This window comes from Oncorhynchus gorbuscha, linkage group LG19 (genome assembly GCF_021184085.1).
Source record: "Oncorhynchus gorbuscha isolate QuinsamMale2020 ecotype Even-year linkage group LG19, OgorEven_v1.0, whole genome shotgun sequence".
NCBI lineage: Eukaryota > Metazoa > Chordata > Actinopteri > Salmoniformes > Salmonidae > Oncorhynchus > Oncorhynchus gorbuscha.
Genome location: NC_060191.1, coordinates 20,484,812 through 20,736,937, shown reverse-complemented (window position 1 = coordinate 20,736,937; position 252,126 = coordinate 20,484,812). Strand labels below are relative to the sequence as shown.

General features: G+C 43.5%; 7 protein-coding genes, 1 long non-coding RNA gene and 1 pseudogene across 13 annotated transcripts; 6 read left to right on the top strand and 3 right to left on the bottom strand.

Annotated features, from left to right (window-relative positions):
- Positions 1 to 4,731: 4,731 nt before the first annotated feature.
- On the bottom strand, positions 4,732 to 32,086 carry LOC124005334 (high affinity nerve growth factor receptor-like). Of its 2 annotated transcripts, none has more exons than XM_046314473.1 (17): positions 31,670 to 32,086; positions 27,556 to 27,630; positions 26,913 to 26,984; positions 23,081 to 23,149; positions 21,832 to 21,986; positions 21,430 to 21,572; positions 20,990 to 21,128; positions 12,893 to 13,225; positions 12,675 to 12,695; positions 12,360 to 12,418; positions 12,148 to 12,250; positions 11,012 to 11,164; positions 10,722 to 10,852; positions 10,462 to 10,634; positions 8,435 to 8,690; positions 8,036 to 8,194; positions 4,732 to 5,656 (listed from the first exon to the last, which is right to left on the bottom strand). In XM_046314473.1, exons 1-17 carry the CDS (start codon positions 31,861 to 31,863, stop codon positions 5,471 to 5,473), a joined length of 2,421 nt encoding a protein of 806 aa, XP_046170429.1. In that variant the 5' UTR covers positions 31,864 to 32,086; the 3' UTR covers positions 4,732 to 5,470. The 2 variants fall into 2 exon arrangements, with proteins under 2 accessions (XP_046170429.1, XP_046170430.1); XM_046314474.1 differs by having other exon boundaries at positions 8,441 to 8,690.
- Positions 32,087 to 53,152: 21,066 nt separating this feature from the next.
- Positions 53,153 to 58,650, top strand: LOC124005239. The gene is made up of 3 exons (XR_006833591.1): positions 53,153 to 53,474; positions 56,166 to 56,290; positions 57,116 to 58,650. It is a non-coding gene; the product is annotated as an uncharacterized LOC124005239 (long non-coding RNA).
- On the bottom strand, positions 58,512 to 62,212 carry LOC124005238 (type-4 ice-structuring protein LS-12-like). 2 transcript variants are annotated; one of them, XM_046314307.1, is made up of 4 exons: positions 62,185 to 62,212; positions 59,664 to 59,732; positions 59,246 to 59,363; positions 58,512 to 58,924 (listed from the first exon to the last, which is right to left on the bottom strand). In XM_046314307.1, exons 1-4 carry the CDS (start codon positions 62,195 to 62,197, stop codon positions 58,651 to 58,653), a joined length of 474 nt encoding a protein of 157 aa, XP_046170263.1. In that variant the 5' UTR covers positions 62,198 to 62,212; the 3' UTR covers positions 58,512 to 58,650. The 2 variants fall into 2 exon arrangements, with proteins under 2 accessions (XP_046170263.1, XP_046170264.1); XM_046314308.1 differs by lacking the exon at positions 62,185 to 62,212 and adding an exon at positions 60,088 to 60,179.
- Positions 62,213 to 62,308: 96 nt separating this feature from the next.
- On the top strand, positions 62,309 to 65,907 carry LOC124005237 (RNA-binding protein 8A-like). 2 transcript variants are annotated; one of them, XM_046314306.1, is made up of 6 exons: positions 62,309 to 62,409; positions 63,213 to 63,272; positions 63,408 to 63,485; positions 63,712 to 63,848; positions 65,036 to 65,172; positions 65,380 to 65,907. In XM_046314306.1, the coding sequence occupies exons 1-6, from the start codon at positions 62,349 to 62,351 to the stop codon at positions 65,426 to 65,428; spliced, it is 522 nt and encodes a 173-aa protein (XP_046170262.1). In that variant the 5' UTR covers positions 62,309 to 62,348; the 3' UTR covers positions 65,429 to 65,907. The 2 variants fall into 2 exon arrangements, with proteins under 2 accessions (XP_046170262.1, XP_046170261.1); XM_046314305.1 differs by having other exon boundaries at positions 62,309 to 62,415.
- Positions 65,908 to 75,158: 9,251 nt separating this feature from the next.
- LOC124004681 (OTU domain-containing protein 7B-like) lies at positions 75,159 to 125,233 on the top strand. 2 transcript variants are annotated; one of them, XR_006833508.1, is made up of 13 exons: positions 75,159 to 75,368; positions 97,211 to 97,426; positions 97,847 to 98,029; positions 98,236 to 98,463; positions 98,656 to 98,757; positions 99,174 to 99,301; positions 99,406 to 99,512; positions 99,730 to 99,857; positions 99,997 to 100,146; positions 100,879 to 100,993; positions 103,696 to 103,774; positions 104,660 to 108,618; positions 125,215 to 125,233. XR_006833508.1 is itself a non-coding variant. In XM_046313372.1 (12 exons), the coding sequence occupies exons 2-12, from the start codon at positions 97,342 to 97,344 to the stop codon at positions 106,082 to 106,084; spliced, it is 2,730 nt and encodes a 909-aa protein (XP_046169328.1). In that variant the 5' UTR covers positions 75,159 to 75,368; positions 97,211 to 97,341; the 3' UTR covers positions 106,085 to 109,767. The 2 variants fall into 2 exon arrangements, 1 of the variants encoding a protein (XP_046169328.1); XM_046313372.1 differs by lacking the exon at positions 125,215 to 125,233 and having other exon boundaries at positions 104,660 to 109,767.
- On the top strand, positions 111,586 to 151,139 carry LOC124004682 (myotubularin-related protein 11-like). The gene is made up of 17 exons (XM_046313373.1): positions 111,586 to 112,052; positions 118,615 to 118,684; positions 124,332 to 124,468; positions 124,709 to 124,778; positions 125,017 to 125,156; positions 137,844 to 137,928; positions 139,054 to 139,201; positions 139,429 to 139,516; positions 140,146 to 140,234; positions 140,593 to 140,717; positions 144,418 to 144,496; positions 144,967 to 145,037; positions 146,745 to 146,917; positions 147,086 to 147,256; positions 147,559 to 147,777; positions 148,102 to 148,428; positions 148,770 to 151,139. The coding sequence occupies exons 1-17, from the start codon at positions 111,996 to 111,998 to the stop codon at positions 149,190 to 149,192; spliced, it is 2,472 nt and encodes an 823-aa protein (XP_046169329.1). The 5' UTR covers positions 111,586 to 111,995; the 3' UTR covers positions 149,193 to 151,139.
- Positions 151,140 to 158,615: 7,476 nt separating this feature from the next.
- On the bottom strand, positions 158,616 to 162,508 carry LOC124006177. The gene is made up of 2 exons (XM_046316012.1): positions 161,939 to 162,508; positions 158,616 to 159,516 (listed from the first exon to the last, which is right to left on the bottom strand). The coding sequence occupies exons 1-2, from the start codon at positions 162,022 to 162,024 to the stop codon at positions 159,159 to 159,161; spliced, it is 444 nt and encodes a 147-aa protein (XP_046171968.1). The 5' UTR covers positions 162,025 to 162,508; the 3' UTR covers positions 158,616 to 159,158.
- A 2,330-nt stretch (positions 162,509 to 164,838) lies between these two features.
- Positions 164,839 to 241,320, top strand: LOC124006404 (synaptic vesicle glycoprotein 2A-like). Of its 2 annotated transcripts, XM_046316401.1 has the most exons (14): positions 164,839 to 165,044; positions 175,739 to 175,790; positions 205,999 to 206,766; positions 227,283 to 227,463; positions 227,973 to 228,124; positions 228,457 to 228,590; positions 228,827 to 228,916; positions 229,419 to 229,526; positions 234,849 to 234,937; positions 235,331 to 235,495; positions 235,700 to 235,833; positions 237,173 to 237,379; positions 237,776 to 237,935; positions 238,633 to 241,320. In XM_046316401.1, exons 3-14 carry the CDS (start codon positions 206,160 to 206,162, stop codon positions 238,814 to 238,816), a joined length of 2,211 nt encoding a protein of 736 aa, XP_046172357.1. In that variant the 5' UTR covers positions 164,839 to 165,044; positions 175,739 to 175,790; positions 205,999 to 206,159; the 3' UTR covers positions 238,817 to 241,320. The 2 variants fall into 2 exon arrangements, with proteins under 2 accessions (XP_046172357.1, XP_046172356.1); XM_046316400.1 differs by lacking the exon at positions 175,739 to 175,790.
- Positions 241,321 to 246,792: 5,472 nt separating this feature from the next.
- LOC124005321 lies at positions 246,793 to 247,245 on the top strand (annotated as a pseudogene).
- Positions 247,246 to 252,126: the final 4,881 nt, after the last annotated feature.

Here is a 252,126-nt window from a genome sequence, read left to right as displayed (position 1 = left end):
CACTATTGATTTTGGTATGGTGCTTTCATCGTCTTACAACTTGTGTCTTGGAAGTGGGTTGTGACTAGCGTGTGGCCGACCATATCGACCATAACTGAATCTGAATTGACATATTGTAGTGCTGAATATATCTGCAGTTGGTGCATATCACCTATTGTCCTTTTAAGTTTTTGAATATTTGAATGCTCAACTAAATTTCTAAACATTCTGTCATTGAAATCTACGTTCGATTTTTAACTGGATTATCGCTGTAAAAAAAGTGATGACCTATTAGTTCAAATGCGTCTGTTTGTTTACGGCGATCCCTTCCATGAAGCTACAATGATGATTTCTCAAAGTGTGTTCATATTGAATGACATGTTACAGTAAGTAAAATAGGAAGCTATGCCAAGATTTGGTTGGATTACACAACAAACTACACACCAAGGAACTTCCTGAGGAGTGCTAGGTTTTAGGAAAGAGGGAAGAAGCGGTTTGAATGAATGTCTGTGCCCATTGTCCTTTCTCACTACCTTTAATTAAACCTTTATTTTAATTTAGCACATGTGCTGTGTTTTGTGTGGAGAACTTAATATAGTTCCTGGGGGGAAACAGAAGAAAAAAAAATTCCTTGTTACTAAAATTGTATCAATGCTGCCTTATTAGAGTGTATTCGTCACCGGAATCATTTCTCTAATAAAAATGACTTACCACATATTTGACAGCATTAATGTGTTTGTCTGTCGACTGTGTATAACAACTGTATCAGTTGAAATGTTGGGTCACATAGGAGAGTACTGCAGTTATTTTCAAATACACTAGATGACAACCTTTCACTGAGCAATGATCTCCTGTAAAACAACCACTGTTCTACTGCAAGACGGAACAACGCATTGGCGTATGTATGAATGTGAGCGGTAGGGGGCATGATTGTACAAGGATCATTTTTTTGCTTGTGTAGCCAACAAGTATGTTGCGAATCTCTTGTTGCCAAGCTTAGCCCACCTCATCTAAGAGAGTGGAAAATATAGTTATTTTTGCCACATTCTACCAAATTGTGGTAACATACAATAAAATGTTGCTTATCTTGTTTTGAGGCAATTTGAGGTTCTTATTTTCTATCTGTCAATGAGGAAGATGCTGAGATCTCGGTCTGTGCACTTCAGATGGGGAATAGAGGCTCTCTATCACTCCTCTCTAAGGGTCTTAAAAGGGGAGGAGTGTTAATGCGGGAGTTGAGATAGTCGAGGCCAGACTCGCTTGGCTCCAGCCCTGGAAGGAGATGGGCAGTGGAAAGTATATCTCTATAGCGGGGTTGAAGGTATAGTCCCGTCTCTGCCTGTAAGACGTGATAGGCTCATGCTGGACCACTGTTTCCTAACAAGTGTTTTCATTTGCAATACACTAAAGAGAGGGAGAGAGCCAGCGATATAACATTACTCACAACCCATTAGCACTCCTAAGGGAGTGGATGTGGAGAAAAGGGAGGGAGAGAGAAAAAAAAGTGTCAGGTGAAGAGAGGCTGCTGTAATATATCCAAAGTGTTTGTTTGTTTGTTTGGGGGGTGATGTAAGGTAATATAAAACTTTATTCTTCCAGTAACTGATGTGTGTGGTGAGACTTCCAGTGAGAAAGTACTGCTGTGTGTAATTCAGGTAATTGATTACGGACCTCCACACAATGAAAGATGCTTTTGCAGGCTAAAACGTGTAGGTACAATTAGTCTACATTTGTTCATCCTCAGAAACATTTTAAAAATGTGTACTGTAAGATGGTATACAATTGGAAACTGACCTCTTGAACCAGATGGTTGTTTTATTCGTGTGCAGACGATATACAAAGTGCTGGGGTGACAATATTTGAACATGACCATTTTTTAAACATCAATAAAGCAGATTTACATATTTACATTCAAAGGTGTCCCAATTGTTTTACTGGTCTTGTAAAACGCCTGCTTTTATTTTCAAGATGAAATGTTAAAAGGAGGAGTAGACCTTGTTGTGGTCTATAGGTTGTATCACGGTCTCTATTTCAACTCCATCTGTCACTCTCCTCCTGAAGGCTCGATCATTGTTATCCATCTGTTAGTTGTGAAACCATTTCGCATGAATCTCTCTCAACCATCTTGTCCCTTCCTGGATTTCAGCAGCTTGCTTTGATGTTAAAGGCTGATGTTAAATGCTTTGGGGGTCACTATAAGGCATGTTAACAAGGTTATTTCCTATGAAAGCTATGTAACTGTACCTGAACCGATGAGCTATAGTCTTGCACTGCGTACACATGTTTTTATTTGGAGTATACTCACTGGCCTTGGACAGAGAAATCATTCTACGGTATTTAAATGCAAAACATTTAAGAATAGCATGTCAGGGAAAACAACTTCCTGCCCTTTAGTAGAAGTTCCCCCTCTGTTTTTTAAAAAATATTCCTATTTTACAATTAGTCGTCTTTGTTTTGTCCTCTGACAGAAAGGGATTGCATACACAAGTAAGACATTTTAAACAGAGTAATACATTAGATAAATAATGAATTAAGTCAAAAGAATAACTATACAACTCTACTATATAATGTTTGTAAATATAATATTGTACATTCAGATTTGAATTAGTAAGCGGAGAGATGCAAAAGATTGTACTGTATTCCTTTTGCTATAACCAACTGTAGTGAACAATATCGACAGTAGACGACGTCCGGTCAAACTTACCATTGCACACACACACACACACACACACACACACACACACACACACACACACACACACACACACACACACACACACACACACACACACACACACACACACACACACACACACACACACACACACACACACACACACACACATTACTGTATTCAGACATTTTCAATCCAGATGATGGTTGGGTTTTGGATTATAAACGAATTGGGTTACCAAATAAGATTAGATTGATAAGGAGCATCTCTTAATGACCATTTAGTTCATATTGCAAAATGCTAATTGATCATTGATATCCCAATACAATGAAAGTGATAGCCATGAAGAACACAGACTTTGTATGCAGTTTCTTTACTGTGGTCTGGGCTATGCATATGAAAAATGATAGATCTGACATAACTGCCTAACAATAGAAAGCTTTCTGATTAGTGCAATTGACTTGGCACAAAAGGCCTCTCTTGAAATCACTTTCACTCCTGCAGATTATATCACACAGTTTGAAAATGGAAAGATGGCTTCTTACTGTTACAATACAGAATGGTTATAATGGTAAAGCTCTTATTATCAAAATTGTAGAAGAATGTTTGAAATTTCACCTATGAAAAGTATGCTCGGGGTTGAAAATCACTGAGCCCCTTAAAATTCACTAAAGTAATTCAACTTTTCCATATTCTCAGGCAACAGTAAATCCCGGAAAGTATTCAGACCCCTTGACTTTTTCCAAATTTTGTTACGGTACAGCCTTGTTCTAAAATTGATTAAATAAATACAAATTCCCAACAATTTACACACAATACCCCATAATGACGATGCGAAAACATTTAGCTTTTTTTACATAAGTATTCAGACCCTTTGCTATGAGACTCGAAATTAAGCTCAGGTGCATCCTGTTTCCATTGAACATCCTTGAGATGTTTCTACAAGTTGATTGGATTCTACAATTTGGAAAGGCACGCACCTGTCTATATAAGGTTGACGATGCATGTCACTGTTGACAATGCATGTCTGAACAAAAACCAAGCCATGAGGTCGAAGGAATTGTCCATAGAACTCAGAGACAGGATTGTGTCGAGGCACAGATCTGGGGAAGGGTACCAAAACATTTCTACAGCATTGAAGGTCCAAGAACACAGTGGTCTCCATCATTCTTAAATGGAAGAAGTTTAGAACCACCAAGACTCTTCCTAGAACTGGCCACCCGGCCAACTGAGCAATCAGGGGAGAAGGGCCTTGATCAGGGAGGTGACCAAGAACCTGATGGTCACTCTGACAGAGCTCAAGAGTTCCTCTGTGGAGATGGGAGAACCTTCCATAAGGACAACCATCTCTACAGCACTCCACCAATCAGGCCTTTATGGTAGAGTGACCAGACGGAAGCCACTCCTCAGTAAAAGGAACATGACAGCCCGTTTGGAGTTTGCCAAAAGGCACCTAAAGACTCTCAGACCATAAGAAGCCAGATTCTCTGGTCTGATGAAACCAAGATTGAACTCTTTGGCCTGAATGCCAAGCGTCACAACTGGAGGAAACCTGGCACCATCCCTACGGCGAAGCATGGTGGTGGCAGCATTCTGCTATGGGGATGTTTTGCAGAGGCAGGGACTGGGAAACTTGTCAGGATTGAGGCAAAGATGAATGGAGAAAAGTACAATGGGATCCTTAATGAAAACCTGCTCCGGAGTGCTCAGGACCTCAGACTGAGGCGAAGGTTCACCTTCCAACAGGACAACGACCCTAAGCACACAGCCAAGACAATGCAGGAGTGAATTTGCGACGAGTCTCTGAATGTCCTTGAGAACCCAATCGAACATCACTGGAGAGACCTGAAAATAGCTGTGCAGCGATGCTCCCCATCCAACCTGACAGAGCTTGAGAGGATATGCAGAGAAGAATGGGAGAAACTCCCCAAATATGCTTGTAGCATCACACCCAAGAAGACTCAATGCTGTAATAGATGCCAAAGGTGCTTCAACAAAGTACCGAGTAAGGAGTCTGAATACTTATGTAAATGTAATATTTCAGTTTTTTATTTGTAATAAATTTGCAAAAAGTTCCCGAAAACCTATTTTTGCTTTGTCATTATGGGGTATTGTGTGTAGACTGAGGGACTATTTAATACATTTTAGAATAAGGCTGTAATGTAACATGTGGAAAAAGTCAAGGGGGCTGAATACATTCCCAAAGGCACTGTACAGTCTGGATTTCTCCAATCATGCAAAACCGTTCATCAGGACGACACCCCTTCAGTTACACAGTAAAACACTCACAGTAAACACAGGTCTTCGCTGGCTCATCTTCTTCCACCCGCTCCCAGCCAGCGGCAAACAGAGTTGGGGCTGGGTCGTCATGAGACGAGGCGAGCTGAAGCAGCATGGACCAGGAAGTAACCCCCATCCCCATAGTCTTCCCATCGCTCCAGGGTAAAGTTTCTCTGAGGTACAGATCTGGGATCAGCTTCCCCTCCCCCAATCCTATCTGTAACCATTAGTGGCCAAAAAAATACCCAATATCAGCGTCTAGAAGCAACTTCACCTTACTCCCTTCCCAACCCAATGGTCCCTATCAGAACAGATCCTAGCAAAGTCCAACCTGACCAAATATCCAAACAGAGGGGGTGTCGGTGTGGTTAAGATCCATAGACGTAAATGACAGCAATGCTTAGGTTCAGGATTGCCATAGCACAGTCCTTTACCTGACTTCCACCCCTTCCCAATACCCGTCATTCCTGACCGTAAGTTCCCCTTCTTCCCCTTGCCTGGACACTGCCCCAGCCTCAGCCACAGAACTCCTAGCCTCTACCCCAGGATGTCCAGATAGATAGGGGGGCTCTTAACCAGGGCCAGGAGGCGGCTGTGGATGTCCTTGATGACCAGTCTCTGCTGGGGCTCCCTCTGCCAGCAGCCCTGCATCAGGCCGTGTACCTCCTTGGGGCAAGTGCGTGGTCTCTCCAGCTCCCGGCCCTGTGTAATGCACTCGATAGCCTGTGGGGGAGCAAATAGAGGCATAGGGAGGGAGTTAGAATGAGAAGGTCTGCTAGCTCCAGTAACTCTAGGTTTTTGCTATGCCTCTTTATCTGGGGCTATTACCTCAGGGTTTGAATGTTTTCATGATCGTCACTTTTAATTAATTTGACGAGACAAGCTCAAGCTACCCTAGAGAGCTTAAGGTGAAGACACTTAGATAAGAACAATAAGTGGAGTTGTCAAGATGAGTCGACAACTTCTGTACAATTCTGGAGAACATTCTGTGAGAACCAAAGATGTTGCCTCTAATAAACTGATGATCTTGCAAAACAATGGAACAGTATTCATCAGAAATGGTCAAATTCACACATTCTCACACTTGGCATGGCTCGATGCATTTATCACTGTCAAGGACTGAATTCCGCTATGTCGATTCACATTCAAGGACTGCCCTTGGCCACACATCACATAAAGAGCCAGCGACTTAACCCTTTTAAAGAGTTCAATATCCCTGACCTAATCCAATGAACTGTAGAGACCTGTCAGCACGGAACCTCATCATACTATAATACCCAACTAGCACATTTGGTTCCTTGGAAGTTGTGAGAATGTGAGTTTTTGGGTTCCCATTGTATCTGGGAACGAAGCCATACATTTCCTGACCCGTAACACGGAATGTATTTCAAACGTTCCGAAATTTGAAGTGATCATTTTTCCTGTTCTGGGAATGTTCATTTTTAGGTTCTGAGAACATTATACTATAGTTCCCTGAAAGTTTCCTCTGAGGTTATATTAACGTTCTGAGAAGGGAAATGATAGGTTATTTGAAGGTAATTAGATAACGTTCCGAGGTCCAATAAGAGCTTAGAGTCATTGTTTTGAACTCCAAGCGCAGATAGGACACATGGAAATTAATTTGCTTAGGCATTAATCATGTAAACATATTTATTTTCTATTGTGGCACAACGTCAGTGAGATTGAAACCTATGATCTTCTGTTCTTCAGCCATGGAATAAGTCCACTGCGCTACCAGGATGGAGCTTGCATGCCATGTTTTTCTACTTATACTAAGCTATTCATTTTTGTAATTTTAGTCTGTCTTTTAGGCAACGTTCCGTTAAAGTAATGGAACACCAAGAAAATAACGTTTTTTGTCAAGGTCCTTAAATGTGCAGAGAATGTTTCAAAGCAACTATCCTGCACCATTCCCAGAAAGTTGTGGGAAGGTTGTATGCATAATAACCATATGACAACCACACTCACCGAGCTCTAAGAAACATAAGGTTCTCAGAACCTTATGTGAACAAAAATGTATAGTGACTTTCCAAGATGGCCGCCCGTCTCCTTATCTCAGACCTACAGTAGATGGAGTGTTTGGGATGATTTATCCCTGCCTTCCCTAATTAGACGACATGATAATTACACACGTCCATCATTGGCCGGGAAGGATTAAGTTAACAAGGTTAAACGTCATTGGCCCTGGGCAAAGATGAGAGCCAATGAGATTAGAATTGAGTGGAAGGGAAAAGTGATCTACCCTCCACTTGAAAGGAAGAGGGTTCTAGTCCATAATGGTGCAGTTGCGGTCAGGACAGAGTCCACTTCTTGGGTTGCAACCGAAAAGGGTTGGACTGGGTCCACCATGATTACTATGAAGTCATTGATTGACTGTATAGCAGACGGGAAATCCGAGTGCTCTAGTCTACCTCTATGATCAAACACCCTCTATCCACTGGCTGAATGATGATGTGGTACAGTATTTACACATTGCCTGGACACTGTTCCATTACTCAACACAACTAGACAGCAGAGTTATATCTACTTAATTATTACTATGAATTTAGAAGGTTTTTATCACCAATACAAAGATGCCACGAGAAAAAGGTAGGTGCTTATATTTGTCCTATTTCACGTGTGAATTGGAAATGTGTTTTTGCATATCCCGCTCTCCCTGAGACACCATCAGAGAATAGGGTCACAGCCAGGATCTGCCACTATGAACAACACCTGGAGAAATGAGAGTTGCTCAGCGGCATATCAACAGATTCTTCACGTTGTCAGCTCAGGGATTCAAATGAGCACTCTTTCAGGAAAAGGGGGATACCTAGTCAGTTGTACAAATGAATGCATCTTCCGCATTTAACCCAACCCCTCTGAATCAGAGAGGTGCGGGGGGCTGCCATAATCGACATCCACAGCACCCAGGGAATTGTGGGTTAACTGCCTTGCCCTGTGGCAGAACAACATATTTTTACCTTGTCAGCTCAGGGATTTAATCCAGCAACCTTTTGGTTACTGGCCCAACACTCTAACCGCTAGGCTACCTGGCCCAATGCTCTAACCACTAGGCAATCTGCCAACCCCATGTTGCTTCCTACCCAGTGCCCAGTTCCTTACCTCGCTGTTGGAGAGCTGGTACCAGGGCTGTTTCCCATAGGTGAAGATCTCCCAGAGGACCACTCCAAAGCTCCAGATATCACTCTCCGTGGTGAACTTCCTGTACATGATGCTTTCCGGGGGCATCCAGCGAATAGGAAGCATCGTACGCCCACCCACCTGACAGGAGTGAGGTCAATGGTCATTCAATTGTACATTTATAGAATTCTAATTAATATGACAATGATTATGATCCTCAGATGTACCATGCTACTTCATATGGGATAAGCCTATACATTGAAAATATCAATATGTATTTTTTGTACATAGAGTTGGATATACTATTTTGTGAAATGTTACATGACAATGAAATGTTAGATGACAAATCCCCACCCTAAAAAAGTATTTCACTACTTCCACCTTTACCCTGTAGTAGTCTGTGCTGTAGATGTCCCGGGACATGCCAAAGTCTCCTATCTTGACCATCAGACCCTCTCCCATATCTCCCACCAGGCAGTTTCGTGTGGCCAGGTCCCGGTGCACAAAGTGAAGGGAGGCCAGGTAGACCATGCCTGAGGCGATCTGGGCGGCGATGTTCAGCATCTGGGGTAGAGTGAGCTGGCCCAGCGGGGGCATCTTCACCTCCTCCAGGATATGGGCGTCTGGACCATGCGCCCTGGTGGGAGGAGAGGTCACGACCTTTAGAGTTTTAAAGGCTTTTCGGTGAACGGCATGAGACATACTTTGGCTGACGTCAATAAGGACCCTTATTCACAGAGTAGTGTTAATATAGGATCATAAAGCCTTTTTGATCATAATGAACCTGATCCTGGATCAGCGCTCCTATTATATAATATAATATATGCCATTTAGCAGACGCTTTTATCCAAAGCGACTTACAGTCATGTGTGCATACATTCTACGTATGGGTGGTCCCGGGGATCGAACCCACTACCCTGGCGTTACAAGCGCCATGCTCTACCAACTGAGCTACAGAAGGACCACTTTGTGATATGGGCCCAGTTCTACCAGATAAATGTAAGCTTCGGATTGGTCCTTCGATGCATGAACTTTTGCACCAACCTAGCGATGCAATATCAACATACAGTAACCAGATGGATGATTACTGCATGCAATCTGCAGATGGAACATGTTAGACATACAGTGGGGAGAACAAGTATTTGATACACTGCCGATTTTGCAGGTTTTCCTACTTACAAAGCATGTAGAGGTCTGTAATTTTTATCATAGGTACACTTCAACTGTGAGAGATGGAATCTAAATGCCTCTACATGCTTTGTAAGTAGGAAAACCTGCAAAATCGGCAGTGTATCAAATACTTGTTCTCTCCACTGTATATCAGATCCTTTAAGTGTAATAGAGGCCATCAGCTAGAGACCAAGCCATAACAAAACAACTTAACAAGATGGTTAATAGGAAACATAAGGCTTGTTATACGCCTTGCATTAATTTGGAATAATTTGATTATTCTAGCTCTATTCTTCAAACGTTCCACAGTTTCTCTCAATATCACACCCACCCCACCCACTCTGACTTGTAGCTCACTCCCAATAAGCTCCTCGATGTGTCCATCAATCCTAATAGAAATGTGTCACATGCAAGAAGTTATCTATTCTTTCACTATTAGTTTAACAGGCAGGTGGTAGGGTAGACGAGCAGCTGCCTCATAGGCCAAGAGGCACACATCCATTCTGTCTGCTTGGAAATGTGATTTCCATCAATCCATGATAATGGATAGTGTGGGCTGTGTCTGTGTGCGCATCGAGTCTCCATTCCCAGTCTGGCCCCACTGGACACCTGGCAGTGGCAGACATACACTGTCTATGTCTGTTCCAATGGTGTCTCAGAGTACGTCCCAGGTGCAGCATGAGCGGTCATCTACAGTATCAACATGATGCTCTATCTGAGTGCTCAGTGAACATCTCTCCCGCATCCATGTCGGCGCAGACTTGCCTTTAGAACTGTGTCGACAGGCTACGATAGGTTCTGCGGTCGACGTGGACATCGTCAATTATATGGTATCCAAAATGCATCTAAGATCACATATTCGGTCATCCCAGATCACAGAAATGATTTGGCACTCCCACAACTAAGTGTCCTTAACCACTGCAACACACTATTGGTCCATGTGGTCCACCCCAAGTGGGTTGTTGTCTTGGGAACACAACACTGCAGAGCGGTGAGGACGATGGTGTCTACAAGTGTGGCTTGGCATAGAAACAGTTGTATTTGTGTGGCTCGTCAAGATAAATTAAGTGGCTTTGCTGAAGAGCAGTGGACACAACTACGCAGTGATGTCAGAACAAAACCCTCTGCTTCTAAATAGTTACCATGCTGAAGCTAAGGAATAAAGGCTAACAGGGGAAGGTAGGCATGGAGGTTATCCCTGTGGGGTTTAAGTATGTGGTTGTGTTTCTTTTCCATACCTGAGGAAGCGGTTGAGGTCTCCATGTCTCATGTATTCAAACACCATCGCCAGTGGCTCGCCATCTGTACACACTCCATAGAAGCGAACGATGTTCTGGTGCTGGAGGACTGTGAGCAGCTCAGCCTCTCTCTGGAAGTCCTGCCGGGTCGACTCGTTGGCATCCTTCAGAGTCTGACCACAGAGAAACACAGTCATGGGAGGATATGGCATCGTCATGTTTAGGAGGTCTAAACTTCATGTAATGCACCTCATGCATACCTTGATGGCCACCAGCATTTTGTCACTGTCCGGACTGAGGTTGGCACACTCTGCCAGGTAGACTTTGCCAAACGCCCCCTCACCCAGTTCCCACTTCAGAACTATGTCCTGTCTTTTGATGTGCTGCACACCTGTACACACAGAGAAAGGCTTTCAACATTGGACCTTGTAAAACAATGTAGGATGATCAACTTTATCTATGGGAAAACATGGTAGACACAGCATATTAAATGCAATCATGATGAAGTTAGCACACATCCACTCCCTAGTTGTATTCCGATTAAACTCACACATGTCTTTGTCTTTGAAAATGCCACAGAAGTACTGGGGGTTCTCCACAAAGCTGGACATCCCAGAGTCATCAGAGGAAGGAGGGCTCGCCCCTAAGTTCATGAAACGCAGTGAAACAGCAAGATCATCCTCTGTTCCCAAGACAGATGAACCTAGAGAGAGAGAGAGAGAGAGAGAGAGAGAGAGAGAGAGAGAGAGAGAGAGAGAGAGAGAGAGAGAGAGAGAGAGAGAGAGAGAGAGAGAGAGAGAGAGAGAGAGAGAGAGACGTGAATGTGGTACAACCATTTATTTTTCAGCAATTTATGGATGCATTGTTCAGCAACAAAGAAAATGTTGGAAAATGGACGTCAGAACAGTAAGCAACTACTGTATTTTCTGTAGACAGTATTAACAATTGCAAAACCCACTCAACGAGAGCCACAGAACCCCCAGAGCCCCTGATAGAAAATGGTGGATGGCAGCAAGCGAGGGGAAACGAGTTGGCCAGTAGGGGGGCCCACTTAGGCAATCAGGTCCACTTAGGCACTTTCTGGGGGGGTCCGAGAGGACCTATCATGCCTAGCTGGCCTCCATCAGGCTTCTTTAATGGCCAACGCTGCAGCTAGGGGCTCCTGACACCGTTCACTGCTGTAATTAAGGCACTCTAACCCAGCTGTTGGGCTGACAGTGTGCAAAGTCACAGCCTGGAGGAAACCCTATATTGCCTGGCCTCATGTGAATCACTTTCAGAGAGGAATACAATGCTTGATGCGGAACTATTGGCCATTCCAAAGTGATAATGAAAAAAATGAGTTGGCATTGTCACTGGCTTTTGCTTGTTTCAGTTTGGAATGGATATGCGTTTTCAGATGGGGTTGGGGTTTTCAGATGGGGTTCTCCTGGGGTTGTCTCCTATTGAATGCTCCAGACAGGGACATGCCAGAATTTAGTCTCAACCCTTCACTTTCTAACAATTGTGGGGTTTTGAGAACAGCAAACCCATCTCAGGTTGTTTCATAGCTGTCTTCTATGACAAAACCAAGGTAACGTGTTGCTTACTATTACCCCTGTGAGCATAGGAGATTATACTTTGTGCAAAATAACAGACACGACTGTGGTATTTGAAACACAGCGCATAATAGAGTGTGTCACTTACGGTGAATACCAAACTTGGACTGCTGGCCACACTTGTTGATGACCAGTACCATAATGAGGAGGAAGGTGCAAGCAAACACAGCCAGACCCACTGCCACCGACACCTGCACGTAAACATAATTAGCATCAACATAGCATAACATTTTGCTAAAACATTAGCTTTCCATAGTGTATTTTATAACTATGTTTCAGACCCATTGAATGGTGTCTCACCCCAAACACTCTGCTCTCCAGGTTCTCAGTGACATCCTCATTAGATTTGTTGGTGGGAACTGGAGGGAGCAGAAAGGGAATCATTAATGATGGATCGTTGCTCACAAATCGCCATGATAACCACCACATAAAGTATGCAAGACACTGACACACAGTATATTAAAAGAAAAGTGGAGTATATGAAAGCAAAATCCTGGGTAATTTACACTCTACTACTCGTGATAACTATTTTTTGTTCTCGTTAGGTACAGTTTAGGAAGTTATCTGTTTCTACCAGGTAATAATCGCTGTCAAAATAACATTCAAGAGGCTTACGTGGATCACTTTCTTCAAGGACTGGCATGAAGAAAAAGAGGAGAGGATGACAAATTTAGACTAAGTACACAGTACATACTGTACAAGCAAGCACATGAGACTGTATCTAATTTAACACAAGTTGGTGAATAGTGAGGGTCAGTATCATAGAGATCCTATTAAATGAACCTTTAATTGAATTGAATTAACCTTTATAACCTTTCATTTCAGACAATCACCTGGGATGATGCCCTCAGGATCAAAGGGGTCAAAGGGGTTGTCCATGAACATCCCCGTGGCCGTGGCTTGGTCCACGCCCAGTCTGTTCCCCACGATGATGGTGTAGAGGCCGTTGTTCAGGTGGGTGGGCTTGTTGAGGAATAGACAACCGTGCTTCACAGAGCCGTCGTCCGAGTCGGGAATGAACTGTGTGTAGGTGTAACGGCCCTCGGTCAGGTTGGAGCCGTTGAAAAGCCAGCGGATGGATGGCTCAGGGTTCCCGTCCACCTTAAAGGGGAAACACCAGTGGTGCTGTTGCTCGGCGTTGTGCAGGAATATGATTTTGGCTGGAACTGGATGGAAGACATGAGATGTGGTCCGTTAGGTTGTGTGAATGGGTAAGGAGACAAGGTGAAACAAAGGCTATTTCTTAATTCAGAACCTCAAAAATGTTTACAATAAATGTGTGTAAATTATTGAACATGATATTAGAATGAGATCACGTTTAGCTGAAATAATTATACACAAAGCTATAGCCCTAGTTATCTACACATAAATTATTTATTTGTGCTGAATTTTCAGTTTACCACATCCAACCTGTTTCAGACAAAGTTATTGGTTGGTCAATAGAAGGTACAGCCTCATCCAAGTGACCTATAGGTTCCTCCTATGCGTTTCCATGAATCGATGTTCTCCATCTACATTGTCAACCTGTTGACCTGGTATGAATAATGAATCCAGGTTTTGTTAGGGCCCCTAACCACAAGAGCTACCTGGAAGCACGGAGCCGACAAGAAGCTACAGGAAATGGCTTCTTTAGATCGAAGACTATGCTAATGCAGAGAGACCCCTCACTCTGACAATTTACACCGACCATTCCACTGCTTTTAACCTATGACCCTACTGCAGAAAATGCTGTGCTAAGGGGATACCGAGGCATTTGTCTCTTTCCTCTAGATTATCTCTGAAAAGGGATGCTAAAGACAGTCATGGACGGCAAACATTTGCACACTCAGCACAATTACCACAACCCATCAGTTATGATTTAATGTCCATTTCTTTATTGTGGGTTAGAAAAGAGCACAATATGAGTTTTGTTGAACTCTGTCTGAAATGAAAGACTAAATTATAGTTAACCGTTCAACGTTTTCTTCGTGGATTACATTTGTTTGATTGATTCTTGCTATCGATTTCTAGGGTGTAGTCTATATTTTCATTTTGAAAAACCTTTTCCCAAGCAAGTTCATTTGATATATATTACTGAAAGGATGCTGCCTCTGCAGCACCAATCGCTTGAATCCCAGGAAGTGGTCAGACCAGCCACTCAGCAGAGCAGAGCCCTGGCTGTAAACACCCTGCTGATCGGGGAGCTAATTAAGGGTAATTAAAGGCTAGCGGTTAATGAGTGTCCATCCACCAGGGGGACTGATGTTGATAGATTAGCCACGCTAACGCACTTACAGGCTGCCAATAACTCCGGACCAATACTGTGTTCCGGAGTAGGAGGGAGAAGTCCATTAGCCGGGGCTCTTATCGAATCTTACCACGCTTATCAGCCCATTTTCCTCCCTACATTCATTAACTGTCCCTCGATGCTCATGCACTTGGCTGCAACTCTTTTTGGGCTTTATTTTCCAATGAGTGTCACTGAGTTGGTGAAATGATACTGTTTGGCCAATATTTTCTGTAATGTATTGCTAATGCATTGACGCAATCTCTTCTGTGGGACCACAGTTTGCTGCAATTCAGATATTTTTCAGTAGAAAAGCTGGGCTAAGGCAAAACCACAGTCTCTGACAGTATAATGTATCTTCTATAATCAGATGTCAGTTTTGTTCTGTCATCTGTTTGAGGTCTTTGTCCATGTATGGTTGATACATGAGAAAAATGGGACAATAAAAATAATGCATCACTAATGTAACGTTACAGTGATGTATAACTAATGCAGTGGCTATCCATCATTCAGGGAAGGTGGGGCAGAGTCACCAGTTTTGAGCCCCACCTGTTTAACAAAGAAATATATACATATACAGTACCAGTCAAAAGTTTGGACACACCTACTCATTCAAGGGTTTTTCTTTATTTTTACTATTTTCTACATTGTAGAATAAGTCAAAACTATGAAATAACACATATGGAATCATGTAATCACCAAAAAAGTGTTAAACAAATATGCTAAATATATTTGAGATTTGTGATTCTTCAAAGTAGCCACCCTTTGCTTGGATGACAGCTTTGCACACTCTTGGCATTCTCTCAACCAGCATCACCTGGAATGCTTTCCCAACAGTCTTGAAGGAATTCCCATATATGCTGAGCACTTGTTGGCTTCTTTTCCTTCACTCTGCGGTCCAGCTCATCCCAAACCATCTCAATTGGGTTGAGGTCGGGTGATTGTGGAGGCCAGGTCATCTGATGCAGAACTCCATCCCTCTTCTTGGTCAAATTGCCCTTACACAGCCTGGAGGTGTGTTGGATCATTGTCCTGTTGAAAAACAAGTAAAAGTCTCACTAAGCCCAAACCAGATGGGAAGGTGTATCAATGCAGAATGGTGTGGTAGCCATGCTGTTTAAGTATTCCTTAAATTCTAAGTAAATCAAAGACAGTGTCACCAGCAAAGCACCCCTACACCATTACACCTCCTCATCAATGCTTAATGGTAGGAACCACACACGAGGAGATCATCTGTTCAACTACTCTGCATCTCACAAAGACACGGAGGTTGGAACCAGAAATCTCAAATTTGGACAGATTTCCACCAGTCTATTGTCCATTGCTCGTGTTTCTTGGCCAATGCAAGTCTTTTCTTCTTATTGGTGTCCTTTAGTAGTGGTTGCTTTGCAGCAATTTGACCATGAAGGCCTGATTCACACAGTCTCCTCTGAACAGTTGATGTTGAGATGTGTCTGTTACTTGAGCTCTGTGAAGCATTTATTTGGGCTGTAATTTCAGAGGTTGGTAACTAATGAAATTATCATCTGCAGCAGAGGTAACTCTGGGTCTTCCTTTCCTTTGGCGGTCCTCATGAGAGCCAGTTTCATCACTGCGCTTGATGGGTTTGGCGACTGCCCTTGAAGAAACTTTAAACGTTTTTGAAATGTTCCGTATTGACTGACCTACATGTCTTAAAGTAATGATGGACTGTTGTTTCTCTTTGCTTATTTGAGCTGTTCTTGCCATAATACGGACTTGGTCTTTTGGCAAATAGGGCTATCTTCTATATACCACCCCTACCTTGCCACAACACAACTGATTTGCTCAAACGCATTAAGAAGGAAAGAAATTTCACAAATGAACCTTTAACAAGGCACACCTGTTCATTGAAAGGAATTCCAGGTGATTACCTCATGAAGCTGGTTGAGAAAATGATAAGGGTGTGCAAAGCTGTTATCAAGGCAAAGGGTGGCTACTTTGAAGAATCTCAAATATAAAATATATTTGGATTTGTTTAACAATTTATTGGTTACTACATGATTCCATGTGTTTTATCATACTTAAGATGTCTTCACTATTATTATAAAATGTAGAAAATAGTAAAAATAAAGAAAAACTCTGGAATGAGTAGGTGTGTTCCAAACTTTTGACTGGTACTGTATATATATATATATGTACAGTTAAAGAAGTTTACATACACCTTAGTCAAATACATTTAAACTCCGTTTTTCACAATTCCTGACATTTAATCCAAGTAAAAATTTCCTGTGTGAAATGTCAGAATAATATCAGAGAGAATGATTTATTTCATATTTTATTTATTTCATCACATTCCCAGTGGGTCAGAAGTTTACATACACTCAATTAGTATTTGGTAGCATTGCCTTTAAATTGTTTTACTTAGGTCAAACGTTTCGGGTAGCCTTCCACAAGCTTCCCACAATAAGTTGGGTGAATTTTGGGCCATTCCTCCCAACATAGCTGGTGTAACTGAGTCAGGTTTGTAAGCTTCCTTGCTCGCACACGATTTTTCAGTTTTGCCCACAAACTTTCTATAGGATTGAGGTCAGGGCTTTGTGATGGCCACTCCAATACCTTGACTTTGATGTCCTTAAGCCATTTTGCAACAACTTTGGAAGTATGCTTGGGGTCATTGTTCATTTGGAAAACCCATTTGCGACCAAGCTTTAACTTCCTGACTGATGTCTTGAGATGTTGCTTCAATATATCCACATAATGTTCCATCCTCATGATGCCATCTATTTTGTGAAGTGCACCAGTCCCTCCTGCAGCAAAGCACCCCCACAACATGATGCTGCCACCCCCGTGCTTCACGGTTGGGATGGTGTTCTTCGGCTTGCAAGCATCCCCCTTTTCCCTCCAAACATAACAATGGTCATTATTGCCAAACAGTTCTATTTTTGTTTCATCAGACCAGAGGACATTTCTCCAAAAAGTACGATCTTTGTCACCATTTGCAGTTGCAAACTGTAGTCTGGTATTTTTATGGCGGTTTTAGAGCAGTGGCTTCTTCCTTGCTGAGCAGCCTTTCAGGTTATGTCAAGATAGGACTCATTTCACTGTGGATATAGATACTTTTTTTACTCGTTTCCTCCTGCATCTCCACAAGGTCTTTTGTTGTTGTTCTGGAATTGATTTGCACTTTTCACACCAAAGTACATTCATCTTTAGAAGACAGAACGCGTCTCCTTCCTGATCGGTATGATGGCTTCGTGGGCCCATGGTGTTTATACTTGCATACTATTGTTTGTACAGATGAACGTGGTACCTTCAGGCGTTTGGAAATTTCTCCCAAGGATGAACCAGACTTGTGGAGGTCTAAAATGTTTTTTTTTCTGAGGTCTTGGCTGATTTATTTTGATTTTCCCATGATGTCAAGCAAAGAGGCACAGCGGTTGAAGGTAGGCCTTGAAATACATTTACATTACATTTACATTTAAGTCATTTAGCAGACGCTCTTATCCAGAGCGACTTACAAATTGGTGCATTCACCTTATGACATCCAGTGGGACAGTCACTTAACAATAGTGCATCTAAAACTTAGGGGGGGTGGGGTGAGAGGGATTACTTAACCTATCCTAGGTATTCCTTAAAGAGGTGGGGTTTCAGGTCCACCTCCAATTGATTCAAATTATGTCAATTAGCCTATCAGAAGCTTATAAAGCCATGACATAATTTTCTTGAATTTTCCAAGCTGTTTAAAGGCACAGTCAACTTAGTGTATGTAATATTATCACCCACTGGAATTGTGATACAGTGAAGTATAAGTGAAATAATCTGTCTGTCAACAATTGTTGGAAAAATGACTTGTGGCATGCACAAAGTAGATGTCCTAACCAAATTGCCAAAACTATAGTTTGTTAACAAGAAATTTGTGGAGTGGCTGAAAAACAAGATTTAATGACTCCAACATAAGTGTACGTAAACTTCTGACTTATATATATATATATATATATATATTTCAGTTAACATACACTTATGTTGGAGTCATTAAAACTCGTTTTTCACCCACTCCACAAATTTCTTGTCAACAAACTATAGTTTTAGCAAGTCGGTTAGGACATCTACTTTGTGCATGACACATTATTTTTCCAACAAGGCCCTTCTATATATATATATAAAGTATTCAGACACCTTTACTTTTTCCACATTTTGTTTTGTTACAGCCTTATTGTAAAATTGATTAAATTAATGTTTTTCCTCATCAATCTACACACAATGCACCATAATGACAAAACCAAAACAGGGTTTTAGAAAAACAGAAATACCTTATTTACATAAGTATTCAGACCCTTTGCTATTAGTCTCGAAATTTAGCTCATGTGCATCCTGATTCCATTGATCATCCTTGAGATGTTTCTACAACTTGATTGGAGTCCACCTGTGATAAATTCAATTGATTGGACATAATTTTGAAAGGCACACACTTGTCTATATAAGGTCCCACAGTTGACAGTGCATGTCAGAGCAAAAACTAAGCCATGAGGTCAAAGGAATTGTCCTTACAGGTCCAAGACAGGATTTTGTCGAGGCACAGATCTGGGAAGGAGTACCAAAAACATTTCTACAGCATTGAAGGTCCACAAGGACACAGTGGCATCCATCATTCTTAAGTTTGGAACCTCCAAGACTCTTCCTAGAGCTGGCCGCCCTGCCAAACTGAGCAATCAGTGGAGAAGGGCCTTGGTCAGGGAGGTGACCAAAAACCTGATGATCACTCTGACATAGCTCCAGAGTTCCTCTGTGGAGATGGGAGAACCTTCCAGAAGGACAACCATCTCTGTAGCACTCCACCAATCAGGCCTTTATGGTAGAGTGGCCATTTGAAAGCCACTCCTCAGTAGAATGCAGGACAGCCCGCTTGGAGTTTGCCAAGAGGCACCAAAATGACTCTGACCATGAGAAACAAGATTCTCTGGTCTGATGAAACCAAGATTGAACTCTTTGGCTTGAATTCCAAGCATCACATCTGGAGGAAACTTGGCACCATCCCTAAGGTGAAGCATGGTGATGGCAGCATCATGCTGTGTGGATGTTTTTCAGCAGCAGGGACTTGGAGACTCGTCAGGATCGAGGGAAAGATGAATGGAGCAATGCACAGAAAGCCTGTTCCAGAGCGCTCAGGACTTCAGACTGGGGCAAAGGTTTTACCTTCCAACAGGACAACGACCCTAAGCAGACAGCCAAGACAATGCTGGAGTGACTTCGGGACAAGTCTCTGAATGTCCTTGAGTGACCCAGCCAGAGCCCAGACTTGAACCCAATCAAACGTCTCTGGAGACCTGAAAAAAGCTGTGCAGCGACACTATCCATCCAACCTGACAGAGCTTGAGAATATCTGCAGAGAAGATGGGAGAAACTCCCCAAATACAGGGGTGTCACGATTGTAGTTTCATACCCAAGAAGACCTGAGGCTGTAATCGCTGCCAATTGTGCTTCAACAATGTACTGAGTAAAGGGTCTGAATACTTATGTAAATGTGATATTTCAGTCATTTCTTTTTATAAATGTGCAAAAATGTAAAACTGTTTTTGCTCTGTTATTATGGGGTATTATGGGGAGGCAGGTAGCCTAGTGGTTAGAGCCTTGGGCCAGTATCTGAAAGTTTGCTAGATTGAAACCCTGAGCTGACAAGGTAAGAATCTGTCGTTCTACCTCTGAACAAGGCAGTTAACCCACTGTTCCTAGGCTGTCATTGCAAATCTGAATTTGTTCTTAACTGACTTGCCTAGTTAAATATAGGTTAAATAAATAAATAAAATATTGTGTGTAGACTGATGAGTAAAGTCAATTTTAGACTAAGGCTGTAACGTAAGAAAATGTGGAAAAAGTAAAGGTGTCTGAATACTTTCAGAATGCACTGTATATATATATGCCCCATTTATGTATCCTACTGTTCTGAGTTGTTGTACAGAGAGAATACTCTAAGAACTACTACCCATGTTCTGAATTCTGTCGCTGTACATTTCAAAAGTCGAATTTAATCGAATTTATGGATTGCCTCTTATCCGCTCGTCGTTCCCTTATGCCATAGTTTGTACATCTCAATTGTCAGTAGAAACCACATTAGTTTTAAGCAAGTCAGCCATAACAGCTATGGTTTTAAAAAGTCAGTAAATGAGGCTGAATGAATTATTGAATTATTTTGCTGCCAGACAAGGCTCTGCTGATAGCCAGGTGTAGTGGGGTAAGGATTCACTCCATTGCGCTGGAAACAATATTCTGCTGTTTGGACAGAAGACATTTTGTTGGTACCGTTTGTCACCGTTATAGTGAAAGTAATGTATTGTTTACGGTTGTGTAGTGGCTTTGCTGGTATGCTTAATTTTTTTTTTAATTTTAAAAATTACTCTACCAAGATTTACATGCTAAAATTGTCACTGTACTATTGTATTATTGAGTGACAGCTGATAATAATCATCAAAACGAAAGACCTGTTGCATGTGAAAGCAAAGTGACAAGGTGGCCTTACTTTTTGCCACAATTATTAATATTAAGTATTTCATTCTGGGGGAAAAATCTCCGGCTATACACATTGCTGCGAGAGGAAAATTGACACCATTTTTCTGTACCTCTCCTGCTTTCATTGCAGTATGACAGCTCTCACTGAGTCTTTCAGCTTTCAACACCATGATAGCTTTAATAGTTCATTGGCACTTACATTCAATGTCCAACGTCACTTTCTCATCCCCAGGCCCGGCCCGGTTCTCCGCCTCACAGGTCAAGTTGTGGAGGTTGTCTTCTGAGGACATGTTCCACAGCTGCAGCTGCAGCTCCAAAGTGGAGCCCCAGAACCTCTCCTGCAGATGGAACAAGACGCAGAGGACAACAGGGGTTCACAACAATCATGGAGACATCTGAGATGCAACGAGAGTCTGAAGGGTTATGACAATGTACAATAAGGAAACCTAAATACACTATAATACTATTTTATTTGTAGTTCTGAATATTTCCTTCAAATGTTACTCGAGTTTGTCTTTCAACAGATGTTAGACATATTAAGGGGAACAAAAAGTGCATTGTGCAATATCTCAGAAAAAAACACTGATTCTAGCTGGTTTTCCCCAATCAGTATGTCCAGGTGACATCATCACTCAGTACCTGTACAGTATAGCGAGATAGCAGTTTATTCGTGCGCCACCTCACTACAGGCACAGGCACTCCTGTCACCTGACACACAAATGTCAGGTTGCCCCCCTCCTGGACCTTGGTGTTGGCATGGACAATGGCGACATCTGGTACAGCTGCAAAACAATGGACCAAGAATGGGTTGGAAAATCTATGGGCTGGACTGGGGTACTTAATATTGATAATGGTAATAGTAATCCAATCAGCAATGCCACTAATGCAATAAAGTCTAAAAAAGCCTTGTCAGACTACTTCTACAGTGATTGAACTATACGTGTATATGCTATTCATGCATATATTACTTAGTAATAATAAAGTAAAAACTTCTTTTTTTTAAATCTCTGAACTGAGTAAAAATCTAGCAATTCAACTCACTGCAATTCTCCATCACTAAGGAGTCCAACCGTCGGGCATGGCCATTGGAGAGGCAGTGCAGCGGTTGGTTGTCAAGGTCACTGTGGTCGTTAAGCTGCCATTGCTGCAGCCAATGGATATCACAGGAGCACTCAAGGGGGTTGTCTCTCAAAACCCTGAAAGGGAACACAGAGAAAATAGGTCTGTTAAATCTGAAAGTTCTCCCAATCGTGAAACCTTCTTCTTCTTTCTAAAGGACTATACAAAGTATTCAAGGTAGTTATTATCAAAGACGCACACTGCAAATAGAACATTCTAGAATTTAAGAAAGAGGGGAGTGAATAGAGAGTAAAAACTCAACATTGAAAATAATTCATCAGTGAAATATGTGTTGAAAATTCTCTGCAATCAGTTCCAAAACAGAGTGAAATGTTGCTCATACAAAGTGACCATCTTTGAGTTGATATTTCAGTCACAGTTTGACTAGTTGAAGAGAGTACAGAAGTGGTGTTCTGGGGGGTGTTTTACTCACAGGTTGACTAGTTGAAGAGAGTACAGAAGTGGTGTTCTGGGGGGTGTTTTACTCACAGGTTGACTAGTTGAAGAGAGTACAGAAGTGGTGTTCTGGGGGGTGTTTTACTCACAGGTTGACTAGTTGAAGAGAGTACAGAAGTGGTGTTCTGGGGGGTGTTTTACTCACAGGTTGACTAGTTGAAGAGAGTACAGAAGTGGTGTTCTGGGGGGTGTTTTACTCACAGGTTGACTAGTTGAAGAGAGTACAGAAGTGGTGTTCTGGGGGTGTTCTGGGGGTGTTTTACTCACAGGTTGACTAGTTGAAGAGAGTACAGAAGTGGTGTTCTGGGGGGTGTTTTACTCACAGGTTGACTAGTTGAAGAGAGTACAGAAGTGGTGTTCTGGGGGGTGTTTTACTCACAGGTTGACTAGTTGAAGAGAGTACAGAAGTGGTGTTCTGGGGGGTGTTTTACTCACAGGTTGACTAGTTGAAGAGAGTACAGAAGTGGTGTTCTGGGGGGTGTTTTACTCACAGGTTGACTAGTTGAAGAGAGTACAGAAGTGGTGTTCTGGGGGGTGTTTTACTCACAGGTTGACTAGTTGAAGAGAGTACAGAAGTGGTGTTCTGGGGGGTGTTTTACTCACAGGTTGACTAGTTGAAGAGAGTACAGAAGTGGTGTTCTGGGGGGTGTTTTACTCACAGGTTGACTAGTTGAAGAGAGTACAGAAGTGGTGTTCTGGGGGGTGTTTTACTCACAAGTTGAGCAGGGGAAGAAAATGGAACACCTTCCAACTGATATGCTCCAGGGAGTTAGATGCCAGGTTTCTGTGTGATACAATAAGGCAACATCAACATCCATTCAACAGGACATTCAGCATATAAATGGCAAAAAATGAAAATACAGCATTATACAATTTGTTATTGAGCCTATGATTCCCTCCCTCCTTTCACCCATGTTGAGTTTTGCATAAGAATGGTCTGTGCACGGCAAACAACTCAATATTTAAAACAATTACCAGTATAAAAGGGATCGTTTTGTTTTTGCACTGTTTTCATATGCTTATCTTTAGGGGTCCAGCGTATTACGAGTCCTCACATTCACACACAAACAATCAGCGGTCATTACAGCCTTTCTGTTTGTTACGTTCACACATGTATTTGCTATATCTATTCAAATGAGTTTTTCTGTTCCACCGGGCCACAAGGGAAGGGAGGATGGCCAGGAATGGCAGCTGCTCCTAGCTGTGCTCACGCACAGTATCTTCATTTATGAACTGGGTGGTTCGAGCTGTGAATGCTGATTGGCTGACAGACGTGGTATATCAGACCGTATACCATGGGTATGAAAAAACATGTATTTTTACTGCTCTGGTTACGTTGGTAAGCAGTTTATAATAGCAATAAGGCACCTCAGAGGTTTGTGATATATGACCAATATACCACTCCGCGTTGCGTCGTGCATAAGAACAACCCTTAGCCGTGGTATATTGACCATATACCACACCTAAATATCTTAAGGAACAAGGAAGGGGGTGGAGGAGAAAATATCCTGGTATGTCTTGAGAAATTGCCCCCCAAGTATAGTATCAGAGCTCCTCCCATGTTCTCACCCATTTTGGGTGGCGCTCCCAATCTAAGAGACACATCTGTTACACCCCACAACCCCGTCCTCGAAATATTGATTAAGCGATAATGGACCCTTAGTGGAGTGTATTTATTATGCAGCAGTTGTCGATAATCCACCAAAGTGAGCGAGTAAATGGTGACTGGTGGAAGTCTTCTCCGATTTCACCAGACCCCCCCCCCCACCATCCCTGAACCCCATTCAGTACCCTTCCCTGTACACCCCCTCCTCCTCCTCCCAAACCGCCTGTCTTTCAGATAAACAACATCGGACATGTCACACATGCTTAGTAAGATAATGAGGACAAGATGGTGGAGACAAGGGTCAGCTACTGACGGAGGGATGATTGGCATGGTACGGGCAGTATTGGGGAAGCTACCAATTACCTCACACTGTAAGAAGTTAAACTGCACTAAAGCTAACTAAAGTTACTTAAAAAGTAGTTCACTTCATCCAAACTACTTTATGTGAAAATTAACATATCTAAATCTGAAATGTCATAGATTGCAATTTGCAAGAACAGATCAATCTGGAGTCAGTTGTTAACAGAATTTGTAATTTATCCTATTGAAAACAAAAACTATGTTTGTGTGAATATTAGGCAGGTCTGATGACGAAAAAGTAAGTAAATTCTTGCCTACTTCAACCATATTTATTTTATTTTATTTTAAAAAGTAGTGTGTATTTCCAGTAGTTAGCTACACCGCTACATCATAAAAAACTTAGGTTGGAGTCATTCAAACTTGCTTTTCAACCACTCCACACATTTCTTGTTAACAAACTATAGTTTTGGCAAGTCAGTTTTGACATCTACTTTGTGGATGACACAAGTAATGTTTCCAACAATTGTTTACAGACAGATTGTTTATTTTACTTATAATTCACTGTATCACAATTCCAGTGTTTACATAGTTTACATACACTGACTGTGAGTTGACTGTACCTTTAAACAGCTTGGAAAATTTCAGAAAATGATGTGATGGCTTTAGAAGCTTCTGATTTAAGTAAATTGGAGATGTACCTGTGGATGTATTTCAAGGCCTACTTTCAAACTCAGTGCCTCTTTGCTTGACATCATGGGAAAATTAAAAGAAATCAGCAAAGACCTCAGAAAACAATTGTAGCCCTTTACAAGTCTGGTTCATCCTTGGGAGCAATTTTCATACACCTGAAGGTACCACGTTCATCTGTACAAACAATAGTATGCAAGTATAAACACCATGGGGCCACGCAGCCATCATACCGCTCAAGAAGGAGACGCGTTCTGTCTCCTAGAGACAAATGTACTTTGGTGCGAAAAGTGAAAATCAATCCCAGAACAAAGAAGACTGCTCCAAAACAGCCATAAAAAAAAGCCAGACTACGGTTTGCAACTGCACATAGGGACAAAGACTGTACTTTGTGGAGAAATGTCCTCTGGTCTGATGAAACAAAAATAGAGCTGTTTGGCCATAATGACCATCGTTATGTTTGGAGGAAAAAGGGGGAGGCTTGCAAGCCAAAGAACACCATCCCTACCATGAAGCACAGGGGTGGCAGCATCATGTTGTGGGGGTGCTTTGCTGCAGGAGGGACTGGTGCACATCACAAAATAGATGGCATCATGAGGTAGGAAAATTATGTGGATATATTGAAGCATCATCTCATTACATCAGTCAGGAAGTTAAAGTTTGGTTGCAAATGGGTCTTCCAAATGGACAATGACACCAAGCATACTTCCAAAGTTGTGGCAAAATGACTTAAGGACAACAGAGTCAAGGTATTGGAGTGGTCATCACAAAGCCCTGACCTCAACCCTATAGAAAATCTGTGGCTCGAACTGAAAAAGTGTGTGTGAGCAAGGAGGCCTACAAACCTGACTCAGTTACACCAGCTCTGTCAGGAGGAATGGGCCAAAATTCACCTGACTTATTGTGGGAAGCTTGTGGAAGGCTACCTGAAACGTTTGACCCAAGTATAACAATCTAAAGGCAATGCTACCAAATACTAATTGAGTGTATGTAAACTTCTGACCCACTGGGAATGTGATGAAATAAATAAAAGCTGAAATAAATAATTATCTCTGCTATTATTCTGACATTTCACATTCTTAATATAAAGTGGTGATCCTAACTGACCTAAGACAGGGACTTTTTGCTATGATTACATGTTAGGAATTGTGAAAAACTGAGTTGAAATGTATTTGGCTAAGGTGTATGTAAACTTCCGACTTCAACTGTAGTTAATCTACAACCAAGTACAACATGTAGTTAAATTATTAGTTGTACAATATGTAGTTCACTACTCCCCAACACTACATACGTGCAACACTGATGCTAGTTTGCTAGTTTCTAGTGTGCTGTACAATGTGTCTTTAGAAGGTAGTTGAAGGATTCCATTTGTGAGAAAGTTTGGATCACAGTGTTAGAAACACAAACATCAGAAAAGTAATCTACGATTCATCCATCAGTGTTTGTTTTTCTAATATAGTTGATTCAAACTTTTTAACAAGTGGAATCCAATTCATTTCAATATGCTAAACGTGGTCCAATATGTTGTACGTTGATTGTGACTCCACTTGTAAAAACAGGTTGGTCTACATTGTGTCAACCCAATCCTGTTACCTTTAAATTGAAATGGCATGTTTCTTGTAAAACAAATTTAACACGCTGTTAGATCAGAGGTCAGAATCTGTCCCACATGACCCATTACTGTTGAGCCTCTGATAGTACACCAATGCATTGTTCAAGTGTTACTGTTGAATAAAATGGTATCAAATTAATTATGATTACTTTTCAGTCATTTGAATTTGTATTCCAGCCTAAATCTATTGTTCTGCAGTTTTTCTATTTTTTGAATAATAAACTCAAGATCTCAAGGCTCGGGAGACTTCCCCTTAATTGACAGCAACAAAGAGCCTGACCCAAGCATGGGTCGAGACATGACAAGGAAAGACAATCCCTTTGTAAAGCCAAGGACACTTACACATATTGGAGCTTGAGGTTGTGTTGGAAAGCATTCGCCGAGATGTACGCCAGCCTGCAGAACGTGACCGTGCTGGAGGGGGAAACACGACAGACAGATAAAAGACAGAACAGGAAGTGTGACTCACTGATTATGCTACTAGTTAGCCACAGTAAATCCATAGTGTGTAAGTTAGCCAGTCTGTATTAGCTGTGTTAGCTAGCTCCAGACCATTTCCTTTCTTTGAATACGGAAGGTAATCAGAAGAAGGATTGAAATTAAATCACTGCACAGGACTGCAGGTCTCTGCTCAGAATAATGGCTAATGTGCAACACAGGAGGTTTACCCCCTTGATTGAAAGAGCCATAAAGGGAATGAAATGTTGAGTTGTAAAGTTTAATACTGCAGATTGCTATAACAAGGTAGAGGGTATATTGGAGAGGGTGAATAGGGAGGGTGGAGTGTGGAGAAGACCCCTCCATCAATGACAGGACCAACCAAACATTTAAAGCCAAGTCAATCATATCAACTGCTAGGTGTATTGTAGCACATTTCACATATGTATGTATTTCATGCAGTAATACCAACAGACATCTACAAACATATTATCATACAACATTAGAGAAATTCTGTACATATGACATATTATGCAGGGTTACTCACAGATTCTTCAACTCTCTATAGTTGGCAAGGTCTACTTCTGTAATGTTCTCCAGCTCGGCTTGATTTTCGATGTAACTGGGCAAAGAAACAAAAAAGAAATACAATGACATTCAGAGTTGATTTGAGTACAAAAAAAAATTAAAGCAACAAAAAAAATCTACTCAAAAGTAAAATACTAAAATACTGTCGAGGAACAATGAGCTTCACAGGCTTATTATAAGCAACAAAACTAAATGCTCGAACGGAAAATTAACTTTATTGTTATCAATAATTGTTACCCACAGCAATCCAGGCAGAGCAGGACAGTTAATGTAATGACCAATACAAAAGGTTGTACATGTATTAAATGTGATGAAAGCCCTAAAAAGGTACTGAATTGACACAGTACAGCACTGAGTGTTATATTTCATAGTGAAATTCATGAGTGCATTGTCCAAACCATGGGCCTTTGTGGGCTAGAGCCTGACAACTGATAGCATAACCAGACCAAAGCAGATGCAAAGAAAACTAAATCTACTGTAGAGAAGACTTGGAAAAAAACATTTGTCTTCTTGCGAGACACTCATTTGACATTGCTGATGGTAAAATTCTCTTCAATGAGTCATTGTCCACATTTCCAGACGCACCTATTATTTCACGAGGGGACAGTATGTCAACTCAACACTCATTTAACACAAGGTCACTTTGCCCTACTCTTGAACTACAGTATCTTGAACCTCTTTGTATATTCCATCTTAGAACAAAAATGTGCTATCTAGAACATAAAAGGGTTATTTGTCTGTCCCCATAGTATACAGTATAACCCTTTGAAGAACCCTTTCTGGTTCCAGGTAAGACCCTTTTTGCGGTTCCATGTAGAACCACTACACAGAGGGTTCTACATGAAAACCAAAAGGGTTCTCCTATGGGACAGCCGAAGAATCCCTTTGGAATCCTTTTTTTCTAATAGTGCACTGTACAGATGAAGGATCATAATTTGAGCCAGTTTGTTATAGCAGGAAAATCCTCTTGCAGCAAAAGGAAATGTGAATTATTATGCAGATTATAATTATTGGACATTTTTGTGGGGGTTGATACATTTTCCATAAGGGAAAATCAAGTCTGAAATGTCTAAATGTGATTACAAACGTCAGAAGCCTTTTTAAACCTCCTGCATTGCAGAAAGGTTATCCTGCAACAGGTTAAGATCCTACATTTGTACACGATGTGGCCAGAAATGGTACATTTTATATGGACTGTTAAATATGATATTTTTGATGTTACTGTATCAATAACCAAAAGTAAAGCGGCATAAAAGGACCAAGGGGGAAACATTTTCCTCTACTTCAACAATTTTATCAAGACAAATTCCAAGCTTTATCACATACTATATAGCCAAATATGATAGCTTAAAAAAGCAGTGCCCAACCCTTTTTCCTTCACAACACCTGGGAAATGGGTCATATATTTTCATTGGTATCTGGTTGACATGACAACCGATAACAAGATTACAACCAGGTGAAGACTTCTCTTTCTGATCACTAAAAATGTCCTTTTACAGTCAGTATACAACCTGACCATGACATCACTAAAGACATCAGCCAGACATCATTGCAGCCAGTTTTGCCCGCTGGGCAGTGCCCCAAAACATCTCCATCACCAAATATTTCCTTCTTTAACAGTGAGGCACTACTGATTCAGTCTGTCACTACGCAACACAGATATTTATTTCACCCACGGAGCAGTAATGTAATTGCAGGACAGGTGGAATGAGAATCACCAATCGCCCTCATGCTTATTGGATTGAGCCAAGTGGGTCATATTTCATCTAGCGTTCTCAGACGGGCATCCGCTGACAATTGGCAAAATTTAATTTATAACTTAGTGCATGATGAATTTGGGCCCCTGTTCCACAGTTAATGGTTTCTTGTTTGTTCCCCTGAAACACATGCCGAAAGAGCAGCTCTTGGTTATTGATTGAATTGCTTAGAACTCTGCTGGAGTTCTAAGTAACAAGTTAAGCCACAGGTACTGATATATATACATTTACATTTACATTTAAGTCATTTAGCAGACGCTCTTATCCAGAGCGACTTACATATATATATATATATATATATATATATATATATATATATATATATATATATATATATATATATATATATATAGAGAGAGAGAGAGAGAGAGAGAGAGAGAGAGAGAGAGAGAGAGAGAGAGAGAGAGAGAGAGAGAGAGAGAGAGAGAGAGAGAGAGAGAGAGAGAGAGAGAGAGAGAGAGAGAGAGAGAGAGAGAGGGGAGAAAGTTCAGTACTAGCTGGACATGCTGCAAATGCAGTCTCTCCCTTAACGAGCTAGATTGAGTGTTAATTGTTGAGAGCAGTAGAGAGGAACAAAGATAGAACAGCATTTAATTGTTGAGAGCAGTAGAGAGGAACAAAGATAGAACAGCATTAGATTACAGCAAACAGCATTTAGTTCTGTGTTCCATTTTCAGTACTGTATAGCCTAAGTATAACAGCCATTTTCCAAATCTCTGAAAAGAGTGGATAGAGCTGTGTACTGTAAAGTAACAGATAATTGCTTAAAGATCAATTTTCCAACTTTTGTATAGTTTCAGCCAGTTTTGAAAGTGGTGCTCATGAGCTAAAAGTGGTCCCTGTTTTTGTGTGTACTACATCATCCAATTGTGTCCTATGTCATCCATTTTGTGGGATATCATCTGAATGGTGCAATTCGTGTGATGTGTAACAAATCCAATTCATGCCATATGAATCTGGATCCCGTAGCACCTCTTTAAGTGGAGTGTACTGTGTACCCTTTAAAATATTATATGTGCCTCTTCTATGCAGTTTTACTTAAGTATGTATAATCTGTTGGTTAATAGTCCTTCGGGGAACCACAAGCCTCCTGCACAACCACATGTTCTCAATGGGTTTGTGAGGATGACCCTCACCAGGCAAGGATGTATGTTTCTGAACACCTTGCTGCTATAGTGCCTCTATGATACATGATGGGGAAGAGTCTGTTTGCAGTCACCAAGGCAGAGTATCAGTGAAGCAGTGTCAATATCAGCACAATCCCACAGACCTGATCACTCCACTACCACCAACTCTGCTCTTATCGACAGTGTTCTCTTACAGCGCATCGCGCCCCAGTACAGCCCGTGTGAAACCACCAGACACAAGATCAAACAGCCTCTGTAACCCCAACTCAAAAAAGGGGGAGTTCAATTTGATGAGTTCATGGAGTGGAATTTGTTCACTGGAAACAGAAATTGAGAAACTCCAGTTGTGCAAATCATGGAAAGAGGACGAGGAGTAGAAGTCTCTGATAAGATTTAAGACGGATCATCTCTGAATACTTTGATACATACTCTTTGAATCTCATGGACTTTTCATCTTTAATAAGTGTAATAACAGTCCCGTGAGACTTCACAAGAAGTGCCTGCACAGAGTGTCTTTTACCAATCTAATTTGCAGAAGCAATCATCAAAGCAAGAACACCATTTCAAATGAAGTCCGTTATCTAACCAGCTCATCACCATACTAACACACACTGAAGGCCGGTGGCTATACAAAATGTACTCAATCCATAGGGTCAAGTAACTCTCCATGAAAATGAATGGAAACCAATCACCTTGATTAAACTCTATAATGGACTATATTCACCATCTCCCATTAAGACATGTATTTGTTGTTCCATGCCCAGCATTGCTTCAAACAGCTCAAGCCGGTCACGCAACCAACATCAGATCAACAAAGCAATGGATTAACCATTATGCCAACCCAACTCATTATTCACACTATCACTCATTCATATATCCTTATGTACATATTCCTTATCCCCTTACACTGTGTATAAGACAGTAGTTTTGGAATCGTTAGTTAGATTACTTGTTGGTTATCACTGCATTGTCGGAACTAGAAGCACAAGCATTTCGCTACACTCGCATTAACATCTGCTAACCATGTGTATGTGACAAAAAAATTTGATTTGATTTGATTTGATTACCAGACATCCCATCCAAGACGGAGCCAACAGATAGATAAGCAAAACATGAGCATTTGACAAACACACACAACAAACCCAGCAGAACCAATCAACCAACCATCCATTAAACCTACTGCACTCACATTTCCGTGACATTCTCGCTCTCCTGTAGTGCCAACATGGGTATAGTGGCAATGCCATTGGGCTCCAGGCACTGTAGCATGGCGAAGGAGCACCGGCAGGCGGATGGACACCCTCCCAGGGCTGGCACCACCAGGGTGATTGCCAGAAGTACCAGGGCCAGTGGGGCTGCCCATGGAGCAGAACCCACAGCCATGATGATGGAGATGGAAAAGCAGCTCAGAGAGTTGTCAGTGCAGACTGAGACAGAGTAGGACTAAACAGGAGAATAGACTGGGAGGTTCCACACACAGCAGATCTTCTCTGGGCTGACTCGCAGGGTTGTGATCCCAGCCAGGAGACTCTGGTACTGAGCCACAGGAGCAGCTAGCAGCAGGAGCAAGGCAGGCAAGGGACCCTGGGGATGCTGGTAGGCTCAGCCTCCCCACCGTCACCCCCTTCTCCCTCTCTCTCTGTCTCTCTCTCTCTCATTCTCTCTCTTTCTCTCTCTCTCGGAGGGAGGGGCAAGGCAGGCCATTAGTTGACTGTGTGGGAGAGCCACTGTCACCAGACAAAGAGATGAGATGGGATGATGGTGATATGATCTTCTGCCTCTGAGTGAGATGTCTCCTGTCCCACCAGTGGTTGCAGGTGTGAGACAACTAAGAAGTCAGGACTCTTGGGTACCAACCAGTCTCATGCAGTGAAGATGGTTGCAAATGGTGAATCCATCTATCTGCATGGGTTTATGAATGAGGTGACTTCCCTTGTAGGTTTGTGAGATCAGAGCTAATAAGGGATTTAGTGGTGGTTGTGGACAAATCGGGGAAGATATAATACTAGGAAACCCTAGTCAACACAACAGGCTATGAGGCAGTCAATCACTTTTTGACAGGGTTATTATTTCATGTCATTATTTCATTCATTTACAAAGGGGTAATTGTTACATTACTTTATGTAACAATGTGTAATAATCAAGCATTCCTATTGGACGATTAATGTATAATGTGATTTTTAATTGTGTATTAAAACCCCCTTGTTTTTGTGTTCCAGGCGGACTCCCACAGAAAGTGATGCAGTCCAGAGGCATGGTGGATCCATGTTGCAACAGAGCTTAAGGCTGACATGTTTCATTAGAGCACATGGCAAATGTACTGTGTGCTGTATGACTAAGTGATACTGGACTCCTGCCTGCTGGATTGTGTTGCTGCTTGTGTCCCTTTTTGTTTGGTTTGTAAGTTGTATGATGGTTTTAACTAACATGGATTTTAAGCTAAACGTAAGAGAAAAGGATGTTTATGTAAATGAAATATGGAGGCGATGAAATCGAATTGAATTGAAAAACTGTGTGCTGAAACCTTGGCAAACACCAATCCTTAAAATAAACCTGTTTAACCATTCCTTTTGTTGTTTGCCTCTGCTTTCACACTGCCTGCTCAACCCAGACCCAGAACCTGTCACTTTTCTACCTTGTGACATAGTCATAAGACAGGGTTAGCATGATTAGCTGTAAACCTCTTGTCGGAATATCATTTGTAAAGATGACATCATGGCTCAAATATTTCTCGTCAGAATGTTACCCAAGGAAGGCTAAAATAGCTCACTGCAATCGCGCAGAGACATCATGTAGAATTAGCATTACTTGTGGCCTTCCATCTCTTGGCGTCTATGAGACGGAGCCAATTCTTACCCCAGGGACAAATAGTATGCCCCACCCCCATCCCTCTTAGTCACCATACACATGAATAAGGTCATAGTGTCCTGACCACAATTACCAGCTATAAGCTGAATTGCCATTTCTGCTGCAGTAGTCAGGAGATAGTGATGGCTCAGTACTTCCTCCCTGCTCTCCATACTTTTACTGAGCTCAGCTAGTAAGATGGGAAGGCAAGAAGCTTCTTCACCACGGAAGTGTTCTAGTGGAGTAGATAAATGTGTAGCATAGTGTTTGATGTGTGAAATATGACATTGAGCATACAGAATGCTTTGTACCAACCATTATTAATGCATGGTTTGATACCAAAGTGAAGAAGACTTCAAGAGAAACTTAATTAAATGAGTTAATGTTTTTCAACACTGGTTTGGTTTATTTTCTTTTAAGTGGCAGTTTGTGTGGCAGCGTACATGTCTGTTTGCATTGAAATGAGGAATGCTTATGCAAAGGAATGCGTATGCATCATATTCCATATTCTCTGAACATAAGAAAATACAGAGAATACATATAGTTTCTTATTTCTGTTTGAGCTAATGTTCCAAATCTATGATGGAGTTAGGGATAGGAAGTCTCCAATAATCATGGGCACTGCAGGGTATACTGAATAAAGCAGCCAATCAGGACAATGGGTAATCAAATTAAGGACAAATAGCCAATATTCACCACGCCGACACCTCATCAAGGACCTCAAAGCATCACAGAGGACGTCCTAAGGATATTAGGTAACATTCCCGTTGGATCCCTTTTAGGTTTCAGTGAGATGTTATCTAACTGAAGTTCTGAAAACGTTCTAGGAACATTAAAGCTCCAATGCAGCCGTTTTAATCTCAATATCAAATCATTTCTGGGTAACAATTAAATAACTTTTGTGACTGTTTTCAATTAAAATGGTCAAAAAGAAGCAAAACTTGCTTCTTAGCAAAGGACAATTTCAATAATTTTGCTATGACGGTCTGGGAGTGGTCTGAGTGGGAAGTGGGAAACTGAAAACTAGCTGTTATTGGCAGAGAGGTTTGGAATTCTCTTTCTCATTGCTATATTAACTAATTTACCACATGGTGATGTCACCATGGAAAGCCAAAACTCCATCCCACCAAAACAGGCAGAAATGTAAGGGCGGTCTTTTCAAACAGCTCTTACACTTAAAGGGTATTAACATAATTTTCACAGTATTATTCCAACCTCATAGTGTGGAAATATACGCTCAGTGGCCCCGTTTATTAGGTTACACCCATCTAGTACTAGGTCAGATTTACCTTGGCCTTCAGAACAGCCTAAAATCTTTGGGGCAAGGAAACATTGCTCAATTGGAATCAAGGGACCTAATGTGTGCCAGGAAAACAATCCCCACACCACTACACCACCACCATCAGCCTGTACCATTGACACCAGGTATGATGGGGCCATGAACTTATGCTGCTTACACCAAATCCTGACTCTGCCATCAGCATGATGCAACAGGAACCGGGATTTTGTCGGACCAGGCAATGTTTTTTCACTCCTCAATTGACCAGTGCTGGTGATCACGTGCCCGCTGGAGTCGCTTCTTCTTGTTTTTAGCTGATAGGATTGGGACCCTGTGTGGTCATCTGCTGCAATTGAGTACCACAGTATGAGTCACAATACCCATAAAACCTAGCGGTAAAACCCAGAAATGGTTCCAATCATTTTTCATTGATTTTAGAACTACTTCATATAAGGTCAGTGTTTCGTGTTTACCCTGGCGTGACGTTTTGATATCCATGCAAATCTCTCTCGGACCAGGTAACGTTTCTCAATATATTTGCCTGTAATTACCCCACAAATTGAAATGCTAATTAGCCTCCAATGTGACTAGCATACAGAACTACACATCTTGCCGCAAGCTTTGACATCATCTCTCAATGCAAACTCTTCGACAAGTAGCAAGTAGATATTATAGCCTTTTTAGTTTCTTGTGTAAATAATTAATAGTGTTTCTCATGTGTATTCTTGTTTAGCATTTTCAAATGACCTTTTAATTACTCTTTGGCCTTTGTAGCGAACTAGCTAACCTGTCGATCGGAAGCAAGGATGGTTCTGTGCTATGTACCGGATTGTAACCACTACTCCGATAAGCACACGTGCATTTTACCATTTTCCATCCTCTGTAAGCGAGAGGTGTCGCTGGAGCTGTGTGATAAGGTAAGCCTTGTTTGCTAGCTGCTAACAATCCATTTTGGTTAGGGCAAAGATCTGTAGTTAGCTAGGTTCTTATGAAAATTAGCTAGATTTACCCACCAGCTGTAGTTGTTCAATGCCCATTACCTTCCTTACAAGTAAAAATAAAACTAGCATAGGCTAGGATAATGACTGTTTACAAATGCACACAGACCAGCCTTATTTATTAAACTTACGTTAACTACATTACTTTAGTTGGCTGCTTTGAGCAAAACCTGTATGTAATATAACTTATTCTGGGAGCCTAGTGTGTGTGTGTGTGTGTATGAACTATGTGGAATATTCCCGTGAAAACTAGGTACTGACAGGAGGATCATTACGAGTCTGTCAGAGGTTGTCACGCTGGATGGGGATAGTGATGGAGGCTTGGTGGTCCACGCAACGAAAGAAGCAGGTGTCCCTTCCAGTGATGTGGAGTTGACCTTGGACCTGTTGCAAGTAAGGATGGTCTTCGCGGAGGATGTAAGACCCTCCCTACTTGACTTCACTGCCTCTTCAATGGTAAGGTCCCTTGCACCTTGCACCATGCACTTGACCTCCACTACTGCTGTGATGCCCACCAGACCATTCACTGAGGCACCCAGGATCCCAGACCCTGTGACCTAAAGACCTGACTCCTGCACAGCCATCCCTGTAGCCATTTTGAATTCCTTGATGTCCTCCTCTTCGTTATCTGAGCCCCACTTTACAGACAACACCCCATCCAATGACTATGAACACCTTGAAATGCATTAGATGTAAGAAATGTGCTATATAAATTAAGTTTGATTTGATTGATGACATTACAGCTGTAGAAATTTTAAAAACTGTAATTTTGTGCATTTTTTCCATAAACTTTTAATTGATAACTTGGGATTTTATCACTTGACATATCAATCATATAGTGGGATCCTATAAATCAAGACTGTGTGAATGCATGTACCCCTCAAATTAATACAGTTGAAGTCAGAAGTTTACATACACCTTAGCCAAATACATTTCAACTCAGTTTTTCACAATTTCTGACATTTAATACCAGTAAAATGTCCTGTCTTATGTCAGTTAGGATCACTGCTTTATTTTAAGAATGTGAAATGTCAGAATAATAGTAGAGAGAATTATTTATTTCAGCTTTTATTACTTTCATCACATTCCCAGTGGGCCAGAAGTTTACATACACTCCATTAGTATTTGGTAGCATTGCCTTCAAATTGTTTAACTTGGGTCAAACGTTTCGGGTAGCCTTCCACAACCTTCCCACAATACGTTGGGTGAATTTTGTCCCATTCCTCCTGACAGAGCTGGTGTAACTGAGTCAGGTTTGTAGGCCTCCTTGCTCGCACACGCTTTTTCAGTTCTGCCCACAGATCTTCTATAGGCTTGAGGTCAGGGCTTTGTGATGGCCACTCCAATACCTTGACTTTGTTGTCCTTAAGCCATTTTGACACAACTTTGGAAGTATGCTTGGTGTCATTGTCCATTTGGAAGACCCATTTGCGACCAAGCTTTAACTTCCTGACTGATGTAATGAGATGATCATATCCACATGATTTTCCTACCTCATGATGCCATCTATTTTGTGAAGTGCACCAGTCCCTCCTACAGCAAAGCACCCCCACAACATGATGCCGCCACCCCCGTGCTTCACGATTGGGATGGTGTTCTTCTGCTTGCAAGCCTCTCCCTTTTTCCTCCAAACATAATGATGGTCATTATGGCCAAACAGTTCTATTTTTGATTCATCAGACCAGAGGACATTTCTCCAAAAAGCACGATCTTTGTCCCCATGTGCAGTTGCAAACCATAGTCTGGCTTTTTTATGGCGGTTTTGGAGTAGTGGCTTCTTCCTTGCTGAGCGGCCTTTCAGGTTATGTCGATACAGGACTTTTTAAAATTTATTTTGGATATAGATACTTTTGTACTTGTTTCCTCCAGCATCTTCACAAGATCCTTTGCTGTTGTTCTGGGATTGATTTGCACTTTTTGCACCAAAGTACGTTCATCTCTAGGAGAACATGTCTCCTTCCTGAGCGGTAATGACAGCTGCGTGGTCCCATGGTGTTAATACTTGCGTGCTGTTGGTTGTGCAGATGAACGTGGTACCTTCAAGCGTTTGGAAATTTCTCCAAAGAGTTTGAAGGTAGGCCTTGTAATACATCCACAGGTACACCTCCAATTGACTCAAATGATGTCAATTAGCCTATCAGAAGCTAAAGCCATGACATAATTTTCTTGAATTTTCCAAGCTGTTTAAAGGCATAGTCAACTTAATGTATGTAAACTTCTGACCCACTGGAATTGTGATACAGTGAATTTTAAGTGATATAATCTAGGTCAACAACTGTTGGAAAAGGACCTGTGTCATGCACAAAGTAGATGTCCTAACCGACTTGCCAAAACTATAGTTTGTTAACAAGAAATTTGTGGAGTGGTTGAAAAACGAGTTTTAAAACTTCCTTAAGGATAAGGCAGAATATAGTTCCCATGCAGGAAGGTAATGAATTAAAGCTACACTCGTTGTGAATCTATCCACCCAGTCAGATTTGTAAAATGCTTTTCGGCGAAAGCATGAGAAGCTATTATCTGATAGCATGCACCCCCAAAATACTGCAACGTCACCTAAAACGACAGATTTTGCGGTAGCCGGCGCTACCCAAAACGCAGAAATAAAATATAAAACATTCATTACCTTTGACGAGCTTCTTTCTTGGCACTCCTAGATGTCCCATAAACATCGCTATTGGGTATTTTTTCGATTAAATCGGTCCATATATAGCCTAGATATCGATCTATGAAGACTGTGTAATCAAGGAAAAAACTGAGTTTGATAACGCAACGTCATTTTTTTAAATTAAAAAAGTCGATGATAAACTTTCACAAAACACTTCGAAATACTTTTGTAATGCAACTTTAGGTATTAGTAAACGTTAATAATCTATCAAAATGATCACGGGGCGATGTATATTCAATAGCTCCACGTCCTGATATCATGTCCAAAACATCCGGTCGGAGATCGGAAGAAATGCGCTGCCTTGTGTCCGTTTGACCAAGAAACAAATCTGAGACAAATGACAAGACTGTTGACATCGTGTGGAAGCTGTAGGTATTGCAACCTCGGCCCCATTTAATGTGGTTTCTTTTCAACAATACATTCAAGTGGCGCATTGATATATTTTCCAGTTTTCAGTGATCAGATTTTCCTGCGCTTTTCGATGAAACGCACGTTCTGTTATAGTCACAGCTGTGATTTAACCAGTTTTAGAAACGTCAGAGTGTTTTCTATCCACACATACTAATCATATGCATATACTATATTCCAGGCATGAGTTGCACGACACTGAAATGTTGCGCGATTTTTAACAAAAAGCTGCTAAAATGCGCATGATCCATAACAGGTTTTAATGACTCCAACCTAAGTGTATGTAAACTTCCGACTTCAACTGTAAATACTGTGCCTTTGAAGATTTGTCTCTGGTTATGAAACTATAATACAGGCTAGATGTCTAGACAACGTCAATTTTGAATATCAATAGCTTTTTTCCATCAATGACAACATTCTAGAACTGAGTTATCACTCATCGAAGTCTGGTATCCGGGGTAACCTGGTTAATCATTTCATCACTGATTAGGTGGCTCTATCGTTGTAGAATGTTGACAGGTGTATAGAACACATTGGATTGCTAAGATGCTCAAACTTAACTTAATAGCTAAACTCACAGACACAGGATAAATTTGAGCCCTCATGCTGCCCCTGACCAAACCGGTAAGTTGTCTCTCACAATAGCTGCACTTCTCCACATGGCCAGACTTATAGTGGTCTTCTCCCCTTTTAATGCTCTTATGCTCATCCTTGAAAAATGCCCTAAGGTCTGAAATAGACACAGAAGTCGACATACTGTACAAACAATAATCTAGGCAAAGTAGAATTTATTTGATCTACTGCTCTGCTAACTAGCTAGTGAAAGTGTAGTCAGTGGCTAGCTAAGACAGAGAAAATGGGACTTCAGTTCATGGATTGGGCACAAGGTCTTTGGGCAAAAAGGTCTCTGATTTTGCTGTTGAACGGTAGCTGACAGTGTCGGCTAGAGATGACGTGCAGGAGCTTTGGAGCTTCCTTCAGGAATCTGTAGTCTTTCTGAGGTCTTCTCTGTTTCTAATTAGCATTTCAAATTTTTGAGAGTAAATTTTGAGGGGAATATATTGAGAAAACTCACCTTGTCCGAGAGAGAATTACATGGCTATCAAAATGTCACACCAGGGTAAGCCTACACGAAACTGTCACGCCTTGGTCATTGTATTTTGTGTTTTTGTTATATGTTTGGGTAGGCCAGGGTGTGACATGGGTTTATATGTTGTTTTTCGTATTGGGGTTTGTAGTATTTGGGATCTCGTTTACTCGGTCCCCTATTTTGCCCTCTGATTAGGGGTGTTGTCGGATCCTTGTTTGCTGTAGGTTCTTGGCGTGTTTTTGCCTTCAGAGGCGATTCTCATCATACGGCCTGGAGTCAGGTGCTTTCTCTGTTGTTCCCCTCTACTCTGATTTGGGAACCGTGAAAGAATTCAGGTAGCCTGAGTTCGCTTTGTATTTTGTGGGTTTGTTTGTACCTGTCTCTGTGTAGTAGTCACCGTATTTAGGTATAGGCTGTATTTTGTGGGTGTTTGTATTAGTTTCAGGCTGTTTGCACGTTTGTTGTTTTTCGTATTTCAGTTATTTCATGTACCGTTTCATTCATTAAAGTCATGAGTAACCTACACGCTGCATTTCGGTCTGACTCTCTTCTTACAACAGACGAACGTCGTTACAGAAACACAGACCTTAAATGAAGTAGTTCCAAAATTCCCAGATGTAAAAATGAATGGGGAAAAAACGATTGGAACCATTACCGGGTTTTACCTCTAGGTTTTATGGGTATTATAATGAGTCCACTGTGCCGGACTATAGGCCATCCGTGACAAGGGCGGACGAGTTGTGCATTCCAAGATGCCGTTCTGCACACCACTGTTGTAGTGCGCATTGTTGTAGTGAGCCGCTATTTGCATGTTTGTGACCCGCCTTTTAGCTTGAAAGTTTCTTGCCATTCTCTCTCATCAACTAGCTGTTTTTGCCCACAGGACTGCTGATGACTAGATGTGTTTTGTTTGTTGAGCCTGAAAAGCCCAGGAGCCCGGCAGTTTCTGAGATACTAGAACCGGCACACCTGGCACCGACGATCATGCCACACTCAAAGTCTCTTAGGTCACTTGTTTTACCCATTCCAACGTTCAATTGAATAGTAACTGATGCCTGTCTGCCTGCTTTATATAGCAATTCTTGTGAATGGGGTGGTGTACCTAATAAACTGGCCACTGAGTGTATATAAAACATGATGTTTTAAAGGCCCAATGCACTGGGCCTTTAAAACATGAGGTTTACCTCAGGACCATAAGGGGACTTTTAATACAGGTCCCGGCTTGGTCACAAGAAAAGATTGACCTTGTCCCCATTTGGTCACTTCATAATGACATCTTCATAACCGTGCTCTCTGATTGGTCCCTTCATACTGTAGTAAACGAAGGAAAGACTTCCAGGGAACCATGATACAAGGTCCTGCGAACGTCCTAAAAACATCCCGGGGACGTCCACGAGACACGCCTGGAACGAGGGAAATACAGTGGTCCATGACACAACATCCTGACAACTTTTGGCGACCATTTCAGAACGTTCTGGGGACATCCTAACAACACATATTTGTTCCTGGGTCTGTCATTGACCTGTTTGAACTCGTTTTATTCATCTCAGTAGTGTATATTAATTTCCATTTATAAAAAGTGGAAGAGGTTTCTTCCTCATTTTCTTATCAATTAGAAATAGGTGGTCACTATTAGGTAAAAAAAGGTTATTAATAACCTACATGTATTTTTTATAATAACCTACATATTTTTTTATAATATACTATTAGATTAAATTACTATGTTCATGCATCATGAAGATCGATGGTCAAATATGTATTAATGGCTGCCTTCACTCCCATGAATCCATCTTCCTCCTGTCATGTCAAACATAACCACAGTGGTTTGGACATCACTCATTCAAAATGGACTTGGTCACTGTGGTGCATATTGTAGGTTTGGACCCAGGTCTAGACCAACCATCACCTTATCCATGAAACCATGTGTAGTTAGACCATCCCTGAACAGCCCCACTCTGTCTCTCTCACACACTCTTTCCCCCTCTAGCTTTTTACCATTATTCTACAAATTACTGTTCCATTAGATTCAATTACATTATAAAATGCTTGCTCCTTGAAAGCCTCACAGGCTCACACCTGCTAATTAAGTGCTCTCATGTAAATGAGAATTTTACCAAAGCTTTTGCATATTCTTCGGGAAGCATTAGCTAATTGAGTGGAATGACACATTCGTTGTCTTGAAACTCAAATGAATAGCCACGATCCAAGACATAACCATAATCAACAATAATTAAAAGCAATGAAAGGTATGGCAATATACAGTATATTAACTATGAATATGCATCTGTAATCCATTATTATATCTTGATCTCTCCTGGGTTATTAAAGCAATCCCATACATCCTCTGAAACTTTACCGAAGCACAGATGAATTCACGGTTGTGGAAATGGAGGGCAGAGAGATAGAGAAGGGGAGAGCGAGAGAGAAAGAAAGAGAGAGAGAAAGGGAGAAACAGAGAAAGAGAGGGAGAAAGATCGAGAGCGGAGAGAGTAGGCTAAGAGAGGCTATACCTGTCAAACATTAAAACAACAGCCAATCCACTTCATTTTAATGTCCTATAGCCGGAGCGCGTGAGGAAGGGAGCTAGAGAGTGAGCGCAGAGTAAAGAGAGAGAGTGAGTAAAAGCTATTTTGGACCAGGTACAAGGAAAGGCTTTTACACAGAGAGTGGTTAATGCACACAGTGCCCATGTCCAGCCTGCATTGCTACACTACAGTTGCTGTACATTGACCCACTCACATCCAGTCCACCAACAAAATGGCCAATAATAGTGTAGCATCGCACAGATGTCAGGCAAAGAAACCTGAGAGGCGTAGCTTAGGCCTTCCAGCCAAGACATTGACAGTAAATTGTCCATATGTTCCTTTTTTCATCCTCAATTAGTGTTGCAAAACTTTAAAATATACCAGTAAAGTACAGAATTTTGGGAAACTTTTAAGGAGTTTAGGTAATTACATGTAAACAACATGTGAATAACATGTAAAAAGGTATAAAACAATAAAATAAGATAAATAAATATGCTGTAAAATAGTATCCTAAATCCAACCCATCAACTTAATGAATATGGTTTGTGTTCAATATGAGGGTTTCAGCGTTGGATATCCTTTATATTTTAACACACTTTGATTTATTTATGTCTATATGTCTTCGTTGTAAATCTTTTGGGGCCAAACTGTTGTCATTGTTGATTAGATGCTTTTTTTCATTAATTACACTATATTCTCTTGAAACATATAGACTAGAAACTCATGGACAATATGGACGCAAGATTTAGAACATTTTTATATGATTTTTGAAAAGTTATTCAAGTTTAAATTATCAACGTTTCCATAAGTTGCCAAAAAGTATGTTCATTACCAAAATGACAGACAATTCTGATAACTTTGGTAAATTACTGGTAGTTTTTCAACCCTATCCTTGATACGAGGAGTTTGAAATGCAGAATTCTGAAAAGGAAAATGGAGCATATGGATTTTTGATTGGCACTAATAAGTAATTACACTGAAGCAGCATATAGGGTAGGATTTTAAATTGCTTAATGCTACTGGTTGAGTGGAACAGAGAAAACTCAGAGAAAGGCAGCATAACTGCACTTAGGTCGTGAAAGTGCCCTGGACAGTACTTCATTACCTTCAGTACTAGACCACCCACTCTCAATTCCACTTGTATTCTCCTCTCCCTCCTCTGACTAGGTTTTATAGAATGCCCACAATCTGTCTCCCCTGTGTAGCTTGAGAAATGCGTCCTTGGTTTGATCAACAGGGGAAGGGATTGTTCTATTCTAAAACTTCCTTCAGGGACATCCTACCCAGATACTGTATGTCCTGTCCTTGCTCCTCCAAGAATCCAATTTACATTTTCATGAAATTATTGTTATTGATTGTTTTTCCCCAGGTCAACCGGTAGTTATGTGAAGCCTCATTGCCAGTATCTTACTGTTAGATCAGAATGCACAGCCTGAGACATGGACTCTGAAAACATGGTTATATCTTTATCTCCAGATCTGAGGGTAGCGGGAACAACACCATCGACATCACTGCTCTGGTTGGACAAAGTCTCTCCTCCAATCGATGGGTGTAGCCGTCTCAAATTCATCACCCCTCTCCTCTTTTTTTCTTCCTCTCTCTATCCTAGCCGTATTATCTTATTTTCCATTTGCATCTCTCCATGGTAGCGGCCCAACATCAACACCCACCCAGCCAGACAGTAGTGCCCTGCCCTCGCCAGTATGTGTATGAGTGAAACTCACATGGGTAAACCCAGGATCGATACCCAGGCTGGAGCAGGGCAAGGTAAGGGGGAGTGTAACCCAAATCCCCCTCTCCCTCTCATTAAGACCAGGGCTCTGGCCGACCAGGGACAGCAGAGGCCCTGGCTGTCTCATGCAGATGAGCTGAAACTCAAGGAGCTATATGAGAGAGGAGCAGTTAGCTCCAGGACTAATGAACACACGTCTCGCTATTCTCTCTTTCTTCCCTCTATTTGTCGCTCCCCCCTCTCTTTCCCTTTCGCTTTCTCTCTCTCTCTCCCTCTCTCCCTCTCTCACTCTATCTCATTCTAGTTTTCTCTCTCATTTCATTCTCTCTCTCTCTCTCTCTCTCTCTCTGCTTCACACATTTGTTGCTCTGTATCATTCATTATTTGTCTCTGGCACCTCTTGGACATACAGCACAGGCCCAGGTTAATGTTTGGACTAAGGTACAATAGATGGAATATACAATTTATCAAAACTTTGAACAAAAATCCCTTACTGTTTTCTTTCTCACTTTCACTCTCTCCAGCCCCTTCTCCACCTCTTCTTTCTCTCTCTCTCTCACCTATGACATTATTCATAGCTAATATTCAAATATTTACAGGGATAAACAAAAAGTTATAACTCCATTAGCAGATTGAAAAATTATAATAAATGGCCATTGTCTGTACAAGTCGTTGCTTTGACCCCTCTCATTCATTTTATATACATCAGTACAAGGATCAAGCGAGATAAGGGATCTGAGAATGCTATTCATTGACTACAGCTCAGCGTTCAACACCATAGTACCCTCAAAGCTCATCTCTAAGCTAAGGATCCTGGGACTAAAAACCTCCCTCTGCAACTGGATCCTGAACTTCCTGACGGGCCGCTCCCAGGTGGTGAGGGTAGGTAGCAACACATCTACCACGCTGATCCTTAACACTGGAGCCCCCAGGGGTGCGTGCTCAGTCCCCTCCTGTACTCCCTGTTCACCCACGAATGCATGGCCAGGCACTACTCCAACACTATCATTAAGTTTGCAGATGACACAACAGGGTTAGGCCTGATAACCGACAATGACGAGACAGCCTATAGGGAGGAGGTCAGAGACCTGGCCGGGTGGTGCCAGAATAACAACCTATCCCTCAACGTAACCAAGACTAAGGAGATGATTGTGGACTACAGGAAAAGGAGGACCGAGCACGCCCCCATTCTCATCAAAGGCGGCTGTAGTAGAGCAGGTTTGGGGCTTCAAGTTCCTTGGTTGCCACAACACCAACAAACTAGAATGGTCCAAACACACCAAGACAGTCAGGAAGAGGGCACGACAAAGCCTATTCCCCCCCAGGAAACTAAAAAGATTTAGTTTCGAGAGATCCTCAAAAGGTTCTACAGCTGCAACATCGAGAGCATCCTGACCGGTTGCATCACTGCCTGGGATGGCAATTGCTCGGCCTCCGACCGCAAGGCACTACAGAGGGCAGTGTGTACAGCCCAGTACATCACTGGGGCTAAGCTGCCTGCCATCCAGGACCTCTACACCAGGCGGTGTCAGAGGAAGGCCCTAAAAATGGTCAAAGATCCCAGCCACCCCAGTCATAGACTGTTCTCTCCACTACCGCATGGCAAGCAGTACCGGAGTGCCAAGTCTAGGACCAAAAGGCTTCTCAACAGTTTTTGTCCTCATTTTTTTTTACCAACAGTGAAGTGAATTTGCAGTGAAAAAAATGTATTGTGTACTGACACAAAGTTGGTAGCTGACACCAAATTAAATAAATGGAAGATAACATATTTGGGTGGGCTTTGAGTGTAGGTAGATGATCAGGTAATAATCCTAGTTATATGTACATATCTACCTCAATGACCTCTTACCCCTACATATCGACTCTGGTACTGGTACCCCGTGTATATAGCTAAATTGTCATGACTCATTGTGTATTTATTATTACATGTTTTACTTTCCTATTATTTCTCTGTTTTCATTCTCTCTGGATTGTTGGTCAAGTAAGCATTTCACTGTTAGTCTACACCTGTTTTTTACAAAGCATGTGACAAATACAATTCTATTTTATTTTATATAAACTCACATTTTTAGGTCCAAGGCCAATTGCCTCCCATTGACAGACAACATGTTCCTCACACTGATGAACCTCGGTGCTGCTTTCAAATCAACACAGATGTTTTCAACCCATTCTAATCTATTCTGAAAATACATTTTTGCTAAGAACTAAATAATTTATCATTTATTCATACAGATGTTCCGTTTCACATTGAAAATCTATTTTACAAGAGAGACCTGTTATGTCTCAAGAAAGAAGCAATCAAACACTGATAATCTTACCATCTAAAGTATTTCCATCTCAATCCAATATTGGGTTTTTGTTATATATACTTTTAACCTATTCCCTAATATTTTTTAACCTCGCAAAATCACAACCCACCGGACCCCTCTGATAGTTACTGTATATATTCAATTAGACATAAGTGCTCTCCTTACAGTTTGTTATGCATTTTCCCCTCATTCTATTGATTCCTCGGCCCAGATCTCCAGCTCTATCTTTGGGAGCATCATTACTAATGTATTTTAGCTGGATAGTTGTGCCCTGGGGTGAGCAGTAGCACACTCTATAACTGAATTAGACACAAGGTGAGACCTACAGCACTCATGAATGCACATGCAGCTCATTCCAAGTTACGCACCAAGCATCCTTATGGAACTGGCAGGAACAGACTGGAGTCGCCTGGGATGGCCGCCCACTGAGGCTTCACATTGCTTTCTCCTGGTCTTGACAAAAACACACATCCCATGCACTCGTGTAGTTCCATCAACCCTATCACGATACAATGAGGCTTCTGATCAACATAAGAACGGAGAATATTGATGAATCATTCAGCATGATGTATATTGTAAAGCACCTGTTCAAACTCTCTTTTGCCTTATCATTGATTCATTGTGAATGGTTCTATCTATGGGATCACTCATTCACTCTGATAGTGATGACACTATAATAGAGGAAGAAGTAGACAGCAGATAATCCACAGTAGACAAAATGAGTGGCAGACTGTGACTACTGTAAATTGGCTCTGGCAGTGAGGCGTTGAATGGAGTGCCAAACCCTGGGGCTCAATGCCTCAATCACATGTCAAATGTGTTTCATTGTTAGAGTCCCACTTTCACACAGGCCCCAGCCTATAAAGCTGCCAACTGGCCAGGATGGATAGACCGGGTCCATATGGGTGTGAGGGTTGGCCTACCGGAAGCCTGACAGTAATTACCGTTGATTGATGCTCTGATTCAGGAGCTAAGTCAACTCCAAACATCAGATGGAGATCTTCCACAGTGAAAAACAAAGACAATCATAGAAAGAAAGCAATACAGAAAAAAGGCACCTGGACTCGGCAATGGGAACAGCAAGTGTATGACTGTTGAGTGTGCTACTAACTGATCCTGAGACAGGAGATGTCAGAGATAAAGGCCCAATACCAAACCAATCTCCAGCCCCATATCCTTAGGGCCCCATGTTGATTTCCTGTCATGGATCTGACAGGAGGGAATTACCAAGGGTCTGGAATAGGGGCTAGGGTGTGGTTTGGAATTGGGCCAAAAAAGGGAAGCGCTACCCCTCATCTATGAGTACTTAGGACACTGCTACTGTGTAAAGCTGAGGACTGACTGCTCCACATAAATTAAATCAGATAAAGTCATATTTTGCACAATTTCTTTTAAAATATTAAATGTGACGTATTATCACACAGTCTTGATGTTTTCTCAAAGCTCTTCAGTTTGTAGGTCAATGTCAAAGAAAATGATATCTCACCATCCGCTGAAGAATTAATGAAGAAACATATTGAATGAACATTGACATGACCCTTCCCTATTGTGTGTTGTTGTTCTGCCATGGTTATTAACCGCTCCTAGGATCTGTCCAAACAGTGGTCGCGACCCATGTGACCCACTTGGCCTGTGTGGGTCAGAACTAGAAAAGCTCTATCCCTCCATGCAGACAGATCGATTGAGGCTGAGCCCAGCATTGATCAGGGACAGAGATAGTATCATCGCTCATCAATGATCAGCTTCAACCTGTTTGTTGAGATAAGGGATATGATGATAAGAGAATAGTGTATGATGATGAGGGACAGAGCACAACCCCAACACCTTCTTTCTACATGCATGTGTACTACACAATACTACATTTCTTAAGGTTGTCTTTGGTCCATTGTGTTATTCTCAGGCATGTAAGCAGCTGTGTAAGAGTGGAGAGGATACAGAGAGAGTGAAGAAAGAGGAGGAGAATAAGATAGTAGAAGGGGCATGGGCCAGGAATGGGGTGAAGATTAATACAAACAAGAACTGAATAGAAACAAAAAAGGGATGAAAGAGGAGAGCGAGAGAAATGGAAAGTGAGAAAGCAAGAGACAGAGGGTAGAGTGAGAGAAAGACGAGAGAGAAGTAGAGAGAGAGAGAGATGATTTGTGGGCCTCTCTAGTGTGCAAGCGTTACAGGAATGGCCCTCCTGGGCAGCATGAAAAGGCTCTTGACTGTTAGTAGTGGTAACACGAGCCTCCAGCTCCTTGCCCTGATAGATTTATTTACATTTCAGCCCAACTCTGGAAAAAAAAGAAGAAGCTGGACGGGTATCAATATTTGTAGTAGTAATTATGATTATGCTTTTTTAACCCAACCCTCCTCTTTGTTTGTGATGACTTAATGCTATTCTTGGCTTTTGGGTACCGTTTTATTTCACAGTGTGTATTGTTGCACTGATCAGTCATTGGCTGTACTCAGAGGCCCGAGCAAAGTAATGTAGGCCTACTTCTATTTGTCAATGTCGTCAGAATATGTACATTATCTGGACATCTAAAAATTTGCTACCGATTATTTCCTGCTGTCTTCTTGTATTTGTCTTCAGCAAGTGGCACAGCGGTCTAAGATACTGCATCTCAGTGCTAGAGGCATCACTACATACCCTGGTTTGATTCCAGGCTGTATCACAACTGACCGTGATTGAGAGCACCATAGGGCGGAGCAGAATTGGCCCGCGGTAAGCTGTCATTGTAAATAGGAATTTGTTCTTAACTGACTAGCCTAGTTAAATAAAGAAAAACTATTTTGGGGAGATGTTTTTCTGTCCACAGACTGTCTGCACATTGAGTTATTTGTGTATATTTTCTATGATGTTATGAAGTACACTTTTACATTGTCTGAGGATGGTCACGTTTATTCAACTGTCCTATCAGTAGTATAGAATCAGTTACAACGGTCATTTTTCAGTTACAATGGTCATTTTTGCCATCCTCACTTCTCAGGCTGATCTACTCAGATGGCTGTTTTTAACAACCTAAGTAAGGGAACATGCTACAGAAAAAAAAGTTACAGGAGAACCCTATGAAGAACCCTTTTTGGTTTCAGGTAGAACCATTTTGGTTCTACATGGAACACAAAAGAGTTCTACCTGGAACCGGAAAGGGTTTTACTTGGAACCAAAACGAGTTCTCCTATGGGGACAGCCGAAGAACCCTTTTGTAATTGTTTTTCTTAAGAGTGTACTACTCTGTTTCAACTAGAGAACAAGGATGGAAGAGAGAGCGCCACGAGGAGCAGCAAAGCAGACAACTATCAGTCCTAAGTGGAGGGGAGTGGCAGAGCAGCTCCCATTTAGGATAGTGGGCCCGCTATTTAGCCTGACAGCCATTAAATATGAATTAAAAACCACACAGGCCTCTTTGCCTCCGAAATGTCATTACATATATTTATGCGATTTTTGAATAAGCAGTTTGCAGGGCTTCCCAGGGGTGGGATGGAGGGATGGGGGGGGGTATGGGGCAGAATGTATATCCAATAGGCAGGTCTGGTAGATAGGGAGGATGCCTAATAGCTACTGAAATGGAACCTGCATTAGGAGCTCTAACTGAGTAGAACACTTCAGGGGTCGGCCCCAGGAGGAGCAAATAATAGTGTTGTTTTGGAGTGGGTGCTTCAGTTTCTCCACAACAGACTGCACAGAGCTGGGAGAGAGATGACATTTCATTTGAGAGGAGGAGGAGTATTTTCAGAGAAATAGGACATCATGGCTCTTAGAATCTTTGATTTGAGTTTATGGTTTGGTCTTAGAAGGTCAGTGGGTTCCTTCATTTTAGTGTGTTTACCTTGTTAATGCCTACAGACGTCTACAATTTATCACGTTAGGTGTCAAATGTGCAGTGCATATAATGCAGTCTGGTTGTGGACTAAAAAACAATTTAGTCATCGGAACTTGAAATCTAATTTGAATTGTTTTACTTTTTTCACACTGGACAGGGATTTTTCTGCATAGAAAATGATTGGGTGAGCCACCTAAGTGTTTTTTTTTTCGAGCCGTCTAGGTCCAAACACTGCTTTTAGAAGAAAAACATCTAGATGGAAAAACGCTTTCAGTGTAAACTTAAGCGACTAAAACCAGATATAATGTATGTAGAAACGATAATGGACCTATATATTTTGCATTATATAGTCTTTGAGAGCTAACTCATCGAAATGAAAGCTAGACAGTCAGGGAGAATCGAATATTCCCAAAACTATGAATTCAGGAGTATAGATTTTGTTATTATGTTTGAGCATAAGAACACAGCATTAGCCATGGCAAAAATGCATAGAAATGCAGGAAATTTGATTTAAAACAGAAAAATACTTTCAGCTCCAAGGCAGAATATGTTAAATCGCAGGAAATTACCTTTAAAATTGCAACCACACCCATTGCCACGCCTCCTGCCTAGCTCACCACCTAAGCTCCTTTTGATCAAAGAAGAAACCCTGTCGGCTTTGTTGTGTGATAATAATGTTTGATTGCAATTGAGGCATCTCGATATATTCATGACAATGGACATATAATGCGGTTATTCTGCAGTTGCATAAACCTTCATTAAATGAGAGAACTCCCCATATTTTCATTAGTCGGACTAGCTCCTAACAAACTAGCTCTTAAAAATACAGGCTAGGAACACTCTTTTCCCGCTGTCAACCACTTGCAAAGTGCACCTGTTTCATCTAGCCACACAAAAGAACAATATTGTACAGCAGAAGCACTATTGTCAAGCCCAAGTGGACTGCTGCTGTTTTTAAGACCGCTCTCTAATTTGCTTCCATTTTGTAGCCAAACCCAACATCTATATGTGTAAAGCCTGCTACACTCTAGCCTCAGCCCCTTCGCATGTACACTTCGTCAATGCCTGTCTAAAATACACAAGGATCATTAAATGTGTTGTATGTGGATCAATTGGTTCGTCCAGTCCTCATCTTACACAGAATGTCCTGATCGTGTAAAGGTCTGATGTGATCTGATAGAGGAAGTAACCGATTACACAACAGTGACAACAAACTCCATATTTTGTGTAAACTTACACGGGTAGCCCCTATTTGTACTGTGATTGTTGTTATTACAGTACCACATCTAGACTAAGAAATGTTAGTCAAACAAGAGACATCTTACATGAATCACAGACAAACAGAACACAAGAACAAGCCAGACATTTAATGATTATTAGATTGATTAGTATGTTTGATTGATTGATTGATTGATTGATAAGTCTAGCCAACATGGAACCAAAGCCATAAGGCTCTGCGTTGAACTAGAATTCAAGTCCAACATACGTTTCAGGGGTACCTACTATTTCCTGTCTCCCCATGTGCTACAACACAGCAATATGTTGTTCTATGTCTTCTCTAAGGTGCACAGCATCACTGTTTTCCTCATCAATATATTTTTTTGTGTGATTTCATTCCTTTTAGTCCACTTAAGGGCCTTTGGTTTCCAAGGAGGCCATTGTATTTCCTCCATTGCCTAGCAACCATCACCAAGGCCAGCACTCCATTGTTGCTGAGGCTATGCACATGAATTGCCAACCATAGAAATAGAATGAACAGAACGCACATCCCTATTCAAGTCAATTATGGAATAACCGGTGGACTGGCGGCACTTTTGAGTATACCCATGCCTAGGTTGAATATAAAAGGTTAGGAGGACAAGTTATGACTTTATTTTATTATATATATATATATTTGTTTTTGCCAAAGTAGTATGGCACACCTGTACCAAACTTGGGTTAAATACCTTGCTCAAGGGCACATTACCAGATTTTTCACCATGTCGGCTAAGAAATGCAAACCAGCGACCTTTCTGTTACTGGCCCAAAAGCTCTAACCGCTAGGCTACCAGACCATTGTTTACTAGCATACAGTAGCTGGCCCCATTGTTGCAAATAGATATTAGAACCATCTTGTCTTAACCTTTGTCATCTTCAACCTAGACCCATGCCAGGAAGTAAAAGGAAGTGTACCTTTCAATCTATGCTGTCATTTGTTGAGTCAACTCAACTGACATTACAACAAATACATTCCATTGCATGAGCCTCATCAGTCAGCATAATTTAAATGAACATTCTAGATTACTATGGCAATCCAGCATCAGTTCATAGAACATTACAAATGACCATGGGAATTATTGCATCACAATACCAGGCAGCCATTGCGAGTCTACCCTTGAGTTGACCAGGTTTAGAGCTACCAACCTTGTTCTATTCATTCTATTTCTACATTGCTGGCTGCCTGCGTCTACTTTTCAAAATGGTACTGTAATTTCACAAAGTGGTATTTCAGCATTGAAGAGACCGAAAATAACAGGAGGATCAGACAATTGGGAAAAATATGTTTCATTTGGTCATTTGTTTCTGAAGAAATTCACAGAAAATGGCAACTACTGTGAAAACAAATATTCTGCATTTTTGCATGGTGACTATATATGTGTGAAAATATATAATGCTGCTACATATGTACTGTATAGTATTGCATTACATTATTAAAGAAAGAAAGAAAGAAAGAAAGAAAGAAAGAAAGAAAGAAAGAAAGAAAGAAAGAAAGAAAGAAAGAAAGAAAGAAAGAAAGAAAGAAAGAAAGAAAGAAAGAAAGAAAGAAAGAAAGGGAGAAAATAATGTACTGTAGAGCAACTCAAAGTGGAAGGAAGGACTTTTATGTTGAAAGGCTTTCAGAGCAGATTTTCAGTGATGTCATTTTTACACAATTCCCTTGAATAGGCTAGCACCTGTGTGCTTGGGGGTTGTCTGTCTGTCAGCTTTGAGTAAAAAACATAACCCATGCCAGCAAAAACATATCCATCAGTATTCCCCACTGCCCATTGAGACAGCCTGTGTCCTTACTCCTTAGAGACCAAAGCATACAGCACTCTTCTTAAAGACAAGGCGTTTGGAACTGTAGATATTGGATTGGCCCCGACTTTTTACAGCCCAAAACCATCTTGAAGTGTGGCTTCCATGTAGTGATTTCTTATTTTCCTCTCTTTTCTAAAATGTTTGTCCAATTCTTAAGTGCTTTTCAGGCTCCCATAATAGCCCACCGTTTCTTTTCTGTCAGGGTTCGCTGTTTTTCACAAGCAGATCAAGCCCGTCTGGATGACCCTTCTAGGTGCCTAAATTGAAACATGGTGAGTACCTTCCATTTTGCTAATGGGCAGAATGTAGTCCTGTCATTATGTGGGTGCATACAGATGTATGTATGATTTATGATCTTGACATGTCATGATTTTAAATGGTACATTTGATCATGTTAACCTGCTCTCTACCTGCATAATCAAAGTCAATTATGGTTTGTCTCTGAGCCAGTGCATTATATCTCTATGCACTATATGCTTCTGGGTTATCTAGTATCCTTCAGCTTATACTCATTGGATTTGTTAGATATAATTCTGCATGTCGAACTAGCTCTCCTTTGATTATTAAGGAAGAGTGCATGGACATCATGGGCATAACATTTTCCTAAAGACTATAGACACACAGAGCATGTTATCAAAGGCACACACGCACACGCACACACACACACACACACACACACACACACACACACACACACACACACACACACACACACACACACACACACACACACACACACACACACACACACACACACACACACACACACACACACACACACACACACACACACACACACACACACACACACACACACACACAAATTTTACCAATCTATTTATTTTTGTTATACAGGCTCAAACTGGACACAACATTGACTGTAACTGTGTTTCCTGTCATGTCCGTGACAATCGAGTTACTCAACTAACCATGCAGGACCTGCACATATGATGGAACCCCTATAAATATAATGCACATGCAGTATAGCCTTTAATATGCAGAGGAGAATATGCATTAGATTAGAGCCTATGCCAGTATAGAATAGGCAATAACTTTGAAATAGCTAATTAACTACATGTGTTTAATGTGTAAATATCAATATATGTGTTATTGGAGTCAACAACAAGAGTTAAGGGAAGAAAATACATGTTGTTGTGATTATAATAGTTATTAATCATTGACAGAACATAGTCAAATAAATGGATTAATCATCACATCATTGCACAAACATGACCATTTGCTTTTGTTATGCTATTCATGTCTATATTTTCAGTATAAAAAACTGAATTGGAGCTCAAAAATACAATTCAAATCCAACTTTATGCACACGTTATTGAAACAGATCAATTCAAAGGGAACCTCAAAGACACAGCTTATCTTTAGGGTTTCCCTCTATGCCTAACTTACAGGGCAGTAGCTGCATGTGCCAACCTTTGTGGCACACAGTGTGCCCTGATACCCAGTTATCGCTGGGGCTTATCACTGGCTCTCCATCCAGCTGGTGTGCCCATCTACATCACCCTGGCCTTGTCCTTCCACTACCACCCCAGGGTCTTAGAGGCTGTAGAGCAAGGTGGCACCACCACCAACTGTCTCTTTAACACTACGGAACCAACATCTGTTAAGCATCATGTCCCTCATACGCCTTCATAACCCTCTGATATGAAGCCTGTGTTACCAAATGTATTAAGCAGTTCTAAAATGTTCGGTGAGTTCATGAAAAATGATGTGATGCACCACGACGAGACATGCAGTCATTAGTTAATGGTCTGATAAACATCTGCACTGCTGCTGCTGCTTCGTAACAGTGGTCTCTAGAACATTTGATATCTGATGTTGACTGATACGTTTATGTTATGAGTACAGAAGTCAGACAGACATATGGTGGACATATGTTATACAAACAGCTCAGAGGCAATCCCTGGTTACCCCATAGTCGAGATTTGAATTAGGTTTAATATGGTTCATATATGTTATTTTATGTTCACTACAAGGAGGCAACGTTGCAGAACTGACAAGACATCTGGCCATATCAAAATGAGCAGAGGTATAAAACTTATAATGTCATTTTTATTTTTTACTTTCTGTCATGCGCTTCTTTGATTGCAAGTAAGGGCACTTGATAAGTTGTCTTCATTAAATCTTCTATTACAAGGAGAAGGTCACCTAGAACTGGCATTACCTCGTTCAAATGCCTTTAGCCTTCAGCCTGAAGGTTGTTGTGATGTATAGAGATTAGTTCAGCTGGAAGGAGGCTGAGGTTCCCTGAAAATATGCTTCAGTCCTTTAAACATTAGCTAAAGGAGGCCACCTTGAGTACATCTTGTAGCCTGGCAACTGAATAGGCAAGGGTACAGTAAAGGGAAGCTCGATGAGATCATGCTATCAAATTACTTAGCATAGTGTATTCAAGGGGGGCATAGGCCTACTTATTGTTTACACTTAGATGCACTGCCATCATGCTAATAATGAGACTATAAGGAGATAAAGTACACATATTATTCTTTCCCAAATCAGACTCAACGTTGACTTGATGAATGATTATTTGATTCTTTGGGTTGCTACAGCACACCCAATGTGTCTCTATGTGAGTTTTAAATAAAGCCTGCAGCCTTTCATCTTAAGAGTCCATAGCTGTGTGGAAGACTAGTGATTTTGTTGTTATGTGTCAAAATTGACAACAAGTCATGGTCTACCTCATTGCTTTGAGACAAAAAAAAACTAATATGCAGGTCCCATATCAACACTTATTTAATAGTTATTTTTAAAGGATGCACAACTTTCTCCAGATTGCAACCATCTCTCCATTATGATGTACTGTCGTTTTTTTGGTGGCTATTTAAAATGGAGATATCTGTATGTAGGCAGGGCTAAATTCAAGTTACAATATCTGGGAAGCTGTAGCCTGGGCTGAACAAACACCACTGCTTCATTCCTTAACTCTTTGTCTCATTCATTTTCAGACTCGTTCACCCTTTTCCATTGACTTTCCAAAGCAATGAGGGTATGGAAGGGACTGCAGAGATTTTTGAGAGTGATGTTTTCCATCTTCCCGCTGCCAGTTGAGAGGACAAAATTCGAAAGAAAGGTAGGCCTACACCAAATTTAAATTAGGTAAATTTCAATCAAATGTCTGTCTAAAACTGCAACCGTTTTTACTTAGGCTATTGTATCAATGATGATGAATAGGAAACCATAAATTTACATTACGGATGCAGGGACAACACTCTAGTCTAGTCTACCTGAAGTGGAGGGATCAGCGTCCCAAATGTCCATTCCGGCACGCTGATTGGTTGAAAGGAGAGCATTTGTTTACGACGACGACGATGATGATGAAGAAGAAGGTGGTGGTGGTGCTATAGAAAGCAACAGTGATGACGTCTTTTTGTAGGCATTAACTCTGCCATGGTTCGTTGAACAAAGCCTAAGGGAAAATGAATGGAGTTTTTGTAGGGTTTTTGGATAAACACCGAAAATAAGATCTTTGGTAAACACAGGCTGAGGAGATCTTATACAGTTTTGTTCTACGAGGTCATCTTAATCAGCTTACATCACTTTTTGTGAATTTTTAAAAATGTATGTAACTTCAAAAAACATAACGCACATAAAGGATTTGTAATTCATAAAGATCATGATAACTGACTGATACCTCATAGAACAAAACGTATAAAATCTCATAAACCTGTTTTAACCACATAACTTATTTTCAGCATTTATTCCAAAACCCTATACTTTCCCCATTAATTTGCCCATAGTAATGGTCACCAGATGTAAATAATTTGTTTTTCTAGGACTACAAACTGTCGAGCTCTGTGGGATTAGAGTTTAAGAATGTAATGGTGATGTCGTGATGATGATTAGGCCTATGAATTGCACTATAAAAATATAAAAATATTATTTTGACCCCCTTCAGTTACGTGGTAGGCTATTCCTCGGAAGTTACTCATGTCAGGCTTCTCGGATACACAACTATGCTGCGCGGCTGTCAGCGTTGCGGTCTCATTCAACACTGGAGACTTTGGCGCCATCCCTGCGGACACCACTTCTGCCGTAAGTGCATGGATCAGATCATAGATGATGGTTTCCGCGACATCGAGGGCTTGGCTCAAGTCCCTGTCCACAGTGTAAATCAGTTATAGCCTATTAAGTGTGTAATCGTGACTGTATGTTAGTGCCTTTTTCTGACTTTATGTAACCTTTTCTTTTTCTATGCACTTTGTAGTCCCTGCATGTCTCTATTGCCCAGGCAATTCAACAGAACTATGATATCATCAAGACAAAGGACAAGCAATACTACTTCACCACTTATCTAGTCAGTCAGATCAGATTTTCATTGTAATCTTTTTGACATTCTATTCTATGCATTAATGAGTGTGTGTAGTATGACAAGGTTACAATCAATGACATTAATATATCTTAATATAACTATCTAAATTTAGCTGATGCTAAACTCCATCCAATACAAACGACTATTTAAGAATATTAACAACTCAGGTTCCTAGGCAAGGTGGGGGAGAAACGGATTGCATGTAATCATGTACATTTAATCTGATTACAACAAAAAGTAGTTCCAGCTAAAATTGTGTAATCAGGTTACAGATACTTTGAAAAACTAGATGATTACTCCTTGGATTACTTGCTTGCGACAAAATACATTAACACTTTTCCTTTCAATGACATTCAATTCAGCCTTGAAAAAAGGGCAAATTTAGTTTGTTCCACCTGAGTCTGACCACAAATTAGAGACCACTATGATGACACACCAAATGCGTTTGATGGATCCTTTTTGGCTTCTAATGCCTCTTAAGGGGAAAGTAATTTAAAAGTAACTGAAATTAATAAGATTACATTACTGAGTATGGTTAATCCAAAATTACTGATTACAATTTTGGACAGGTAACTAGTAACTGTAACGGATTATATTTAGTAAGTAAACTACCCAACTCTGCTTATAGGCTATATGATAGAGTGGCCCAAAGGTCAGTATATCAAAACAACACTTCCCATCAAATTCTGCCCAGAAATGTATCTAATTTCAACCCCATAATTTGATCTTTAACCTTCATTAAATTACACAGCAGTACACAGTGTATTAATTTAATCTGCAATGTGCCCATTTTTTAAATTCTTTTTTACCTTTATTTAACGAGGCAAGTCAGTTAAGAACAAATTCTTATCTTCAATGACGGCCTAGGAACGGTGGGTTAACTGCCTGTTCAGGGGCAGAACGACAGATTTGTACCTTGTCAGCTCGGGGGTTTGAACCCTAGTGGTAGCCTAGTGGGGAAAATAATCACAGACAAAATGGCCACCTTTCAAGCCCTTTATTGGTGAAATTTCAGCATAATTTCAAGATGATGTCAAGAGAAGGAGTGAGCTGGACTTGACCCAGGTGAAACAGACAGAGTGGAGATGGTTTTTCCTTTCTATGGGGATGTAACGTTAGCTTTACTGGGGGGGGAGGAGAGCCTTGGTTTGGTCAACCACGGTCTGGAAGAGCTGCTCCATCTGGGCCTGCAGGTCATCAGCCAGAGGCTTGAACTGGGCCTGCATCTTGTCGACCAGAGGCATGAACTGGGCCTGCAGGTTATCAGCCATGGGACGCACCTGCTTCTCGATGTCACTGACGAAGGGCTTCATCTGCTCCTGGATCTTCTCAGCATGCTCCTGGATCTTGTCGGTCAGAGGTGTGATCTGAGTCTTACCCTCCTCCAGGTAACCCCTATGGGTAGAGAGACACACTTAGAGAGACGTTTTCCAACAACTGTAGGCTCAGGGAGCAAGCTAGCTTTAAAGCCGACTGTATGGTACTGATGTGAAAACAGACATGTTTAAGATGTAATATCCCTGTCAAGTACAATGTTACGAATAAATCAAATGAATAGTAACAATTTGAATGACTTCATATCTTAAACATGAAGAGATTCAACTCCATACAGAGTTGATGGAACTTATTTTGTTGATCTGCAATAGAATCTCCCCTCAAGAGAAGTATTCTATTATTTTATATTATATTGGAAGAGTGTGGTGGTCAGTGACGTACTGAGCCTGGCTGATCAGCTCATGAGACTTCACTGTCTCAATGGCGTCCTGGAAGTACTTGGTGAGAGTCTCGATCTCAGCAGGGATGTCACGCTTCACCAGGGAACCGGACTCACAGCCTGTCATACGCACACACAGAAAACACACTTAGTTACACACACAGTATTGTGTTTATAACGCACAGTATTAATTAAATCTGAAAACAAGGATGGATGTAGTTATGATTAAAGAGGTTATAGATTAGCAGAGGAGTAAAGGGCTTGATTTTCAAATAAATATTTATCCTCTGAATTACCTTGTTTATCAGTTATGTGTTACTCAATTACTATTCATGAGTAGTAATAACTATATATGCAGATAAGATAGAAAGTCATAAAGATTTTCTTTGTTGCGGAACAATTTATGTAATGGATTCTTACCAATGGCCAGCACAACAACAAGGGCAGCGACGAGAGAGAATTTCATGATTGCTGATGGGCAAGGAGGATCTACACAGAAGAGGAGACGAGGATTAGGACGACAACAGGGAGTTTCAGATGCAACATCGTACACTACATGACGATTGACACTCAAAAGATATTCTGTTCACCTTCAGAAGTTGCACTTATCCTTGGTGAAACCAGGTAAATGTGATGAAACTCTGACCACATTAAGATCGCAGTAGAAATTGGCATCATATTTAACCATGTAGTCATAATGAAAACTTTACAGTACTTTGATGTATCTCTCTTGAGGTTACTACACTAACAAAAAGACACACAATACATATGAGGCTAATCTTTAAGTGTTAAACCAATATACTGAGGCATTGGGATCAGACAGAGAAAACCATGGAAGACTTACCTTTACTTCTGGGGGTTCTTGGACCTAACGGTACCTTGTGTCTGGGGCCAAGGGTTTTTTATAGCTCCTGCTGGACAAAAGGGGCCTGGCCCAAATCTTATTGGCTACAACATGTAAGGGAGTGAACTGAGGTGGAATGTGCAAATGTGTAGCGTTGGCTGATGAACCTTGATGTGGTGCCTGTCCCAATAAAGACACAAAGTCCAAGTGTGGGGACTGATTGGGTTCGAGATAAGGTGCTTAAGTTGCATCATTTCATTTTCCCTCATTTGTTTCCAATGTTTTGGGGTTTTATTAACTTATTTTCTTAAGGATTGTCAGAGCTAGCATTTTTATAGAAAAATAACGTCGATTTGGGGAAGTAACTCTCAGCAACACAAATGAGAAAAGCTTGGTAGTGTGTGTGTTAACCAGGGTTGGGGTCCATTCGAATTGAAGGCTATCAGTTCTAGTCTGGCTAAAACCAGTAAACTGAAATTCCAATTCACAACAATTGAAAAAGGGCCTCTGTTGTCAATGAGTTCACAATCAACTGAAAAGGGGATGCTGTTTATGTCAAAAGGTTTGGGGATTTTATATTCAAATCACTTCCTGAATTGACTGACTTCAATTTGAATTGACCTCTTCTGAAGAGCTAGTCTTTATTACACAGCCATTAAACGCACATTAGAAAAAGACTGATGGTAACACGACTGACAACACCTTTTCTACTTTCCAGGTTGGACGTTCCATCAGCCATTGCCTCACTGCACATGACTAGTGTTACAGTATCAGCCAGAAACATAGAGGGCCTCAGATAAACCCATCACATCAGGGGAATGGTAGATACATTGCTTGTATATGAACTTGTTATTGCTGAGGACATCTATTTCAGTAATAATGTGAAACTAATGGTAATTGCATTGTTTTATGGTTTGGTTACAATCAGTTAGAGTCAGCAAAAGAGCGGACATTTCCTATTCAGTTTGTAGATTGAGAACATAGATACTGGCATGTGCTCCTATAGTCACATGCTTAATAGTTTAATGTGTTCAATGTCCAGTTTTTTCTGTACTGTTGGATTTTACTACTTGGTACTGGGTAATCTAAAGTTATGATGATACATATTATCATTCATACATACAGCAAGAATGATCCTCTGACATACTGTAAATAAATTGCACATTGCATGAATGAATATAGAAAAACCCTTCATTAAGAGAGAAAATATGTAATATGACTTCATTCATTATTTTGAATCTCTCCTAGGACTGTAATTATCTCAGCAAATGAGATTGGCTGGACCAGAGATCCCAATGTGACATGTACCCTAGATGTTGATTGAGCAATTTCTCATAAGTGGATAAAGTACTTTTTGTATTTCCAAGTTCTGTCATTATTTTTCCATCTCTGCATCTTTCTTTGTATGGAGTCTATGATTCACCACGGGAAATGGGAAAAGATTGTGCTGAGGTATTTTCAGCAACTTTTTTTTTTACAGAAAGGCATTGCCTATTTTGTTGAGGAAGATCTTTCTCTCTAGGTATCTGGCAGCTTGGTGGATCGTGGACGCAGTCAGCATAACGCTCCTCTAGCCAAGTAACCTAACATCACAAGGTTATGTGATGTATGAATTTTTATGATGACCTTTTCCCAAGGTGCTGTGCCTGCTCAAATAATTTACATTTAAGTCATTCAGCAGATGTTCTTACACAGTGCGACTTACAGGAGCAATTGGGGTTAAGTGCCTTGCTCAAGAGCACAACGAAATTTGTTCAGCCAGTCAGCTCATTTACTGGCCCAATACTCTTAACCGCTAGGCTACCTGCCATTTAAATCTGTGAAATTCAACTAATAAATTGAAACTAACTGACACAAATAATTCGATGTGAACAATACACGCCCATACCCATATATTAATTTATTTCACATTTCTATTTCTAGTTTCACATTTCTAGTTATAATATATTGGATTATATTTATAGCGTTTATATATTTATAGCGTCTCTGATAACAGCGGTCTGTCTATTCATTAGTCGGATTCCGTTAACAGAAACCGTTTACTGTTTACTCTAGAAACTAAAGGGAAACAAACATAACAAACAGAAAGGGACCAACCTGCATTTGTCATATAGAAATTCTAATTTCCGTTGCCAAACGTTTAGCAAAAGACGAAACGTTTTGAAATCGTAATCCAACTAATGAATACACACCAGGCAGGGATGCTTCCCGGATATCATCAACGTTCACGCGCATCAGCGCAAAAAACAGGAGCTAACAACATGGCGGACGTACTAGATCTTCATGAAGCGGGAGGCGAGGACTTTGCTATGGATGAGGATGGTGATGGTAAAATTTATGAAACAGTAGTTCTGTGTTTTTTGTGTGCTTGCTATGGACTCGCTAATATAGCGTATTTGGGGAGTTTTCGACTAACTGAGTGAATATTATCCGTAAATCGTGGATGCGTGTTTACTGTTGGGCCTAGTTGCAACCATTCAAACATGCTGGTTGGCTTATGTAGTGTAAAACCTTTTTGAATTGTGCTTATGTCGTTTGAAAAATAGGTGTTAGCTAGTGAATGTGTACAGTTGCCACTCTTCCAGTTACTGAATGTTTGTTTGGCATTGTTAAAAGATGGCGAGTAGATTGCGCTAACGCATTAGCAAGCTATCCGGCTAACACAAGTGGTAGCTAGGTATGCAGTTCATTTGTTTGGAAACTGTGAGATCAGTGTTAATAACTCACCAACTATATAATCAGCATTTATTCTGTCGACTATTGTAACCCGATGGCGATAAGCGTGTGAGCTACTGAACGTTAGCTAAACTAGCTTAGCTAATTTACTAGCTAAAGTTGCACCATTCTAAAATGAACGTATGATAGCTAACATTAACGTTAGCTAACACCCTTTCAATTTGTATGTGACCAAACTAGCTAATTAATTTGTTTGTCAACTGTGAGGTCACGGTAATAACTTGTCAACTAACGTAGTTATTAGATATTTATTTCTGTCGAGTTAGCTACTGTAGCTAGCTGTCTTAAAAACGCGTTGGGCTATTCATTAGTTAGGTATACTCTAGCTAAGTCAGTGTGTGTGTACTTTCAGTTCACTAATGTGTGTCTGTAATGTCTTCATTCCCCAGACAGCATCCACAAGTTAAAAGAGAAGGCAAAGAGGAGAAAGGGACGAGGTTTTGGTTCAGGTGAGTTACCACACTGCAGTTTTGACTCCTAACCTGGCTGTATTATGCTTCTCTGATTTTTCAATAGTCTATGACAGTGTACAATTGTATGTTTGGGGTGGGATGCATGATTCACTTTGTTCTCTGCTGTGCTAGAGGAGGGAGCGAGGTCCAGAGTGAGAGAGGACTATGATACAGTGGAGCAGGATGGAGATGAGCCAGGTCCTCAGAGATGTAAGTGCCATAATGAATTTAGGGTGGACATTCTTTTGTCAGTCACTTCTGAATGGGGGGGGGGGGGGGTTGTTTTGAAACTGTTTTTTTGTACATTGTTCCAAGTTTTAAAATGCTCATAACAATTTGAGTTTAATTTAAATATTGTGTTATAGCAGGTGGTAGCCCTAGTTAACCATAGAGGCAGTGATTTAATTAACACAGACATGTTTTTTGATTCTCTCAGCTGTGGAGGGTTGGATCCTTTTCGTGACTGGGGTACATGAAGAGGCAACTGAGGAGGACATCCACGACAAGTTTGCAGAGTTTGGAGAGATCAAGAACCTACATCTGAACCTGGACCGAAGAACAGGTTACCTCAAGGTTAGGCCGAATCCCCATGTCTACACAGCACATTTTAATTTGGCGTTTGTTGCTTGGCCAGTTTTGCCAGGGTTAATTTGCCTGGCTAATATTGAGTTTCATAATTGTGTAATTTGTTGTGCACTGCTCTTAAGCCACAATGTGGCAGCATTACACTGAACATGGGCAAATGACAATGTGTGTTTTTGTTGAAATTGTTACTTTCTTTACTGCAAAGCAGACAAAATTATAGGGTGGTGTAAAGTAGGTTTTTGGGCGGTGTCTTTATATTTTTGACCACTTTTACTCCACTACATTCCTAAAGAAAATATGTTCCTTGACACAAGTATTTACTACATTTCGAATGCTCAAGCTGGACTGACTTATGGTCCAATTCACACAGCTATCAATAATAACGTGTCACCACTACCGCCTCATCTGGCGAACTCACTAAACACACATACTGCATTTGTAAATTAAGTCTTGTTTGCTCCGAGAGAAAAAAAGTGCAGTCTTTATGTATAGCATTTACTTTTACTGAAGTATGATAATTATGTACTTTTCCCACTAGTGTACATTTAAAACAAGAGACGTTTAGACTTACTGAAGTAGTATTTTACTGGGTGACTTTTACTTGAGTCATTTTCTATTAAGATATCTTAACTTTTTCCCCAAGTATGACAATTGAGTACTTTTTCCATCACTGAAATTCTGTTATTGTTGTTAATCAATTGAAGCACTGTTTAATTTAGGATTTGACAAGCATTCTCTTCATCCGTTTTTGCCATTCCAGTATCTGTACAGTCATTAACTGGTTATTATGTATGGTGTGGTTGGAATATAGTAGGACATTGAATTCCACAACACTTCCTGCAGCTGCACATCTCAACCTTAGGCATCACACGTTCAGGGAATCCAATGGGCTGCATTAGCTACCTAGCATGGCGACGCAAAAGCCTGTTTAATTAAGAACTAGCTGCATTTCGATCATCTCGATCTGCCGTTTTACATTGTGGGATAATTAGGAATACAGCAACACCTGCCATTTCTGTATTGCAGTATGTTTTCCTGTCCTTTTTAGTCTGGGTTGACAGAGGTACTCGTGTTGACCTGCGACCGTTACGACATGAAGGGTAAGCCCTTCTCGTCGTAATATTAAGACTAGAATTTGACTTTCTCATGGATTTGCTCATGAATTCCTTTCACAGGGTTATGCGCTGGTGGAGTATGAGACATACAAAGAAGCCCAGGCAGCCATGGAAGGGTTGAATGGCCAGGACATGATGGGCCAGCCTATCAGTGTGGACTGGGGCTTTGTCAGAGGACCACCCAAGAGCAAGAGGAGGTGAGTGTCGTAGAGTGAGCGGTAGTCTACTGTGAAGGGTAACTGTAGGGGTTTGGAGCTGTGAGAACACTTGAAACATAAACCCATTTCACATTTTAAGTATAAGATGACTTGTTTGGGGGAAAAAGAGGAATTACTGATTTCAAGTGTAAATTTGACATGTTGTAAATGATTTTGTTGAGTTAACCCTCCCTCTGTTCCCCACAGGAGTGGTGGACGGAGACGCAGCAGGAGTCCAGACAGGAGACGACGTTGATTCCCCACATCTGCTCTTGAAAGGGTTATTTGAATTTTTATTACATTTGCGTTCTGTAATAGTGTTAACGTTACTGATGTCTATGGTAATTAACTGTTTAATTGCAAATGGCCCTGACAAGTGTGCTTTAGAGCCAAAATTATTAGTTGTTCCAGCAAAATGACAGGGTTGCCAACTTTTTTTTTTACTGAAACAAGCACCAAATACACTGATCAGTGAAACCTTTTTTGCATCAACAACAAACTGTTTTAAAGTAGTGGTATGTGTTTTCTTATGGATCCCTCTATTCTGTTTCAAGGTTTAATTTGGTTATGTTCTGGGCCATGTTTCCCAAAAGCATATTAAGGCTAAGTTCATTGTTAGAACCATAGGATCCTTGGTTTTCATGATGAACTTAGCCTTAAGATGCTTTTGGAAATCTGGGCATTTGTGTGGCCTTTTTTTATGTATTGCATGGGAATAAAACATTTTTAAGTGAATCATGTGTGCCATGGTCATTGTTTTGTTACGATGTTACAAATGTTTTAATTTCTCTATATTTGTGTGTACACTGAACAAAAAGTATAAACGCAACATGTAAAGTGTTGGTTCCATGAACTGAATTTAAAGATCCCAGAAACTGTCCATTTGCACAAAATGTATTTCTCTCAAATGTTATGCACAATTTTCTTCTTGCCAAGATAATCCATCCACCTGACAGGTGGGGTGTATCAAGAAGCTGATTAAACAGTATGATCATTACACAGATGCACCTTGTGCTGGGGACAGAAGGTCACTCTAAAATATGCAGTTATGTCACACAACACAATGCCACAGATGTATCAAGTTGAGGTAGTGTGCAGTTAGCATGCTGACTGCAAGAATGTTGCCAGACAATTTAATGTTAATTTCTACCATAAGCTGCTCCAATGTTGTTGTTAGAGAATTTGGCAGTGTGTCAACCTATTTTTTTAAAGATATCTGTGACCAACATATGTAGGCGTTACTACAGTCCCTTGTTCGAATCCAGGCTGTATCACATTGGCTGTGATTGGGAGTCCCATAGGGTGGCGCACAATTGGCCCAGCGTTGGCCGGGGTAGGCAGTAATTGTAAATAAGAATTTGTTCTTAGACTGAATTGCCTCGTTAAAAGGTTAAATAAAATCTGTATTCCCATGTGAAATTCATAGATTTGAGTCTAATTTATTTATTTTGACTGATGTCCTTATATGAACTGTAAGTCATTGAATGTTGCATTTATTTTTGTTCAGTTTGTACACTGCTCAAAAAAATAAAGGGAACACTTAAACAACACAATGTACCGGTAACTCAAAGTCAATCACACTTGTGTGAAATCAAACTGAAGCAACACTCACTGACAAATTTCACATGCTGTTGTGCAAATGGAATAGACAACAGGTGGAAATTATAGGCAATTAGCAAGACACCCCCAATAAAGGAGGGGTTCTGCAGGTGGTGACCACAGACCACTTCTCAGTTCCTATGCTTCCTGGCTGATGTTTTGGTCACTTTTGAATGCTGGCGGTGCTTTCACTAATGGTAGCATGAGACTGAGTTTACAACTCACACAAGTGGCTCAGGTAGTGCAGCTCATCCAGGATGGCACATCAATGAGCTGTAGCAAGAAGGTTTGCTGTGTCTGTCAGTGTAGTGTCCAGAGCATAGAGGCGCTACCAGGAGACAGGCCAGTACATTAGGAGATGTGGAGGAGGGCAACAACCCAGCAGCAGGACCGCTACCTCCGCCTTTGTGCAAGGAGGAGCACTGCCAGAGCTCAGCAAAATGTGCATGTGTCTGCTCAAACGGTCAGAAACAGACTCCATGAGGGCCCGACGTCCACAGGTAGGGGTTGTGCTTACAGCCCAACACCGTGCAGGACGTTTGGCATTTGCCAGAGAACACCAAGATTGGCAAATTCGCCACTGGCGCCCTGTGCTCTTCACAGATGAAAGCAGGTTCACACTGAGCACATGTGACAGAGTCTGGAGATGCCGTGGAGAATGTTCTACTGCCTGCAACATCCTCCAGCATGACCGGTTTGGTGGTGGGTCAGCCATGGTGTGGGGTGGCATTTCTTTGGGGGGGCTGCACAGCCCTCCATGTGCTCGCCAGAGGTAGTCTGACTGCCATTAGGTACCGAGATGAGATCCTCAGACCGCTTGTGAGACCATATGCTGGTGCGGTTGGCCCTGGGTTCCTCCTAATGCAAGACAATGCTAGACCTCATGTGGCTGGAGTGTGTCAGCAGTTCCTGCAAGAGGAAGGCAATTGATGCTATGGTCTGGCCCGCCAGTTCCACAGACCTGAATCCAATTGAGCACATCTGCGACATCATGTCTCGCTCCATCCACCAACGCCACGTTGCACCACAGACTGTCCAGGAGTTGGCGGATGCTTTAGTCCAAGTCTGGGAGGAGATCCCTCAGGAGACCATCCGTCACCTCATCAGGAGCATGTCCAGGCGTTCTAGGGAGGTCATACAGGCACGTGGAGGCCACACACACTACTGAGCCTCATTTTGACTTGTTTTAAGAACATTACATCAAAGTTGGATTCGCCTGTAGTGTGGTTTTCCACTTTAGTTTTGAGTGTGACTCCAAATCCAGACCTCCATGGGTTGATAAATTTGATTTCCATGGATACTTTTTGTGTGATTTTGTTGTCAGCACTTTCAACTATGTAAAGAAAAAAGTATTTAATAAGAATATTTCATTCATTCAGATCTAGGATGTGTTATTTTAGTGTTCCCTTTATTTTTTTGAGCAGTGTATGCATATTTAGAAACTGGGTGGTTCGAGCCCTGAATTCTGATTGGCTGACAGCTGTGGTATACCTGGGTATGACAAAACATTTCTTTTTAACTGCTCTAATTACATTGGTAACCAGTTTATAATAGCAATGAGGCACCTCGGGGGTGTGTGGTATATTGGCCATATACCACACCCCCTCGTGCCTTAATGCTTAAGTTTTTCACAGGAGGTTGGTGGCACTTGTGATAATTACTGGAGCAGAATTAGTGGAATGGTATCAAACACATGGTTTTCAGGTGTTTGTCAATCAATTTGCTCCGTTCCGGCCATTATTATGAGCCATTCTCCCCCCCAGCAGCCTCCTGTGGGGTATGTATGTACAGTATATGTATATAAACCTATCAACCTTTATGAAAGATAATGAAATGTACAAGTACAGTGCCTTCAGAAAGTATTCATACCCCTTCGAGTTATTCCACATTTTGTTACAGCCTGAATTCAAAATAATACTTTTTTTCTCCTCACCCATCTATACACAATACCCCATAATGACAAATTGGAGACATGTTTTAGAAATCTTTGCTAATTTAAGTATTTACTCCCCTGGTCAATAGTTTGTTGAAGCACCTTTGGTTGCGATTACATCTTTGAGTTGTCTTGGGTATGCCTATCAGATTTGCACATCTAGAATGGATTTTCTCCCACTCTTTCTTGCAGATTTTCTCCAGCTCTGTTAAGTTAAATTGGGAGTGGCGGTGAACAGCAGTCTTCAAGACTTTCAATGGGATCCACGTTTAGGTTTTGGCTGGGCCACTCAAGAACTCACATTCTTGTTCTTTAGCCAATCCAGCATTGCTTTGGCTGTGTGGTTAGGGTCCTTGTCCTGTTGAGATGCAAATCTTTGCCCCAGTCTAAGGTCATTTGCACTCTGAAGCAGGTTCTCATCAAGGATTTGCCTGTATTTGGCTTCATTCATTGTTCCCTCTACCCTAACCAGTCCCCTAGTCCCTGCCACTGAAAAACATCCCCACAGCTTGATGATGCTACCACCATGCTTCCCGGTAGGGATGGTGTTAGACAGGTGATGAGCTGTGCCTGGTTTTCTCCAGACATAGTGCTTTGCATTCAGGTCAAAGAGTTCAATTTGTCTTATGATCTCAGTCTTTCGAGTGCCTTTTTTCAAACTACAGGGGCCTCATAACAGTTATGTAAATTTCACAATAAATATTTGCTTGCGCCATTTTTGAAAAGTCAGTGCAGATACAAATATTGACATTTATAAACTTGGCACACATCATACATAGTCATGTTTCCTTTATAATAAAACAGCCTGCGTGAACTAGCATTAGTTAGATGAAACGGCACAGCAATACTGCAGCCCATACTGTCAAATACAGTATGTTACATAAACTACCGGCCTATTTACTGTGTTGGCAGAATGTTTTAATCTTTATCAGTAATTTATGCTGTATCTGGAAAAGGAATGTATGCGTTTCTTAAAGTGAAAACCATGGCAAATTGTCGTGGACCTGTCAGCAGATCGTTTGATTTCAACAATGTTTTGCATCGACTTTTCCACCAAACCTAAATAAAATAGGACGAACTTGTGTGTTTTTGTTCTAGTTTACTTTTTTATTTATATTATATAGTAGGCCTACTATTGATATTCATTACTGCATTGTTGGGAAAGAGCAAGCAAGAAAGGCCTTTCACTGTACTTCTGCACATGACAATGTAAACTTGATAAATAGGCCTACTTCAATGTAAAATATAAAATTCAACTGTATACCGGCATTATAAACTGCACTTCTTATGATCTTGCAAAACTTGAAATAAATATAGCCTATATATTTACTAGGCTACTAGGTCAAATTAAATCAGAGATGCACATGGTAATTTGTTGTATGGGTCCTTCGGGAATATGAACCCATCATGGCCAGAAAAAGTGAGGAATATCTTTTCAATGGTTGTGAAAATAAATAAATAAGGACAATATTGCTGTATAATCATTTTAGATTCTAAAAGTAAAATCTAAAACAAGAATGGTTGCTTTCTTGTTAATCGGTTAAACCCCATTTTTAAAAAGCTTGTCATCATATCCCACATTTGCACAAAATACTTACTTTCCAAGTTTGCATGGAGGTTTGCAAATTTTGTACATACAGTATGCACGGTATATTAATGAGGCCCCTGGCATGCTGTCATGTGTCTTTTTCTCAGGAGTGCTTTCCATCTGGCCGCTCTCCCATAAAGCCCAGATTGGTGAAGTACTGTAGAGACGGTTGTCCTTGAACTCTGTAGTTCTGTCAGAGTGGACATTGGATTCTTGGTCACCTCCCTCACCAAGGCCGGTCTTGCCTGGTTGCTCAGTCTGGTCTGACGGCCTGCTCTAGGCAGAGTCTGGGTAGTTCCATATTTGTTCTATTTCCAATGATGGAGACCACTGTTGTTTTATACCCATCCCCAGTTACATGCTTTATCCGTGTCAATCTTTGTGGGGCAAACCACTTTTTTTTGTTGATGTATGACAGCAAAGCCACTACACAACACTAAACAATACATTAATTGCACTGTAATGGTGACTAACGGTGCCCACAAACTGTTAGGGCCAACATAAAGCTGTCCCAACAGCAGAGTCCCAACATCAGGGTCCCAACAGCAGGGTCCAAACACCTTACCACTTCTACACCTGGCTATCAGCGGAGCCTTGTCTGGCAGTGAAACAGTTCATTCAGCCTCATTTACTGCCTTTAAAAAAACATAGATGATATGGCTAACTTGCTTAAATAAATTGTGGTTTCTACTCACAATAGAGAAGTACAAACTATGGCATAAGGGGACGACGAGAGGATAAGAAGCAATCCGTCATTTCGATTAAGACATTAATGAGTGAGCTAGGACGGACGTAGTCGATATAACTATTTGTTCAGCACTTTTAAATGTACAGTGACCGAATTCAGCACATGGGCCCTATTCTCCCTGTACACCAAGCCAGAACCGTAGGATAAATAAAGGGGGCATGTAAGCAGACAATGAAAGCTCTTACACTATTCGATGACATATCTATAAAACAGGCTCTAGAAAAAATGTGCAGCAACAAGTCTGAACAGTAGGCTAAGTTATGAGGGGAAAAGGAACCAAATGATTAGGGTGGGGCACATGGGCTACTAACAGCTTACTACACAAAATACACTTAGTATTACTTTCTTAGCTACAGTATACATATCTCCCTGGCATATTACATCACGTAAGCAGCAGCATATAAGATATTTTTGGACTCACCTTGTTGTGCTGTGCTCACTTGAATAGGAGGGTGGCGCGGCAGTCCATCGTGGGCAAATTTTGTAATCAAACTTTGTCATCAATATCTGTCATTCTCTGGATTTATGGTGCTTTCAAGACAACTGGGAACTCTGAAAAAAACAAGGTTGAAACATGATGTCAGTGATCTTCAGGTCAGAGCTCTAGAAAGAGGCCTGAGTTCCCAACTTGCAATTTCGAGTTGGATGACTGTTCAAAACGTATTTTTCCAGTCTGTACTCATTTTCTTCCGAGTTTCCAGTTGAGAGTTTGCAGTTGTTGAACTGGGTTGACAGCATGGCCAATGTTGAATGTTTATAATTCTAAGCTTGGAAAAGAGACCCTTAAACCCAGACTTGGACCACACACCCACTCCCATGAATAGCAGGCTAGTGATTGCTTTGCAATGCTTGCAGTTAGCCAATGATTCCGTCCAAACCACTCATTGTTGAATATGCGATTTCTAACTTGTTGTGTAGTGTTTATGTCCAATGGCAGATGAGCACCGATACGTTTTATCTATAGTTTCTCTTCATTATTTCTCTTCATATGACAAGGATTGAAAAGTATGTGCTTAGTAGATTGTCGACTTGATTCATGATGATGACTGCTAGCTAAGATTTTGAAAGTATGATGTTGACATGATCAGTCCAATCAAAGCTACAGTAGATATAACTTTATTTGACATAATTGTATCTGTGGCCAATGACCTTGAGCCTTCTTGGATGGGCACTTCTAATGTAACTCTATGGCAGCAACCAAGGGGCCTGAATTTTTTAGCTCCACCTGTAGATTTTGCAGCGACATGGTGTCCCCATGAGTGACAGAACAATGAGCCAAACACGGCGCAACTAGAGAACATTACCAACTCCTACACTTCGTATTTTCTGTTGGCTGCCCCACCACCACAGAAAGCACTGAGCTAGGCTGAAACACCTGTGTTTTGGAGCTCCCTTACTCAAGAAAGCAAAAAAGAGACCATGTTTGTATGCGGCTTTATTAACTCACCTGCCCTGAATGACGGGTCGCCACTGGCCTCATCACAATTCTATGTTGGACATCTACAGACAGTTCCTTGAACTTTATGGTATAGTTACTGCTCTGACTTGCGCTTCTTCGTCGTCTTTGGGATTGGGTTGGCAGGTCGCATCCAACTTTTAGGTGCAGGTGAAGTGTGGGGCCAGTTACAGACTACCTACATGAACGTCTGGTAATACAGATTGGGAAAGTAGGAAAATTACCCTGCCAACTTTAACCCTCACTAAAAATAACACCACCCTATTCCACTACATAACCATATCTGATCCTGCTAGAGGCCAACAGCATGGGAGAACAGTACATTACCACTCAATACCCCCTGCAACTCTTCAGCAGTAATACTTTGCAATCAAATCAAAGTTTATTTGTCACGTGAGCCAAATATAACAGGTGTAGATCTTACAGTGAAATGCTTACTTTCAAGCCCTTAACCAACATATATTAGGTAAACAATAGATAAGTAAAGAAATTTGGGGTGGTGACGGGACACAATGCATAGTCCGAGTAGACATTTGATTAGCTTGGGGGTAAAAGCTGTTGTGAAGCGTTTTGGTCCTAGACTTGGCACTCCGGTACCGCTTGCCATGTGGTAGCAGAGAGAACAGTGTATGACTGGGGTGGCTGAAGTCTTTGACAATTTTTAGGGCCTTCCTCTGATACCTCTTGGTATAGGTGGTCCTGGTTGCCAAGCATCTTAGCCCCAGTGATGTACTAGGCCGTACGCACTACCCTCTGTAGTGCCTTGCGGTCGGAGGCTGGGCAGTTGCCGTACCAGGCAGTGATGCAACCAGTGCGCTCGATGTTGCAGCTGTAGAACCTTTTGAGGATCTGAGGACCCATGACAAATCTTTTTAATTTCCTGAGGGGGGAATATGCTTTGTTGTGCCATTCTAGTTTGGACCATTCTAGTTTGTTTGTGATGTGGACAGCAAGGAACTTGAAGCTCTCAACCTGCTCCACTGCAGCCCCCTCGACGAGAATGGGGGCGTGCTCGGTCCTCCTTTTCCAGTAGTCCACAATCATCTCCTTTGTCTTGATCACATTGAGGGAAAGGTTGTTATCCCAAGTACTTCTCTGCAGCTGCCACCACACAACTATTTTCTGTGACTTACGTTCCATTTATGCAGTACAGTTGACAACCATGGCTATGAATGCTAAAAAACCCACCTTACTGAAGCACATATTATTCCCAGCCCTCTCTCGATTGGGTCCTTTCAGGATCCCTCACCCTGTACCCATCTTCCTCTACCACTGTTTTTGCTGCTTCAGTGTGCACACACACAGTCTGTACTACTCTGAACCTGGCAACCTCAACCTATCTTTCTCTCACTGGACACATCTGATCACCAGCCCCATGGGCACCCCCACAGCTTACTTTACTTTCTCCACCGATACTTCACATTCTTTTATCTCATTACCCACTGCGCACTTCTTACATCTAGGAATCTCCCTCCTATACACTGCTGCAACATGACCATTAGCTTGTCACCTAAAACACTGTACTATTTTTGGAATAAAAGCTCTCATGAAATAACTAACACATCCTAACTTGACCTTGTCAGGAAAAGACTCTGCCTGAGCTACCAGAACACATACCCCTCTTTTTCCACTTGATGGCAACCTTCCTCATAACATTGTTTCCCTCTACACTCACTTCCTTTTCGGCGGTTACCACTGCACCTGCCACCACATTGAATTAATCCTCACTCTTGTCACGTTCAATTTCCTTCTATAGCTCTTCCAAAAGTTCTGTGTGATCCTCTATTCCATATTCTCTCAAAACATGTTACATCTTTCTCCTTTTTTTCTTCTTCACCCACCATCTTCTCAGTCATCATATCTTCCAGAAGGCTTGTGAAATCCCCCACTCCATATTTACTCATAATATGTTCCACTTTCCTCCTTTCTTTCCTGTCCACCATCTTACAGGTCATCTCGACTCAGCGCCCGGTGGAAACCCTTGTCTTGTCTCAAAATCTTCTGACATTCACTGTCAACTGTGAGACCTTATACAGACATGGGTGTTTCTTTCTAAATTATGTCCAAACAATTGAATTGGCTACAGGTAGACTCCAATCAAGTTGTAGTGATATCTCAAGGACAATCAAAGGAAATTAGATGCACCTGAGCTCAATTTGGAGTGTCATAGAAAAGGGGTGTGAATACTTATGTAAATTAGATATGAATGTATTTCATTTTCAATACATGTGCAAACACATTTCTAAAAACAGTTTTTAGAAATGGTCATTATTGGTTATTGTGTGTAGATGGGTGAGAAAAATTAAAATGGCATCCGTTTTGAGTTCATGCTGTAACACAACAAAATGTGGAATAGGTCAAGGGGTATGAATACTTTCTAAAGGCACAAGTTTGCACATTAGCAACATCACCCAGATGACCTCATCGAAGGAACAGTTCCCGTCCCATCCATAGCCTTGAATCGATTGCCTGCCTCTCTTTTCTCTGCAGCCAATCGGGGTATGAAGGTTTCCCCCTCTCCCGTTTCCATTTGACGTTAGCTACACTGGGACAGTTCAGTCAAAGAGTATCGTGTGGTCATTGGTGTTTTAGATTGGCAGTCAACTTCTGTCTGTTTTGCGATTGGCAGGCGACATAATTTGGCTACCTCAGCTGGCTCGACTCAGAAGCGCCTTGGTTGACATTGTTGTTGTTGTAAGTAAGAAACTACTTTGTCGTTGAGTCCTGTTTTGGATTTACAGTAGACTGCAACCTCTGGATTAGCTCAAAATCAGGAAAAACTGGTCTAATAAAGGTGGAGGTTTTCACAGTATTTGTCAAGAGGGAGGACTATTATGGGACGATGAAAGAAATGTCTGCGAGGCCGCTCAAGGTAAGCAGACAAGGGACACTCAACTGCTAGCTAGCTAGCGACTTTAGCTTGTAACATTATAGCTAACTGGAAACATTTTGGACAGGACGACCCGTAGCTGGCTTTGTATGAACGTGTTTAATGAGTTGGAAGGATCTAGCTCGCTAACTCATTAAATTGGAAGTTTTAAGTGGGAGACTCCTAGACGGCTAAAACATGAAACAGAGCTGGTTCGATTGACCAACTAGTAAACTAAGTTACCTAGCTGATGTTAGCTAGTCAGCCCAGCTAGCTAACTAATTTAGCTACAATCTCGCTAGCAAGTTAGCTAGACCTGTTACCGTAACTTATTAACGGGATAGCTAGCTATAACGTTAGCTTCCAATTTAATTCGAGTTGCGTTAACAATGTCGCTTCGGTAACTATGCCTTGCTAGCTAACGTTAGTTAACGACGTTCAGGATAACTTTGCTAACATTAACGTTAACTAGCTGGCTAGTTCTCTCAATTGCTCATCTGCCTAGTTAGCCAGGAAAGGATAGGACGAAAATGTACTATGCTTAGTTAGCTAACTAACGCATAGCCCATTCATAGACGATATACACACATCAGTCGGATCCTTTATTAACGTTACATTATTGGGCTAACTAACGGTATGTTGAGTTAGCTGACTAGTTAGCCATTCTACTCTCTCCTGGTATCATCCCCTCCCCATCTAACGTTAGGCCTGAATCCATTTGAGGAATGAGCAACTTCAAACGGGAGGCCTCTGCCAGTCCTGTCGGTGAAATATTCAGCAAGTCGTAGCCCTGTTGCTTGCTATAATTAACGTTTAAAGTAAACGTTATATCAATGCAAAGGACTCCTGCTTTATAGTTATTTACCCCAGAGAGTTTAATACTTGCCCGTATTTAGGCTATTGCTTAGTTAATTGTAAAACATTGATACTACATTTAAATGACAATCTTAGGTCACTAATATATTTTTCCCTGGATGATTGAAACCAGTGACATAGGCTTTGACAGCTCCACAGTGGGTTTATTTAAAGACCTCTCGTCATTATGTAAACTATGCGTTGCGCCATTGCCAACACCACTACAATGAAAGGGTATCATTACACTTGAATTATTCAGCTCTTTATTTACAATTTATTTTGTTTGCTTGTAGTCTAGTATAGGCAGACAACCTGCAACATAAAAGTAGGATAGTGACAGGCTCTTCACTGCTTAGGCATACAGTGCCTTTTCTCTTTTTCATTATGTAAAGAAGGCACATTGTTAGAAGATGAGGAAGACTAACCCTTATCAACTCTACCTTCCCTGTAGCTTTCTGACTGCTGTTTGTATGCACTTGAACCTGAACCCATGCTTGTCTTGCTCCCACTATAAGTACACTATGCATTATAACATGATGCATGTAACAGATGAAGCATCATTTTGGGATTTGTTATATCTGTGATTTGGCAGGACATTTTCACTTACGACCATGTGATTGTGGTGTCATTCAAGTTGTGACCATTTGCATTAAACCATTAGTCGATTGAGCCTACCACTTGAGGAGAGAGAGAGAGAACAAAAGGGACAAATGCAGCAAATGCCTTTATATTAGTACACGTAGAATTCCGGGGGAGCGCGCAAGCACAGTGGAATTCTGAGGGATCTGTTTTTGCAGTGGGAGGAAGAAATGCATCTATCCCTCCTACCTCTACACATTTCAATGGCAATGCAGGGGGATGCTGGAAAGGCAAACTGGAAGGGCTAACTGGCAAGAGGAGTGTTCCTCAGTGAGCAGACTGCTAGGGTGTGTGTGTGCAAGTTTGCATTGTTACGCAAGTCTTCCCTTTTTCAAGGAACGCATTGATCCATGCAGCGTCACACAGAACACCTGAGGTCATCTTTTGGGGAGCCTGTATAGTGTCCCTCTGTGATATTGAGATAATCTAGTACAACTAAGACACTGTGAATTACTGTTTTTTGTAAATTATCCAGCAGTAAATATCAAATATGATTGACGATAGGGTCTGTGGTCATATCTTAATATTGTTGCATTGGATTAGATACAAAGTATCTAAGATGAGAAAAACATGTCTAGACTGTGGATTCTCACTTTACTATCTCGGCCTTGAGGCTGGGTGACTATCAGCAGGTGCAGACAATTTACAGCTTGAGAACTAAAGCAGTACATCTCCATTTACCCAGTACTTTTCCATCATTGCGCATTGCAGCCATACAAAGGTTATCACATATATACAGTAATCATGGCACTGGTGTAGCCCCACACCGACGCCCAGGGTAATCCCCAACATTGCACAATTAAAAAAATTAAAAACGACAATATCACATAGAACAAAATGGTGTTCGGATGGCATTTGTTTGACAGTGATCACTAATTGTTTTGCGTAGAGCCCTTTGACTCTTGACAATGAAACATGGCAAATCTGTGCTTCATAGCTTAATTTGCAACTTTTCATGCTTCTCCACCAACATTCAAATGGTTTGTTTTTTTGCCTCTAAAGAAGCCCTGCGATGTATAAACACTACACTATGTCAAACAGGATGGCTGGCTAAATCACAGGTGGGAGAAACATGACACTGATGACAGAGAGCATTATCGCCATAATCCATCAAGGCAAGGGATTATCCTATTGATGTCATAATTCGCTTCGGTTTTATCACCAGTTGAGCATTGTGGAAATTTTCAGGGTGTGCTTGGCTAATTTATTGGTGTCCTTTAGCCTGTGTGAGAGACACAGTGAAGTCATCCACACATGACTGATCTGTGTGCAGTTCCTTTGTGAGCACTCAAGTCTTATTCGGACAGTTCTTTGGAGAAAAACCCCCAGAGTCCATCCATTTGTCCTTCAGGATTCTTTCCCTCTTTCCACTCTCTTCAGCTAGCACTCTCCAAGCTCTAGTCTAAATGGTGTATCACTGTACAGTTTATAAATGATCAAGCCCTACCTGCGTGAAGTTATGAGTTAAGCCTAAACCTTCTATCTCTCACACAGAGCCATTTAGCCTACCATTGTGTTGGTTGGCTTTAGCCATCTTGACTGTCTCTGTGTGGTAGTAGAGACTGAATATTATATTTCAGTGTGGAACCCTGCTTCCGCAGCAACGCCTAATCTAGAGGTACAATTTTAGTGGTCTCTCGCTAGGCTCCCCCAACAGCTGTTCATTTAGAGTATGTTTCAAGGATCCAGTGTCAGCTTCAGTGCCAGGCCCACGTAGATTAAAACTATCTCCATAGGATCCCTCTACCCCCGCAAACAAGGTCAGATTAATAAGTAAATAGTTGAGTGCTTCTCCAGGTTAGTGGGACAACTGCATGACCATGCGTGTCTTATTGCCTCTATCTAGTCTGTGTTCAAGGATTGTAATTTGTCCTACCACGACCATATGCTACAGGGAAGGGAATGCAATGCATATCTAGGCTTTTAGTAGGCCCATGCATGCAGGAATCACCCCTTCAACCCTAGTTGTTTCCAGCTTAATGTTCTAGCCAACAGAGACATTTCATTGCCTTCATCAGGAAGGTCAGACCTTTGGTTACCAAAGTTAACCTGGACTCCAGAAAATAACAGGGTAGAGGTGGCCTACATGGGCATTTCATCATGTTGGGAGAACTTAATTGCGCAGCTGACCAATTCCGCAAGACTTTAGTTCGGGGTTAACCAAGATTGCTTGGGCCTTGTTGCTTACAATGACTGTGACACTGTATGTGGTTATCTCACCTAGCTACCTTAAGATGAATGCACTAACTTTAAGTCGCTCTGGATAAGTGTCTGCTAAATTACTAAAATGTCAAATGTAATGTAAACGTTAACATAAATGGAAACATACTGCTAGCCTCTGAATAAATTCTCTAACTAGGCAAATATTTATTCTTCGGATTATCTCTGTTGGTCCCAATTTACTGCTTTACACAGCACATATAGTCTACTCCATACATTTTCATAAGACTTTATCACCATGACATCTAGAATTCCTCCACCATGCACCCCTGCATCCTTGTTTGCCAGCATACAGCATGGTCAAAACAAGAATGTACCAGATGTGCTTTGGAAGAAAAAAACATCCCCATGATTCCTCAGCAGAGGGGCAATCAATAGGAAGCTTGTCTCTGAGAGCCTGTGCACACAGACAGCGACTCATAAAACCCCATTCAGCCCCACCCTCCCCTGCATGCCTGGATGGCTGCCAGCCCTTTGACACAGCAGCCAGGGCCCAGGGCTGTTTGTGTCAGGGTGGCGAGGCCTTCAAAACCAAGCATCAGCAATTGCACCTCAGCCCTACCTAGTACCTACTTCCTTTGTGTTCAACCAGGGACTAGGTGAGTGTGCCCAATGCTTTGGGATACTCTGACTGGTTATTTTATAATTTTATGATGTGTTTTTGTACTCAACTTTGCTATGCCAACTCTTTTCACAGATGCATCACTGATTGTAGGATGTTGAATACATTGATTTCAACTGATATAAAACAATGGGACACATGCTCCCGATTTTTCCATTCTGAAGCATCCCCAATATTATCTCAGCATCGCTCTACGGATGGGCCAACTGGGTCAAACGGTTGATGGGTAAAGCCTAATAGAGGGGTGAATGGAGACCAAGGCTATACTTTTGCTCTCTCATGTAAAAACAAAAGCTCCACAATCCCCCTTGACTGGGCCCTCTACCCGGAAGAAAGCCATGGTAAGATCACATGGCTGCTGGCTCCTCACCATGCTGTTACTACACAACAGCAGTCCTTCCCACTCTCTCCACTCTAGATCCAGGACTGCAGTAATCCTGTCCCTGCAGGAGAGGAGCCTCTCGCCCTGGGCGTGTAAAGCCACCTCACTGCGTTGATTGCCAAGCCAGCACCACGTGGGGATTTGCATGAGCATTAGTGCCCAGGCCTGTTGCTTCTAATGCTCGTTTAACCACTGCCGTTAGCCTAGCCACGGACTGCATACAGGTTAGGTAGGCCTTGCACATACATAGGATGGCCTACCTGGTGTTGAAAATAAGTTATTTTATGTGTTTTCAGAGTGCAAGGCTAATTCTATAACTGCAAAATAGACCATTTACAATTCAATTTGGGCTGACGGTATTCTGACTTGAGATCCACTAGCGCAACTCTGCATTAGTCATAATTCATTTAGGCTAATTTCAATGGGAGTCTTAACATTCAAGATATCAAGTTCAATATTGCACATTCTGATCATAATGGTAGGTCTTTAAACAATTGCAAATTGCAATTGCAAAAAAAAAAATATATATATATATCATAAATATTTCATAGGATTTTTACTTTAAGACTTAATTTACAAATTTTGTAACATGGTCAGGATGTGTACTGTTATTGCTTAGTCTTCTGGTTGTTTCCACAGAGCAGTGCAGCCAAAGATGCAGGTTTGCGTCTAAGAAATGTCTGATATGCGTGAAGGAGTAATGCATAAATTACTGCAAAAGCGAACTCCCACCCTTCTTTTAAATGTGAGTTATGTAAGCCCTAGCTCATTGTTTTGTGAAGTCTCATTGGCATCCACAAGACATTGATGGCCTTTGCATATTGAGCTACTGGGGAAAGCAAATGTTGGTACAAATGTTTGAATTCAGGCTCATTCCTCTTACTGCCCTCAGGTTTTACTGTCCATAGGGTTTTAGTTGTTTTTATAAACTGGGTGGTTAGAGGCCTGAATGCTGATTGGCTGACAGCTGGGGTATATCAGACCGCATACCACGGGTATGACATCATTTCGTTTTACTGCTCTAATTGCTTTTATAACCAGTTTATAATAGCAATAAGGCACCTTGGGGGTTTGTGGTATAAGGCCAATATACCATGCTAAGGGCTGTGTCTAGGCACTCTGCGATGCGTCGTGTCTGAGAACAGCCCATAGCTGTGTATATTGGGCATATACCACACCCTCTCGTGTCTTACTGCTTAATTTAATATTGATTGCAAATTTCATCCAAATAGGCTAGCTGTGCAGATGCAGAAGGTGGCATTTCTGCACAAAGGCAAGAAAGACATCAATAAAAATCAGCTTGTGCCGTATGAGGAGTTCCCGCCCACGGTGTGCTGAGTTTAGGTTGGCAGTGCTCCGGGAATACTGAAACCAGGGCAGATTGTTCCCTGAGTCCAATGAAAACACTTCTGCTGCATATCTCTGTGCTGCAGTCCTTCATTGACATAGCAGTGCTCTGCTCGCACACTGCAGCTGACAGAATCAAACTCTATTATTTTGATTATCCACAGCATTGACATGTATGCAGATGGGCACAAAGTGTAGGCCTAGTCTCATTACAAAACACACACAAATGAAACATGCCCTCGTAAATTGTCCTGTTACTCCCTTTCTGCAACCATTCTCTGTGAACTACCCGTGTGTCCTCTTACGTTGCTACATGGCACAGCAAGGCACAATATGGCATGGGTCAGCACCACTGTTCACGGTGTGGCATGACACAGCATGGCACGGCACTGCATGCCACACAGCCATGGTCGGAGGATATGTCAGGGGCGTCAGTACTGTTGGCTGCTGCCTCGGCACCCCACGTCCCCATCTGAATCCGTCTGCTATGAGTGGCTGTTAATTAGCACCGCTTGACTGTTGATGACTGGGTGTGACTACAACGACAGACCCCTGCACACAGGGCAGGGTTGCCTCTGAAGCCAGGTACTGGGCAGCTCTAATAAAGTGCCCAATGGAGCATGGTGGCAGGAGAGGAGAGAACAGGCTGCTCACAAATACTCCATGAACATGACCCACACCACCAATTGTGAACCGAGACATCCTTTTCCTCACCTGCGAAAGACAGTTTGTGGGTAAGTGAAACTTCGTTGAGACCTTGGCCACAAAATGCTTGGCTTAGCCATGACATCGGCTCTCAGACACTTGATAAACAGTTTCTCTGGAAAACTATTACTCTGCCCATTATAACTGCTTGAACTTGGCAGTTGCTACCACGCCGCTGTGCATGTCAACAAGAGGAAATCGGGCCTCTGGATGCCAAAAAGAGTGACTGACTACCAGGCCCCCTAACTTCTTACCCTACTGGAGTTAGCCTACACTGTCAGTTGCTAGTGAAAAGCCTGCAGTAGCTAGTCCTACACTGTCAGAGAACACTGCACACCTTATTGGTGGCATAACCCATTATCCCATTGAAGTTAAGCAGATACACCAGAGAGAAAGAGCAGTAGCCTATCAGGGATGCTTTGTGTTCCTTGTAGCTTCCCAAGCCATGACACTTGCAGACATAGCTTAGCTGTCTTGTTTGCTCGCCAGAACGTTTGTTTGTTTCCCGCCTGTTTTCTTTCAGTTGTCTGCTGTTTAAAAACTTTGCACTGAGGCGAGGTGCTATATTTGGTTCATGGAGTGGTATTTTTAGGCTGTGAAAAGTCTGTTGTAATTTTGACACCTTGCCGATGAGGGGCTGGCATTCTGTATGCATTTCTAGCTATGGTAGCTATGGTAACAAACTGTACAAATGTAAAGTCTCATTTTTTCACCGTACAACTTACAGGGTTGACAGTTTGCTATCACATGGAGTTAGACGCTTGAGTATTTAAGGAGTGAGGGAAGACTGGAAACAAGCGTCACTGAATGCTTACAGCAGGCTTAGACAACACGTGGGATCCCCTTATGCCATTCAATGTTTGATGCCACTTTGATTTATAGCCTCCTTCGGATGGGATGTTGTTAGGGGTTTCACATTTTGGGGAATATTCAGAGGTGGAAACTTTCTGTGGGAATTAACAGGAATATATGGAAATATATGCAAATGAATGTTAATACCATTTAAATGTAATGTTTTTTTGCATTGGATATATTTACCATATCATATAGACAGAAACATAAACATTTTACTTTATCATAATTGCAAATTATTAAATCCTTCCAATAGATTTTATTTTTTGTTACAAATTGAACTCAAATTAAATGACTTGACTCTTCACATGGGATGATTTCACTGAACAACAAAAGGGAATATTGAATGAGCCATCGCATCTCCCCAAAACGTTTTCAGCGTACATCTGTAAAATGATAGTGGAGAAACTAAAGCTTTGGTTGTTTTACTCTCAGGTTTCCATGTCTTCTTCCTAAACCTCAATGTCTACCTCTTGAACATCAGACTGAGGCCTCATCTGCACTTCACTTTCCATCCTTGTTGGGGATGGCTCATTGCAGGCTCAAAAAGCCTCAAATTTGCCACAATTTTGTCCACAATTTTTCAACCCTTGTACTGGTCTGCATGATGCGTGCTTTGGTGTGTGTTCCCAAACAAGGACCAGTTGTGCTCTGAGGCGGCTGATGTTGTTTGGTTTTGGAGGATGATGGAGGCAACAGGGGAAAAAGCCTCAGATCCACAAAGTCCCTTCCACCAGGTGGCTGATGAGATATGTTGGCACGACTGCCATATTGCATTTCCATTTCCTTCAGCTCATCTGCAATGTAGAGACCGGTGTGTCTGTGCTTTTGTAGAATACTGGTTTAGGTGTGGAGATGTAGTTAATTATTCCTTGCCCAAGAACATTCGACCACCCACCAGAGATGATTGCATTATAGACTGCGTTCTCTATGATCTGCTTGACCTTCACTTGAGCCGTTGAACTCTGCATCCAGCAAATTAGTAGATAAAGCATGTCTGGTTGTTCTTCGCCCAGCATACACCGCTCCATTCAGAAATCTCTTTCCAATACACATTGCCTGTGACCATCAGATGTGCACCAGTTGCATACACAGCTTGAGCAAGACATCCATATGTGAACTGATTGCCCCCCATCTATCTTCAGAGCTCGTGCTGCTAGGCGACCTAAACTGGAACATGCTTAACACCCCAGCCATCTTACAATCTAAACTTGATGCCCTCAGTCTCACACAAATTATCAATGAACCTACCAGGTACCTCCCCAAAGCCTTAAACACGGGCACCCTCATAGATATCATCCTAACCAACTTGCCCTCTAAATACACCTTTGCTGTCTTCAACCAAGATCTCAGCGATCACTGCCTCATTGCCTGCATCCGTAATGGGTCAGCGGTCAAACAACCACTCATCACTGTAAAACGCTCCCTGAAACACTTCAGCGAGCAGGCCTTTCTAATCGTCCTGGCCGGGGTATCCTGGAAGGATATTGATCTCATCCCGTCAGTAGAGGATGCCTGGATATTCTTTAAAAATGCCTTCCTAACCATCTTAAATAAACATGCCCCATTCAAGAAATTTAGAACCAGGAACAGATATAGCCCTTGGTTCTCCCCAGACCTGACTGCACTTAACCAGCACAAAAACATCCTATGGCGTTCTGCATTAGCATCGAACAGCCCCCGTGATATGCAGCTGTTCAGGGAAGCTAGAAACCATTATACACAGGCAGTTAGAAAAGCCAAGGCTAGCTTTTTCAAGCAGAAATTTGCTTCCTGCAACACTAACTCAAAGTTCTGGGACACTGTAAAGTCCATGGAGAATAAGAACACCTCCTCCCAGCTGCCCACTGCACTGAAGATAGGAAACACTGTCACCACTGATAAATCCACCATAATTGAGAATTTCAATAAGCATTTTTCTACGGCTGGCCATGCTTTCCACCTGGCTACTCCTACCCCGGTCAACAGCACTGCACCCCCAACAGCAACTCGCCCAAGCCTTCCCCATTTCTCCTTCTCCCAAATCCGTTCAGCTGATGTTCTGAAAGAGCTGCAAAATCTGGACCCCTACAAATCAGCCGGGCTAGACAATCTGGACCCTTTCTTTCTAAAATTATCTGCCGAAATTGTTGCCACCCCTATTACTATCCTGTTCAACCCCTCTTTCGTGTCGTCAGATTCCCAAAGATTGGAAAGAAGCTGCGGTCATCCCCCTCTTCAAAGGGGGGGACACTCTTGACCCAAACTGCTACAGACCTATATCTATCCTACCATGCCTTTCTAAGGTCTTCGAAAGCCAAGTCAACAAACAGATTACCGACCATTTCGAATCTGCATAGCAGAGAAGGTATGGTGAATCTGGTTTCAGAGCTGGTCATGGGTGCACCTCAGCCACTCTCAAGGTCCTAAACGATATCTTAACCGCCATCAATAAGAAACATTACTGTGCAGCCGTATTCATTGATCTGGCCAAGGCTTTCGACTCTGTCAATCACCTCATCGTCAGACTCGACAGCCTTGGTTTCTCAAAGGATTGCCTCGCCTGGTTCACCAACTACTTCTCTGATAAGAGTTCAGTGTGTCAAATCGGAGGGTCTGCTGTCAGGACCTCTGGCAGTCTCTATGGGGGTGCCACAGGGTTCAATTCTTGGACCGACTCTCTTCTCCGTATACATCAGTGAGGTCGCTCTTGCTGCTGGTGAGTCTCTGATCCACCTCTACGCAGACGACACCATTCTGTATACTTCTGGCCCTTCTTTGGACACTGTGTTAACAACCCTCCAGGCAAGCTTCAATGCCATACAACTGTCCTTCCGTGGCCTCCAATTGCTCTTAAATACAAGTAAAACTAAATGCATGCTCTTCAACCGATCGCTACCTGCACCTACCCGCCTGTCCAACATCTCTACTCTGGACGGCTCTGACTTAGAATACGTGGACAACTACAAATGCTTAGGTGTCTAGTTAGACTGTAAACTCTCCTTCCAGACCCATATCAAACATCTCAAATCCAATGTTAAATCTAGAATTGGCTTCCTATTTCGCCACAAAGCATCCTTCACTCATGCTGCCAAACATACCCTTGTAAAACTGACCATCCTACCAATCCTCGAGTTTGGCGATGTCATTTACAAAATAGCCTCCAATACCCTACTCAACAAATTGGATGCAGTCTATCACAGTGCAATCTGTTTTGTCACCAAAGCCCCATATACTACCCACCATTGCGACCTGTACGCTCTCGTTGGCTGGCCCTCGCTTCATACTCGTCGCCAAACCCACTGGCTCCATGTCATCTACAAGACCCTGCTAGGTAAAGTCCCCCCTTATCTCAGCTCACTGGTCACCATAGCATCTCCCACCTGTAGCACACGCTCCAGCAGGTATATCTCTCTAGTCACCCCCAAAACCAATTCTTTCTTTGGCCGCCTCTCCTTCCAGTTCTCTGCTGCCAATGAACTACAAAAATCTCTGAAACTGGAAACACTTATCTCCCTCATTAGCTTTAAGCACCAACTGTCAGAGCAGCTCACAGATTACTGCATCTGTACATAGCCCACCTATAATTTAGCCCAAACAACTACCTCTTTCCCTACTGTATTTAATTAATTTATTTATTTTGCTCCTTTGCACCCCATTATTTTCATTTCTACTTTGCACATTCTTCCATTGCAAATCTACCATTCCAGTGTTTTACTTGCTATATTGTATTTACTTTGCCACCATGGCCTTTTTTTGCCTTGACCTCCCTTCTCACCTCATTTGCTCACATCGTATATAGACTTGTTTATACTGTATTATTGACTGTATGTTTGTTTTACTCCATGTGTAACTCTGTGTCGTTGTTTGTGTCGAACTGCTTTGCTTTATCTTGGCCAGGTCGCAATTGTAAATGAGAACTTGTTCTCAACTTGCCTACCTGGTTAAATAAGGGTGAAATAAAAATAATAAAAAAAATCCATCAGCATTCCTCCATTGAGTCAAAAAAACGTCTGATTCCAGGAGGACTAAAAGCTGTTGCTATCGATAAGGGACTTTTATCAGAGGTTGCTTTTTGTGAGCGCTGGGGGAACTTTATGCACTTGGCCAGATGATTCTTTTGTTGCATTCTTCACATGATTTGGCACAGTATTTGCAAATGTACACAGCTATTCCGTCTACATTAGCTGCAATGAAATGTTTCCACACATCAGATAGTGCCCATGGCATTTTCCTGTAAATATTAGAAAAAAAGACAAAAACCCCCAAATACAATTTAATGTAGAGATAAATAGTTAGATTAAATACCTCCTTTGTAAGAAAAATGTTTTAAAATGAAACATGTATGGAAACAGGTGCGTTAACACTCCAGTTAGCAGGCTCAAGCAAGCTAAAACCCACATGGTAGCAAAAACTAACTAGCAGAAATTGTTAACAAGTTAGAAATTATTTAAACACACTTTGCTGTAGGCTACTATTTACTAGTTAACAAAAAAATCATATGTCATATAAAATATATTCACCCCACCCAGTATTGTAATCAAAGTTGACCAGAAAGCACGTAGTCCTTGACTCTGTGTAGTAGTGTGGGCTCAATAGCATCTCATTAGTGTGCAAGATCTTGAGAATCAGCTGTACATGTGATGGAAGAGTGCACTGCACATGTAATGGAAGAATGCACTGTGCATGCAGAGGCTTGCAATTATATTGAATTGGGGATAGTTTAACCAAAATATGCTACAAGACCTAGAATTGCCCTATGTGTATCCCACAAAAAAGGTTCACTGTTATAAGGTTACTTTTTTAGATGAATTTAAGTAAAATTCCCGGCCTTAACTTCCCATTCCTGGGAATGGTGAAAGAGGCAGATTTTTGGGTGGTGACTGGACATCTCTAAGCCCTGGCTCCAGCAACATGCCCCCTCGGAGGGTGGTCATCCCATGGAATCTCTGACATCAGCTCTTTCTTTCTCCCCCTTTCTCTTTTGGGTGGGCATGAGCAGTGTCTTTGTAATCAGTGACACTACTTACCTCAGCTGGTGTCCAAGCCTTGTTCAAGACTGGAATCTCAGAGTTCATGAATGAATAAAAGATGACCAAAAGACCAGGCCTAATTCAAAGGGGAAACCAGTAACAATCGTTTGTTTCCCCAAACTCTTACACCTGTGTTGCGTTACCGTATTTGGAGAAGGGAGAAGATGAAAAGTTTGGTAACTGAATGGCTGTTTGTGCCATTGACACTGAACTAAAGCTTGTTTTGCTATGGAAAACCAATTTTTTACTAATAAACTCAAGTCAGTGGTTTTCATTGTTCAATTGGCTGACATCTCAGAAAATGTTCCAGGCTTAAGTTGTGCATTTCATAGATTTTTCTGAAATGACCAGCTTAAACAAATGTTATTTGACCAGGGAAAATGGTCCAAATCCAATTAAATACACTTCTCAAAAAGATAAAGGGAACACTTAAACAACACAATGTAACTCCAAGTCAATCACACTTCTGTGAAATCAAATTGTCCACTTAGGAAGCAACACTGATTGACAAATTGCACATGCTGTTGTGCAAATGGAATAGACAACAGGTGGAAATTATAGGCAATTAGCAAGACACCACCAATAAAGGAGTGGTTCTGCAGGTGGTAACCACAGACCACTTCTCAGTTCCCATGCTTCCTGGCTGATGTTTTGGTCACTTTTGAATGCTGGCGGTGCTTCCACTCTAGTGGTAGCATGAGACGGAGTCGACAACCCACACAAGTGGCTCAGGTAGTGCAGCTCATCCAGGATGGCACATCAATGCGAGCTGTGGCAAGAAAGTTTGCTGTGTCTGTCAGTGTAGTGTCCAGAGCATGAAGGCGCTACCAGGAGACAGACCAGTACATCAGGAGACGTGGAGGAGGCCGTAGGAGGGAAACAACCCAGCAGCAGGACCACTACCTCCGCCTTTGTGCGAGGAGGAGCAGGAGGAGCACTGCCAGAGCCCTGCAAAATGACCTCCAGCAGGCCACAAATGTGCACGTGTCTGCTCAAACGGTCAGAAACGGACTCCATGAGGGTGGTATGAGGGCCCGACGTCCACAGGTGGGGGTTATGCTTACAGCCCAACACCGTGCAGGACGTTTGGCATTTGCCAGAGAACACCAAGATTGGCAAATTCGCCACTGGCACCTTGTGCTCTTCACAGATGAAAGCAGGTTCACACTGAGCACGTGACAGACGTGACAGAGTCTGGAGATGCCGTGGAGAACGTTCTGCTGCCTGCAACATCCTCCAGCATGACCGGTTTGGTGGTGGGTCAGTCATGGTGTGGGGTGGCATTTCTTTGGGGGGCCGCACAGCCCTCCATATGCTTGCCAGAGGTAGCCTGACTGCTATTAGGTACCGAGATCAGATCCTCAGATCCTCAGACCCCCTATGATCCTCAGATCTTCAGACCCCTATGCCGGTGCGGTTGGCCCTGGGTTCCTCCTAATACTAGACCTCATGTGGCTGGAGTGTGTCAGCAGTTCCTGCAAGAGGAAGGCATTGATGCTATGGACTGGCCTGTCCGTTCTCCAGACCTGAATCCAATTGAGCACATGTGGGACATCATGTCTCGCTCCATCCACCAACGCCACGTTGCACCAGACTGTCCAGGATTTGGCGGATGCTTTAGTCCAGGTCTGGGAGGAGATCCCTCAGGAGACCATCCGCCACCTCATCAGGAGCATGCCCAGGCGTTGTAGGGAGGTCATACAGGCACGTGGAGGCCACACACACCACTGAGCCTCATTTTGACTCGTTTTAAGGACATTACATCAAAGTTGTGTGCCTGTAGTGTTTTTTTTCCCAACTTTACTTTTGAGTGTCTCTCCAAATCCAGACCTCCATGGGTTGATACATTTGATTTCAGCACATTCACCTATGTAAAGAAAAAAGTATTTAATAAGAATATTTAATTCATTCAGATCTAGGATGTGTTGTTTTAGTGTTCCATTTTTTTTGTTGAGCAGTGTATATTGATTTGGCTAAGAGCTGGAAGGCATTGAAAACCGGAGACATTAGTCTCGCCACCTGAACTAAGCACATTTACTCAACCAAACGGACAAAACATTGACGGTACAATTAGCAACACACCAATTTGCTAGCAGAACAGGAGTATTTAATTATCCCCCCCTGTAAAGGCAAGATGTGGAACAGGAGCATATGGGCAGTAGTGTCTTCTCGGCTCCTGACTGGACACAGACATTGCTGTGTTCCTGCGCCAGTGTTGAATGGGCACTCAATGATTTGCATTGTGTTGACTACCATGGTGTTACGTTGCGTAGCATTATGTTGGGCCGCTATGTCTCTTATGATGTCCTGCGATTCGTCGCCTTGCAGTGTGTAACCTGTAATCTTTGATTGGGCTTCTTTGTCCAGGGCTCCTGCCTTTTTACCTTTCTGCAGCTATGCAAAGCAAGAAGTAGGCTACTTCAGTTGAGCTGTGTTATGCTGACTTGTACAACAAGACCGTTGCTGCTGTGCAGTATGCTTAGCTGTAGTTGCAGGGTTGTGAAGCTCAGGAGGAACTGGGTAAATGGGCTTGATATTACTTCATTCCTCCGCCAGACAAACTCGGCCGCCTCAGACGTAGCGGTGCAGTTATGTAATGAGAAAGTGGGCTCAGCTTCAGTCAGTAATCACCACATTGTTTGACTTCCTCTAGTTGTGAAGTGTCTGTACTCTGTTTAGTCACTTTATGATCTCTTGATCCCGTTTCTGACTGATCCTTGGTACATTTGACTTGCTCAGAATGAGGGCCTATTAGTACAAAACAAGGAAGGCTTGGGGCTATTGCAAATAATATATATATATATATATATATAGCTGTGGTTAATCAGAATTATTTCAATGATTAGGCTAGCCTTAAATGCGCTAAAAGTTTTCCATGTATGGTAGTAGCTTATCTGATTATAGTCTACGGTCTACTATGCAACTTCATAAAGTTCATAAATCAGTGAAACCAAATAGCTTAAGCTGTTCCAGCGTTTTCCATCTCTGAGCTGCTGTGCCTCGGACTACTACTATGCCATTTCCTAACCCTTCTCCACCTTTCCTCCAGCCCAGAGGTATGGGCCTACCACTGGGCAACATTTATCATCGCTGACGCTTCTCACACAGCCTCGGTTGTCTTATCAGCCCTTCTATATCATCACTCATGTTTTAGCAGTGGTGTCAGGGTGTTACACACTCCCTGAGATCACAGGGAAACTTTGATTAAACTAAAATAGAACTGATTAATTTAGAGGTTGTAGTCATCCAGCTGAGCATGAAATGGGAATAGAACAACCCAATTGTCCATCTTTGGAAAATACTGACTTTAGGCTATATGTTGATGACAATGGAATGATATAATTGTAAAGCTGAGTATCTTCAGGTATAGTGGCTAGCCTTACCGTTTTCATATTGGGCCTCAGGCTCTAGCCACTCTCCCTCTCGACTGGAAAGTGAGGTTCGTGTTTCACATGATGAATGACTTAGTGGGCTAAACATGAAATGGCAAGTCCTTCTGCTGTGTACTAGTGACAGGCAACAACCCTGCTCCCCCTTCACTGGAAGTGCAGATCACTCTCATTTTGTAAGGATGCATAGAGTGTTCACTTTAAAAAGTGACTGCCTCTAAAAAGCAAATTTCAATTTGGTCATAAAGTCAATCTGGTCCAAAACTGAGATTTTAAAGGAAAAAATTGTATGTCACAGAATAAAGGGTACTGTAACAGTTTTCCTTAGGTTGAGTTTATTTCAATCCTGTACACAGCTGGCAGGACTCAATCAATCATCAATTAGGTACGTGTAGCTGCTCGAGCCCCCTTCGTAATGCCCATGGTCAATTTGGTTTGACATTCGATAGTCCCCAACTAACACCATAGGATATCAGTAAATTACATAACGTAGGCCTACATGGGACAATTATTTTAATGTCAGTAGCTCACAATGACTTAACCTCAAATGAACTTTGTATAAAAATACATATACAAATATTGAGGCATTTAATGAGACAACTAAAATAAAATATTGTCCCATTTACATTGTGTAATCTATTGACGGTGCCTAACTAGCCCCACATTAAACCACCCACCAAGACAACTCTACTTTGGCTTCAGTCATGGCCGTTGCATGTAATGACCAAGTCGCTAAACAAAGCCAAATCAGGAAGTTGAACCTTTAATAGTAGCTGTTTGCTTAACGAGGTTCTGATTACGTCTATGTAAAGGGTTGGCAGAGGTCACAAATTCTGAAATATCGGTCATTCCAGACCTGTGCATCCATCTTAGCAGTAGGCCTACCAGTTTGACTGCCTTGTGGATACTTGATACTCCCCCTGTGCACTACCACAGGCTATGCAGATTCATCATGAGAGTGCCTGGTACAGCTGGACCTAATTTATTAGTCCAGGCTTGATGGAAGTTCCTCCACCCAGAATCTAATGGAGTAGCTGGCCAGAGATTCTGGGTTGCTGACATTTAACTTTGTACTGTCCTGTTAGCCCAAGTCAGATTAGCACCGCATTGACTGTGCTTACACTCAACTCTCGTTTCTCCTAAATCACTTGCAGTAGGCCTGTTCTTCACATGCTTGAATTAGACTTCTCAGTCTCGTGGAAGTCTCTGTTTTGGTTAGCCTGCAGTTGTTTCACTGCTGGAAGCCTATACTGTGATGGAGGTTGTCTCTCCATCCCTTGTTTACCTCCATGAATCTTCCAGGGGCCCACACAATGGCTGCAGCAGGCCGTGGTGACCATGTCTGCTTCAGTGATCCAGGCCTCTCCCAGGCTCAGCACCCACATGCTAGCAGCAGCTCCCATTATGTAACCTTTCAGACAAAAGCATGGCCGGCCTGCACACACAACTGACTGCTCTGTGCTGGCAACACGGCCATTATGCTAGTCAGGCCATCGCTTAGGTGTGTCTCTCACAAAACCTAAACTTGAATGAAACTATTTTTGGGAAATTCTGACAGTTTCAACCCCAGATCGCTTACGTTGCTGTCAATACTTGCAGACACAACATTGACATTAATTTGTTGTCTTTGTTGGTTTATCACCCCTAGCAGCTGTCAACTAATAATTTAATGGGACCCTTTCCTAGTTTTGTGGACCTCTCCCCATTGTCAGGAGCTCCTGCTGGTTGATGTGTCAGAAGCTGAGTGCGTCCACAGGAATGGCTGACGTTAGAGGCTGGGAATAACAAAGTCCTTTCACTGGTCTGTCAGCGTACATTCTGTCCACAGAGTGACACATTACCAACGGGCATTGGCACTAGCTTGTCCGTTGATACATCATTATTTGCAGGACTTAGTTTGCTCAACTCCCAGCAGTAGGTGTAATAGTGTCTCACACCAATCAGGTCATAAAATGATCTTTATGCGATGCAGTAAAGTCAACACAACAAGAGGCTTTGTATGGCAGCCAGGCCCTAGGAAGATATTGTGTTGCTGGCTTCTGCTTCTCTCACTAGTGTAAACCCTAACCTATCTCCAGGGCCGGAAGTACTTGTCCACTCAACTCAACACCTATCTCTTTTGAATTCTGAGTATACTCACACAGCCTCTTGTCAACAGTGCCTTCTGAAAGTATTCAGACCCCTTTTTCCACGTTTTGTTACGTTAAAGTCTTATTCTAAAATTTATTTAAAAAAAAAAATCCTCAGCAATCTACTGAAAATACCCAATGATGACAAAGTGAAAACAGGTTTTTAGAATCCTTTATATATGTAAATATTCAGACCCTTTGCTATGAGACTCAAAATTGAGCTCAGGTGCATCCTGTTTCCATTGATCATTAGTCCACCTGTGATAAATTCTATTGATTTGGAAGGGCACACACCTGACTATATATAAGCTCCCAAAGTTGACAGTGCATGTCTGAGCAAAAACCAAGCTATGATGCCAAAGAAATTGTCCATAGAGTTCCGAGCCAGGATTGTGTCGAAGCACAGATCTGGGGAAGGGTACCAAAAAATGTCTGCAGCATTGAAGATCCACAAGAACACAGTGGCCTCCATCATTCTTAAATGGAAGAAGTTTGGAACCACCAAGACTCTTCCTAGAGCTAGTTGCCCGGTCAAAGGGGAGAAGGGCCTTGGTCAGGGATTGTGACCAAGAATCTGATGGTCATTCTGACAGAGCTTCAGAGTTCCTCTGTGCAGATGGGAAAACCTTCCAGAAGGACAACCATCTCTGTAGCCCTCCACAAATCAGGCCTTTATGGTAGAGTGGCCAGACGGAAGCCACCCTGCTTTAAAAGGCACATGAAAACCTGCTTTGAGTTTGCCAAAAGGCACCTAAAGACTCTCAGACCATGAGAAACAACATTCTCTGGTTTGATGAAACCAAGATGGATTTCTTTGTCCTGAATGCCAAGCGTCACGTCTGGAGGAAACATTGCACCATCCCTACAGTGCATCATGGACTGGGAGATCGAGTTGGAAGGTTCACCTTCCAACAGGACAACAACCCTAAGCACACAGCCAAGACAATGCAGAAGTGACTTGAGTAGTCAGAGCCCAGACTTGAACCCAATCAACATCTCTGGAGAGAGCTGAAAATAGCTGTGCAGCAACGCTCCCCAATTCAACCTGAACGCTTGAGAGGATCTGCAGAGAAGAGTGTTAGATACTCCCAAAATACATGTGTGCCAAGCTTGTAGCGTCATACCAAGAAGACTCAGTGCTGTAATCACTCCCGAAAGTGCTGAGTAAAGGGTCTGAATACTCATGTTAATGTGTTATTTCAGTTTAATATATTTTATACATTAGCAAACATTTGTAAAAACCTGGTTTTGGTTTGTCATTATTGGGGATTGAGTAAAATGTACAAAATGTTTAATCGATTTTAGAATAAGGCTGTAACGTAGAAAAATGTGGAAAAGTCGAGGCGTCTGAATATTTTCCAAAGGAACTGTATAGTTTTGTTGAAGGGTAGGCTGGCCCCTATCCACAGCTCCTAGCTGTGTGTTACAGCGGCTTTGGGAATAGACACGAGATGTGAATTGCTACACCGCAAGTGTGTTGGAGACCCTGCAGAGAAGTCTTTTTCTCTCTTTTTTTTTGTGGCCGAAATTGGAACGAGGGCACTGGAAATTCACTGGTTTAGAAAGACCTTTTGTCCTGTTGCCTTTCTTATCTTGCCTGCCAGTGTGCCTTTGTTGTAAGGACAGGAGAACAAGTGAGGCTGGGTCAAGAGAGAGGTATGGGTGTAAAAAAGAAAAAGAGAACTCATGATTCATCAGGTGCGGTGGTGAAGAGTTCACTGAGGCATGGGTGGAGCTAGAGGACTGCAGGTAACAAGGACAGTAGTCCAGTCACAGCTTGAAGCTTGAACTTCACTATCTCAAATTCATAACATAACATGAGAGGTGGAACATTTGACCATTTAGGAGGATAGAAGGGAAATGGGGTTTTAGACTCTAAGATGTACACTAGGGTACCAAAGGAATTTGAATTACTGCTTTAGGCAGTGTATGCTCAAAGGGAGCATAATCTCAATTCAGATATCTATACTGAACGAAAAATATAAACGCAACATGCAAACATTTCAAAGGTTTTACAGAGTTACAGGTCATATAAGGAAATCAGTCAATTGAAAATAAATTCATTTGGCCCCAGTCTATGGATTTCACATGACTGGGCAGGGGTGTAGCCATGGGGGGAGCCAGGCCCATTCAGTCAATCAGAATTTGTTTCCCCTCACAAAATGGCATTATTGCAGCCAGAAATACTCTTCAGCACCTCCGTCAGGCGATCCCGCAGGTGAAGAAGCCAAATGTGGAGGTCCTGCGGTGGTTAAGCTGGCTGGACATACTACCAAATTTTCTAAAACGACATGCTTATGGTAGAGAAATGAACATTCAATTCTCAGGCAACAGCTCTTGTGGACATTCCTGCAGTCAGCATGCTAATTGCACGCTTCCTCAACTTGAGCGTGTGGCATTATGTTCTTGATATGCCACACCTGCTGGGTGGATGGATTATATTGGCTAAGGAGAAATGCTCACAAACAGTGAAGTAAACAAATTTGTGCATAAGATCTTAGAGAAATAAGGTTTTTGTAAGGAACTTTTCTGGGATTTTTTTTATTTCAGCCCATGAAACATGGGACCAACAGTTTGCATGTTGTGTTTTATATATTTGCTAAATGTACTATAGGTCACATTGGCACAGTTCTTACAGCCAAACACTAGGCTACCTTATGGACTGAGATGTTGACACTAGAAGCCCATCTTATTTCTGTCAGGGACATTTCCAGTCATCCTTGCACTTGTATTGATTGCCCTCTGCATCTCTCCTTTCAATAGCCCATCTGTAGAAAATGTATTGTTCCTCAGTCTCGATTGGGGGTCATCATTGCTATTTTCTACACTGAAAACCTATCACACTTACCATAGTAAAATGTCATTTTGCCTGATACTGCAATGCCTCTTTTCAGCAATGTGATTTCTATTACCCATGGAATGCTGCAGTTTTGGGCTTTTTCTAAACCCTGGTCATTGTTTGAGACTTCTTTGTGCCCTGTAGTTTGGAGGTTCACTGACTGAGCCATGTTTATAGTCAGAATGGTTTCTTAAAGGGAAGGCTCGCCTCCAACTGAAGGCGCGTTCAATAATGTCCTTGTGTAGAGCTTTTCTGTCTTACGTCTGGCCTTAAATGTTTGCCAACTTTATAATTGAGCTGTCAAGGTTCCCCAATGCTAGTACTTTTTGCAATGAGCAATTTTCTGTGGTGCTTTTTGTAAAGCATTCTTTATTGCCCATCGTGATAGGAGTGACGGCCAGTTAACTGAATCTGTGGCTGTGCACAATAGCACAAGTAAAGATTTGCTATTAGGAGTGTGCTTTGTAGGTAGAAAACAGAGACTCATCTGCATCATCGCAACATGTTATCTTGTTGCCATGATTCAATGCAAATGTGATCACCCACAATAGTGGTCATGGGTGAGTGAGACATGGCCAGGCAGAAGGGTCAACTGGAAAATAATTTTCCACAGAGGTGTTGCTCTTTACAAAAACAGGCTTCCACATGGGCACTATGAAAGGATCAGTGGGGTTATGGTCCATCTTTTTGTGTGTGTTAGCTGTTAAGATTACATTTAACACACTTGAATCATTTTTCCTGGCCCTATAACGTTACATTTCACAATACCTGCCTGCTGTACAAATGGATCATAATTTGATGCCAGTTCAGGTTTACATTTTCATCCGTTTTTGCTTCTTTTTGATGCTATTTAGGTTTGGCTGGACGTGTAAGGCAAGTTGAAGAGTCCCCCTTCCCCTTGGTCCAGTGGTCTTGTCGGGGAGGGCGGATCCCCTGTTGTTGTTTTTTTTCCTAACCTGATGCCGCCCTGTAAATTCATGATCACATGACCTTGGATATGGACGCAGTCCTGTCCGACTTTGTCCGTTCCACTGGAGCCGAACCAGGACTAGCCAGAGACCTGCTAGAGGGTGAGTTGCAAGGCATTCTGGGGTAAAATAGATGGTTTTATGGACAACTGCTAGTGAGGGGTATACATTGAGCAGTGCACCTCCCAGTTAAGGCTGTTGGTTAGGTAAGCTATCATGTAAAAGGAGGAAGTTAAATCTAGAAGAGACTCAACTCTTGCTGCCTAGCAGCAGCACAAGTTGCAGGTAAGAATATGGGTTCAAAATGTAATGCACTGCAGTAGCTATACGGTGGTGAGAGACAAGACATGCTCAAAATTCAAGTATTTACTCAAGCAATGGAATGTGTCAGTGGTCTTTACATAAGTCGCTATGGTTCTGACATATGGTAAATATTCATACTAATGACTGTTGAGTGGATCTGACTTTTATAGAATGCGTTGGCTTTTTCGGTCAGGTTTGACTTGTCCTTTCCATTTGCAGGGAAGAACTGGGATCTCACCGCTGCCCTCAGTGACTTTGAACAGCTGCGACAAGTGCATGCTGGGAACCTGTCGTACTCTTTTGCTGAGGAGAGGACGTACCCAGGCCCGGAGAAGGAGATGGCCAGAGTGGGGCGCCCCCTTCTTCACCGTCAAGAGGAGGTGCTGCAAGGTGAAAACAGTGGTAAGTAAAAAAAATATATATTTTGGGCATAATGTCACTTATTTACAACCACTTATCTGTTGTCCTCTTGTTCTCCTCATTCTTTTTGTCAATTCTCTCAAGTCAGCCTTCCTTGTATACTTTCCCCTTGTCCAATTTCTCTTTCCTACCCCTTCCCACAACTAACCTAAACTCCTCTTTCTCTCTTGTGATACCTCCCTCCGCAGCCACAGAGAAGCGTCTATCGAGAGGCATCTCCCATGCCAGCTCTACCATCGTGTCCCTGGCACGGTCACACGTCTCCAGTACGGGCAACTGTAGTAGTGAGCCCCTTCTGGACACGCCTCTGTGCACATTCCAGCTGCCCGACCTCACCGTGTACCGGGACGACTTTCGTGGCTTCATCGAGAGGGACCTCATTGAGCAATCTATGATGGTGGCCCTAGAGCACGCCGGTGAGTTTAACTGCACGGGTCCCACTGCTGCCACCAATTACAAATAAATGACTTTATTCACTTCTGAGGCAATCTTGTTAATTGTGTCGTGTAGGTGACCGTCTACACCATAGCTTCTCAGTACTAGACGTGCATGCTGAATTGTTTTTAGTGTGAATGAAACCGTGAGTGCCTATTCTGTTTTACATTAAGGCCGACTCAATTGGTGGACACGGGTGGGTCCTAACTGTCAGAGTCTATTGCCATTGGCGACGAGTGGGGACGGAAACTGCCTGTTACATGCAGCGTCATTGGGTGAGTGTCATAGCCTTTCAAACAAGATCCAAATCTAACGTGTTAGGTCATACTCTGCTATGTCAATCAATGATGAGAGCTTCATTGTTAGCTAAAGTAAGCCCTTGAATAATTGTGGTACACATTATAGCCAAGTGTCAGTGTCCTACTGGAGAGGCTTAGCCCAGAGCAGTTCATTAGGATCCAATTGAGGTGTAAGCATTGTAGCTAAAATGCCTTGTAATCCATCCTTAGAAATTGGGCTTTATTTGTGATATTCCTGAAGCTACAGCCCATAATGGCACACTAGTCTAATTAAGAACACAACTCTCACATCAAACAACTTGCCTTTTGCCTTGTAAGGTTTGGATGTAACCACTGGTTTTCCTTTCTTTGAGATGGTGTTGTTTATACTATGTGCCTGTATGGCCTTGCAGGTATGTGGGGCTTTCATGACCGTGACCTGATGCTGCGGAAGTCTCTGTATGCACTGATGGACCACGGCCAGGAGAGGGAGTCGCTGAGACGCAGGTGGAGGTGGCAGCAGACCCTGCAGAACAAAGAGGTGGGGGATTCACTAGGTTGGATCCATGTGAAACTTTGTCCAAGGGATTGTTTACAGTCCAAACTTCCATTTCAGTGTATTGAAGTGTGTGTGTGTGTCCACAGTCTGGTCTGGTGTACACAGAGGAGGAGTGGCAGAAGGAGTGGAATGAGCTGCTAAAACTGGCCTCCAGTGAACCTAGGATACACTACAGCACCAATGGCAGCAATGGGTAAGACCTGTCTCGGACACCTCTCACACGCATTATTTATGTTAAGTATGTATACTATTATATTAAGTTTGAGGCATGCCAAATGGAGTTATGGCCCATCATGAGCCTCTGTTTTGGAACGAAGACTAAGATAGTAAGAGGAAAATGTTAGATAGTGGCTACCTATGTCACTTCCTGCGTGTTTCCTGATCTGACCCCATTTGTTTCCTATGTGCAGGACGGAGTCATCAGAGGAGCCTGTGTACGAGAGTCTGGAGGAGTTCCATGTGTTCGTCCTGGCCCATGTCCTGAGGAGGCCCATAGTAGTGGTGGCAGACACCATGCTCAGGGACTCTGGAGGAGAGGGTAAGGTGACACATGTTGATATTACCAATTTGGCCGCCTTACATCCATAAGCTGTGCTTTATGAACTTTAGTGTTGTAACTGATTGTGATGTTTTATGCTGAATGTTGTTCTTCTCCTCCTCCTTCCTTCCCTCGCCAGCTTTTGCCCCAATCCCATTCGGAGGGATTTATCTGCCCCTGGAGGTGCCAGCTGCCAAGTGCCATCGCTCGCCCTTAGTACTGGCGTACGACCAGGCCCACTTCTCTGCCCTCGTCTCCATGGAGCAGAAGGATGGCTCGAAAGAGCAAGGTAATGTTATGTTTTTATCATCCTCTTAGCTACCTATTACAACAAAACCAACACGTTTCATAGTGAAGTGGTCCACATGAATAGACTATACCTCACCAAGGTGGAAATTAGAGGAACTGCACATCAGTCATCAGGGGTACCTGTGACATCTAATTTCTTTGTAATATTGGAAGTTTTGGTTTCAAGTAATTCCCTTGACTGACAGTGTTTTGTTTGTAAAGTATCACTCACTTGACACTCCGACTGAAGAGTAACATTCTGATCTCACATCAGTCAAACACTCACGCAGAAGTTGGCTAGCTACTTCCAGACACAAATGAGAGAACACCAACCTCTGACCATTTTACTCACCCTAGAAAAGCTGGTTAGCATTCTCTTATCAAGAAGGGTTAATGACTGTAGTAATAAAACATTTTTAGCCAGTCTTTACTGAAACATGTCAACTGGGTGTATGTCTTGTAAATTCCTCAATTATTCTGCACTCTGGGTCTCTCAAACCAGAGTACTAATTAGAGTAGATTGCCAGTGTTTACGAACTCACCCCATGACCAACATCAAAGTACGCCTCCAAGACACGAATCTAGTCTTTTCAGTTGCATTCTTAATGAGGCATAGAAATTGGCCATTACGGTCCCTCTTTAATTAGTACTTTGCATCAGTTGAATGACAATTGCTGGATTGAAGAATGCTTTTAATTTTACTTTGAACATTTTTGCTACCTCTCCCCTACAGTTGTGATCCCTCTCACTGACTCAGAACACAAAATGCTGCCTGTACACTTTGCAGTGGACCCTGGGAAGGACTGGGAATGGGGAAAGGATGACACGGACAATGTCATGTTGGCAAGGTATAATCTGACTCATTGCACTTCAAATTGGGTCTGCATTAACCCCTCCAAAAACACACACGCAGTCACTATGTCCTCGTAGGACCTAATATCCTGTATTGGCCCCTGCTCCAGATTAGAGAGATGCTCGTCAGTCAGAATGAGATTAGCTCTAAATGCCTTCTATGATTGGAACAAGGGGGAATACAGAAATAGCCTGAAATAAAAATAACTGGATATTTATTCCACAGGATTAAGATTGGCTGTTGTTTCAACTGGAATGGTGTACAAAAATAACTTAAATGGAATTAACACAGTGCCTTCAGAAAGCATTCAAACTCCTTGACCTTTTCCATATTTTGTAGCGGAATTATGTTTTTATACATTTTTACTAATTAATAAAACAATTAAAAGTTGAAATGTCTTTGGCCAGTAAGTATTCAACCCCTTTGTTATGGCAACCCTAAATAAGTTCAGGAGGAAACATCTTGCAATAATAGTGTTTAACATGATTTTTGAATGACTACCTCGTCTCTGTACCCCACACATACAATTATCTTTAAGGTCTCTTAGTCGAGCAGTGAATTTCAAACACAGATTCAACCACAATGACCAGGGACGTTTTTCAATGCCTTGCGAAGAAGAACGCCTTATGGTAGATACATTTTTTTTATTTTATAAAAAAGAGGCAGACATTGAATAGCCCTTTGAGCATGGTGAAGTTATTAATTACACTTCGGACGGTTTGTCAATACACCCAGTGACTTCTCCGTTGCCAGAGAAGAAGGAAACCGCTCAGGGATTTCACTAGGAGGCCAATGGTGACTTTAAAACTGTTAAAGTTTAATGGCTGTGACAGAACTGAGGACAGATCAACAACATTGTAGTTATTCCTCAATAGTGCTGAGCGATTGGTGCTTTTTTAGGTCGTTTTGGTTTGATTATATAAAAATAATCACGTCTTGATTATTTAGTTTGAATAAAACAATGAATAAAAGTCCCATGATGGTAGTGGACTGTCCATTACTGCTTATCATTTATTCACATGACTTTAATAATTTTTCAGTTGTGTATATTACATTTGTTTTATGGCTTTATTTCATTCGAAGTCCTCATCTCTGTAGAGTTGCTGTCTGACAAAATCCCAATTTGTTTTAGTTCTTCAAAAGGCATACTTTTATGACTCCTGTATTTTCAGGTAGAGATAGAAAGCAGCTGTTGCTTCGCTAGTTATGTCCAATCACGATCAAATATTCATGTCTCTTCTGTAGCAGGTGTAAAAGAAAGACCGGAAAAGTAGATGTGCAATGGATTATGGTCATTGTAGTTAATTACCACATTTTAAAGTTCCAAAATATGTAAATATTTGTCTGCTGGAAACTACAACTCACTACTACATCGCACAGTTCAGGCTGGATCAGATTTATCTCTAGAGAAACTGCAATGTGCGCATTGAGCTCACGGGGAAAAATGGATTTCAAATAATTGAACCAACAACACAATTAGTTCTTTTAAAAAACAAAAAATAACTTGTATTTAATTTCTCAGCACTACTCCCCTATACTAAAATAAATGGCAGAGTGAAAATAAGGATGACTATAGAATACAAATATTCCAAAACCTGCATCCTGTTTACAAAAAGGCACTAAAGTAAAACTGTAAAGAAATTAACTTTATGTCCTGAATTCGAAGCATTATGTTTGGGGCAAATCCAACACATCACTGAGTACCGCTCTTCATATTTTCAAGCATGGTGGTGGCTGCATCCTGTTATGGGTATGCTGGTATTCAGCAAGGACTATTGAGTTATTTAGGATAAAAAGAAAGCACAGGCAAAATCCTAGAGGAAAGCCTGCTTCAGTTTGCTTTCCAACAGACACTGGTAGAGAAATTCTCCTTTTAGCATTCACCTTTTAGCAGGACAATAACCTAAAACAATGCCAAATATACACTGGAGCTGCTTACCAAGATAACATTGAATGTCAGTTACATTTTTGACTTAAATCAGCTTGACTATCTATGGCAAGACTTGAAAAGGGCTGTCTATCAATGATCAACAACCAACTTGACAGAGCTTGAAGAATAAACTAATAAAATGTGCAAATATTGTACAATCCAGGTGTGCAAGGCTCTTAAAGACCTACCCAGAAAGACTCACGGATGTAATCGCTGCCAAAAGTGATTCTAACATGTATTGACTCTGGTGTGAATACTTTATGGAAATAAATGAGCAAACATTTCTAAAAACGTGGTGTATACCATTTGGGGTATTGTGTGTGGATGGGTGAGATTATTTAATCCATTTTGAATTCAGGCACAAAATGTGGAATAAGTCAAGGGGTATGAATACTTTCTGAAGACACTGTACGTAGTTTGTCAAATGGATTATAGAACAATTTGTATGGGGAATTAGAATTTCAGCTTTCAGCATTTCTGACAGTATTTATCCATTATCAAAGGTTACATAGTTTCAAGTGAGCCGTTTGGGCCTCAAGACTTGAACAGATGCCATGCCATTAGCCTAGTTTGAGTAACTGTCATGTTTCCAGACATCACTTATGTAGCCTAGTTCTTATTTCCCTTTCTCTAAATGATGCATGTAATATTATGGGAAGCAGCCCTTTCTCTAAATGTTTCACCCAACATGGTGTTACTGTTAGGGGCACGACAAGGCGATTTCACCCTCCGTTTTGAACTTTGACCTGTCTGTCTTCCTCCCTCAGTGTGACCCTGTCCCTGGAGGCAAAGCTCCAGCTGCTACACAGCTACATGACTGTCACCTGGCTGCCCCTGCCCTGTGAGGTATCTTTCGTGTTCTCATTCGCTAAGGGGGAATCCTAACTCTTAACACACTTCCCTCAGTCATGCATTGATGTCAATGGGAGACTGTGACCATTTGAGTTGTCGGTTTGGATTCAGCCCTGGTTGCAGATAATTTTGTAACAATAGCATACATGAACACCCCTCTATATTGTTCGTGAATGTGAAGCTTAGATCATATGTTACCTACCTGGTTACGTTTTTAGCATGTTGTAATGGATGATTAAATTGAAATGAAGAGAGATAGGTATGGATGGATGGATATGCTATTTACTGTGTTCCATAACTGTGTGGGTTTCTGTAATTATGTGGGTTGTCATTTTCTGTTTTGTTCTAGTCGGCAGTCATTCCCTCTGCTTCACAAACCCCATGTTGAAAACAAACCACCCATAAAATGACCTCACACTAAATGGTTTGTGGGGCCTTCCTGTGCATTCCAATCTAATGCTGGGAGTTAGAAAGAATATCAACCTCGTGGCAATTTCACTGTTAACCTCTAGTGAGAAGTAGCAATAGACGGATCGCTGTTGAAGAGCTGAGGTATTCTGACTTTGCAATAAAAACGAGGACGTTGGTGTTACAACTCTTCGGTTGTCACGGTTATGGGGCTTGGCAGAGAGGACTGTTTTGATAACTGTCCATTGTGTGAACTAGTGTCATCATTATCTTCATTGTAGGTCCCACCCTCTCCAATTATAGCATGTATATTTTCCTATAGAAATGGCAAAGAAGCTTTCTGAACTGAGTCATCTGCACCTCACTCCTGCTCTTAATCTCTCTGTTGCTCTCTGCATCACACACTCACACCCGCTCCCTGTTTATTTTTGATTTCTCTATAATTCATCATCGATGTGTCTGTTCTTTCAGCAGGCACCTTTGGCTCAGCCCGAGTCCCCCACTGCCTCTGCAGGAGAGGACGCCCGCACCCCTCCCGACTCAGGAGAATCCGACAAGGAGTCGGTCAGCAGCAGCTCCAACGGTGATGCAATGACGACAGCAGGGGCTGCCAGCGCAGGTGGAGGTGTGTCGACTAAGAACAGCTCCTCCTCCAGCTCGTCCAGTAACAGCTCGGCAACATTGACGACGAGTACGGGGGGAAAGGAAAAGCCCAAGAAGGAGAAAGACAAAGACAAGAAAAGGGCTGACTCTGTGGCCAACAAGCTGGGCAGCTTCGGCAAGAGCCTGGGCAGTAAGCTTAAAAAGAACGTGGGCGGGCTGATGACGGGGAAGAATGCAGGAGTCGGCGGGGCCAAGCAGGAGGGCACAGAGAAGAAGAAAAGTTCGCTGAGGGGGCGGAAGGGCAGCAAGGACAGCTCGCCTTCGGCCCACGCCTCTGAGGACTCTGGGAAGGGCTCGCCGTCGTCGGGCAGTGAGCGTCAGAATGGCACGGGTGGTGGCAGCAGCGAGAGTGACCCGTATAAGTACAGTGCTGACGTGAAGGCGAGCCTGAGCATCCTGCGGGCGGCCATGCAGGGCGAGAGGAAGTTCATCTTCGCTGGCCTGCTCATCACCAGCAACCGCCAGCCCTTCCAGGAGGAGATGATCCAGCGCTACCTGTCTGACGCTGAGGAGCGCTTCCGGGTAGAGCAGGAGCAGCAGCGGAGAGAGGCAGAGCGGAAAGGAAGCACCAACGGCATCCAGCAGCCCAAGAAGGAGGCGACGGCAGGCACAGAGGTGGGCTACCGCACCTATGAACCGAAAGAGGAGCTGGCTGAGAGCTCACCGCCCAACTTCAGCCACCTCAAGTCGTCCTCATTCAACCCCTCACTCTACTCCGGCGTGGTGCCCATCCCCCGGCCAACCTTCATGGACCAGCCGCCCTCCCCGGCCCCACTCACTCAGCACCCACACATGCACGGCTACATGGAGACGCGGCGCCAGCTTGCAGGTGGCTCCCCAGCCTCGTCTTATCCCGGGCTGCCTTCCTATGCCACCCTCCCCCGCCACTGCCCCCCGCAGGCACCGGTACCCCTCAGCCCCTTTCGCCTCATCCCCTCTTTCGCACCCTCATACCTCCCCGAGCACGACCCTCCAGACTACCCCACCTCAGATCCTGTAGGCGGGGGCTACACTAACGGATTCCGGGACTTGCGCGCTGCCCTGGATGTTCCTCGCAGCGGGCCTCTCCCGGTCAGACACTACTCCCTGGGCAGCGCCGGAGGCCTGTCCAGCCGCTGCCGGACGCCCAGCTGCAACTACTACGGACACCCCGAGACGGGCAACTACTGCTCCTGCTGCTACCGAGAGGAGCTGAAGAGGAGGGAGACGGAGCCAGCCATCCACAGGTTCTGAACAGACGGACTGACCAGAACTGGCTTTGTGGCCACCAACCACAAGGAAACTGATGGATGAGGTTTCTTGCTATAGGACGATACAGAGCCTGGCCCTCTTATCGCATCACTTCCTTCTCTAAAGGCAACACTGTGTGTGGAGAGCATCCTGGACAGGATCAGTGCAGTGACTTCAGAGACTGGAGAGAAAGGGGCTGTGGCTGCGGCGAGCGTTAGACAATAGGACTGTGCACATCTCTTACATTTGTTGTGGCTCTTATGCAGGCTGTATGTGTGTGTGTGTGTGAGAACTGCAGGCTCTCCTCCACTTTGTCCCCTTGTCGCCTTGCAGCTGTCTCCTCCTGGTGGAGAGAATGTATACGGCAGGCGATACACGCACACTGACATTCACATTACACACACAAACTAACACTGCACAAGCACAACCAGAAACTTGTTGATTATCACTCTCTACTCCATATGTGGAGACGACCTATATTTGGCCCTGTAAATTGGTGTTATTTTAACATACGAATCAACCTTTCAATGTCTTGTTAGTCTTTTTAACCAGAGGGTTAGAGATCTATGCAGACTGACTAGCTTAGGGCATTGCTGTTACCGGGTGCTCATGTATGACTTGGGAATGAACAGTGCTCTTTCCCGATGAGTAGTTGGGTTTCTTTTGCGTTGGTCCTCGCTCTTGTAATGCTAATTGAAACTACAGTATTATGTTACAGTCGTTGCTGTTCTGGCTTCAATGGTGCTGCTAATGTTCCAGAATGCAACAGACCTCTATTCAAGTTCATCTCTCAAATATAACAAGCAAAACAGATAGTCCTATCCACCCTTAAGATGCCTTTTATGGCAAAGTAGCCACCCAATCTAAATTCACCACTGTGTCCAGATGTCAGTCAAGTCCATTTTTAGATGTCTCCCAGTATCAATTATAGAACATACATGGTGGAGTACTGTGGTAGATATTCCCGAATGGCTAATATACAGTTTTTAGTAAGGTTGCTAGACTCTTACTGTTCCTGGCTTGTTTTTGTCATTTTATATCCATCGTGAAAATGAGGCATTTCAATAATATGCTGGTACATTTAGGGTCATCCAACACTACTAAACCGGCATTCAAAACCAACTCCCCTCGCATTTTCAGCTCAAGACCTCAAGGTAATCAGTACATGCTAAACTGATGAACGTTCACATTTTGGTTGAAAAAGACACTGTCCATTGTAACATTGTAACTCTGCTTCTCTTGTGGCTGAGAAAGGTAACAGGTATTTTATGGAATCTCGTCCATAGGTCTGTGTTACTTTAGTCTAAATATTAATACCATTTCGTGAATACCTACTTATGGCAAACTCCAAATTCCTGACATGGACACCCCATTGATACGATTAAAAACAAGTTGGATTATTTAACCCAACTCTCCTTCAAATCCTAATTGAGGGCATTGTGTTGATTCCAAACAAGTGACTGACCCCCGTCGCTTAACCTCTCTGCACAAATTCAAGCACTTTCCTAAAGTCCATAGACATTTTGTTACTGTTTTGAAGGTATCTGACTGTTATGTTGTCCTTAGGTCATGTCAGAACTGTAGACACTGCCACCTCTACTTGCAGGAAGGCAGACGCATGGGCTAGAACCCCTTGGCTAAGGATTCAGTTACCATGGGAACAGCTTTTTGGTGCCAGTGTTGTGGTTTAACTCTATTTCCTAGTTGCCTTTTTCAGTCTCTTGTCCTTGTGGCATTACAATCTTGTATGTTTTACAAAATGTGCATCAGGTGTACAATACTCGTTTTGCTGCAGTTTCTCTTCTGGTATTTTTGTACCCTACTCAGTATAAAGCCCCTGTTTTTAAATATTTTCATTTTGCACCCAGACATGGAGTCATTTTCGAAGATCATAACAAAGTGATTTAGAGATCAAATGTATATATATATATATATAAATATATATAAATAAATAATAATTCTGGAGTTTGGAACATATCACATTTTTTAGATACCGTTTTGGTCTCTTGTTACACTCAATGATTTGCAGATTAGGAATTGATTTGTTTTTCTCATCACCAATGTATTAACACTTTCTCATCCAAGCCGTGTTATTACCAATGAGCCATGTAAAATCATGAGGAAGAGTAATCTTCCTGACTCTATAAACGTATTTTCACTTGAAGCACAATAGCGAGAGAATATCTGTATGCAATTCACTGCCTTGCCCAATTGATGGCGCTCTTGTATTTGTTTTCAATGTTCCTGGAAGTTTCCATGCTCGACTTAACCAAATATACAAAAGAGAAACATTTATGGGTACTAAGATTTGAGTTTATTTAAAAAAATAAAATTTGCCAAGTGTATGAGGGACTCTTCTCTCTTTTTAAGTAACATTTGTCTTTTGAGAGGCAGTTCAAACATGCGGCTCAAAATAGTCGCCCTTCAAGAGAATGCTCCAAGACTTCGAGGTGGCATGTGCATCTTGAATTGGAACCAACTATTCCCCACAATACCATTAAGCTATATCCCAAACAATATTTCTGTGTGACGTGTGTGTGTGTGTGTGTGGGGGGGTTGCGTGTGTTTGTGCGCTTACGCTGTATGAAACCATTTTGCAACAAAACATTGCAGCTCATAAGGCGCAAACAGGTCATCTTTAATGAAAAGATGATGGCTAACTAAGAAATGGGTGTATGCGTGCTTTCTCTCCTTCCAATGTAATAATATTTGCTCACATCAACATTTTTATTTTTAAGAATTGGATGGCTTACAGACAACATCTTGAACATTTGACTTAGACTGCAAACAACATTTTTGTATAAAAAACAAATGACTGAGGTTGTATATGTTCAAGTTATTTTTGTAAACCCAAAGTTTTACAATGTTTTTAAAGATGATCTATATTAACGGATGCTAAAATTAGTGGAAGATAAGCTTATAACCTGGGTTTATGGAGGAGTCAGTATTCACCAAAATGGACAGTTTGGCTGTCAAGGTTGATCACAAAAGAGCCTCCTAAACTCAAAGATTTCTCATTAGCAAACTAGTTTCCTCCTTGCTGTCCTGACGATATGATTTGAGAATATATATTTATAGTGAGAATCTTTAATTTTTTTCCCCAGAAGCTTCCTTTTGGAATGTTTAGTTGAGAAACGTTTAGTATGTTCTTTCTTACGTGTCAAGCAGACTGGCTTTTATTTGTTTGTTTTTATTTGAATTTTAAGTTTTCTTATTTTTTTCTCACCACCAATCCATGCAATGCTAACACATTACAGCAATGATTCAATAGTTGATTGTTGGTGTTTTCAACCTATACTCTTGCTGCAATCCCTCTCTCGGAATAAGATGGCTTTGAATTTGTTTTACTAAGTAACTGACCCATTATTTTTCTATTGTACATTTTCTCTCATTTCTATGGGACATAATAGTCATCAGCAACATGAACATGGGATACTTTAGTTGCATGGGACTGGAATTGTTGCATGTAAATGACTATCCATTTAACCAAATTTGTGCATTATTTTGAGCTGATTTGGGCAGTCCTGGTTTTGTGACCAGTTTTTTTATTTTTTTATTTAATCTTTTCATGTTTGGAGAGGAGAGGCTGTGACAGTGCAATCTGGATGGAAAGAACATCTGATTTAATTTTTACATTTTTTTGTTGTTGCACTGTTTGAATAAATTCTCATTGTATTTCAACAACATGGTGGCAAATCCAAAAGTTTTACTCTGTTTCTGACTTTTTTTTTTTTGGGGGGTTACAAATGTATGGTAGGTATTCCAGAGATGTACAGAAAAGGGATTCTGTTTTTCAATGTGCTCATTGGATGTACAATAATGTTGGATGAAAGGTGAGGATTGGTATTATCTTGATCTAAGTATGATGTAATTGTGACACCATTGATTTATAATCTTTCGTAGCCAGATGATGTAAACATGAATAGTACCGTAGTCCAGTACATTTATCGATCATCTGACCAAATGACACCAGATTTTAGTTCTGGGTTAACTGAGATTACATTGTAGATTAATCGATGTACAAATTGACGAACATCTAATGCCAGCCAGTGGATATAAATGTAAAACTATTGGATTATATTGTCCAATTATCAATTGTGTTGAAACACTCAAATCAACCATGTGAGAGACTTAACAGCAAAAGCTGTTTTTACATATTAGAAACAACTTATCACAGTGTTACACATTAGAAGTAACTTTCACCCAGATGATGCAGCCGACACTGTCTGAAGCTGTTCTGTATTAGAGAAATTGGAGACCCTTATTTAATATTCAATAGGGTCCCATGTGGTCGAACGAGGTTTGGATTTATAGCTCGATCACAAGGACACGGTCTCCCCACCTGGCTGTTAGGAGGGACAGACTGTACTTCATCCATTTGGAATTTCTATTTGCTCATCGAAAGGAATTTATGCAGTACTTTCCCACTGGAATATTCTTCCAATAGCATCTGTCTGCATTACTGCAGTACTACCTTTCTACATTGTCAGTTCCGATGACAGAGCAGTCATTTATCAAAGGGTCAACTGCAGGTACTGTATCACTCATCCATCACTTGCCTTTGTTAATACTAATAAGACTAACGCCTACAAATGGGTACCTTTAAAAAAAAAATAAAGTCTTTTATTTTGTATGTAGTTGTATGCTGGTTAAAACTACTGGTAATTTATGTAGATTTTGAAGTATTTTTTTTTATTGCTTCTGTGCTCTATAAGCTTAGTCATCCTCTTGGGTTTTTCTTATGTTTACATCGTTGCTTCCATTCTTGTTTGAAATTCTCAAGGTAGGCGAGAAGTTGAACACAGTGACAATGCCATTTTACAGAATACTACAAATGCAGCATCCAACTCATCCTGCATTAGTAACATGGGTATAATGATTTACAACTATTTTACAAGCATGTATGATCCTGTAAAATGTTATAATGCGGCTGATGTGAAGTATCTATATGAGTTAATGGGACTAGACTGATTGTCTATGATATCACGTTTTTATTTCAGGTGGTTTTTGAAATTTCAGCGAATCAGTTTGTCAATTACAAATGACAATGTAGCATTGGAGGCAAAACACTTGTATTTAGAAATATATGTGCATCTGTGTATAGGCCTGTGTTCAACAACCTATTAATTGGCCCATTTGAACCATCACCATTTCCATAAAACTAGGCTTACTTCAAAAGCTCTACATACTGTCACCTTTCCTAAACCCCAAATTCAAAATGTCACCACTGCGTTCTTCATAGTCCTGAAGAACTGAACTGCTTTAGTCCCAGTGCTCTTGATACCTCATTCAACTTACCAAGACCTTAATTACTTGAATAAGGTGTGGTAGTGCAGGAAGGAACCGAACATGCACACCTTGTGGCTTAATTTGCAGGACCATTAGTGAAGAACAAACTACTGGTAAAACAAAAAAAATGATTTCTATGAGATGCTTTTTACACTGCTGGCCCTTTAAGAGGCTCTGCTGCACTTGCTTTTTTCACTGGTGTGTGTCGTTTTAACTATGGTGAGGGGAAACAACAAATGGAACGCAAAAGGGACAAGCAGAGGTATACATTTCATCCCCTTACCAGTGACTGACAACCTATAAGCAAATATTCCTGACAGGCGGTACATTTATGCGGGGCGTGCTCTACACAGTAGCGTACAGACATGGATGCTTTCGCCAATGATAAACGTGAAAGAAACTAAATTAGTTTGTAATTCAGAGACCACCTCTATCGAAACCGGTGATGCATGGACTCGCTGACATTCGAAGAAAGTGGACCGTTTCTTATGTTTTCCTGAAAAAGAAATGGAGCGATTAAAGGCATTTTTTCTTCTCACCATCGGAAAAAAAACGTAAATTAACTAAAGTCTGATAGCTTACTTTCTGTAGTTCGTGCCGAGAGAGTTGGATATTGGACGTCAAAATGTTAACGGGATCCAAAACCACGTTCAAAGTGAGACAAATGGTTCCAGATATGAAGGTAGGCTTTCGACGCAATGTTTTAATATTCTGTTTCATTTTCTTCATATCCTGAAATGTAGCTTGCCCTGGCTTAACTTTTTAGGTACCAATGAGAATAATAAACTGAAATACTTTGTTCGATTATTGGTGAACTATATACACAGAGGTAGAGTGTAGATTCCACCTAGATATTTTGCTGTGTTCAGAATGGTTAGTTACATTGTCGAATTAGTTGGACACATTGTATCGAATACTATGAAACATTTTAAGACCGGTATTTCTTGTGGAAACAGTTTCATGGTTTGATAACCTACATTCCACAGACAGAAGGCCTTTTATTCTTACTGTATGGGACTGCGGGAGTTGTTTTCCTTTTATGTAGCAACAAATACAAGCTGTTCATCGTAACATTCTTTGTTTTATGTACAATGTTTCTATATGGTAGAAGCAGGCAGCACGTGTGCACTGAGTTTTGCCTACTTGGATTGTATGAATTATTATCCATACCAAATGATGGCATGTGCTATGAATGTCCATATGGTTTAAGTATTTAGAGAATTATTATTATTATTATTTTTGGAGCTGATGGACTAAACCAAAACTTAAACACTACAGGCACATAGTGTACAGTTGCATACTGTACAGTATTACATGAGAATAATGAGATGTGGGAATATGAATAAACTTCAGCAAGTGCGATTAGGCTATATATTTAAGACCCTGGATCATCATGCATAGAGCGATGCCCGTTTTCTTAAACCACTCATAACTACTCTTCAGCAGCACCTCATGTGATTCTAAGCTTGGGTGGCCAGGAAGCAATCATACAGGAAGCTGCTATCATCACACAGTGTATCACTAAAGGTGCATCTGTATATAACTGCAGAGAGCCCTGTGGTTTCTTAACATTAATTTCTGAGATCTTTCATGTGTTGTGGCCTTGAATTTTTTGTTGTTGCACACTACACATTGTGGTGTAGCTCTGGATGGGTCTGTCTACACTGTTGATGCCTTCAACTCTGTTATACCACCACAGAGGGATCAACCTTTTACCTACAGTATGTCAGTCAACGTGCTTTGTCCCGCCCGTATTTGGAGAAGTCTTTGTAAATCTGCATTGCTGCCTCCTTTACAAGCGAGACAACAGTTTTGGATGTCATTACATGGAAGACTGTCTATGTGAGCACATTCTGGGCGAGGGACATGTCTATAAGCCCAATACAATTAAAACCAATTTAAATCGAAGAACCTTGGGGAAAATTGGTGGACTGATGATTACAGTGATGGTTTATGTCATAGCCTAGATATTCTTTCGAATTGTAAATGTTATGCTCGTGCGCCCTGTGCTGCTTAGATCTTCCTCCATGGTTATTTTGAGAAGCCGCAGGGGGAAACTATAAAAGATGCCTCAACTCCACCCTCAGGCATTTCTGCTCACGTGGAGTGGTGGTGATTAGTGCAACATCTGACCGTTGCCATGGAAACGACAGCCTGAGGAGCAGGATGTTTTGAAATTGATTATGAATATAAGTGCCTAACAGAGACGGCAGTTTATTTTAGCCATCTTAAATAGAAGTTTGCAATGTGGCTGTAGAGAAACACATGGTGATGTCCTGAAAATTATACACCTCCACATTCTGGTTTCACTTCCACTAACGTGTTGAGGTTTAGAAACGCACTGCATAGAAATGAGGAATGAGTTGTCTATGGACCTGAAACCTTTGTCTCTCTCATTTTGTATTTAGTAAATAGGCTACAGCACCTCAATACTGAACTCAATTACATTTGTGGAATAGTGTTGTAACTCGTGTGTATGTAGGCTATTTACAGTAATAATAAATTAGTTACCATTGAGAAATTACATAAGGTTAAGAAAAGTTCTGCCATTCATTTCACCTCACATGCAGACTGATTGGGTTATAAGGAGGTTTGCATGTTACTTTTCATAATTACACTCCAGGCTGGTTGTTTTCCCACACTCTTGTCTTTCCCCTCCCCTGAATTGTTCACATGCTGGCTCCTTAGCTAGCTAGAACATAAGTCTATGGGCTGGAATCTGGAAGCAGTCAGTCAGCCACACAACACAATGCAAGTGCCACAGTAGTGAAAATGTAAGAGGCGGGCTCAGCTCTATTCAGAGTGGCTGGAGATCCAGGAGGGCTCATAAAAGAGAGCCAAAATGGTATTCACACACACCCAGTCCCATAGGGCCAAGACCTCAGATCCTGAAACAAGCTTTGGAACTGGCGGTGCTTCCCATGCAGAAACTGAACAAAAACAATGCCGCCTCTCATTAGTAAACAAGATGTAGGCTTGTTTTCAAGGGTTTATTGATCGTCCATTGGGTGATTATTAACCGATACTGCTATCCTCCAGGGAAAGCGTAAAACAAGGATAGTAGCCTATTTCTGCCCATTTTAAGTGTCTAGATTGTTTTGGGCAACACCCAATGTCGGAGTTGTATGTTTATGAGTTGCTAGAGTCACACATTTTTGTTAAACAAGAAGCACATTTAGAACATGAGTTACTGAAACCTGTCCTGTTTTTACAGTCTACAAATAGACATACTTAAGCAACGTACTGACACATGCACAGTGACAAAGAAGCTTGAAATATGTATCGCCAGATACACCCTCTGAGACACACGTGCCACACACACACCCTCTGATTTAACTTTGAACCTTACTTTCACAGCGAGTGCATCACTGAGTATACAAACAGTTTACTTTGGACTAGATTATACACAGAGGACAACTGGGTGAAAGTGTTGTGGTCAGATGAGACCGAAATGGAGCACTTTGGCATCAACTCACTGTGTTTGGAGGAGGAGGAATGCTGCCTATGACCCCAAGAACACCATCCCCACCGTCAAACATGGAGGTGGAAACATTATGCTTTGGGGGTGTTTTTCTGCTAAGGGGACAGGACAACTTCACCACATCAAAGGGACGATGGCCGGGGCCATGTACCGTCAAATCTTGGGTGAGAACCTCCTTCCCTCAGCCAGGGCATTGAAAATGGGTTGTGGATGGGTATTCCAGCATGACAATGACCCAAAAAAACAGCCAAGGCAATAAAGGAGTGGCTAGAGAAGAAGCACATTTAGGTCCGGGAGTGGCCTAGCCAGTCTCCAGACCTTAATCCCGTATAAAATCTGTGGAGGGAGCTGAAAGTTTGAGTTGCCAAACGTCAGCCTCGAAACCTTAATGACTTGGAGAAGATCTGCAAAGAGGAGTGGGACAAAATCCCTTCTGAGATGTGTGCAAACCTGGTGGCCAACTACAAGAAAGGTCTGACCTCTGATTGCCAACAAGGGTTTTGCCACCAAGTACTAAGTCATGTTTTGCAGGGGGTCAAATACCTATTTCCCTCATTAAAATGCAAATCAATTTATAACATTTTGTTGTTGTTATTGTGTCTCTCACTGTTCAAATAAACCTACCATTAAAATTATAGACGGATCATTTCTTTGTCAGTGGGCAAACGTACAAAATCAGCAGGGGATCAAATACTTTTTTCCCTCACTACTACAAATAGTCCCTCTTCCTTCATTTATATGGAGGGTAGTGGGCACATTAGATTCCACAGGGAGAGTTATAGTACTGCTTCTGCAGGCTGTAGAGTAAGCTAGTGGTTCAAAGCTGCATTTTAAGCAGGGCAAGTGGATAATGGCATATGAATTCACGATTCATTAACATTCATATTTTCTCCTATATGTTTAAATCACTTTCCTTCCTTGTTTTTTGTACATTCCGAGGGTGGAATTCTCAGTAGTCTATTCCATTGTGTGTTCTCTTTCGTTGTTTTGTCTTTGGGGTCTTGTTCTCTCTGTATAATAAAGTGTGTGATATGACTATGTTGTAGGAAATGTATTGCACTGTCGTAGATGCTCCTTGAAAGCAGAAGAAAGAGGCGGCATTAAAGCAAAGCCACGACTCACGGCTAGACAGAAACAGTTTTGGGTTTCAGGACAACTTTTGTCTGGTTTATGTTTCGTTTATGTTTTGGAGTTGCTCCAAATGGGGCAAGAGGTAAAAACACTTCAAAGTGAATCCATGATTAGAGAAAAGACCCCGCATCCTTGTTTATATTTTTAGAGCCCCTACGACAATGCCATAAACCTGCTTATTGATGTGAGGAAATTGACAATACCACATAAACCGACAGGCTAACCTCCCTCTACAGCAGCACCACATGTTAAAACAATGTGTTGTAATGATCTAACTAGTAAAAATGTAACTACCAGAGCTACACACAGGCCCCTTGTTGTGCTAGTTGGCGAGGGACGTTGTTCAACCCTACAGTGTGAGGTTTATGTGGTGTTGGACTGCCACTTTCCTCCCTCCGGTAAAGTTTGGTCTATTTCAGGGCAGAGGAGATATGTTCTCCTCTGTAGAAGAAGTCTGGTCGCAGTAGCAAGGGGAAGCAATGAGCAATGGAAACTGCAATGGGCCTTGGCTGCACTCCCTGAGGAGAAAGGGAGGGAGGGAAATAGTTGATTGAGTAGTACACACGCAGAAGCCAGATACTTAAGGCAGAGTCAAGGAGTGAAACATCAGCAGAAACAGAGCCTGGACATGTGGTTATTCATTTTGGGGGGTGAATTGGATTTGGGACTCTAATTTGGGGTTTTTCCTCTCCACTGATTTAGGGTTCCAATCATTTTAAACTAAACAACTTCACCTCGCCCTTCTCTCCTATTGGGGCGGCAAGGTAGCCTTGTGGTTAGAGCATGGAACGGAAAGGTTGCAAGTTCAAATCCCCGAGCTGACAAAGTACAAATCTGTTGTTCTGCCCCTTAACAAGGCAGTTAACCCACTGTTCCTAGACCCTCGTTGAAAATAAGAATTTGTTCTTAACTGACTTGCCTAGTGCAGTTCCTCTTCCTGTTATGGCACATTTTGTTGTAGTTTATTTGATGGGCTCTATTCTTCCTCAGCCTCCAATGTAGTTTTAGCTGGTGGAGCAGTTTGGAGAATTTCTGCTGTTGGAATCCAAATATGTTTACTGAACTTTCGGAATATAACACAACCCCAAGGCACAGACACAGCGTTTGTTAATATTGGTTGATACAAGGAACTGAGTTTCAGATAAAAAAATAAATAAAACAAGATCTAAATATCTAAATAAGTTCTGAAAAAGAGCAAGGAATGCAGAATGTTTTAGTTATAAATGGGGAATTGGTGCTGAAACAATGGATAAACATAAGGCTTGAAAAGCCAGAAGAAAACAAAAATGAACAATGATCTGCTGGCAAGCAGAAACCAAGAACCTTGTAAAGTTTTAGTGTTCTCCCTTGTAATTTAAAAACAGGCTTGTTTTTCCACCATTCCCTTCTGCTAACTCAGGTCTTGGGAGGAGGATTGAGTCAATAAAATTGGTGTTACAATAACCCTGTCCAGGATGTCTTGGTATGACCCAGGACTTCATCTTCTGTTTTGAGAAAGTAAGGATTGTTAGCCCATTTCTGAGGTATTTGTTAGGGGGGGTTGGCAGTTTGGGGTTGGGGTTTCTCTCACACTAACTGCAGCCAATGAATTTGGAAAATTGATTAACCACATGACTTCACGTGAGAATTGGCACTTGCTTTCCGAGGCAAGAATTTAAAAGCTGTGAGATTTGATGATGGGAAAGAAGCTGAAAACCAAATGATGCTAGCATCATGCTAATGTTAGTGGAGTGCTCGTGAGTTTAGGCCTCTTGATATGGTCGGTTGAGCATATGCCTTTCACAGACAAGGCAAACAGCTACGCTATGAATGAGTGGAACTTACAACCTTTTGATGGAGCAACGGTTTTCTTTTTGTTTTAAAGCTCTCGTGAGGTTTTAGCCACTGTCAATCTAAAGTTAACCAGAAGAGTGCCATACGTTTTCATTAGCATGTTAGCACGCAGTTCACTTCACCACTACATTGTGTGTGTCACAAGAGTTATAGTAGCCTAAGAGTATTTGTCACACATTATAGTAAGTTGTTTTTAGTTCGTTCTACCAATAAATATGTGACTAAACTGCCGCAAAAATGTAACATGATTGTGAATAGCGGCCTTGTAGGCAGTGAAGAATTGCTGAGTGAGCAGTCAGTACCATAAAGATTCATTGTATACTTTGACCTCAGTCCAAAGCAATGTTTCTATACTGGACCGCCTGAGTGGTCATTACCAGAACAAACAGTTCCTTTTTCAATGCCTAGGCCTATGTCTTGTGCATTGTGTGATTTCTACCCTGTGTAAATGGTCTTCTGTGGGGGGTGGGAGCTCAGGCTAAATGGGCCCATATGTTCTAGCAGCTAGCCAGTAGACCGGTAATGGCAACCTGTGGGATTCGATTATGCCGCTAGCAGAACAGCCCGGAGTACTTCGAGACCGCATCAAATCATACAGTACAGAGCAAAACAACTAATAAAACATAGAAACTGAGAGTCAACATGGAGCATTGTGGGATTGGCTATGGTTTTGGGGAATGTGGTCAATAAGAAGATCTTGAGTTGAAGCAAAATCACATGAGTGTTTGTTCTCTAATTATGTTTTGAAAGGTTGCAGTAATAACACCAGGTCTGTTTTCCGTCCCTCTGTCCCCCGCAGGAGAGGATGCTGAGTCACAGTGGTGTCAATGCACGGGGGAGAGATGTGTTTGGACTGCGCTGCTTACCAGGTAAGTCCCAGACTGCAGAGCGCTGATGAATATGATGCTATTTCCATGTCAGAAATACAGTGGCCATACGCATATCATAACATGTGGGTCTGAAAACACAGTGTCAGCCACATCTCTTTAGGCAAGTCCATCTTTTGAAACTGCACCCATCTATATCTCTTGTTTTCTTACTAAATCCTAGTGCTAAGCTACTGTAATGTAGCCTCTGTGAGAACAGTGTGTCTGTGTGCTGTGGAGAGCAGTGCTGTAGGCCTCTGCCCCTGGTCATAATCTCAGTTTCAGCAGCACGCCGCGCGGCATGAGCTTTCCAACAGGAATGTTGGCAGGCCAGGGCCCCTCCAGAGCCATGCTAATCTCTACCGTTTCATATCAGCAGTTATTCACAGCACCTCTGTGGGAGCAGTGTGTGTGTTTCCTTGTCCCTTTCACTTTCAGCTCTCACTTCCACCTTGTACCGCTGACCTAGACACAGCCCTCCCCATCCCTCCTCTCTCACTTTCTACTTCATTCACTTTTTCTGTCTGATTCAGAAACTGTTTTTATCTCATTCTTTCCAGACTCTCCCAGTCTGTCTGAGGATCACTATGGTCCCATTCTGAGTTGTTTTTTTTATTTTTATCGTGTGACTGTGACATGCTGCCCGTCTCTGTCTTTCTTTCTCTCCGGCTCTCACATCCCTCTTCTTCCCTTTCTCTGACCAATTTTCTATGTCATGGAAGATTTGAAACACAGCTGGTCATGGAAACCTGCCTCACATTAAGGCAGAAAGGGTTCATCCGAATGGGAAACACTGTCATAGTTTCTGCGAAGGAGTTCTCTCATGTTGGAAACTGACTTTCGGCTCTGAAAAATGTGCTACACACACTTTCAGAGGCACCACGCAGGGGAATGGGGAATCTGTGGAAGCAAACTGGGTGAAAGGGCTCACGTTGCAGCATCCCACAGACGGTCAGAACAGTCCCAGGCCTCAGTGTACTGTATACTATACAACCCTGCTTGCCATTCATCACATTCTCAGGTAACACTCAGACACAGGACAGGGGAAACCAGAACAGGCTCCAGGGGGCGAATGGGTCAGGGCAGCGCAAACAGCTATGGGTGGATAGATAGATAGATTGTGTACCTTTTGAATGTGAGGGGCCTGAGGACCCTCTTCTGAGGACCCTCCTCAGAGCATAACCACAATCCCCTGATCCATGCGCTTATGTTACACAGGATTTGGGTTGGTGTCAAGCATTGGACTGTCACTGCTGGCCTTGCTGAGTGACAAGAGAAGAGCAGGTCAAAATCTCTGAAGAATATACAATTGTATGCTTTATGAGCTCAATTTGGATAGCACACTACCTAAAGAGGTAGCAAAGAGCTCTGTGCATTCTGTGTGTGTGTGCATATGTATACATGTTTTCCTACATTATCACGACCACAAGGAAAACACAAAACATTTTGAAAAGTCATTTTTTCATGTCCTGAATTGAGTTAAAATGCTATTTTAGGCTTAAGTGCTAGGTTTTGGGGTTGAAACTAGGGTTAGGGAGAATAGGATTTTTGAATGGGAATACATTTATATTCCCCAAAACGTCCTGTAAGTTCAGGAAAACAAAGTTGTGTGTTGTTTCATCAGACGTCTCATGACACTGCTCTTGTACAACCGATTTGTCTTGTTCTCTCCCATCGGTTAGAGGGTCAGAAACGTCTGCTCCGCACACACATAGGAACAAAATGGAGAACAAATGTGGTTGGACACAAATGAAATTGAAAATGGAGCATTTGGTTCATATCACATGCAGCTGTGTTCTCTCTGGCCGATTTTCTCAGGTTTTTCAATCCACTGGCAGAACACCAATGGACAAAGAGAAAGATGGCCACAGTGGGGATTTTCCAGTGTTTATGTGTGTTTGCATGAAAGTGTCTGTGCATGTGTATGTGTTTGTCTGCGTGCATATGTGAGTCTGTGTGTACATGTGTTTTTGTGTGCGAGAGAGGGTTAGAAAGAGAGAGCGACAAAGGCACTTGAGCGTTGTGTGTGTGTGGTGGGGGTGGGGCCTGCACTCTGTAGGACGACAGTAAAACTGTTTTAAAATGTTAAATGACCAGTGTCGTCTCATAAACAGCTTCACTGTATACAGAGTATTGAGTGACTCAATCCTCAGCTTCCCAAGCTGTGGGAATGTAAACTACCTGCAGACTCTCCAGTCCAGATCTCAAACCAGAAACAGACACTTCCTGTCCCCTCTCTCACATCTGTGAGCCACAATGCCTGAGAAATGTATTCAACACTGTTGCACCCACGGAGCCATTAAAAGGAGCATGCGAATCCCACTGAGCCTGATTGGCCACAGAGTAACAGGCAATCCTAGAAACAAGGGCCCATTTGTGTTTACAACCTAAATTGTCCATAGGGCGCCTGGTTCAAGAGTTTAATTTGTAGCTATATGTCCGAGACTTTAGAAAGGGAATACTTGTGCTGAGGGTTTGTGACTTTGATCCGGCGTCGTGAGACCGAAATTGGCGTAAACGTAGCCTAATCACAGTGCCCTGCTTGATTCCAGTCTTCAGCTCACACACCCCAACGATCTTGTGGCTTCGCTGAGGGACCCTTTGAAGATTTCTTTGTAGCTTTTGCCAGGCTTTGGTGTTAATCTTGCGCAATGGGCGAAGTATTGGAGTGTTAGCTGTGATGACCGTGATTACAGCCACACTTCCCTTTCTTATAGGATAAACAAGCATTTGATGTGTTAAATGAAGATTTCCTGTTATTCTCTTTTTATGCAATTCGGTATCCCTGAAAATCTTCTCTTAACCGAGGTTGAGGTCTAATCTGAGGAGGTTGAGCTGTACCAAAAATGGCATGCTCTGTGCAGTTATGTTTTTGACTTATTAATTTTTTTGTTTTCCTTAAATGTTATTTTGAAGGAATTCAGTTGTTCCTTAAAATTAGTTTTGAAGGAATTCAGCCCTGTTAACAACCCACCAAATGATTTTTATTGTTCTAAAAACTGAAAATGAAAACATTCTCTCCACTATGATGGTGTCTGGCCCAACACTTCCCTTGCAAGAGACAAAAAGGCATGTTACCCCTCTACTCTCTCCTGGACTCTGTTGCCATGGAAACCCAAGTCTAGCTGGCAAAGGCTTTGTTTTGCTGCCAGGGAACATTACAAATGTGCTGTCTCACTGCTGTGTGAAAGAAGGTGTGTCTGTGTGCTCAGTGTGTTTTAGATGTGAGAAAGCTGTATGGGTGAATGTGCTTGTTTTTGGAAGCTTTGTTCTAAGAGTGGAATAATTTTTATTTTCAAGCATGAACAAAATATTACAAACAGATTTCAAAATATGTTGCATAAATTCATCATTCCCAACAAAGCATTTAAACACATTTATGGCGTAATAACATGGTAATAGACTAATATTGATAGCTGTAGAGCCCGAGCTGTATCAATCTGGAAAATATATTGGCCTTGTATCCCATGAGACTAGACAAGAGCAGGTTAAGTTGCAAGTTTTATTGACATAAAAAAGGCTCTGTAAATATGCACCAATGCAACCCTGCCCAGAAGGGAAGTCATGCATTTGGATTGGAAAATGCATCTGAAGTGTAATGAGGATACATAAGTACAGTATATTGATGCGATAAAGTTGGAGACTGAGATGGAAGTAGTATATAAGTAGTATATATAGTATATGACTGGCGTTGATACATGCAGCTTCATTTAAGGCCAAAACACTACAGTGAGAAAAGGCAAGGGACTGTCCATTAATCTAAATAGGAAAATTAATGAATTGACACAGACATGCCTCTGTTATCATGCTGCTTTTTTTTATTTGCGACAATGTTTGCACTGATATCAACAATTGTGATGACGGAATGATTCCTCACTTGCTTTAAATATGTTTGAGTAGCACTAGCATTTGGACAGCTTTCACTGCCATGGTATTATCGCCACCCCTCCCTTCTAGTAGCTCTTCAACTTTTTCTTGAGTTAAGTGTCTGATTTCCTCACCGCCCCAAAATCACAGCAAATCTTCAGAGACAGGGTTACAATGTTCCTTATACATCTGAAGGAAATAGATTTGATATTTTGTGAGAGTTGTTCCAGCTCAGCTTCTCTTATCCAGAGCTTACCCACTTCCTGCCCCAGTCTCTTCGGGAGCAGTTCAACCCGACTCACTTCAGCCTCCTCCTGGGCTCTGATCGACTCCTTCACCTCAGAGCACCTTCTCTCAATGGAGTGGATCGGCTCAGTAAACATCCTCTCACTGTCCTCTGCTGCTGCCTGTGCAGAGCTCTCGAGGCACGCCGTAGCTCCTCTGAGCTGTTCTATCTCCCATGTCTTCTCTTTTCTCTTCAGTTGGAATGTTTCCACCGTATTTTCACCTGAATTTCTTTCGCACTCCTTTCTGCTTCAGCTGAGACTCTATCGTGGCCTTTGTGTTCATCTACGCAGATAACAGAAACACTGCTGTTCTTCGAAGTACTCGTCCAGCAGTTTGTTATGACGAGAGCAGACCTTCTCCTGCAGTTTTGGCAAGGCTTTGACTAGCGTGTACATCTTAGATGCAGAAGATTCATAGTGATGCTGGAGGGCAGTCCTACAGTAGCTGGCCATACACACCAGACAGGAAATATCCGCTTTGTGGTTTCTCCCCAGTCACACTGCATATCTCTGGGTCGAGCATAAAAGGAAACACTTTGGAATTCTCTGTTCAGTTTCTCCACCATATCAGCCAGGATGGTCTTTCTGTTCAGAAAATGCCTTGGGATAAAGGTCTGTCGGCACTGGGGGCTGCTGTAGACCACCTTCTCATCGTCCTGATCCCAGTAGCTCTCAATACGGTCCTTACAGTAGCTGTCCCTAGGCAGTCACTGGATCTTTCAGTAGATCCAGACCTGATCGGACCGGAGAATTGGTCCTTCTCTACTGAGACATTAGCAGCTGCCATTTTGATACAGACTGATAGATACGTAGACAGACTGAGCTAAACTATTTGTATGAAGGTAAAGAAATGGATACTAATTCAGAGAGTTGAATGTTGCGTGCCGTTTTAGAGAGAAAATTAGTGTCTGAGTACCTTTTCAGTGATTTTGATTTTATCACAAGCTGATGTATTGTGATTGCGGATCAAAGTACATGAGAGAGGTCTTATATGTAAGGGCTGTTATTTACAACATAGCTAAATGTTATGTACACTAGAACTGTCATCACATTCGTTGCACACACAGTATTTTATCATGTGTATGTGAAATGTCAATGTGATTGGAAATATGAGGCGAATGCCAAGCTGGACCCGGATGCCAGGCAACTACATCTGTTTGACTCAATCGTTCAGTGGCTGACATAGCTGAGAAAATAGCACCTCCCAGACCCTTGATAAACTTCATGCAGAAGTTTACTTTCATTCACATTTCTGTTATACGTAACATTCAACGTTACCATCTCCCTTCCCTCAAACACACAATCATTCTGGTATTTTGCACAATTTACCTTGGTATGCTCAGTCTTGACGATGAAACCCTCATGATGTTCTAAAATGGTCTACTTTTTAAAATTGTTTTCAATATTTTTGCACATTTAAAACACTCTGTGGACAATAAAATTGTTGTATCCTATTCAGTAAGCTCCAGCCTAAACCCCCTGTCTGTGTTTCCCAGGAGAGTGTGTGCTGCAGAGGGCTGTGTTGGTGAGGAAGAAGCTAACTGCCAAGGAGGGGGGTGGATGGCTGTCTGGCACTCTCTTCTGTACCCACTTCAGAGTGGCCTTCGTGCCTCAGGACAGCCCCAAACCTGACGTGAGTGCTGGACTAGCTCTGAGTATGGACTGTTGAAGGACAGCTCACCTGGTATCGTAGTAGGAAAGTAGTAATGATGCCCTAGTATTGCTAGAAGAAGGCTTGTGGGCATAATCATCATAATCACAATCAACAACATCATATAGAATGTTTTCAGACCATCCATTCATTGGTGTAAATAAATCCTGATCAGACAAACTGACCTATATTTGAACCATCCCTCTAACCCTCATTATGTAGGACAACGCAGACCCTGTGCTCCTGGGGGATCATGACGTGGCCCTGGCCTCCATTGAGAAGGTTGTAGCTGGTAAGGCTTCTTCTACAACTCTACTAGGCTGTAGTGCTCCCAAAGTCATTTGTGCTATGAGAGCCACGAGGTGTACTTGTAAAAAATATGATGAAATAATAAACAATCATAATATCCTAAACCCAATTCAAGTCTGGGCTTGACACAGGAAGCTTTAGCTGTGAACCATCAGTGGTGTACTGTGTTCTGTGTACCTGGGTTTTGACTGTAAGATGGTTGTGTAACCTCTGTGCTGCAGTGGGCCCATCCCGGACCAAGCTGGTGACGGCTAGCTCCTCTCTGAAGTTCACTCCTGAGGAGCTGGTGTTGTACTGCCGGGACCTGCGTGTTCTCTGCTTCCTCTTCGACCGCCTCACCCCCGACACACAGGCTGTGGAGGTAGTGCGTGTGTCTGTGTGTCTGTGTGTCTGTGTGTGTGCGTGTGTGTGTGTGTGAGTGTGTGTGTGTGTGTGTGTGTGCGTGTGTGAGTGAGTGCTGGTGTGTATACAGTGCATTCAGAAAGTATTCAGACCCCTTGATTTTTTTCCCCCACATTTTGTTACATTACAGCCTTGTTCTAAAACTCCTCATCAATCTACACACAATACCCCGAATTGACGAAGCAAAACCAGGTTTTTAAAATGGAAATATCACATTTACATAAGTATTTAGACCCTTTACTCAGTACTTTGTTGAAGCAGCTTTGGCAGCGATTACAGACTCAGGTCTTCTTGGGTATGACGCTACAAGCTTGACACCTGTATTTGGGGAGTTTCTCCCATTCTTGTCTGCAGATCCTCTCAAGCTTTGTCAGATTGGATGGGGAGCATCGCTGCAGAGCTATTTTCAGGTCTCTCAAGAGATGTTTGATCGGGTTCAAGTCCGGGCTCTGGCTGGGCCACTCAAGGACATTCAGAGACTTGTCCCGAAGATACTCCTGTGTTGTCTTGGCTATGTGCTTAGGGTCATTGTCCTGTTGGAAGGTGAACCTTCACCCTAGTCTGAAGTCCTGAGCGCTCTGCAGTAGGGCAGAGGAGGTCACGAAATTTAGTCATCCAAGTGATTGTCAAGCAAATAACTGCCGTTTCACGGTAATTTACTGTTAATTAACATAAACACATTTAGCAACTCCGGGCTTCCACACAGCCTACAAGCCACTGATACATCTACATTTTATGAAGTCTAATAAATCCATGTAATATAGCCTACTCCTTCACAATAAATCCATGTATGTCCTTATGTTAGGTTCTGATCTGGCTATGCCATATGGCTGTGGGCTACGCCAGTTCATTTAGCAGACAAGAGTTGCTTAGAATTCCGTGCCATTAATTTATATTAATTTGAGGAATTGCGCACATACAGCTATTCTGTGTTGAAATTGGTACTCTTATATGCCTAATTTAGAGTTATTCATTTAACTTCAGTTGTTCTACAAATGTTGGGCTATATATTTAGAATTTTTTAAAATTGTAAGGCTACCTGACTCGACTCTAATGATGATTTGGAAAACGGTGCTTGAAAGGCATGAGCTCTGCTTTGTTTTTTGCTCAGGCTGTACACACTTCATCAGTCTCTCATTCAATTTGACAAGCACCAGAATTTCCCAGAGGCATCCCCTTTGTGTGGCCGTAATGCCCCCTAAAGAAATCCATGCCTTTTGCAGCCAGTGTTCGTTGTGCTCTTGGGCTAAATATAATAATTCGAATCCCCTTCTCCCTGAGAGCTGCAAGCACCGTAGCACCGCTCACTCACATTTCTCTCATCACATGATCGGGTCTTCCTCACAGGCTACAAGTGAAGACAGACACACCGGAGACGCAACTGAGGGCGTCCTTATCCAATTCCGAGTTCCATATTGAAGATATTGAAAGAATTGTCCACATTTACGTTCAGCCAACAAGATGAGTAGGCCTAATGAACAGCAAAAGCATTAGCCTATGTCAATCTACTATCCCCCATAGTACAAAAGTTGACCTATTCTGTGAGAGAAATAAATATTCCAAACATAGTAATATATAATAATATAATAATAATATATGCCATTTAGCAGACGCTTTTATCCAAAGCGACTTACAGTCATGTGTGCATACATTCTACGTATGGGTGGTCCCGGGGATCGAACCCACTACCCTGGCGTTACAAGCGCCATGCTCTACCAACTGAGCTACAGAAGGACCATTTTATTGTTGTGGGATGCGATAGATCCCAAATTAATACAACCACTAGCATCAAAAAATGCTTTTTTATGCAATGAGGCTGACGCAACAGATCAGAACGTTTAGCTTAAAATGTTGATAAACTATTATTTATAAGCGCAGAAATGTGCACATGGCAGTATGCTATAAGAGGGAATGTTCCATTAGCGGGAAAACACCATTATCAAAAGTCACAGCAAGTGCAATTATGCATGTAATGCTTTTATTATAAAGGTACATTTTTATAGTGGAAATTATCTTCCCCAAACGTGACACTCACGCACTGCTTATGTATGCCAGTTAGGCTCTACACCCTTTGTAAAGCAGATTAATGTGCTTAATTTTAAGATGTTATTTGGCACAAACCTTTTCAAAACATATAGGCCTATGGGCTAAGCTACATGAGGTGTGTGACTATGATTTGAAAAAGTTGAAAATAAAGGCTTTGTTTCTTGCTGTCACCTGCTCCCTCTCCGTCCTCTAGGTCACCAGGCTGCTCATTATGGCTCAAACCTGTCACCATCATTACGTGCACCTGTGTGTCATCAGACTCACCTGGACTCAGGCTCCCCTGCTTCCACCGGCTCGTCAGGCTCTCATGCCTCAGCCGGATCACCAGTCTGGCAGGTTCCCGCGTCCCAGCCTGTGCCTGTAACAAGTTCCCGCGCATCAGCAGGGGTGACCGGTCTGCTCCTAATCCCCGGGATCGTCCCTTTGGTTGGCGTCCTGCGGCTGGCGCTGAACACGCCGGGGAGGGGTACCGTCACGTATGCTCTCTCTCCGGCGCTCTAGGTTGCCATGCTCTCGCATCTCAGCCAGACTGACAGGTTTCCCGCACCTCAGCAGAGGTGACTGGTCTGCTCCTGATCCCCGGGATCGTCATTTAGGTTAGCGTCCTGCGGCTGGAGCTGCTCGTTAGGAAGGGGGTACTGTCATGTGCTCCCTCTCCGGCCTCTGGGTCACTAGGCTGCTCATTATGTCGCACACCTGCGTGTCGTCAGACTCACCTGGACTCCATCACCTCCCTGATTACCTTCCCTATGGTTTGTTCCCCGGGCATCAAGTTTTCTGTTTCAGTTTCATGTCTGTGCATTGTTTGTGTTTTGGAGTATGTTATGTTTATTTATTTTAGGGAACACTCATTCCCTAAAATTGCTTCCCGACTCTCAGTGCACACGTTACACTTGCCTTAAGCTGGGCATCATTCACAAGTGATAATAGATCATTCACAAGTGATATTATTGGCTAATATTGTCACCCATCAGACAATTCTTGATTTTAATCCTGTCTTTACATATGTGTGAAATTTGTTTTGATTTCGAATGGATCATTATCTCGAAACAGTGGCAAGGGAAAAAAATAAATGTAATCTATGCACTTAAATAGCGATGGGAGCAGCTTTTCCCCACAGTTAATTTTCATGCCAGTTAGGTAGGCTATACTCCTGTTGTAAAGAGAAGCAATGTGCTTCATGTTAGGAATGTTGAGTAAAAAATATAGTAGGCCTAGCCTATAAAAAGCTGATGGGATCCTCCTCTTTTTAATAGAGGCCATCACCCTGTTTTCTCATGCAATTGCATAAACATAAGCTCATGGGCTCTCATGAAGTGTTTGATTAGATTTCAATGACATTTACATTGATGTCAGAGTAATTAGAGGGACAATCGAGTGCTGAGTACCACGCAGTTTGGAGCATCAGAGCTTGGAGAAACCCCATTCCCGTGACTAAACGGTCACGTGGAATTTGACTGCCTTCATAACTCTTGACTGCCGGTGTGGCAGTAATACGGTCACTGTAACAGCCCTACTCTGGAGCAGGTTTTCATCAAGGATCTCTCTCTATACTTTGTTACATTCACCTTTCCCTCAATCCTGACAAGTCTCCCAGTTCCTGCCGCTGAAAAACATCTCCACAGTACGATGCTGCCACCACCATGCTTCACCGTAGGGATGGTGCCAGGTTTCCTCCAGATGTGACGCTTGGAATTTAGACCAGGACACCTACACCACCCGATGTCACAGGAAGGCCAAAAAGATCATCAAGGCCATCAGACTGTTAAACAGCCATCACTGCCATCACATTGAGTGGCTACTGCCAACATACTGACTCAAACCTCTACCCACTTTAATAATTAAAAATTGGATGTAATAAATGTATCACTAGTCACTTTAAACAATGCCACTTTATATAATGTTTACATACCCTACATTACTCATCTCATATGTATATACTGTACTCTATACCATCTACTGCATCTTGCCTATGCCGTTCGGCCATCACTCATCCATATATTTATATGTACATATTCTTATTCATTCCTTTACACTTGTGTGTAAAAGGTAGTTGTTGTGAAATTGTTAGATTGCTTGTTAGATATTACTGCATGGTCGGAACTAGAAGCACAAGCATTTCGCTACACACACATTAACATCTGCTAACCATGTGTATGTGACCAATAAAATTGGATTTGATTTATATGTCTAGTCTGTGTACAGGGCCTATACAAGTCTACAATCCCCTTGGATTTCTTCACGTTTTATTGTGTTACAAAGTAGGATTAAAATAGATTTAGACTAATCGTCCTTTTTGGCAACTATCTACATGAAATACTATAATATCCAAGTGGAAGAAAAATGCGATATATTTTTTAAGATTAATGAAAAATAAAACTGTCATGTTTTGTCTTATATTGTCTTGTCATTTTGCTTTTCCTTCTGTTCGTTTTCCCCCTGCTGGTCTTTTTAGGTTCGTTCCCCTTTTTCTCTCTCCCTCCCTCTCTCTCTTCTCTCTATCGTTCCGTTCCTGCTCCCAGCTGTTCCTATTCCCCTAATCAATCATTTAGTCTTCCCACACCTGTTCCCTATCTTTTCCCCTGATTAGAGTCCCTATTTCTCCCCTTGTTTTCCGTTTCTGCCCTGTCGGATCCTTGTATATTGTTCACCGTGCTGTGTCTTTGTATCGCTCTGTCGTGTCGTGTTTCCCTCAGATGCTGCGTGGTGAGCAGGTGTCTGAGTCTGCTACGGTCAAGTGCCTTCCCGAGGCAACCTGCAGTTTATTATCGAGTCTCCAGTCAGTTCTCGTGATTACGAGTGGAATTGTTTTTTATGCTTTATTTACCGCTCCGATTTGTCTAGGAGTATTGCTATTTCCTTTAACTGGATTAAAGACTCTGTTTTCGCCAAGTCGCTTTTGGGTCCTCATTCACCTGCATAACAGAAGGATCCGACCAAAGAATGGACCCAGCGACTACAGACGCTCGTAACACTGCCGTCGAGATCCAAGGAGCCATGCTCGGCAGACACGAGCAGGAATTGTCTGCTGCTCGTCATGCCATGGAGAACCTGGCCGCTCAGGTTTCCGACCTCTCTGGACAGTTCCAGAGTCTTCGTCTCGTGCCACCTGTTACTTCCTGGTCTGCCGAGCCTCCGGAACCTAGGGTTAATAACCCACCTTGCTACTCCGGGCAGCCCAAGGAGTGCCGCTCCTTTCTCACCCAGTGTGATATTGTGTTCTCTCGCCAACCCAACACATACTCTAGAGAGAGAGCTCGGGTTGCTTACGTCATTTCACTCCTTACTGGCCGGGCTCGAGAGTGGGGCACAGCTATCTGGGAGGCAAGGGCTGATTGTTCAAACAATTACCAGAACTTTAAAGAGGAGATGATTCGGGTTTTTGACCGTTCAGTTTTTGGTAGGGAGGCTTCTAGGGCCCTGGCTTCCCTATGCCAAGGTGATCGATCCATAACGGATTACTCTATAGAGTTTCGCACTCTTGCTGCCTCTAGTGACTGGAACGAGCCGGCGCTGCTCGCTCGTTTTCTGGAGGGACTCCACGCAGTGGTTAAAGATGAGATTCTCTCCCGGGAGGTTGCTTCCAGTGTGGACTCTTTGATTGCTCTCGCCATCCGCATAGAACGACGGGTAGATCTTCGTCACCAAGCTCGTGGAAGAGAGCTTGCGTCAACGGTGTTTCCCTGCTCCGCATCGCAACCATCTCCCTCCTCTGGCTCAGAGACTGAGCCCATGCAGCTGGGAGGTATTCGCATCTCGACTAAGGAGAGGGAACGGAGGATCACCAACCGCCTGTGCCTCTATTGCGGATTTGATGGACATTTTGTCAATTCATGTCCAGTAAAAGCCAGAGCTCATCAGTAAGCGGAGGGCTACTGGTGAGCGCTACTACTCAGGTCTCTCCATCTAGATCCTGTACTACTATGTCGGTCCATCTACGCTGGACCGGTTCGGGTGCTACATGCAGTGCCTTGATAGACTCTGGGGCTGAGGGTTGTTTCATGGACGAAGCATGGGCTCGGAAACATGACATTCCTTTCAGACAGTTAGACAAGCCTACGCCCATGTTCGCCTTAGATGGTAGTCATCTTCCCTGTATCAGATTTGAGACACTACCTTTAACCCTCACAGTATCTGGTAACCACAGTGAGACTATTTCTTTTTTGATTTTTCGTTCACCTTTTACACCTGTTGTTTTGGGTCATCCCTGGCTAGTATGTCATAATCCTTCTATTAATTGGTCTAGTAATTCTATCCTATCCTGGAACGTTTCTTGTCATGTGAAGTGTTTAATGTCTGCCATCCCTCCCATTTCTTCTGTCCCCACTTCTCAGGAGGAACCTGGCGATTTGACAGGAGTGCCGGAGGAATATCATGATCTGCGCACGGTCTTCAGTCGGTCCCGAGCCAACTCCCTTCCTCCTCACCGGTCGTATGATTGTAGTATTGATCTCCTTCCGGGGACCACTCCTCCTCGGGGTAGACTATACTCTCTGTCGGCTCCCGAACGTAAGGCTCTCGAGGATTATTTGTCTGTGTCCCTTGACGCCGGTACCATAGTGCCTTCTTCCTCTCCGGCCGGGGCGGGTTTTTTTTTTGTTAAGAAAAAGGACGGTACTCTGCGCCCCTGCGTGGATTATCGAGGGCTGAATGACATAACGGTTAAGAATCGTTATCCGCTTCCCCTTATGTCATCAGCCTTCGAGATTCTGCAGGGAGCCAGGTGCTTTACTAAGTTGGACCTTCGTAACGCTTACCATCTCGTGCGCATCAGAGAGGGGGACGAGTGGAAAACGGCGTTTAACACTCCGTTAGGGCATTTTGAGTACCGGGTTCTGCCGTTTGGTCTCGCCAATGCGCCAGCTGTTTTTCAGGCATTAGTTAATGATGTTCTGAGAGACATGCTGAACATCTTTGTTTTTGTCTACCTTGACGATATCCTGATTTTTTCACCGTCACTCGAGATTCATGTTCAGCACGTTCGACGTGTTCTCCAGAGCCTTTTAGAGAATTGTCTCTACGTGAAGGCTGAGAAGTGCTCTTTTCATGTCTCCTCCGTTACTTTTCTCGGTTCCGTTATTTCCGCTGAAGGCATTCAGATGGATTCCGCTAAGGTCCAAGCTGTCAGTGAGTGGCCCGTTCCAAGGTCACGTGTCGAGTTGCAGCGCTTTCTAGGTTTCGCTAATTTCTATCGGCGTTTCATTCGTAATTTCGGTCAAGTTGCTGCCCCTCTCACAGCTCTTACTTCTGTCAAGACGTGTTTTAAGTGGTCCGGTTCCGCCCAGGAGCTTTTGATCTTCTAAAAGAACGTTTTACGTCCGCTCCTATCCTCGTTACTCCTGACGTCACTAGACAATTCATTGTCGAGGTTGACGCTTCAGAGGTAGGCGTGGGAGCCATTCTATCCCAGCGCTTCCAGTCTGACGATAAGGTTCATCCTTGCGCTTATTTTTCTCATCGCCTGTCGCCATCTGAACGCAACTATGATGTGGGTAACCGCGAACTGCTCGCCATCCGCTTAGCCCTAGGCGAATGGCGACAGTGGTTGGAGGGGCGACCGTTCCTTTGTCGTTTGGACAGACCATAAGAACCTTGAGTACATCCGTTCTGCCAAACGACTTAATGCTCGTCAAGCTCGTTGGGCGTTATTTTTCGCTCGTTTCGAGTTTGTGATTTCTTACCGTCCGGGTAGCAAGAACACCAAGCCTGATGCCTTATCCAGGCTTTTTAGTTCTTCTGTGGCTTCTACTGATCCCGAGGGGATTCTTCCTTATGGGCGTGTTGTCGGGTTGACAGTCTGGGGAATTGAAAGACAGGTTAAGCAAGCACTCACGCACACTGCGTCGCCGCGCGCTTGTCCTAGTAACCTTCTTTTCGTTCCTGTTTCCACTCGTCTGGCTGTTCTTCAGTGGGCTCACTCTGCCAAGTTAGCTGGTCATCCCGGTGTTTGAGGCACTCTTGCTTCTATTCGCCAGAGCTTTTGGTGGCCGACCCAGGAGCGTGACACGCGCCGTTTCGTGGCTGCTTGTTCGGACTGCGCGCAGACTAAGTCAGGTAACTCTCCTCCTGCCGGTCGTCTCAGACCGCTCCCCATTCCTTCTCGACCATGGTCTCACATCGCCCTAGACTTCATTACCGGTCTGCCTTTGTCTGCGGGGAAGACTGTGATTCTTACGGTTGTCGATAGGTTCTCTAAGGCGGCACATTTCATTCCTCTCGCTAAACTTCCTTCCGCTAAGGAGACGGCACAAATCATCATCGAGAATGTGTTCAGAATTCATGGCCTCCCGTTAGACTCCGTTTCAGACAGAGGTCCGCAATTCACGTCACAGTTTTGGAGGGAGTTCTGTCGTTTGATTGGTGCGTCCGTCAGTCTCTCTTCCGGGTTTCATCCCCAGTCTAACGGTCAAGCAGAGAGGGCCAATCAGACGATTGGTCGCATACTACGCAGCCTTTCTTTCAGAAACCCTGCGTCTTGGGCAGAACAGCTCCCCTGGGCAGAATACGCTCACAACTCGCTTCCTTCGTCTGCTACCGGGTTATCTCCGTTTCAGAGTAGTCTGGGTTACCAGCCTCCTCTGTTCTCATCCCAGCTTGCCGAGTCCAGCGTTCCCTCCGCTCAAGCGTTTGTCCAACGTTGTGAGCGCACCTGGAGGAGGGTGAGGTCTGCACTTTGCCGTTACAGGGCACAGACTGTGAGAGCCGCCAATAAACGTAGGATTAAGAGTCCAAGGTATTGTTGCGGCCAGAGAGTGTGGCTTTCCACTCGCAACCTTCCTCTTACGACAGCTTCTCGTAAGTTGACTCCGCGGTTCATTGGTCCGTTCCGTGTCTCCCAGGTCGTCAATCCTGTCGCTGTGCGACTGCTTCTTCCGCGACATCTTCGTCGCGTCCATCCTGTCTTCCATGTCTCCTGTGTCAAGCCCTTTCTTCGCACCCCCGTTCATCTTCCCTCCCCCCTCCCGTCCTTGTCGAGCGCACCTATTTACAAGGTACGTAGGATCATGGACATGCGTTCTCGGGGACGGGGTCACCAATACTTAGTGGATTGGGAGGGTTACGGTCCTGAGGAGAGGAGTTGGGTTCCGTCTCGGGACGTGCTGGACCGTTCACTGACTGATGATTTCCTCCGTTGCCGCCAGGATTCCTCCTCGAGTGCGCCAGGAGGCGCTCGGTGAGTGGGGGGGTACTGTCATGTTTTGTCTTATATTGTCTTGTCATTTTGCTTTTCCTTCTGTTCGTTTTCCCCCTGCTGGTCTTTTTATGTTCGTTCCCCTTTTTCTCTCTCCCTCCCTCTCTCTCTTCTCTCTATCGTTCCGTTCCTGCTCCCAGCTGTTCCTATTCCCCTAATCAATCATTTAGTCTTCCCACACCTGTTCCCTATCTTTTCCCCTGATTAGAGTCCCTATTTCTCCCCTTGTTTTCCGTTTCTGCCCTGTCGGATCCTTGTATATTGTTCACCGTGCTGTGTCTTTGTATCGCTCTGTCGTGTCGTGTTTCCCTCAGATGCTGCGTGGTGAGCAGGTGTCTGAGTCTGCTACGGTCAAGTGCCTTCCCGAGGCAACCTGCAGTTTATTATCGAGTCTCCAGTCAGTTCTCGTGATTACGAGTGGAATTGTTTTTTATGCTTTATTTACCGCTCCGATTTGTCTAGGAGTATTGCTATTTCCTTTAACTGGATTAAAGACTCTGTTTTTGCCAAGTCGCTTTTGGGTCCTCATTCACCTGCATAACAAAAACACTCTATACCTTGATTAGATAAGTATTCACCCCCTGAGTCAATACATGTTAGACTCACCTTTGGCAGCGATTACAGCTGTGAGCCTTCTTGGATAAGTCTCATAAGAGCTTTGCACACCTGTATTGTGCCATATATGCCCATTGTTCTTTTTACAATTCCTCCAGCTTTGTCAAGGTTTTGGGTATCATAGCTAGACAGCAATTTTCAAGTCTTGCCAAGCAGATTTAAGTCAAAACTGTTACTTGGCCACTCACTGTCTTCTTGGTAAGCATCTCCAGTGTAGATTTGGCTTTATGTAGTAGGTTATTGTCCTGTTGAAAGGTGAATTCCTTTCCCAGTCTGGTGTAAAGCAGACTGAAGCAGGTTTTTCTCCATGAGTTTGCCTGTGTTTAGCTCCATCACATTAATTTTCATACTGAAAAACTCTCCAGTCTTTGTCATTGTCAAGCATACACATACCATGATGCAGCCACCACCATGCTTGAAAATAAGGAGGCAGTTACTGAGTGATGTGTTGTGTTGGATTTGCCTTAAACATAAGGCTTTGCATTTAGGCCAAAATGTTTATTCCTTTAGAGTGTTTTTTTTTCAGTATTACTTTAGTGTCTTGTTGCGTACATATGCATGTTTTGGAATATTTTTGTCTATATATTTCTAATGTTTTTTCACTCTGTCAATTAGGTTAATACAATGCTGTTGATCCATCCTCGTTTTTTTTTACCATCACAGCCATTGAACTCTGCAGCTGTTTTAAAATCACCAACGGCCTCATCGCGACATCCCTAAGTAGTTTAATGCATCATCCACATCATAATTATTTACTGGACCGTGCTTAAAGATATATTTTGTCTGATTTGTTATTTGATTTGTTATTGTTACACATCTACCAATCACTGCTCTTCTTTATGAGGCTTTAGAAAAGTCCCCTGATAATTTTAGTTGAATATGTGCTTGAAATTCAATACTTGGCTAAGGGACCTTACAGATGTTGTATGTATGGGAGACAGAGGAAGGGCTAGTTATTCAAAAATCATGTCAACCCCTATTATAGAGTGAGTCCATATAACTTATTAATATGTGATTTGTTACATTTGACTTATTTTTCTCCCCAATTTCGTCATATCCAATTACGATCTTGTTTCATCGCTGCAACTCCCCAATGGGCTCGGGAGAGGCAAAGGTCAAGTCACGCGTCCTCTGAAACATGACCCGCCAAACCACGCTCCTTAACACCCGCCTGCTTAACCCAGAAGAATGTGTCGGAGGAAACACTGTTCAACTGAAGACCGAAGCCAGCCTGCAGGTGCACGGCCCGGTACAAGGAGTCGCTAGAGTGCGATGAGCCAAGTAAAGCCCCCCCCCCCCCCAACCAAACCCTCCCCTAACCCAGACAATCCAATTACGATCTTGTCTCATCGCTGCAACTCCCCAACGGGCTCGGGAGAGGCAAAGGTCAAGTCACGCGTCCTCTGAAACATGACCCGCCAAACCACGCTCCTTAACACCCGCCTGCTTAACCCAGAAGAATGTGTCGGAGGAAACACTGTTCAACTGAAGACCGAAGTCAGCCTGCAGGTGCACGGCCTGGCACAAGGAGTCGCTAGAGTGCGATGAGCCAAGTAAAGGCCCCCCCCCCCCCGGGCTCGGGAGAGGCGAAGGTCAAGTCACGCGTCAAGAGTTCAATCTTAGGTTAATCAGAACAGAAAATCTTCTATCTCATGGTCTGAGAGCCCTTTAGGTGCCTTTTGGCAAACTCCAAGGGGCTGTCATGTGCCTTTTACTGAGGAGTGGCTTCCGTCTGGCCACTCTACCATGAAGGCCTAATTGGTTGAGTGCTGCAGAGATGATTTTCCTTCCGGAAGGTTCTCCCATCTCCACAGAGGAACTCTGGAGCTCTGTCAGAGTGACCAATGGGTTCTTGGGCACATCTCTAACCAAGGCCCTTCTCTCCCGATTGCTCAGTTTGGCTGAGCGGCCAGCTCTATGAAGAGTCTTGGTGGTTCCAAACTTTTTCCATTGAAGAATGATGGAGGCCACTGTGTTCTTGGGGACCTTCAATGCTGCAGAAATATTTTGGTAACCTTCCCCAGATCTGTGCCTCGACACAATCCTGTCTCGGAGCTCCTCGGGCAATTCCTTTGACCTCATGGCTTGGTTTTTGCTCTGACATGCACTGTCAACTGTGGGACTTTGTATAGACAGGTGTATGCCTTTCCAAATCATGTCCAATCAATTGAATTTACTCCAGGTGGGCTCCAATCAAGTGGTAGAAACACCTCAAGGATGATCAATAGAATCAAGATGCACCTGAGCTCAACTTCGAGTCTCATAACAAAGGGTCTGAATACTTATGTAAATACGTTTTTATTTAGTTTTTATATATATATATATATATATATATATATATATACATTTGCCTTTGTTATTATGGAGTAGTGCGTGTAGATTGATGAGGAAAACCATTTAATTTAATCAATTTTAGAATAAAGCTGTAACAAAACAAAATGTGGGAAAAGTCAAGGGGTCTGAATACTTTCCAAATTCACTGTCAGCAAGTGTGTGTATGTTTTAGTATACTGAGTCCTTGTGATTAAATACAAAATGACCTTCAAAGCATATTCAGGACCTATATAAATATTACCATGTAGCATGCCCCAGCGTCTCCTGATTTGAAGGTTGACTTCAGACGGTTGTGATTTGAGTTTCAAATGGCTATTATGCAGCATGTACCCTGTGAGTAGAGAAACTGATGTGTCTGCTAGGTCATTGTGATCATGCATACAGGGTCTCCCTCCATGTTCAAAGCTGATGCACTTTGTCATACTGATCAGCAGAATGAGTCCTGTTCCTCCTCCTCAGATAACGTACACCATTGCCAAGACCTACCAGCCTCTGAAGCCAGGGACTGTCCTCGCCTTCCAGAATGCAGCCCTGGGGAGCGTTGGTGAGTCACACACACGCTGGAATACTTTATTCAAAAAGTCACATTGACGAGAGTACATTCTGAGTACAAAGAACTGAAGTATTTTAAAGGTCATAGGGATACTTGGAATCGTTTCATTATGAGTCATTCATACATCCACACACAAGCAAATACACACAGACACACAACTGTTTTTGTCTGAAGGATTATGGGGCTGGAAATAATTGCTATTGTATGCAGGCCCTTGATAAGATCTCAAGCTTACAGGTATTCTCTCTGGCTCTCAAAGACCCCCCCCCCCCCCCAAATAAAGAACATACTGTTTTTAATACAGTGCACTGAAGCTCTTCACATATTGAAAGCATTAGAGGGGTTTGTTAAACAGACAAGTTATAAACTGTATTACTGTATTTGTTTGGTATTAAATGGTAAAAGGGTTGGACCTTTATGTCATCAAATATAAAAAAAAAAATATATATATATATATATATATATATATATATATATATATATATATATATATATATATATATATATATATATATATATATATATAAACGTGGTCCCTACACTAGAAGAAAAAGCCATATATCAGACTGGCCAATAAAAATAAAAGATTAAGATGGACAAAAGAACACAGACACTGGACAGAGGAACTGAGCATCCCTGAGTCGCCTCTTCACTGTTGACGTTGAGACTGGTGTTTTGCGGGTAGTATTTCATGAAGCTGCCAGTACTGCCAAAACAAGCAAGTATAGTGTAGAAAATATTGTACCATGTAAACCGATGTGAAATATATTCCCCATAAGCAAAAATATACTATTTTCAGCTGTTTGAAGCTGGTGTACAAAACCGAAAGTAAAAGACACAAAAACTAAACTTAAGAACGGGAACCATAGAAATAACATACATAAAACAGATATACCGTTTGTTAGTCTTTTTTTAATGAGAATGACAGATCCATAACTCACATTTCTATGTGAATTTGGTCAGGTTGCCTAAAAAGTTACATAATGCAGCTTTAAGTGTGATATAAAAAAAAATATTAATGGTGATCCACATCAAATCAGCATAACCAATATTTCAGTGTGGCTTTTCTCAGGGAAAGCTAAATCTCTCCACCACCCCCTCTCTCTTCACCCCCAGAGATGAAGCAGTTCTTGAGCAACCGTAGGCGTGACTCCCACATGAACTGGTTTGATAGTTCTTCGGACTGGGAGCAGGAACTGGAGAGGACCGGGGCCTGCGGCTGGAGGGTCAGCTCTGTCAATGACCGCTTTGAGATGTCCACCAGGTAGCCTATACACCCACCACCTGAAACTTTCCTGGTGGTTCACCTGTATGGAACTTTATTAGTGGAAAATATAAAATATATTATATAGTTGCCCAATCTGGTCCTGTTACCGTTGGGCTGGAACAGAAACCTGCGCACACTGTGCTCCTAGTGTAAAGTCAGTGTCCTAGCCCAAATGCCCATTAAACTTGCAATGGTTAATGTCATTTTATCCTACTTCATGTCAGTCTGCCCAAGTTCAACGTGGTCCCTCAGAAAGTTCTAGACACTGAGCTGAAGAAGACCTTTGCCCACTTCAACGAGGGACGCATTCCTGTAAGTAGAACTCTACCACTTATCAATATCAGTCATTCCTGTAAGTAGAACTCTACCACTCATCAATATCAGTTATTCCTGTAAGTAGAACTCTACCACTCATCAATATCAGTCATTCCTGTAAGTAGAACTCTACCACTCATCAATATCAGTCATTCCTGTAAGTAGAACTCTACCACTCATCAATATCAGTCATTCCTGTAAGTAGAACTCTACCACTCATCAATATCAGTCATTCCTGTAAGTAGAACTCTACCACTCATCAATATCAGTCATTCCTGTAAGTAGAACTCTACCACTCATCATATGACCCCTCAATATCAGTCATTCCTGTAAGTAGAACTCTACCACTCATCAATATCAGTCATTCCTGTAAGTAGAACTCTACCACTCATCAATATCAGTCATTCCTGTAAGTAGAACTCTACCACTCATCAATATCAGTCATTCCTGTAAGTTGAACTTTACCACTCATCATATGACCCCTCAATATCAGTCAGGTCAGAAAATCCAGTTAAAATCTCATGTCCTGGTCACTAAGAACTCATACAGGGATTTTAAAACATATCCAAAAACCATTACTATTGAGACCACATTGTGTCTAAATCTGTGTGACTGTTGTCCTCCAGCGCTGGTGTTGGCGTCATCCTCGGGGCAGTGACCTGCTACGGATGGCCAGCTTCCAGAACAACATCTATCATGAGAAGGATGACATCAGGTGTGTGTGTGGGTTTGTGTTTGTGGTGTGTGTGCGAGAGAGACAGAGGAAGATAGAGATAAACATAGTCATAGTGTTGTTGATTGCTTTTATGGTAAAGGCTATTGCTTCTCAACAGAATGTTTAAGTCAAAACTAACCTGTAATCATGTACATGTTACCCGGCCATTCTTGAGATGGGACAGGTTAGCAAGCTTTTGTGAAATGCTATTCCTTGTGCATGTCTGAGACAGTGCTTAGCCTGGGGGCAAGACAGTTTACTAGCCCTGGGCTATGGTTACAAAGTAATGGAATGTGACATGTCTAATCACAGAGAATAATGCTAAGGGCTCCCTGTGTGTCTGTCCTGTGGGGTGTAGGAACCTGGAGTTGATCCTGTTTGGGGGCCAGTCTCTATGTGTGGTGGTGGAGCTGGGAGACGAGATGCCTTCACCCACAGACATACAGCTGGCACACACCCGCCTACGGGCTCTGTGTCTGGGAGGTCAGTACAAACCTTCTGCACCTTTTGGAAAGTCAAGTGTATTAGTCTGTGTTTTAATGTATCTGACAAAGACCCACATTGGATCAAATGTTGGTCAAAATGTTGCTACAGTGCATTTAAACATAGGAGTGTATTCTGTTTCCGTTTCACATGATAGCCTGCAACCAGTGACATTTGAGTGGGGTTGCCAGTTTCATTGGCAAGCCCTCCCCTTGCCTCTCCCGTCTTTTTTATTTGTTGACAAATGAATTCGCTTTAGCACAGGTTTTACACCGCATCTATGGAGGAGCACTCTAGCCCTGAGGGACAGTGGGCATGCAGATTTTATAGAGGACATGAAGTGGTGTTAATCTGTTTCCATGTGCTTCCCATTACAATGCTACTGAGACAGAGATGGTGGGCTAGTAGAGATCACATTCAGATGACAAGACCCCAGACACCAATTTACCTCCTGAAATTACGGATTTGGATTCAAGACAAAATCCCCAATAAATGAATGTATACCCCCTCATATAAGTGTATACCAGTGGTGTAAAGTACTTAAGTAAAAATACTTTACAGGACTACTTAAGTAGTTACTATTTATATTTTTGACAACTTTTACTTTTACTCCACTGCATTCCTAAATAGAATAATGTACTTTTTACTCCTTACATTTTCCCTGACCCCCAAAAGCACTGATTACATTTTGAACGCTTAGGAGGACAGGAAATGTGTCTAATTCTCACACTTATCAAGAGAACATCCCTGGTCATCTCTACTGCCTCTAATCTGGCAGACTCACTAAACCTAAATGCTTCATTTGTAAATTATGTTTGAGTGTTGAACTGTGCCCCTAGCTATCCGTAAATAAAAAATAAAATAATATGTCGTCTGGTTTGCTTAATATAAGAAATGTTTAATAATTTATACTTTTACCTTTGATACTTAAGTAGATTTCAAACCAAATGCTTTTAGACTTTTACTCAAGTAGTATTTTACATTTACATTACATTTAAGTCATTTAGCAGACGCTCTTATCCAGAGCGACTTACAAATTGGTGCATTCACCTTATGACATCCAGTGGAACAGCCACTTTACAATAGTGCATCTACATATTTTAAGGGGGGAGGGGGTGAGAAGGATTACTTTATCCTATCCTAGGTATTCCTTAAAGAGGTGGGGTTTCAGGTGTCTCCGGAAGGTGGTGATTGACTCCGCTGTCCTGGCGTCGTGAGGGAGTTTGTTCCACCATTGGGGAGCCAGAGCAGCGAACAGTTTTGACTGGGCTGAGCGGGAACTGTACTTCCTCAGTGGTAGGGAGGCGAGCAGGCCAGAGGTGGATGAACGCAGTGCCCTTATTTGGGTGTAGGGCCTGATCAGAGCCTGGAGGTACTGAGGTGCCGTTCCCCTCACAGCTCCGTAGGCAAGCACCATGGTCTTGTAGTGGATGCGAGCTTCAACTGGAAGCCAGTGGAGAGAGCGGAGGAGCGGGGTGACGTGAGAAAACTTGGGAAGGTTGAACACTAGACGGGCTGCGGCGTTCTGGATGAGTTGTAGGGGTTTAATGGCACAGGCAGGGAGCCCAGCCAACAGCGAGTTGCAGTAATCCAGACGGGAGATGACAAGTGCCTGGATTAGGACCTGCGCCGCTTCCTGTGTGAGGCAGGGTCGTACTCTGCGGATGTTGTAGAGCATGAACCTACAGGAACGGGCCACCGCCTTGATGTTAGTTGAGAACGACAGGGTGTTGTCCAGGATCACGCCAAGGTTCTTAGCGCTCTGGGAGGAGGACACAATGGAGTTGTCAACCGTGATGGCGAGATCATGGAACGGGCAGTCCTTCCCCGGGAGGAAGAGCAGCTCCGTCTTGCCGAAGTTCAGCTTGAGGTGGTGATCCGTCATCCACACTGATATGTCTGCCAGACATGCAGAGATGCGATTCGCCACCTGGTCATCAGAAGGGGGAAAGGATAAGATTAATTGTGTGTCGTCTGCATAGCAATGATAGGAGAGACCATGTGAGGTTATGACAGAGCCAAGTGACTTGGTGTATAGCGAGAATAGGAGAGGGCCTAGAACAGAGCCCTGGGGGACACCAGTGGTGAGAGCGCATGGTGAGGAGACAGATTCTCGCCACGCCACCTGGTAGGAGCGACCTGTCAGGTAGGACGCAATCCAAGCGTGGGCCACGCCGGAGATGCCCAACTCGGAGAGGGTGGAGAGGAGGATCTGATGGTTCACAGTATCGAAGGCAGCCGATAGGTCTAGAAGGATGAGAGCAGAGGAGAGAGAGTTAGCTTTAGCGGTGCGGAGCGCCTCCGTGATACAGAGAAGAGCAGTCTCAGTTGAATGACTAGTCTTGAAACCTGACTGATTTGGATCAAGAAGGTCATTCTGAGAGAGATAGCGGGAGAGCTGACCAAGGACGGCACGTTCAAGAGTTTTGGAGAGAAAAGAAAGAAGGGATACTGGTCTGTAGTTGTTGACATCGGAGGGATCGAGTGTAGGTTTTTTCAGAAGGGGTGCAACTCTCGCTCTCTTGAAGACGGAAGGGACGTAGCCAGCGGTCAGGGATAAGTTGATGAGCGAGGTGAGGTAAGGGAGAAGGTCTCCGGAAATGGTCTGGAGAAGAGAGGAGGGGATAGGGTCAAGCGGGCAGGTTGTTGGGCGGCCGGCCGTCACAAGACGCGAGATTTCATCTGGAGACAGAGGGGAGAAAGAGGTCAGAGCACAGGGTAGGGCAGTGTGAGCAGAACCAGCGGTGTCGTTTGACTTAGCAAACGAGGATCGGATGTCGTCGACCTTCTTTTCAAAATGGTTGACGAAGTCATCTGCAGAGAGGGAGGAGGGGGGGGGAGGGGGAGGAGGATTCAGGAGGGAGGAGAAGGTGGCAAAGAGCTTCCTAGGGTTAGAGGCAGATGCTTGGAATTTAGAGTGGTAGAAAGTGGCTTTAGCAGCAGAGACAGAGGAGGAAAATGTAGAGAGGAGGGAGTGAAAGGATGCCAGGTCCGCAGGGAGGCGAGTTTTCCTCCATTTCCGCTCGGCTGATTTTACTGGGGGACTTTTACTGGAGCCACTTCCTTTGAAGGTATCTTTACTTTACAAGTATGAAAATGAGGTACTTTTTCCATCACTGGCGTACACTACTCTTATTTTACGATATGTGAGCACCATGTGATGGTGGCGTGTTTTTCCTGACGCTTCTTCCTCTAATGCTGTGAGATGTCAAAAATCTTTGAGAGACTGTTTCCTAGACTAGGAGACAACTAGTTTCCTAGACAACACCCTCTCTGTTGTGCTGATGTGGAGTTTACAGGGACAGGGCAGGGCACACCACAGGTCACTGACTCCCATGGCATCACACATTGCCAACACAATGCTCACATTGTTTGCTTTATTGTGTGATACCTCTACACAAGGCCAAGGGATTTGGATAGACAACAACCCCACACATCTGTGGGCCTCACTCATCATGTCATGCTTCAACTACCTTAACAATTGTGAAATATTTTTTAAAGACTAAAACAATATGTTTTCAGAAGATATTTATTTACAGCCAAACTCATTTGGTATGTAGAGCTATGGATGTTATTTAAAGATTTCAGGTGCAATAGTATATCTTAAAACTTGTCAAATCCCCACTCTAATTTATGTACAATAAAGCTCCTTCGACAAAAACATGAACAAGGTTTCTTTGTCTTCTGTGTTGGTCCACAGACATCTCCACATCTGTGTCAGTGCCAGATGACAAATGGCTGTCTACGCTGGAGAGCACCCATTGGCTGGACTACACCAGGTGAGCGGTCCTGATTGGCTTCTCATCAAAGCAATAAATCATCTGTAATAAATGTGCCGGGCCTACATTGAGTTGGTTGATTTTAAAAAAATGTCTACCTAGCAATGATAGTGAATAGCGCAATGTTGATGTAGTATGAATGTACCATTATAGCACATTAGCCTATCCCTGGTTGAATATGTGGCTTTATTGTGTTACATTAGCTGTAAGCAGATTTAGAATGCTCTAACATACTGTTACAGAACATACCTTTAGCATGAGGCTATAATAGGCCTACACACATGGATGTTGAATGTAGCTCTCATATATTCAACACGTGTGTGAGCCTGCTATATCTACACAGTAGACCTAGCTTTTTTTTACAGGCTTACACACATGGATGTTGAAGCGTCTATGTGCTGAAACAAGCTAGAACTGTGATAGTAGCATAGCATTAGCCTGATTCGAATGCTGCTCTGCTCCCTCCCCAGGTGCTGTCTGAGGAAAGCTGCTGAGGTGGCCTGCCTGCTCCACAGAGGTCACCTGACCGTGGTGCTGCAAGGTGAGTCACATGACGAGGGCCAAGCAGCACCAAATATTCAATCCGTTCATTTATTATTCACGCTGCGTCCCTCATTAAATCGGCGTTAGGGCTTACCCTGAAGGAGACTCCTACTGTAGTAGCACTCCTCTACTAGGAAACCAATACACAGTGATGGAAAAAGTACCCAATTTTCCAACTTGAGTAAAAGTAAAGACACCTTAAAAGGAACTGACTCAAGTAAAAGTAAAAGTCACCCCGTAAAATACTACTTGAGTAAAAGTTTGAAAGTATTTGGTTTTAAATGTACTTAAGTATCAAAAGTAAAAGTATAAATGATTTAAAATGTCTTATATTAAGCAAACCAGGCGACACTATTTTCTTGTTTTTTTTAAATTACGGATAGCCAGGGTCACAGTTCAACACTCAGGCATAATTAACAAACGAAGCATTTGTGTTTAGTGAGTTTGCCAAGTCAGAGGCAGTAGGGATGACCAGGGATGTTCTCTTGATAAGTGCATGAATTAGACAATTTTCCTGTCCTGCTAAGCATTCAAAATGTAATGAATACTTTTGGGTGTCAGGGAAAATGTAGGGAGTAGAAAGTGCATTATTTTCTTTAAGAATGTATTGGAGTAAAAGTAAAAGTTGTCAAAAATATAAATAGTAAAGTAGAGCACAGATTCCCCCAAAAACTACTTAATAAGTAGTACTTAAAAGTATTTTTACTTAAGTACTTTAAACCACAGCTAATACAGCAGGTGGTAGTCTATTGTGTCTGTTGAGGTTGTGTTATGATAGTGTACTATATTGTCATGATGACTGGCTCACTTAGTTGTGGAAGTTTACAGTAGTGTGTTGGAAGTTCAAGGTGGATGCCAGTCTGTCTGTTTCTGTTTTATCCAGCTTGTGGTTGTCTTGCCACACAAGGCAAGGACGCAGCGAACTAGCGATGTTGAACATAAATAGTCTGGCACCCAGGCCGGAGACTACGGCCTTGGAGAGATAAGTGTAATATTACGGTCTATTATAGGGAGAACAGTCTTATGGCAAACATACAGACGTTCTTGACTAAATACAACTATGTTCATACATTATTATTACATGACTCCTTGTACTGACACATATAATTGGGCTGCGAGAGTCCGTCCTAGTCGGTTGATACCTAAGGTAGCTACCACAGACTGAAAAGTCAACAGGAATCCGTGTCACATGAACAATAGCTGCTACTGTCCTGTGATTTTCCCTTCCCCCGTATGAGTTGTGTTGCCTGGCCAGTTTCAAGTGGGCCTTTTGGAGAGGAGGGTTGTATATCACCCCCATAAAACCACAGAGCTGACTGTGTCCTAAACACAAGTAAATGACTGGAGAAATGACCCAATGGCTTTTTCAGACAGGCCCAGACAACACTCCCTACTGCCTGTGGTTAGAAAAAACCTGCCAACCAGATGTGGGGATTCGGGAGAAGTTCTATTCAAGTCCACAGAGGGGGGCACTTTTTGTGAGAATGAAAGGGCTGATGTGGGACTGTAGCGTTTGGATTGTCATGTTGTGTTGTTGTTTTTATACATGGCATTACCCTTCTCAAATCTTTTATTTTGTGTGTGTTTGGGGTAGATGATAAACTCAAGGACACGTCTCTTATCCTCTGAGCCTTGAATATGCATACTGTTACTGTATTCAATTACAATTGATTATTGATGGTCTATTTCCTCCTGTTGTGTGCAGAGGCGGAGGACCGGGACATGACCTGTGTGGTGTCCAGTCTGGTCCAGGTGATGTGTGACCCCCACTGCAGGACCAGGGTGGGCTTCCAGGGTCTGGTGCAGAAGGAGTGGGTGATGGCCGGACACCGCTTCCTCAGCCGCATCAACTACCACAGGGACAGCGATAAGGAAGAGGTGAGAGGATAAGCTGCAACCTATCAGTAAACTCACCTATCAGTGGTCATGGGGGGGGGGGCAAGGAAAGGAAACTATTTGCATTAGGACACAGTGTTTAATGCCAGTCATATGTCTTTAGGAATCTTTCTCCCATCTTTCTTAAGCTTGTGTTTTTCTCCCCACTAGGCGCCAGTGTTCCTGCTCTTCCTGGACTGTGTGTGGCAGCTGTGGGTCCAGTACCCATGCCACTTCCAGCTGACAGGGGACTTCCTGCTGGCCCTCCATGACAGTTTCCACCTGCCCCTCTTCAGCAGCTTCCTGGCCAACTGCCACAGGGAGAGGTGCAAACGCTCACAGGTACGCCAATGTTCAGCAACACCACCGCTGATGCTGAAGCTGTAGTACTAGAGAAGATACATTGTAGGTATGCTACTGTAGGCTAACATGGAAAATGTTGGAAATACCTGTATCAAAGTTTGAAAGTCGTAAATTCTGTAAACCATCTCAGATTAAAGCGGTTGATTTGCGAGGCGAGTCCACGTCATTTTTAATCCCACACATGCATCAGCTCATATTGTCTTCAACGATAACTCTTGAATGAGCTCAGATTGAATCAGACGAATCACTGTTCTCTCACCTCTTCTTCCTCTCTCTCCCAGAACCTATCCCAGAGTTACACTCCAGTGAATGGCTGGAGAGACCTGGTACCCAGGGGCTCCTTCCCGGACCCCTCAGACCCCCCTCTGCCCCCTGTGTGGGACTGGGCCCTGCAGTACAGCAGCCAGAGACGGGAACGTTTCACCCAGCCAGTGCCTCCGCTCACCCTGCCACAGCCCCTACTCAACGGCAACCTCAACACCAACCCCGAGGCACACAGGGTAGGAGTGAGAGGATGATATTATGGAGGATATAGTCAGGCGCAAGGAGTGTAAAAAGCACTATATAAATGCAAATTGTGCATTCATGTTAGGGTACTTAGTAATTCAAATGCTATTTCAATGAGCTCCTTTCTTACAAAAGCCACCCCACTCACACACACATATAAATACACTTACTAAATATTAACGACCATGATGAGGGATGAACACTGGCCCACTGCACCTCCGTGTGGTAGGTCTCAGTATTGCAACATGCTTAAGGCACAAAAGGGATATTCAAACGTATTACTCTCTCTTCCTCTCTTCTCTCCATCCCTCTTTCAGCTGAGTGACAGCACACCAGGCTCTGTGTTCCTGCTCTCCAGGGGCTCCTTCTCCTGCTCTGCTAACCTCCTGCCCTGGCGCAGTGGAGGGGGCTCAGGCGTCTACCGGAAGAGCCACCGGAGAGGGGGGTCCTCCTCAGAGAACCTGCCGGGCCTGGAGAGGCTTCTGAAGGCCTGGGCCCTCACAGAGCTCCCTCAGGGCCACACCACCACCACATCCGGTCTCCAGGGGCCCCTGGACTCCTACGAGCCTCTACTGCCCCTGCTCCTGGGGCCCTGCGTAGGCGTGTGGAGGGACTGCTACCTCCGTGGGGCTCTTCATGCTCAGGTATATAGGGAAGGATTATCATTCTCACTACTATACAGTGCCTAAAACACTGTTGCCATGGAGATGTTTATAATAGCCTACTCTACTGGTATGTGGGTGGGTGATCAAAATGAACTTTGAACTCGGTAACTGAAAAAGGATTTCAACTAGAGGTATTGCATAAAAAATGTAGTAAGAAGTTGAAATTCATATTTTTATTCAACTGAATAGTGCAATGTTGTACTGGACAAGCTCCTAACTTTTGCTGATCACATTAGAAACTACATTTAGTTGCTCATGGATGACTGTAGTCATGATGGTGTTATAAACTAACAGAAACCCTGGCCATGTTGTGTCCTCAGGCGTTCTCCCACCCCATCTCCTCATCCACTCAGCACCCAGTGGAACAGCTAGCCTGGGAGGTCCAGCAGCTCAGAGACAAGCTGACGTTGGCCTCCAGCCCCACTAACACAGTCCCAGCCAAGACACAGGTGCCCCGTCGGACAGACTCCAACCTCAACCAGAACACCAACAATAGCACCTTCCTCTTCCCAGCCTCCAGACCCCCTGGGCCGGTTGCCTCCAGAACCACGCCCCCTATCTCAAACCTCCAACCCAGGGTTCCTCCAGCTTGTTCTAGAGCTGGTCACAGAGACAGCAGCAAGCACACATTCCTATTTGGCCACCCATCCTCTTCAGAGTCCCGTCCAGACCAGCGTTACTTGCCCGCGCCCAATAATAATGCCAAGCTGCCCAAGAGCAACGGTCCTTCACTGGATTCCTGAGCTCGGTGTCCCCTGTCAGTTAGCACAAATGGTACAAACTGTTCCCCCCGGCTCTGAACTCTAGAATGAGATCACCTATACACACCCTCCAAGACTCTATTTCCATCCCTGACACCTGATCTCTGGGTGGAACCAGATGTGATTGTCCTGTCAAGGCCTGTTTGAGTGGCTTTGAGGCAATAACAAGACGAGGAGGGTCATGTGCTGAGCAGGGAGGAGAGTCTAAACTGCAGTAATAATGCATTGAGCAGTGCAAAGCACAAATAGTATTTGAAAGATTGTTCAACTTGTAACAAATTGTCTGTTTTACTGAATATGACACCCAAACTGAAGGTTCTGGTCAGCATTCCCTGAGAACGTATTGGTGTTTTTAAAAGCAGCAAGCTAATACCCAAAATGAATAAGGGCTGATGATGGTTGATAAACTAATGACATAAGGGCACAAATAATGAGCTGTTGGCTGAAATATGGAATCAAATACCTCTATTGATCAGACTTCAGCTGTTTTTAGAATCATGATTTCAACGGAGTGACAACCTTCATTCTTGACCAGACGGCTACAATAGGACTGTTGTCCTAACTCGGTCTCTTAGTCATTTTGAGTGACTATAACCTCCAGTTCCAAAACCAACTCAGCCTTGAGAGGAAAAATACATAGAGCTGCTCACCAAGTAAACACTAGGGAGAGACATTGGCGTAACAAAAAACATGCAGTTAACTCCAGGCACTTTGTCCAGCAAATTTAACCTGGAATTTAGGCCACTGGAGCTATTTTGGTGCTGTTCCCATATCTTTATACTTGCATGCATGCTAGTAGTGAACAATGAGAGGCAGAAGCTGAGTTGTATGACTCTGTATCATAACCCTGTTTTTCAGAATATGGCCATGGTCAGTTAATATTGCTGTAAGTGTGCATGATTGAGGTAAAAGTGCTATTATTTTTATGGTCTGTGCATCTCTATTGAGAGTTCTAAGTATTATTGACCAACTTTGGTTGCGTATGAATTTCATAAATTGTAACGATACATTTTTAAGTGATCGTGACCAAGATGAGTATTACTCTTTTTTTCCCCCCTTATGTTGTCATTGTGCAAACCATAAGTTCTGATGGTTCATATTTATAATTGACTTTTATCTGGTACTTCTAGATGTAGCTTTAAGGTAAGCAACTTTTTTTTCAATAGTGTATTTCTTCATTACTTGTCCTGGCTGCTAGTTTCGTATTCAGCTTGCATTCAGGTCAAGGACTTCTAAATGCATCATTTCATTCAAAGCCCAGTGAGCTATTGGGACTGGGCTACTCAGTCCAGCCAGATTGTTGTTTGCATGATGTGGATATTAAGCAGCAAATACACTGGCATGATTTCCATATACTGTAACACTCAAGACTACAGGGATGTACTGTGTGTTTATACCAAACTAGCATTTCCATGCAGAGAAGTACTTGTATTGTGTAACATAGGATGAAAGGGTTTCTGGCTGGCATACAATGTATTTCTCACTGAAATGTCTCATTATGTTTATGAACTATGAAGGCTGAAGGTGGTAATGTATGTGACTTTTACATTGGTCTGTATTACCTAGAGTTATTCCTATGCCTCAGTACGAGAGCATTTTGAATTATTCAATGGCTGTAAATATTCATTGTTGAATATCACAGCACACTGATATCAGGTACTGAATATCAGGTTGTTTGAGTTTTTGGATGTGATGCCAGTACTTTTGCTCTCGTCTTCCACGGAAAAAACAAGGTCATCACATTCCCTAATGGCATTGGCTCTACAGAGAGAAAATGAAAGGTCCCTTTCAGCATGCAACCCCACTTCCTATGTCTCTACACCATTATATATGTAAATGTTTTGGTACGAATGACACAATGATTTGCCAGATGTACATATTTTTTTGTATCAGCATGTTAGGATCCTGATTAATAAACTATTATAAGTTCATAAAATCGTTGCTTTCAAGTTTCAAAGTTTATTCGCCACGTGCACAGGATCCAACAGGTGTAAAACAGTACAGTTAAATTCTTACCTTGAGAGCTCTTTCCAACAATGCAATGAAAGTAATATACAGGAGATAATGGATTTAAAAAATACAAGTAAGAATAAAAACCTCGAACTATGACGAGAGCTGAAGAACAGGAGAATGCAAGTATTTACAGTATTTACCTTATTCAATGTGCAGGGGTACTGGAGTGGTTGAGGTGGGTTTCAACATGAAAAGTGACTGGTAGCAGGATATACATGTAAACAGGAGTAATAGTGACCAGTAGCAGTATAAATAGATAAATACTAATGGTAATAGCAATCAGTAGTCAATGGGCAGCAGCGTAATGGAGTAATACATCAAATCAATACTCATTCTAGCATAGGTTGTGTCAGTGGGTAGAGTAGAGACCTGTGAATAGGCATAGAGTCAGTGTGGATAGTCTGTGGAGGAGCAGTTAGTTAGCCATTAAGCAATATGGCCAGGGGATAGAAGCTGTCTGAGCCTTGATGCACCTGTACTGTCTGCCAGATGGGAGCATGGAGAACAGTCCATGTCTCGGGTGGCTGGAGACTGGCAATTTTTCGGGCCTTTCTCAGATTCTGCCTGGCATGTGCTTCCTGGATGGCAGGGAGCTCGCCCCCAGTGATGCGCTGGGTTGTCCGCACCACCCTCTGGAGGGCCTTCCGGTCGCAGGCTGTGCAGTTACCATAGTAGATGGTGATACAGTCAGGCTGCTCTCAAATGGTGCAGCTGTAAAAGTTTGAGGGGCCATGCCAAATAATGTCAGCCTCCTGAGGGAGAAAAGGTGTTGCTGACCATGTTAAGTCCTCAGTGATGTGGATACAGAGGAAATTTAAGCTCTTTACCCTCTCCACTGTGGCCACGTTGATGTGGATGGGTGTGTGCACCCGCGTTTCCTGTAGTCCACAATCAGCTCCTTGGTCTTGCTGACATTTAGGGAGGGCTTGTTGTCCTGGCACCACACTGCCAGTTCTCTGACCTCCTCCCTGTCTGTTGTCTCATCGCCGTTGGTGATCAGGCCTACCATCTTCATGTCATCAGCAAACTTGGAGTTGGTTGTGCGTGGCCACATAGTCGTGGGTAAACAGGGAGTACAGGAAGGGGGCTAAGCACACACGTGGAGGTCCCATTCAATTAGACTTTATTACAAAGTAACAGAGCCGAGCAATTCCATGGAACAACTGCCTTTCTTGCCACAGAGCTCAGGCTTTATAGTTTTCCTTCTTTTCATAACACAGTCACTCCCCTCTATGTAGATGAATAACTCCCCTTGACCTTGCACCACCATTATTATTATTTATTGAAGTGTACCTATGATGAAAATTACAGGCCTCATCTTTTTAAGTGGCAGAACTTGCACAATTGGTGGCTGACTAAATACTTTTTTGCCCCACTGTATGTTCCAGGGATGTGCTTTTCTAATGATCCTTGATTAGTACAACCATGGGTTCCTTGTTACATTTTCTGCTTACATTCTGTTTTACATGTCTGGTGATTAACTTCATGTTGACCCAGTCTGTACATTCTTATGGATTCTGCCTAAATTGTGTTTTTACTGCAGTTCAATGTTTAACTCTGTTTATCCAGCTCTTTCCATTTAACTGAGCTCAGCCTATATTCTGCTTACAAATGTCTTATTTGTTAGCCCTATGTTTTCTGTCTCAATACTTCAAGGTGGTCAGTCTGGATACTGGAAAATCAAGCATGGTCATGAATTTTTCACCTACAAGTGCAATTGAGATCGCATTGTCTGTAGATCTGTCTGGGCGGTATGCAAATTAGAGTGGGTCTAGGGTGTCTGTGATGATGGAGGTGATGTGTGCCATGACCAGCCTTTCAAAGCACTTCATGATTACAGATGTTAGTGCTACAGAGCAGTAGTCATTGTGGAAGTTAACCTCAAGAGTTCTTGGAAACAGGAATGATATTGTTCAGCTTGAGACGTGGGGATTACAGACCAGAGAGGTTGAACATGAAGATGCCTGCCAGCTGGTCTGTGCATGCTCAGAGAACACCCGTCTGGTAGAGAGGGACCATTGGATAGATCACGGCTAGGTCTACATTTGTAATGGACTGTAGCCCCTGCCACATGCATTGGGCGGCGGAGTCGGTGTAATAGGATTCCACCTTGTTCCTACATTGTCCTTTTGCCTGTTTGATGACTCTGCAGAGGTCGTAGTGGGACTTCTTGTACACGTTTGTGTCCTTAGTCATCGCCTCTGGGTTGACTGCGGTAGCTCTGTGTGGGGTAGCTCTGTCCTTTACTTGAGCGCATACCTCTTGTGTTAAATCCAGGGCTTTTGATTGGGGAAGCAGTCTTGCTTTTGCTGTGTCTGTCTGTGTTCGTGTCGGCCATGTCTACAGGCAGAAGGACACCCCTGCTAGTGAACTGATCCTCTGGCAACCAAATTATACAACAGGTGTAGACATTGCCGTGAAATGCTTACTTTACGAACCCTTAACCAACAATTTAGAGTTATGCTAAATAAACTAAAAGACAAAAAGTAACAAAATAACAATAATTAGGATATATACAAGGTGTACCGGTACCGAGTCAATGTGCAGGGGTACGGGTTAGTCAAGGGAATATGTACATGCAGGTCGGGGTAAAGTGACTATGCATAAATAAATAAACAGAGTAGCAGCAGCGTATGTGAAGAGTGTGAATGTATGTGTGTGGCGTCAATATGCATGTGTGTGTCTATGTTGGAATGTCAGTGTAGTATGTGTGAGTGTGTAGTTAGAGTCTAAAATTGCCCACTCACTCCATCCTGGATAGGCTACCGCACCTCTCAGAGTTCCACTCAGCGGTCGAAAAATGCTAACAATAATAATTCCCCTGAAACTGGCGACATGGAACATCAGAACTATTTTGGACACTGTTGATAATGGTGATAGACCCATCGGAGAACAGATTTGATTGCTGCAGAACTAAGGCGCTACACCATTGACATTGCTGTCCTGAGTGAGATCAGGTTCCTGGATGAAGGTTCCCTGAAAGAGGAGGAAGAATGCTACACCTTCTTCTGGAAAGGTTACCCTTCGGGTGGACAACATCAGCATGGTGTGGGACTGGCAATTAAGAACGGCCTTTTACCCAGCCGCACCAAAAAGTGAAAGTCTCCTGTCTCCCCATATCCCCCTTAGCCAAGATGCGTTATGCTACTCCTCTCAGTGCATACGCACCAACTTTACCATCGAAAAATGAGGCAAAGGACTGCTTCTACCAATCACTACATGAGGCCTTTCACCACATCCCCAGGAATGACAAGATCTTTCTGCTGTGTGACTTCAATGCTAGGGTGGGACAGAACAACAGGATATGGAGTGGAGTACTGGGTAGGCATGGTGTTGGCCAGGTCAATGAGAACTGCATGAGACTGCTAACTATGTGCCGAGCGCAATCTCATTTTTCACTGACACCTTGTTCAGGCAGAAGAACAAATATAAAACATCATGGATGCCCCCACGCTCCAAACACTGGCACATGATCAACTACGCCATAGTGAGACGCTCTGACACTAATGACGTCCTGCTGACACGTGCCATGAGGGGTGCTGAATGCTGGACAGATCACTGTATGATACTGGAGAACCTCCAGGTGAGAATTAAATCCCCCAACGCCTGCAGAAGTCCAGTAAGAAGCCTCCGCACTGTACCCAGCTTGAGAAAGCTGCAGTAAGGGTCGAGTTCCGTCGCCCTCTCACTAAAAGGCTAAGGGAAGTTTAGCCTCTTCTGAGCACAGAGGACCCCATGGACCAGAAGTGGGCATCGATCAGCTCAGTGCTCTATCGGGAAGTGGCCCACTTCACTGGCTACAGAAGTAGGAAACATAAGAACTGGTTTGATGAGAACTATGACACCATCACAACCATACTAGACAATATCCACAAAGCACACAGGGTTACTCTCAACAGCCACACATCTGCTACCCTCCACCATCAATGGCATGCTAGAGGCGTCACTACAGACCCTGGTTCGATCTGGGCTGTATCACAACCGGCCGTGATCGGGAGTCCCATAAGGCAGCACACAATTGGCCCAGCATGGTTAGGGGAGGGTTTGGCAGGCGTAAATAAGAATTTCTTCTTAACTGACTTGCCTAGTTAAATAAAGGTTGAAATGCATCACGCAAGGAAGTGCAAACATTGTGTGCACTGCAGAATGAATGGTGGATGAATAAGGCAGAGGAAATCTAAATTTATGCTGACAAAAACGACATGCACAATTTTTATCTATGGCACTAGAAGTTGCTCCATCACCCCCCTGAAAACAGCTGATGGTCTGAATCTCTTGAAGGACAAAACCAGATCCTGATGAGGTGGGCTGACGACTTTGAAGCACTACTCAATCAGCGCTCTCCTACTACCACTCCATCCTGGAAGAACTGCCAATCCGTCCACCCATTCAAGACCTCAACCATTCACCAACCTTCCAAGATGTGTTATCAGCTATCCGTTCCCTAAAGACCAACACGGCTCCTGGTGCTGATAGCATCCTGGCAGAGCTACTTAAGGGAGGTTACTTCTGCACCAGAACACTCCACCAGTACATCACTGAGATTTGGGACCGGGAGATCGTCCCCAAACAGTGGTGGGATGCAAACATTGCACCAGCTATAAGAACAAGTCCATCTGCGGAAACAGCTGGGGAATATCCCTTCTGGTTGTTGCCAGCAAGGTCCTGGCCAAGGTGATGTTACACAGGCTGGTAAACAACAGAGGTGACTCTGGCAGCAGTTCAATGCAGCTTCAGAAAGAACAGGAGTACAGTCGACATGATATTCACCGCACGGCATCTCCAGGAGAAGTGCTGTGAACCACATCAGGACCTTTTCATGGCCTTCGTCAACCTCTCCAAAGCCTTCGACACAAAACAGTGAACTACTATGGGGCATTCTACTCAAATTTGGCTGTCCAGACAAATTTGTCAACATCCTTTGCTAGTTCCATGATGGGATGATGGCTTGGGTGGCCATAGGAGGGCAGGAGTCAGTGCCCTTTGGAGTAATCGTCGCTGGGAGGCAGGGGTGTGTGCTGGCACCTGTACTCTAACATCTTCCTCCTAGGTGTCACCTAGCCTCTCCATAATAAGCTTGAGGACAGCAGCAGGTTTGCAGTGGACTTCAGGCTGGATTGAAAGCTATTCAACATCAGGAGGCTCCAAGCAGCCACCAAGGTTTTGACGACACGGGTTCTTGAGCTGCAGTATGCTGATGACTGTGCTCATGGCCACACTCTGGAAGACCTTCAGTCCGTCCTTGTAGCGGTTGTGAGGGTCTATAGCAGGATGGGACCGTCTATCAACACTCTACCAATGGAGATCCAGCCCTCCACCCAACATGCCTGTCTTCACCATTGAACACAAATCACTGTCACATCCTTCCAATACCTGGGCATCATCCTCTGAGGACTGCAGCATCGACCTCTAAATTAAATATAGGATCAAGCAAGCATCAACTGCCTTCGGGAAACTCAGACGAATGGTCTTCCAAAACAGGGATCTCCACATCCAAACCAAAGTTGCTGTCTATCAAGCAGTCTGTATCACCACACTTCTTCACAGCTGTGAAGCATGGGTCACATAAGATGCCTGAAGCACAATCCCTGGGAATCACCTGGTGCGACCGTGTGCCCCATACAGAAATATTTGCAAAGACCAACTGCAAGAGTATGGATGCCATGATCACACAACACCAACTGCGCTGGCTTGAGCATGTCATTAGAATGTCTCAGAAGTGCTTGACGCGGAAGATCCTGTATGGCCAGCTACATCTTGTCCGGCGATATGCTGAAAACGTTGCTGAAGTAGTGCAGCATCAAACCCACAGACCTGGAGGATGCTGCTGCTGACCGTTCCACCTGGCGGCAGCTCTGCCATAGTGGTGTACATAGTTGGGAGGAGGGGAGCACAACAAAACTGCAAAAAATAGCTCAGGAGACATACAACCATGACCCGCCAACACAGACTGCATATGCCCCACCTGCAATAAAGTTTGTGGATCTCGGATTGGATTCTACAGTCACCAAAGAATTCACTGTTAACTTAGAAGTCATCATCGGATACGATTGGACAACCGTAATGTAACATGCCATCTCTTATCTTCTCCCTATAGACTGTCTCATCGTTGTTGATGATCAGGCCTAACACCGTTGTGTCTGCAAACTTAATGATGGTGTTTGAGTCATGCATGGCCACGCAGTCATGGGTGAACGGGGAGTACAGGAGGGGACTAAGCACGCACTGGAGGGGCCTCCGTGTTGAGGGTCAGCGTGGTGGATGTGTTGTTGCCTACACTCACCACCTGGAGGAGGCCTGTCAGGAGGTCCAGGATCCAGTTGCAGAGGGGCATGTTCAGTCCCAGGATCCTTAGCTTAGTGATGAGCTTGGAGGGCACTATGGTGTTGAACGCTGAGCTGTAGTCAATGAACAGCATTCTCACGTAGGTGATCCTTTTGTCGAGGGCAGTGTGGAGTGCAATAGAGATTGCATCATATGTGGATCTGTTGGGCAGTATGCAAACCGGAGCCGTTCCAGGGTTTCTGGGATGATGATGTTAGCCGTGACCAGCCTTTCAAAACATTTCATGGCTACAGATGTGAGTGCTACAGGGTAGTAGTCAGTATTGATTTGATTTAGGCAGGTTACATTTGCATTCCTGCGCACAGGGACTATGGTGGTTTGCTTGAAACATGTATTACAGACTGAGTCAGGGAGAGATTGAAAATATCAGTGAAGACATTTGCCAGCTGTTCAGCACATGCTCTGAGTATGTGTCCTGATAATTTGAATGATAACCTGTTCAAAAGAGGTCTAACTCACATCATCTATGAATCACACAGTCATCCGGAACAGCTGGTGCGCTCATGCATGGTTCAGTGTTGCTTGCCTCGAAGCGAGCATAGAAGGCATTTAGCTCGTCTGGTATGCTCACATCACAGGGCAGGTCGCGGATTCCCTTTGTAATCCGTAGTAATTTGCAAGCCCTGCCACAACCGACGAGCGTCAGAGCCGGTGTAGTAGGATTCGATCTTAGTCCTGTATTACCGCTTTCCCTGTTTGATGGTTCATTGGAGGGTGTAGCGGGATTTCTTATAAGTGCCCGGATTAGTCTCCCGCTCCTTGAAAGCAGCAGCTCTAGCCTTTAGCTCAGTGTGGATATTGACTGTAATCCATGGCTTCTGGTTGGGATATGTATGTACGGTCACTGTGGGGAATGACGTCATCGATGCAGTTAATGAAGACGGTGACGGATGTGGTAGTATACTTCTCAATGCCATCGGATTAATCCCGGAACATATTCCAGTCTGCAGAAGAGTCAGGCCAGAGATCACAATGGAGGGCATGCCATGGACCCCAGACGACCAGATGATGATGTTCTGCAATCATTCAAGTCTTCAAACAGAGTAATACAATTCACAAACTTTATTTTTTTAGCAAAATATATATTTACAATATGATATTGAACACTTTAAAAGTAGCATGGCACTGTACAATTAAGTTCAATTAAAATGCATAAGCAGTAAGTATACTCAAAATATAATATTTTTAAAGTAAGGTCCAAATGTCTACTAATAATAATCAGTACACATAAATGTAAAGAACTGTCTGACACAAACATCTAATACTTAGCTCTGGCTTAATCACCCTGTAATATCCATTTACAGTATGTCATGGCACACCAATGGACATTATCTGTAATGTTATGCACTTCCATTAGTTTCACTTCCACCACCATATTACACAAAGAAGAAACACTGAGCCACTATCCATCACACAATACCAGATCACAATCTCAGTGTAAGGCAGTGCATTAAAATATTCAAATCAAAACACTAAAGACATAACTGAAAAGTCTAAATGGTTCCTACGGTATTTCATCTGGAGAGGGGACAACATGCATTTGTTTTTTTTAACCACACCCCTTGATGTACAGTATAAACTGCCTCAGTTTTACCCCCAGCTGCTCCCATGCTCTTTAGCCACCTGCTGCTGCAGGGTCCTACATGGCCCAAAGGAGGGGGTACCCAGGTACCCATAAGAGGGGGGGCCCAGGTCCCCTAGCTGGCGGAGGGACTTGCACATGGGGCAGGGGTAATCAGAGAGGCCCTCGATGTCCTCGAAGGCCAGGTTGACGATCTGGTCTGTGCAGGGGTCACAGTAGAGGTGGCCACAGGACAGGCGTTTCAGACGGGCTTCGTAGGAGATGCAGCACTGGCAGTGAGGCAGGTCTGGCCCCAAGGAGAGAGATCCAGTCAGGGAGCTGCTTTCCAGACTACCTGCCTGGCTAGAGCTCAGCTTGCCTGGAGACCTACAGAGGGGATGAGAAGTTTGGGGTTGGACTCTGGATAAGAGGTGTGTAATGTATACACATGGAGTCCGGGAGCAGGCACAGAAGGTGAGTTTAATAATAATAAACATGAAGAAAATACAAAACAGGATACGTGTACTGAACGTGACCAAAACCCAATACTGCTGGATGACTGAGGATTACTGAGGGCTATATGAAGGGAAAGTAATCAGGGTGGTGATGAAGTCCAGGTGTGCTTAACAATGGGGAGCAGGTGTGCGCCCTGACGGTTGCCAGGTTTACGCAATGTGGGTTGCCAGGACTGTTGGTTAGTAGACCGTTGACGTTGAGTGCCCGAGAGAGGGAGCAGAAGTAGGCGTGACAAGGTGTTTGCTGAAGTGCAATGGTAAAGACTATACAGTGTAGTAATCTGTGAATCTTTTAAAATGAATTTATCCCAAACAAACGCTTTGGGGCAAAATTGTATGTAATAGGATCATATAAGTATAGAAACTATCATTCAGCAATCCTGAATAGAAAACACATATCATACATGCATACATGCATATCATACAGTACGATATACACTGTATGATATGTTTTGGTTTAACAAAGGGTTTCCAACAAAGTCAGATGCATTTCTGGCTACATTTGTGGTCATGTAACACATTATTTCATACCTTTCATAATGTGTCTCATGAAGACAATGCAGGGGAATGGAGGTAAACCTTTTTGCTTCACAAACCTTTTGTCGTAACAACTAAAGGATGGATTTTTTCTTCATAGCAAATATATTGTTACACTTCACAAACTCTTATAGAGGGGGGATCAAATAGATGATCCATATGCTATTAATCTAGTCTTAAAACGGAAATGAAATATTACTTACTGTGATATTGACACTTCGGCTCTGACTCCATAATATACCGAACAAAAATATAAAGCGCAACATGTAACGTGTTGGTCCCATGTTGCATGAGCTGAAATAAAAGATCCCAGAAATATTCCATATGCACAAAAAGCTCATTTCTCTCCAATTCTGACGCAAATTTGTTTAGATCCCTGTTAGTGAGCATTTATCATTTGCCAAGATAATCCATACACCTGACAGGTGTGGCATAATCAAGGAGCGGATTAAACAGCGTGATCATTACACAGGTGCACCTTGTGCTGGGGACAAAAGGCCACTAAAATGTGCAGTTTTGACACAACTCAATGCCACAGAGGTCTCAAGTTGAGGAAGCATGCAATTGGCATTCTTACTGCAGGAATGTCCACCAGAGCTGTTTCCAGAGAACTGAATGTTCATTTCTCTACCATAAGCCGCACCAACGTCATTTTAGGGAATTTAGCATTACGTCCAACTGGCCTCACAACCTCGCCAGTCCAGGACCTCCACATGCGGCTTATTCACCTGCGGGATTGTTTGAGACAAGCCACCCAGAAAGGTGATAAAAATATGGGTTTGTACAACTGAAGAATTTATCCACAAACTGTTAGAAACCTTCTCAGCGAAGCTCATCTACATGCTCGTTGTGCTCACCAGGGTCTTGATCTGACTGCAGTTCGACGTTGTAAGTGACTTTAGCAGGCAAATTCGCACCTTTCGATGGCCACTGGAGAAGCGTGTTCTTCACGGATTAATCCCGGTTTCAAGTGTACCGGACAGATGGCAGACAGCGTGTATGGCGTTTGTGGGTGCCCCATGGTGGCCTTATGGTATGGGCAGGCATAAGCTACGGGACAACAAACGCAATTGCATTTGATCAATGGCAATTTGAATACACAGAGATACCTTGACTAGATCCTGAGGCCCATTGTCGTACCATTAATCTGCCACCATCCCCTCATGTTTCACCATGATAATACATGGCCACATGTCGCAAGGGTCTGTACACAATTCTTGGAAGCTGAAGATGTCCCAGTTCTTCCATGGCCTGCATACTCACCAAACATGACACCCATTGAGCATGTGTGGGATGCTCTGGATTGACATGTATGACAGAGTGTTCTAGTTCCCACCAATATCCAGCAACATCACACAGCCATTGAAGAGGAGTGGGACAACATTCCACAGACCACAATCAACAGCCTGATCACCTTTATGCGAAGGAGATGCCTTGTGCTGCATGAGGCACTGGAAAATGGATGGTCACACTAGATACTGACTGGTTCTGATCCACGCCCCTACCTTTTTTAAGGCATCTGTGCACAACAGATGCATATCTGTATTCCCAGTCATGAAATCCATAGATTAGGGCCTAAATAATTTATTTAAATTGAATGATATCTTTATATGAACTGTAACTTGGTAAAATCTTTTCAATTGTTGCATGTTGCCTTTACATTTTTGTTCAGTTATAATATATAATGGCATAAAAAACTGTGGGATATCATACAAACAATTATGGTCATTGGGACATTTTTATTTTCTCACACTCACCTCTGTGAAGACGCCGAATCCTTAAAACAATCGAAGCTCAGAGCCGCTAAGATTCTCCATAAAAGGTCCATACCATTTTCTCTCATGATAGCGCCAATATTTCATCGACCTGGTTTCTGGGCCACATCTTCTTTGCGTCGGTCTTATTTCATATGTTACAATCTAAATATGAAATTTAGGCAAATCCAAAAACCATAACAAAGCAGTATCGTTGTACTAGTTCCAGTCGAGAAAAAACGAATAACGTTACAATGGCGATTTTTCCTCTACCTACAGTAGGTTACATTGACACCAAGTATACACGGCACGCGAACAGAAACGGAATACGAAGTGGAGCAGCTGGAGTAATCAGGATAGACTAAAAGCACACACGACGTAGACTAGATTTGACCAATGCGATGAAAACGGGACAGTTTATATTTATCTTTACGTTATTTATTATCATACATGGAAAGTCTATAGGCTACACTTGGCGTTTCGGAATATAGCAATAAATTAATGAAATGGTCTGACTCCAAACGCGCATAGGGGTTTTCTCTTTATGGCCCATGTTCATGTGTTCTTGTGGAATATCGGGTCATTAAGATGCGGCGATCGCTACATGAAGGCATAACTTCACAAGGTAGCCACATGGTGGCGATACATACCTGAGCATTCTTTGACTACATTTACTGGCCCACTGAGTTTTAATGTCAGCTACGGGGCTACAATCAATACGTTTTTTATTATATAGTGTCAATCGTTTTAACTTTACGTTTGAAAAAAAAAGAGTTGTTCCAATGCAAGTGTTCTATTATTTGTCTTATATTGTTATCATAAAGTATGAAATTATAAGGCAGGGAAGGAAATGATGATGCCACTATTGTGCTCAGGAAATTGGATCTCGTTGTGATTAAATTATGTGTTCTTGGTAAACTAGCACTGGCTAGGCTCACTTTTGTTATAGTACAAATATATGACACAGTCCTATATTCTTCTAAATGAATTGTAATAACAGGCAAATAATAGTCAAATAGCTGCAAATAGCAATGAAGACCATTCTACGGTAGGCCACATGACATGCTAGCTTGTCTGGGCAGTGTTTACTTTCAGGCACATTTGCTTGTTAAGATTGTAATCTTTTCTGTCAGTTATGTGGGTCTCACACAAGCCAGCCCATCTGCTGACTGGTTTGGGGGCAATTTGTGCAGCTGTGTGGGAGTGTTGATCAGGTCTGTCAGTTTTCTAACAGGTTCCTCTGAGGGTGATGCATGGATAGCTGTTGCTCCTCCCTCCACTGGAGTCTGGACCACCTGTGGAAATGATGTCTAGTTAAGATACAGTACAGCATTATAAGCACCTACTGCAATACAGGATGGCCATTTTACTCAGGGTTGTGTGTGGTTGCAGTGATACAGTGATTATAAGGATTATAGTATTATATTAATATGAATTTAGTTTAAGTATGTTGGTCTCTGGTCATTACAGTATTGTTATCATGCAATTTCGTAACATGAAAATCATATAGAAACATGTTTTGTTTACTGTAGCAATAGGCAACACAACTTCCCCAAACATCTTTTAATGTGTTTCATTAAAAACAGCATGGCCTCCCTAATGAATTCTGAGCTGGTATCACAGCACCCTGAGAGTTCCATTTCCTGACTTCTGTTCTGATTTTAATTGTATGCTTTTCAAGTATGCTTTCCAAGTTGGATCGTGCTACGAGGGAGAAGTCCCTTGGAACTCTAATGCAGATCTCTCACATCAATGCTGATTAAATAACAAGGCAGCTTTAATCTGTCGACCCCAACCAATCAGATCTCTCACCAACAAACCGTGCTGGAAATGATTGGAAGACAGTGACACGTTGCTGGAAATGATTGGAAGACAGTGATGAAGTTGCACTGTACTCCTCCCATATGTCAGCCAGGGTGGAGGGAAGAGTGTAAGAGAAGCCATATAGCTATTCTAACACAATGCCAGTCATGCACTGAGCATCCCACTGGGACTGAGTGCAGAGCATCAGAGGTCAGGAGTACTATGGGGTGTCCTGATGTCCTGTTCCCATCATCATCACGGTCATGTGACCGGTTACTTTGACAGCTTCAGTCAATCACTTCTCACTTTATGTGAATGAAAGGGTATAGGCTTATCTAATGTGGAATCAGTGCAGAGATTGGGTAAAATATAGGAGTATAACTGTTGTGGTCAATAGATACCAGCCTGTAGGACCTGTCCAAATGGCAGCTGGCCATCTCTGAAATAGACTGTGGCTGGTGACTATAGTAACGCCTGAAGCTAAAGGCCAGGAACTCATTTGGTCGGATGAGATCAGGGTTTGCAGTTGGCATGGCAATATGTAGGCTTATTAGGGTTAGATGTATGGTGCAGTGTACAGTTTGGTAGTGTATGTTAGTCTATTTTGGAGTTACAACGTATGGTTTGCGCAGACTGTGAATACCCAATGAATTTACAGCAATACCTTTCCCGAAAGATTTTACACCTTTTACTTCTCCCAAATGATTTATCAGTCTTTTACAAACACAGTATCAAACAGTATCATTTCTCATGTCCAATTATAGCCAGGAGCTGCAGCACGTGTAGGCAGAGGCATCTCGTGCACAGCTCAATGCACCAACAATTTGGTGAGTATGGCGAGAAAGACGGTCGAATCCATATCAGTTTGAGCAGAAATCTATAGCGTCTATAATATTGCCAAATATGTCTTCAAATGCTCGGGTGGTTTGAATAATTAATGAATGCCACATCGCAAACAGCGTACGGTTCCATTGACATTCTAACGTCCACACTGAAGCAAAAGAAGAACACCCTCTCTTAGAGAATTGTGTACACGAGACTAGAGGGATGGATGCTCGAGAGGAGGGGGATGCTCGAGAGGAGGGGGGTGCTCCAAGAAGGATGCTGTGTGGTAGGGTAGCGTACGACGTCAGCCTTGTGCACACAACAGGGTTATGTTGTATTCTAAACTGGGTAGGTGACCACAGAACAATTTTCATAGACCGGATTTAACACATTTTGATTTTTTTAAAACACGGTGACAACCTTATTAACAAATAAATACAGTTGAGGTCGACTGGAAAAACGCCAACCTTCTCTACCAAAGGTAAGGAAGAGTATAAGTCTCAGTTACATTTATTTGCCGTAAATTTCGTCATACTCGATGTTTATCAAGAGCATTTAGGGTAGTATTGCAATAATTGTGTTAAATAGCCTAGTCAATAGTTTTCCACGGCTGTCCACGCCGAGCTGCCGAGGTTATTTTGAGCGATAGCAAGAAAGCACAACCGATAGAAAATGACCCCCCACCCCATCCCTAAATAGCCTGTTAGTGAAATAGCCAGAAGAGAGGTCAACGTCTGTGTGTAAAACACAAGTGATATACATCCGTTTCTACAACAAAAACAACATATCTCCATTGAACGAATAACATTTCTAAAGCCACCAAATTTGGTCCGGTGGTCTCGTGCGTAATAATGTAAACCTGCATCCCTGCTCCATCCCCTGTCATCACATTTTAGCCATTATTACTACTGAAAACTGAGGTCTTCTCAAGCATGACATAACCTGGCTAAATATAGGCTACAGTGCATTTACGTATAGTGGTGAAGACTCTTCCATAGTTGAGTTTATGGTTAATTGGCGTTGATTTAAATAATGACTCTCACCTTATCGCCTCGCCCCTTCACCAGTCAGGACTGCTTGAATTTGATTTGATGACTGAATATATTCACCCTGAACCATAAGGTATAGGCTGCACACACTGTTGCGCATCAGTGAATGTTTATTGTTATTTTTACCATAGGCTATATGTAGACTGTTTATTATTATTTTTTAAGATAAGCGGCATAAACGGCTGCCTCCTATTCATTACGCGTAGAACGCGATACATGACCTTGCGCTCTGTGATGTCGAAGATGAACGGAACTTGCTTACAACTTATTTTTTTCTTTGTCAGTGCAGTGTCGCGTTAGTTCTGCTACAATGACCTTGTCATTTAAAAACATGACACATAGGCCTATACAGTATATTTATGAAGGCATCTTCGGGTTGTCCCAGCGTCTAGAATGGATAGGTTACGGTTACTGATTGACATGTTGGCCTGATAGAAAGGGCCTTCAGGGAAAAATATTCGATCTGATTGTAAAATAATTTGACAACAATTGACACCTATCTCTTTTACAATAATTTATTCACAATCATTGTTACATTTTATTTACTATAGGCTATAGCCATAGAATGTTGTTACAATGTCCATGTGTTCTCACCTTGGATAGGATCAACTACAATATGGCCTTTACCAATATAATGATAGCCAAATAAAATAAACATTTATAGGCTAACACACTATTTATTAAGATCGAAATGTGATTGGAAGATTGGAAGCTTTGTGATTTACATCAGTTCATAATCTAATTGACTAGGCCTATGGATTGGATGACAGTGCTTGCCAAATAGTGACACCGTATTTACTACCCTCCCTTTCATTTGTTATGCTTGTTGTCAATCAAGTCCTGCTGTAGCTACTTGCAAAGCCTGTTGGTGACTCAGATATATAAATGTATGTTTTTATCTAACCTTGCAGTAATTCCTCCGTCAGTCTCTTGGCTGATTCCCTACTCTTTTGATACTGCCATACTCATTGTAGTGTAACCTTAAGAGATTACATCTGAAAGGTGTGTGTACTGTAGAGTACAGGGTAAAACAGAATACATTGAGAATGACTTGGCAGCTCAGGTTGATGACAGCTACAGTCATGCCCATGATGATACATTCCTCTTCAGTGCATAATCTTCATTGGAGTTTTGATATTACTCCCTCTGTTGTTTGTGCTTGTTCAACAACCCTTTGAAGCCAGACGAGCCATTGCTTAAGTGGTGTTAAAGGCAGTATTCATTAAATACAGTGGCTATTTGGTCTCCTTGAGCTGTGTGTGATGTGGCACAGAAGTACAATCAAGTACATCAAGTACCAGCAAACTGGGGAAGTATTGAGTATTATACTAAGGGAGAGTTGATCTAATCGATACAATAACAATATAATGGAGGTTATCCATTGAAGAGAGAGAGAGTATGGTGGATATGAGACAGCAGGTCCAGCCTCCACAGTTAGCCAGACGACAGGGAAGGGAGCTGGACAGTTTGGTGGTCTTATTTTCTGCCTGCTACCTCTGCTGATTAGGGTGTGCTCTGGGCTGTCCTCAAAGATTAGACTTGTCACAAGTTACAACTTCACTCTGCGGTGGCTGTGAGCAGTGGGGCTTACTGCATTAACATAACACATCCTAAGACAGGCTGAAATAGCCTGTGGACCAGCAACACAGACATTCAACTCATTCCCATCCACCAGTATCCAATACATATCGTTGAGATCACTTGACCAGTGCAGGTGTTGCTAAATGTAGACAGTCCACTTCCATAACAGCCTAGCGACCCAGAAACACAGGCCATCAGTCAAACACATACTTACGTGTTTTACATTTCTACTCTCTTGTAGATTTAGCGTACAACTGAGAGATAATCAATGCCTTTTCTCTTCTCAAAGCACATTACCATCAGTCTTCCACTCACAGCAAATGTGCTTTTAATCTGCCATATGGGGTATCTACCTCGGAGGAACGTAATGTTGTAAACCAAACGGTAAAGCGGTAGTAAACCACACAGTGTAGCTACACAATAGCACAACAAATAGCCCCAGTGCACGCAGTACTAGAGAGCAAACATTGTAGCTGTAAAGTAGCCATTTCATACGCTTCACATTAGCTATTTTCGTCAGAGTCCAACAACAACCAAATGGTATTAATCCAATGCATAACACTGAGCATGGAGAGCTTGCCATATTTTCTACATAATGCAGTGGTGAGGATATCTGCATAGAGAGTACCCCAGTCCCCAGCATCATCATCTTCTCCTCCCATAATCCCTGCAGTATATTCTTGGGTTCTGTTAGAGAAATTACCTTCTCCTCTCTGGTATTTCACTGCAGTGTACAATTTCCTGTTTGTAAGATTCCTTTTCTCCAGCAAGTACGCTTTATACTTTCCTCTCCAAGCTTTCACAATCCAGCACACATAATCACTGTCTTCTCATATTTCAGTTCAAAGCTTGTCATTATTGTGTTAGCATCTACACCTGCTGCTACATTTGAAACAGTAGATTGACGACAACATTGTTGTTATGAGTCATGAAACGACCATGAAAATGGTAAAAACCCTCTACATATCTATTATTTCATACGTAGGCATTACAACTCAGGCATTACAGTAGGTATAATCAAATGCCAATAGTATCTATTAGAGAATCAGAGCCTCCGTTTAAAGGTGGACAGGAGTGGTACAAAGTAGTTCCCCTTGACATGGATACCACCAACATCCAATTCAAGTACTGGACTGTTAAAACCTATGGACCGTTACATCATTGAAGGGTATAACAAGCTCATTGAGTTGTCTCCCTTTGCATATATCACCCATTTCCTTCCTTTGTTACCTCTCAAAACTGACATGAAGAAGCCCTCTCAAATAGTACAATATTTTGTATATTCAACTTTTCTGTAGCAAGGGCAACTGCCACAGATGCTTATAATTCACTTTTTCATTATAGGTACTGCGACTGCATCCACAGCAGTTTTTTCTTTGAATATCCATATTGCAGTGAAGGGAACTAAAATGGATGCTGGGATGACCTGCTGTTTGACATGGTGTTGCTGACTGCTGTAGTGAGCCCAGGTTGACTACGCACACTGAGAGGTTCCACCCAGGGAATGATGACAATGATGATGTGACTCATGTTGGGCTGTGCCCTTTCCAGAGGGGACCTCTCTCTCTCTTTCTCTGCAGAACCATACATACTGTCTAGGTGGGTGGAGCTACTGTATGAGCCATGAAAGGAGTGTGTTTACGCACATCCAAACATGGCACTGGAGCTGGACAGAAAAGAACAGCTAAATAAATAGATGTTTGTCTCCTCTCTGTTTGCTACTCCTGCTGAACAGCCTCTCATCATCCTCTCTCAGGAATACTTCCACCCTGTAATGCCCAACCCAGGAGTGTCCAGCCCTTGCAGTGTTCAGGCAGCAGGGACACAATGTAATCAAATAAAGAAATACATTTTTCTCTGGGACTCTTTCTAGGTACAGTACCAGTCAACAGTTTGGACACACCTACTCATTCAACACTATGAAAAACACATATGGAATCATGTAGTAACCAAAAAAAGTGTTTTATATTTTAAATTCTTCAAAGTAGCCACCCTTTGCCTTGATGATGGCCTTGCACACTCTTTGCATCCTCTCAACCAGCTTCACGAGTCTTGAAGGAGTGCTGAACATTTGTTGGGTGCTTTTCCTTCACTCTTCGGTCCAATTCATCCCAAACCATCTCAATTGGGTTGAGGTTGGGTGATTGTGGAGGCCAGGTTATCTGATGCAGCACTCCATCACTCTCCTTCTTGGTCAAATAGCCCTTACACAGCCTGGAGGTGTATTTTAGGTCATTGTTGAAAAACAAATGATAGTCCCACTAAGCGCAAACCAGATGGGATGGCCTATTGTTGCAGAATGCTGTGGTAGCCATGCTGGTTAACTGTGCCTTGAATTCTAAATAAGCACCCCCACACCTCCTCCTCCATGCTTCACGGTGGGAATCACACATGCGGAGATCATCCGTTTCATAAAGAGAAGGCGATTGTATCCAAAAATCTCAAATTTGGACTCATCAGACCAAAGGACAGATTTCCACTGGTCTAATGTCCATTGCTCATATTTGTTTTGGCCAAAGCAAGTCTCTTCTTCTTATTTGTGTCCTTTAGTAGTGATTTCTTTGCAGCAATTCGACCATGATGGCCTGATTCAGGCAGTCTCCTCTGAACAGTTGATGTTGAGATGTGTCTGGTACTTGAACTTTGTGAAGCATTTATTTGGGCTGCAATCTGAGGTGCAGTTAACTCTAGTGAACATATCTGCAGCAGAGGTAACTCTGGGTCTTCCTTTCCTGTGGCAGTCCTGATGAGGGCCCGTTTCATCATAGCGCTTGATGGTTTTTGCAACTATACTTGAATAAACTTGAAAAGTTCTTGAAATGTTCCAGATTGACTGACCTTCATGTAATAAAGGATCGGACCCTTTTTTTCAATTTTCAACTAAAATGACATACCCAAATCTAACTGCCTGTAGCACAGGACCTGAAGCAAGGATATGTATATTCTTGATTCCATTTGAAAGTAAACACTTTGAAGTTTGTGGAAATGTCAAATTAATGTAGGAGAATTTAACACATTCGATCTGGTAAAATATAATACAAATTTAAAAAACACGTTATAAAAGTTTTTTTAAATCATCTTTGAAATGCAAGAGAAAGGCCTAAATGTAATATTCCAGGTTAGGCGCAATTTAGATTTTGGCCTCTTGATGGCAGCAGTGTATGTGCAAAATTTTAGACTGATTCAATGAACCTTTGCATTTCTGTTCAAAATGTTGTGTCAAGACTGCCCAAATGTGCCTAATTGGTTTATTAATACATTTTCAAGTTCATAACTGTGCACTCTCCTCAAGCAATAGCATGGTATTCTTTCACTGTAACAACTACTGTAAATTGGACAGTGCAGTTAGATTAACAAGAATTTAACGTTACACAATACATGTATGTTTTGTTTGATCAAGTTCATGTTTATATCCAAAAACCCCAGTTTACATTGGCGCAATGTTCAGAAATGCCTCCAAAACATCCGGAGAAATTGCATAGAGCCACATCAAATAACAGAAATACTCATCATAAACTTTGATGAAAGATACATGTTTTACATAGAATTAAAGATAAACTTGTTCTTAATTTAACCACTGTGTCAGATTTCAAAAAAGCTTTACGGTAAAAGCACAATATTCAATAATCTGAGAACATCGTTCAGCCACAAAAGCAAGCCATACATTTACCCGCCAAGTTGTGGAGTCAACAAAAGTCACAAATAGTATTATAAATCTTCACTTACTTTTGCTGATCTTCGTCGGAATACACTCACAGGACTCCCACTTCCACAAGAAATGTTCGTTTTTCTCAATTACATCCATATTTATGTCCAAATACCTCTGTTTTGTTTGCGGGTTTAGTTCACTATTCCAAAGGCACAATGCGCGAGCACAAAATCCAGATGATTCCATGCTGTTTGTAGAAAAATGTCAAACGATGTTTACAATCAATACTTAGGGTATTTTTATAATAAATCATCAATAATATTCCAACCGGACAATAGCGTATTCATTACAGAGGAAAAATAAGGAACGGCACAGCGCGCCCGCATGATCGCGCAGTAAACAACTGATTGGCCACAGCCTAGTCCACTTGTTGAAACAGCTCTTATTTGACCCCGTTCCACAATAGAAGCCTCAAACAACTTTATTGTTGTTGTATATTGCCCACATCGTTGTAGTCTACTGTAAGCTGAATACATTTGACCAATGTCCTGTTGGTGGGAGTTTATCACCTCCCGCGCCTATAGATCATCACTTAGGGATGACTTGGCTGCTGCACCTCTGTCCTTGTGCCCAGACAACCAGGCATGAATAATGGATGGGTGTTTTGATCGGTCCAGGCCACCCCTGGATGCTAAAACCAAAGCAGCAGATATCTGAATAATGGGAGAGAAAAAAGGAACTGAGTCATAACTTAGCTGTCTAAGTAGATCATAATTCGAAAGTTACTGTAAAAACCTCACCTCACCCTTTCCTATTTTCCACAACTTTCTTTTTCAAAATGATACTCCTTTCTCTCCTTTCTTTGCAGTTTGTGGTAGATTGACATTAAATAAAATGGTGTGTGAGTGCGTGCGAGCTTGTGTGCATGTCCTCAGGGGAGTCCCAAGGCTCTCTACCTTAGTCTGCCTTGCCTCAACAGAGCACTCAATTGTCTTCCTAGACTTATTCCTTGAGGGCAATTCAATGACTTTATTACTTGTCTAGTCTATGATGTTGAGTATTCTCCAAACTGCAACTCATGCAACTATCACTTCAAGTTAGATGAAGTGAAATGCTACTGGTTTAACCTCTGGTCTTTCAAAGCGGCACATCATCCGCTCCAAGGGGAACCAATTTAACCTGTTACTCCTACCCCCTACTTTTTCGAACATTCTGTTAAAAATCGTGCAACATTTCAGCACCCTGCTACTCATGCCAGGAATATAGTATATGCATATGATTAGTATGTGTGGATAGAAAACACTCAGACGTTTATAAAACTGGTTAAATCACGGCTGTGCCTATAACAGAACGTGCGTTTCATCGAAAAGTGCAGGAAAATCTGATCACTGAAAATGGGAAAATATATCCATGCGCCACTTCAACCCATTGTTAAACGTGAACTACATTAAATGGGGCCAAGGTTGCAATACCTACAGCTTCCACACAATGTCAACAGTCTTGTCATTTGCCTACGATTTGTTTCTTGGTCAAACAGACACGAGGAAGCGCAGTTCTTCCGGTCTCCGACCGGATATTTTGGTTGAGATTTACCCGGACATTATTTCCAGACGTACAGCTATAGAATATACATCGCCTCGTGATCAATTTGATCGCTTATTAACGTTTACTAATACCTAAAGTTGCATTACAAAAGTATTTCGAAGTGTTTTGTGAAAGTTTATCGTCAACTTTTTTTATTTAAAAAATTGACGTTACATTATAAAACAACATTTTTTTCGTTGATCACACAGTCTTCATAGATCGATATCTAGGCTATATATGGACCGATTTAATCTGAAAAAAGACCCAATAGTGATGTTTATGGGACATCTAGGAGTGCCAACAAAGAAGATGGTCAAAGGTAATGAATGTTTTATATTTTAGTTGTGCGTTTTGTGTAGCGCCAACTATGCTAATTATTTTGTTTACGTCCCCTGCGGGTCTTTTGGGGTGTTACATGCTATCAGATAATAGCTTCTCATGCTTTCGCCGAAAAGCATTTTAAAAATCTGACTTGTTGCCTGGATTCACAACGAGTGTAGCTTTAATTCAGTACCCTGCATGTGTATTTTAATGAACGTTTGAGTTTTAACGAGTGCTATTAGCATTTAGCGTAGCGCATTTGCATTTCCAGATGTCTAGATGGGACGCCTGCGTGTCAGGTAGGAGCAAGAGGTTAAACACATTTACTAACAAGCTTTCTGGTATTGAGGAAATTATATAAATCAAAAAAAGACACTCACAAGCATGTGAAGTTGATCTCTCGCTCGGTGTGTACACTGGAAAGTAGTAATACCTATCAAAGTGTTATTTGCTCCCTGTTGAACAGAAACATACTCCCAATCAAATAGACTTGACTAGATACACATCCTCCTTAGTGTGTATGTATTTCACCATGGTGGACAGGATGGTACCAGCATAGATGTTTGTTGACTGGACCCTGTGGGGATCACTTCAAACAGACCAGACGGGTGCCAGCAGTGAGTGGGCCGCACTGACACGGCCCAGCATGCATTGCTCTGCACACATGACATTGAGGCAAGCCAAGGTTTTGTTAGCAAAACCACAAGTGGGAGTATGGTGTGAAAATATGGCTCAACCAGAAATGTGATACATTGGATACTGTTTGAGGTATATTTAAGCACGAGCGGGTGTGCTATATGGCCAATATACAACGGCTAAAGGCTGTTCTTAAGAACGATGCAACGCGGAGTGCCTGGATACAGCCCTTAGCCGTGGTATATTGGCCATAACCCACAAACCCCTGAGGTGCCTTATTGCTATAATAAACTGGTTACCAACATAATTAGAGCAGTAAAAATACATGTTTTGTCATACCCATGTTATACAGTCTGATATACCATGGCTGTCAGTCAATAAGCATTCAGGGCTTGAACCACCCAGTTTATAATTACATATGCTGTAGGCCTACCCAGGTAATGAAGAAACAGGGATTGTCCGAGTCGTGTGTATAGGTGGCAGGGAAGTCAGGCGCAGGAGAATCAAACTGAGTGTAATGGAGTGTATAATAACAAATAAACAAAACATACTCCAAACACAATGTAACAATAAACAAACATACTCCAAACACAATGTAACAATAAACAAACATACTCCAAACACAATGTAACAATAAACAAAACATACTCCAAACACAATGTAACAATAAACAAAACGTACTCCAAAAACAATGTAACAATAAACAAAACATACTCCAAACACAATGTAACAATAAACAAACATACTCCAAACACAATGTAACAATAAACAAAACATACTCCAAACACAATGTAACAATAAACAAACATACTCCAAACACAATGTAACAATAAACAAAACATACTCCAAACACAATGTAACAATAAACAAAACGTACTCCAAACACAATGTAACAATAAACAAAACATACTCCAAACACAATGTAACAATAAACAAAACGTACTCCAAACACAATGTAACAATAAACAAAACAAACACAATGTAACAATACTCCAAACACAATGTAACAATAAACAAAACATACTCCAAACAAAATGTAACAATAAACAAAACAATGTAACAATAAACAAAACTCCAAACACAATGTAACAATAAACAAAACATACTCCAAACACAATGTAACAATAAACAAAACATACTCCAAACACAATGTAACAATAAACAAAACATACTCCAAACACAATGTAACAATAAACAAAACATACTCCAAACACAATGTAACAATAAACAAAACATACTCCAAACACAATGTAACAATAAACAAAACATACTCCAAACACAATGTAACAATAAACAAAGTGGGTACGAGGACCCCGTTGCGCACCAATACAAAAACAACACAACACTGAATAACAAACAATCTCTGACAAAGACATGAGGGGAAACAGAGGGTTAAATACACAACAGGTAATGAATGGGATTGAAACCAGGTGTGTAGGAAGACAAGACAAAAACCAATGGAAAATAAAAAATGGATCAATGATGGCTAGAAGACCGGTGACGCCGCCCGAACAAGGAGAAGCTTCGACTTCGGTAGAAGTCTTGACAGGGATGAAGATATACTGCAGTTACCTATAAAGGATATTGATGGTTTTCCCCATAACTGATCATGGCCATGCGTCTTATCTCCTCACCATGTCAATCTGAACCCCATTGCTATTAATTTGGACCATAACACTTCAAATCATATATGCGGAAATACCCAGCAACTGAATTTACATTTGACTGTGTGTTTATTAATAGTAAGAAAACTCTTCTGGACATCAGCAGGCAATTACTGGTATTTTCCACTGTATTTCAGTTGGGTTTATCAGGCATGAATGCACTGGAGCTACAGTTTAGCTGAGCTGCTTTAGCTACACTTCTGATGAATATCGCAAGGCTGCTGATGACCACGCCACTCTCTCTCTGCAGTATTCTACTGTAACTTGGTGTTGATGAGGTTTTCCATTAAATGTTCTATTATGTTACTTCTTAGTCAGCCTCAATGTCTGCGTTTACACAGGCAGGCCAATTCTGATCAATTTTTTTATTATGTTGTTCTGCAAGTTTCATTCAATTCTTTCGGAAGCTCTAGATAATATGCCGTAACATTGTTATTTAAAAAAAAATGTTAACCTTTATTTAACAAGGCAAGTCAGTTAAGAACACATTCTTATTTACAATGACGGCCTAGGAACAGTGAGTTTACTGCCTTGTTCAGGGGCAGAACGACAGATTTTTACCTTGTCAGCTCTGGAATTCGTCTTAGCAACCTTTCGGTTACTGGTTTAGCAAGTCTTCTCACCAGAATAGCATAGCTTAAGGGAAGATATGTGATCATACCAAACGACAGCTGTCCTTCTTAATCCACAGGCTGGAGAGGACAGATCCCTTTGCCTTGATGAAGGCTGTATTTTGAACCAATGTAAGTATAAGTGGCTTTTCAAATGCACATTATTGTTATATTGGGCTCTGAAAAAGATCTGATGTGAAAAGATCAGATGTGATTGGTCAAAAGACCAAATATTAGAAAAAAAATATCAGAATTGGGCTGAACTGGGATATGCTTAACACCCTGGCAGTCCTACAATCTAAGATAGATGCAATCTCACACAAATTATCAAGGAACCCACCAGGTACAACCCTAAACCCGTAAACATGTGCACCCTCATAGATATTATCCTGACCAACTTGCCCTCCAAATACACCTCTGCTGTTTTCAATCAGGATCTCAGCGATCACTTCCTCATTGCCTGCATCCGCTATGGGTCCGCGGTAAAACGACCACCCCTCATCACTGTCAAACGTTCCCTAAAACACTTCTACGAGCAGGCCTTTCCAATCGACCTGGCCCGGGTTATCCTGGAAGGATATTGACCTCATCCCATCAGTCGATGATGCCTGGTCGTTCTTTAAAAGTAATTTACTCACCATCTTAAATAAGCATGCCCCTTTCAAAAAATGTAGAACTAAGAACAGATATAGCCCTTGGTTCACTCCAGACCTGACTACCCTAGACCAGCATAAAAACATCCTGTGGCTTTCTGCACTAGCATCGAAAAGTCCTCGCGATATGCAACTTGTCAGGGAAGTCAGGAACCAATACACCCAGTCAGTCAGGAAAGCAAAGACAAGCTTTTTCAAACAGAAATTTGCATCCTGTAGCTCAACTCCAAAAAGTTTTGGGACACTGTAAAGTCCATGGAGAATAAGAGCACCTCCTTCCAGCTGCCCACTCCACTGAGGCTAGGTAACACTATAACCACCGATAAATCCACGATAATCAAGAAACATCTGGCCCTTCTTTGGACACTGTGTTAACTAACCTCCAATCAAGCTTCAATGCCATACAACAGTCCTTCCGTGGCCTCCAACTGCTCTTAAACGCTAGTGAAACCAAATGCATGCTTTTCAACCGTTCACTGCCCGCACTCGCCTGCCCGACTATCGTCACTACTCTGGACGGTTCTGACTTAGAATATGTGGACAACTACAAATACCTAGGTGTCTGGCTAGACTGTAAACTCTTCTTCTAGACTCATATTAAACATCTCCAATCCAAAATTAAATCTAGAATTAGCTTCCTATTTTGCAACAAAGCCTCCTTCACTCACGCTGCCAAACATGCCCTCGTAAAACTGACTATCCTACCAATCCTTGACTTCAGCGGTCATTTACAAATAGTATCCAATACTCTACTCAACTAACTCACAGTGCCATCAGATTTGTCACCAAAGCCACTTATACCACCCACCACCGTGACCTGTATGCATGCTCTAGTCCTCGCTGGCCCTCACTACATATTCGTCGCCAGACCCACTGGCTTCAGGTCATCTATAAGTCTATGCTAGGTAAAGCTCCACCTTATCTCAGCTCACTGGTCACGATAACAACACCCACCCGTAGCACGCGCTCCAGCAGGCATATCTCACTGGTCATCCCCAAAGCCAACACCTCCTTTGGCCGCCTTTCCTTCCAATTTTCTGCTGCCAATGACTGCAATGAATTGCATAAATGTCTGAAGCTGGAGACTTATATTTCCCTTACTAACTTTAAACATCAGCTATCTGAGCAGCTAACCGATCGCTGCAGCTGTACATAGCCCATCTGTTAATAGCCCACCCAATCTACCTAGCTCATCCCCATATTGTTTTTATTTACTTTTCTGCTCTTTTGCACACCAGTATTTCTACTTGCACATCATCATCTGCTCAACTATCACTCCAGTGTTAGTTTGCTAAATTGTAATTACTCCGCTACTATGGTCATATTTATTGCCTTACCTCCTCACGCCATTTGTACAAACTGTATATAGACTATTTTTTTACTATTGTGTTATTGACTGTACGCTTGTTTGTTCCATGTGTAACTCTGTGTTGTTGTTTGTGTCGCACTGCTTTGCTTTATCTTGGCCAGGTCGCAGTTGTAAATGAGAACTTGTTCTCAACTGGCCTACCTGGTTAAATTAAGTTTAAATAAAAATACACAACAAAATGTGATTTAGATTGATGGCAGTGGAGCACATAGCTACAAGGGGGAGTTATTACAGACATCTGCATGTGGAGGAGGTGGCAGAGGGCCAACATGGAGGTGGGGAGAGATAATGTGTGTGTGTGTGTGATTAGAAGTGGAGGTATATGCATCCCTAGAGAGATGTAACACAATGCTAAAGCCCTAATGTTTGTACCCTGTCACCAAAACCCCATAGATCGACACATCCATAAAGAGCCAATCTCATTCACTCTTCTGTCCTCAAATAATACTTTACTGTAAACTCCATCCGGAGCATTATGGATAATCTTCCTGATTAGCTAGTTCACGTGAGCACTCGCCAGACTACTGTATTGGACAGCCAAACAATACTATATTGTTGAGGCAAACAATGCCCTCGTGGAAGTATATTTAGTTGTCCAAACCCATACAGTATCTGTAGAATTCCATCAAACCCGAGTTTAGTCGAGAGGATATGATTTGAGTGGGAGATTAGGCCTCCTGTCAAAACAGTGCACTATCTATCTGTTTGGTGTTTTTAGTCCTACTGTCATCCATCTTCTTACTCCATTACTGGCTGACTTCTCCCCGGCAACCCTGTCTCCTGCTAAACGTTTAGAAAGCCTCCGCTGAATAAAATGTCACTCCTTTATCACGTGCATTTCTCTCTTTGGTGGATATATACCCCACATTGTCAAATGGAGATCTGTTTGAAGTGGATTTAAATGACCGATTTATATGCACATTCACCTATCTTATTCAAGTGTAGCCAAAGGCTAAATTGACGTGTCCTCATTCAGCACAGTTGTGGATCTTTGTGGTTTTCTGTGGAAGGGTTTTCTTGCTGGTAGGAGATATGACAGCAGTAAGCGTTCACAGACAGACTCCCTGAGCGACTCATGCCATTTTCTAATGGGATCTTGACTCTTGTCCTGGCAATCTGGCAATCTGGGCTCTAGTGGACTGTAAACAGAGGAGTCAGAGAGAGTCGACTGGAACGGAAACATCATATTTCCTCCTTGCTCCACTGTTTGAACAGAGGGAGACACTGTGCACAAAGTCAATACTGCTTACGGTACGAATTCATACACTGAAAGGTATTTAGGGTCTCATGTGCTGTGATTAAACAAACAAGACTTTTGGACAGCAGGCCAGACAACTGTACTGTGCAAACAAATCTTCTATTGAGTTACAGGGCCTACTCCACCGAATCTGTTTTCATTGACTTGTGACTTTTATTGCTTGTCTCACACCTTATACCGCATTACATAAAGTTGGGCCTGTGTCTCTACAATTCTCTTTCAACATACATACAGTTTTTCCAATCTCATAAACCTTCTTGGCTGGATTAATAGCCTTGGTAGCATTAGCTCTAAGCTAAATGTGAAACATGCTAGGGTTGTTTTAAGCCACGGCGACGTACCCTTCTGGCATAGAACTGTCTGAACTTGTTGTTGTCTTTAACTTCAGCATATATTCCTCCATTACTATTACCACAATGGTTTAAGGGTGGAAATGGGCAGTGTTGTATCACATTTAGCAAATGGTTGCTCATGTTAGCATTAACAATGATTTTGATTGGAAATTGACCCACACAATTTCAGCTGTTGACAGTTGCCTAGCCCAGTGCCCGAGTCTACATTTACTAGCTGTATTTTAGTCGTGGTAGGGCCTGTTAAGATAAGCAAATAAAGTAGCTCCAGCCAGAGCATAAGGCTGTTCCGCTTTAGTGCACTGCCTCACGTTTAACGTGCTAGCTAGCGTTATCTTATTTCCTGTTTCTCTCTGCTCTCTTTTGTTGTTAGCAAGCTGCTGCTCTGTTCCAGTTTTGTGTGTGGTGTAGAGAGGAGCTCCACTGGCCCCCTGGCATCCTCTCAGCTCACTAGAAGGAAATAGGTTTACATAATTAAGTCTTTCATCACTGGCAAACGACAGCTAGGGTTTTGGTCCGGCTCCTCTCGGACACTTAATTTACTATCAATTTACACTTCATTAAAGAGGCCAGGCCCAATAGGAGATGTGCTTTACTTTGGAATAACTCCTTACGTTGTTATCTTATCGCCTTTCTTGCTGTTTATCCCACATATTAAGCCTTTTGTTGTTGCATATTTCCAGAAGGATTTGCTGTCTTGTTGCGGCCAAATGTCCACATCATGACTCACAGATTAGTTAAGGGAAATGAAATATTCTCATCTGGATTTTTTTTAGTGCTAACAACCGCGTACTTGCAGCAGCATGACTCTTAAGAAGATAATGGTTTATTATTCCAGGCTAAAGAGCCTATCTGTGCCTACTCATATCGATCAGTAGTGGGGATGTAAAGGGCAATCTAGTGATGGCTAGCTCATTGCATTTAGATGGAGTAGTGAGTGGCTCCTGGTGTGAAGGTCGTGACCATGGAGACAAAGAATAACCAGCCAACCGGCTGGCACCTCCGAGAGAGAATGAGGCGCTGTGCGAAGATCAAGATTTCTAGACCAAGAGCAGAGGTGGGCGGTTTTATGTGCCCTCAAGATCTTGGATTGCTAAGAGATGATACAATATGCTTTTGGTTTTGGAGCCGCTATTTTACAGAATAGCTTAGATCAGTGGGCCATTAAAGTAAGGTACACTGGGGTATCTAGAATGGGGTAGGTGAGTAATAGCCCTCTTAAATTTTTAAAGCTCAAGAGCAGAGGTTAGACCTTTTGGGAGTAAGGAGTAACTCTATTTCAGTAGGTGGGGGAGGTCTAATATAGCTTTTATTCTTCTGTTTTATTGTCACGTTTTCTTATCCAAACATATAACTGAATATGTCCTATGGGAGGGCCTCATTCATCTTCTCTGACTACACATGAAATAAAGTTGGAAGTTTACATACATTAAAACTCATTTTTCAACCACTCCACAAATTTCTTTTTAACAAACTATAGTTTTGGCGAGTTGGTTAGGACATCTACTTTGTGCATGACACAAGTCATTTTTCCAACAATTGTTTACAGACAGATTATTTCACTTATAATTCACTGTATCACAATTCCAGTGTGTCAGAAGTTTACATACACTAAGTTGACTGTGCCTTTAAACAGCTTGGGAAATTCCAGAAAATGATGTCATGGCTTTAGAAGCTTCTGATAGGCTAATTGACATAATTTGAGTAAATTGGAGGTGTACCTGTGGATGTATTTCAAGGCCTACCTTCAAACTCAGTTCCTCTTTGCTTGACATCATGGGAAAATCAAAAGAAATCAGCCAAGACCTCAGAAATAAAATTGTAGACCTCCACAAATCTGGTTCATCCTTGGGAGCAATTTCCAAATGCCTGAAGGTACCACGTTTATCTGTATAAACAATAGTATGCAAGTATTAACACCATGGGACCACGCAGCCGTCATACCGCTCAGGTAGGAGAGGCATTCTGTCTCCTTGAGATTAACCTACTTTGGTGCGAAAAGTGCAAATCAATCCCAGAACAACAGCAAAGGGCCTTGTGAAGATGCTGGAGGAAACAGGTATGAAAGTATCTATATCAAAATAACCTGAAAGGCTGCTCAGCAAGGAAGAAGCCACTGCTCCAAAACAGCCAGAAAAAAGCCAGACTACAGTTTATATCTGCACATGGGGACACAGATCGTACTTTTTGGAGAAATGTCTTTTGGTCTGATGAAACAAAAATAGAACTGTTTGGCCATAATGACCATCATTATGTTTGGAGGAAAAAGGGGGAGGCTTGCAAGCCGAAGAACACCATCCCAACCGTGAAGCACGGGGGTGGCAGCATCATGTTGTGGGGGTGCTTTGCTGCAGGAGGGACTGGTGCACTTCACAAAATAGATGGCATCATGAGGGAGGAAAGTTATGTGGATATTTTGAAGCAACATCTCAAGACCTCAGTCAGGAAGTTAAAGCTTGGTGGCAAATGGGTCTTCCAAATGGACAATGACCCCAAGCATACTTCCAAAGTTGTTGCAAAATGGCTTAAGGACAAAGTCATGGTATTGGAGTGGCCATCACAAAGCGCTAACCTCAATCCTATAGAACATTTGTGGGCAGAACTGAAAAAGCGTGTGCGAGTAAGGAGGCCTACAAACCTGACTCAGTTACACCAGCTCTGTCAGGAGGAATGGGCCAAAATTCACCCAACTTATTGTGGGAAGCTTGTGGAAGGCTACCCGAAACGTTTGACCCAAGTTAAGCAATTTGAAGGCAATGCTACCAAATACTAATTGATTGCATGTAAACTTCTGACCCACTGGGAATGTGATGAAAGTAATAAAAGCTGAAATAATTCATTCTCTCTGCTTTATTCTTTCTCTACTTTATGCTTTATTTAACATTCTTAAATAAAGTGGTGAGCCTAACTGACCTTAAACAGGGAATGTTTACTGGGATTAAATGTCAGGAATTGTGAGAAACTGAGTTTAAATGTATTTGGCTAAGGTGAATGTAAACTTCAACTCTATGTCCTCGGGTTGCAAGATTGAGATGTCTTACCAAAGCAGACAGCTCCCAACAGAGTCATTCTGTGTAAGGATCCTTGTACAGGCAGGCACAAGGGACAGAAGTTTTCCTTGCATGGTGACATACTCTGAACTATGGACCATTAATCAGCCCACATCAACATGGATTAGTTAGATTCCCTCTCAGCCCACATTTCCAATCTCATTACAATTTAATATAATGTTGTCAAAATATTCAATTATTCAATGTTTTCTTAGAGAGGCTGCTGGCATACACATCAGCATATAGAACTATTCTTGAGCTCCTCCTCTTTACGCACTAACTCCATGTGTAATGCAACCACAAGGTTGTTCCCTTCCTGGGAAACCTGCTTGTTACTGCAGGCCTCATGTTTTATACATACTGTATGTCTGCTCTTGTTCACCTGCCAAAGGTCCTACAGGAGGATTTCAATTTCATATTTACCTCCATATGTTTTTCAAGTATTTCTTTATTATAATTCATATCCCCACCTGCACGACAAGCTCTGTGCAGTAGGGATGGAAGATTGTCTCTCTTGTGCTTTCTCTTCCCTGAACGATGCTTGTGGTACAATGGACCCAGGTTTAAATGCAATGGCTTCAGGATTCTCGAGCAATACAGATGTAGGTTCTTAATTTGCGCCAGTTTGCTACAGCAGGAAAATAACCTTACAGCAACAGGCAATGTGAATTATTATGTGGATAATAATTCATGGATATTTTTGTCGGGGTTGATACATTTTCCGTTAAGGGCAAATCAAGTCTGAAATTTCAAAGTGGAAATGACAAACTTTAGAAGCCTTTTTAAAACTCAAATACACTACAAGTTTGCATTTCCTGCTGTGCATGAATATTCCCAGCAACAAAAAAGTGATCCGATCAAGATCCTACATCTGTAGCTAGCAGATGGGGTCTGACTCAGAGTCAGGGATTTCAAGGGGCTAGTAGGGGCCATCTCACTCACTGCCATTTATATGGAAATCGGTCTTCTATGTTCCACTCTGGTGGCACCTAATGCGCACTTTACCGTGTGAAGTGGATGAAGCAAATCCACATACAATATACTGGCCTATATTAGCCCAGCAGAGAACAAGTAGAGGACATGATATGTAGAGAATTTTAACATGCAATTCAATGCAATCGAATTCATTTACATTGACATGCAATCATGTTTCAGTGTCACAGTATCTGCTAATACAGTGCATGTTTGGAGGAACTGGTCATACATAGGACACAAAGCTGGGATAATATGTCATATTCATATGAATTGAATCATTTCCATCCATTGTATTCATCCACTGTATTCGTATTATTCTCAACGCATAGACATTACCAAAGTCACCTTTATCTGTGTGGCACATTACTGCTCCTTACCTTGGTAGAAAAGACAGAGGTCAGAGATGACTGATATAGCTGCTGTTGTTTCCGGGGTTCATTTTCAGTCTAAGTGAGGGTTACTTGGAAACACAGTCTTCCCAGAAGACCTTTGGGTTCAGTGATCTCTGCCAGTCTGTTGTCTGAGCAGCTCCCCGGCCCTCCATCCTCTTCTCCTCTCCTCTCCTCTCCTCTCCTCTCCTCTCCTCTCCTCTCCTCTCCTCTCCTCTCCTCTCCTCTCCTCTCCTCTCCTCTCCTCTCCTCTCCTCTCCTCTCCTCTCCTCTCCTCTCTTCTCCTCTCTTCTCCTCTCCTCTCCTCTCCTCTCCTCTCCTCTCCTCTCCTCTCCTCTCCTCTCCTCTCCTCTCCTCTCCTCCAGTTTCTATCCCATCTGATCTCATGCTACTTAGCCAGGACACTCCTAACACAGTATAGAAAGTAGTCAGTTTGGTAAGGCTGTAATAGTAGCCTGTTACACAGTTGACTTGGTAATTACGTATGTGGCTTTTAGGTACCAGGTACTGAATCGCAGCACCAGAGAGTACCCCTTGTCCAACAGGTACTAGCTGAACTAGGACCGTAAAATAAAGTGTTAACAGATTAAAGGGGGGCCACTAACCAAAGAAGGGTGGGGACTGTTACAGTATTTCAGAGTGCGTGCATGGTCATTGGGTTCAGCTATGGTCTATGGATCCTCCCCGAGGCCTGTTCTCTTCTCCTGCTGTGTCTCCTCCTCTTCAAAGGGCCAGAGAATCCAATAGCACTAGGCAGCCACAGTGGGCACCAACACCACTCTATCAAGGGATCAGCTTCACAATGTCTCCTACACATCCCCATTTGGGATTGGTGTTATTCTCAAACTAACAGCATACAGTCACATTTCTGAATTAGTATTTACTAAAGAAACATCATATTTTAAGGTTGTATAGTAGGCTAGGCTATATATTGTGCATGGATTTCAATGAACAGTGTGCACACTTTCTCTGTTAAGATATTGTGTATTAATCTGACAATCTGACTGCATCTGTTTCCCTTGGCTGAATTGCTGTATTCCTCTGTGAGACAAATTTGACGGGCCTGTGTGTGTTATGGTGACAGTGGTGCAGGGAAAAGAGCAGGCGACTCGGCTGCCCATTTTTCTGTCAGCCTTGTTCTCCGGGTCAAGGTTTAACCTGCCTGCTATCTCTGGAGACTCTAGCAGGAGAGAGAGACTGGGAGGTTAAACAGCACAGCCCAGGCAGGTTAGCGTTGCCGATAGCGCCACGAGGAGAAGAATACACAACAGAAAGAACGAAGTGAAGCTGAGAACCAATTATCCTTACCCACAAATACCAGAGACAGAGAGCCAGGGGAGGGAGAGAGAGAAACAGAGAGAGAGAACCAGGGGAGGGAGAGAGAGAAACAGAGATAGAGAGCCAGGGGAGGGAGAGAGAGAAACAGAGAGAGAGAACCAGGGGAGGGAGAGAGAGAAACAGAGATAGAGAGCCAGGGCAGGGACAGAGAGAAACAGAGACAGAGAGCCAGGGGAGGGAGAGAGAGAAACAGAGAGAGAGAGCCAGGGGAGGGAGAGAGAGAAACAGAGATAGGGAAGGAGGGACAGAGAGAAACAGAGAGAGAGAGCCAGGGGAGAGAGAGAGAGAAACAGAGATAGGGAAGGAGGGACAGAGAGAAACAGAGAGAGAGAGAGCCAGGGGAGGGAGAGAGAGAAACAGAGAGAGAGAACCAGGGGAGGGAGAGAGAGAAACAGAGATAGAGAGCCAGGGCAGGGACAGAGAGAAACAGAGACAGAGAGCCAGGGGAGGGAGAGAGAGAAGCAGAGAGAGAGAGCCAGGGGAGGGAGAGAGAGAAACAGAGATAGGGAAGGAGGGACAGAGAGAAACAGAGAGAGAGAGCCAGGGGGAGAGAGAGAGAGAAACAGAGATAGGGAAGGAGGGACAGAGAGAAACAGAGAGAGAGAGCCAGGGGAGGGAGAGAGAGAAACATAGATAGAGAGCCAGGGCAGGGACAGAGAGAAACAGAGACAGAGAGCCAGGGGAGGGAGAGAGAGAAACAGAGAGAGAGCCAGGGGAGGGAGAGAGAGAAACAGAGATAGGGAAGGAGGGACAGAGAGAAACAGAGAGAGAGAGCCAGGGGAGAGAGAGAGAGAAACAGAGATAGGGAAGGAGGGACAGAGAGAAACAGAGAGAGAGAGAGCCAGGGGAGGGACAGAGAGAAACAGCGATAGAGAGCCAGGGGAGGGATAGAGAGAAACAGAGATAGAGAGCCAGGGGAGGGAGAGAGAGAAACAGAGATAGAGAGCCAGGGGAGGGAGAGAGAGAAACAGAGATAGAGAGCCACGGGAGGGAGAGAGAGAAACAGAGATAGAGAGCCAGGGGAGGGAGAGAGAGAAACAGAGATAGAGAGCCAGGGGAGGGAGAGAGAGAAACAGAGATAGAGAGCCAGGGGAGGGACAGAGAGAAACAGAGATAGAGAGCCAGGGGAGGGAGAGAGAGAAACAGAGACAGAGAGCCAGGGGAGGGAGAGAGAGAAACAGAGATAGAGAGCCAGGGGAGGGAGGGAGAGAGAGAAACAGAGATAGCGAAGGAGGGACAGAGAGAAACAGAGAGAGAGCCAGGGGAGGGAGAGAGAGAAACATAGATAGAGAGCCAGGGGAGGGAGAGAGAGAAACAGAGATAGAGAGCCAGGGGAGGGAGAGAGAGAAACAGAGAGAGAGAGCCAGGGGAGGGAGAGAGAGAAACAGAGATAGAGAGCCAGGGGAGGGAAGAGAGAAACAGAGATAGAGAGCCAGGGAGGGAGAGAGAGAAACAGAGATAGAGAGCCAGGGAGGGACAGAGAAAAACAGAGATAGAGAGCCAGGGGAGGGAGAGAGAGAAACAGAGATAGAGAGCCAGGGGAGGGAGAGAGAGAAACAGAGATAGAGAGCCAGGGGAGGGAGAGAGAGAAACAGAGAGAGAGAGCCAGGGGAGGGAGAGAGAGAAACAGAGATAGGGACGGAGGGACAGAGAGAAACAGAGATAGAGAGCCAGGGGAGGGAGAGAGAGAAACAGAGATAGGGAAGGAGGGACAGAGAGAAACAAAGATAGAGAGCCAGGGGGAGGGAGAGAGAGAAAGAGAGATAGAGAGCCAGGGGACAGAGAGAAACAGAGATAGCGAGCCAGGGGAGGGAGAGAGAGAAACATAGATAGAGAGCCAGGGGAGGGAGAGAGAGAAACAGAGATAGAGAGCCAGGGGAGGGACAGAGAGAAACAGAGATAGAGAGCCAGGGGAGGGAGAGAGAGAAACAGAGACAGAGAGCCAAGGGGAGGGACAGAGAGAAACAGAGATAGAGAGCCAGGGGAGGGAGAGAGAGAAACAGAGATAGGGAAGGAGGGACAGAGAGAAACAGAGAGAGAGAGCCAGGGGAGGGAGAGAGAGAAACAGAGATAGAGAGCCAGGGCAGGGACAGAGAGAAACAGAGACAGAGAGCCAGGGGAGGGAGAGAGAGAAACAGAGAGAGAGCCAGGGGAGGGAGAGAGAGAAACAGAGATAGGGAAGGAGGGACAGAGAGAAACAGAGAGAGAGAGCCAGGGAGAGAGAGAGAGAAACAGAGATAGGGAAGGAGGGACAGAGAGAAACAGAGAGAGAGAGAGCCAGGGGAGGGACAGAGAGAAACAGCGATAGAGAGCCAGGGGAGGGACAGAGAGAAACAGAGATAGAGAGCCAGGGGAGGGAGAGAGAGAAACAGAGATAGAGAGCCAGGGGAGGGAGAGAGAGAAACAGAGAGAGAGCCAGGGGAGGGAGAGAGAAACAGAGATAGGGACGGAGGGACAGAGAGAAACAGAGATAGAGAGCCAGGGGAGGGAGAGAGAGAAACAGAGATAGGGAAGGAGGGACAGAGAGAAACAAAGATAGAGAGCCAGGGGAGGGAGAGAGAGAAAGAGAGATAGAGAGCCAGGGAGGGAGAGAGAGAAACAGAGATAGCGAGCCAGGGGAGGGAGAGAGAGAAACATAGATAGAGAGCCAGGGGAGGGAGAGAGAGAAACAGAGATAGAGAGCCAGGGGAGGGACAGAGAGAAACAGAGATAGAGAGCCAGGGAGGGAGAGAGAGAAACAGAGACAGAGAGCCAAGGGGAGGGACAGAGAGAAACAGAGATAGAGAGCCAGGGGAGGGAGAGAGAGAAACAGAGATAGGGAAGGAGGGACAGAGAGAAACAGAGAGAGAGAGCCAGGGGAGGGAGAGAGAGAAACAGAGATAGAGAGCCAGGGCAGGGACAGAGAGAAACAGAGACAGAGAGCCAGGGGAGGGAGAGAGAGAAACAGAGAGAGAGCCAGGGGAGGGAGAGAGAGAAACAGAGATAGGGAAGGAGGGACAGAGAGAAACAGAGAGAGAGAGCCAGGGGAGAGAGAGAGAGAAACAGAGATAGGGAAGGAGGGACAGAGAGAAACAGAGAGAGAGAGAGCCAGGGGAGGGACAGAGAGAAACAGCGATAGAGAGCCAGGGGAGGGACAGAGAGAAACAGAGATAGAGAGCCAGGGGAGGGAGAGAGAGAAACAGAGATAGAGAGCCAGGGAGGGAGAGAGAGAAACAGAGATAGAGAGCCACGGGAGGGAGAGAGAGAAACAGAGATAGAGAGCCAGGGGAGGAGAGAGAGAAACAGAGATAGAGAGCCAGGGGAGGGAGAGAGAGAAACAGAGATAGAGAGCCAGGGGAGGGACAGAGAGAAACAGAGATAGAGAGCCAGGGGAGGGAGAGAGAGAAACAGAGACAGAGAGCCAGGGGAGGGAGAGAGAGAAACAGAGATAGAGAGCCAGGGGAGGGAGGGAGAGAGAGAAACAGAGATAGCGAAGGAGGGACAGAGAGAAACAGAGAGAGAGCCAGGGGAGGGAGAGAGAGAAACATAGATAGAGAGCCAGGGGAGGGAGAGAGAGAAACAGAGATAGAGAGCCAGGGGAGGGAGAGAGAGAAACAGAGATAGAGAGCCAGGGGAGGGAAGAGAGAAACAGAGATAGAGAGCCAGGGGAGGGAGAGAGAGAAACAGAGATAGAGAGCCAGGGGAGGGACAGAGAAAAACAGAGATAGAGAGCCAGGAGAGAGAGAGAGAAACAGAGATAGAGAGCCAGGGGAGGGAGAGAGAGAAACAGAGATAGAGAGCCAGGGGAGGGAGAGAGAGAAACAGAGAGAGAGAGCCAGGGGAGGGAGAGAGAGAAACAGAGATAGGGACGGAGGGACAGAGAGAAACAGAGATAGAGAGCCAGGGGAGGGAGAGAGAGAAACAGAGATAGGGAAGGAGGGACAGAGAGAAACAAATATAGAGAGCCAGGGGAGGGAGAGAGAGAAACAGAGATAGAGAGCCAGGGGAGGGAGAGAGAGAAACAGAGATAGCGAGCCAGGGGAGGGAGAGAGAGAAACATAGATAGAGAGCCAGGGGAGGGAGAGAGAGAAACAGAGATAGAGAGCCAGGGGAGGGACAGAGAGAAACAGAGATAGAGAGCCAGGGGAGGGAGAGAGAAACAGAGACAGAGAGCCAAGGGGAGGGACAGAGAGAAACAGAGATAGAGAGCCAGGGGAGGGAGAGAGAGAAACAGAGATAGGGAAGGAGGGACAGAGAGAAACAGAGAGAGAGAGCCAGGGGGGGAGAGAGAGAAACAGAGATATGGAAGGAGGGAGAGAGAGAAACAGAGATAGAGAGCCAGGGGAGGGAGAGAGAGAAACACAGAGAGAGAGAGCCAGGGGAGGGAGAGAGAGAAACAGAGATAGGGAAGGAGGGACAGAGAGAAACAGAGAGAGAGAGACAGGGGAGGGACAGAGAGAAACAGAGATATAGAGCCAGGGGAGGGAGAGAGAGAAACAGAGATAGAGAGCCAGGGGAGGGACAGAGAAAAACAGAGATAGGGAAGGAGGGACAGAGAAAAACAGAGAGAGAGAGAGCCAGGAGAGGGACAGAGAGAAACATAGATAGAGAGCCAGGGGAGGGAGAGAGAGAAACAGAGATAGGGAAGGAGGGTCAGAGAGAAACAGAGAGAGAGAGCCAGGGGAGGGACAGAGAGAAACATAGATAGAGAGCCAGGGGAGGGACAGAGAGAAACAGAGAGAGAGAGCCAGGGGAGGGACAGAGAGAAACATAGATAGAGAGCCAGGGGAGGGAGAGAGAGAAACAGAGATAGAGAGCCAGGGGAGGGACAGAGAAAAACAGAGATAGAGAGCCAGGGGAGGGACAGAGAGAAACAGAGATAGAGAGCCAGGGGAGGGAGAGAGAGAAACAGAGATAGAGAGCCAGGGGAGGGACAGAGAAAAACAGAGATAGAGAGCCAGGGGAGGGACAGAGAAAAAAAGAGATAGAGAGCCAGGGGAGGGACAGAGAGAAACAGAGATAGAGAGCCAGGGGAGGGAGAGAGAGAAACAGAGATAGAGAGCCAGGGGAGGGACAGAGAAAAACAGAGATAGAGAGCCAGGGGAGGGACAGAGAAAAACAGAGATAGAGAGCCAGGGGAGGGACAGAGAGAAACAGAGATAGAGAGCCAGGGGAGGGAGAGAGAGAAACAGAGATAGAGAGCCAGGGGAGGGACAGAGAGAAACAGAGATAGGGAATGAGGGACAGAGAAAAACAGAGATAGAGAGCCAGGGGAGGGAGAGAGAGAAACAGAGATAGAGAGCCAGGGGAGGGAGAGAGAGAAACAGAGATAGAGAGCCAGGGGAGGGACAGAGAGAAACAGAGAGAGAGAGAGCCAGGGGAGAGAGAGAGAGAAACAGAGATAGAGAGCCAGGGGAGGGACAGAGAGAAACAGAGATAGAGAGCCAGGGGAGGGACAGAGAGAAACAGAGATAGGGAAGGAGGGACAGAGAAAAACAGAGATAGCGAGCCAGGGGGGGAGAGAGAGAAACAGAGATAGAGAGCCAGGGGTGGGACAGAGAGAAACAGAGAGAGAGAGCCAAGGAAGGGAGAAAGAGAAACAGAGATAGGGAAGGAGGGACAGAGAGAAACAAAGATAGAGAGCCAGGGGAGGGAGAGAGAGAAACAGAGATAGAGAGCCAGGGGAGGGAGAGAGAGAAACAGAGATAGAGAGCCAGGGGAGGGAGAGAGAGAAACAGAGATAGAGAGCCAGGGGAGGGAGAGAGAGAAACAGAGATAGAGAGCCAGGGGAGGGAGAGAGAGAAACAGAGACAGAGAGCCAGGGGAGGGACAGAGAGAAACAGAGATAGAGAGCCAGGGGAGGGAGAGAGAGAATCAGAGACAGAGAGCCAGGGGAGGGAGAGAGAGAAACAGAGATAGAGAGCCAGGGGAGGGAGAGAGAGAAACAGAGATAGGGAAGGAGGGACAGAGAGAAACAGAGAGAGAGAGCCAGTGGAGAGAGAGAGAGAAACAGAGATAGGGAAGGAGGGACAGAGAGAAACAGAGAGAGAGAGCCAGGGGAGGGAGAGAGAGAAACATAGATAGAGAGCCAGGGGAGGGAGAGAGAGAAACAGAGATAGAGAGCCAGGGAGGGACAGAGAGAAACAGAGATAGAGAGCCAGGGAGGGACAGAGAGAAACAGAGATAGAGAGCCAGGGGAGGGAGAGAGAGAAACAGAGATAGGGAAGGAGGGACAGAGAGAAACAGAGAGAGAGAGCCATGGGAGGGAGAGAGAGAAACAGAGAGAGAGAGCCAGGGGAGGGAGAGAGAGAAACATAGATAGAGAGCCAGGGGAGGGAGAGAGAGAAACAGAGATAGAGAGCCAGGGGAGGGAGAGAGAGAAACAGAGATAGGGACGGAGGGACAGAGAGAAACAGAGATAGAGAGCCAGGGGAGGGAGAGAGAGAAACAGAGATAGGGAAGGAGGGACAGAGAGAAACAAAGATAGAGAGCCAGGGAGGGAGAGAGAGAAACAGAGATAGAGAGCCAGGGGAGGGAGAGAGAGAAACAGAGATAGCGAGCCAGGGGAGGGAGAGAGAGAAACATAGATAGAGAGCCAGGGGAGGGAGAGAGAGAAACAGAGATAGAGAGCCAGGGGAGGGACAGAGAGAAACAGAGATAGAGAGCCAGGGGAGGGAGAGAGAGAAACAGAGACAGAGAGCCAAGGGGAGGGACAGAGAGAAACAGAGATAGAGAGCCAGGGGAGGGAGAGAGAGAAACAGAGATAGGGAAGGAGGGACAGAGAGAAACAGAGAGAGAGAGCCAGGGGAGGGAGAGAGAGAAACAGAGATATGGAAGGAGGGAGAGAGAGAAACAGAGATAGAGAGCCAGGGGAGGGAGAGAGAGAAACACAGAGAGAGAGAGCCAGGGGAGGGAGAGAGAGAAACAGAGATAGGGAAGGAGGGACAGAGAGAAACAGAGAGAGAGAGACAGGGGAGGGACAGAGAGAAACAGAGATATAGAGCCAGGGGAGGGAGAGAGAGAAACAGAGATAGAGAGCCAGGGGAGGGACAGAGAAAAACAGAGATAGGGAAGGAGGGACAGAGAAAAACAGAGAGAGAGAGCCAGGAGAGGGACAGAGAGAAACATAGATAGAGAGCCAGGGGAGGGAGAGAGAGAAACAGAGATAGGGAAGGAGGGTCAGAGAGAAACAGAGAGAGAGAGACAGGGGAGGGACAGAGAGAAACATAGATAGAGAGCCAGGGGAGGGACAGAGAGAAACAGAGAGAGAGAGCCAGGGGAGGGACAGAGAGAAACATAGATAGAGAGCCAGGGGAGGGAGAGAGAGAAACAGAGATAGAGAGCCAGGGGAGGGACAGAGAAAAACAGAGATAGAGAGCCAGGGAGGGACAGAGAGAAACAGAGATAGAGAGCCAGGGAGGGACAGAGAGAAACAGAGATAGAGAGCCAGGGGAGGGAGAGAGAGAAACAGAGATAGAGAGCCAGGGAGGGACAGAGAGAAACAGAGATAGAGAGCCAGGGGAGGGACAGAGAGAAACAGAGAGAGAGAGCCAGGGGAGGGACAGAGAGAAACATAGATAGAGAGCCAGGGGAGGGAGAGAGAGAAACATAGATAGAGAGCCAGGGGAGGGAGAGAGAGAAACAGAGATAGAGAGCCAGGGAGGGACAGAGAGAAACAGAGATAGAGAGCCAGGGAGGGACAGAGAGAAACAGAGATAGAGAGCCAGGGGAGGGAGAGAGAGAAACAGAGATAGGGAAGGAGGGACAGAGAGAAACAGAGAGAGAGAGCCATGGGAGGGAGAGAGAGAAACAGAGAGAGAGAGCCAGGGGAGGGAGAGAGAGAAACATAGATAGAGAGCCAGGGGAGGGAGAGAGAGAAACAGAGATAGAGAGCCAGGGGAGGGAGAGAGAGAAACAGAGATAGGGACGGAGGGACAGAGAGAAACAGAGATAGAGAGCCAGGGGAGGGAGAGAGAGAAACAGAGATAGGGAAGGAGGGACAGAGAGAAACAAAGATAGAGAGCCAGGGGAGGGAGAGAGAGAAACAGAGATAGAGAGCCAGGGGAGGGAGAGAGAGAAACAGAGATAGCGAGCCAGGGGAGGGAGAGAGAGAAACATAGATAGAGAGCCAGGGGAGGGAGAGAGAGAAACAGAGATAGAGAGCCAGGGGAGGGACAGAGAGAAACAGAGATAGAGAGCCAGGGGAGGGAGAGAGAGAAACAGAGACAGAGAGCCAAGGGGAGGGACAGAGAGAAACAGAGATAGAGAGCCAGGGGAGGGAGAGAGAGAAACAGAGATAGGGAAGGAGGGACAGAGAGAAACAGAGAGAGAGAGCCAGGGGAGGGAGAGAGAGAAACAGAGATATGGAAGGAGGGAGAGAGAGAAACAGAGATAGAGAGCCAGGGGAGGGAGAGAGAGAAACACAGAGAGAGAGAGCCAGGGGAGGGAGAGAGAGAAACAGAGATAGGGAAGGAGGGACAGAGAGAAACAGAGAGAGAGAGACAGGGGAGGGACAGAGAGAAACAGAGATATAGAGCCAGGGGAGGGAGAGAGAGAAACAGAGATAGAGAGCCAGGGGAGGGACAGAGAAAAACAGAGATAGGGAAGGAGGGACAGAGAAAAACAGAGAGAGAGAGCCAGGAGAGGGACAGAGAGAAACATAGATAGAGAGCCAGGGGAGGGAGAGAGAGAAACAGAGATAGGGAAGGAGGGTCAGAGAGAAACAGAGAGAGAGAGCCAGGGGAGGGACAGAGAGAAACATAGATAGAGAGCCAGGGGAGGGACAGAGAGAAACAGAGAGAGAGAGCCAGTGGAGGGACAGCGAGAAACATAGATAGAGAGCCAGGGGAGGGAGAGAGAGAAACAGAGATAGAGAGCCAGGGGAGGGACAGAGAAAAACAGAGATAGAGAGCCAGGGGAGGGACAGAGAGAAACAGAGATAGAGAGCCAGGGGAGGGAGAGAGAGAAACAGAGATAGAGAGCCAGGGGAGGGACAGAGAAAAACAGAGATAGAGAGCCAGGGGAGGGACAGAGAAAAAAAGAGATAGAGAGCCAGGGGAGGGACAGAGAGAAACAGAGATAGAGAGCCAGGGGAGGGAGAGAGAGAAACAGAGATAGAGAGCCAGGGGAGGGACAGAGAAAAACAGAGATAGAGAGCCAGGGGAGGGACAGAGAAAAACAGAGATAGAGAGCCAGGGGAGGGACAGAGAGAAACAGAGATAGAGAGCCAGGGGAGGGAGAGAGAGAAACAGAGATAGAGAGCCAGGGGAGGGACAGAGAGAAACAGAGATAGGGAATGAGGGACAGAGAAAAACAGAGATAGAGAGCCAGGGGAGGGAGAGAGAGAAACAGAGATAGAGAGCCAGGGGAGGGAGAGAGAGAAACAGAGATAGAGAGCCAGGGGAGGGACAGAGAGAAACAGAGAGAGAGAGAGCCAGGGAGAGAGAGAGAGAAACAGAGATAGAGAGCCAGGGGAGGGACAGAGAGAAACAGAGATAGAGAGCCAGGGGAGGGACAGAGAGAAACAGAGATAGGGAAGGAGGGACAGAGAAAAACAGAGATAGCGAGCCAGGGAGGGAGAGAGAGAAACAGAGATAGAGAGCCAGGGGTGGGACAGAGAGAAACAGAGAGAGAGAGCCAAGGAAGGGAGAAAGAGAAACAGAGATAGGGAAGGAGGGACAGAGAGAAACAAAGATAGAGAGCCAGGGGAGGGAGAGAGAGAAACAGAGATAGAGAGCCAGGGGAGGGAGAGAGAGAAACAGAGATAGAGAGCCAGGGGAGGGAGAGAGAGAAACAGAGATAGAGAGCCAGGGGGAGGGAGAGAGAGAAACAGAGATAGAGAGCCAGGGGAGGGAGAGAGAGAAACAGAGACAGAGAGCCAGGGGAGGGACAGAGAGAAACAGAGATAGAGAGCCAGGGGAGGGAGAGAGAGAATCAGAGACAGAGAGCCAGGGGAGGAGAGAGAGAAACAGAGATAGAGAGCCAGGGGAGGGAGAGAGAGAAACAGAGATAGGGAAGGAGGGACAGAGAGAAACAGAGAGAGAGAGCCAGTGGAGAGAGAGAGAGAAACAGAGATAGGGAAGGAGGGACAGAGAGAAACAGAGAGAGAGAGCCAGGGAGGGAGAGAGAGAAACATAGATAGAGAGCCAGGGGAGGGAGAGAGAGAAACAGAGATAGAGAGCCAGGGAGGGACAGAGAGAAACAGAGATAGAGAGCCAGGGAGGGACAGAGAGAAACAGAGATAGAGAGCCAGGGGAGGGAGAGAGAGAAACAGAGATAGGGAAGGAGGGACAGAGAGAAACAGAGAGAGAGAGCCATGGGAGGGAGAGAGAGAAACAGAGAGAGAGAGCCAGGGGAGGGAGAGAGAGAAACATAGATAGAGAGCCAGGGGAGGGAGAGAGAGAAACAGAGATAGAGAGCCAGGGGAGGGACAGAGATAGAGAGTCAGGGGAGGGAGAGAGAGAAACAGAGAGAGAGAGAGCCAGGGGAGGGCGAGAGAGAAACAGAGATCGGGAAGGAGGGACAGAGAGACACAGAGAGAGAGAGCCAGGGGAGGGAGAGAGAGAAACAGAGATAGGGAAGGAGGGACAGAGAGAAACAAAGATAGAGAGCCAGGGGAGGGAGAGAGAGAAACAGAGATAGAGAGCCAGGGGAGGGAGAGAGAGAAACAGAGATAGCGAGCCAGGGGAGGGAGAGAGAGAAACATAGATAGAGAGCCAGGGGAGGGAGAGAGAGAAACAGAGATAGAGAGCCAGGGGAGGGACAGAGAGAAACAGAGATAGAGAGCCAGGGGAGGGAGAGAGAGAAACAGAGACAGAGAGCCAAGGGGAGGGACAGAGAGAAACAGAGATAGAGAGCCAGGGGGGGAGAGAGAGAAACAGAGATAGGGAAGGAGGGACAGAGAGAAACAGAGAGAGAGAGCCAGGGGAGGGAGAGAGAGAAACAGAGATATGGAAGGAGGGAGAGAGAGAAACAGAGATAGAGAGCCAGGGGAGGGAGAGAGAGAAACATAGATAGAGAGCCAGGGGAGGGAGAGAGAAACAGAGATAGGGAAGGAGGGTCAGAGAGAAACAGAGAGAGAGAGCCAGGGGAGGGACAGAGAGAAACATAGATAGAGAGCCAGGGGAGGGACAGAGAGAAACAGAGAGAGAGAGCCAGGGGAGGGACAGAGAGAAACATAGATAGAGAGCCAGGGGAGGGAGAGAGAGAAACAGAGATAGAGAGCCAGGGGAGGGACAGAGAAAAAAAGAGATAGAGAGCCAGGGGAGGGACAGAGAGAAACAGAGATAGAGAGCCAGGGGAGGGAGAGAGAGAAACAGAGATAGAGAGCCAGGGGAGGGACAGAGAAAAACAGAGATAGAGAGCCAGGGGAGGGACAGAGAAAAACAGAGATAGAGAGCCAGGGGGAGGGACAGAGAGAAACAGAGATAGAGAGCCAGGGGAGGGAGAGAGAGAAACAGAGATAGAGAGCCAGGGGAGGGACAGAGAAAAACAGAGATAGAGAGCCAGGGGAGGGACAGAGAAAAACAGAGATAGAGAGCCAGGGGAGGGACAGAGAGAAACAGAGATAGAGAGCCAGGGGAGGGAGAGAGAGAAACAGAGATAGAGAGCCAGGGAGGGACAGAGAGAAACAGAGATAGGGAATGAGGGACAGAGAAAAACAGAGATAGAGAGCCAGGGGAGGGAGAGAGAGAAACAGAGATAGAGAGCCAGGGGAGGGAGAGAGAGAAACAGAGATAGAGAGCCAGGGGAGGGACAGAGAGAAACAGAGAGAGAGAGAGCCAGGGGAGAGAGAGAGAGAAACAGAGATAGAGAGCCAGGGGAGGGACAGAGAGAAACAGAGATAGAGAGCCAGGGGAGGGACAGAGAGAAACAGAGATAGGGAAGGAGGGACAGAGAAAAACAGAGATAGCGAGCCAGGGGAGGGAGAGAGAGAAACAGAGATAGAGAGCCAGGGGTGGGACAGAGAGAAACAGAGAGAGAGAGCCAAGGAAGGGAGAAAGAGAAACAGAGATAGGGAAGGAGGGACAGAGAGAAACAAAGATAGAGAGCCAGGGGAGGGAGAGAGAGAAACAGAGATAGAGAGCCAGGGGAGGGAGAGAGAGAAACAGAGATAGAGAGCCAGGGGAGGGAGAGAGAGAAACAGAGATAGAGAGCCAGGGGAGGGAGAGAGAGAAACAGAGATAGAGAGCCAGGGGAGGGAGAGAGAGAAACAGAGACAGAGAGCCAGGGGAGGGACAGAGAGAAACAGAGATAGAGAGCCAGGGGAGGGAGAGAGAGAATCAGAGACAGAGAGCCAGGGGAGGGAGAGAGAGAAACAGAGATAGAGAGCCAGGGGAGGGAGAGAGAGAAACAGAGATAGGGAAGGAGGGACAGAGAGAAACAGAGAGAGAGAGCCAGTGGAGAGAGAGAGAGAAACAGAGATAGGGAAGGAGGGACAGAGAGAAACAGAGAGAGAGAGCCAGGGGAGGGAGAGAGAGAAACATAGATAGAGAGCCAGGGGAGGAGAGAGAGAGAAACAGAGATAGAGAGCCAGGGAGGGACAGAGAGAAACAGAGATAGAGAGCCAGGGAGGGACAGAGAGAAACAGAGATAGAGAGCCAGGGGAGGGAGAGAGAGAAACAGAGATAGGGAAGGAGGGACAGAGAGAAACAGAGAGAGAGAGCCATGGGAGGAGAGAGAGAAACAGAGAGAGAGAGCCAGGGGAGGGAGAGAGAGAAACATAGATAGAGAGCCAGGGGAGGGAGAGAGAGAAACAGAGATAGAGAGCCAGGGGAGGGACAGAGATAGAGAGTCAGGGGAGGGAGAGAGAGAAACAGAGAGAGAGAGAGCCAGGGGAGGGCGAGAGAGAAACAGAGATCGGGAAGGAGGGACAGAGAGACACAGAGAGAGAGAGCCAGGGGAGGGAGAGAGAGAAACAGAGATAGGGAAGGAGGGACAGAGAGAAACAGAGAGAGAGAGCCAGGGGAGAGAGAGAGAGAAACAGAGATAGGGAAGGAGGGACAGAGAGAAACAGAGAGAGAGAGAGCCAGGGGAGGGAGAGAGAGAAACATAGATAGAGAGCCAGGGGAGGGACAGGGAGAAACAGAGATAGAGAGCCAGGGGAGAGAGAGAGAGAAACAGAGAGAGAGAACCAGGGGAGGGAGAGAGAGAAACAGAGATAGAGAACCAGGGAGGGACAGAGAGAAACAGAGATAGAGAGCCAGGGAGGGAGAGACAGAAACAGATAGGGAAGGAGAGAGAGAGAGAAACAGAGATAGAGAAGGTGGGACAGAGACTGAGAAAGAGGAGAGGGGGAGAATGACAAGAGGGAAAGAGATGAAGGATGGGGAAAGGAGAGAGGATGAAGACAGGGAAGGAGAGAATAGAGAAAGAGAGAGGCTGAGACTAGTGGGGGAAAAGGAAAAAATAGGGAAGGAAATGTGGAGGAAAGGGGCCACGCTCACTATACACTCACTAGTCACTCACCAGACGCTCACCAGACACAACACTAGACACACACTAGACACATACTAGACACTCACTAGACACTCACTAGACACATACTAGACACTTACTAGTCACTCACCAGACACTCACCAGACACTCACCAGACACAACACTAGACTCTCACCAGACACAACACTAGACACTCACTAGACACATACTAGACACTCACTAGACACTCACTAGACACATACTAGACACTCACTAGTCACTCACCAGACGCTCACCAGACACAACACTAGACACACACCAGACACTCACCAGACACTCACCAGACACTCACCAGACACAACACTAGACACTCACCAGACACAACACTAGACACTCACTAGACACTCACCAGACACAACACTAGACACTCACTAGACACATACTAGACACTCACTAGACACTCACCAGACACAACACTAGACACTCACTAGACACATACTAGACACTCACTAGACACTCACCAGACACAACACTAGACACTCACTAGACACGTACTAGACACTCACTAGACACTCACTAGACACATACTAGACACTCACTAGTCACTCACCAGACGCTCACCAGACACAACACTAGACACACACCAGACACTCACCAGACACTCACCAGACACTCACCAGACACAACACTAGACACTCACCAGACACAACACTTGACACTCACTGGACACTCACCAGACACAACACTAGACACTCACTAGACACATACTAGACACTCACTAGACACTCACCAGACACAACACTAGACACTCACTAGACACATACTAGACACTCACTAGACACATACTAGACACTCACTAGACACTCACCAGACACAACACTAGACACTCACTAGACACATACTAGACACTCACTAGACACACTCACCAGACACAACACTAGACACTCACTAGACACATACTAGACACTAGACACTAGACACTCACTAGACACATACTAGACACTCACTAGACACTCACTAGTCAGACAGACGCTCACCAGACACAACACTAGACACACACCAGACACTCACCAGACACAACACTAGACACTCACTAGACACATAGACACATACTAGACACTCACTAGTCACTCACCAGACGCTCACCAGACATAACACTAGACACTCACCAGACACTAGACACATACTAGACACACTAGACACTAGACACATACTAGACACTCACTAGACACTCACCAGACACAACACTAGACACTCACTAGACACATACTAGACACTCACTAGACACTCACTAGACACATACTAGACACTCACTAGTCACTCACCAGACGCTCACCAGACACAACACTAGACACACACCAGACACTCACCAGACACTCACCAGACACTCACCAGACACAACACTAGACACTCACCAGACACAACACTTGACACTCACTGGACACTCACCAGACACAACACTAGACACTCACTAGACACATACTAGACACTCACTAGACACTCACCAGACACAACACTAGACACTCACTAGACACATACTAGACACTCACTAGACACATACTAGACACTCACTAGACACTCACCAGACACAACACTAGACACTCACTAGACACATACTAGACACTCACTAGACACTCACTAGACACTCACCAGACACAACACTAGACACTCACTAGACACATACTAGACACTCACTAGACACTCACTAGACACATACTAGACACTCACTAGTCACTCACCAGACGCTCACCAGACACAACACTAGACACACACCAGACACTCACCAGACACAACACTAGACACTCACTAGACACATACTAGACACTCACTAGTCACTCACCAGACGCTCACCAGACATAACACTAGACACTCACCAGACACAACACTAGACACATACTAGACACTCACTAGACACTCACTAGACACATACTAGACACTCACTAGTCACTCACCAGATGCTCACCAGACACACACCAGACACTCACTAGACACTCACTAGACACATACTAGACACTCACTAGACACTCACCAGACACAACACTAGACACTCACTAGACACATACTAGACACTCACTAGACACTCACTAAACACATACTAGACACTCACTAGTCACTCACCAGACGCTCACCAGACACAACACTAGACACACACCAGACACTCACCAGACATAACACTAGACACTCACCAGACACAACACTAGACACATACTAGACACTCACTAGACACTCACTAGACACATACTAGACACTCACTAGACACTCACCAGACACTCACCAGACACACACCAGACACTCACTAGACACTCACTAGACACATACTAGACACTCACTAGACACTCACCAGACACAACACTAGACACTCACTAGACACATACTAGACACTCACTAGACACTCACTAGACACTCACCAGACACTCACCAGACACAACACTAGACACTCACTAGACACATACTAGACACTCACTAGACACTCACTAGACACATACTAGACACTCACTAGTCACTCACCAGACACTCACCAGACACAACACTAGACACACACCAGACACAACACTAGACACATACTAGACACTCACTAGACCACACTAGACACACACCAGACACTCACTAGACACATAATAGACACTCACTAGACCACACTAGACACTCACTAGACACATACTAGACACTCACTAGACCACACCAGACACTCACTAGACACTCACTTGACCACACTAGACACACACCAGACACTCACTAGACACATAATAGACACTCACTAGACCACACTAGACACACACTAGACACTCACTAGACACATACTAGACACTCACTAGACACTCACTAGACACTCACTTGACCACACTAGACACTCACTAGACCACACTAGACACTCACTAGACACATACTAGACACTCACTAGACATTTACATTTACATTTAAGTCATTTAGCAGACGCTCTAGACACTCACTAGACACATACTAGACACTCACTAGACACTCACTTGACCACACTAGACACTCACTAGACCACACCAGACACTCACTAGACACTCACTTGACCACACTAGACACATACTAGACACTCACTAGACACATACTAGACACTCACTAGACACTCACTAGACACATACTAGACACTCACTAGTCACTCACCAGACGCTCACCAGACACAACACTAGACACACACCAGACACTCACCAGACACAACACTAGACACTCACTAGACACATACTAGACACTCACTAGTCACTCACCAGACGCTCACCAGACATAACACTAGACACTCACCAGACACAACACTAGACACATACTAGACACTCACTAGACACTCACTAGACACATACTAGACACTCACTAGTCACTCACCAGATGCTCACCAGACACAACACTAGACACTCACCAGACACTCACCAGACACACACCAGACACTCACTAGACACTCACTAGACACATACTAGACACTCACTAGACACTCACCAGACACAACACTAGACACTCACTAGACACATACTAGACACTCACTAGACACTCACTAGACACTCACCAGACACTCACCAGACACAACACTAGACACTCACTAGACACATACTAGACACTCACTAGACACTCACTAGACACATACTAGACACTCACTAGTCACTCACCAGACGCTCACCAGACACAACACTAGACACACACCAGACACTTACCAGACACTTACCAGACACAACACTAGACACATACTAGACACTCACTAGACCACACTAGACACTCACCAGACACTCACTAGACACATAATAGACACTCACTAGACCACACTAGACACTCACTAGACACATACTAGACACTCACTAGACCACACCAGACACTCACTAGACACTCACTTGACCACACTAGACACACACCAGACACTCACTAGACACATAATAGACACTCACTAGACCACACTAGACACACACTAGACACTCACTAGACACATACTAGACACTCACTAGACCACACTAGACACACACCAGACACTCACTAGACACTCACTAGACACTCACTTGACCACACTAGACACTCACTAGACCACACTAGACACTCACTAGACACATACTAGACACTCACTAGACACATACTAGACACTCACTAGACACATACTAGACACTCACTAGACACTCACTTGACCACACTAGACACTCACTAGACCACACTAGACACTCACTAGACACATACTAGACACTCACTAGACACATACTAGACACTCACTAGACACATACTAGACACTCACTAGACACATACTAGACACTCACTAGACACATACTAGACACTCACTAGACACATACTAGACACTCACTAGACACATACTAGACACTCACTAGACACTCACTTGACCACACTAGACACTCACTAGACCACACTAGACACTCACTCACTAGACACTCACTAGACACTAGACACTCACTAGACACATACTAGACACTCACTAGACACATACTAGACACTCACTAGACACATACTAGACACTCACTAGACACATACTAGACACTCACTAGACCACACCAGACACTCACTAGACACTCACTTGACCACACTAGACACACACTAGACACTCACTAGACACATACTAGACACTCACTAGACACTCACTAGACACATACTAGACACTCACTAGTCACTCACCAGACGCTCACCAGACACAACACTAGACACACACCAGACACTCACCAGACACAACACTAGACACTCACTAGACACATACTAGACACTCACTAGTCACTCACCAGACGCTCACCAGACATAACACTAGACACTCACCAGACACAACACTAGACACATACTAGACACTCACTAGACACTCACTAGACACATACTAGACACTCACTAGTCACTCACCAGATGCTCACCAGACACAACACTAGACACTCACCAGACACTCACCAGACACACACCAGACACTCACTAGACACACACCAGACACACACCAGACACTCACCAGACACTCACCAGACACAACACTAGACACTCACTAGACACTCACTAGACACACACCAGACACTCACCAGACACAACACTAGACACTCACCAGACACAACACTAGACACTCACTAGACACACACCAGACACTCACCAGACACTCACTAGACACATAATAGACACTCACTAGACCACACTAGACACTCACTAGACACATACTAGACACTCACTAGACCACACCAGACACTCACTAGACACATAATAGACACTCACTAGACCACACTAGACACTCACTAGACACATACTAGACACTCACTAGACCACACCAGACACTCACTAGACACATAATAGACACTCACCAGACACTCACTAGACACTCACTAGACACATACTAGACACTCACTAGACCACACCAGACACTCACTAGACACTCACTTGACCACACTAGACACACACCAGACACTCACTAGTCACTCACTAGACACATACTAGACACTCACTAGACCACACCAGACACTCACTAGACACTCACTTGACCACACTAGACACACACCAGACACTCACCAGACACTCACCAGACACAACACTAGACACTCACTAGACACACACCAGACACTCACCAGACACAACACTAGACACACACCAGACACTCACTAGACACATAATAGACACTCACTAGACCACACTAGACACTCACTAGACACTCACTAGACCACACTAGACACACACCAGACACTCACTAGACACATAATAGACACTCACTAGACCACACTAGACACTCACTAGACACATACTAGACACTCACTAGACCACACCAGACACTCACTAGACACTCACTAGACACATACTAGACACTCACTAGACCACACCAGACACACACTAGACACATAATAGACACTCACCAGACACTCACTAGACTCTCACTAGACACATACTAGACACTCACTTGACCACACTAGACACACACCAGACACTCACTAGACACATTACATTTACATTTAAGTCATTTAGCAGACGCTCTTAACCAGAGCGACTTACAAATTGGACACATACTAGACACTCACTAGACCACACTAGACACACACTAGACACTCACTAGACACACACCAGACACTCACTAGACACATAATAGACACTCACTAGACCACACTAGACACTCACTAGACACATACTAGACACTCACTAGACCACACTAGACCACACTAGACACACACCAGACACTCACTAGACACATAATAGACACTCACTAGACCACACTAGACACTCACTAGACACATACTAGACACTCACTAGACCACACTAGACACTCACTAGACCACACTAGACCACACTAGACACACACCAGACACTCACTAGACACATAATAGACACTCACTAGACCACACCAGACACTCACTAGACACATAATAGACACTCACTAGACCACACCAGACACTCACTAGACACATACTAGACACTCACTAGACCACACTAGACACACACTAGACCACACTAGACACACACGAGACACACACTAGACTCACACTAGGCAAACTTAGAAAACATTATTGCCACGTCACATCAGTTCACCGAATACCACAAGATGATTTTTAAATTGATATAGCTAAAGGACTAAGCTATCTCCCAAAAGAAACTGGTAGTGTTACCTAATTGGCTACAGTAGCTCATCGTATTAATCCATTCATCTGCTCGACATGTCGGCTTATATCTCCCCATTCTCCAGATTGTCAGACAGGAAATACTAATGTCTCTTTATAGACTTACTGGGAACAAATGTAAATGCAGTGCTCCTAACTGCTCCTAACCTTCAGTGTTGCTGTATGTAGCCTAGTGGTTAGAGTGGCGGACTAGCAACCGCAAGGTTGTAAGTTCAAATCCCTGAGCTGACAAGGTACAAATCTGTCGTTCTGTCCCTGTACAGGCAGTTAAACCCACTGTTCCTAGGCTGTCATTGAAATAAGAATTTGTTTGTAACTGACCTGCCTGGTAAAATAAAGGTTAAAAAAAAATGTTCCCTTGAAGGTTTGATTCAAGCCGAGAGCCATTAGAAATGACGGGCTGGGAGAGAGCTATGAGATAACTGGTGCTCAATCAATGCAGGCCACTGAGTTAGAACAGGTGCTCTTCTGTCATTTTCTAATTAAAGCTGTCATTTCCACTTATTAAGGACATTACATTGGGTCAGATAAGGTGGGCTGAATGGGCTCAGCCATAGGAATAAGGCCATTCGTTGAGAATCATCAATACAGGTACTGAGAACCTCCATGCGGTTACTGACTTCACTTGAGTTTGGCTTTCTGTGGCACGTGCAGCACAGCAGGCAGGACGGATCATAGTAATGTCTGGGATGGAGGAAATGGAATGGTGTCAAACACGTGTTCGATACAATTCCACTTATTCCCCTCAAGCCATTACTATGAGCCCGTCCTCACAATTAAGGTGCCACCGGCCAGCTGTCATGTACAGACACAGGTGTAAACTCTTATGAAAATTCCAACCGTATGTAAACACCATAGTTTGTATCTCTTGATTGGGAATGAGTGAGAACTGCGATGGACAGTTGATGCTGCGTAGTGTCTTTCCACAGTGTCTTTCCACAGTGTTGGAGGTGCCGTTCTAACACAATCCCCTCTTTCATTCCAGGTCTCAATTTGGAGGAAGATATTCTATCTGTAGCTGATAAAGGAGCTGTCCGTGGCGCTGAATTCCAGATCCACAGAGATCCCCAGTTCACACCCATGCCCTTGTGCCACTCCTGATATCTCCCGTTCCTAGCAGCAACCAACCTCACCGCCAGAGCCAAGATGGACGACGGCTACGGACAAGACGGACGTCAGGACTTCATCCGCGGTGCCAAAGACATCGCCAAGGTGGTGAAGAAGCAGGCGGGCAAGAAGGTGGGCCGCGGTGTGGACAAAATGGCCGACGAGTACACCAAGCGCTCATACAAGCGCTTCGAGGAAGAGGACGAGGATGACGACTACCCCGTGCAGCAGAGCCAAGATGGCGACGGCTACTACCGCAATGACAGCCGGGCCAACGACGACGAGGGCGGCCACAGCGACTCCACGGAAGGTCACGACGAAGACGATGAGATCTACGAGGGAGAGTACCAGGGGATCCCCCGGGCGGAGTCCGGCAAAACGGGTCCGGGGGACGGGATGGCCCCCCAAGCTCAGATCAGGGACCTGGCCCAGTTCGAGGCGGAGAGGAGGAAGGATCAGGAGGAGTTGGCCCAGCAGTACGAGACCATCCTGCAGGAGTGTGGCCATGGGAAGTTCCAGTGGACGCTGTACTTTGTGCTGGGGCTGGCCCTCATGGCAGACGGTGTGGAGATCTTCGTGGTGGGCTTTGTGCTGCCCAGCGCAGAGAAGGACATGTGTCTGTCAGAGGAAAGCAAGGGCATGTTGGGTAAGATGGTTCTAATGGCCAGCCTGCTGTCGATTATTCTAACTGTGTTACTCTCTCTCGATTCCGGTTCCCTTATTCCTCTTTCCCTCCTTTTAATTAGCTCTTTAGCCCTCTCTTTCTCTTTTTCCCTCTCTCTCCTTTTCCCTCTAACTCTATTTAGCCCTCTCACTCTCTTTTTCCCTCTCTCTCTTTTTCCCTCTCACTCTCTTTTTCCCTCTCACTCTATTTAGCCCTCTCTCTTTCTCTTTTTCCCTCTCTCTCTTTTTCCCTCTCACTCTTTTTATCCCTCTCACTCTCTTTTTCCCTCTCACTCTATTTAGCCCTCTCACTCTCCTTTTCCCTCTCACTCTATTTAGCTCTCTCACTCTCTTTAGCCCTCTCACCCTCTTTAGCCCTCTCACTCTATTTAGCCCTCTCACTCTATTTATCCCTCTCACTCTATTTAGCTCTCTCACTCTCTTTTTCCCTCTCACTCTATTTAGCCCTCTCTCTTTCTCTTTTTCCCTCTCTCTCTTTTCCCCTCTCACTATATTTAGCTCTCTCACTCTCTTTTTCCCTCTCATTCTATTTAGCCCTCTCTCTTTCTCTTTTTCCCTCTCTCTCTTTTTCCCTCTCACTCTATTTAGCCCTCTCTCTTTCTCTTTTTCCCTCTCTCTCTTTTCCCCTCTCACTCTCTTTTTCCCTCTCACTCTCTTTTTCCCTCTCACTCTATTTAGCCCTCTCTCTTTCTCTTTTTCCCTCTCTCTCTTTTTCCCTCTCACTCTTTTTAGCCCTCTCACTCTCTTTTTCCCTCTCACTCTATTTAGCCCTCTCACTCTCTTTTTCCCTCTCACTCTATTTAGCTCTCTCGCTCTCTTTTTCCCTCTCACTCTATTTAGCACTCTCTCTCTCTTGTTCCCTCTCACTCTATTTAGCCCTCTCACTCTATTTAGCCCTCTCACTATTTAGCCCTCTCACTCTATTTAGCCCCCTCACTCTATTTAGCCCCCTCACTCTATTTAGCCCTCTCACTCTATGTAGCCCTCTCACTCTATTTAGCCCTCTCACTCTATTTAGCCCTCTCACTCTCTTTTTCCCTCTCACTCTCTTTTTCCCTCTCACTCTATTTAGCCCTCTCACTCTATTTAGCCCTCTCACTCTCTTTTTCCCTCTCACTCTCTTTTTCCCTCTCACTCTATTTAGCCCTCTCACTCTATTTAGCTCTCTCACTCTCTTTTCCCTCTCACTCTCTTTTTCCCTCTCTCTTTTTCCCTCTCACTCTCTTTTTCCCTCTCTCTTTTCCCTCTCACTCTCTTTTTCCCTCTCACTCTATTTAGCCCTCTCACTCTCATGTTCCCTCTCTCTTTTTCCCACTCACTCTATGTAGCCCTCTCACTCTCTTTTTCCCTCTCTCTTTTTCCCTCTCACTCTCTTTTTCCCTCTCACTCTATTTAGCCCTCTCACTCTCTTGTGCCCTCTCACTCTATTTAGCTCTCTCACTCTATTTAGCCCTCTCACTCTCTTGTTTCCTCTCACTCTATTTAGCCCTCTCACTCTCTTGTTCCCTCTCACTCTATTTAGCCCTCTCACTCTCTTGTTCCCTCTCACTATATTTAGCCCTCTCACTCTATTTAGCCCTCTCACTCTATTTAGCCCTCTCACTCTATGTAGCCCTCTCACTCTCTTGTTCCCTCTCACTCTATTTAGCCCTCTCACTCTATTTAGCCCTCTCACTCTATTTAGCCCTCTCACTCTATTTAGCCCTCTCACTCTCTTGTTCCCTCTCACTCTATTTAGCCCTCTCACTCTCTTGTTCCCTCTCACTCTATTTAGCCCTCTCACTCTATTTAGCCCTCTCACTCTATTTAGCCCTCTCACTCTATTTACCCCTCTCACTCTATTTAGCCCTAGCACTCTCTTGTTCCCTCTCACTCTATTTAGCCCTCTCACTCTCTTGTTCCCTCTCACTCTATTTAGCCCTCTCACTCTATTTAGCCCTCTCACTCTATGTAGCCCTCTCACTCTATTTAGCCCTCTCACTCTATTTAGCCCTATCACTCTATTTAGCCCTCTCACTCTCTTGTCCCCTCTCACTCTATTTAGCCCTCTCACTCTATTTAGCCCTCTCACTCTATTTACCCCTCTCACTCTATGTAGCCCTCTCACTCTCTTGTTCCCTCTCACTCTATGTAGCCCTCTCACTCTATGTAGCCCTCTCACTCTATGTAGCCCTCTCACTCTATTTAGCCCTCTCACTCTATGTAGCCCTCTCACTCTATTTAGCCCTCTCACTCTATGTAGCCCTCTCACTCTATTTAGCCCTCTCACTCTATGTAGCCCTCTCACTCTATGTAGCCCTCTCACTCTATTTAGCCCTCTCACTCTATGTAGCCCTCTCACTCTCTTGTTCCCTCTCACTCTATTTAGCCCTCTCACTCTATGTAGCCCTCTCACTCTATTTAGCCCTCTCACTCTATGTAGCCCTCTCACTCTATTTAGCCCTCTCACTCTATGTAGCCCTCTCACTCTATGTAGCCCTCTCACTCTATTTAGCCCTCTCACTCTATTTAGCCCTCTCACTCTATGTAGCCCTCTCACTCTCTTGTTCCCTCTCACTCTATTTAGCCCTCTCACTCTATGTAGCCCTCTCACTCTATTTAGCCCTCTCACTCTATGTAGCCCTCTCACTCTATGTAGCCCTCTCACTCTATGTAGCCCTCTCACTCTATTTAGCCCTCTCACTCTATTTAGCCCTCTCACTCTATGTAGCCCTCTCACTCTATGTAGCCCTCTCACTCTCTTGTTCCCTCTCACTCTATTTAGCCCTCTCACTCTATTTAGCCCTCTCACTCTATGTAGCCCTCTCACTCTATGTAGCCCTCTCACTCTATTTAGCCCTCTCACTCTATTTAGCCCTCTCACTCTATGTAGCCCTCTCACTCTATTTAGCCCTCTCACTCTATGTAGCCCTCTCACTCTATGTAGCCCTCTCACTCTATGTAGCCCTCTCAGCCCTCTATTTAGCCCTCTCACTCTATGTAGCCCTCTCACTCTATGTAGCCCTCTCACTCTCTTGTTCCCTCTCACTCTATTTAGCCCTCTCACTCTATTTAGCCCTCTCACTCTATGTAGCCCTCTCACTCTATTTAGCCCTCTCACTCTATTTAGCCCTCTCACTCTATGTAGCCCTCTCACTCTATTTAGCCCTCTCACTCTATGTAGCCCTCTCACTCTATTTAGCCCTCTCACTCTATGTAGCCCTCTCACTCTATGTAGCCCTCTCACTCTATTTAGCCCTCTCACTCTATGTAGCCCTCTCACTCTATGTAGCCCTCTCACTCTATGTAGCCCTCTCTCAATGTAGCCCTCTCACTCTATGTAGCCCTCTCACTCTATTTAGCCCTCTCACTCTATTTAGCCCTCTCACTCTATTTAGCCCTCTCACTCTATGTAGCCCTCTCACTCTATGTAGCCCTCTCACTCTATTTAGCCCTCTCACTCTATGTAGCCCTCTCACTCTCACTCTATTTAGCCCTCTCACTCTATTTAGCCCTCTCACTCTATGTAGCCCTCTCACTCTATGTAGCCCTCTCACTCTATGTAGCCCTCTCACTCTATTTAGCCCTCTCACTCTATTTAGCCCTCTCACTCTATGTAGCCCTCTCACTCTATGTAGCCCTCTCACTCTCTTGTAGCCCTCTCACTCTATTTAGCCCTCTCACTCTATTTAGCCCTCTCACTCTATGTAGCCCTCTCACTCTATGTAGCCCTCTCACTCTATGTAGCCCTCTCACTCTATGTAGCCCTCTCACTCTATTTAGCCCTCTCACTCTATGTAGCCCTCTCACTCTATGTAGCCCTCTCACTCTATTTAGCCCTCTCACTCTATGTAGCCCTCTCACTCTATTTAGCCCTCTCACTCTATGTAGCCCTCTCACTCTATGTAGCCCTCTCTATTTAGCCCTCTCACTCTATTTAGCCCTCTCACTCTATGTAGCCCTCTCACTCTATTGTAGCCCTCTCACTCTATTTAGCCCTCTCACTCTATGTAGCCCTCTCACTCTATTTAGCCCTCTCACTCTATGTAGCCCTCTCACTCTCTATGTAGCCCTCTCACTCTATGTAGCCCTCTCACTCTATGTAGCCCTCTCACTCTATTTAGCCCTCTCACTCTATGTAGCCCTCTCACTCTATGTAGCCCTCTCACTCTATTTAGCCCTCTCACTCTATTTAGCCCTCTCACTCTATGTAGCCCTCTCACTCTATGTAGCCCTATGTAGCCCTCTCACTCTCTTGTTCCCTCTCACTCTATTTAGCCCTCTCACTCTATTTAGCCCTCTCACTCTATGTAGCCCTCTCACTCTATGTAGCCCTCTCACTCTATTTAGCCCTCTCACTCTATTTAGCCCTCTCACTCTATTTAGCCCTCTCTATGTAGCCCTCTATTTAGCCCTCTCACTCTATGTAGCCCTCTCACTCTATGTAGCCCTCTCACTCTATTAGCCCTCTCACTCTATTTAGCCCTCTCACTCTATTTAGCCCTCTCACTCTATGTAGCCCTCTCACTCTATGTAGCCCTCTCACTCTATTTAGCCCTCTCACTCTATTTAGCCCTCTCACTCTATTTAGCCCTCTCACTCTATGTAGCCCTCTCACTCTATGTAGCCCTCTCACTCTATGTAGCCCTCTCACTCTATGTAGCCCTCTCACTCTATTTAGCCCTCTCACTCTATGTAGCCCTCTCACTCTATGTAGCCCTCTCCCTCTCACTCTATGTAGCCCTCTCACTCTATTTAGCCCTCTCACTCTATGTAGCCCTCTCACTCTATTTAGCCCTCTCACTCTATGTAGCCCTCTCACTCTATGTAGCCCTCTCACTCTATTTAGCCCTCTCACTCTATGTAGCCCTCTCACTCTATTTAGCCCTCTCACTCTATGTAGCCCTCTCACTCTATGTAGCCCTCTCACTCTATTAGCCCTCTCACTCTATTTAGCCCTCTCACTCTATGTAGCCCTCTCACTCTATGTAGCCCTCTCACTCTATGTAGCCCTCTCACTCTATTTAGCCCTCTCACTCTATGTAGCCCTCTCACTCTATTTAGCCCTCTCACTCTATGTAGCCCTCTCACTCTATGTAGCCCTCTCACTCTATGTAGCCCTCTCACTCTATAGCCCTCTAGCCCTCTCACTCTATTTAGCCCTCTCACTCTATTTAGCCCTCTCACTCTATGTAGCCCTCTCACTCTATGTAGCCCCTCTATGTAGCCCTCACTCTATGTAGCCCTCTCACTCTTAGCCCTCTCACTCTATTTAGCCCTCTCACTCTATGTAGCCCTCTCACTCTATGTAGCCCTCTCACTCTCTTGTTCCCTCTCACTCTATTTAGCCCTCTCACTCTATTTAGCCCTCTCACTCTATGTAGCCCTCTCACTCTATGTAGCCCTCTCACTCTATGTAGCCCTCTCACTCTATGTAGCCCTCTCACTCTATTTAGCCCTCTCACTCTATGTAGCCCTCTCACTCTATGTAGCCCTCTCACTCTATTTAGCCCTCTCACTCTATGTAGCCCTCTCACTCTATTTAGCCCTCTCACTCTATGTAGCCCTCTCACTCTATGTAGCCCTCTCACTCTATTTAGCCCTCTCACTCTATTTAGCCCTCTCACTCTATGTAGCCCTCTCACTCTATTTAGTTCTCTCACTCTATTTACTCTATTTAGCCCTCTCTCACTCTATGTAGCCCTCTCACTCTATTTAGCCCTCTCACTCTATGTAGCCCTCTCACTCTATTGTAGCCCTCTCACTCTATTTAGCCCTCTCACTCTATGTAGCCCTCTCACTCTATTTAGCCCTCTCACTCTATTTAGCCCTCTCACTCTATGTAGCCCTCTCACTCTATGTAGCCCTCTCACTCTATTTAGCCCTCTCACTCTATGTACTCTATTTAGCCCTCTCACTCTATGTAGCCCTCTCCCTCTCACTCTCTTGTAGCCTATTTAGCCCTCTCACTCTATTTAGCCCTCTCACTCTATTTAGCCCTCTCACTCTATGTAGCCCTCTCACTCTATTTAGCCCTCTCACTCTATTTAGCCCTCTCACTCTATTTAGCCCTCTCACTCTATTTAGCCCTCTCACTCTATTTAGCCCTCTCACTCTATGTAGCCCTCTCACTCTATGTAGCCCTCTCACTCTATTTAGCCCTCTCACTCTATGTAGCCCTCTCACTCTATTTAGCCCTCTCACTCTATTTAGCCCTCTCACTCTATTTAGCCCTCTCACTCTATTTAGCCCTCTCACTCTATTTAGCCCTCTCACTCTATGTAGCCCTCTCACTCTATGTAGCCCTCTCACTCTATGTAGCCCTCTCACTCTATTTAGCCCTCTCACTATTTAGCCCTCTCACTCTATTTAGCCCTCTCACTCTATTTAGCCCTCTCACTCTATGTAGCCCTCTCACTCTATGTAGCCCTCTCACTCTATTAGCCCTCTCACTCTATTTAGCCCTCTCACTCTATTTAGCCACTCTATTTAGCCCTCTCACTCTATGTAGCCCTCTCACTCTATTCTCTCACTCTATTTAGCCCTCTCACTCTATTTAGCCCTCTCACTCTATTTAGCCCTCTCACTCTATTTAGCCCTCTCACTCTATGTAGCCCTCTCACTCTATTTAGCCCTCTCACTCTATGTAGCCCTCTCACTCTATGTAGCCCTCTCACTCTATGTAGCCCTCTCACTCTATGTAGCCCTCTCACTCTATGTAGCCCTCTCACTCTATTTAGCCCTCTCACTCTATGTAGCCCTCTCACTCTATGTAGCCCTCTCACTCTATGTAGCCCTCTCACTCTATGTAGCCCTCTCACTCTATGTAGCCCTCTCACTCTATGTAGCCCTCTCACTCTATGTAGCCCTCTCACTCTATGTAGCCCTCTCACTCTATGTAGCCCTCTCACTCTATGTAGCCCTCTCACTCTATGTAGCCCTCTCACTCTATGTAGCCCTCTCACTCTATGTAGCCCTCTCACTCTATTTAGCCTCTGTAGCCCTCACTCTATGTAGCCCTCTCACTCTATGTAGCCCTCTCACTCTATGTAGCCCTCTCACTCTATGTAGCCCTCTCACTCTATGTAGCCCTCTCACTCTATGTAGCCCTCTCACTCTATGTAGCCCTCTCACTCTATGTAGCCCTCTCACTCTATGTAGCCCTCTCACTCTATGTAGCCCTCTCACTCTATGTAGCCCTCTCACTCTATGTAGCCCTCTCACTCTATGTAGCCCTCTCACTCTATGTAGCCCTCTCACTCTATGTAGCCCTCTCACTCTATGTAGCCCTCTCACTCTCTTCATCAGTTTTTGTCTGCATTTCTTTATTCCCTACAAAAGCAAGCCTCTAACGTCCTTCATATTGGGCTCCAGGGTGGCGCAGAGGTCTAGGGCATTGCATCTCAGTGCAAGAGGCATCACTACAGTCCCTGGTTCAATTACAGGCTGTATCACATCCGGCTGTGATTGGGATTCCCATAGGGCGGCGCACAATTGTCCCAGCGTTGTCCGGGTTTGGCTGGGGCAGGCCGTCATTGTAAATGAGATTTATTTTTATTTTTAAATGAGACGTAAAAATGCTATCCAGAAATTCATCTTATACTGGGGAAGTAGATAAAGGGCATTGCCAAAATCCTGAAGTATCCCTTTAATATAAAATGTTCCCCATGCCACATTTTCCCCATACTCTTATTATTTTAACACACTTTACATGAAGTTACAGTAGCTAAAGGCCTTTCGGATTCACTGCCCATGTAACTACTGAACACCCCTTTCATTCTCAAACCAGCTCTGAAATCCAAGCCAAATCCTATACATGCTTTGGTTCAGGGGTTTTATAGCAGAATATACTGCACACTGGAGACCATGGCATAGGCCCATTAAGAGAATGGTGTGTGCTGTGCGAAGTTACTCATGTGACCATTTCTCTTGCTGGGGGACAATGTCCATTCCATACCATCTGTCTTTGGACATTCAGCAAGGACACAATGAACGAGGGCTATGGTCCTAACACATTCAACTCATTCTGTATTTATACTGGCAGGCCATGTGTTATGCATGTTGCTTATTATCGATTTGTTTTGTTTGTCTCGTTGCTTTTTGATTGATGTGGGGAGCGAGGTCAGCGTATTGAATGGCGTGTTCAAAGGGGTATCATGTTGTCATAGCAGAGCAGAATTGAGAATGGACTCAAACAACCTCTCCCCATCACCATTACATTCTCCTCTCTTGTTGTTCGGTCAAAAGTCACACTGATCCATATGGATTATTTTGTCAATGGCAGTTTTCGCTCATATTTAGATGAATTCAGTGAATGATCATATACACTCCACATAACACTGACATAGAGATGACTCATTTGACATCCTGTCATGCGTGTGTGGGCTGTTTTCTCGTCGACATATGGCATGTGTGCATGCTTTCGTATGTAATGGGTGTGTAGGTATGGACCCAGCAGTGACACTCCCCCACATGTGCTCTGGCAGGCGTATATGTTTGTGTTTGTGTCTGTGTGAACTGTATGTGTGGTCTCTGGCTGACGACTGGCTTGCATGTGTATCTCTCTCGCTCTCTCTCTCTCTCTATGTCCCTCACTGGGTCTCTGTACGTGCTGTGTTGGGGGAGCCAGTATGGAAACAAGGCCCTTGGTCTCTCCCCTGTTACACAACATGCCTGACTCATGGTGGAGTGTTTCACTCGTGTATGCCACTGTGCCGCCCATGGGTCCTAGTGTCCTCGCTGTTCCCTCCTCCTGACTGCCATTGTGTTACCCTGTCTGCCATTGTATTAGTAGTCAGAATAGACCGCTGTCAGTGTTGTCAAGGAGCCAGTCTCTTTAACCTGACGCACTCTGGCGGAACCACACAGTGTGTGTGTGTGTGTGTGTGTGTGTGTGTGTGTGTGTGTGTGTGTGTGTGTGTGTGTGTGTGTGTGTGTGTGTGTGTGTGTGTGTGTGTGTGTGTGTGTGTGTGTGTGTGTGTGTGTGTGTGTGTGTGTGTGTGTGTGTGTGTATGTGTGTGTGTGTGTGTGTGTGTGTGTGTGTGTGTGTGTGTGTGTGTGTGTGTGTGTGTGTGTGTGTGTGTGTGTGTGTGTGTGTGTGTGTGTGTGTGTGTGTGTGTGTGTGTGTGTGTGTGTGTGTGTGTGTGTGTGTGTGTGTGTGTGTGTGTGTGCGGCAATGACCATAATATATTCCCCCCTGCTGCGCCCATCCAGCAGCGGTAAGTGTCCACATTAGTCAAAGAGGTGAATTTGGAAATCGTGACACTGTGCTTGGAACATCCATTTTTTTCACAAAAGACAGAAAGGTGCATGGCTACGGATGCATTGTTACATTTCTCTGTACAGCCATTTTACGGTAGTACTGTCTGCCGCTCAGCAAGAGATTTCTGGGGAGCTGCTGGAGATGTAGCTGTAAGATTTCACTGTCAGACAGATTTAACACAGTTGAGCAGATGCACTTAATTTCTACTGACATACAATATCAAGACTCCATTTTCTAAAACGATACCATTGTGTCTTGTTGACAGTGTGGTTTTATTCAAACCGGTAGTCGTGGTGCCTTTTCTCTTCACCGTGGTTATGTTTTCAAGGTGAATGTTACCATAGCCATAACCTTTGGAAAATTAACTTTGTCCCCTTTGGTCTTTTCATTGTGTGCTTGTCTCTTGTTTTCAGATAGCTCGGCTGGTAGCCCTGAGGGTAAAGAGAACCTTTCTCTCCCGGTGTCTCCTTTGGTCTTGTCATTGTGTGCTTGTCTCTTGTTTTCAGATAGCTTGTTTTCAGATAGCTTGTTTTCAGATAGCTCGTTTTCAGATAGCTTGTTTTCAGATAGCTTGTTTTCAGATAGCTTGTTTTCAGATAGCTCGTTTTCAGATAGCTTGTTTTCAGATAACTCGTTTTCAGATAGCTCGTTTTCAGATAGCTTGTTTTCAGATAGCTCGTTTTCAGATAGCTCGTTTTCAGATAGCTCGTTTTCAGATAGCTCGTTTTCAGATAGCTCGTTTTCAGATAGCTTGTTTTCAGATAGCTTGTTTTCAGATAGCTCGTTTTCAGATAGCTCGTTTTCAGATAGCTCGTTTTCAGATAGCTCGTTTTCAGATAGCTCGTTTTCAGATAGCTCGTTTTCAGATAGCTCGTTTTCAGATAGCTCGTTTTCAGATAGCTCGTTTTCAGATAGCTCGTTTTCAGATAGCTCGTTTTCAGATAGCTCGTTTTCAGATAGCTTGTTTTCAGATAGCTCGGCTGGTAGCCCTGAGGGTAAAGAGAACCTTTCTCTCCCGGTGTCTCCTTGGCCTTTAGACAACATGGCACAAACAGCTTAGCATATCAACGGAAGGGTGGGAGAGATGGAAGGAGGAAGAGAGGGATGATTAAAAAAAGGAGCAGAGCAGAGGTGTGTCTGTTTTACTCAGCAAAGCAAGGAGGAACATGGTTTGCATTTAAGGGACTGTGAAGGCAGTGTGTTAACATATTAGCAATGGAAGATGTAGAGCTTTTTTAAATCAAGGGTAGAGTCATGATAGCATTTAGTGATGCATGATGGATATAGTAGTGTATTAGAAAATGATCTTAGCATTGGTAGCATTATATTAGCATTTTTAATATTTTAGGGAACAGAATGTCCTATGTTCAGTGTGCAACATCAGCATTTAACAATGTACAGCAAAGTAGGAAGCATTTTAGCTTTTGCAAAGAAACAGTAACACCATGATAGATTTATACTGCTTTTTTACACGAGGAGACAGAATTTGTGAGAGCAGTAGCATTTTGACAGTAATGGTGATGGTCAACTAAATCAACTGGCACAATGCTCTCTACTCTATGAAGGATCCTCTGCCCCTGGCTCACTCAAAAAGCCCTGTACGCTCTCGCAGAAAGGAGCTATTAATAGTGCCCCCTTAACCCCCCTTCCCAGACACACACGTGCGCACACACACACACACACACACACACACACACACACACACACACACACACACACACACACACACACACACACACACACACACACACACACACACACACACACACACACACACACACACACACACACACACACACACACACACATAACACACTCCTCCATAGCCCTGCAGCCCCAGTGAGCCTCACCACGCTGCAGCTCACAGATTGTGGACTCCCTCCTCTGATCACTCTCTCTCTCTTCTCCTCCCCTCCCCTCCCCTCACCACATCCTATTTTCTCTATTGAATCATGTGGAGCTCAGCTGTCTAGAAGGCTCCTCCTACCTCTCTCTCTCTCTGGCTCTCTCTCTCTCCCATCTCTCTCTCTAACTGCCTCCCATGGGAGTCTCCCCTACTGTTTCCGTGATCCTCTTGGGTACAGTAAACAGATTCAACTTTGGTTAACAACAGCACTCAGAGTTGGCAGAATGATAACAGACCACCACCATTAGATGCAAGTCGGCACTACAGAATTAATATCGTAATAAACTCACTCAATTATGCATCAATGAAAAATAAACATTAGCGATGTTTATGAGTGCTACTTTAGGCTACTGTATGTTTCATCATCGGATCCTTAGTCAATATGCCACAATTTGTAAAATGCCTAATATGAAGTATGGAATGGGTATCATGGCAGAATTCACAAGCCATCTGTGAATATCTTCTCAACTATAGCATTTTTTTTGTGAGTGTGGATATTTTATACAGTTGCCATTGGCAACCATTATTTTAACATTGCAAATCATTTATTTTGTCAGATCTTCTATTTTTAGACCCGTTGCCGTTTTTAATATTCTCCCGCTGTATTAGTAATAAAAGGCCTGTAGATGTATTTTTCAGGCCGTGTCAGACTGACTCAATTCACCAGGAACAATCTCTCACAACATTAAAAGATAAAGCATTTATCACACCCTATGTGATTTCCTCTGTGGCTGGGCTATTGCATTCCGGCCAGTCCCTGGGATGTGCTGCTGACTGTGGCTGCGATAGCCTTGGTGGCTAACTTGACGACAGAAATACAGATTTAGAGATTGAGGCTACTTTTGACCAGAGCTCTATGACCAAAGCCCTATGGGCCCTGGTCAAAATAAGTGCACTATACAGGAAGTAGGGTACCATTTGGGAAGCATTGAGCAATACAGTGAGTGCTAGGATAGATTGAAGATCAGCACCACAGACAGCTCCCCCGGCAGAGCTCTGCTCCCCATATAGGCCAGGGAAGAGAGGGAGAGAGGCACAGCCACCCAGGCCACTGGCTGCCACTGATACTGCATTGCGGCGATGGCATTCAAGCTCAGTCATCATCACCGCTCAGGCCTATTGTTAAAGCGGGGTACACACGACGGCGTTGACAGCTGCCTCTCTACACCGTCGCTGCACAAACAGAGATAGAGAGGTCTCGTACACACCTCCTAGCACGAGGAAGAAAGTCACCTTCAGACCCATCTAACACACACACACACACACACACACACACACACACACACACACACACACACACACACACACACACACACACACACACACACACACACACACACACACACACACACACACACACACACACACACACACACACACACACACACACACACACACACACACACACACACACACACAGCTGAAGGGGAAGGCGGTGGGACACCCAACATCACACAGGTGTCTAACTCACCAACAGCACAGTGCTTCTGTACTGTTAGACTTGGTACCATGAAATCGCTATTTCAACGTTAGCCTACACTGACCCTGCATTCACCTGAGCTCCAACACTAATTCGCTTCCTAGCCTTAGTGATGGATTAGCACAGCTGATATTATAGATCTCGTGTACCCATTATGGGCTTGTTGACTTATCTGTGTGAATGGGCCCATAGTGTGGTCAGTGTGTGTGAGTCATCGTGATGGTGTATTTACACCACTGAGGTATAAAAATAACTCGAGACTGTATGTCTGTGCTATACACACATATGACAGACATACAGTACACACAAGCGGGTCTGAATTGATGTCTGTGGTATGTGTGTACAAATTGTGCTTGTGAGAATGCGTTTAAGAATGTTGTGCCAGTTACCAAAAAGGTTGCTGGTTCGAATCCCGTAGATGACTAGGTGAAAAATCTGTCCAGGTGCCCTTGAGCAAGGCACTTAGCCCCTAATTGCTCCTGCAAGTTGCTCTGGATGAGAGCATCTGCTAAATGACTAAAATGTAAAAAGAAGGAGAATCCTTTAGCAGATCTCACTCACCAGTGACTGACATTGGATTTGTTTGTGTTAATAATATACTGTTGGAGTGTGTGTGGATGTCTTCAAATACAATTTTTTATATACAGTTCCAGTCAAAAGTTTGGGCACACCTACTCATTCAAGGGATTTCATTTACTATTTTCTCCATTATAGGATAATAGTGAAGACATTACAACTATGAAATAACACATGTGGAATCATGTAGTAACCAAAAAAGTGTTAAACAAATTCAAATATATTTTAGATTTTAGATTCTTCAAAGTAGCCACCCTTTGCCTTGATGACAGCTTTGCACACTCTTGGCATTCTCTCAACCAGCTTCATGAGGAATGCTTTTCCAACAGTCTTGAAGGAGTTCCCACATATGCTGAGCACTTGTTGGTTGCTTTTCCTTCACTCTGCGGTCCAACTCATCCCAAACCATCTCAGTTGGGTTGAGGTCGGGTGATTGTGAAGGTCAGGTCATCTGATGCAGCACTCCATCACTCTCCTTCTTGGTCAAATAGCCCTTACACAGCCTGGAGGTGTGTTGGGTCATTTTCCTGTTGAAAAACAAAGGATAGTCCCACAATCTGCAAACCAGATGGGATGGTGTATTGCTGCAGATTGCTGTGGTAGCCATGCTGTATAAGTGTGCCTTGAATTCTAAATAAATCACAGACAAAATCACAGACAGTGTCACCAAAAAAATCACCCACACACCATCACACCTCCTCCTCTATGCTTCACGGTGGGAACCACACACGCGGAGATCATCTGTTCACCTCCTCACAAAGCCACGGAGATTGGAATCAAAAATCTCAGATTTGGATTCATCAGACCAAAGGACAGATTTCTACCAGTTTATTGTCTATTGCTCGTGTTTCTTGGCCGAAACAAGTCTCTTTATCTCATTGGTGTCCTTTAGTAGTGGTTTCTTTGCAGAAATTCAACCATGGAGGACTGATTCACGCGGTCTCCTCTGAACAGGTGTGAGATGTGTCTGTTACTTGAACGCTGTGAAGCGTATATTTGGAAGGAAAGAAATTCAACAAATGAACTTTTAACAAGGCACACCTGTTTATTGAAATGCATTGCAGGTGACTACCACATGAAGCTGAAACTAACCCTGATTCAGCTGACCATCCTACCCATGCTAGATTACGGAGACATAATTTAGCAGGTAAGGGTGCTCTCGAGTGGCTAGATGTTCTTTACCATTCGGCCGTCAGATTTGCCACCAATGCTCCTTATAGGACACATCACTGCACTCTATGCTCCTCTGTAAACCCGTCATCTCTGTATACCTGTCGCAAGACCCACTAGTTGATGCTTATTTCTAAAACCCTCTTAGGCCTCACTCCCCTCTATCTGAGATATCTACTGCAGCCCTCATCCTCCACATACAACACCCATTCTGCCAGTCACATTCTGTTAAAGGTCCCCAAAGCACACAAATCCCTGGGTCGCTCCTCTTTTCAGTTCGCTGCAGCTAGCGACTGGAACGAGCTGCAACAAACACTCAAATTCGACAGTTTTATCTCTATCTCTTCATTCGAAGACTCAATCATGGACACTCTTACTGACAGGTGTGTCTGCTTTGTGTTATCTATTGTTGTCTACCTTCTTGTCCGTTGTGCTGTTGTCTGCACCAAATAATGTTTCTATCATGTTTTGTGCTGCTACCATATTGTGTTGCTACCGTGTTGTTGTTATGTTGTGTTGCTACCATGCTGTGTTGTCATGTGTTGCTTCCTTGCTATGTTGTTGTCTTCGGACTCTCATTATGTAGTATTGTGTTGTCTCTCTTGTTGTGTTGTTTCTCTTATTGTATTTATCTTTTATTTTTAATCCCATGCCCCAGTCCCCGCAGGAGGCCTTTTTCCTTTTGGTTGGCCGTCATTGTAAATAAGAATTTGTTCTTAACTGACTTGCCTAGTTAAATAAAGGTTAAATCCATTGTTTATAAAAAGCTAGTTGAGAGAATGCCAGTGTGCAACGCTTTCATCAAGTTAAAGGGTGGTTACATATATTTGGATTTGTTTAACACTTCTTTGGTTTCTAAAGTATTCCATGTGTGTTATTTCATAGTTTTGATGTCTTCACTGTAGAAAATAATAAACATAAAGAAAAACCCTGGAATGAGCAGTTGTGTCCAAACTTTTGACTGGTACTGTGCAGGCCAAAAGTTTAGAGAATGACACAAATATTAATTTTCACAAAGTCTGCTGCCTCAGTTTGTATGATGACAATTTGCAAATACTCCAGAATGTTATGAAGAGTGATCAGATGAATTGCAATTCATTGCAAAGTCCCTCTTTGCCATGCAAATGAACTGAACCCCCCAAAAAACATTTCCACTACATTTCAGCCCTGCCACAAAAAGGACCAGCTGACATCATGTCAGTGATTCTCTTGTTAACACAGGTGTAAGTGTTGACGAGGACAAGGCTGGAGATCACTCTGTCATGCTGATTGAGTTCGAATAACAGACTGGAAGCTTCAAAAGGAGGGTGATGTTTGCAATCATTGTTCTTCCTCTATCATCCATGGTTGCCTGCAAGGAAACACGTGCCATCATCATTGCTTTGAACAAAAAGGGCTTCACAGGCAAGGATATTGCTGCCAGTAAGATTGCACCTAAATCAACCATTTATCGGATCATCATGAACTTCAAGGAAAGCGGTACAATTGTTGTGAAAAAGGCTTCAGGGCACCCAAGAAAGTCCAGCAAGCGCCAGGACCGTCTCCTAAAGTAGATTCAGCTGCGCTATCGGGGCACCACCAGTACACAGCTTGCTCAGGAATGGCAGCAGGCAGGTGTAAGTGCATCTGCACGCACAGTGAGGCAAAGACTTTTGGAGGGTGGCCAGGTTTCAAGAAGGGCAGCAAAGAAGCCACTTATCTCCAGGAAAAACATCAGGGACAGACTGATATTCTGCAAAAGGTACAGGGATTGGACTGCTGAGGACTGGGGTAAAGTCATTTTCTCTGATGAATCCCCCTTTTCCGATTGTTTGGGGCATCCGGAAAAAAGCTTGTCCGGAGAAGACAAGGTGAGAGCTACCATCAGTCCTGTGTCATGCCAACAGTAAAGAATCCTGAGACCATTCGTGTGTGGGGTTGCTTCTCAGCCAAGGGAGTGGGCTCACTCACAATTTTACCTAAGAACACAGCCATGAATAATGAATAGTACCAACACATCCTCCGAGAGCAACTTCTCTCAACCATCCAGGAACAGTTTGGTGATGAACAATGCCTTTTCCAGCATGAGGGAGCACCTTTCCATAAGGCAAAAGTGATAACTAAGTGGCTCGGGGAACAAAACATCGATATTTTGGGTCCATGGCCAGGAAACTCCCCAGACCTTAATCCCATTGAGAACTTGTGGTCAATCCTCAAGAGGCGGGTGGACAAACAAAACCCCACAAATTCTGACAAACTCCAAGCATTGATTTTGCAAGAATGTGCTGCCATCAGTCAGGATGTGGCCCAGAAGTTAATTGACAGCATGCCCGGGCGGATTGCAGAGGTCTTGAAAAATAAGGGTCAACACTGCAAATATTGACTCTTTGCATCAACTTCATGTAATTGTCAATAAAAGCCTTTGACACTTATGAAATGCTTGTAATTATTCCTTCAGTATTCCATAGTAACATCTGACAAAAATATCTAAAGACACTGAAGCAGCAAACTTTGTGGAAATTAATATTTGTGTCATACTCAAACCTTTTGGCCACGACTGTACAGGGGGGTACCGAAACAGAGTCAATGTGCAGGAGCACTGGTTATTTGAGGTAGTATATACATGTAGTTAGAGTTATTAAAGTGACTATGCATAGATGACATCAGAGAGTAGCAGTGGTGTAAAGGGGGGGGGGGCACTGCAAGTAGTCTGGGTAGCCATTTGACTAGATGTTCAGGAGTCTTATGTCTTGGGGGAAGAAGCTGTTTAAAAGCTAGACTTGGTGCTCCGGTACCACTGGCCATGCGGTAGTAGAGAGAACAGTCTATGACTAACGTGGCTGGAGTCTTTGACAATTTTTAGGGCCTTCCTCTGACACCGCCTGGTATAGAGGTCCTGGATGGCAGGAACTGGGCCGTACTGGGCCGTTAGCACTACCCTCTGTCGTGCCTTTGCGGTCGGAGGCCGAGCAGTTGCCATACCAGGCAGTGATGTAACCAGTCAGGATGCTCTCGATGGTGCAGCTGTAGAACCTTTTGAGGATCTGAGGACCCATGCCAAATCTTTTCAGTCTCCTTAGGGGGAATAGGTTTTTGTCGTGCGCACTTCACAACTGTCATGGGGTGCTTGGACCATGTTAGTTTGTTGGTGATGTGGACACCAAGGAACTTGAAGCTCTCAACCTGCTCCACTGCAGCCCCGTCGATGAGAATGGGGGTGTGCTCAGTCCTATTTTTCCTGTAGTCCACAATCATCTCCTTTGTCTTGATCACGCTGAGGGAGAGGTTGGTGTCATGGCACCACACGGCCTGGTCTCTGACCTCTTCGCTATAGGCTGTCTCGTTGTTGTCGGTGATCAGGCCTACCAATGTTGTGTCAAGTCAATGACTGATGTGGTGTTCTCCTCAATGCCGTCGGAGGAATCCCGGAACATATTCCAGTCTGTGATAGCAAAACAGTCCTGTAGCTTAACTTCTGCTTCATCTGACCATTTCTTTTTATTGATCTAGTCACTGGTACTTTCTGCTTTAATTATTTTTGCTTGTAAGCAGGAATCAGGAGGATGGAATTATGGTCAGATTTGCCAAATGGAGGGTGAGGGAGAGCTTTGTATGCATCTCTGTATGTGGAGTAAAGGTGGTCCGTAGTTCTTTTCCCCCTGGTTGCACATTTAACATGCTGATAGAAATTTGGTAAAACTGATTTAAGTTTCCCTGCATTAAAGTCCCCGGCTACTAGGAGCACCGCCTCTGGGTGAGCGGTTTCTTGTTTGCTTATGGCGGAATACAGCTCCATTCAATGCTGTCTTAGTGCCAGCCTCTGACTGTGGTGGTATATAAACAGCTGCAAAAAAAAATAGATTATAACTCTATATAGATGAAACACCCATTCAGATGTAGGATCTTAATTTGAACCCGTTTTCTGTAGCATCCTGCCACAACAGGAAATGTGAATTATTATGTGGATTATAATGAGTCTACATTTTGTAGGGGTTAATAGATTTTAATTAAGGGAAAATCAAGTCTGAAAGTCTTTTAAAGTGGAAAATGAAATTCTAATGTACGTGTTTTTCCCCCCTGCAAAGTTCTCCTGCAACGGGGCGATCAAATTAAGATCCTACACCTGTATTCTGAGACGCTTGACACATATGTCCCCTGATGTGTAATAATGTTAAAGGATACAACATTCTTTAATACATTTTTGTGGTAGAAGAAGCAATTGTGTATCTGTCCGATGAGACTGTCTAGTTAGCTAGATTAAGGATTGCCTGGAACTCTATCAAGAGCTAAGCTGAATGAAATGTCAATGAATGTATTGGTCCATACTATAAAATACAATGAAAGGAACATGCTTGGAACCTCTATAACCCTGGCAATTTGCCTGGAAAACTCATGGGTACACTCTCAATGGCTGCCTGGTATTGTGATGCAATCATTTCCATGGTGATGTAAACTGAGCAAAAAAAGAAAAGTCCCTTTTTCAGGACCCTGTCTTTCAAAGATAATTCGTAATAATCCAAATAACTTCACAGATCTTCATTGTAAAGGGTTTTGTCACTGTTTTCCATGATTGTTCAATGAACCATAAACAATTAATGAACATGCACCTAACAGCTTACAGACGGTAGGCAATTAAGGTCACAGTTATGAAAACTTAGGACACTAAAGAGGCCTTTCTACTGACTCTAGGCTGAGAGTGGCTGGACTGAGGGCTTGTAGGCCTGTTGTAAGGCAGGTCCTCACCAGACATCACCGGCAACAACATTGCTTATGGGCACCACCCACCGTCGCTGGACCAGACAGGATTGGCAAAAAGTGCTCTTCACTGATGAGTCGCGGTTTTGTCTCACCAGGGATGAGGTCGGATTCACATTTATCGTCGAAGGAATGAGCATTACACCGAGGCCTGTACTCTGGAACGGGATCGATTTGGAGGTGGAGGGTCTGTCATGGTCTGGGGCGGTGTGGCACAGCATCATTGGACTGAGCTTGTTGTCATTGCAGGAAATCTCAACACTGTGCATTGAAGGGAAGACATCCTCCTCCCTCATGTGGTACCCTTCCTGCAGGCTCATCCTGACATGACCCTCCAGCATGACAATGTCACCAGCCATACTGCTCGTTCTATGCAAGACAGGAATGCCAGTGTTCTGCCATGGCCAACGAAGAGCCCGGATCTCAATCCCATTGAGCACGTCTGGGACCTGTTGGATCAGAGGGTGAGGACTAGGGTCATTCCCCCCAGAAATGTCCGGGAACTTGCAGGTGCCTTGGTGGAAGAGTGGGGTAACATCTCACAGCAAGAACTGGCAAATCTGGTGCAGTCCATGAGGAGGAGATGCACTGCAGTACTTAATGCAGCTGGTGGCCACACCAGAGACTGACTGTTACTTTTGATTTTGACCATCCCTTTGTACAGGGACACATTATTCCATTTCTGTTAGTCACATGTCTGTGGAACTTGTTCGGTTTATGTCTCAGTTCTTGAATCTTGTTATGTTCATACAAATATTTACACATGTTAAGTTTGCTGGGAAACAAACGCATTTGGCAGTGAGAAGATGTTTCTTTTTTTGCTGAGTTTAGAATGTTCATTCACATGATGCTAACTGATGTGGCTCATTTTTGTAATGTCAGTTGAGTTGAGTCAAAAAATCACGGCAGAGATTGATGGGTACACTTCCTGCTTTTACTTCCTGATTTGCTCACAATGGCTGTCCACCCATTACACCATCATTGACTTGAATGGGGACGCCCGTTCCATCCATTCTATTTCTATGATCCATACACTTTTAGAAGAATAGGTGCTATCTAGAATCTAAAGGGGTTCTTCGGTTGTCCCCATAGGAGAACGCTTTGAAAAACCCTTTTTCGTTCCAGGTAGAACCTCTTTGAGTTCCATGTAGGACTCTTTACGCAGAGGGTTCTACGTGGACCCCAAAATAGTTCTACCTGGAACCAAAAAGGGTTCTCCTATGGGGACAGCGAAATAACCATTTTGGAACCCTTTTTTATAATAACCCTAATAGGTATTAATAACCTTCTCTCTCCCCCTCCATCCCTATATTCCCTCTCACCTTTCTCTCTCTCTCCCTTGTTCTCCTTCTCTCTCTCTTCTTCTTTCAGGTCTTATTGTGTACCTGGGGATGATGGTGGGGGCCTTCCTGTGGGGCGGCCTGGCCGACCGGATTGGACGGCGACAGACCCTCCTCATCTCCCTCTCCATCAACAGTGTGTTTGCCTTCTTCTCCTCCTTCGTTCAAGGATACAGCTCCTTTCTTTTATGCCGTCTGCTCTCCGGTGTGGGGTAAGGAAGCACGCTGTGTCACACACCCCTTCTCCTCTGAGAACAACTCGGCTATAAATACTAGTGCCGACTGTAAATTATGCCAAAATTAATGTGCCCTACAATGACTCCCAAAGCTGGAAGTCTGAAAGCGATCCCAGCTTGGTTAAATCAACTGGATGAAATGTGTATGAAGCCTATCTATTATTGATGTTGATAATGTTATTGCGCTGGCACAGATTATTTAAATGGATTAATAGCCTGAAGAGACTTTATTACCTCTCTTTCTCTCTGTCTCTATTTCTCTCTCTCTCTCTCTCTCTCTCTCTCTCTCTCTCTCTCTCTCTCTCTCTCTCTCTCTCTCTCTCTCTCTCTCTCTCTCTCTCTCTCTCTCTCTCTCTCTCTCTCTCTCTCTCTCTCTCTCTCTCTCTCTCTCTCTCTCTCTCTCTCTCTCTCTCTCTCTCTCGCTCTCGCTCTCTCACTCTCGCCTCCCGCTTTATCCCTCTCTCTGTCTCTCTCTCTCTCTGCAGTATCGGTGGCTCCATCCCCATCGTGTTCTCCTACTATTCTGAGTTCCTGGCCCAGGAGAAGAGAGGAGAGCACCTCAGCTGGCTCTGCATGTTCTGGATGATCGGTGGCATCTACGCCTCTGCCATGGCCTGGGCCATCATCCCCCACTATGGTGAGAAATGTCAATGAACCAATCAACCTACCAGTCAATCACTCAATGAATCAATCAACAAATCAGTGAGTCGGTTGGGGGTTGTTCGTCGGTCAATGTTCGTCGGTTCATTTCTACCACCCCAGAGTGAAATTTGGTTTCCAAGCAAAGATTACACATTCTGTACATTTAAATAGAATTGAATGCACACTGTTTATACACACAGAAACAATCATTACATTCTTTGTTATGCTCCTATCAAACATGGATGCATATGCTTATCGTCCTGTATTCTGCTCTCTGGTATGACCCTTGCACCATAGTTCTTCAACCTCTGTATGTCCCTGTCCCAGGCTGGAGTTTCCAGATGGGCTCTGCGTACCAGTTCCACAGCTGGCGTGTCTTTGTGTTAGTGTGTGCCTTCCCCTCTGTGGCAGCCATCTCTGCCCTCACCACAATGCCCGAGAGCCCACGCTTCTTCCTGGAGGTCAGTCCACCAACCACCAATGAAAATATAACAAAAAATCATAGTAGCTACCCAAGGCATCGTTTATCATCCTGGGTTTAACTTGGGACTTACTGCTGTGTTTGAATATCATGACACCTATAGCTACCTTCAATATACAGCTGCTGGGATCCTGATTATCCTGACAAATATACTATAATGAGTTCCTATTTATTTAGCTATTCATTAGACAAATGTGTCTGTCTTGTCTGTTGTAGAATGGGAAACACGATGAGGCTTGGATGATTCTGAAGCAGGTCCATGACACCAACATGAGGGCGAAGGGCTACCCAGAGAGGGTCTTCTCTGTGAGTGACACACACACACACACACACACACACACACACACACACACACACACACACACACACACACACACACACACACACACACACACACACACACACACACACACACACACACACACACACACACACACACACACACACACACACACACACACACACACACACACACACACACACACACACAGTACATCCATCCTAAACTACTATAAAACCCCAATCAGACACATCTAGTCTATGAAGTGAAGCAGTCTTTTATTCAGAGAAAAGAAATGAGGGGGCATTTTTATATTCATGAATCATCTAGCAAATCCTGCCTCTGAGCAAACACAGCCTGTCTCATACATTTACAGTAAGGAGGACCCTTGTTCAATTTGCATGAATTAGCTTGAACTTATTAGTTATTTGAGGATGAATTAAGCTCTGAATTAAGCTTTGATAAACTTGTTTAGGGAGTAATTATGTTAAGGAAGTTAGTGTGACTGAGTTGTGTTGTTGCCCCTAGGTGACCACCATCAAGACAGTTAAGCAGATGGATGAGCTGGTGGACATGGGAGAGGGCACCGCCTGGCACCAGAAATGGAGGATGAAGCTGGCTGACCTGTTCAACCAGGTAACACACTCTACCTTAACCTGTTCAACCAGGTAACATACTCTACCATAATAACCTGTTCAACCAGGTAACATACTCTACCTTAATAACCTGTTCAACCAGGTAACATACTCTACCTTAATAACCTGTTCAACCAGGTGACATACTCTACCTTAACCTGTTCAACCAGGTAACACACTCTACCTTAACCTGTTCAACCAGGTAACATACTCTACCTTAATAACCTGTTCAACCAGGTAACATACTCTACCTTAATAACCTGTTCAACCAGGTGACATACTCTACCTTAACCTGTTCAACCAGGTGACATACTCTACCTTAACCTGTTCAACCAGGTAACATACTCTACCTTAACCTGTTCAACCAGGTAACATACTCTACCTTAACCTGTTCAACCAGGTAACATACTCTACCTTAACCTGTTCAACCAGGTAACATACTCTACCTTAATAACCTGTTCAACCAGGTACCATACTCTACCTTAACCTGTTCAACCAGGTGACATACTCTACCTTAACCTGTTCAACCAGGTGACATACTCTACCTTAACCTGTTCAACCAGGTAACATACTCTACCTTAACCTGTTCAACCAGGTAACATACTCTACCTTAACCTGTTCAACCAGGTAACATACTCTACCTTAACCTGTTCAACCAGGTAACATACTCTACCTTAACCTGTTCAACCAGGTACCATACTCTACCTTAACCTGTTCAACCAGGTAACATACTCTACCTTAATAACCTGTTCAACCAGGTAACATAAGGTAATATAAGATCAGCGTCAACTCACCATCAGTACGACCAAGAATATGTTTTCCGCGACGCGGATCCTGTGTTCTGCCTTACAAACAGGACAACGGAATGGATCGCATGCAGCGACCCAAGGAAACGACTCAAAAAAAAGAGGGAAACGCGGCGGTGTTCTGGTCAGACTCCGAAAAAGGGCACATCGCGCACCACTTCCCAGCATTCTTCTTGCCAATGTCCAGTCTCTCGACAACAAGGTTGATGAAATCCGAGCAAGGGTGGCATTCCAGAGGGATATCAGAGACTGCAACGTTCTCTGCTTTACGGAGACATGGCTTACTAGGAAAACGCTATCCAGGGCGGTACAGCCAACGGGTTTCTCCACGCATCGCGCCGACAGAAACAAACATCTCTCTGGTAAGAAGAGTGGAGGGGCGTATGCCTCATGACTAACGGGACATGGTGTGATGAAGGAAACATACAGGAACTCAAATCCTTCTGTTCACCTGATTTAGAATTCCTCACAATCAAATGTAGACCGCATTATCTTCCAAGAGAATTCTCTTCGATTATAATCACAGCCGTATATATCCCCCCCAAGCAGACACATCGATGGCTCTGAACGAACTTTATTTAACTCTTTGCAAACTGGAAAACATTTATCCGGAGGCTGCATTCATTGTAGCTGGGGATTTTAACAAAGCCAATCTGAAAACAAGACTCCCTAAATTTTATCAGCATATCGATTGCGCAACCAGGGGTGGTAAAACCTTGGATCACTGTTACTCTAACTTCCGCGACGCATATAAGGCCCTGCCCCGCCCCCTTTCGGAAAAGCTGACCACGACTCCATTTTGCTGATCCCTGCCTACAGGCAGAAATTAAAACAAGAGGCTCCCACGCTGAGGTCTGTCCAACGCTGGTCAGACCAAGCTGACTCTACACTCCAAGACTGCTTCCATCACGTGGACTGGGACATGTTTCGTATTGCGTCAGATGGGAATATTGACGAATACGCTGATTCGGTGTGCGAGTTCATTAGAACGTGCGTCGAAGATGTCGTTCCCATAGCAACGATAAAAACATTCCCAAACCAGAAACCGTGGATTGATGGCAGCATTCGCGTGAAACTGAAAGCGCGAACCACTGCTTTTAATCAGGGCAAGGTGTCTGGCAACATGACTGAATACAAACAGTGCAGCTATTCCCTCCGTAAGGCTATCAAACAAGCTAAGCGTCAGTACAGAGACAAAGTGGAATCTCAATTCAATGGCTCAGACACAAGAGGCATGTGGCAGGGTCTACAGTCAATCACGGACTACAAGATGAAATCCAGCCCAGTCACGGACCAGGATGTCTTGCTCCCAGGCAGACTAAATAACTTTTGCCCGCTTTGAGGACAATACAGTGCCACTGACACGGCCTGCAACGGAAACATGCAGTCTCTCCTTCACTGCAGCCGAGGTGATTAAGACATTTAAACGTGTTAACCCTCGCAAGGCTGCAGGCCCAGACGGCATCCCCAGCCGCGCCCTCCGAGCATGCGCAGACCAGCTGGCCGGTGTGTTTACGGACATATTCAATCAATCCCTATACCAGTCTGCTGTTCCCACATGCTTCAAGAGGGCCACCATTGTTCCTGTTCCCAAGAAAGCTAAGGTAACTGAGCTAAACGACTACCGCCCCGTAGCACTCACTTCCGTCATCATGAAGTGCTTTGAGAGACTAGTCAAGGACCATATCACCTCCACCCTACCTGACACCCTAGACCCACTCCAATTTGCTTACCGCCCAAATAGGTCCACAGACGATGCAATCTCAACCACACTGCACACTGCCCTAACCCACCTGGACAAGAGGAATACCTATGTGAGAATGCTGTTCATCGACTACAGCTCGGCATTCAACACCATAGTACCCTCCAAGCTCGTCATCAAGCTCGAGACCCTGGGTCTCGACCCCGCCCTGTGCAACTGGGTACTGGACTTCCTGACGGGCCGCCCCAGGTGGTGAGGGTAGGCAACAACATCTCCTCCCCGCTGATCCTCAACACGGGGCCCCACAAGGGTGCGTTCTGAGCCCTCTCCTGTACTCCCTGTTCACCCACGACTGCGTGGCCACGCACGCCTCCAACTCAATCATCAAGTTTGCGGACGACACAACAGTGGTAGGCTTGATTACCAACAACGACGAGACGGCCTACAGGGAGGAGGTGAGGGCCCTTGGAGTGTGGTGTCAGGAAAATAACCTCACACTCAACGTCAACAAAACTAAGGAGATGATTGTGGACTTCAGGAAACAGCAGAGGGAACACCCCTATCCACATCGATGGAACAGTAGTGGAGAGGGTAGCTAGTTTTAAGTTCCTCGGCATACACATCACAGACAAACTGAATTGGTCCACTCACACTGACAGCGTCGTGAAGAAGGCGCAGCAGCGCCTATTCAACCTCAGGAGGCTGAAGAAATTCGGCTTGTCACCAAAAGCACTCACAAACTTCTACAGATGCACAATCGAGAGCATCCTGGCGGGCTGTATCACCGCCTGGTACGGCAACTGCTCCGCCCTCAACCGTAAGGCTCTCCAGAGGGTAGTGAGGACTGCACAACGCATCACCGGGGGCAAACTACCTGCCCTCCAGGACACCTACACCACCCGTTGTTACAGGAAGGCCATAAAGATCATCAAGGACATCAACCACCCGAACCACTGCCTGTTCACCCCGCTATCATCCAGAAGGCGAGGTCAGTACAGGTGCATCAAAGCTGGGACCGAGAGACTGAAAAACAGCTTCTATCTCAAGGCCATCAGACTGTTAAACAGCCACCACTAACACTGAGTGGCTGCTGCCAACACACTGTCATTGACACTGACCCAACTCCAGCCATTTTAATAATGGGAATTGATGGGAAATGATGTAAATATATCACTAGCCACTTTAAACAATGCTACCTTATATAATGTTACTTACCCTACATTATTCATCTCATATGCATATGTATATACTGTACTCTACATCATCGACTGCATCCTTATGTAACACATGTATCACTAGCCACTTTAACTATGCCACTTTGTTTACTTTGTCTACACACTCATCTCATATGTATATACTGTACTCGATACCATCTACTGTATGCTGCTCTGTACCATCACTCATTCATATATCCTTATGTACATGTTCCTTATCCCCTTACACTGTGTATAAGACAGTAGTTTTGGAATTGTTAGTTAGATTACTTGTTGGTTATCACTGCATTGTCGGAACTAGAAGCACAAGCATTTCGCTACACTCGCATTAACATCTGCTAACCATGTGTATGTGACAAATAAAATTAGATTTGATTTGATTTGAACATACTCTACCTTAACCTGTTCAACCAGGTAACATACTCTAACTTAACCTGTTCAGAGACGATTGTAATGTTTCACTTGCTCTCCTAAGGATCTTTGGTCAACTGGGGCTAAATTGAGTGAATAGTTTAACAAGAATGGGAAGATTATCCTTCCTTCTTCTTCTTCTTCTTCTTCTTCTTCTTCTTCTTCTTCTTCTACAGTTTGAATGCTCATCATTGGTCTAACAAAAATGTTCTATGTTCTAGCTAAACTAAATAGTATCTGTATACCAAAAAAACATGTTTTATTGTCACATACACCAGATAAATGAAGTGAAATGTGTTGGTTTACAAGGTCAGCCATAGTAGTCCAGCTCCCCTGGAGCAAATTAGGGTTAAGCACCTTTTTCACCTTGTTGGCTCAGGTATTCAAACCAGTGACCTTTCTGTGACTGGCCCAACGCTCTAACCGCTAGGCTACTTTCCACCTATAGTCTCACATACCTCTCTGATAGACAATCACCACGGCTAATACTATCAAAGAGAACAGAGAAGGTTCATGTTTATATGCTCTTAACTACAGAATGAGAGACTGGAACGATTGTTTGTATATGAGCCCCCGTTGTTTATAGAGTGCCTGTGTGCAGAGATTACCTAGCTATGTTTACTAGCTGTGTTTACTAGCTGTGTTTACTAGCTGTGTTTACTAGCTATGTTCACTAGCTGTGTTTACTAGCTGTGTTTACTAGCTGTGTTTACTAGCTGTGTTTACTAGCTGTGTTTACTAGCTGTGTAGCTATGTTCACTAGCTGTGTTTATAGCTGTGTTTACTAGCTGTGTTTACTAGCTATGTTCACTAGCTGTGTTTACTAGCTGTGTTCACTAGCTGTGTTTACAGTTGGCTTGTGTGGAACGTGGAACTTTATGTTTAGTTATTGCTGTTTTAGATTGTAGAGAGATTTCTAGCTTTGAGATATATTGTTTGCGTGTGTTTGTCAGTTGGCTTGTGTGGAACGTGGAACTTTATGTTTAGTTATTGCTGTTGTAGATTGTAGAGAGATTTCCTTTGAGATATATTGTTTGCGTGTGTTTGTCCGTTTGTGTGTGTGTGTGTGTGTGTGTGTGTGTGTGTGTGTGTGTGTGTGTGTGTGTGTGTGTGTGTGTGTGTGTGTGTGTGTGTGTGTGTGTGTGTGTGTGTGTGTGTGTGTGTGTGTGTGTGTGTGAACCTCCCTGTAGGTGTGGAGCAACTTCCTGGCCATATTCTCTCCTGAGTACCGCCGCACCACTCTCATGATGATGGCTGTGTGGTTCTCTATGTCGTTCAGGTAAAGTCACGCTCCCAAAACTTTTTTCAGGTCATTTACAGCCAAAGTCACGTTCACATTGAATGAACTACAGGTATAATAAACTAACTTAACTTCTTGTTTCAATTTTTTTTATTATTTGTGTATTAGTATTGTATTTGCGAGGCATTCTGCTGCACTGTTGGAGCTAGAAACATAAGCATTTCACTGCACCTGCTATAACACCTGCATATGTGTGTACGTGACCAATAAACCTTGATTTGATTGTGTCTGACTCAAGTGAAAATGTAGTTTGACATTACTGATATTGATGATGTAGTTCGTGTCCTATCCCTTCTAAGTGGATTATGTTAAGTTGATCATCATGATCATCCCTACGTCTGTCTTAACATCCATCTCCCTTCTCTCCCTCAGTTACTATGGGCTGACGGTGTGGTTCCCTGACATGATCAAGTATCTCCAGAAGCAGGAGTACTCCTCGCGCACCAGGGTCTTCATCAAGGAGAAGGTGGAGCACGTCACCTTCAACTTCACCCTGGAGAACCAGGTGCACCGCAATGGAGAGTACTTCAACAACAAGTAGGTCCCCCTTTCCCTGTTCCCTCACCAGCGTTGTCATGGGAACACAGCAGGGTACCAAGCCATTCATACAGGTCAAGGGTCAATCAGTCCTTCTGATGTTAAAACAAACCCTTTATCTCTCTCTCTCTCTCTCTCTCTCTCTCTCTCTTTCTCTCTCTCTGATTCTCTCCCTCTCCCCCTCTCCCCCTCTGTCTCTGACAGGTTTATGAATCTGAAGATGAAGTCTATGGTGTTCGAGGATTCTCTGTTTGAGGAGTGCTACTTTGAAGACATCACCTCCAGCAACACCTTCTTCAAGAACTGCACCTTCATCGCCACCCTCTTCTACAACACAGGTTGGTTGTTTTCAACTCTCTGCTGATGAGTGTTGTATCAGTGTTTATAAATTGTTAATGTCTTGTTTTTTTGCTTAACTCATCTAAGTACTGTAATCTCAATTGTGTTAGTGGCTTCTGTGTTTGATTGACAGATAGAATACAATTGTATGCCATATTTGTTGTCTAAGGAGATAAACATGTCTTATATTGTTCACATAGGTCTTATGCATTTCTTGCTAAGGTGTTAAACCTCTCTTACAGAAACAGAGCCAGAAACAGAGCAGAGAATCAGCTCCAATTATATTCTTCATACAAGACAAAATGGCTCAATTACCATCACTCTACTCCCTGGCTCTGTAACATAATGAGGCAATGCAGACAGAGCGAGGTATCCTAGCAACACAGCCCCGATGCTATTTTACTTCAGCCTGCAAATGACATAACTGTCAGTCATCTCAAAGTGAATGATAGATTTTTCCAGAACAAAAAGCAGCCTGCACAAGAAGATGATTCATCTGTATGGCTGATGACAAAAGATGGGTAATATTGATGAGCTCGACGTCCTCTCGATCCGTCGGCAGAATCCAATTTCATCTCTGGCATTACAACGATGGAAACCTATTATCAGCCAAACACAAGCCCACAATGGCTTAGTCTCTCTCGCTCTCTCTTTCTCTGTCTCTCTGAAGATTTTATCAGAGCAGTACAATAGTGACTATCTAAACGCCTCCCTCTCGTTCTGTTAGGTGTTTGTCCGTCATTAGGCTAGTCAAGCAATCACTCTGCTGCTATCAGTGCCATGCAGGAGCTACTGATTTGCATTTGAAATAAAAAGCCATTTCACTACTACTGCTTTAATGCTTAATCCCTCTGTGCTTTCCCAATAAGAGCTAGAAGCTGCTAGATTGTTGCCATCGTGCAGGATGTTAACCCACTATGGGACCAACCACATGATGGATTTATACTGAGAAGTACAGCACAGCAAAACCTAGAGGTTGGAGGTCAGAGGTTAGGCTTGGACAGTATGGACACACCGGTCTCTCATGTACAGCAGAATAAAGAATTCGGTATTATGAATGTATTTTTTTTGTTGTAACTCATTGACTATGCCCTATATATGCGAACCTTACGCCCCAGTTCATATTCTGTCATTCATCCATTGGAATGACTGTAGTTTATGGTATTGTGTTCATATATCTCATATGAACACAATACCATCATCTCAGCTGATCTCAGCTGACATTAAAGATACCAGCAGTACAGCTTACATTAAAGTCTATCCCTACATTGAATCGAATTAACCACAATTCTCGTCAATTCCCCCTCCACCCCCCTCCACCCCCCCTCTCCCCAACAGATCTGTTCAAATACAGGCTGATCAACAGCAAACTGGTCAACAGCACCTTCCTGCACAACAAGGAGGGCTGCATGCTTAGCGACTTCAGCGACGAGAACAGTGCCTACATGATATACTTTGTCAGCTTCCTGGGCACCCTGGCTGTGTTGCCCGGCAACATCGTGTCGGCGCTGCTCATGGACAAGATCGGACGGCTGAGGATGCTGGGTAATAGAGCGAGGAGAGGCGACATTGTCGTCGCGGCTACAATGGTGTCATCTGATTTTGCACTGTACTGTTGGTGCATGTCTTCGACAACCTTAAGAAAACAAAATGTAGTCTGCTTAATCTATGGTAGATTGGGCAGAATTTTCTGTCTCACAATGGCCAAAATGGATTCAGCAAAAATAGCATCCATATTAGATGACATATTCATAGATTCACTCATTTTCCTTCTCTTCTTCTTCTCTCTCTCTCTCTCTCTCTCTCTCTCTCTCTCTCTCTCTCTCTCTCTCTCTCTCTCTCTCTCTCTCTCTCTCTCTCTCTCTCTCTCGACCCCTCCTTACCCTCTATCTCCCTCCCTTTCCCTCCCTCCCCATCTCTTTCCCTCCTCTCACTCTTCAGCGGGCTCAAGTGTTATCTCTTGTGTCAGCTGTTTCTTCCTGTCGTTTGGCAACAGCGAGTCGGCCATGATCGCTCTGCTCTGTCTGTTTGGGGGCATCAGCATCGCCTCCTGGAATGCCCTGGACGTGCTGACGGTGGAGCTTTACCCCTCTGACAAGAGGTAGGAAACGCCAACCAGAGAGCCACACCAAAACCTTGGCATTGTGGAAGGTTGTAGTTTCCAAGGTGGCAAAAGTGGTGCCTTGATGTGATTGGTTACACTAGATGGAGGAAAATGGAGGTTGTAGTACTGTGTAAGAGCATTGGTGGTAGTGGTGCGTGAAACTGGGTGGGAATCCTTATTGCCACCCAATGGCTGAGTGAACACTGCACTGCTTCAACCAACATATACTAAAAAAAAAAAATCTGTATATCCCAGTAAACTGGGTTGACTGAAACATTTGTGGCCATTTCAAAACTCTGAGATCTCATCATAGCAGACTGGCTGTTCATTATTATCAACGGGGTTCGAGCCCTGAATGCTGATTGGCTGACACTCGTGGTATATCAGACCGTATACCATGGGTATGACAAAACATTTATTTGTACTGCTCTAATTACGTCGGTAACCAGTTTATAATAGCAATTAAGTTACCTCGGGGGTTTGCTGTAAATGGCCAATTTACCACACCCCCTCATGCCTTTTTGCTTAATAACATCGGACCATGATTAAATATTATTTTCCAATTTCAGAAAGGGTAGTAGTGCTGCCCATCTGGCTGAACAGTCCTCCTGCAGGTGTTACATTATGAGTTCAATCTGAGACTGTTTGAATAGAGGTCATTAGGGAACTGACTGATCTTCCTCTCTCCTCCCAGATGCACAGCGTTTGGCTTTCTAAACGCCCTCTGTAAGCTGGCAGCCGTGTTGGGCATCAGCATCTTCACCTCTTTCGTGGGCATTACCAAGGCTGTGCCCATCCTGTTCGCCTCCGGGGCGCTTGCAGCGGGCAGCTTCCTGGCGTTCAAGCTGCCGGAGACGCGGGGCCAAGTGCTGCAATAGTGTGACCACACCCCTAGGGGGCGACATGGGGGGTCAGAATGAGTAAGCCACACTGTGAACAACAAGTAGCCCAAGAAACCCCTAAACTCTGCCCTGTACGCCCCATTGAAGTCAGAGCCTATTCACAGGAATTAGTTCAATGCAGATGCTGCACAGATCTACTAAGCTGTAAATATTGTGGATTGCCTGATATTGGATGTACTGTTTAGATAGACACATCTCTATACTACTAAGATCTGTGGAACTGTGCTGCCGATGCTTGACATTGATCCCTATGAATAGGCTGTGAGTTGGTAGAGAAAGGGAAGTGCAACCAAACTATGCCCCTAGACCAACAGAAGCTGTTCCAACTTGAATCCTTGTTCAGTGCAATCTTAATCACTGAGTGTATGTGTTTATGAGGGTTGAGGAGGTAGTTTAGATGCAGGTCCCCAAAATGAAGACAGATTACTGGGGTTATGGGGTAGGGACATGGGGTCTAGTTTATGAGCCATGCCAATAGCCCGTAATAGAAATGACCACTAGCCATCCAATCCATATTCACACCAATTTCTCTGATAAGCTCAGCTCACTTCCCATCTACATGTGTCTACATGGCTATGGTAGAACGTCAGTCATAAATTATACGTTATGCCTTGATTTGAACCATTTTTGACTTAATGGGTAAACCAAAACATTCAGTTAAACCAAGGCCTCCTCATTTTCATACCTTCCAAGGTCTTGTGTTTATTTTATGTACAAAATAACTGCCATTTTATAGGTTTTTAGAACATTCCAGGTTGACTTTTCATTGTGGTTTGAATGAGACTGTTGAGAAACGTGATCTGTTGAGCTTTTTCCCTTTAAAACATTCTTTCGAGCCGTTCTATATCTCAATCAATCATAAACGGCTGCTCAAATCAATCCTTCACATCTCCATTTCTGACAGTGTTGAAATTTGTTCAGCCCACATTGTTCGCCATGTACATTTTAGAACAGCACTTTTGTTCAAACATTCCACATTTAAAGCACAAATGTTTGCTAATGCAAATAGGACTGTTGTCACAATTTGTTTTCAATAGTTATTATTATTGTCACGTTTTAAACAAACGTTTAAAAGCCCACGGTTCAAGCGTCGTTCTTGCTTCATGTATCCTGTAGTAACAAATGTCTTCTTTGTTCCATCTGTCATAGGTTTTATGTTTTCCTCTTAGAAGATGTGTTTTTGGAAAGTGGTATGCATAAGTGAATTCGTGGACAATTTGCCAGAAAGATAGAACACAATACGAAAATGGCATTGAAGTGTATCATGTTACTGTAGATCAATAAGTCAGATGTTAGATGCTGAATCCATGTCCTTTTCACGAGAGAAATCACACTGCCTATGATATCATTTGCCTGTTCTAACATTGACCTTGGATTTCAGGAACATTCTCGCAACCCTTAAACACATCAAACCACTTTAATGTGCACAACTGAAACATACGTTTTCATTTTTTGTGATATTGTGAAACAGGAACTAGATGTTCAAAGTGGAGCGAAAATCCTCAAAATAATGAAGTTGAAAAGAAGACACAAAGATATGGAAAGGATGTAGTAAACTTCCGTGAAACATTGCAACAATATTTTCAGTAGATTCCATTTGATATTTATTTTGAGTTTGAAAGATATTAAGATATATTTCATATTTATTTATTTAAGATATATTTACTTTTGGGTGCAATGTGTTTCAAAAGAGACTATAGTGGTAAGGACATATATGCACTGTCATTAAATACTATCATGTACATCATAGCCCATATTTTATTATTTATTTTGATATGGGTGTGAGACTGCTTGTTTGCCTGTGCAATATTGAACTTTGACCTGCAATATTGATGTGTTTTTTTTTGTGGATTCTTGATAGCTTGTTTATTAGTTGTTTTATTCGATATTTGGAGTATGATTAACTGATGTGGCGATACAAGTAAAAGCTGCTTTATTGATCGGATGATCAAAACGACAATTAAACCTCGATGAGATGGGGAACATTATTGGATGCTTATGGGAAACATTTCACAGATCATTGAAATAGAAGTAGTATAACTTTCCTTTGATTTCCACCATTGAAGCTTAGAACATCATGATATATGGGTATATTTTAACATGTTACACACCTCCGCTGAGGTTTTTAATCGTACATGATAGACTTGGACTAAACACTCTGCTAAGGGCAGTGTCCTCATGGGATATCTGATCCATAGATTTCCTGAACATTGGTTTGGTACCAAACAACGTTTCACATTCCCCTTATAGCAAGCACATTGATCAAGTGTGGTATGTTCACAATTGCATGTTACAAAGAAACAAACTCAGAAAAGCAACAAAGCACTGATTCAGCAACAAAGGAAATGATCATAAACTGCCATTTTTTTAGGATAGCAGCCATATGTAGACTTAACAGCATTCTAGATATAGACTGATCCATTGCACTAAATGTACCTAGCTGTACATGCACAGTTGTTAATGCCTTGCATTCTTCAAAAGACCAAAACCTTTGAGACATAAAATATATCAGTAGCACATGAAGGGAAACAGAAGGTAAAGCACAATAACTGCTTACAAGCGACCAATTTAAGACAGTAGCCAAATGATTCATTGGTACCAAATGAGTCACGCATGCAGTTGTGAACCGCACACAAAATAATCAGTATACATTGATTCACAGTAGTCGCAGTTGACTATTTATTGACATTGCAACTTTACTTTATGTTTACATTACCATAAACTAGCATATCTTATGTTCAGTCTATGACCCCTTAATCTATATAGGAACTTCAAGCCGTTACCACATTCCTCAAAATCGACATGCATTAGTCTACACATCCAAACCATTCACTGATGGTTTAGTGACTGCCGATCTATAAGTGTGCCATGAGTAACTTCTCTCATTGATTATTGCCAAATATTTTTGTATGTCTTAAGTTTATACTATGTCATAAAGAAACTGGAATATAGATTTAAATATGTAAATTAAAATAAATAAAATATAACATAGATCATTAATAAATTATATAGCTCTTTATAACCTTTGACCCCTTGAAAATATTCCTGTGGTAGGGGGAGCAGTTTTTATGAAATGATTTGGGACGTGGATGGCCAGTCTGTCAGAAAGTATATTTATTCACAATTCCTCTAAGAAGTGCAGTAATCTTAAAAGATTCCATTTGTTATTGAAGAATCAGCATCAGCATTGCAGCATGTGTCTGATCTGTGTTTCCATATCCTATCTCTATGTTGTCATAATTATACCGCCCATGAAATGATAAACAAGGATGTCAATATTAATGTTGTATAGTACGACATGGAACGCTGTGAAATGCTTAACTATCTATTTACTCTCTCAGTGAACCAGTTCAGGATATTTTAAGTCAAGATTGTTTCTAGTACCTGTAGTTGCATATTTTCAATTCTGTTACATGGTTTTTTTGTATTCTTAACTTGTTGCTCGGTCAACGGTCAATCATGAGTGCAAAAACGTAATTATAGCAATAAGTGTTAGATTGTTTATCTTTTATCTCTCCCCAAAACACTATTGGGAAATGAAACACATTATATGCTGGGCCTTTTCCACTGAAATGCTGTGTGTTGGCTTCTACTAAATGGGACTGAATGGCTTATATTCACTTCTAAAACTACCCCTAGGTCTTTGGAGGCTTTTGTCAATAAGAAAACATTGCAATTTATTACATGTAACAGATAATTTATCACTGTCATAGTACTGTGCTGTAGAATCTGTAGTTGTTTGTATGTACGTATAGATCATAATATTAGAAATTACAATACAGTATACATGTGGAACCATAAAAAAATACAAAGGACAAAAAAACTGAAGTGTAAATGACAGAGTACTATTGTATGGTGTCTTCGATTTACTGTATTTTGTAAATGAAAATGGAATATAAGTAAATACATCAAAATAAATACTAGTGGTTATGAAGAATACTTAAATGTTACAACGTCATGATTCTGTTATAAAGTTTGTGTGTGAGATTTTTTTCTTATCTTTTGTCATTGTTTATTTATTTACCTTTTCAGAACTGCAATAGATAGCAAAGAAAAATAAACTACTGTCCTAATGATGAAACCCTTGTAATTATATAATTTACCGAATTGATCATCAATGATCAAATTGATTTCTTGACTTTTGTGCCTAGGGGTCAGAACAGAATCCCACTGGCCACAGATGTCAATCCAATGTCTTCTTCCACGTTGGTTCAATGTAATTTCACCAACAGGCACAATAGCTCATTGAGAAAAAATGTACTTTGCAACAAACCTCCACCAGTACTAGATTTACTAGCCTACAAAGACTACAATTTACTGCTGCAAATATGAGTCCCAGGTCGTCTACAAAGACTACAAAGTCACAAGACGGCACTTCCTGGGTACGTTGGATAACTGAGGACGCTGTGAAAAGGTAGGTTGCAAATACATTTATTACAACTCGCTTTGGGTTATTATAGCTTTGATAATTTATTAATAACAACCCTAACTAGCTACGGTACTATTTGAGGCTATGAAATGCAGTCAATGTACTGCAAGTAGCTAGCTCACCAGTTAGATAACGTTAGAAGACAAACGTAGCTAGTCATAGTATGTTGTGAAAAAAATTAGCCCACGTCAATTGGCAGCATTGCATTTTCATGTATTAAAGAACAGATGTTGAAGCTATAGGTAACAGATACTGTAGCTATGTAAAGTAGAGTCTGCTGTAAAATAGCTGGCTTAGCAGCAGATAGCAAGCTACTGGATGCAAGCTACACACAAAATCGGTTCCAAAAGGTTTATTTGTTCCAAAAGGGTTATTCGGCTGTCCCCATAGGAGAATCAATCAATCAAATGTATTTATAAAGCCCTTCGTATATCAGCTGATGTCACAAAGTGCTGTACAGAAACTCAGCCTAAAACTCCCAACAGCAAGCAATGCAGGTGTAGAAGCACGGTGGCTAGGAAAAACTCCCTAGAAAGGCCAGAACCTAGGAAGAAACCTAGAGAGGAACCAGGCTATGAGAGGTGGCCAGTCCTCTTCTGGCTGTGCCGGGTGGAGATTATAACAGAACATGGCCAAGATGTTCAAATGTTCATAGATGACCAACAGGGTCAAATAGTAACGATCACAGTGGTTGTCGAGGGTGCAACAGGTCAGCACCTCAGGAGTAAATGTCAGTTGGCTTTTCATAGCCGATCATTCAGAGTATCTCTACCGCTCCTGCTGTCTCTAGTGAGTTGAAAACAGCAGGTATGGGACAGGTAGCACGTCCGGTGAACAGGTCAGGGTTCTATAGCCGCAGGCAGAACAGTTGAAGCTGGAGCAGCAGCACAGCCAGGTGGACTGGGGACTGCAAGGAGTCATCAGGCCAGGTAGTCCTGAGGCAAGGTTCTAGGGCTCAGGTCCTCTGAGATAAAGAAAGAAAGAAAGAAAGAAAGAAAGAATTAGCGAGAGCATACTCAAATTCACAGGACAAGACAGGAGATCACGTCAGTGACTCAGTTCACTCAAATCACGCACCCTTCCCAGGGAAGAGCACCAGTAAGCCAGTGACTCAGCCCCTGTAATAGGGTTAGAGGCAGAGAATCCCAGTGGAGAGAGGAGAAACGGCCAGGCAGAGCCAGCAAGGCCAGTTAGTTGCTCCAGTGCCTTTCCGTTCACCTTCACACTCCTGGGCCAGACTACACTCAATCATAGGACCTACTGAAGAGATGAGTCTTCAATAAAGACTTCAAGGTTGAGACAGAGTACCTGTTATGCGAGGGCAGCAAGAAGCCAAGGTAAGTTGCTAGCTAGCATTAATCTTATCTTATAAAAAACAATCAATCTTAACATAATCACTAGTTAACTACACATGGTTGATATTACTAGTTAATCTAGCGTGTCCTGCGTTGCATATAATCGATGCGGTGACTGTTAATTTCTCATCGAATCACAGCCTACTTCACCAAACGGGTGATGATTTAGTCATTGCACCAAACCTAACCATAAACATCAATGCCTTTCTTTAAAATTAATAAACAAGTATATATTTTTAAACCTGCATATTTAGTTAATATTGCCTGCTAACATTAATTTCTTAGACTTAGGGATGCCACCCGTTAGATAAAATACGGAACGGTTCCGTATTTCACTGAAAGAATAAACGTTTTGTTTTCGAAATGATAGTTTACCATATCAATGACCAAAGGCTCGTATTTCTCTGTGTTATTATGTTATAATTAAGTCTATGATTTGATATTTGATAGAGCAGTCTAACTGAGCGATGGTAGGCAGCAGCAGGCTCGTAAGCATTCATTCAAACAGCACTTTCCTGCATTTGCCAGCAGCTCTTTGCAATGCTTTGAGCATTGATCTGTTTATGACTTCAAGCCTATCAACTCCCAAGATTAGGCTGGTGTAACCGATGTGAAATGACTAGCTAGTTAGCGGGGTGCGCGCTAATAGAGTTTCAAACGTCACTCGCTCTGAGAACTGAGTTGTTCTCCCTGCTCAGCAAGGGCTGTGGCTTTTGTAGAGCGATGGGTAACGATGCTTTGAGGGTGGCTGTTGTTGATGTGTCCCTGGTTTGAGCCCAGGTAGGGGCGAGGAGAGGGACGACAGCTATACTGTTACACTGGCAATAATAAATTGCCTATTAGAACATCCAGTAGTCAAAGGTATATGAAATACAAATGGTATAGAGAGAAATAGTCCTATAATTCCCATAATAACTACAACCTAAAACCTCTTACCTGGGAATATTGAAGACTCATGTTAAAAGGAACCACCAGCTTTCATGTTCTCATGTTCTGAGCAAGGAACTTAAACGTTAGTTTTTTACATGGCACATATTCCTCTTTTACTTTCTTCTCCAACACTTTGTTTTTGCATTATTTAAACCAAACTGAACATGTTTCATTATTTATTTGAGGCTAAATTGATTTTATTGATGTATTGTATTAAGGTAAAAGAAAAGTGTTCATTTAGTATTGTTGCAATTGTCATTATTACAAATAAATTGTAAAAATTGTCTGATTAATCGGTATTGGCTTGTTTGGTCCTCCAATAATCGGTACCGGTATTGGCGTTGAAAAATCATAATCGGTCAACCTCTAGTGACCATAGCGTACCTGTAGGTATGTACAGCAGGTACGCTATCGGAAAGATAGGTAGGAGCAAGCCCATATAGCAGGACCAAAACGGGAAGATAGGTAAAACCCGTGTAATGCTTTGTAGGTTAGCAGTAAAACCTTGAAATCAGCCCTTGCCTTAACAGGAAGCCAGTGTAGAGAGGCTAGCATTGGAGTAATATGATCAAATATTTTGGTTCTAGTTAAGATTCTAGCAGCCGTGTTTAGCACTAATTTAAGTTATTTTAGTGCTTTATCCGGGTAGCCGGAAAGTAGAGCATTGCAATAGTCTAACCTAGAAGTGGCATTTTTGCAATGTTACGTAGATGGAAAAAAGCTGTCCTTGAAACAGTCTTGATATGTTTGTCAAAAGAGAAATCAAGGCCCAGAGTAACGCCAAGGTCCTTCACAGTTTTATTTGAGACAACTGTACAACCATCAAGATTAATTGTCAGATTCAACAGAAGATCTCTTTGCTTCTTGGGACCTAGAACAAGCATCTCTGTTTTGTCCAAGTTTAAAAGTAGAACACTTGCAGCCATCCATTTCCTTATGTCTGAAACACAGGCTTCCAGGTAGGGCAATTTTGGGGCTTTACCATGTTTCATTGAAATGTACAGCTGTGTGTCATCCGCAAAGCAGTGAAAGTTAACATTATGTTTCCAAATGACTGGTAGAACCATTTTGGGTTCCATGTAGAACCCTTTCCACAGACGGGACAGCCGAAGAACCCTTTTATGTTGTAGATAGCACCCTTTTCTCCTAAGAGTGTAACTTCTGAACCTGAAGAGGGAACACCAGACCACTTCTTCATTGCAAGCTGACTACAGTCATCGCCTGCCCCAATCCTCTGAATGGTGCCCAGTGTTCTCAGCTATGCTCGTCCAATCTCCACCACCCACGCCTTCACCATGGCCCTTAGCCCACTTCAGACCCCACATGGCTCCTGATCCCAACCTGCCCATGGAGGGGGCCATACGGACCAAGCTCACCCAGCAGCTGGAGCCAGAACCCCTGGAAGTCCACAACGAGAGCCACATGCACGCCGTGCCCCCTGTATCCGAGTCCCACTTCTCAGTCCTGGTGGTCAGCCCAGATTCGACTGCCTCTCCTAGCTACAGCGCCACCACCTTCTCAATGAGACCCTAGCCAAGGAGCTGAAGACCTGTATCCACGCACCGGCCATCCAGGCCAAGACACCCCAGCTGTGGGGCAGCAACCCCAGTATAGCCAAGAGCCCACCCTGCATGGGAGGATCCAAGGGGGACCACAAGGTGGAGGAGGAACTCAAGGCTGGATGGGACTGACCAGCGAAACTCAGCAGTCATCAACCCTGTTTCTAAAGAGTAACAGCCTGTGCAGGCTTTGGTTCCAGCACTAACTCATCTATTAAAATGTGTTGTCTGTTCAAGACCGTGATTAGTTTAATCAGGTCTGGAACAAAAGCCTGCACGCCCCATATGCCTGTAGTTTAATCAGGTCTGGAACAAAAACCTGCACGCCCATATGCCTGCAGTTGAAGATAGTGTCTATTAACATTGTTGTAAACTAGTGTGATATAATTTCATTACTGCTTGAGAGGTTGTTTCTAAATCAGCAGCATCACTTCGGTCTCTTGGCAGTTTAATTCAAGAACAGTTGTGTTTTAGATTAATTAGACTCTTGCATTTAGTGGCCATCACTATAATATCTCAAGATCTTGTAGTTCAGTAGTATGTGGTACATTGAACTATATGATATGATATGAAGTGATGGAGTGTGTCTGTTTTGTCTGAAAATAAAATGTCTTGTATGTGAGGGCAGAAGTATGAGAAGTCAAGACAGAATAAAGCACATGTTTTCTCGGGTGCATTGTGGCAGTTTTGTGGTTGCCATCATTTATTACATTATTTATATCATTATACAAATTTAATGCAATATTGCATGTAATGTTTTTGTTTTGCATACTACCTTTGCATACACATCTGCAGTATAGGTTTAAAAATGGCTGTGTTTTGATTTTGAAATGGAACTCTAAATGTAGTACTAATGTTACCACACGAGGGCAGTATGTGCAAATGTTATGTTGATTTGAAGTGCAGCGTTGACAGAATGGTGAAACATGGCTTCATTCTTTCATTACGACACTGCCTTTCATCAACTCTTCAACACAGTAATGATTCAATCCCATAATACTTTTTATTTAATTTCTCACCATAACAAAATGCCAGTGTTATAGCAACAGGGGTCAATCACTCAAATTGTGGAATATAAAGTGTTGGTTAATAGAGGTGGTGAAACTCGATTGTCTTAACTCACATACAGGGTGCATCACAGTTCACTTACTTCCTTATCAATTTGACTTATCAGCCTGTCTTTTCTAATTATTGTGGATGGCTTAGGGCCAGAAGACAGGGTGAAAGATGTTGGTGGTTCTCAGAATGACATATCCTAACCCTATCATGACCGTGTGTTTCTATTTCTGTCTCGGGCTGTATGTGTCAACGTGACGGTCCTCTTGTCCTACCCTCAACCCCAGGACCTGCCAGAATTTCTGTTATTACAACAACATGTAAGAGTAATGGCACAAAAAACATTGTTGGTGATAGCCTAAACAAACAGTGAGCAAACATCTTTTCCCAATGTGCTGTTTTTCCAATAAATTAGTAAACATTTGAATGTTTTAGGAGGTTTTATTGAAATATTTCAGTACATCAACAAACAGGATCACTTTAAAATATGCAACTAAATCAACAATATTCAACAGAGCCAAAACAACCTTCCAAGCGGCCATTTTTCCCATACATTTTTTAAGTGCTGAAAAGCTCATAAAGATGGTCCTTATTGAATGTGGAGTCAACTCAAGGTTGACTTCTACAAACGTCCCTGTCTGGAATAGACGACCTGTCAGGCATTACAAAAGGCCCTGTAAGGAAGGTGAACAACTGGTGTCACTGGTTTGAAAAAGGAAAACAGTAACACAACCATTTTATGACCCTGTCTATTAAGAGTCAGGCCTCAGGGGGAGACGTAAACTACTACATAGGGGCAAAAAGCGAAGGGTGAAGGCAATTGCAATAAAGTCTACTGCCTCGGGAAGCAAAGACTTGTCTCTGCAAATTAGATTTACCTGTCACAATTCCAGGTGCTGTTATGAGGGAGTGGCGAGGAGGACACGCCAACCATTTTAAACCAGCATAGCATAGTGCTGTTGCAACAAAAATGACGAAGTTTATTGGTTGATATCCTTCATGAGTTGTTATGAGATGAGTTTGTAGAGTTTATTGAACTGCTAGTTCACAACTCAATCAGAAAATTCTGACGGTGTATAGGTAGCATGGGTTAGGGTCAATTGCTTTCCAATTGGTAATACTTTGAAATGTATTTAAAACTACAAGTAATGTTGACATATAATGTGTTATCTTCAATTCATGAACTGAAAGGAAATTAAATTAATGGATGGAGAATATTAAAAACTAAAACAAATTACAGCCAACTCTGGTAGATAGGCTGATTTCCCTCTGGCTGGTCCCTGGTGATGATGGATCATTCAGGGGGTCCCGGGTTGCCCACGTGTCCCGGTCTGGGTGATCCATCAGTGGGAACCCACCTCAGTGGTAGCCTGCTCTACGTCAGAGCCAGGAGTAATGGTGCCAGGCCGGTCTGGGACCCTGGGCAAGGCAGGGTTCCCGCGATGGCCCCTGATTTACGCTCCCGGCTCTGGACCAGGTCTCCTTTTGCACAGCTGACCCCTCCAGGTTGGCGGTCAGGGGGGCTCAAGGAGAGGAGGGAGGGAGGGAGGCACCAAATGGGTGTCTACTCTGAGAAAAGGCCCTGCCCGGGCCTGCTTGACCATCCCAGGGGACTATCTCCCTCCACAGCCCCCCTGGTCAGCTGCAGTGTCTGTGCAGCATGTGTGTGGAGGGAAAAGAGCCTGTTAAACACATTTAATTAAACCCCACTAGTAACAACACTTGTTAAATTGACATGTTTTGAATGATAAAGCTGGGGATGTTAAACATTAAAAACTATTAATCATTGTAGGAAATGTTACAAAGACCCATGACTATTATATGGGATGATTTGTACTAGCTTCATTATCCTATTTTTCCTTAAAAACATACTTTGGCATGTCTTCACAGTACACTCGTAGGTCAGAATAGGGAATACATCACATTCAAAACACTAATTACAAGTTAGAAACTTCAGAAAAGGTTTTAAAAAGTTCACACTGATCTGATAAATAATCATTATCTGGTTTCACAATGTGAGAAAAAACAAGTGTTGGATTTAAGATGACAGTAATAGCCTATTATAAAAGCCTACTAAGTCCTTTAATTGGAAAGTTTTTCTCTCTCACGCAGCACACTGCCTACTAATGAATTCAGTGAATGGGCGGCTTGAAGGATAAGGACAAAGAAAGAGATAGGGGAAGACAATATCCTTGTGTGGGAGAATTAGTTACACTCAGTAGTCTAAGTATTCAAAGCAGAGAAAAGGGCTGCAGGGATTAAGAGAAAAGTCCACACAGGTGGGCTCTGGGAGAAACCAGGGTCACATGACAGGACGTTACCTCGTTTGATAAACACCAGCCAGGCTCACAGGAAGAAGGAAGGGAGTTATTTTATAGGGGAATTAACTGGTGCTACACATCAGGTATTTATTAAGGCAGATATCCCAGGTGTGCAGTACAACCAAGTCAAGCAAAACATCTTGTAGGGTTTCTTAATGAGAAACATCTTGGATCTAAACTTCATAATGGTCAGTAAATAGTCATACTGATAAGGGTTGTGATTTGAGACTAAGAATGAGGCTAAGCATATTTCAGTCTTCATGGGAGAGGAGTTAAACAATCTCAAACAACCAATCACACGTAATCACTTTTGCACATTTTCGTCTGCACATTTGGTCAATCATGTCATTAGATGAGAAGCATTCTTCTACCTTTGCCCCTTTACATTTTCACTTATTTTATTCTGGGTGCAAGAATATTTGACCTTCACAAACTCCAGTTATAAAAGAAGCATGTCATATCGATTGTTTTTTCCTTTTCAACCAAAGAAGACCAAATGTTCAGTTGTGTAAAAATATCTACTCAATCCCCAAACTCAAAGGTATTATGAAATTGAGTAACATTTTACTTGTGCCACGCAGAGTATCTGCCTTTGTGTGATGACGACTTTTGGGGTGTGCATGGTTCGCTGACTCACATGACAGTGGAAAACCATGACTTCAGAGTTGAGTCTGGGGCTGGTTAGGCTGGTTTTGGGCCAGAGTGCACAGGCCTTACCCCTAAGCCCTCTGGAGGATCCACGCTCAGTAACTGACATGCATGGCTCTTATTCTCTCCCCTGCAGGGCTTCAACTAGAGGAGTGTACATGTCAAGACAGATGGGACACAGATAAGACTCCCTCTTTCAACCTCGTCTCTCTCTGTCCTCCCTCCTGCCTCTCACAAGCTCTCTCTTTCTCAGCCCCCTGTCAGCGTTTCAGCAACCTCTGATCTTCTCTGATCTTTTGTTGATCTATGATGCGTCTTTTAACCTCTTCCCGTTCCTTTCTCAACCTTCCCTCTTCTTCTAATCGTCCTTCAACTGTTTTTAGTTTAGGACCCCCTCTCAATCCGCTCTCGGCCCCCATGCATAGTTTCTCTCGATGTTCTACGCACAAACTATTTTCAAACTTTTCTCAACATTCCCTCTCAACTGTTTCAAAGCACCCCCTTTGAATCCACTTCCAGCCGCCTCACTCATTCTCTCTGAACTTTTTGTTTTTCTTTCGCAGCCTTTTGCTAACTTTTCTCAACCCTTCCCTCAACCTTCTCCATTTCACTCTTCACTTTTCCTCAACTCTCTCTCAACTTTTTAGCCGGCCCTCATGTCCATCCTCTGTAGACCACCTAACGTAGCTTGGCTGCACTTTGTCCTCCAACCTTCTCTCAACTTTTCTCAACCAGCCCTGCCATTCAAGTGAGCTCCATGCTCCGCTTCTTATAGAGGAATACCAATGCTGAGCCCCCCAGAGAGCTGATAGAGCCTATTTATGTTTAATGCACAGCCTGAAGCTATTATCATATTACCATGTGATGTTATTGCTTTGCCCCCTGAGAATTACTTAATGTTCATGTTTTTAGTCAGAGGTTGTAAGTTATTCAAACATAAATGTTGGGAATCTTTTAGTATTTTGAGTGACAGCCGACAGAGGTACAT

Bases quoted from the DNA above. Each gene is read 5' to 3' on its own strand.
- LOC124005334 (XM_046314473.1), bottom strand. From the start codon at position 31,863: ATGGCTGTGGGTTCTGCTCCATGGGCAGCCCCACTGGCCCTGGTACTT. The intron at 12,696-12,892 runs GTGATTGTCTGA...TCTTCATGCCAG, and splicing joins TCCTGAGGGCATCATCCCAG to TCCTTGAAGAAAGTGATCCA. The intron at 12,251-12,359 runs GTGAGACACCAT...GTTTACGTGCAG, and splicing joins TGGAGAGCAGAGTGTTTGGG to GTGTCGGTGGCAGTGGGTCT.
- LOC124005238 (XM_046314307.1), bottom strand. The intron at 59,364-59,663 runs GTAAGAATCCAT...TGCGTATGACAG, and splicing joins TGTTGTTGTGCTGGCCATTG to GCTGTGAGTCCGGTTCCCTG. The intron at 58,925-59,245 runs GTACGTCACTGA...CTCTACCCATAG, and splicing joins GAGCTGATCAGCCAGGCTCA to GGGTTACCTGGAGGAGGGTA.
- LOC124005237 (XM_046314305.1), top strand. From the start codon at position 62,349: ATGGCGGACGTACTAGATCTTCATGAAGCGGGAGGCGAGGACTTTGCT. The intron at 62,416-63,212 runs GTAAAATTTATG...TTCATTCCCCAG, and splicing joins TATGGATGAGGATGGTGATG to ACAGCATCCACAAGTTAAAA. The intron at 63,273-63,407 runs GTGAGTTACCAC...CTGCTGTGCTAG, and splicing joins GGGACGAGGTTTTGGTTCAG to AGGAGGGAGCGAGGTCCAGA.
- LOC124004681 (XM_046313372.1), top strand. From the start codon at position 97,342: ATGACCTTGGATATGGACGCAGTCCTGTCCGACTTTGTCCGTTCCACT. The intron at 99,858-99,996 runs GTAAGGTGACAC...TTCCCTCGCCAG, and splicing joins CAGGGACTCTGGAGGAGAGG to CTTTTGCCCCAATCCCATTC. The intron at 100,147-100,878 runs GTAATGTTATGT...TCTCCCCTACAG, and splicing joins GGATGGCTCGAAAGAGCAAG to TTGTGATCCCTCTCACTGAC.
- LOC124004682 (XM_046313373.1), top strand. From the start codon at position 111,996: ATGTTAACGGGATCCAAAACCACGTTCAAAGTGAGACAAATGGTTCCA. The intron at 112,053-118,614 runs GTAGGCTTTCGA...TGTCCCCCGCAG, and splicing joins AAATGGTTCCAGATATGAAG to GAGAGGATGCTGAGTCACAG. The intron at 147,778-148,101 runs GTAGGAGTGAGA...TCCCTCTTTCAG, and splicing joins CCAACCCCGAGGCACACAGG to CTGAGTGACAGCACACCAGG.
- LOC124006177 (XM_046316012.1), bottom strand. From the start codon at position 162,024: ATGAGAGAAAATGGTATGGACCTTTTATGGAGAATCTTAGCGGCTCTG. The intron at 159,517-161,938 runs GTGAGTGTGAGA...TCCCCTCTGTAG, and splicing joins GATTCGGCGTCTTCACAGAG to GTCTCCAGGCAAGCTGAGCT.
- LOC124006404 (XM_046316400.1), top strand. From the start codon at position 206,160: ATGGACGACGGCTACGGACAAGACGGACGTCAGGACTTCATCCGCGGT. The intron at 227,464-227,972 runs GTAAGGAAGCAC...CTCTCTCTGCAG, and splicing joins CGTCTGCTCTCCGGTGTGGG to TATCGGTGGCTCCATCCCCA. The intron at 229,527-234,848 runs GTAACACACTCT...ACCTCCCTGTAG, and splicing joins TGGCTGACCTGTTCAACCAG to GTGTGGAGCAACTTCCTGGC.